At 33.1% G+C, this 288,358-nt stretch overlaps 1 protein-coding gene and 1 pseudogene across 1 annotated transcript; both read left to right on the top strand.

The window, feature by feature from the left end:
- Positions 1-28,445: 28,445 nt before the first annotated feature.
- LOC139901872 (sinalpyl alcohol oxidase Nec3-like) lies at positions 28,446-163,340 on the top strand (annotated as a pseudogene).
- Positions 163,341-166,523: 3,183 nt separating this feature from the next.
- On the top strand, positions 166,524-168,920 carry LOC139898301 (sinalpyl alcohol oxidase Nec3-like). Its single transcript, XM_071881032.1, has 2 exons — positions 166,524-167,478; positions 167,946-168,920. Exons 1-2 carry the CDS (start codon positions 166,779-166,781, stop codon positions 168,830-168,832), a joined length of 1,587 nt encoding a protein of 528 aa, XP_071737133.1. The 5' UTR covers positions 166,524-166,778; the 3' UTR covers positions 168,833-168,920.
- The last annotated feature ends 119,438 nt before the right edge of the window (positions 168,921-288,358 follow it).

Below are 288,358 nucleotides of genomic sequence, written 5' to 3' on the forward strand. Positions count from 1 at the left end.
GAAGTTATAGTCAATTGAATTTTAGTATTATTGTTAAAATAATTATTATTACTATCGTCGTTATTATCATCGTTATTATTATTACCTAATATTATTGTTAATATTATCATTATTAATATATGTATCATTATTTAAAAATTGTTGTTATTATTATTATTATTATTATTATTATTATTATTATTATTATTATTATTATTATTATTATTATTATTATTATTATTATTATTATTATTATTATTATCATCATTAAAATAGTTATTAGTATTATCATTAATATTATCATAATATTTATTATTATTGGTATTATTATAATTAAAACTAATATTAGTAACATCTAATTATTATGATTACTATTATTATCATTATTGTGAATGCGATATAAAAGACGACTAAAAGCTATTAACAAATTGATTAGAAAATAATGAGTATATGTATCATAATGAAATTAAAATTTGAAAGATATTGATTTAGATAAAAAAAATATCGTTTTCATTATTTAAAAAAAAGTATTATTAATATTAAAACTGTCATTTTTACAAAAATTATTATTTTTAATAGGAATATCATTGTTAATATAAAATTTCATTATTATTATTAATAAGAATTATCATTTTATCATAATATCATTTTGAGTAAATATAAATATTGTTATTATTATTAGTAGAATAATAATATTTATTATTACAAAATAATACAACTTTTTTTTTATTATTATTATTATCGATATTATTTTATCAAATAAATATGTGATACAAACATATTTTACTACGTGTAATATAATTACATTAATAAAACCTATCATATTATTTTTTTTGATATTAAATGAACTTTATAAATTTTATTACTTAAGATATATAAAAGTATATTTTTATTATATAAATTTTAATATAAAATTTTATTTATTAATACATGAATTATATTATTTACTCTAATCAAATCTGTAAAAATATTTAAAAATATAAAATGATGATATCTAAACTATATAATAATCATGTATAAATTTTGGAAATCATTTTGAGTCAAATTGACTTTTGTTGACTTTTGCATATTAGTCTCGAGCATTAGGATTGTGGTACACTAAGACTTGACCTAATTTGTTAGCCAAATATTGACCAACATATAAATATATATAATTAATATAAGTTTGTGAATCCGAAGCCAACATTGCACTTGTTCAACGACGTTATATGAAATACAGTATGGTGAGTTTCATTTACCTTTTTACCCTTTATATTTTTGGGCTGAGAATATATGCGCAATTTTTATAAATGTTTTACGAAATAGACAAAAGTAATTGAAACTACATCATATGGTTGAATGGATCGAAGCCGAATATGCCCCTTTTAACCTGGTAATCTAAGAATTTGGGAACAAACCCCCAAATTGACGCGAATCCTAAAGATAGATCTATCGGGCCCAACAAGCCCCATTCTAGAATTTGGAATGCTTTAATACTTCGAAATTTATCATGTCCGATGGGTGTCCCAGAATGATGGGGATATTCTATATGCATCTTGTTAATGTCGATTATCAGGGTTCAATCCATATGAATGATTTTTGTCTCTATGCATGGGACGTATATTTATGAGAACTGGAAATGAAATTCTTGTGCTCAATTAAAATGATGGAATTGAATGATTATGATAAACTAATGAACTCACCAACCATTTAGTTGACACTTTAAAGCATGTTTATTCTCAGGATTGAAAGAAATCTTCCGCTGTGCGTTTGCTCATTTTCAAGATATTACTTGGAGTCTTTCATAGCATATTTCGAGAATGCTGCATTCGAGTTATTGAGTTCATCAAAGATTATTATTAAGTCAATTTATAGTTGGACAGTGGATATTATAAAATGGTATGCATGCCTGTCAATTTTTGATGTAAAGAAAGTGTGTCTTTTAAAAAAGAATGCAATGTTTGTAAAATGTATCATATAGAGGTCAAATACCTCGCGATGTAATCATATTTTTTTGTATTCGTTCTTATGGATTAGGACGGGTCTCTACATGTAGTATCAGAGTGGTGGTCTTAGCGAACCAGGTCTGCATTAGTGTGTCTAACTGATAGTCGTTAGGATACATTAGTGAGTCTGGACTTCGACCGTGTCTGCATGTCAAAAGTTTTTCTTATCATTTTGTGTCGAAAATTACCTACTTATCATTCTTAGGAAATTACCTACTTATCATTCTTAGTCTAGACACATCTTATTGCATTGATTGCATGTATAGTGTATAGACAAAATTTATATCTTAGCGTATCTGCTAAATCATATCTTATCGTATCTGTTACTTTAAACTTTGCCTGACATATCCCGTAAATTCCTCCGTAATCTACGAAATCTTTTGATCTATATATATAGATATCCTATGTAAATAGAATACCACCCGATAGCCGGAAAATCATTTTATATCGAAAAATCCTTTATCCAATCATACGAAATGGAATTTGTCATCAGTACAAGTCACTCGGATTCCGAAATGGAATCTCACTAAAGCTCCGAAAGCAGTGTGATCGGAATGGATCAACCAATCAGTCATCAAATATTCTGGATGAATTGGGGATGGGTTCGTAGCCTCCTCAATCATTGGAAACAAGAAGAAGGCGATCCTTTTCATCCACCACATTGCCCTCTTGGCGAAGAACCTGAAGCACTTACCGGCGAACCTGTTCAAGACACCATTTTCTCTCTCATTTCTAGGGTATCTCGTCACGATTATATACTACATCAAATTTTAGATTTTATTTATCTGCTCGTCCGAACCGACAATCAACCCGGTATAATAGAAGAATTCAACGAGCTTCGCGCTCGGGTAGTGGCTTTGGAGAACATGGTGCAAAGGTTACAAACACCAGTAGCAGCATCAGCAGCATAACTAGTAACACCATCATCAACGCCAACAGTACCATTACCAACCCCAACTAAAACCGCATCGTAAACCTCAACTTCACAATCTGTCCCACGAGCATCAACGTCATACGCACCATAGATACCAAGGAGTACCAACAACAATAATTGATGAAGTATTAATTCATAACTTCATTGGAAAAACATTCCGCAGCGATTATATAATCTCTAAAGTCTTAGAGATTATCCAATCTAGCCCTAACTATAAATCAGTTAAGCGAACCAAAATGATAGAAGGAAGAGTAGAAACCCTGACAAAAATGGTGTGTGATTAACAAGCTAAACTTGTTTTACCAACAACATCAACAGTACCGTCAGCGTCACCAGCATCGTCAGTACAGTCAACATCAGAATCAACAACACCTATAACATCACAAACTCCGTCAGTTTAAGAATCACTGTGGACATCATTACGGATCAATAACGCGTATATTGTATCAACGACTTATGAAGAATTAACTCATTCCCTCTGAAGAAATTATATGTATATTATATATATATATATATATATATATATATATATATATATATATATATATATATATATATATATATATATTTGAAATAAAAATAAATCTTTCCGTTCTAAGCTATTGTGTATGAATCTTAACTACTCGGTTAATTCATATTACAAATATGCAATAATGTACGTCTTTCGCCCGCAGCTTAACCATCGTTAACCACAATCTCTGTCTCAATTCAACAAATTCCAATTCATAATAAATCAAGTATATATTTGATTTTACACTTTCATCATCAATGTGCCCGAAACTTTTCCGATAACATCATTCGTACTTTGCGAAGTTCACAAGAATTTAACAAAAACCAACATCACGCCTCAACAAATAACGAAGTATTGATTCATAATTTCAATATTATTGAAGAAATACTTATGTAATCTCTAAAGCATTCAAGGGATTATTCAATTCTAGTTCCAACCGTAAATCGAATGAGCTTAATTTAGTATTAACTAATTAAAATCTATGTTACATCTGAAGAGAATATATACATATATATTTTCATAAAGACTGCAATAAAATTCTTTTGTACAAAATATTAATTGTGAAATTTTTTTAACAGGTAGGTAATATCCGAGATATATATATATATATATATATATATATATATATATATATATATATATATATATATATATATATATATATATATATTCACAATTAATATGTTACATTCTTCAAATCTGATTAAGCAAATTATCAACTATACTTCCAACTTTCACAATAATATACATTCTTTCATAGAAATCAAAATAACTATACTTATTCAAACTCAATTACATATTCTGATTTTGAAACCTCATAATTCAATTCGAGATATAACCGGTACCATCACTTTTAGATTCCTACATCTTTCAAAACTATACTTTGACTTTAAAACTGTGTTAGAACATCAAATGTATATTAACGATTACAATCTGTGTTCAAACCCTTCGAAAATTTCTGAAGACACTTCAAATAATGAGCAATCGAGATGATGATCCAACCACATATTACCCACAGTTATGTACTTAAAAAGCTCTCGAAACCAAAGTCATAATTCAACACATATCTGTGTCAGATCCTTTGGCATTTATTAGCAAAAATAACCTTGTAATTCCTTTTCAAAGTAGCAAATTATATCACAGCTCCAGCAAGACAACTTCAATTTTTCATTTGGAGTAGCCTTATCATAATCTTGATATATATGATTACCCTTTTGTTATCGGGGAACCTTTCATATCTCGCCACATTAGCATTAAACTTATCAGCAACCGTAATGATCTGAGATTTTCTGAAAAGTCATTATAGTTATCAAAACCCCATCATTTACTCATTTGTATCTTGTAATGAGAATTACCATACGAATCATCGGGAATTGGCAATCAGTATTTTGAAATCTCGCAACATGTCTATGCCAACAGTTATATGTGTACGTACAACGTCTATCTCCTAGACTTACATATTTTGAATGTGAAGTTTCTGAAGAACACCTTGAACTGCGAACTAGTTCTTAAAATGCTGACGAAGCAGCAACAACTGTAAACGATCTTAACAGTAAAAAGTTTGATGATAAAGAATAGTGTATTAGCAAAGCTCAGAAAAAGAGAAGTTTTGGAACTGGAAAACGGATTGAGCAAAGTATGAAAGAGGCTGTGGACAAAATCACAAAGACTGAACCTGACTTCAAAGAATCTAAATGATTCAGTACCTGCTGAAGTCATTAACGAATACCTTGCTCCTGACCTTAAACCCCTGCGTACAATATTCTTCATCATCCTCTGATATTAGACATTCTAAGATATCATCGTATCTTTTATTATAAATATCCTTCATATTTTTGAAGATATTTTCATAATTATTCTTATCTGAAATCATTTACCTCTTCGCGCTATCTGTATTACATCATAAAAGAAACTATTTTAGTTTCTAAATTCTGAAACATTCGAGTTTAAAATAGGAACATTTTTGAAGTAGTGTTGGGAACTGAAGCATGAGTTAGTATAATATAATGACACTTGATCAACGTGATTATATTACAGTAAGTCATGCTGAGTTTCTAAATGAAACATGATGATTCACAGATCATAACATCATCATGTGTCATGTTATACGACTCTTGTAGTCTATTTAACCTCTAAAATATCAAGAAAATATTTTTTGATGATTCGGCCTTTTCTGAGGTATTCTAGTAATTTAACAAATCAAGATCGTGCCATTACAAATTTCCTCTTAGAACATTTACTATATTCATTCCGAAATTCATATCTGCAAATTCTGTACTATTACAAGCGGTGCTTAATCGCAAGAAGAAGAAATGAAAGGACAAAGCTCCGAAACAGAAAATTGGGATATAAATCGTAGCAAATAAAAGAGAGCAGTAATTGGAAATGACAATGATTATAGAAGACAGAAGCAGGGACATCGAAATATAAGGGAAGATATAAAATCCAATAACCACCCAGAAATTATAAACCGTATATGTCAATGCATATAGTAATATAAAGACACGGGAGAACTAGAAACACTATAAACCCAAGAGTATAGTAGAAGTAAATAGATTCTTCTGGCGGTAGATGAAAAAGAAGAATGACCGATATGAAGGTTAGAAGTATATCAAGAATTAGAACTGGATGGAGCATATTGACGAATACTTTAAAAAAAAATGAGTTGAGGGAGGAAGAATAGAAGGTGTGAGTTGTAAGGAAATGAAGGAAGTGGATTTATAGGAAAATCTCTGACAGAGCAATCAAAATGGATGATCGCATTTAAAGCGGATCCTAATTTCCTTGGTTACCGGAGAATCAAATCTTATTATGAAGATTTTCTCCAAATCTCTTGAACTTGAAAATCAATCCTATCTACGTCAAAAGATATGATGAATCTATACCTACTCAATTCACTCTTTTGGTGATAACTTCACTCGTACTCTTCACAAAATCAAATGGTTTTATTCATATTACTCAATGATGATAAAACCCTAATTTTCAGCTTATATGCGTCATGAAAACATACTTATTGTCAGCCATGACCACCCCAATCAAATTTCGGGATGAAATTTCTTTAACGGGTAGGTACTGTGACAACCCGAAAATTTTCGACCAAATTTAAACTTTAATCTTTATATATTCCTGACACGATAAGCAAAGTTTGTAAGTTGAATCTCAAGAATTTTAAACTACGTTCATACACTCATTTAACCTCGACCAAATTCTGACGATTCACGAACCATTATATAATTGAATATGAATATATATATATATATATATATATATATATATATATATATATATATATATATATATATATATATATATATATATGTATATATATATATATATATATATATATATATATATATATATATTATAACTTGAGAACGTTAACAAAGTATTAAAAGTATAATACTTTACGTGAACGTATTTGTTTCAAAATGATTATCGATGGAATTAGAAGATAATATCAAATGATTGATTTGTCAGATACATTGAATTATGATTACGAGTCTCTATTGAGAGGTCCACTTTGATTTAGGAAACCTTTCTTTTTAACAATATTCGAAAGATTGGTAAAGTGAATTACATGAAAGAACGTAAGTGTCCATTAACGAGAACCGGACAAATGTTAGTGGAGATTTCTTTTTAACTCTCAGTGCATGCTTTACGATGATTGTCTAGTACCTCTTAATAAGTTAATTATTTAGTTTCATAATATTAAAAACGTTTTACGATATAATAAAACCTTTAAAAAAAAGGATGATTTGAAATATAACTGATTCTGGAAAACCAAATTTATAATTTCTCGATTTAGTTTCAAACGTATGAAAATGTCTTTCCATCTAAACAGAACTTTGTTACAAATACGTTTTGAATACATAAAAAAAGAAATAATATTAATTTTCTTGTAATATATATATATATATATATATATATATATATATATATATATATATATATATATATATATATATATATATAAGGATTTAAAATAAACAATATAAATTGTCGAGAAGTAGGAACATATTATAAGACTTTAAGATTATCTTTTATCGTTGGAAATGTTGGGAAGACAAATTGAACATCGCGTTTTCTTTAAAAATGAATATAGTTTTATAAACATCTAGAACCACTTTTGACAATTTATTACTGAGTCATTAGGATAAGTGTAAAGGTCAAACGTTATCCCAAACTTTAGAATCTTTCAAGAAACCTTTTGACAAGTTATAAATGATAAGAGTCTATGATTTAACTTGCAATGTATATTTAAAACGTGTTCATTAAATATATATATGTTTTCAAATCAAGTACACGGTAGTAACACTCGCCTAGTGACGCAATTGATATTTAAAACGATTAGTATCTATTTAAATTTTAAAATGAAAACGTTACGCGTTAATTTTTCTAAACGAAATAAAAATAAACTTTGAAATATAAATAGTTTTGAAAAACAAAATGTCATATTATTAAATAAAGATTTTGAATACAAAATTACAATTCTAAATATGTATATATCTATATATTTTAACTTAGTCATAAAACGTCCTAATTTAAAATAATATATTTTGATAAACAACGAGTCACTGATTTATAGAAGCAAATGACCACAACACTCAATTTTACAAAGTTACATTTTTATAAGGTAATTTATTGATGGATAAGTCAAATTATTATTAAGGGTACACGTCGCGTAATGTAAAAGGCTAGTTTTCTAAACGTACGAAAGTGCGCTCGAAAAACCGAAAGTGGTACATGAGTCGAGTGACAACGTACGAGTCATTTTAGTAAAAATTATATTTTTACAATGAATGTAAATATAATATAATATTTAATTAATTATATAAATTAAATATATTATAAAATCTATATATGTAATGTTAGTTTTGACGTCCATGTATTATGCCGCAATTTGCGGATCTCCTTTTTTTTTCTTTATCACTTTGAAATTTTGGAGTTAATGGGTCCCAGAAATGTACTATAAATCTCGAACGCGATTTGGTTGATTTCACAATTCATATATCCATTTATCTCCTTGATTACTCCGTAATATTTATTTAATTTAATATTTTATTTATTATTAAAGATTATTATTAATCTATTTATATTAATGTTAGTAGTAATATTATCAATATTATACATAAAATACTACGACGATGTCATGAGTGGGTTATTTTCAAAACTGGTTTGCGAGTAGGATATGGCTAAGAAAATTATGGGTTATAGCTGTGGAAGTGATGGGTATGGTTCATGGGTATGCTCGTGAGGTCAACCTAGTGTTTTTATCATCCCCGTTGCGTCTACGTACCTTTCCTGCAATATTGAATCTCAATATTGATACGTAAGCACTCATAACTTAACTTTTATATATTAATAGTGTATCCCTGACTAGTGCTCGAGTATATAGGATTAGGCATGCTTGTATTTTTTGATATTGTCATTAGATAGGGTATGTTGAATCCTGAATTAGTTACATATGCGGTTGAGATAAGGTATAAGATATGCATGTCGTTGGAAAGCTAGCAAAAAATTAAGAACTTTTCATTTAGATATCGAATGGTTTCGATGAACGGATTAGAAGTTATAGTCAATTGAATTTTAGTATTATTGTTAAAATAATTATTATTACTATCGTCGTTATTATCGTCGTTATTATTATTACCTAATATTATTGTTAATATTATCATTATTAATATATGTATCATTATTTAAAAATTGTTATTATTATTATTATTATTATTATTATTATTATTATTATTATTATTATTATTATTATTATTATTATTATTACTATTATTATTATTATTTTTATTATTAACATTAAAATAGTTATTAGTATTATCATTAATATTATCATAAATTATCATTAATATTATCATAATATTTATTATTATTGGTATTATTATAATTAAAACTAATATTAGTAACATCTAATTATTATGATTACTATTATTATCATTATTGTGAACGCGATATAAAAGACGACTAAAAGCTATTAACAAATTGATTAGAAAATAATGAGTATATGTATCATAATGAAATTAAAATTTGAAAGATATTGATTTAGATAAAAAAATATCGTTTTCATTATTTAAAAAAAAGTATTATTAATATTAAAACTGTCATTTTTACAAAAATTATTATTTTTAATAGGAATATCATTGTTAATATAAAATTTCATTATTATTATTATTATTAATAAGAATTATCATTTTATCATAATATCATTTTGAGTAAATATAAATATTGTTATTATTATTACTAGAATAATAATATTTATTATTACAAAATAATACAACTTTTACTTATTATTATTATTATTATCGATATTATTTTATCAAATAAATATGTGATACAAACATATTTTACTACGTGTAATATAATTACATTAACAAAACCTATCATATTATTTTTTATGATATTAAATGAACTTTATAAATTTTATTACTTAAGATATATAAAAGTATATTTTTATTATATAAATTTTAATATAAAATTTTATTTATTAATACATGAATTATATTATTTACTCTTATAAAATCTGTAAAAATATTTATAAATATAAAATGACGATATCTAAACTATAAAATAATCATGTATAAATTTTGGAAATCATTTTGAGTCAAATTGACTTTTATTGACTTTAGCATATTAGTCTCGAGCATTAGGATTGTGGTACACTAAGACTTGACCTAATTTGTTAGACAAATATTGACCAACATATAAATATATATAATTAATATAGGTTCGTGAATCTGAGGCCAATATTGCACTTGTTCAATGACGTTATATGAAATACAGTATGGTGAGTTTCATTTGCCTTTTTACCCTTTATATTTTTGGGCTGAGAATACATGCGTAATTTTTATAAATGTTTTACGAAATAGACATAAGTAATTGAAACTACATTATATGGTTGAATGGATCGAAGCCAAATATGCCCCTTTTAACCTGGTAATCTAAGAATTTGGGAACAGACCCCCAAATTGACGTGAATCCTAAAGATAGATCTATCGGGCCCAACAAGCCCCATTCTGGAATTTAGAATGCTTTAGGACTTCGAAATTTATCATGTCCGATGGGTGTCCCGGAATGATGGGGATATTCTATATGCATCTTGTTAATGTCGATTTTCAGGGTTCAATCCATATGAATGATTTTTGTCTCTATGCATGGGACGTATATTTATGAGAACTGGAAATGAAATTCTTGTGGTCTATTAAAATGATCGAAATGAATGATTATGATAAACTAATGAACTCACCAACCTTTTGGTTGACACTTTAAAGCATGTTTATTCTCAGGATTGAAAGAAATCTTCCGCTGTGCGTTTGCTCATTTTCAAGATATTACTTGGAGTCTTTTGTAGTGACCCGGAAATTCCGACCAAATTTAAATCTAATCTTATTATGATTTCGACACGATAAGCAAAGTCTATTAGATTGAGTCTTGAAATTTGTGAACTGTTTAAATGGAATCATTTGATCTTTGACTATTTTCGACGATTCACGAACAATTGTTATTAATAAATAAATAAATAAATATATTTATATATATACATGAATATGATTTTGGTATAATTGGTGATTATATGTATATTGTATTAAATAGTAAAAATATGTTATTACACATATATATTATTAATCTTTAATTTTTAAATAATTAATAAATTGTAATATTATTACATATTTAATTATAAGCTGAAAATATAATTGTTATAGTATTATTAATGTTACTACTTCCATTATTATTATGAATAATAATATCAATATTGGTATTATTAATATTATTATTATTATTGATATATTTATAAAATTAAGATTCTAATAACTTCAAGGTACGATTAATAAAATAAGATTTAAAAAAATATTATTATAAGAATAAGTAAACTTATAATTTAGTTGTGATTTAAATATTTTACTTATTATGAGTGTTAATAATATTATTAACATTAATACATTAATAATTACTAATGTTAGTTAAAAATTTAATTATAGATAGATATATAACTACTGAAATATATATAAATACTTATACATATATAAAATACAGATTGTATAAATAAATATACAAACATATGTCCATATATATAAATATGCATATACACATATAGGAATAAATAAATAAATAAGTAAGTAAATAAAACAACTATAAAAATCCAAAATCTGTTACATTCCGATTGTTGCTGTAGATGATTGTTAGAAATCGTACAAATCAATTTCACCATATGACAAATTCAGTTGCAAGTCAATGTCTACTTTATCTACTTTATTTTTTTTATTTTTTTCGGTTATTCCTTCTTCTGAGTTATATTATCTGACTATCCTTTCTCAGAGATAAGCAAAACGATTATTCTCACATTAACAACAACTAAATCGAAATTCGACTCTCAATATCAATTTACAACAGTCTGAGCATTAATATATCTGTTAAAGTTTTATTTTCTTTTTATAAATAACTCGATATACCTGTTCTATCTTCTTTATTTTCAAAATTCGAATTCGAACTAATTGTCAAAATGTAATATTGCAGTCTTGTTAGGAATATTTCACTTAAACTATCTGAAAAATTTGGGGTTCCAATTCTTTCTATCGAACGAGAATTTTTGAGTCAAAGTTTTGGGTTTTAAAAGTCAACAAATGTTCTTCAGCTTAATTCATGTTTTCTGTTTACATTTAGGTTAATTTGATAAATCAGAAAGTTTATAGGAGTGTTTTTAAACCCGTTTCATGTTATAATTTATGTCTAAAACACTCTTGAATTTAAAAACGAAATTGTGTTCTTCGTTTAGTTTGAACAGTAGATACAGATACATATTTTTTTTTTATCCTTTTGATTAAGCTGAAACAACCACGGGAGTACTTCCGTTTCAATTTAAAAGCACGTTGATTTGATTTACTGTTATGATCTTGGTTTTGATCGATTGGATTTTTTTTTTTTTGAGAAGAAGATGAATATTAGGAATCAGAAAAAGTTCGATTTATAATTAAATGGAATCTAACATAAATCAGATAAATAGACGGCAGAGGAATGGTTTCGGGGGTATGCGGGTGTTCAAGAGGTCTTGGGTTCAAGTCCCATTGGGTGCATTTCATTTTAGGGTATACCATTTCTTTTCATTTTCATTATTATTATTATTATTATTATTATTATTATTATTATTATTATTATTATTATTATTATTATTATTATTATTATTATTATTATTATTATTATTATTATTATTATTATTATTATTATTATTATCATTATTATGAACATAATACAATTTATCATTATAAATATTACTATTAGTATCATTTTATAAAATTGTTGGTATTATTATTATTATTATCAACAAAAGTATTGGTAATAAAATCATCAATGACGTTATCATTTATTATTAGTATTATGATTATAAACACAACTATGAATGATATTATTATTATTATGATTACTAACTTATCTTTTTAAGTGCTATTATTATAATTATGATTAGGATTATTATTATTATTGTTATTATAAAAGTGATACAAATTATAATTAGTTTCACTAAAATTAGTATTAATATCATTTTTCGTAATTATTAATATTACTACTATTATTAATATAAATATTTTTTTAACAAAATCGTTATTAGTATTATCATTATCAAGAAAGTTATTATTATTAGTAAATCATTATTTTCAAAACTATCATTATTATTACAGATAAATATTTTGACCTAACATACATATGGTATTAATAGTTTATATACCTATATATATAAAACATATTAACATTAATTACACAAATATTTATATATAACAAACCAAAGAATTTTAGATATAATACTAACCACATATATATATATATATATATATATATATATATACATATACATATATATATATACATATACATATATATATATATATATATATATATATACACACACATATATATATAGATATATTAATATAATTAAATATATAGATATTAATCATTTAAATATATATACAACCTAAATATATATAACTATATAAGTAATAACCATTTTCAAATATATATATATACAAATTAAATAAATAATATATAGATATAGTATGTGAAATTGTTCGAGTACGGTTATATGTATTGATAAATATACAAATGATATAGGTTCGTGAATCCAAGGCCAACCCTGCATTGTTCAGTTGTTCAATATTGTTATATGTATTTTTACTACAAAATACATTAGGTGAGTTTTCATTTGCCCTTTTACTCTTTACATTTTTGGGCTGAGAATACATGCAAATGCTTTATTAACTGTTTTACAATATTTATATGTGTGAGTTTCATTTGCTCCCTTTTTAAATGCTTTTGCAATATATATTTTGGGACTGAGAATACATGCACTGCTTTTATAATTGTTTTTACGAAATAGACACAAGTACTTAATATTACATTCTATGGTTGGATTATTAAACTGAATATCGCCCTTCAAGTCTGGTAACATAAGAATTTAGGGAAATGGCCCCTGATTGACGCGAATCCTAAAGATAGATCTATGGACCTTGACAAGTCCCATTCGGGATACGAATGCTTTAGTACTTCGAGATTATTATACAGACGAGAGGTTCTGTTTTGGGGATATCCTATGCATTAAGTTAACGTCGGTTACCAGGTGTTCAATCCATATGAATGATATTTTGTCTCTATGCATGGGACGTATGTTGATGAGAAATGGAAATATGAAATCTTGTGGTCTATTAAAATTATGAAATGATTATTTATGTTAAATTAATGAACTCACCAACCTTTTGGTTGACACTTTAAAGCATGTTTATTCTCAGGTATGAAAGAAATCTTCCGCTGTGCATTTGCTCATCTTAGAGATATTACTTGGAGTCATTCATGACATATTTCAAAAGACGTTGCATTCGAGTCGTTGAGTTCATCAAGATTATTATTAAGTCAATGATAGTTAGATATATTATGAAATGGTATGCATGCCGTCAACTTTCGATGTATTGAAAGATTGTCTTTTCAAAAACGAATGCAATGTTTGTAACATGTATCATATAGAGGTCAAGTACCTCGCGATGTAATCAACTGTTGTGAATCATTTATAATCGATATAGACTTTGTCCGGATAGATTAGGACGGGTCTTCACAGTTGGTATTATAGCGGTGGTCTTAGCGAACCATGTCTGCATTAGTGTGTCTAACTGATAAGTCGTTAGGATGCATTAGTGAGTCTGGACTTCGACCGTGTCTGCATGTCAAAAGTTTTGCTTATCATTTTGTGTCAAAAATTACCTGCTTATCATTCTTAGAGAATCACTTACTTATCATTCTTAGTCTAGACACGTTTTACTGCATTGACTGCATGAATAGTGTATAGACAAAATTCATATCTTACCGTATCTGCTACTTCATATCTTAGCGTATCTGTTACTGTAACTTTGCCTGACAACTTCCGTAGATTCCTCCGTAACTTATGGGATTTTTGTATTATATATGCATATGTAAATTATGTATTGCAGGGTACTAATCTACATCCTATAATCTATTTCTTATTGAAAATCCTTCATCTGATCGTACGAGATGAATCATGCAACCAGTTCGAGTCCCTCAGATTCCGATAGCTATTACGATAGTTATTCCGACAGCTATTCCGACATAGATGTTCACCTAAGCTCCGAAAACAGCGTCATCAGCATGAATCAACCAATCAACCATTATCAATTCATCGGATGTGTTCGTAGTCGACTTAATTAATGGAAACGCGCAGAAGGCAATCCCTTCCACCAACCGAATTTACCTCTTGACAATGAACCTGAAGCGTTTACCGGCGAACCTGTTCGAGACACCATTTTCAGTCTCATTTCCAGGGTAACTCGACAAGATTATATTCTATCAAAAATTCTGAATCTTATTCATCCGCTCGTCCAAACCAACAATCATCCCGGAGTAATACAAGAAGTCAACGAACTTCACGCTCGAGTAATCAATTTAGAGAATATGGTGCAAAACGTACTAGCTTCAGCAACATCACCGGCACCAACAGTACCATCAATAACAGCATCAGTACCATCAACAATCCATGCCTCAACATCTCATTCTGTACCTCGAGTATAATCATCGTTCTACATATCGTTCTACATCAATTATCTTCGTTCTTCATGGCAATTATATAATCTCTAATGTTCTAGAGGTTATATATTCATGTTCTAACGGTAAATCAAACAAGTTTAAAATCATATTGACTCATTAAATCCATGATTACATCTGAAAAAAATATATACGTATATATGTTTTCATAAAGATTGTAATTAAAAATTCTTTTGTACAAACTGTTAATGATGAAAATATTTTAACGAGTAGGTAATACCCGAGGAATATTTAAGATTTCACATTAATAAGTTACACTGTACATTCTTCGAATCTGATTCAACGGTCATTTACTATCCTACTTACATCCACAGATATACGTATCCGTTCACCGCAGAATAACCATTTTCAATCAATTTCATATTTGGATTTTGATTTATCAGAATCCAACAAGTGGCATAATGAAGAAAACATTTGACAAAATAAAATTTATTAGAAACAGACAAATTAACTATGAGGAATTTTGTTAAGAATCCACGCTAACTGTTCCTAGCTAATTGTTCCTAGCTAACTGATAACATTTTATTTATCGCAATTTAATTATCGCAATTTACATTCTCGCAATTTTATTTATAGTCATTTAATTTCTGTTATTTACTTTACGCACTTTATTTATTGTTATTTAATTTCTGTTATTTATTTTACGCACTTTAAATATCGGGACACGTATACAAGGTTTTGACATATCATATCGATGCATTTATATATATTATTTGGAATAACCATAGACACTCTATATGCAGCAATGATCGAGTTCTCTATACAGGGTTGAGGTTGATTCTACAATAATATACGTAGTATATAGTTTGAGTTGTGATCGAGTCTGAGACATGTACATGGGTCACGATACGTATTAATTAATTTGAATATTATATATTAAATTATATATGAATTATTGAATTGCTAACTGTGGACTATCAACCATGGACTACCAACATTGGACAATTAAAATGAATTAAAATATTGACTATAACATATGAAACTAAACAATTCTTCAAGTTGCCACTTGATCTCATCTTAAACCTCATTTGTATATTGACAATTACAATCTGCATTCAAACCTTTCATGCTTTTTGAAAACACCTCAATCGAGAAAATGAACCAACCGCACTTCATCTACGGAAGAAAAGATTGATGCATATAGTTGTGCACCTGAAAAACTCTTGGAACCTGAGTAAAGGTTTAACACGTACCTGTGCTAGCTCCTTTGGCATTGCTATTACAGAAAATAACATTGCAATTCTTTTTCACAGTAGCCAATTTTGTCACAGCTTTAGCAAATCAACTTCGAATTTCATTCGGATTTGCCTATTTTGTCACAGCTCCAACAAATCAATTTCGACTTCTCGTTCGAAACAACCTTATTATAACCTTGATATATATGCGTGCTCTTTTATTGTTACCAGGGAACCTTTTATATTCCACCATATTGCTATCAGCGTTTAATCATCTAAAAACACAATTCTCTCGAAACCACCTCGGATTGATAACCGATGATTCAGATATGGTAGCATTAAATGCAGAGGAAACAGCAAAATTGTAGATGGCCTAAATGGCCAAGAGGTTGATGATAAAGAATGGAGTGTTGGGAACACTCGATTAAAATTGGTACTAAAAAACGGATTGAGCTAACCATGAAGGAAACAAAGAACAAATACAAGGACCAAACCCTATATTCAAAGAATCCAGGTAATTCTGGATCCGATGAAATCTTTAGAGAATATCTTGCTCCGAAGTCATGTTAAAATCTTGCGGAAAATTTTACTTCATCAACCTTCGAACTTAGAAACTCCAAAATATCATCATCAATATCTTCGATATTTCTGAGGATATTTTCATAAATATTCTCGTCCGAAATTATATACCTCTTCGTGATTCCTGTGTATCATTATATTAGAAACATTCAATAGAAAATTTAGTACCGAAAAGCAGATTATGCGAAACTATGAAGAAAGCCGTGGACAAATCACAAAGAATAAGTTTGACTTCAAAGAATCCAAATAATTCAATGTCTGCTAAAGTCTTTAATGAATATCTTGCTCTTTACTCTAAACCCTTGTAGACAATAGTTTCTATCATCCTCTGATCTTAGATATTCTGAGATATTATCATATCTTTCATTATAAATATCCTCCATATTTCTGGAGATATTTTTATAACTATTCTTATCTTAAATCATTAATCTCTTCGTACTATCAGTATTACATCATATAGAAACTGTTAGTTTCTATATTCTGTAAACTTTCGAGCTTAAAATATGAATGTTATTGAGGTAATGTTGGAAACTGATGCATGAGTTAGTATAATATAATGACACTTGATCAACGTGATTATATTACAGTAAGTCATGCTGAGTTTGTAATGGAATGTGATGATTCACAGTACCATCATTATGTGCCATGTTACACGATTCTTTCATTCTACTTAACCTCTAAACATATCAAGAAAATATTTTCTTGATGGTTCTGTCTTTTCCGTAACTTCTGGTAATTTAACAAATTAAATCGTGCTATTACCTTTCCTTTCCGCTTAGAACATTAAGTTATGTTCATTCGAAATTTTATACGTACGAATTCGAGACGTCTTAATCGCTTTACTTCAGGTTGGGAAGAAAACAAAAACATGGAGCCTCAAAATACAAATTGGAGTATAAATCGCAGCAAACAAGAAAGATCATAAACCGTGTATGTCTATGCGAATAGCAAGATAAAGACACGGGAGGATTAGGAATACAATAATCCCTAGAGCGTAATAGAAGTAAACAGATTCTTCTGGTGGCAAATGAAAAAGAAGAATTATTGTTGCAATGACCAGAATAATATTCAGAATTAGAACTGGATTGAGCATTTTCACAATCCTTAAGAGAATAGATTGAGGAAGAAAGTATATGAGTGATGAAAATAAAAGGAACGAAAGAGGTTGATTTATAGCGAAGCGATCGAGGTAGATGACCGCATTAAATTAAAGAGAATCCTAATTTTATTATTCACTGAAGAATCAAATCTTATAGATTACAAAGATTTTCTTTAAATCCCTTGAATTCCGGAATTCAACCCTGACTACGTCACCAGTTAAGACAAACCTGCATTTACTCATTTCAATCTTTTATGATCGCTTCACTCGTACTCTTCGAGTAATCGAATTGTTTTATCTATATTAATCAATAATGATAAAACTCTATTCATCAACTCATATTCGTCATGAAAACACTTTTTTATTGTTAGCCATGACGACCTTACTCAAATTTCGGGACGAAATTTCTTTAACGGGTAGGTACTGTAGTGACCCGGAAATTCCGACCAAATTTAAATCTAATCTTATTATGATTTCGACACGATAAGCAAAGTCTATTAGATTGAGTCTTGAAATTTGTGAACTATTTAAATGGAATCATTTGATCTTTGACTATTTTCGACGATTCACGAACAATTGTTATAAATAAATAAATATATTTATATATATACATGAATATGATTTTGGTATAATTGGTGATTATATGTATATTGTATTAAATAGTAAACATATGTTATTACACATATATATTATTAATCTTTAATTTTTAAATAATTAATAAATTGTAATATTATTACATATTTAATTATAAGCTAAAAATATAATTGTTATAGTATTATTAATGTTACTACTTCCATTATTATTATGAATAATAATATCAATATTGGTATTATTAATATTATTATTATTATTATTGATATAGTTATAAATATTAAGATTCTAATAACTTCAAGGTACGATTAATAAAATAAGATTTAAAAAAAAATATTATTATAAGAATAAGTAAACTTATAATTTAGTTGTAATTTAAATATTTTACTTATTATGAGTGTTAATAATATTATTAACATTAATACATTAATAATTACTAATGTTAGTTAAAAATTTAATTATAGATAGATATATAACTACTGAAATATATATAAATACTTATACATATATAAAATACAGATTGTATAAATAAATATACAAACATATGTCCATATATATAAATATGCATATACACATATAGGAATGAATAAATAAATAAGTAAGTAAATAAAACAACTATAAAAATCCAAAATCTGTTACACCCCGATTGTTGCTGTAGATGATTGTTAGAAATCGTACAAATCAATTTCACCATATGACAAATTCAGTTGCAAGTCAATGTCTACTTTATCTACTTTATTTTTTTTATTTTTTTTTCGGTTATTCCTTCTTCTGAGTTATATTATATGTCGATCCTTTCTCAGAGATAAGAAAAAAGATTAACAACAACTAAATCGAAATTCGACTCTCAATATCAATTTACAACAGTCTGAGCATTAATATATCTGTTAAAGTTTTATTTTCTTTTTATAAACAACTCGATATCCCTGTTCTATCTTCTTTATTTTCAAAATTCGAATTCGAACTAACTGTCAAAATGTAATATTGCAGTCTTGTTAGGAATATTTCACTTAAACTATCTGAAAATTTTGGGGTTCCAATTCTTTCTATCGAACGAGAATTCTTGAGTCAAAGTTTTGGGTTTTAAAAGTCAACAAATGTTCTTCTGCTTAATTCGTGTTTTGTTTACATTTAGGTTAATTTGATAATTCAGAAAGTTTATAGGAGTGTTTTTAAACATGTTTCATGTTATAATTTATGTCTAAAACACTCTTGAATTTAAAAACCGAAATTGTGTTCTTCGTTTAGTTTGAACAGCAGATACAGATACATATTTTTTTTTAATTTTTTTTATCCTTTTGATTAAGCTGAAACAACCACGAGAGTACTTCTGTTTTAATTTAAAAGCACGTTGATTTGATTTACTGTTATGATCTTGGTTTTGATCGATTGGATTTTTTTTGATCGATTGGATTTTTTTTTGTGAAGAAGATGAATATTAGGAATCAGAAAAAGTTCGGTTTATAATTAAATGGAATTTGATGTAAATCAGATAAACAGACGGCAGAGGAATGGTTTCGGGGGTATGCTGGTGTTCCAGAGGTCTTGGGTTCAAGTCCCATTGGGTGCATTTCTTTTTAGGGTATACCATTTCTTTTCATTTTCATTATCATTATTTTCATTATTATTATTATTAATATTATTATTATTATTATTATTATTATTATTATTATTATTATTATATTATTATTATTATTATTATTATTATTATTATTATTATCATTATCATTATCATTATTATGAACATAATACAATTTATCATTATAAATATTACTATTAGTATCATTTTATAAAATTGTTGGTATTATTATTATTATTATCAACAAAAGTATTGGTAATAAAATCATCAATGACGTTATCATTTATTATTAGTATTATGATTATAAACACAACTATGAATGATATTATTATTATTATGATTACTAACTTATCTTTTTAAGTGCTATTATTATAATTATGATTAGGATTATTATTATTATTATTATTATTATTATTATTATTATTATTATTATTATTATTATTATTATTATTATTATTATTATTATTATTATTATTATTATAAAAGTGATACAAATTATAATTAGTTTCACTAAAATTAGTATTAATATCATTTTTCGTAATTATTAATATTACTACTATTATTAATATAAATATTTTTTAACAATATTGTTATTAGTATTATCATTATCAAGAAAGTTATTATTATTAGTAAATCATTATTTTCAAAACTATCATTATTATTACAGATAAATATTTTGACCTAACATATATATGGTATTAATAGTTTATATACCTATATATATAAAACATATTAACATTAATTACACAAATATTTATATATAACAAACCAAAGAATTTTAGATATAATACTAACCACATATATATATATATATATATATATATATATATATATATATATATATATATATATATATATATATATATATATATATTAATATAATTAAATATATCGATATTAATCATTTAAATATATATACAACCTAAATATATATAACTATATAAGTAATAACCATTTTCAAATATATATATACAAATTAAATAAATAATATATATAGATATAGTATGTGAAATTGTTCGAGTACGGTTATATGTATTGATAAATATACAAATGATATAGGTTCGTGAATCCAAGACCAACCCTGCATTGTTCAGTTGTTCAATATTGTTATATGTATTTTTACTACAAAATACATTAGGTAAGTTTTCATTTGCCCTTTTACTCTTTACATTTTTGGGCTGAGAATACATGCAAATGCTTTATTAACTGTTTTACAATATTTATATGTGTGAGTTTCATTTGCTCCCTTTTTAAATGCTTTTGCAATATATATTTTGGGACTGAGAATACATGCGCTGCTTTTATAACTGTTTTTACGAAATAGACACAAGTACTTAATATTACATTCTATGGTTGGATTATTAAACTGAATATCGCCCTTCAAGTCTTGTAACATAAGAATTTAGGGAAATGGCCCCTGATTGACGCGAATTCTAAAGATAGATCTATGGACCTTGACAAGTCCCATTCGGGGTACGAATGCTTTAGTACTTCGAGATTATTATACAGACGAGAGGTTCTGTTTTGGGGATATTCTATGCATTAAGTTAACGTCGGTTGCCAGGTGTTCAATCCATATGAATGATATTTTGTCTCTATGCATGGGACGTATGTTGATGAGAAATGGAAATATGAAATCTTGTGGTCTATTAAAATTATGAAATGATTATTTATGTTAAATTAATGAACTCACCAACCTTTTGGTTGACACTTTAAAGCATGTTTATTCTCAGGTATGAAAGAAATCTTCCGCTGTGCATTTGCTCATCTTAGAGATATTACTTGGAGTCATTCATGACATATTTCAAAAAACGTGGCATTCGAGTCGTTGAGTTCATCAAGATTATTATTAAGTCAATGATAGTTAGATATATTATGAAATGGTATGCATACCGTCAACTTTCGATGTATTGAAAGATTGTCTTTTCAAAAACGAATGCAATGTTTGTAACATGTATCATATAGAGGTCAAGTACCTCGTGATGTAATCAACTGTTGTGAATCGTTTATAATCGATATGGACTTCGTCCGGATGGATTAGGACAGGTCTTCACATCTTTCATAGCATATTTCGAGAACGTTGCATTCGAGTTATTGAGTTCGTCAAAGATTATTATTAAGTCAATTTATAGTTGGACAGTGGATATTATAAAATGGTATGCATGCCTGTCAATTTTTGATGTAAAGAAAGTTTGTCTTTTAAAAACGAATGTAATGTTTGTAAAATGTATCATATAGAGGTCAAATACCTCGCGATGTAATCATATGTTTTTGTATTCGTTCTTATGGATTAGGACGGGTCTCTACATATATATCTCTCGGGTATTACCTACCCGTTAAAAGTTTCACAAGTAATAATTTGGTACAGGAGAATTTTTATTACAGTCTTTATGAAAATATATGTATATTTTCTTCATATGTAATACAGATTTGATGAGTTAATATTAAATTAAGCTCATTTGATTTTCGACTGGAATTAGAAATGAATAATCTCTAAAAAAATAGAGATTACATAATCTTCGTGGAGTATTTCACTAATGTAATCAATACTTTATTATTTATTCTTATTGACATTTCTTGGTGACGGATGTTGATGCTTGTGAATTCTTGCGAACTTCGTAAGATATGAATGATGTTTTCTAGAAAGCTTCATGTATATCTAAGTGTAAAATCAAACATGTAATTGAATAATACACTTAGTTTATTATGAAACAGAATTCATGGAGTTGAAACAGAGGTCGTAGTTAAGGATGGTTAAGTTGTTAAGGAAGGATGTACATCATAGCATATTAGTAATATGAATTTAACCGAGTAGTATCTACCCTTATTTAATTCATACATAATAGCTTAGTACGAAAAGATATATTTTGATCTCAAAATTCATATATATAAAATATACATATAATTTCTTCAGGGGGAATGAGTTAATACTTCATAACTCGTTGATACAATATACGCGTTGTTGATTTGTGATGATGTTGATGATTATGGAATTGGCAGAGCTCATAGTGCTACAGGTTTTGCCGGTGTTGGTGATACTGATGGTGATGCTGGTGGTACTACCGGTGGTGCTTGTATAACAAGTCTAGCTTGTAAACGACGCACCATTCTTGTCAGGGTTTCTACTCTTCCTTCTATCATTTCGGTCCACTCATCTGATTTATGGTTAAGGTTGGAATAGATAATCTCTAAGACTTTAGAGATTACATAATCGCAGCAGAATTTTTATCCAATGAAGTTATGAATCAATACTTCATCGTTGATTTTTATTAGTACTCCTTGGTATCTATGGTGCGTATGATGTTGATGCTCGAGGTACAGATTGTGACGTTGAGGTGTGGGATGCAGATGTTGTTGTTGATGGTGGTAATGGTACTGTTGATGTTGCTGATGGTGGTACTGTTGATGCTGGTGATGCTACCGGTGCTTGTAACCTTTGCACCATATTCTCCAAAGCCACTACCCGAGTGCGAAGCTCGTTGACTTCTTCTATTACACCGGGATGATTGTTGGTTCGGATGAGTGGATGAATAAGATCTAGAATGTGAGATAGTATATAATCGTGATGAGATACTCTAGAAATGAGAGAGAAAATGGTGTTTCGGACAGGTTCGCCGGTAAGTGCTTCAGGTTCTTCGCCAAGAGGGAAATGTGGTGGATGGAAGGGATCACCTTCTTCTTGTCTCCAATGATTAAGTAGACTACGAACCCATCCCCAATTCATCCAGAATAGATGATGGCTAATTGGTTGATCCATTCCAGTCACACTGGTTTCGGAGCTCGAGTGAAACTCCATATCGAAATCCGAGGGACTTGAACTAGTGGCGAGTTCCATTTCGTACGATTGAATAAAGGACTTTTCGATATGAAATGATTTCCGTCTATCGGATGGTATTCTAATTACATAGAATATCTATATATATAATTAGAATATCTATATATATATATATATATATATATATATATATATATATATATATATATATATATATATATATATATATATAACAAAAGATTTCATAGATTACGGAGGAATTTACCGAATATGTCAGTCAAAGTTTACAGTAACAGACAAGCTAAGATATGATTTAGTAGATATACTAAGATATGAATTTTGTCTATACACTATCTATGCAATAATTGCAGTAAGACACGTCAAGACTTAAGATGATAAACAGGTAATTTCCGACAAAAAATGATAAGCAAAACTTTTGACATGTAGACATGGCCGAAGTCCAGACTCACTAATGCATCCTAACAACTATCAATTAGATACACTAATGCAAGACCTGGTTCGCTAAGACCACCGCTCTGATACCAACTGAAATGACCCGTCCATATTACTATAAACGCAGTACGTTCTCATTGGTCCCATAGCGAGGTATTTGACCTCTATATGATACGTTTTATAAAATATTGCATTCATTTCATAAAAAGCACATCATTATTATATATAATGCATGTTTTAAATAAGTGGACGATTATTTAAGAAATAATCTCCAATATACATCGGTTTCCAAATATTACACACGTGACGTAACAGTCGAATATAATACATGACAAAGGTTTTATTGAATGCAACACTTTATTTAAATAAAAGTATACACAGCTTGCTCAGATAATGCAACAGCGGAAGACTTTCTTAAGGACCTGAGAATAAACATGCGTAAACAGTCAACACAAAGGTTGGTGAGATATATAGGTTTATCATCGATATAAATATAGACCACAAGATTTCATAGTTATAAATATATCGCATGTGCATAAAAGTATTCTATAAGTTGTTGAGCGCTTCGGTAACCATACTTAACCATTAATGTGGCATATTCCCTTTATTATGAAATCTCCCTACACTGTACCAAGTGTAGTAAAAACGAAGTACTATGCACCCGTTTACGATACTAGAGCGACTAGCCCGGTTGGGGTTGTCAAACCCGATAGATCTATCAATAGGATTCGCGTATACATGTTCTTACAACCTGTAAATATTAGTTACCAAGTTATTAGGGAAGATATGCAAAGTGGTACAACTCAACGTAGAATATATTTTAAGTACTTGTGTCTATGGAGTAAAACATAATATGCATGTATTCTCATCTCAAAATATTTGTAGAGTTTAAAAATGGGACTATATACTCACAGTAGTAAAAGTATATTAATAATAAGTTTTCAACTTATTAAAAATATGACCGTCGTCCTTGGATTCACGAACCTATAACAATAATAACGATTCAGATAATAATACGACATATGAATAAAATAAAGCAAGTTCATAGAATACTTATAAAATAATTTTTAACATTTTATGTTAGTAATCCATTGTTAGTAGTCCTTTGTTAGTAGTCTAAAATAGTTCGAAAAGTACAACAGTCCAATAATCGATATATATATATATATATATATATATATATATATATATATATATATATATATATATATATATATATATATATATATAATCTTAGAATTATCCCACGATGTATTGTATACGTATTGTCTTTGCATCAACCCAGAGACGTATTATATACGTATTGTCTTAGAATTAACTAAGACGTATGGTGTACGTATTGTCTTAGGATTTATCAAAACGTATTGTATACTTATTGTGTTAGGACGTACCAATAATATTATTATACATATATACAATCACAGAATTAACCAAGATTATAGTATTTTGTTATACTACTGATAACATGTCTAAATATATATAGGATATAGGAAAATTTAACAAGGATATGGTTAATATAGTTTTTATAATATAAATTTCGTCCATACAACGTTAATTTTAGCAGATTTTGTTTTGCTCGCCAAATATTCATTACAACTCCGTTTAAAGTGAATCAAATTGCTATGGATTCATTAAGAAGTAAATTTTACAAAAACAATTCGAAAAGTTCATCCAAAGTAGTAATTTTTAGAGCTTTACCCTCTTTTTGTGTCGGTGGACAGATTTGGAAAAATCCCGGCATCCACCCAATATATGATTTTTGATAAAATACTTCCACTTTGTATAAAATTATGAAAAAAATACTGGAAGTCTTATTTACATATATTAACATATTTCCAAAGTCTTAGCCTCGAACTCAAAGTCTAAGATAGGATTTTAATTCCCAACCCAAAACAGCCTGCTTTTTATCGAATGGAGATTAAACGATATATGTTAAGTTTCAAGGTGTTCTTCATATGTACAAGTTATAAATTCTTATATTAACTTAATATAACATCATAATACATATAAATAAGTGTTATTAGAGTTAAGTTAGAAAGATAAGATTAGTTCTTCAAACAAGTTTAGAATCAACTAAACTATATTCTAGTTTATAAACTCTTATATAGATAGCTATAAACATATGAATTGAACAAGAGTTGAAGTAGAGTTTTTACCTCAAGTTTAAAATGTAAAGTTGCTGGAAAGAAGTAGTAGAACAAAAATTGAGAGAGTTCTTTCAAGTGTGTGTGAAAATTGAAAGTAAAATTTGAAAAATGAATGTGTAAAAATGAGTTAGAAATTGTGCTTATTTATAGGCTTGAAAATTTAGTTTTTAGTGAAAATATCTAAGATAAGTTAAAATGTATTAAGTCATGGATGACATATTAAATTGATTAGGTCATGGATGACATATTACACAAATAATTGCAGATTTCTATTGGTATATACCAATATTAAATACTTCTAGAAGCTGTGTATAATACGGGTAAAAATGCCGTATGAATGCGAGTAGAATTCTTGAGGAAATTGAACGAAAATACGAGTATAGATATCCTTTATATGTATTGGTATATTATAAAGTGTATTTAATACTTGTAGAGATGTATTTATACTCGTAATACATTATATGTAAATACATTTTAACATAAGTTAATTACGTCATTTAAATAGTAACATATATATTGTTCAAAAACTCTTTAAATTAGTAGTATGAAAATATATATATAATACTTTGTTAATATTCTTAATGAGATATTTAATTATCATATTTTCAAGTTATATATATATATATATATATATATATATATATATATATATATATATATATATATATATGTATATGTATATGTATATATGTATATATATATGTATATATATATATACACATATATATATAATTAATACAAGTTATTACCTTCGTGAATCGTAAGAATAAAAGGGTGACTAAAAGCTTGTGTAAAACTCTTTCCGGAGGTTCAAGACTTATTAAAATTCATTGCTTATCAAGTCGGAATTATTAAATCATGTAAATAGTATAATCAAGTAGTCGGAAAAATCCGGGTCGTTACATGTCCAAGGACGAAATCCATTTTGTGGCTTCGAGTGCGGTTTTCATACGTTCTGCATTGGTGATTGTGTCCATTTCTTCAAGCTTTTCCTTTGCAACTTCGCTCTTGTACGCGTTAACCAATTCACATAACTCATCAAATTTTGAAAAGTTTGTAGAACGAGAGCTTTGTGATGCATCGGAAGATGCAGAAGTCCTAGCCGCTTTCTTTGCTCGATTCCTTCCAATGCGTCATTCAATTGGATCATCACCTAGAAGCACATTATCATGACGATCATCCGTGATATCAATCGTTGGACCGTGTCTTCATCATCCTCATCGCGCAGACCTTTACCATAAATAGTTCCACCAACCACAGCAGGTGCATGCCACTTCGGTTTGTCTTTCAAAAACTTACATGCATCTTTAAACGCCCAAGTTTTCAACTCAGTATTACAATACGCTTTTACCGCAACCTCATAAAAGCATTTTTCAGTTTTTCCACTACGCCTTGGATTGCGTTTTTCAGCCTCATAATAGCCTTGAAAAGCTTTGCACCCCCTGTCCACATAACACCATTTTCCCGATAACGCATCTTCATTTCGATACCATCCTTCTTCATTATTGTTGAATTTACTCATAACGGTACCCCACAATGATGCATATTTTTGAGAGTTTCCGACAATCGGATTCTCGGACGCATCAAGCCAACATTTCGCCAACCAAACTTCTTCGGCCGATGTCCAAATTCTTTTTTGACACGGTTCACGTGCCTTTTGTTTGTCTTTATGTTGGTGACTTCTTCTTCTCCTCGCACCACCACCTTGTTCAGGTTCAGGTTCTACTTAGGGTTGCGATTGTGTTTGTGGTTGTGTTTTTAATTGAAAAAGTGGATGTAGGGATAACCCGAGTTCTCTTTGAATTTCTTGTAATTTTTGAAATTGTTGTAGTTGATGGATTTGTTGTTCAACTTCTGATGGGTTCATATTCATATTGAACTAGCTAGTTGTATAATTGGCAAAACCTAGTCCATGTTGGGATTGGTTTGAAGATGACGAACCGGGTGTTGTCAGCTCGCCACTGCCGGTTAAAATGTTGTTAAACACCGACCAGTCGTTCGGGGTTGACATTGTTAATAATTTTGTGAGATAGAGTGTGTGAAAATGAATTTGAGATGAAGTGTTTGAGTTGTGAAAAAAGTGTATATGTTTGAAGTGTATATATAGAGGAGTGTTTTAATTTAATTTAATTAATTTATTTATTTGTTTACGGATATCACCAAAAGCAAAGCAAACTAGGTGTTGAGTTTGAAACAACCAATCACATTCGAGAATTCAAGTGGCACGCGGTTTCCTTAACCCGTGTTGATGTCCATCACGCCGGAATAAATATCCACCAACATGCCGCGTTAGCCACGTGCGGGCGGTGTGTTGAGTGCACTTAAGCTCCAGCACGTAGGGTTAGAGAAAGTCTTATAAGAATCTTAAGGTCGTATGATAAGCATAAAGCAATGACTTGCAATAACACTATCGATTCAATCTTTCAAACCAAAGCATACTGTATTGATATCCATATCGATTCATTTTATGGTGTGATTAATCGCATTAATCTGACCAATAAATTTTGTAACATCAACAAAAAATCTTCAATATAACTTAATTAAAAAACAAAATAATCATATTAAAACTAAAACCTAATCAATCTCTTGAAGAGAAGTACCTGACCACCTGTAGCAACGTCATCAACAACGGATTGACGAAGAACACGCAATGATGTGCTGAAACAATACCTTTATTTATGAACGGATTTGAGTTGTTTTATTACACGAATTGATTTATTGTATATATGGAATTTTAATGAATTTAGGTTGGTTTCAAACATATATAGGCAACTAGTCCTATCCATGTAGTTTAGTTTGTTGGTAAATCCAGTTCGTTCCACAGGGAGACAGTGTTCAAATTAATTTTTTTATAGTCTTTGAGGTTAAACTTATTTAAATGGGGTTTTGGATTAGGAATTTATAATACTACATAATAATAATAAAATATAACTTAATCCAAACTTAATTGAACTACTTATTAATTTATACGAATACATTATTTATAATTATTAACTTATAAGTGAATTAATTGAAACTATACTAATAAGTTTATTACTAAATGATAATTAATAAAATAATAACTTTTAATAAAACTAATTGATTAGAATTTTGTTTTGAGCAATTATAATATAAATTTATTTAAATTAACTAAATAACATGTTTTAATTAAATTAATATAAATTAATATGAATTATAATAATTAACTAATTATAAACTAATTACTAATTATAAATTAATAACTTAAATATAATAATAAAATATTTAAAACCCTAAATTTTAACCTAATTTGCTACAGTGCTCGTATTTATACTTACGCGTTTCGCGTAATGATATACGCTTTCCGCGTATGTTTTAAAATGTACGCGTATCGTATAGAATTATACACGATCCGCATATGTTATAGTCCAGGTGACAAACAGTGCTGGTACGGATTTGAGTATTTTGATGTAATTTTTATATTTTAGTGTGTAATAATAATAATAATACGTAAATAATAATAATAATAATAATAATTTTACAATATATATAAATGGGAGTGGGTACTTAAATGTGTCACCTCTAGATCCATGGATTGTTTTAAGATTAAGCTCGTATTAAAATATTTAGTATAAAACTTATATTTTCCTTTCGAATAAATATAAAGTTTTAACTAACTAAATTAAATCTAATTTTCATTGGATTATATTTAGATAGTTACTAGTCCTTAAGTATTTAAATTGAGACCCAACCCAGTTTTGACCTTCGCCAAAACCCAAATCATAACGGTTTCCCTTTTTACAATTTCACTATTATATGACTCATGATATTACCCAAACCACTGAACTTTATTTCTAATTTAGTGTTAGTAAATTATTCATAAATTCGTCTAGATCACTTTTGATGTTGAAGCTTAATTTATATAGATAAAAATAACTTTCATTATTTTAATCTAACAAATTGAGTGACAGGGGTTGAATATTCAAATACATAATAATGGTTTTTTTAATTAGGCTCAATGTTAAAAATACTACAGTTACATTTTAATTTTTACAAATGATAACAATCCATTTCACTAGGGGCTCTACATCTAAGCAACCACTAGGGAAATTTAGCTATTCATTATACTAGGGTAAACGTAAAAATATAAATATACAAACATAATAATAATGATAAAATTTGATAACGATAATTTTAATGGGATATACTTACGAAAATCTTCACTCTCATTTACTTTAAACGGTAGAAAATTACAATAACAACACCCCTTTAGCGTGTACAATAATACCCTTAATCACGAACAATACACCCTTGAAACTAACTAAAAATTTAACTTGGAACTAAAATTAATATTGGTACTTGAAAATAAAATAGAGTAGCTAAAAATGATGTAAATGTTATTGTATATATTTTTGGAGCTGTGTAAATTGTATGTGTGAAAATGTGTCTGTCTCTCTCTGTATGTCTCTAGTACTCCGTATTATAAGAGTTGAAGTAGTAGGTAACTTGAGTGTTAATGTCTTTTCTTGCTGTAGCACTGAAAAAGAAGTTATATAAAACACAAAAGCAGCCGTCCTATTTGCATTTGGAATCTGGATCTGGACTCGACATTTCGCGTTTCGCGTAACAATCCACACGTTTCGCGTAAGACAAAAATACTACGCATTTCTCGTACTTATCTACGCGATCCGCGTAAGAGTAGTCGACAGTTTTCTTATTTTTATTTTTTCGTTTGTTCTCTGTTGATCCCGTGTTTACGTATATCGACTTGGAACTTTTCATTTGAACTCTTCTCTTCGATCATCTTGAACTTGCATTCAGGTAAACATTATCTTGATACATATTTGGTTTAAATCCGTCGTTTTATTGTTGTTTTATCAAACTTCAAGCTCGTGTTTACTTTTGTCGTTTTTCTCGTGAATTATACATTTGAATGTCTTCGTTTCGGTAAAAGCTGATGAAATATAAATGATATTGCGTCGAAATATATGTATGTTTAAAGCAATATCAAAATACCCCACACTTGAACGTTGCTTGTCCTCAAGCAATTACGTCTTCTAAATAGAATCGGAACATTACATATTTTTCTATATCGAACATTAAATCACACAATACACACTACACGAAATGAAACACACGCTATATGGAATAAGTTGGAAACACTACACAATTTTCATTGGATCACACGCACACCACACGAAATGAAATTCTGACAACAGAAACAAAGTAGAAATCTCGTGATTAAGGTTTAAAAATTTGGATCCTTAGGGAAAATTGGACGTTATGAAAACGTTTTAAGATTTTATAAAATGGCATGCTAGTTTTTACACTAGACACGTTTTTCGGTTTTAACCTCAAATTCCGGTCGAGGGTAACTGAAAACCGTAGTCTCAGTCGGCGATTAGCAAGCTATCCGCCCCCATAATTGAAGTATTATGGAACTTGAAACCGAATGTCCTAAAAATGGTTTTACACAATATAATTCATAAAATAGCATAAGTTTTAGAATAAAATTATATCGTGTCCAAATATCATCGGTGAACCATGAGTTTGCACACCTCAATTTGTTATGGCATATGTATGTTGACCGTGGTCAAACATAGATGCGGTTGATATTTACGGAGATCATCCATCTGGGGATTAGATTCATTAGTCTTAAAAGCTAATTTGCAATGTGCCCCCATTGTACGAGACAGATCCATCTCATGGTTAGGATAAGTCTGACCACCAAAAACCTTGTTTGATGCTGAGGTGAGGTGGATTTCCAGCCGATGATAGAGATGACTTTTCAAGATTTTTCGTCAACCTACAGCTGTTCTGGACTACATCTTCTAACATAAGTTAGCAAGTGTGTCATTTTGGAAGACTTTACTTCCTTAATGAGATATTCAGGTTTATACATTCCAAAGCAATGATATCTGCAATAAACTTCATAGAAACATGTGATAAATGGTTCTAAACATATTGGTTTATAAATTCTTTTATACTTGGTTTTCTTTTAAATATTTTAATCAAATAAACTTATGTATTTTTAATGTATGGAGACAATAATTTCGGTTTTTTTTCCACCTAATCTTTAATTGCTCGTAATTACCTTAAAAATTGACTAGATATATTTGTTTAAAAATTTTCAAAATTTTGTCATAAAAACCACTAGATTATAAGTTCTCGAGAATTTATATACTCCCACCCCACACTTAAGATTATGTAATGCCCTCATTACATAAAATCAGATTAAATGTATAAATTTGAGAGGACAAAAAGTGTAAAGTATTTAGAACTTCCTTTGTTAAGCAATTGGAGATTGTAAAATGCTTAATTTATGAACATATCCAATCCTTTTTATCTCAATAATGCTTTCGTGTTTCGCTATGTCGAATCTTATCATCGTAAGTACCTGTCAACAAATATGTCAAACATAAACGAGATGGGGTTGTACTTTAGTAGTACAAAAATTTTACCCCACACTAAAAGTTTTTGTAAATATAAAATATATAAAAGTAAAACTAAATTAACACACCATAAAAATTATTTTACACAAAACAAATACAAAATAAATAGTTCTAAAACTAAAAATAAACTAGAAAAATGACCACGCAGGGCCTCCCTGATCTTCCTGTTCCCGCTGCTGTTGCTGCCGTTGTTCATTTAGGCGTTGTTCCTCGTAAAAATGCCTATAGGCTTCCTGACTTGCGGCTAGGGCAGCGTTGGGGTCATAAGGTGGAGGTAGAGGGTCACCGTGTCCTTGCCAAGGGGTGTATGAAGGAAAAGCTGGGGGTGCGTATTGTTGTGGATTAGCTGCGTATAAATATGCCTGATGATGTGCCCACTCTAACTGTGCTCCCTGGTCCCTCTGATCATAGCGGATGTTTTCTAACATATTACCCTGAGCTAGTTAGGTATGCCTAATGTCCCCTATTTGACTAGACAAACTAGTGTATTATTCTTCTGATCTCCGTCCCCAATTATCATACGAGTTCCTTAAATCTAAACTCAATGAATCAAACAAATTTTGTAGCCTATCGAAATCAGAAATACCTGCATTAGACGAACTAGCCTCATCTGGCTGTCTTCGTCTCCTCCTAGTTTCCCTCGCGGGATCCTCATCCTCCTCCATAGGAGCGTGAGCGACAACTTCTTGTCGTCTTAAACTAATTACCCCACCCCTCACGTGTATAGCCTTTGCCATCCTATACACATCCAATCCTAAAGTTTTAACAGCTTGATCTACCGGTTGGATTGGAGGTTCTGATTCACTTGGGTCGAGTTCGAACCAGTTTCCTAGACACGTGATGTAGTGACCCCCCGACATGTCACTTGCCCCTCAAGCACCCTTACCAACATGGGCCAAAAAGTAAGCAACTCCATAGGGTATACTAACAAATGTATCCCTATCTCTGATCGCATCTAAGTACCAAAGGTCGATATAATTAATTTTATCTGTATTAGTAAATGACCTTTGGTTTATTGTGTTCGCTATAAACTTATGAATTATTCTAAAGCGAACATCAGTGATCTTTAGGTATGATTCTTGGCCTGGCTCATATGTATTTCTATTAGTGAAAGATTGCCAGACTCTCGAAGAATCATAATTTCCTGTATATCTAGCTCCTGTAAAAATATATTCCCTAAAACCAGGAGCCAACATCTCCTCAACGGTGTAAATCCCTAATGCGTCAGTCACGTTGCTTAGGGACATACTTCTATCTACCCCACCCAGTCAAAATTGTAGAAAATTAGGGTCATTGATAGTTTCTGGCTGTAAACTTATTCTAACGGTAGCATAGAACTCTAAACACCATTCTCTATATACAGGGCTATTTAAATTAAACAACCTCTCAATATCATTAAAAACCAAAGTCATTCCAAATTCGTTTGTAAAACTTTGGTTTAAAATTCCCCTTATTTGTTCATCTAAGTTCACTGGGTGTCCTAAAGGAGCCCAATCTACAACGTATACTGGAGAGATGTTTCTATTGACCAGAGAAAGTAAGTCCTTAACCTATTGTAATCGGTTAGGTAAATCATAAGAAAATCTCAGGTTCGGGTGTAGATTCTGAAGTTGTTGTTCCATTTCCGTTGTTACTTGTTCTTCCCCTTGTTGTTGGTTAACAGCTCTCATTCTAAATAATCCCTGCATAACATTTTAAAACAAGAGAATCGTCCCAATTGGGTATGTTAATGTTAGCAAAGAATTCATTCTTGACATACAAGCTTGTTTCAACACCATGGGAATCAATAATTCAACAACAGTTTACTTCTAAAAATGAAAACAAACAATAAAACAAAAATTTAAAATCATAAATCAAGTTTCAATCAACTAGGTTTAATTCACAAGCGGAAACACGCAATGAGCTATGCATATATAATCCAATTCAATTACATTGCGTATAATCCAGCTCCTAATCATCATTACAATCCATACTTGATTTATGACAATTACAAAAAATTATGAAATTTAGACGAAAATTAGAATCACAAAATCAATCAATCAAACTTATATTCAATGGTTCTACTACTATCAAAACATCTAAAAACATCTAATTAGACCCAAAATAACACAATTCAATAGCAATTCCTCAATTTCCCAATTTACATAAACCCTAACTTTTTAATAATCAATTAAACATCAAATTTTCATGCTAATCGGGTTTAATAACATACTAACAACATAGCCATAGCAATAATCAAGCAAAATTTAACAATAACAAGCTCCAAATTCGGATTAAAGCTAAACAAATAATTAATGAAAAACTTGAAGAACAAGGGGTAAATTGGGTTTAGGACCCTTACCAATCTCGGCATGTTGAAAGATGGATGAATTAGAGAAGATTGATAGTGTTAATTTAGTATTTGGGTGTGATTTTTGGGGTTTTTGGGTTTTTCTCTCGTCCACAGCAAAAAAAAAAAAAAAAAAAAAAATTTAATAAGAGAGTGTTAAGAACAAGCTGCTGGTCGACTGATATGAATCTGATTTTGACTCTACGCGTTTCGCGTAGTACTACGCGTTTCGCGTAGCTTTTATTTCTACGCGTTTCGTGTGGATAGCCACACGTTTCGCGTAAGCTTTAGGACCCCCTATTTTTTTTCTTTTTCTTTTCAACTTTAAAATTAATCAAACCTTTAAAATTTCTTTTATAAATTTATATTTATTGCTACGGAAATTTCGGTTGTTATACCTAGTCTTTATCCGTTTATAAATTTTAAAAATTAATTTATAAAATTTAATAATTTAAAAGTTAAAGTTTTTTAATATTTTACGAAAATAAAAATAAAACAAAAACATTCTATTTATTTTTTTATTTTTTTATATATATATTTTTTTTCTTTTCAACTTTATAAGTACTTAAATTTCAAAATAACAATTTTAAATTTATATTTGATGTAACGGAAATTTTGGTTGGTTTACCTAGTCTTTATCCGTTTATAAATTTTTAATTTCAATTTATAATTTAATATTTTAAAAGTTAAAGTTTTAATATTTTTCAAAAATAACTTAAAAACAAAACACTCTAATTTTTTTTCTTTTTAAATTTTAAAATTAAAAGAAAATTAATATTTAAAATTAAAAATAAGTACATGAAAAATAAAAATTAAATGAATTTAAAATACACTCTATTTTTTTAAATTTTTTAAATTTTAATATATACTTTCAAACCAACTAATTTTCAAATTTAAAACTTTGTTTCCTATCAACTAGGTAGAGATAATCTCGGTTGTTACACCTATCATTACCCACGACAAAAGTTTACAAGTTATATATCTTTACGGTTATTGATAAAAAAATATTTTTTAGTAGTTTTAATTTTTCTTTTGTTTTTGTAGTTTACTATTTAAAAGATATATTATGAATCCAACAATTAATTTCGTGCAATTTGAAGAACGACAATTCAGTTGTTACACTTAACATTATCGTTTTCAATGAAAACAGGTTAAATTCAAGGTTTATCAATTTTAAATGGTAGACCCTTTTAATAAAAACAAACAACAAATAAATACAAACTAAACACACCAAAACATAAATACACAAAAATGCACAAAAACAAAAAATGCACAAAAACACAATTGGCGAGAAAAAGAATTAGATTGTGAAACCACGTCGACTTGCCTCATAGTGGAGTCGTACCATTTCGCCTCCCATGGCTTCGTAGGCGTAACCTCGTTGGTTTAAGAGGTTTTCCTTTGAACATTTAAAAGGCCCGTCTCGGCATAAGGTTACGTACTCGAAATTAGAGTCCGTCTGGTTCTTTGGGCAATTTCCGTAATGAGATGGTTTTCCACATTTTACACATTTGCCCAAATGACACGCTCGACGTTTCTTAGCTGATTTTGATTTTCCTTTGGCATAATTTTTCTCGTTAAGTTTTTGCCTTATTTCTTTACTCGCCTGATCGCATCTTCTCTTTATATCTAAAACCACATCTCTCGGTAAAATTTTATCGCAAATCAAAAAGAAGTGGTTGTAGACATATTGATTGCGCATCTTGGAAATAAACAATAAATAAAAAACGAAAAGAAAATAAAAATAAAAAGGTAGAATGGAGGGAGAAGACTAGTTCTTTAGTGTCTGCTAGGGAAAGACCGAACAAACCCCACTCTTAAAGATGAAAATAAAGTTCGAGAATGGAGTTGAAAAATCTTAAAGTTACCCTGAATTTACTTTTCCTTAGGGTAGAATGTGATCTCGTCTCTTTCCGTAGTATTGATTCCTTCAAAGTATAATTTGAGTCGATGACCGTTCACTTTGAAAGTTCCACCGTCTTTGCTATATAATTCTGCATATCCAGATGGAAAAACTTGTTTTATTATATATGGCCCAGTCCATCGGGATCTAAGTTTCCCAGGTGAAAACTTAAAACGTGATTGAAATATTAATACTTTATCTCCTTGTTCAAATTCTCTCTTTTCTTTTAACCGTGCATCGTGCCATCTTTTAGTTTTCTCCTTGTATGTTTTAGAGTTTTCATACGCTTGTAGTCTTAATTCATCTAATTCATTCAATTGCAAGAATCGGTTTTCTCCGGTGTCACACCCCCAGTTAGGGCCTGGGTGAAATGTGACTTAATATCAAATCAACCAACATATTATAATATACGAGAACAATGCTAAATGATAAAACAAACTTTATTGAGCACGCAGCGGAAAATGAAACGTAGTTACAATGATAGGAATAACAATAATGGAAATGTTCACATGCAGAAGTAATAAATGCGATATCTCTTGATCCTATGTCCAAGTAGCATCACATAAGCAGTAAGTATAAGAGCTTGAATCAAACAGCACCTGAGACAAAACATGCTAAAGTGTCAACCAAAAGGTTGAGTGAAGTTCATAGGTTTAACAAATAAGTTTGACCGTTTGTTTTAGACCACAAGATTTAATTTGTAAGGTTGATCTCCTGCAGGATCAAAAAGTTATGCCAGTGCGTGATATTTAGACTAAACGTTCAAGTTTGCCCCATGACAAGTTAGTTCTACTTGTCGGTTTAATTTCATTATCAAGCAATACAAAGATAACATCAAATGTATCGGGGACGTTACTCCCGATAGGCCTACCCCCAATAACTAAGCATGCCGCAGCACCTAAAAATATCACTGTAGGGACTTAGTCGGACATAGCCGGGTATAGCATAGTTTTAGTTGGTACTTGTGTCTAAATTGTAAATAGTAAAAGCAGCATGTGTCTCACCCCAATAAGTATAAAAAGTAAATTGAGCTCAAGTAAAGTGGGGCTATAAAAATCACCTTAGTAATTCGATGAAGTAAGGTAGTCCTTAAAGAGAATGTATGGATGATCGAAGCACAAGATAAGTCAACCTAAGAATAAGTTGAGAATAGTTTAGATGTTTTGCCCGTATGAAGATAAGTTTAAGTATTTTCGTGTGTAGTAAGTTTAAAGATTGTTTATCGTTTTGGAAAGGCTTTTGCATATTAGACAAGCTTCCAATCTACCCACTTTCAATTTAAAATGGACTTTTCAGGTCATTAGGTTTCTGAGCACTAGGATCCGTTAAATTGGTCAATCCAGACCCTCCACCTAAGACTTTCGAGCTTCCATCCACATCGAGAAAGTTTAAGATCTATACAAGTCTAATATACCGATCCAATATGTTTTTAGGTGTGTATAGGAATACAACACTTTAGTTATTTTACTTATAAGTGTTTCAATATATATAAATATTATATATATGTAAGGATACATATATATATTTATTTTAAATTTTGTTTTAGATCAATAATAGCATCAATTAATTATCTAATAATATTAACAAGTGTAATATTGATTTAATATCAGTAGGTAATATGTATAAAACATAATAAAATTTTTATACACATTAATATTAAGTTTTGTGTATTAAATAACACTTTTTATTATTGTTTTAATAGCTAAAATGTAAATAAATAGGTAAACAAATTAAACATCACATTTTATATTTTTCTTATGTTCTACTGATCAAAATAAGCTTAAGAAAAATTTATAGATTTTTGTTATGGTGTTTAAGTATTTATTTTCCATTTTCCTTTCGGTTTGTAATAATACAAAGTTTATAAAGAATTAATTATTAAATGAACCAAATTAATTCAACCAATATTTTTTCTATGCTTATAATGTTACAAAAAAGTCAGAAAAATTATTTATACATTTATATAAATAGTTTAACTATTTAATCATACTATTGTGTAGTTTTTAGTTTTAATAAAAAAAAATTAAATAGAAATACATAACCATTAATTCTACAAATATTTTTATAACTTTATTAATATTTATTAAGTAGTTTTTAATAGTTATCATGGTTAAAAACCTGCTGTAACATGTAATTTCATTTTATTATAAAAAACAGTTTAATCAGGTACTGTAGCGTTTTCAGAAGAAAATTCAAATTAAATATTAAACATGCGAATTTAATTATAAAAAAAATTTATAATTACCCTTACATATGATATAGCAAGCGACTAAAATAAAATTTTACAAAAAAATTCGTTTACTATTTAATAAAAATCATTTATGTATTTCGGTTTATAAAAAAAATCAGTTTTTGATTTTTAATAAATACTATTCCGACTTTATAATTCATGAAACTAATTTTTATAGACATTAGGATACTTAACACTAATTATCATGTATTTACATTTTTTATTAAAATTAATTTCGTATTTAATTAGTTTTTAACATAAAAACTAGCATAAAACTATATAAAAACTTAATAAAAACTATATAAATTAATTAGGGGACTTACAAAAAAATAGTTGCTGAGACTTGGGAGAGTTTCTTTCAAGTTGAGAGTGTGTTTTGAGGTGTGAGTTGAAATGAAACAAATGGGTGCTATTTATAGTGAAAATAAAGTTGATAAAATGAGTTTTATAATTTTTTTTTTTTAGTCAACAATAGGTGGTACTAGTTTATACCTTATTTTTAGTCAACATAAGGATGTAATGGTTTAAGATTCTTTAGTCTCATTATTATTACTATTATTATTTTTACATTTACTACATTGATAAGTATTATTTTCTTTTTACTAATTCATGACTTGTATATATTTAGTTCCCAATTGTTTTATTATTTATATAAATGTCACTTTTTATTTATTACTTACAGGTTATTAGTTATAATATTACATAAATGCATAAATTTTAATTAGTAGCGAGTGTCGACTAACAGTTTATTATTTTCATCTTTTATTAACTTGTCAATTATTGCACAAAGTTAATTAATATGTTTTCTAACTCTTAACACTTAACAATTGTTGATTAAAGTTTGATCATTAAGTTTTAATTATATTGTTTGGGCATTTAATATTGAAAAAATATAGAATGGAAAAATGAGGGTCGTTATAGTACCTCCCCGTTATTGAAAACTTCGTCCCGAAGTTTTTAGGTAGTTTTCTCGTTTGCATCAGCAGTTGAGAAGAGATGGGGATATTTCCGTTTCATATGGTCTTTGCGTTCCCAGGTATATTCGGGGCCTCTACGCGAATTCCACCGGACTTTAACGATAGGTATATTGCTTTTACGTGTTTGTTTGACCTCTCCTTCCATGATTTCTATAGGTTCTTCAACGAAGTGCATTTGCTCATCAATGCGGACATCATCCAGAGGAATAACGAGTGTGTCATCGGCAAGACACAGTTTAAGATTTGAGACATGAAACACATCATGTACTTGACTAAGTTCGGTTGGCAGTTCTAATCGGTATGCCACGGGACCGACTCTTTCAGTGATTGTGAATGGTCCAACATATCGTGGACTGAGTTTACTTCGCTTACCGAAGCGGACAACACCTTTCCAAGGGGATACTTTCAACATGACTTTATCTCCAACTTGGTATTCGATGTCTTTTCGTTTCTTATTGGCATAGCTTTTCTGTCGGCTACGGGCAGTTTCTAAACGTTGCTTGATTTGAACGATCTTTTCGGTAGTTTCGTGAATAATTTCAGGACCAGTTAAATGTCTGTCCTCAAGTTCATCCCAACACAAAGGGGATCTACACTTCCGTCCATATAAAGCTTCAAAAGGTGCAGCCTTAATGCTGGAGTGATAACTGTTATTATAAGAAAATTCAACCAAAGGTAGATGTCTATCCCATCCTTTGCCGAAATCGATTGCACAAGCACGTAGCATATCCTCCATAGTTTGAATGGTTCGTTCACTTTGACCATCGGTTTGCGGATGATAAGCTGTACTCATGTCGAGTTGAGTTCCAAGAGCAGATTGTAAAGTTTTCCAAAATCTAGAAACAAATCGACTATCGCGATCAGAAATGATCGAGATAGGAACACCATGACGTGAGACGATTTCTTTAATATAAAGCTGTGCTAATCTCTCCATCTTGTCGGTTTCCTTGATTGGTATGAAATGTGCAGATTTAGTAAGACGATCAACTACGACCCAAATAGTATCGTTACCGTTCGAAGTCTTAGGTAACTTAGTAACGAAGTCCATAGTGATACCTTCCCACTTCCACTGCGGAATGTCGGGTTGTGTCAACAGACCAGAAGGCTTTTGATGTTCGGCCTTGACTTTCAAACAAGTGAGACACTTACTAACATAAGTAGCAATATCGGCTTTCATGTTAGGCCACCAGTAGAATTCCTTCACATCGTGATACATCTTACTGGAACCGGGATGGATAGAATATCTAGTCTTATGTGCTTCATCCAAGACTAGTTCGCGAAGATTACCAAAACGAGGAACCCAGATTCTATTGCCAAAGTACCGTGTACCATTAGCTTTCACTTGAAGTTGGTTCTCAAAACCAATAGGTCCTTCACCTTCAATAAGTGTCGGTCTAATAGCTTCCAATTGAGCTTCACAGATTCGTGAAATAAGATTCGATTTGATTTTTAGGTATAAAGCACGAACACATTTAATATCGTCTTTTCGACTAAGGGCATCGGCAACTACATTCGCCTTGCCAGGATGATATTTCAGCTCACAATAATAATCGTTCAATGTCTCGAGCCATCGACTTTGCCTCATATTCAGCTGTTTTTGATCAAAGATGTGTCGAAGACTTTTATGGTCAGTGTACACCGTAAAGTGATTACCATAGAGATAATGTCTCCATATCTTTAATGCAAATACCATGGCACCTAACTCTAGGTCATGTGTGGTATAGTTTACTTCATGTTTCTTCAACTGTCTAGATGCATAGGCGATAACCTTCTCTCGTTGCATTAAAACACAACCAAAGCCATGCTTTGAGGCATCGCAGTAAACAACAAAGTCGTCGGTACCTTCAGGTAAAGAAAGAATCGGGGCTGTGGTCAACTTCTCCTTCAGAATCTTGAAAGCAGATTCCTGTTCTTCGGACCACTCAAATTTCTTCCCTTTTTGAGTCAGCTTTGTAAGAGGTTTGGCAATGAGAGAAAAATCTTTTATAAACCTTCGATAGTAACCGGCAAGTCCCAAAAATTGACGAATATGCTTTGCAGTCTTTGGTATCTCCCAGTTCTGAATAGCAGTAATCTTAGCTGGATCGACATGTATTCCGTTTCTATCAACAACATGTCCGAGAAATTGTACGGTTTTGAGCCAAAACTCGCACTTAGAAAATTTAGCATAAAGTTGTTCCTTTCGTAAGAGTTCAAGAATCATGCGCAAATGTTGCTCATGCTCTTTCTCATTCTTCGAATAGATCAAGATGTCGTCAATGAATACGATGACAAATTTGTCAAGATACGGTTTACAAACACGATTCATGAGGTCCATGAACACGGCAGGAGCATTAGTTAAACCAAAAGGCATGACACAGAATTCATAGTGCCCATAACGAGTGCGAAAAGCAGTCTTAGGAATATCGGATTCCTTGACCTTGAGTTGGTGATAACCGGATCTTAAATCAATCTTTGAATAAACACTTGACCCTTGAAGTTGGTCAAATAGATCATCAATACGTGGCAACGGATAACGGTTCTTGATAGTAAGCTTGTTAAGTTCGCGGTAATCAATGCACATCCTTAATGTACCATCCTTCTTTTTAACAAACAGAATAGGAGCTCCCCAAGGGGACGAGCTTGGACGAATGAAACCTTTATCCAATAGTTCTTGGAGTTGGTAGGATAATTCCTTCATTTCGGAAGGTGCTAAACGGTATGGTGCTTTAGCAACAGGAGCAGCACCAGGAGTTAAATCAATTTGGAATTCAACTTGTCGAGGAGGTGGAATACCCGGAAGATCTTCGGGAAACACATCGGAAAAGTCTTTAACTACTGGTACATCTTCAATTCGCTTCTCTTTCGATTCAATCAGATTAACGTGGGCTAGAATAGCTGGATAACCTTTCATAAGGTATTTGCGGGTTTTAATACAGGAGATAATATTGAGATTGGAACCACTCTTTTCACCTTGGATAATAAGAGTCTCTCCATTTCCTAATGGAACATGAACGGTTTTATCGTAACACATGATCGCAGCTCTTAATGGACGTAACCAATCCATTCCAACTACGACATCGAAACTTCCTAGCTCGACCGGCAAAAGGACTATCTTAAATTCTTTGCTGGCTAAGATTAGGTTGCAGTTTTTATAAATTTTATCAACTTTCATGATCTTTCCATTGGCTACTTCTACTAATCGTTTAGTTTCTAAGGGTTGAGGCTTTTCAGTAAATAGGGTACAAAATTCATTAGATACGTAACTTCGGTCGGCACCAGTATCGAATAAAATAGTTGCGTAGCAATTATTGACGAGATACGTACCCGTGATGACCTCATCTTCATCTCGGGCTTCAGCAGCAGTAATAACAAATGCACGACCCTTTGCAGCAGTAGTATTGGCTCCAGTAGCAGGATTATCTCTCTTCTTAGGGCAATTTGGACTAATGTGTCCCTTTTCCCCACAAGTATAACAAGTAGGAGGAGCTTTGGCAGGAACAATAGATTTATTCTTTGGAGGAGTCCTACACGTCTTAGCTACGTGTCCCACTTTCTTACACAACGAACAAGTGGCAGTGCACTGCCCCGGGTGATGCCTTTCACAACGAACACAAAAAGGATAAGTGCCCTTATAATTCGTCCTTGTACTATCCATAAGCTTTTTACTAACATTCTGAGTTGAACCTTGAGACGGCTCAAACTTCCTCTTACCATCATTACCCTTGGTTTCAACTTGCTTATTGGCCGACGCCCTTCTTCTCTTGGCCAACATGAGATTTTGTGCCATGAGAATCACAGCATCCAAAGTAACCTTCTCAGCAGCAATAACATTCCCTTGAACATCCTCGGGAAGACCTTCAATATACCGCTCAATTCTTCTAGCTTCAGTAGGAAAAATTTCAGGATATAGAGTAGAAAGCTCCAGATAACGATTGGTATAATTCTCAATGTCAGTACCCTTGACCCTGAGTTCCCAGAACTCAGCTTCAAGCTTCTGAACTTGACTCCTTGGGCAGAATTTGTTGACCATCATACTTTTGAGTTCGTCCCATGGAATTGCATTAACATTATCAATTCCTACGGACTTGGCATAAGCAGTCCACCAAGTTAAAGCATTACCACCCAACGAGCTAGTGGCATACTTTACTCGATCATCATCACCACAGTTGCAAATACGGAAAATAGATTCCATCTTTTCGAACCAACGAACTAGTTCGACAGCTTCTTCGTTTCCCTTAAAAGCGGGAGGGTGACAGTTTGTAAAGTCCTTGTAGGAACAAGGTTTTGGTTGAGTATTAGCATGATTAGCTTGGGCGTTGCCTTGGGCAGCAGCGAGTAACTGTTGGAATTGCTCAGTAGTTAACACAACGTTGTTAACGGTAGGTGCAGCTGAACGAACCATGATGTCACTACATAAAAGTGAACATATGTTAGATAAGTTTAACAAGTTATAAGTTTGAGTAATCACAAGTATGAATAAACTAAAGTATTGATATCGCATGATATTAATAAAACACTTTATATTATTAGAACGAGGCATTAAATAAGCCTTTATTACACGATTCGGAAATAGAAATTGTTTAAGGCACAGCCTTTACATAGATGGAAAATAGGAAAAATAACTAGGAAATATTAAGATTGAAGTAGTCTTCATATTTCGTCTCCAACCTTCTTCATAAACTCCTCAACTTTCTCATTTTTCGTCTTTTGTTTCTCATAGAGATACTCGAAGTTGTCATAAAGGTTAGTAACACGACTGTTTACGGCATTAGTGTTGTACTCTCTTATGGCAAGTTGTTCGTCGACTCGACCTTTCTCCATTTTCATTCGGACATCAACATCCTCCTTGAGGTAAGCAAGTGATTGCTTTCCCCAGCGAGTGTTGCGTTCTTCCTCGCACTTTAGCATCAGCAACTCCTTTCTTAGCTCGACGTTTTCTTTTATAAGTTTCTTCATTCGACGATCCACTCTTTCCATGTGGCGAAGTAGACCTCCAATGCTTCTCTCGGTATCGTTTCGTAATCTCATGATTTCATACTTAGGACCATCATAAAAAGGAGATCGGGCTCTCTTCCTTGATGGACCAACTTCTTCATGCCGTTTTCCCTTATCTTGGGTTCTCGGAGTTGGGTAGTATTGAGGAGACCCATGTGAATCTAAAATAGTATTCGGGCTATAATTCAGAGGTGGTGAAGCAGGACTATAAAGAGGACTTCGAACTGGTCTCGAAGTTGAAGAGTGTCCAACACCTACTTCGGTGGTAGGGTTGTGAGTTGCTTTGTTGGGCTTGTTAACGCTTGAGCTTGACATCCTATCATTAGGAAAGAGACCTTGATTAGAATCTTTGAGTCAAGTTTATTAAAGCATAATTGTTAAGATTATACGACAATCCTAAGTGCTTTAAGTCTAAGGCAGGAAAGGTTATAGTTTCCTAGATTGCTAAGGCACCCTAGCTAACAAGTAAGGCACACATAAAAATGCAATCCTGGTTCTCTATAACAGCCTGGTTTGCTCTGATACCAATCTGTCACACCCCCAGTTAGGGCCTGGGTGAAATGTGACTTAATATCAAATCAACCAACATATTATAATATACGAGAACAATACTAAATGATAAAACAAACTTTATTGAGCACGCAGCGGAAAATGAAACGTAGTTACAATGATAGGAATAACAATAATGGAAATGTTCACATGCAGAAGTAATAAATGCGATATCTCTTGATCCTATGTCCAAGTAGCATCACATAAGCAGTAAGTATAAGAGCTTAAATGAAACAGCACCTGAGACAAAACATGCTAAAGTGTCAACCAAAAGGTTGAGTGAAGTTCATAGGTTTAACAAATAAGTTTGACCGTTTGTTTTAGACCACAAGATTTAATTTGTAAGGTTGATCTCCCGCAGGATCAAAAAGTTATGCCAGTGCGTGATATTTAGACTAAACGTTCAAGTTTTCCCCATGACAAGTTAGTTCTACTTGTCGGTTTAATTTCATTATCAAGCAATACAAAGATAACATCAAATGTATCGGGGACGTTACTCCCGATAGGCCTACCCCCAATAACTAAGCATGCCGCAGCACCTAAAAATATCACTGTAGGGACTTAGTCGGACATAGCCGGGTATAGCATAGTTTTAGTTGGTACTTGTGTCTAAATTGTAAATAGTAAAAGCAGCATGTGTCTCACCCCAATAAGTATAAAAAGTAAATTGAGCTCAAGTAAAGTGGGGCTATAAAAATCACCTTAGTAATTCGATGAAGTAAGGTAGTCCTTAAAGAGAATGTATGGATGATCGAAGCACAAGATAAGTCAACCTAAGAATAAGTTGAGAATAGTTTAGATGTTTTGCCCGTATGAAGATAAGTTTAAGTATTTTCGTGTGTAGTAAGTTTAAAGATTGTTTATCGTTTTGGAAAGGCTTTTGCATATTAGACAAGCTTCCAATCTACCCACTTTCAATTTAAAATGGACTTTTCAGGTCATTAGGTTTCTGAGCACTAGGATCCGTTAAATTGGTCAATCCAGACCCTCCACCTAAGACTTTCGAGCTTCCATCCACATCGAGAAAGTTTAAGATCTATACAAGTCTAATATACCGATCCAATATGTTTTTAGGTGTGTATAGGAATACAACACTTTAGTTATTTTACTTATAAGTGTTTCAATATATATAAATATTATATATATGTAAGGATACATATATATATTTATTTTAAATTTTGTTTTAGATCAATAATAGCATCAATTAATTATCTAATAATATTAACAAGTGTAATATTGATTTAATATCAGTAGGTAATATGTATAAAACATAATAAAATTTTTATACACATTAATATTAAGTTTTGTGTATTAAATAACACTTTTTATTATTGTTTTAATAGCTAAAATGTAAATAAATAGGTAAACAAATTAAACATCACATTTTATATTTTTCTTATGTTCTACTGATCAAAATAAGCTTAAGAAAAATTTATAGATTTTTGTTATGGTGTTTAAGTATTTATTTTCCATTTTCCTTTCGGTTTGTAATAATACAAAGTTTATAAAGAATTAATTATTAAATGAACCAAATTAATTCAACCAATATTTTTTCTATGCTTATAATGTTACAACAAAGTCAGAAAAATTATTTATACATTTATATAAATAGTTTAACTATTTAATCATACTATTGTGTAGTTTTTAGTTTTAATAAAAAAAAATTAAATAGAAATACATAACCATTAATTCTACAAATATTTTTATAACTTTATTAATATTTATTAAGTAGTTTTTAATAGTTATCATGGTTAAAAACCTGCTGTAACATGTAATTTCATTTTATTATAAAAAACAGTTTAATCGGGTACTGTAGCGTTTTCAGAAGAAAATTCAAATTAAATATTAAACATGCGAATTTAATTATAAAAAAAATTTATAATTACCCTTACATATGATATAGCAAGTGACTAAAATAAAATTTTACAAAAAAATTCGTTTACTATTTAATAAAAATCATTTATGTATTTCGGTTTATAAAAAAAATCAGTTTTTGATTTTTAATAAATACTATTCCGACTTTATAATTCATGAAACTAATTTTTATAGACATTAGGATACTTAACACTAATTATCATGTATTTACATTTTTTATTAAAATTAATTTCGTATTTAATTAGTTTTTAACATAAAAACTAGCATAAAACTATATAAAAACTTAATAAAAACTATATAAATTAATTAGGGGACTTACAAAAAAATAGTTGCTGAGACTTGGGAGAGTTTCTTTCAAGTTGAGAGTGTGTTTTGAGGTGTGAGTTGAAATGAAACAAATGGGTGCTATTTATAGTGAAAATAAAGTTGATAAAATGAGTTTTATAATTTTTTTTTTTTTTAGTCAACAATAGGTGGTACTAGTTTATACCTTATTTTTAGTCAACATAAGGATGTAATGGTTTAAGATTCTTTAGTCTCATTATTATTACTATTATTATTTTTACATTTACTACATTGATAAGTATTATTTTCTTTTTACTAATTCATGACTTGTATATATTTAGTTCCCAATTGTTTTATTATTTATATAAATGTCACTTTTTATTTATTACTTACAGGTTATTAGTTATAATATTACATAAATGCATAAATTTTAATTAGTAGCGAGTGTCGACTAACAGTTTATTATTTTCATCTTTTATTAACTTGTCAATTATTGCACAAAGTTAATTAATATGTTTTCTAACTCTTAACACTTAACAATTGTTGATTAAAGTTTGATCATTAAGTTTTAATTATATTGTTTGGGCATTTAATATTGAAAAAATATAGAATGGAAAAATGAGGGTCGTTATATCCGGCTTTCACAAGGTCGGTATTACATTCTCTCAGAGCCCAGTATGCCTTGTGTTCAACTTCGACAGGTAGATGACACGCCTTACCGTAAATTAATCGGAAAGGTGTAGTACCGATGGGCGTTTTGAATGCAGTTCTAAATGCCTAAAGTGCATCATCTAGCTTTCGATGCCAGATTTTTGGATTATTTTTAACCGTTCTTTCTAAAATTCGTTTAAGACCTCTGTTTGTGTTTTCAACTTGACCACTCGTTTGAGGGTGGTAAGAAGTTGAAAAACGATGATTAACTCCGTACTTTTTAAGCACTTTCTCGAGTAGTTGATTTGTAAAATGAGTTCCACGATCACCGATTAATGCTTTTGGAATCCCAAAACGTGAGAAAAGATTTTTAAGAAAGCTGACAACAACTCGAGCATCGTTAGTGGGTAGGGCTTTTGCTTCAGCCCATTTAGAAACATAATCGACTACCACGAGAATGTATTTGCATTTGTTAGAAGCGGGGAATGGACCCATGAAGTCAATACCCCAAATGTTGAATACTTCGCATACTAGGATACTTTGTTGTGGCATTTTGTCTCTCTTGGAGATATTTCCAGATCTTTGACAAGAATCACAAGTTTTTACCATATTGTATGCATCTTTAAAAATTGTAGGCCAGTAAAAACCTGAGTTAAAAACCTTTTTGGATGTATAGCTAGGTCCGAAATGTCCACCAGCCGGTCCTTCATGACAGTGCTCTAGAATTTGTTGTGCTCCTTTGCCGTATACACATCGACGAATAACTTGGTTAGCTCCTATACGAAATAGGTTAGGGCTTTCCCAGAAGTAAAACTTCAGATCAGCAAAGAATTTCTTCTTTTGCTGATAAGTTTGATTTTTAACAAGAATTCCTACGGCTAGATAATTAGCATAGCCCGCAAACCATAGAATTTCTTCTTCTATTTCAATTCTCATAAGGAACTCTTCCGGAAAAGTATCGTGAATAACAGATTCGTCGAGTGTTTCTAAGTTAGGATTTTCAAGACGGGATAAGTGATCTGCAGCGAGATTTTCAGCACCTTTTTTATTCTTAATTTCAATGTCGAATTCTTGTAGGAGAAGAATCCAACGAATTAGTCTAGGTTTAGCGTCTTGCTTTTTGAATAAGTACTTTAGGGCTGAATGATCGGTATAAACAATTGTTTTAGATAACACTAAGTAAGATCTAAACTTATCGAAAGCAAAAACTACTGCAAGAAGCTCCTTCTCAGTAGTCGTGTAATTCAACTGAGCTCCTGTAAGTGTTTTACTTGCGTAATAGATTGGTTGAAATTTGTTATCTTGACGTTGACCTAAAACAGCTCCCATCGCGAAATCACTAGCATCACACATTAGCTCGAAAGGTTTGGACCAGTCGGGTGATACCATAATGGGTGGATTCGTAAGTTTATTTTTTTGAATGGAGAAAGCTTGTAAGCATTCGTCATTGAAATCGAATGTACTGTCTTTCTCGAGAAGTTTAGTCATGGGTCGAGCGATTTTGGAAAAATCCTTTATGAATCGTCGATAGAATCCCGCATGACCTAAGAAACTACGAATTCCCTTAACGTTAGTTGGAGGAGGAAGCTTTGAGATTACATCGATCTTAGCTTTGTCTACTTCCATTCCATCTCGAGAAATCTTGTGTCCTAAAACAATGCCTTCCTTCACCATGAAGTGGCATTTTTCCCAATTTAAAACAAGATTTGATTCCTCACAACGAATTAACATTCGCTCAAGGTTTAAAAGGCATGAATCGAAGGAGTCTCCAAAAATAGAGAAATCGTCCATAAAGACTTCCATACTTCCTTCTATCATGTCATGAAATATTGCCATCATACACCTTTGAAAGGTGCCTGGCGCGTTGCATAATCTGAACGGCATTCGTCGGTATGCGAATGTACCAAATGGACAAGTAAAAGTTGTCTTGTCTTGGTCTTTTGGATCAATGGGAATTTTAAAATAACAGGAGAATCCATCAAGGAAACAATAGTACTCTTTCCCCGCTAAACGTTCTAGCATTTGGTCAATATAAGGAAGTGGGAAATGATCTTTCCTTGTGGCGTCATTTAAACGACGGTAGTCTATACAGACTCTCCAACCAGTGACTGTTCTTGTAGGAACAGGTTCATTATCATCATTAAGAACAACAGTTGTACCCCCTTTCTTGGGTACCACTTGAACAGGACTAACCCATGGGCTATCGGATATAGGGTATATTAACCCGGCATCAAGTAACTTGATAACCTCCTTTTTGACAACTTCTTTCATGTTAGGGTTTAACCTTCGTTGTCTTTATACCACGGGTTTAAAATATTCTTCCATTAGAATCTTATGAGTACAATAAGCGGGGTTAATCCATGGAATATCGGTTGTTTTCTAAGCAATTGCTTTCTTATGAGTTTTTAGAACGGACATTAACCTACTCTTTTCGTCATTGGAAAGTTTTGATGAAATTATAACAGGTAATTGTGATGTACCTTGGAGATAAGCATACTCCAAATGTTCCGGGAGTTCTTTAAGCTCCAAGGTTGGTGGTTCTTCCAAGGAAGATTTTATTCGGAACCTGTTACCATCGGTAATTTCTTCAAAGGGTTCATCTTCCTTGGGAATTTCTTCCTCATAGCAATCTTCATTGATGACTACTTTTAACAATTCGTCAAGTTCAAGTTCTACATCGAATTCATCACCTTCACTCCTTGGGGTGAAGTTCGAGGTGTCTATATTTAGTAATTATTGCAATTCTTTTTCAACACAACAATCAACAATGTCTAACTTATAACATTCGTCATCGGAGGAGATAGGTTGTTTCATAGCCTTGTCTATGTTTAAGGTAACTCTATCTTCCCCTACACCTAGACTAAGATTTTTATCTTTAACACGCACAATCACGTCAGCGGTATTTAGAAATGGTCGCCCTAGAATTAGGGGAACCTTGCTATCTTCTTCCATTTCAAGGACAACGAAGTCGGCAGGAAAGATTAAATGATTGACTTTAACTGGTAGGTTTTCGGCAATACCAATAGGATAGTTAAAAGTTCTATCTGCTAGGCGTATACACATCCTAGTTGGTTTTAGATCACCTAGGTTTAGTTTTAAGTATAAGGAGTGTGGCATAAGATTGATACTTGCGCCTAAGTCAGCTAATGCATCGTACATTACTGAATCTCCCATCAGACAAGGAATAATGAAACTACCAGGATCTCCGAGTTTCGGTGGCATCTTTTGCTTTTGCAAAATTGCTGAGCATTCCACATTGAGGAATGTGGTTAAAACCTCTTCATATTTACCTTTGTCGGCTATGAGATCCTTGGTAAACCTTCCATAATTTGGCATACCCCTAAGAACTTCCGCGAGTGGCATGTTAATGCTAATTTGCTTGATCATATCTGCAAATTTCTGATATTGGCTCGCGAGTTTGTCTTTCTTTAATGCCTTCGGGTATGGAATAGGTGCTTTGTGCACCTTTACAGGTGTTTCTTCAATTTTCTTCGATATGATCTCAGGTGGATCATCCTTTTCTTGTTCTTTCTCAACATGTTCATCTATATCAACAGGTTCTTGTAAACTAGAAGAAGATAAAGGAACTTCTGAGGTCTTACTAGTTTATGGGTTAACAGTTAAACCACTTCTAGTAGTTATAGCATTTACATGCTCATTCCTTGTTTGATTGTTGTTAGGATTCACTTGAGTATTTGAGGGGAGAGCGCCTGGTGGCCTCTCTGATAGTAACTGTGAGATCCTTCCAACATCTCTTTCTAAATTCTGAATCGTAGCTTGTTGATTTCGAATTTGTTGAGTTTGAATTTCCGCAGTTTGCTCGTGCTTAACCATAAAATCTCTTAAGAGATCTTCTAAACCGGATTTCTTCTCGGGTTGTGGTTGTATAAGTGCTTGTGGTTGTGGTTGATTGTGTTGGAAATTATTTTGATAAATTCTTTGAGGTTGATTTCGGTTGTTTAGGTTATTGTAACCTGGTGGTGTATTTCTTTGATTTTGATTTTGATTTTGGAAATTCCGGTTATTTTGGTAAACCGGATTTCCTCCTTGATAGTTATTATTATTTAAACCTGAAGGTCCTCCTGTTTGATAGTTGTTAATTAGAGGATATTTTCGGTTATTTGCTTCTATCGCTGGAAAATCGTTGAAATTCATTTCACCTTTTCGCAAGTAACCTAGGAAATTTGCTTGCTCTTCTATCATTGTTTTATCACAATCTCTAGTAAGATGGGGGCCTTGGCACATTTCACATCCTACCCTGATAGCATGCATTTCCTTGGTTACTTTTTCAATTTGTCTTGCTTGATTTGCCATTTGAGCTTTTAAAGAAGCAATTTCATCATTGCTTTCGATATTAGCAACGGTTGATGATCTAGAGAATTCTATCTCTTGATGCCAATTATGAGAATGTGCTGCTATATCGGCAATAATTGTGTGAGCGTCTTCCGGTGTTTTCTTCATGACTGATCCTCCTGCTGTAACATCTATATCTTTTCTAGTAGCCATATTGACTCCTTTATAGAATATTTGGACTTTTTGGAATGTATTCAACCCATGTTGAGGACATACCCTAAGCATTTTGTTGAATCGGGTCCAAGTTTCATAAAGAGTCTCATTAAGCTTTTGTTTGAAGTGATTTATATCACTTTGCAATTTTGCTGCTTTTGAAGCAGGGAAGAACTCTGACAACAACTTGTCCATCATATCATTCCAATCTTCGATATAACCTTCTGGTAACGAGTCTAACCAATCTCTTGCATCATCCTTTAGGGACCATGGAAAGATTTTTAAACATGCGACTTCATCGGAGACATCCTTGATTTTGAATAGCTTGCAAATGCTTACAAACTTACGAAGATGCTCGTTAGCATCCTCATTTGGAGCTCCACCGAATTGGCATGTATTAGTCACCATGTGAAGGAATTGACCTTTTATTTCAAAGCCGTCAGTCATCGTAGGTTGGATAATTGCGTGGCTTTGACCTGTTCTTGTCGCCTTCATTAATGCTTCCATCGTTTGATTTGTAACAGCCATCTCTTCTTCTTTCTTAATAACTGGCTCTATGATTGGTTGAATATCTGGTTCAGAGTTAGAATCCAATGAAAGTGATTCTAAATCCTCGGCGAGAGACTCTACTTCTTGAGCTCTTAAACGTTCGTGAAATTCTCTTTCGGGTTCAGGATATGGAGGAGTTAATTCAGTGTTGGAGGAACGTAAATTCATGCATTAATTTCTATCATAACAAAAAAAGCTTTTCTAGGAATGAATTCCTATAAAAGGATCGAATAACCTAAAGTCTATTAAAATCTTTATGAACGAAAACCGCTCCCCGACAACGACGCCAAAAAGTTGATGTGCTGAAACAGTACCTTTATTTATGAACGGATTTGAGTTGTTTTGTTACACGAATTGATTTATTGTATATATGGTATTTTAATGAATTTAGGTTGGTTTCAAACATATATAGGCAACTAGTCCTATCCGTGTAGTTTAGTTTGTTGGTAAATCCGGTTCGTTCCACAGGGAGACAGTGTTCAAATTAATTTTTTTATAGTCTTTGAGGTTAAACTTATTTAAAGGGGGTTTTGGATTAGGAATTTATAATACTACATAATAATAATAAAATATAACTTAATTCTAATTTAATTGAACTACTTATTAACTTATACGAATACATTATTTATAATTATTAACTTATAAGTGAATTAATTGAAACTATACTAATAAGTTTATTACTAAATGATAATTAATAAAATAATAACTTTTAATAAAACTAATTGATTAGAATTTTGTTTTGAGCAATTATAATATAAATTTATTTAAATTAACTAAATAACATGTTTTAATTAAATTAATATAAATTAATAGGAATTATAATAATTAACTAATTATAAACTAATTACTAATTATAAATTAATAACTTAAATATAATAATAAAATATTTAAAACCCTAAATTTTAACCTAATTTGCTACAGTGCTCGTATTTATACTTACGCGTTTCGCGTAATGATATACGCGTTCCGCGTATGTTTTAAAATGTACGCGTATCGTATAGAATTATACACGATCCACGTATGTTATAGTCCAGGTGACAAACAGTGCTGGTACGGATTTGAGTATTTTGATGTAATTTTTATATTTTAGTGTGTAATAATAATAATAATACGTAAATAATAATAATAATAATAAATTTACAATATATATAAATGGGAGTGGTTACTTAAATGTGTCACCTCTAGATCCATGGATTGTTTTAAGTTTAAGCTCGTATTAAAATGTTTAGTATAAAACTTATATTTTCCTTTCGAATAAATATAAAGTTTTAACTAACTAAATTAAATCTAATTTTCATTGGATTATATTTAGATAGTTACTAGTCCTTAAGTATTTAAATTGAGACCCAACCCAGTTTTGACCTTCGCCAAAACCCAAATCATAACGGTTTCCCTTTTTACAATTTCACTATTATATGACTCATGATATTACCCAAATCACCGAACTTTATTTCTAATTTAGTGTTAGTAAATTATTCATAAATTCGTCTAGATCACTTTTGATGTTGAAGCTTAATTTATATAGATAAAAATAACTTTCATTATTTTAATCTAACAAATTGAGTGACAGGGGTTGAATATCTAAATACATAATAATGGTTCTTTTAATTAGGCTCAATGTTAAAAATACTACAGTTACATTTTAATTTTTACAAATGATAACAATCCATTTCACTAGGGGCTCTACATCTAAGCAACCACTAGGGAAATTTAGCTATTCATTATACTAGGGTAAACGTAAAAATATAAATATACAAACATAATAATAATGATAAAATTTGATAACGATAATTTTAATGGGATATACTTACGAAAATCTTCACTCTCATTTACTTTAAACGGTAGAAAATTACAATAACAACACTCCTTTAGCGCGTACAATAATACCCTTAATCACGAACAATACACCCTTGAAACTAATTAAAAATTTAACTTGGAACTGAAATTCATATTGGTACTTGAAAATAAAATACAGTAGCTAAAAATGATGTAAATGTTATTGTATATATTTTTGGAGCTGTGTAAATTGTATGTGTGAAAATGTGTCTGTCTCTCTCTGTATGTCTCTAGTACTCCGTATTATAAGAGTTGAAGTAGTAGGTAACTTGAGTGTTAATGCCTTTTCTTGCTGTAGCACTGAAAAAGAAGTTATATAAAACACAAAAGCAGCCATCCCATTTGCATTTGGAATCTGGATCTGGACTCGACATTACGCGTTTCGCGTAACAATCCACACGTTTCGCGTAAGACAAAAATACTTCGCGTTTCTCGTACTTATCTACGCGATCCGCGTAAGAGTAGTCGACAGTTTTCTTATTTTTATTTTTTCGTTTGTTCTCTGTTGATCCCGTGTTTACGTATATCGACTTGGAACTTTTCGTTTGAACTCTTCTCTTCGATCATCTTGAACTTGCATTCGGGTAAACATTATCTTGATACATATTTGGTTTAAATCCGTCGTTTTATTGTTGTTTTATCAAACTTCAAGCTCGTGTTTACTTTTGTCGTTTTTCTCGTGAATTATACATTTGAATGTCTTCGTTTCGGTAAAAGCTGATGAAATATAAATGATATTGCGTCGAAATATATGTATGTTTAAAGCAATATCACGCAATATGCTCCCACCTAACTCTGCTAACACGTTTGATTAATTTCCGTGTTTATGTACTATTCAAAATAACAAGAACTTAGAACCGGAATTTGCTCGTAATATGTTGAAATTGGGGAAATGCAACTATGTTCTTATAAGTCCATTTAAAAACAAATAATAATAAAATAAAAATAGAAATAGATTTTGACGATCCACTCGTTTCATGATGAATACGATGAACTTAAATGAAGATTGATACGAATGAATATGAACATGTATGAAAAGTTTCATCCTAAAATATATTCATTAACACCCGAAATATATATACACATATATATTTATATGTTTACATAGTTACTATTACAAACACATTTACTACATTTACATTTTACTTTCAGTCTTATAATAAAATATGTTATGCTATATTACAATAAAACAAGTATATCTAACAAAATAAATATATAAATTACATATTTAATTTTTCATAATCAATTTTTCAATATTAGATACAACAAATTGTGTCTCATTTTCGACAAAGAGTACACATTTTGTGGATATATATTAATTATGCCATGTTATATTTATATTTGTTATACTACGTTTTTTTTTATCGTATATCACGAGATATTATAAAAAAATTTAATATCGAATGGATTCATTAACCCGCTTAATCCGGCGAATATGAATATGAATATGAATATGAATATGAATGAACTGAAATTAAATGGATATAAACATGAATATGAATGAAGAACTAAATAAATATGGACATAGATATAGCAGTATCTAATCCATATCCGATCCATTCCTATTACCTATTTAATGCCTTTTATATATTTAACCATGTCAATCGGTGTCCATTAAGTTTAGACACATGACCTTTTACTTTAGTAAATTTACATTTATAGTCCTTAAAACTAATGGTTTTACCTCAAATCTTTTAGTTTTTGTAGAAGGTTTGGTAGTGATAGATTGAGAATTAGAAATGTAATGGTCAACTTATAACTAATGTAAGATTGATCAGTTTAAGTTTACAGCAACATGCATTAAATATGTGATAGCTCTCTCAAACGTGTTACGGGTTCCAGCCGTCAACCTAGCAGCCATATGTCCCGCAAAAGTTGTGGGCCGGGTTAACCGGTTAGTATGGGTTCCATATTAATGAGATGGTGAACAATCAATTTAGGCACACATTCATCATTGATTCATTAATTGTATCTTGTCATGGAATGGTACTCAAGGATATTTGTATCAAATTTATGAAACTGTTATGCAACCAACTAAGCATTAAAAATGGTGTGTGCAATTTAATCAATATGTTTGTGAATAACAATTGTTTATGAATAACAAAAAAGAAAAAAACTCACATTCCCTTGTGTGCAATGATGCAGTCCAAGAGAGTCGAACTCCTGACATCTCGTTAAGAGAGGCAGATCACTACCACATGAGCTACAACACAATGCATATGGTTTGGTAGGATCGGAATGTAATGGTAAAAATAACGAGGGTTGGTCCCGAGAATTTAGTTACCTAGAACGAGGTAAAAAAAAGTTCTTCAGGCTCTAACGAATAATATAAGCCATTTAAAACAAGGCACTTTGCGCTTTGGTAGAATGCTAACGAACTTTGATTTTTTTGGTCATTTGGTTTTTGTTTTTGGGCCTATTGTGCCTCGTCTTCGCTGATTCAGTTGTGTTTCATAGTTTCCCTCTTTCACAAATGTCGGATTGTGTCTCTATATATATAAGAAATTGACCCCTTGAAAACATGTGCCCCGAGCGATCATTCGTGTTGCGAGTTCGATCTGGCAGCTGTGTGTCCTGCAAAAGTTGTGGTCGGGGGAACTGGTTAGTATGAGTTCCATATTAATGAGATCTAGTGAACAATAAATTTAGAAATATACACATCATTGATTACTTGATTCATTGTATCTTGTCATGGAATGGTACTAAAGGACATTGGTACCAAACTTATGAAAATGCTATGCAACCAACTAAGCTTAAAATATGATGTGTGCAAATTACCGGTTTGCTTGTGAAGAACAATAGCTTCTAGTTAAAAGTTATACTTCCCTTACTAAGTAGCACGAACAGAAAAATCCTTATCCGTTTATCATTTTCATAAAAAAACAGTTATCATATAATCATATGATCATAGATGCATATATATTATACGTATTAAGACTTGGCATGAAAGTTCAATTAAGGTTCTTAATTTCCATTAAGCATCAATCACATATCCTAACTCTCTCAATCTCATCACAATATGAGTGTTGCAGTACTCTTTTGTCTTGTATTTTGTGTTGGACTGCAATTGACACTTTTATACTTGGTAGATTCTGTTTTCCCTTCAGACAAGTTGAAATGTCCCGTTCTTATTGATTAAAAACGTTCCATATTAATTGATTTCGTTGCGAAGTTTTGACCTCTATATGAGACGTTTTTCAAAGACTGCATTCATTTTTAAAACAAACCATAACCTTTATTTTATAAATGAAGGTTTAAAAAGCTTTACGTAGATTATCAAATAATGATAATCTAAAATATCCTGTTTACACACGACCATTACATAATGGTTTACAATACAAATATGTTACATCGAAATCAGTTTCTTGAATGCAGTTTTTACACAATATCATACAAACATGGACTCCAAATCTTGTCCTTATTTTAGTATGCAACAGCGGAAGCTCTTAATATTCACCTGAGAATAAACATGCTTTAAACGTCAACAAAAATGTTGGTGAGTTATAGGTTTAACCTATATATATATCAAATCGTAACAATAGACCATAAGATTTCATATTTCAATACACATCCCATCCATAGAGATAAAAATCATTCATATGGTGAACACCTGGTAACCGACATTAACAAGATGCATATATATAAGAATATCCCCATCATTCCGGGGCACCCTTCGGATATGATATAAATTTCGAAGTACTAAAGCATCCGGTACTTTGGATGGGGTTTGTTAGGCCCAATAGATCTATCTTTAGGATTCGCGTCAATTAGGGTGTCTGTTCCCTAATTCTTAGATTACCAGACTTAATAAAAAGGGGCATATTCGATTTCGATAATTCAACCATAGAATGTAGTTTCACGTACTTGTGTCTATTTTGTAAATCATTTATAAAACCTACATGTATTCTCATCCCAAAAATATTAGATTTTAAAAGTGGGACTATAACTCACTTTCACAGATTTTTACTTCGTCGAGAAGTAAGACTTGGCCACTGTTGATTCACGAACCTATAACAATATATACATATATATTAAAGTATGTTCAAAATATATTTACAACACTTTTAATATATTTTGATGTTTTAAGTTTATTAAGTCAGCTGTCCTCGTTAGTAACCTACAACTAGTTGCCCACAGTTAGATGTACAGAAATAAATCGATAAATATTATCTTGAATCAATCCACGACCCAGTGTATACGTATCTCAGTATTGATCACAACTCAAACTATATATATTTTGGAATCAACCTCAACCATGTATAGCTAACTCCAACATTCACATATAGAGTGTCTATGGTTGTTCCGAAATATATATAGATGTGTCGACATGATAGGTCGAAACATTGTATACGTGTCTATGGTATCTCAAGATTACATAATATACAATACAAGTTGATTAAGTTATGGTTGGAATAGATTTGTTACCAATTTTCACGTAGCTAAAATGAGAAAAATTATCCAATCTTGTTTTACCCATAACTTCTTCATTTTAAATCCGTTTTGAGTGAATCAAATTGCTATGGTTTCATATTGAACTCTATTTTATGAATCTAAACAGAAAAAGTATAGGTTTATAGTCGGAAAAATAAGTTACAAGTCATTTTTGTAAAGGTAGTCACTTCAGTCGAAAGAACGACGTCTAGATGACCATTTTAGAAAACATACTTCCACTTTGAGTTTAACCATAATTTTTGGATATAGTTTCATGTTCATAATAAAAATAATTTTCTCAAAATAACAACTTTTAAATCAAAGTTTATCATAGTTTTTAATTAACTAACCCAAAACAGCCCGCGGTGTTACTACGACGGCGTAAATTCGGTTTTACGGTGTTTTTCGTGTTTCTAGGTTTTAAATCATTAAGTTAGCATATCATATAGATATAGAACATGTGTTTAGTTAATTTTAAAAGTCAAGTTAGAAGGATTAACTTTTGTTTGCGAACAAGTTTAGAATTAACTAAACTATGTTCTAGTGATTACGAGTTTAAACCTTCGAATAAGATAGTTTTATATATATGAATCGAATGATGTTATGAACATCATTACTACCTCAAGTTTAGCAGGTAAACCTACTGGAAGTGACAAGAAATGATCTAGCTTCAAAGGATCTTGGATGGCTTGAAAGTTCTTGAAGTAGGATCATGACACAAAAACAAGTTCAAGTAAGATTTTTACTCGAATTAAGATAGTTTATAGTTATAGAAATTGAATCAAAGTTTGAATATGAATATTACCTTGAATAAGAAAGATAACCTACTATATATAACAAGCGTTTCTTGATCTTAGATGATTACTTGGAATGGATTACTTTGAAGTGTTCTTGAAGTGTTCTTCCTATGATGATTATAGCTTGATTCTTGAAGTGATTTTTGATGAAGATGATGATTAACTACTGGAAAAATACGTTCATAATAGTGTGTGTGTGTTGAGAGAGAATTAGAAAGAGAATTGGAAGTGAAATGGAGTGAATGATGAGTGGTAATTGGTGAGTGGTGAGTGGGGTTAAAAGGAGTTCTAGTTAGTTGACTAGCTCATGGTAGAAGTTAAAATTAATTAGTCATACATGACATAATCAAGAGTGGAATCCTATGCTAGTTCCTATTGGTATATACCCATAGTAAGTACGTTTTAAAGCTGTGTATAATACGGATAAGAATACGACTAGAATTCTTGATGCAAGAAAAGAATGGGAAAGTAACTGTAACCATTTTTGTTAAGTATGGGTGTTTTGATATATGTCTTGAAGTCTTCCAAAAGTATTTTAATACATCTAAATACACTACATGTATATACATTTTAACTGAGTCGTTAAGTCATCGTTAGTCGTTACATGTAAGTGTTGTTTTGAAACCTTTAAGTTAACGATCTCAATTAATGTTGTTAACCCATTGTTTATTATATCTAATGAGATGTTAAATTATTATATTATCATGATATTATGATATATTAATATATCTTAATATGATATATATACATTTAAATGTCGTTACAACGATAATCGTTACATATATGTCTCGTTTCGAAATCCTTAAGTTAGTAGTCTTGTTTATATGTATATAACTCATTGTTAATATACTTATGGAGATACTTACTTATCATAATCTCATGTTAACCATATGTATATCCATATATATATCGTCATGTCGTTTTTACAAGTTTTAACGTTCGTGAATCGCCGGTCAACTTGGGTGGTCAATTGTCTATATGAAACATATTTCAATTAATCAAGTCTTAACAAGTTTGATTGCTTAACATGTTGGAAACATTTAATCATGTAAATATCAATCTCAATTAATATATATAAACATGGAAAAGTTCGGGTCACTACAGTACCTACCCGTTAAATAAATTTCGTCCCGAAATTTTAAGCTGTTGAAGGTGTTGACGAATCTTCTGGAAATAGATGTGGGTATTTCTTCTTCATCTGATCTTCACGCTCCCAGGTGAACTCGGGTCCTCTACGAGCATTCCATCGAACCTTAACAATTGGTATCTTGTTTTGCTTAAGTCTTTTAACCTCACGATCCATTATTTCGACGGGTTCTTCGATGTATTGAAGTTTTACGTTGATTTGGATTTCATCTAACGGAATAGTGAGATCTTCTTTAGCAAAACATTTCTTCAAATTTGAGACGTGGAAAGTGTTATATACAGCCGCGAGTTGTTGAGGTAACTCAAGTCGGTAAGCTACTGGTCCGACACGATCAATAATCTTGAATGGTCCAATATACCTTGGATTTAATTTCCCTCGTTTACCAAATCGAACAACGCCTTTCCAAGGTGCAACTTTAAGCATGACCATCTCTCCAATTTCAAATTCTATATCTTTTCTTTTAATGTCAGCATAGCTCTTTTGTCGACTTTGGGCGGTTTTCAACCGTTGTTGAATTTAGATGATCTTCTCGGTAGTTTCTTGTATAATCTCCGGACCCGTAATCTGTCTATCCCCCACTTCACTCCAACAAATCGGAGACCTGCACTTTCTACCATAAAGTGCTTCAAACGGCGCCATCTCAATGCTTGAATGGTAGCTGTTGTTGTAGGAAAATTCTGCTAACGGTAGATGTCGATCCCAACTGTTTCCGAAATCAATAACACATGCTCGTAGCATGTCTTCAAGCGTTTGTATCGTCCTTTCGCTCTGCCCATCAGTTTGTGGATGATAGGCAGTACTCATGTCTAGACGAGTTCCTAATGCTTGCTGTAATGTCTGCCAGAATCTTGAAATAAATCTACCATCCCTATCAGAGATAATAGAGATTGGTATTCCATGTCTGGAGACGACTTCCTTCAAATACAGTCGTGCTAACTTCTCCATCTTGTCATCTTCTCTTATTGGCAGGAAGTGTGCTGATTTGGTGAGACGATCAACTATTACCCAAATAGTATCAAAACCACTTGCAGTCCTTGGCAATTTAGTGATGAAATCCATGGTAATGTTTTCCCATTTCCATTCTGGGATTTCGGGTTGTTGAAGTAGACCTGATGGTTTCTGATGCTCAGCTTTGACCTTAGAACACGTCAAACATTCTCCTACGTATTTAGCAACATCGGCTTTCATACCCGGCCACCAAAAATGTTTCTTGAGATCCTTGTACATCTTCCCCGTTCCAGGATGTATTGAGTATCTGGTTTTATGAGCTTCTCTAAGTACCATTTCTCTCATATCTCCAAATTTTGGTACCCAAATCCTTTCAGCCCTATACCGGGGTCCGTCTTCCCGAATATTAAGATGCTGCTCCGATCCTTTGGGTATTTCATCCTTTAAATTTCCTTCTTTTAAAACTCCTTGTTGCGCCTCCTTTATTTGAGTAGTAAGGTTATTATGAATCATTATATTCATAGATTTTACTCGAATGGGTTCTCTGTCCTTCCTGCTCAAGGCATCGGCTACCACATTTGCCTTCCCCGGGTGGTAACGAATCTCAAAGTCGTAATCATTCAATAATTCAATCCACCTACGCTGCCTCATATTCAGTTGTTTCTGATTAAATATGTGTTGAAGACTTTTGTGGTCGGTATATATAATACTTTTGACCCCATATAAGTAGTGCCTCCAAGTCTTTAATGCAAAAACAACCGCGCCTAATTCCAAATCATGCGTCGTATAATTTTGTTCGTGAATCTTCAATTGTCTAGACGCATAAGCAATCACCTTCGTTCGTTGCATTAATACACAACCGAGACCTTGCTTTGATGCGTCACAATAAATCACAAAATCATCATTCCCTTCAGGCAATGACAATATAGGTGCCGTAGTTAGCTTTTTCTTCAATAACTGAAACGATTTCTCTTGTTCATCATTCCATTCAAATTTCTTCCCTTTATGCGTTAATGCAGTCAAGGGTTTTGCTATTCTGGAAAAGTCTTGGATGAACCTTCTGTAGTAACCAGCTAGTCCTAAAAACTGGCGTATGTGTTTCGGAGTTTTCGGGTTTTCCCACTTTTCAACAGTTTCTATCTTTGCCGGATCCACCTTAATACCTTCTTTGTTCACTATGTGACCGAGGAATTGAACTTCTTCCAACCAAAATGCACACTTTGAAAACTTAGCATACAATTCTTCCTTCCTCAATACTTCTAACACCTTTCTCAAATGTTCACCGTGTTCTTGGTCATTCTTTGAGTAAATAAGTATGTCATCAATGAAAACAATGACAAACTTGTCAAGGTATGGTCCACACACTCGGTTCATAAGGTCCATGAACACAGCTGGTGTATTAGTTAAACCAAACGGCATGACCATAAACTCGTAATGACCGTAACGTATTCTGAAAGCAGTCTTTGGAATATCATCTTCTTTCACCCGCATTTGATGATACCCGGAACGTAAGTCAATCTTTGAATAAACAGACGAGCCTTGTAGTTGATCAAATAAGTCGTCGATTCTCGATAGTGGGTAGCGGTTCTTGATGGTAAGTTTGTTCAACTCTCGGTAGTCGATACACAACCTGAATGTACCATCTTTCTTCTTGACAAACAAAACAGGAGCTCCCCACGGTGATGTGCTTGGTCGAATGAAACCATGCTCTAAAAGTTCTTGTAATTGGTTTTGCAGTTCTTTCATCTCGCTGGGTGCGAGTCTGTAAGGAGCACGAGCTATTGGTGCAGCTCCTGGTACAAGATCTATTTGAAAGTCAACGGATCGATGTGGGGGTAATCCCGGTAATTCTTTCGGAAATACATCGGGAAATTCTTTTGCGACGGGAACATCATTGATGCTCTTTTCTTCAGTTTGTACTTTCTCGACGTGTGCTACAACAGCATAGCAACCTTTTCTTATTAGTTTTTGTGCCTTCAAATTACTAATAAGATGTAGCTTCGTGTTACCCTTTTCTCCGTACACCATTAAGGGTTTTCCTTTTTCTCGTATAATGCGAATTGCATTTTTGTAACAAACGATCTCTGCTTTCACTTCTTTCAACCAGTCCATACCGATTATCACATCAAAACTCCCTAACTCTACTGGTATCAAATCAATCTTAAATGTTTTGCTAACCAGTTTAATTTCTCGATTCCGACATATATTATCTGCTGAAATTAATTTACCATTTGCTAATTCGAGTAAAAATTTACTATCCAAAGGCGTCATTGGACAACTTAATTTAGCACAAAAATCTCTACTCATATAGCTTCTATCCGCACCCGAATCAAATAAAACGTAAGCAGATTTATTGTCAATAAGAAACGTACCCGTAACAAGCTCCGGGTCTTCCTGTGCCTCTGCCGCATTAATATTGAAAACTCTTCCGCGGCCTTGTCCATTCGTGTTCTCCTGGTTCGGGCAATTTCTAATAATGTGGCCCGGTTTTCCACACTTATAACAAACTACATTGGCATAACTTGCTCGGACACTACTTGCTCCGCCATTACTCGTTCCGACACCATTTGTTCCTTTCGTTCTATTAACCCCTGGTCCGTAGACCTCACACTTCGCCGCGCTATGACCATTTCTTTTAAACTTGTTGCAAAATTTAGTGCAGAACCCCGAGTGATACTTTTCACACCTTTGGCATAGCTGCTTCTGATTGTTGTTGTTGTTGCGGTTATTATTATTGTTGGGATGATTATTGTAGTTGCTGCTGTTGTTGTTGTTGTTGTTGTTGTTGTTGTTATTGTTGTTGGGCCGTTTGTTGTAGTTGCGATTGATGTTGCGATTGTTGGGATAATTGTTGCGATTATTGTTGTAATTGCTGTTGTTGTTGTATTGGTGATTCTTATCACCGTTTTCCTCCCACTTTCTTTTGACTTGCTTCACATTAGCCTCTTCAGCAGTCTGTTCTTTAATTCTTTCTTCAATCTGGTTCACTAGTTTGTGAGCCATTCTACATGCCTGTTGTATGGAGGCGGGCTCGTGTGAACTTATATCTTCTTGGATTCTTTCCGGTAATCCTTTCACAAACGCGTCGATCTTCTCTTCCTCATCTTCGAATGCTCCCGGACACAATAGGCACAATTCTGTGAATCGTCTTTCGTACGTGGTAATATCAAATCCTTGGGTTCGTAACCCTCTAAGTTCTGTCTTGAGCTTATTGACCTCGGTTCTGGGACGGTACTTCTCGTTCATCAAGTGCTTGAATGCTGACCACGGTAGTGCGTACGCATCGTCTTATCCCACTTGCTCTAGATAGGTATTCCACCATGTTAACGCAGAACATGTGAAGGTATGCGTAGTGTACTTCACTTTGTCCTCCTCGGTACACTTACTTATGGCAAACACCGATTCGACATTCTCGGTCCACCGATTCAATCCGATCGGTCCTTCAGTTCCATCAAATTCCAAAGGTTTGCAGGCAGTGAATTCTTTGTAGGTGCATTCTACACGATTTCCTGTACTGCTAGATCCAAGGTTATTGTTGGTATGTAGCGCAGCCTGTACTGCGGCTATGTTTGAAGCTAGAAAAGTACGGAATTCCTCTTCATTCATATTCACGGTGTGTCGAGTAGTTGGTGCCATTTCCTTCAAAATAGTCAAATGGAACAAGTTAATCATACAGAATATTAAGAGTAGTTAATAGTATTTCGTAGCATAATATGAACTCATTTATAAAAGCTTTTTCTTCATATTAGCGTTTTATAAGTTTAAATTTGGGTAGTACCTACCCGTTAAGTTCATACTTAGTAGCTAATATACAATTCAACTACTACAATTCTATATGAAAAACTGATTATAATAATATTTCGCGTTCAAACTTTTACACAATATTTTACAAACTTACAATACCGCTTATTTTACATATAGCATGAAATATAGTACACAATAAATTTGATACAAGATGGTTGTGAAGATAATTCTAGCTAGTACACAAGTCGTTCAGCAAAGGCAATAAAGACACGTAATTCATACGTCCAGAAACAAGTCATGCATTCTGGTTTTACTAGGACTACTTCCCATCCTTGGTCTTGTGGAACATAACCGTTATGGCCGTTGATAAGACAGCGTGTTGTAACGTCGTCAAAGGGACGAGGGTTACGTAATGTCCAACAGTCCCGTAACAATCTAAAAACCTCATTTCTTACCCCAATTACCGACTCCGTCACTTGTGGGAACGTTTTGTTTAATAGTTGTAGCCCGATGTTCTTGTTCTCACTTTGGTGAGAAGCGAACATTACTAATCCGTAAGCATAACATGCTTCTTTATGTTGCATGTTAGCCACTTTTTCTAAATCACGAAGTCCAATATTCGGATATATTGAGTCAAAATAATTTCTTAACCCATTGCGTAAAATAGCATTTGGGTTCCCCGCAATATATGCGTCAAAGTAAACACATCGTAACTTATGGATTTCCCAATGTGATATCCCCCATCTTTCGAACGAAAGCCTTTTATAAACCAAGGCATTCTTGGAACGTTCTTCGAATGTCTTACAAACTGATCTCGCCTTAAATAGTTGTGCCGAAGAATTCTGACCGACTCTAGACAAGATTTCATCAATCATGTCTCCGGGTAGGTCTCTTAAAATATTGGGTTGTCTATCCATTTTGTGTTTTTATACTGTAAAATAGACAAGAGTTAGATTCATAAAAAAAATACTTATTAATACAAGCAATTTTCACATATATAATAAAGCATAAGCACACTATATTACATATATTACACCACACGAATACAACTATCTTATTCCGACTCGCTTGTTTCTTCTTCTTCGGTTTTGGTTCGTTTTGCCAAGTTTCTAGGGATATATGATGTTCCCCTAATACGAGCCGTAATTTTCCACATTGGTTTAGAAAAACCTGGTGGTTTAGAGGTTCCCGGGTCATTGTTACAACTTAAGGACTTCGGGGGTTGACGATACATATAAAGTTCATCGGGGTTGGAATTAGATTTCTCTATTTTTATGCCCTTTCCCTTATTATTTTCTTTTGCCTTTTTAAATTCAGTTGGGGTAATTTCTATAACATCATCGGAATTCTCGTCGGAATCCGATTCATCGGAGAATTGGTAATCCTCCCAATATTTTGCTTCCTTGGCGGAAACACCATTGACCATAATTAACCTTGGTCGGTTGGTTGAGGATTTTCTTTTACTTAACCGTTTTATTATTTCCCCCACCGGTTCTATTTCTTCATCTGGTTCCGATTCTTCTTCCGGTTCCGATTCTTCTTTCGGTTCCGACTCTTCTTCCGGTTCCTCTTCGGGAACTTGTGAATCAGTCCACGAATCATTCCAATTTACATTTGACTCTTCATTATTATTAGGTGAGTCAATGGGACTTGTTCTAGAGGTAGACATCTATCACATAATATCAAACGCATTAAGAGATTAATATATCACATAATATTCACATGTTAAAAATATATAGTTTCCAACAAAATTTGTTAAGCAATCATTTTTCAAGTAAACACGGTCGAAGTCCAGACTCACTAATGCATCCTAACAAACTCGATAAGACACACTATTGCAAAATTCTGGTTCTCTAAGACCAACGCTCGGATACCAACTGAAATGTCCCGTTCTTATTGATTAAAAACGTTCCATATTAATTGATTTCGTTGCGAGGTTTTGACCTCTATATGAGACGTTTTTCAAAGACTGCATTCATTTTTAAAACAAACCATAACCTTTATTTTATAAATGAAGGTTTAAAAAGCTTTACGTAGATTATCAAATAATGATAATCTAAAATATCCTGTTTACACACGACCATTACATAATGGTTTACAATACAAATATGTTACATCGAAATCAGTTTCTTGAATGCAGTTTTTACACAATATCATACAAACATGGACTCCAAATCTTGTCCTTATTTTAGTATACAACAGCGGAAGCTCTTAATATTCACCTGAGAATAAACATGCTTTAAACGTCAACAAAAATGTTGGTGAGTTATAGGTTTAACCTATATATATATCAAATCGTAACAATAGACCACAAGATTTCATATTTCAATACACATCCTATCCATAGAGATAAAAATCATTCATATGGTGAACACCTGGTAACCGACATTAACAAGATGCATATATATAAGAATATCCCCATCATTCCGGGACACCCTTCGGATATGATATAAATTTCGAAGTACTAAAGCATCCGGTACTTTGGATGGGGTTTGTTAGGCCCAATAGATCTATCTTTAGGATTCGCGTCAATTAGGGTGTCTGTTCCCTAATTCTTAGATTACCAGACTTAATAAAAAGGGGCATATTCGATTTCGATAATTCAACCATAGAATGTAGTTTCACGTACTTGTGTCTATTTTGTAAATCATTTATAAAACCTGCATGTATTCTCATCCCAAAAATATTAGATTTTAAAAGTGGGACTATAACTCACTTTCACAGATTTTTACTTCGTCGAGAAGTAAGACTTGGCCACGGTTGATTCACGAACCTATAACAATATATACATATATATTAAAGTATGTTCAAAATATATTTACAACACTTTTAATATATTTTGATGTTTTAAGTTTATTAAGTCAGCTGTCCTCGTTAGTAACCTACAACTAGTTGTCCACAGTTAGATGTACATAAATAAATCGATAAATATTATCTTGAATCAATCCACGACCCAGTGTATACGTATCTCAGTATTGATCACAACTCAAACTATATATATTTTGGAAGGGATTATCACTAAAATGCCCATTTTTTATCCCATATTTTACTCAGAGCCCATAAAAATAAAAATTTGACAATTTGCCCTCGCAAGACGCAAGGGCGCTGCCCTTTGCGACCTTGGACGCAAGGTGACTCTTGCTTCCTTGCTTCCCGGGGACGCAAGGACGCAAGGTGCCTCTTGCGACCTTGCTTCCCGGGGACGCAAGGACGCAAAGTGCTTCTTGCTCCTACCTGATGTCATAATCAATGTTTTCTTTCAGACATTTCATCAAACACCTTACGTGCATATCTTTGTTTTGCTCTATCTCTTTGTTTGATTCATAAACGTTAGCTTCGAATCTTACTACATGTATATATGCGTCAGGAAATTACAAATATATGAGGTTTAATTTACTAGTTAACTAATTAATAGGTTGAATTAATACGTACTTGATAAAATTGTAGTTGTTCTGACCTTGATGCGAGCTCCAACCTTTTTTTTTTTTTTTTTTTTTTTAGTATATGCTCCATGTATGTAAGATTGTGCGTGAATGCAAATCCTGGAACTCCTCTACATTCATGCAAAAATTGTTCATTTCACTTGAGATATCATGATTATTATTAATTATTAATATATAAATAAAGCTATCATAATCATATTACGAAGTACTAATCAAGCTTAATTGTTATGCACGTAAGGTGTTTGATGAAATGTCTGAAAGAAAACATTGATTATGACATCAGGTAGGAGCAAGATGCACCTTGCGTCCTTGCGTCCCCGGGAAGCAAGGTCGCAAGAGGCACCTTGCGTCCTTGCGTCCCCGGGAAGCAAGGGAGCAAGAGGCACTTTGCGTCCTTGCGTCCACCGGGGAGCAAGGTCGCAAAGGGCACCTTGCGCCCTTGCGTCTTGCGCGGGCAATTTGTCAAATTTTTATTTTTATGGGCTCTGAGTCAAATATGGGAGAAAAAATGGGCATTTTAGTGATAAAACCTCAACCCTGTATAGCTAACTCCAACATTCACATATAGAGTGTCTATGGTTGTTCCGAAATATATATAGATGTGTCGACATGATAGGTCGAAACATTGTATACGTGTCTATGGTATCTCAAGATTACATAATATACAATACAAGTTGATTAAGTTATGGTTGGAATAGATTTGTTACCAATTTTCACGTAGCTAAAATGAGAAAAATTATCCAATCTTGTTATACCCATAACTTCTTCATTTTAAATCCGTTTTGAGTGAATCAAATTGCTATGGTTTCATATTGAACTCTATTTTATGAATATAAACAGAAAAATTATAGGTTTATAGTCGGAAAAATAAGTTACAAGTCGTTTTTGTAAAGGTAGTCATTTCAGTCGAAAGAACGACATCTAGATGACCATTTTAGAAAACATACTTCCACTTTGAGTTTAACCATAATTTTTGGATATAGTTTCATGTTCATAATAAAAATCATTTTCTCAGAATAACAACTTTTAAATCAAAGTTTATCATAGTTTTTAATTAACTAACCCAAAACAGCCCGCGGTGTTCCTACGACGGCGTAAATTCGGTTTTACGGTATTTTTCGTGTTTCGAGGTTTTAAATCATTAAGTTAGCATATCATATAGATATAGAACATGTGTTTAATTAATTTTAAAAGTCAAGTTAGAAGGATTAACTTTTGTTTGCGAACAAGTTTAGAATTAACTAAACTATGTTCAAGTGATTACGAGTTTAAACCTTCGAATAAGATAGTTTTATATATATGAATCGAATGATGTTATGAACATCATTACTACCTCAAGTTTAGCAGGTAAACCTACTGGAAGTGACAAGAAATGATCTAGCTTCAAAGGATCTTGGATGGCTTGAAAGTTCTTGAAGTAGGATCATGACACAAAAACAAGTTCAAGTAAGATTTTTACTCGAATTAAGATAGTTTATAGTTATAGAAATTGAATCAAAGTTTGAATATGAATATTACCTTGAATAAGAAAGATAACCTACTGTATATAACAAAGGTTTGTTGATCTTAGATGATTACTTGGAATGGATTAGAAAGCTTGGAAGTAAATTAGTAAACTTGAAGGGATTTTTGAAGTGTTCTTGAAGTGTTCTTCCTATGATGATTATAGCTTGATTCTTGAAGTGATTTTTGATGAAAATGATGATTAACTACTGGAAAAATACGTTCATAATAGTGTGTGTGTGTGTGTTGAGAGAGAATTAGAAAGAGAATTGGAAGTGAAATGGAGTGAATGATGAGTGGTAATTGGTGAGTGGTGAGTGGGGTTAAAAGGAGTTCTAGTTAGTTGACTAGCTCATGGTAGAAGTTAAAATTAATTAGTCATACATGACATAATCAAGAGTGGAATCCCATGCTAGTTCCTATTGGTATATACCCATAGTAAGTACGTTTTAAAGCTGTGTATAATACGGGTAAGAATACGACTAGAATTCTTGATGCAAGAAAAGAATGGGAAAGTAACTGTAACCATTTTCGTTAAGTATGAGTGTTTTGATATATGTCTTGAAGTCTTCCAAAAGTATTTTAATACATCTAAATACACTACATGTATATACATTTTAACTGAGTCGTTAAGTCATCGTTAGTCGTTACATGTAAGTGTTGTTTTGAAACCTTTAAGTTAACGATCTCAATTAATGTTGTTAACCCATTGTTTATTATATCTAATGAGATGTTAAATTATTATATTATCATGATATTATGATATATTAATATATCTTAATATGATATATATACATTTAAATGTCGTTACAACGATAATCGTTACATATATGTCTCGTTTCGAAATCCTTAAGTTAGTAGTCTTGTTTATATGTATATAACTCATTGTTAATATACTTATGGAGATACTTACTTATCATAATCTCATGTTAACCATATGTATATCCATATATATATCGTCATGTCATTTTTACAAGTTTTAACGTTCGTGAATCGCCGGTCAACTTGGGTGGTCAATTGTCTATATGAAACATATTTCAATTAATCAAGTCTTAACAAGTTTGATTGCTTAACATGTTGGAAACATTTAATCATGTAAATATCAATCTCAATTAATATATATAAACATGGAAAAGTTCGGGTCACTACACAAGTAATGATAACTTCTCTATATTTCTCTATCCATGATTAAAGATTCTAATATCATCTGCTAACTACTGATAGAACTTGAATAATCAAATATTGTTAGTATACTGTGCAGATAAAAGTTATCTTAATTTCACATATGAAGCCACCAAATTTTCTCCTGCACTAAAGTATGATTACATCATTGTTGGAGGTGGAACTGCTGGCTGTTCCTTAGCAACTACATAATCTGAAAAATACTCCGTACTACTACTTGAACGAGGAGGTGTTCCCAAATCGGATCCTATAATGATATACGATAACGAAACTGTTAAGAATTGAAAGTATAAGATTGAGTGCTTAATCAGTTTTTTCTTAACTGAACTTGTTTTTTATAATGGCCATTGAGGCCTTTTATACAAAAAATACCTAACAGCTATTTCTATTTGAGGTTTGGATCCAACACTACTTTGGAACCCCTTAAATATTTATGGAAAAGATGATGTTTGTGTTAGCCGTTTGTTATTGTTTGTATGCTGCAGTAGCTGAGTTTCCTGTCACCAAAGTCATCTTGTGAACCATCTAATTGTGGAAATGATGAAGGCTATTTTCCTTCTGATCCAAATGGTCAACCATCCATTTGAGGTAATGTGATTAGTCACTTTCTAACACTCCCCCTCAAGTTGAATAGTGGGGTTTCCGATATTCAACTTGACTAGAACATCATTAAGAATCTTCCGTTAACCGATTTTGTGAGAATGTCGACTAGCTGATCTTTTGATCTGATGTGAGGAAGAGAAATTATTTATGCATCTAGTTTTTCTCTAATAAAGTGTCTATCTATTTCAACATGTTTAGTTCGTTCATGTTGGACTGGATTTTTGGAAATGGCAATAGCTGCTTCGTTGTCACATAGAATTTGACTTGTCTCTTCTTGTTTGAAACCAATCTCTGTTAATAGTTTTCGGATCCATAATGCTTCAGCTACTCCCTTTGCTATTCCTCTAAACTCGGATTGTGCACTCGAAAGAGATACTACTTTTTGCTTTTTACTTCTCCATGCAACTAAGTTTCCTCCAACAAGCGTGAAGAATCCTGGTGTAGATCTTCTATCCCCCTTTTCTCTAGCCCAACTTGCATCTGTATATATTTGGGTCTTAAGGTGTTCGTTTTTCTTGAAAACTACCCCATGTCCCGCTGTTTTCTTGAGATATCTGATGATCCTCATTGCAGCTTCCATGTGGTGAGCCCGTGGTTGGTGCATAAATTGGCTCACTACTCCTACTGCATATGTTATATTTGGCCGAGTGTGGGCAAGGTAGATGAGTTTTCCTATGATTCTTTGATACTGCCCTTTATCGGCTAGATCGGCTTCATCTTCCATTAATGTGATGACCCGAAAATTTCTGACCAAATTTAAACTTAATCTTTAACGTTTCTGACACGATAAGCAAAGTCTGTAAAACTGAGTCTCAAAACTTTTGAACTATTCAATTACCTTTCGATGGTTCTCAACGATTCGCGAACAATTATATGTAAATAGATACATATACTATAACTTGAAAACGTAACAAAGTGTTGAGTATATGATACTGTGCATTAAACTTATTGGTTTGATTATCTGATTGATATATTTAACTACGGAGTTAAAATATAATGCCAAACGATTGAATTAAAAGATATTTATTAAGTCCTTTAATGATTATGATATTGTTACGGGTCTCTGTTGTGAGGACCACACTGATTTGAGAAATTATTCCTTTTTAACGGTATTCGAAATAAATGATAAAGTGTTTGTTTAAATAACGTAATTTGGACACATACAATAATTAGAATATTAATTGTTAAGAATTAATTATATGAATAACTTGCGATATGTATTTTAAAACGTGTTTATAAATATTGAGAATAGATATTAACTTGGTTATGAAACGTTTGATAAATATTATTATATTAATAAATAACGAGATAATGATTTATATAAGTAAATGACCAAAACACTCGAAAGATTAAGATATACTTTGAGTGGTATAGTTTATGGATAATTTAAGGCTATATTTTGACAAAGGTACGAGTCACAAAACGTAAATTGCGAGTTTTCTAAGCGTACGAAAATGCGTTCGAGAAACCGGAACCGGGACATAAGTCGAGTGACAACGTACGAGTCATCGAAACAAAAATTACAAGTCAACTATGCACATGAATTTAATATAATATATAATTAATTATTTAAATTATATATATATTATATTTAATTATGTCGACAAACAAGAAAATAAAAAATATGTGAGCTGGATCTGACGGCCATGCGATCGCATGGGAAATAGGCATAAAACCCATGCAAGTGCATGAGCTCATGCAAGTGCATGAGAATTGCATTAAAATCCCATGCACTCGCATGAGGTACTTTTTCAGGCCAAGTCCTATAAATTGAACGATTTCGGATTCTGTAATGCACTCCATTCACTTCTCTCTCGATATTTATATATATATATATATATATATATATATATTATTAAGATCAATATTATTATTAATCTTATTATTTTTAGTATTATTAATTAGTATTATACATAAAATACTACGACGAGGTTATGAGCGTGTCACTTTCAAAATGGGTTTTTCAAGCGGGATAGAGCTAAGGAAAATATGGGTTATAGCTATGGAGGTTATGGGTAATGTACGTGGGTATTATTGGCAAATCAAACCTAGTGTTTATCATCTCCGTTACGTCTACGTACTTTCCTACAATATTGAATCTCAATATTGATACGTAAGCACTCATATTTTATCTTTTATATATTAATAGCGTATCCATGTCTAGTGCTCGAGTATATATGTTTATGCATGCTTGTATGCTAAATTTCGTCGTTAAACAGTTTATGATGAATCACGTATTAAATACATATATTACTGGTAAAAGGTACATGATATACATGTTTTTGGAAAGCTGGCGAAAAATCAATGACTTTTCATTTAGATATCGAAGAGTTTCGATGAACGGATTAAAAGATATGATCAACTGAATTATGATTGACGTTAATTGAAATTACTTTTGAATCTGCAATTAAGATTTAAACAACTTGTTTACGAGATTGATAAATTGGATTTTTTGAATATTACCAACCGAGTAAATGAATCCTTATATAAGGTACGTCTCGTTTTGCTAAACTATTGTCAAAAATTGACTTTTTGAAACGACTTTGGATAACTTTTGTATGTCGATCTCGAGCATTAGGATTGTGATACACTATGACCAGACCTAGCTTGATATACATTTATTGACCAACATATGTTCTCTAGGTTGAGATCTACGATTATTTGATATTCCAAGTTTTGGTCACATTACGATGAACAACTTTATATGCTGCTAAGGAGAGTTTCATATGATCCCTTTTTAATTGCTTTTGCAATATACATTTTTGGGCTGAGAATACATGCACTTTATTTAAACGCAATGGATACAAGTACATACTTAATTCTACACTGAGTTTAAACCGAAAATCCCTTAGCTTTGGTAACTAGGAACTGCCAGTACATAGGATGTGGACTGGTGGGCGTGAATAACAGTATATGGATCCATAGGGCTTGACATCCCCGTCCGAGCTAGAGCACTAGCCTTTTAACGGACGTGTGTTATTTGAGTTTAGGACACGTTGGTTTGCGTGTATTAAAACGAATGGGGTATTTATCATTATAACGTTTAAGCTTAGTTACCAGGGTGCTCTGTTACGTAGAATCTATTGATAAACTTTTGATATACGTTTCTGGATGAAACAACTGAAATCTTGTGATCCACTTTTATATACAGATTATGCGAAACACTAAAACTATGAACTCACCAACCTTTGTGTTGACACTTGTTAGCATGTTTATTCTCAGGTTCCCTATAAGTCTTCCGCTGTTTGCTTATATGTTAGACAAGCTATGTGCATGGAGTCTTACATGACATACTTTTCAAGGAAACGTTGCATTCACCAAATCATCACCATGTATCTTATTTTGACTGCATTTTCAATGAAAGTATCATTGTAAACTATTATATTACGATGATTGTCTATATGTAGAAATTATCAGATGTCGAAAACCTTTGATTTAAATATTCATTTATGGTATGCCTTTTCAAAAGAATGCAATGTTTACAAAACGTATCATATAGAGGTCAAATACCTCGCAATGAAATCGATGAATGACGTATTATCCATATGGATTTGGAGCGATCATCACAGTTGGTATCAGAGCATTGGTCCTAGTGAACCAGGTCTTTGCATTAGTATGTCTAACTAATAGTTGTTAGGATACATTCATAAGTATGGACTTCGACTGTGTCTGCATGTCAAAAGTTTTGTTTATCATTTCTTGTCGGAAATTACCTGCTTATCATTCCAAGTCTAGACACGTCTTACTGCATTGATTGCATGAATAGTGTATAGACAAAATTCGTATCATAGCATATCTGCTAATTCATATCTTAGCGTATATGTTACTGTAAATTTTGCCTGACAGCTTTCGAAAGTTCCTCCGTAATTTACGGATCCCTTGTATTATATATAGGTATTCTATGTAATTAGAATATCATCCGATATCCAAAAAACATTTCATATCAAAAATCCTTTATCCAAATCGTGTAAGATGAATTCCGCATCTAGTTCGAATTCCTCAGATTCCGACAGCTATTCCGATATGGATTTCCACTCGAGCTCCGAAAACAGCTTAACCGGAATGGATCAACCAATTAGCCATCATCTATTCTGGATGAATTAGGGATGTGTTCGTAATCTACTTAATCAGTGGAGACAGGAAAAAGGCGATCCTTTCCATCCACCACATTCACCTCTTGGCGAAGAACCTGAAGCACTTAACGGCGAACCCGTTCGTAACACCATTTTCACCCTCATTTCCAGAACAGCTAGCAACGACTACGTAATATCCAATATTGTAAATCTTATTCATCCGCTTATCCGAACCGCCAATCATCCGGGGTTAGTAGAAGAAGTCAACGAGCTTCGTGCTCGGGTAGTGGCTTTGGAGAATATGGTGCAAGGGTTACGAACACCAGCAGCAGCACCAGCAGCATAACCGGTACCGCCATCATCAACACCAACAGTATCATTACCACCACCAACAATCACATCCGCATCACACGCCTCAACATCGCAATCTGTACCTCGGATATCAACATCATACTCACCATAGGTACCAAGGAGTACCAACAACAATAAATGATGAAGTATTGATTCATAACTTCATCGGAGAAATATTCTACGGTGATTAGGTAATCTCTAAAATCTTAGAGATTATTTATCCCAGTTCTAACTGTAAATCAGATGAACAGAGATGATAGAAGGAAGAATAGAAACCCTGACAAGAATGGTGCGTAAGGTACAAGCTAGACTTGTTTTACCAGTAGCATCTGCTACATCACAAGCTCCGTCAGTTCAAGAAAGCACCGTGGACATCATTATGAGTCAACAACGAGTATATTGTATCAATGAGTTATGAAGTAATAACTCAATTCCTCTAAAGAATTTATATGTATATCTTATATATATAAAATTTAAAACCATCATAAATCTTTTCGTACTAAGCTATTATGTATGAATTGAAAAAGGGTAAATACTACTCGGTTAAATTCATATTATTAATGTGCTATGATGTACATCCTTCGATAACAACTTAACCTTGTTAACTACAATCTCCGTTTCAACGCAATGAATTCCATTTCCTAATAAACCAAGTGTATTATTCAATTACATAATTGATTCTACATTTTCATTTTCGATGTACTCGAAACTTTCCAGAAAACATCATATGTGCCTTATAAGGTTCACAAAAATTCCCCTAGCATCAACATCCTTCACCAAGGAATAAGAATAAATAATGAAGTATTGATTTCATTAGTGAGATACTCCGCGAAGATTATGTAATCTCTAATGTTTTAGAGATCATTTATTTATAAGTCAAGCCGAAAATCAAATGAGCTTAATATGATATTAACTCATTAAATCTGTATTACATCTGAAGAAAATATACATACATATATTTTCATAAAGACGGTAATAAAAATTCTTTTATACAAAATATTAATTGTGAAATCTTTAACGGTTAGGTAATACTCGAGAAATATATAAGTTCACAATTAATATGTTACACTGTACATTCTTCAACTTTGATTCAAAAAAAAAAAATTTATTAACAATGCTCACAACGATATACAATCGTTTTCATACAAATTCAATTACATATTCTGATATTGACGGATCAGAATCCAAGTCATAACTCTGAACCTGTGAAATCATTCTTAGATCTCTACATCTTTCAAAGCTATACTTTGACTTCAAAACTGTGAAAGATCCTTTAGTATTGTTTTTACCAAAAATAACCTTGCAGTTCCTTTTCAAAGTATCCAGTATTATCAACCATTCAACCAGTCAACGACAACCTTTCAGACTTGAAACTTTGGTATATACGTTTTTGTTACCGGGGAACCTTTTATGTTCCACCACATTAGCAGTAAATTTACCAACAACTTCATTTATCCTTGACCTTCTGAAAAACCCATATACTCATTGAAACCCTATCATGTACTCATCCATATCTTGTAACAATAATTGCCATACCAACTACAGGGAATTAGCAATCAGTATTTCGAATTTCGCAGCAATTCTACCCCAACAGATATATATATACATATAATGTCTATCTTCTAGACTTACATACTTCGAATGTGAAGTTTCTGAAAAACATCCCAAACTATGAACTAGCCCTCCGAATTTTGGAAAAATGCTGATGAAGCAGCAAAAACTGTAAACGACCTTAATAGTCAAAAGTTTGATGATAAAGAATAGTATGGTGGTAAAGCTGAGAAAAAGAGAAGGTTTGGAACTGGAAAATGGATTGAGCAGACTATGAAGGAGGCTGTGGACAAATCACAAAGACGAAATCTACCTTCAAAGAATACAAATGATTCAGTGTCTGCTGAAATCCTTAGCAAATACCTTGCTCCTTACTCTAAAATCTTTGCGGACAATATTTTTCATCATCATCTTATCTTAAATATTCTAAGATATCATCGTATCTTCCATTATAAATATCCTCCATATTTCTGAAGATATTTTTATAATTATTCTTATCTGAAATCATTCATCTCTTCATGCTATCTGTGTTACATTATAAAAGAAACTATTTTAGTTTCTAAAATCTGAAAAATTCGAAAAATGGATGTTTGAAGTAGTGTTGGGAACTGAAGTATGAATTAGTATAATATAATGACACTTGATCAACGTGATTATATTACAGTAAGTCATGCTGAGTTTCTAATGGAACGTGATAAAGGTTCACAGATCCCACCCTCATCATGAACCATGTTACATAACTCTTTCATTCTATAAAATCTCTAAATATATCAAGAAAATATATTTCTTGATAATTCGGTCTTTTCCAGATATTCTGGTAATTTAACAAATCAAATCGTGCTACTACCTTTCCTTTCTACTTTGTATGTTATGATCATTCGAAACTCCATACCTACGAATTCTGGACCATTATTCGCTTGACTTGAAGTCGGGAAGGGAAAACGAAAACATGAAGCCCCTAAATATAATGGAGAATATTGAAATGTCTCGTTCTTATTGATTAAAAACGTTCCATATTAATTGATTTCGTTGCGAGGTTTTAACCTCTATATGAGACGTTTTTCAAAGACTGCATTCATTTTAAAACAAACCATAACCTTTATTTCATCAATAAAGGTTTAAAAAGCTTTACGTAGATTATCAAATAATGATAATCTAAAATATCCTGTTTACACACGACCATTACATAATGGTTTACAATACAAATATGTTACAACAAAATAAGTTTCTTGAATGCAGTTTTTACACAATATCATACAAGCATGGACTCCAAATCTCGTCCTTATTTAAGTATACGACAGCGGAAGCTCTTAATAATCACCTGAGAATAAACATGCTTAAAACGTCAACAAAAATGTTGGTGAGTTATAGGTTTAACCTATATATATATATATCAAATCATAATAATAGACCACAAGATTTCATATTTCAATACACATCCCATACATAGAGATAAAAATCATTCATATGGTGAACACCTGGTAACCGACATTAACAAGATGCATATATAAGAATATCCCCATCATTCCGGGACACCCTTCGGATATGATATAAATTTCGAAGTACTAAAGCATCCGGTACTTTGGATGGGGTTTGTTAGGCCCAATAGATCTATCTTTAGGATTCGCGTCAATTAGGGTGTCTGTTCCCTAATTCTTAGATTACCAGACTTAATAAAAAGGGGCATATTCGATTTCGATAATTCAACCATAGAATGTAGTTTCACGTACTTGTGTCTATTTTGTAAATCATTTATAAAACCTGCATGTATTCTCATCCCAAAAATATTAGATTTTAAAAGTGGGACTATAACTCACTTTCACAGATTTTTACTTCGTCGGGAAGTAAGACTTGGCCACTGGTTGATTCACGAACCTATAACAATATATACATATATATCAAAGTATGTTCAAAATATATTTACAACACTTTTAATATATTTTGATGTTTTAAGTTTATTAAGTCAGCTGTCCTCGTTAGTAACCTACAACTAGTTGTCCACAGTTAGATGTACAGAAATAAATCGATAAATATTATCTTGAATCAATCCACGACCCAGTGTAAACGTATCTCAGTATTGATCACAACTCAAACTATATATATTTTGGAATCAACCTCAATCCTGTATAGCTAACTCCAACATTCACATATAGAGTGTCTATGGTTGTTCCGAAATATATATAGATGTGTCAACATGATAGGTCGAAACATTGTATACGTGTCTATGGTATCTCAAGATTACATAATATACAATACAAGTTGATTAAGTTATGGTTGGAATAGATTTGTTACCAATTTTCACGTAGCTAAAATGAGAAAAATTATCCAATCTTGTTTTACCCATAACTTCTTCATTTTAAATTCGTTTTGAGTGAATAAAATTGCTATGGTTTCATATTGAACTATATTTTATGAATCTAAACAGAAAAAGTATAGGTTTATAGTCGGAAAAATAAGTTACAAGTCGTTTTTGTAAAGGTAGTCATTTCAGTCGAAAGAACGACGTCTAGATGACCATTTTAGAAAACATACTTCCACTTTGAGTTTAACCATAATTTTTGGATATAGTTTCATGTTCATAATAAAAATCATTTTCTCAGAATAACAACTTTTAAATCAAAGTTTATCATAGTTTTTAATTAACTAACCCAAAACAGCCCGCGATGTTACTACGACAGCGTAAATCCGGTTTTACGGTGTTTTTCGTGTTTCCAGGTTTTAAATCATTAAGTTAGCATATCATATAGATATAGAACATGTGTTTAGTTGATTTTAAAAGTCAAGTTAGAAGGATTAACTTTTGTTTGCGAACAAGTTTAGAATTAACTAAACTATGTTCTAGTGATTACAAGTTTAAACCTTCGAATAAGATAGCTTTATATGTATGAATCGAATGATGTTATGAACATCATTACTACCTTAAGTTCCTTGGATAAACCTACTGTAAAAGAGAAAAATGGATCTAGCTTCAACGGATCCTTGGATGGCTCGAAGTTCTTGAAGCAGAATCATGACACGAAAACAAGTTCAAGTAAGATCATCACTTGAAATAAGATTGTTATAGTTATAGAAATTGAACCAAAGTTTGAATATGATTATTACCTTGTATTAGAATGATAACCTACTGTAAGAAACAAAGATTTCTTGAGGTTGGATGATCACCTTACAAGATTGGAAGTGAGCTAGCAAACTTGAAAGTATTCTTGATTTTATGTAACTAGAACTTGTAGAATATATGAAGAACACTTAGAACTTGAAGATAGAACTTGAGAGAGATCAATTAGATGAAGAAAATTGAAGAATGAAAGTGTTTGAAGGTGTTTTTGGTCGTTGGTGTATGGATTAGATATAAAGGATATGTAATTTTGTTTTCATGTAAATAAGTCATGAATGATTACTCATATTTTTGTAATTTTATGAGATATTTCATGCTAGTTGCCAAATGATGGTTCCCACATGTGTTAGGTGACTCACATGGGCTGCTAAGAGCTGATCATTGGAGTGTATATACCAATAGTACATACATCTAAAAGCTGTGTATTGTACGAGTACGAATACGGGTGCATACGAGTAGAATTATTGATGAAACTGAACGAGGATGTAATTGTAAGCATTTTTGTTATGTAGAAGTATTTTGATAAGTGTATTGAAGTCTTTCAAAAGTGTATAAATACATATTAAAACACTACATGTATATACATTTTAACTGAGTCGTTAAGTCATCGTTAGTCGTTACATGTAAGTGTTGTTTTGAAACCTTTAGGTTAACGATCTTGTTAAATGTTGTTAACCCAATGTTTATAATATCAAATGAGATTTTAAATTATTATATTATCATGATATTATCATGTATGAATATCTCTTAATATGATATATACATACATTAAATGTCTTTACAACGATAATCGTTACATATATGTCTCGTTTAAAAATCATTAAGTTAGTAGTCTTATTTTTACATATGTAGTTCATTGTTAATATACTTAATGATATGTTTACTTATCATAGTATCATGTTAACTATATATATATATCCATATATATGTCATCATATAGTTTTTACAAGTTTTAACGTTCGTGAATCACCGGTCAACTTGGGTGGTCAATTGTCTATATGAAACATATTTCAATTAATCAAGTCTTAACAAGTTTAATTGTTTAACATGTTGGAAACATTTAATCATGTAAATATCAATCTCAATTAATATATATAAACATGGAAAAGTTCGGGTCACTACAGTACCTACCCGTTAAATAAATTTCGTCCCGAAATTTTAAGCTGTTGAAGGTGTTGACGAATCTTCTGGAAATAGATGCGGGTATTTCTTCTTCATCTGTTCTTCACGCTCCCAGGTGAACTCGGGTCCTCTACGAGCATTCCATCGAACCTTAACAATTTGTATCTTGTTTTGCTTAAGTCTTTTAACCTCACGATCCATTATTTCGACGGGTTCTTCGATGAATTGAAGTTTTTCGTTGATTTGGATTTCATCTAACGGAATAGTGAGATCTTCTTTAGCAAAACATTTCTTCAAATTCGAGACGCGGAAAGTGTTATGTACAGCCGCGAGTTGTTGAGGTAACTCAAGTCGGTAAGCTACTGGTCCGACACGATCAATAATCTTGAATGGTCCAATATACCTTGGATTTAATTTCCCTCGTTTACCAAATCGAAAAACGCCTTTCCAAGGTGCAACTTTAAGCATGACCATCTCTCCAATTTCAAATTCTATATCTTTTCTTTTAATGTCAGCGTAGCTCTTTTGTCGACTTTGGGCAGTTTTCAACCGTTGTTGAATTTGGATGATCTTCTCGGTAGTTTCTTGTATAATCTCCGGACCCGTAATCTGTCTATCCCCCACTTCACTCCAACAAATCAGAGACCTGCACTTTCTACCATAAAGTGCTTCAAACGGCGCCATCTCAATGCTTGAATGGTAGCTGTTGTTGTAGGAAAATTCTGCTAACGGTAGATGTCGATCCCAACTGTTTCCTTAATCAATAACACATGCTCGTAGCATGTCTTCAAGCGTTTGTATCGTCCTTTCACTCTGCCCATCAGTTTGTAGATGATAGGCAGTACTCATGTCTAGATGAGTTCCTAATGCTTGCTGTAATGTCTGCCAGAATCTTGAAATAAATCTGCCATCCCTATCAGAGATAATAGAGATTGGTATTCCATGTCTGGACATGACTTTCTTCAAATACAGTCGTGCTAACTTCTCCATCTTGTCATCTTCTCTTATTGGCAGGAAGTGTGCTGATTTGGTGAGACGATCAACTATTACCCAAATAGTATCAAAACCACTTGCAGTCCTTGGCAATTTAGTGATGAAATCCATGGTAATGTTTTCCCATTTCCATTCCGGGATTTCGGGTTGTTGAAGAAGACCTGATGGTTTCTGATGCTCCGCTTTGACCTTAGAACACGTCAAACATTCCCCTACGTATTTAGCAACATCGGCTTTTATACCCGGCCACCAAAAATGTTTCTTAAGATCCTTGTACATCTTCCCCGTTCCAGGATGGATTGAGTATCTGGTTTTATGAGCTTCTCTAAGTACCATTTCTCTCATATCTCCAAATTTTGGTACCCAAATTCTTTCAGCCCTATACCGGGTTCCGTCTTCCCGAATATTAAGATGCTTCTCCGATCCTTTGGGTATTTCATCCTTTAAATTTCCCTCTTTTAAAACTCCTTGTTGCGCCTCCTTTATTTGAGTAGTAAGGTTAGTGTGAATCATTATATTCATAGATTTTACTCGAATGGGTTCTCTGTCCTTTCTGCTCAAGGCGTCGGCTACCACATTTGCCTTCCCCGGGTGGTAATGAATCTCAAAGTCGTAATCATTCAACAATTCAATCCACCTACGCTGCCTCATATTCAATTGTTTCTGATTAAATATGTGTTGAAGACTTTTGTGGTCGGTATATATAATACTTTTAACCCCATATAATAGTGCCTCCAAGTCTTTAATGCAAAAACAACCGCGCCTAATTCCAAATCATGCGTCGTATAATTTTGTTCGTGAATCTTCAATTGTCTAGACGCATAAGCAATCACCTTCGTTCATTGCTTTAATACACAACCGAGACCTTGCTTTGATGCATCACAATAAATCACAAAATCATCATTCCCTTCAGGCAATGACAATATAGGTGCCGTAGTTAGCTTTTTCTTCAATAACTGAAATGCTTTCTCTTGTTCATCATTCCATTCAAATTTCTTCCCTTTATGCGTTAATGCAGTCAAGGGTTTTGCTATTCTGGAAAAGTCTTGGATGAACCTTCTGTAGTAACCAGCTAGTCCTAAAAACTGGCGTATGTGTTTCGGAGTTTTTGGGGTTTCCCACTTTTCAACAGTTTCTATCTTTGCTGGATCCACCTTAATACCTTCTTTGTTCACTATGTGACCGAGGAATTGAACTTCTTCCAACCAAAATGCACACTTTGAAAATTTAGCGTACAATTCTTCCTTCCTCAATACTTCTAACACCTTTCTCAAATGTTCACCGTGTTCTTGGTCATTCTTTGAGTAAATAAGTATGTCATCAATGAAAACAATGACAAACTTATCAAGGTATGGTCCACACACTCGGTTCATAAGGTCCATGAACACAGCTGGTGCATTAGTTAAACCAAAAGGCATGACCATAAACTCGTAATGACCATAACGTGTTCTGAAAGCAGTCTTTGGAATATCATCTTCTTTCACCCGCATTTGATGATACCCGGAACGTAAGTCAATCTTTGAATAAACAGACGAGCCTTGTAGTTGATCAAATAAGTCGTCGATTCTCAGTAGTGGGTAGCGGTTCTTGATGGTAAGTTTGTTCAACTCTCGGTAGTCGATACACAACCTGAATGTACCATCTTTCTTCTTGACAAACAAAACAGGAGCTCCCCACGGTGATGTGCTTGGTCGAATGAAACCACGCTCTAAAAGTTCTTGTAATTGGCTTTGCAGTTCTTTCATCTCACTGGGTGCGAGTCTGTAAGGAGCACGAGCTATTGTGCAGCTCCTGGTACAAGATCTATTTGAAATTCAATGGATCGATGTGGGGGTAATCCCGGTAATTCTTTCGAAAATACATCGGGAAATTCTTTTGCAATGGGAACATCATTGATGCTCTTTTCTTCAGTTTGTACTTTCTCGACGTGTGCTAGAACAGCATAGCAACCTTTTCTTATTAGTTTTTGTGCCTTCAAATTACTAATAAGATGTAGCTTCGTGTTGCCCTTTTCTCCGTACACCATTAAGGGTTTTCCTTTTTCTCGTATAATGCGAATTGCATTTTTGTAATAAACGATCTCTGCTTTCACTTCTTTCAACCAGTCCATACCGATTATCACATCAAAACTCCCTAACTCTACTGGTATCAAATCAATCTTAAATGTTTCGCTAACCAGTTTAATTTCTCGATTCTGACATATATTATCTGCTGAAATTAATTTACCATTTGCTAATTCGAGTAAAAATTTACTATCCAAAGGCGTCAATGGACAACTTAATTTAGCATAAAAATCTCTACTCATATAGCTTCTATCCGCACCCGAATCAAATAAAACGTAAGCAGATTTATTGTCAATAAGAAACGTACCCGTAACAAGCTCCGGGTCTTCCTGTGCCTCTGCCGCATTAATATTGAAAACTCTTCCGCGGCCTTGTCCATTCGTGTTCTCCTGGTTCGGGCAATTTCTAATAATGTGGCCCGGTTTTCCACATTTATAACAAACTACATTGGCATAACTTGATCCGACACTACTTGCTCCGCCATTACTCGTTCCGACACCATTTGTTCCTTTCGTTCTATTAACCCCTGGTCCGTAGACCTCACACTTTGCCGCGCTATGACCATTTCTTTTACACTTGTTGCAAAATTTGGTGCAGAACCCCGAGTGATACTTTTCACACCTTTGGCATAGCTGCTTCTGATTGTTGTTGTTGTTGCGGTTATTATTGTTGTTGGGATGATTGTTGTAGTTGCTGTTGTTGTTGTTGTTGTTGTTGTTGTTGTTGTTGGGCCGTTTGTTGTAGTTGCGATTGATGTTGCGATTGTTGGGATAATTATTGCGATTATTGTTGTAATTGCTGTTGTTGTTGTATTGGTGATTCTTATCACCGTTTTCCTCCCACTTTCTTTTGACTTGCTTCACATTGGCCTCTTCAGCAGTTTGTTCTTTAATTCTTTCTTCAATCTGGTTCACTAGTTTGTGAGCCATTCTACATGCCTGTTGTATGGAGGCGGGCTCGTGTGAACTTATATCTTCTTGGATTCTTTCCGGTAATCCTTTCACAAACGCGTCGATCTTCTCTTCCTCATCTTCGAATGCAGCCGGACACAATAGGCACAATTCTGTGAATCGTCTTTCGTACGTGGTAATATCAAATCCTTGGGTTCGTAACCCTCTAAGTTCTGTCTTGAGCTTATTGACCTCGGTTCTGGGACGGTACTTCTCGTTCATCAAGTGCTTGAATGCTGACCACGGTAGTGCGTATGCATCGTCTTGTCCCACTTGCTCTAGATAGGTATTCCACCATGTTAACGCAGAACTTGTGAAGGTATGCGTAGCGTACTTCACTTTGTCCTCTTCAGTACACTTACTTATGGCAAACACCGATTCGACCTTCTCGGTCCACCGTTTCAATCCGATCGGTCCTTCGGTTCCATCAAATTCCAAAGGTTTGCAGGCAGTGAATTCTTTGTAGGTGCATCCTACACGATTTCCTGTACTGCTAGATCCAAGGTTATTGTTGGTATGTAGCGCAGCCTGTACTGCGGCTATGTTTGAAGCTAGAAAAGTACGGAATTCTTCTTCATTCATATTCACGGTGTGTCGAGTAGTCGGTGCCATTTCCTTCAAAATAATCAAATGGAACAAGTTAATCATACAGAATATTAAGAGTAGTTAATAGTATTTCGTAGCATAATATGAACTCATTTATAAATGCTTTTTCTTCATATTAGCGTTTTATAAGTTTAAATTCGGTTAGTACCTACCCGTTAAGTTCATACTTAGTAGCTAATATACAATTCAACTACTACAATTCTATATGAAAAACTGATTATAATAATATTTCGCGTTCAAACTTTTATACAATATTTTACAAACTTACAATACCGCTTATTTTACATAAAGCATGAAATATAGCACACAATAACTTTGATACAAGATAGTTGTGAAGATAATTCTAGCTAGTACAAAAGTCGTTTAGCAAAGGCAATAAAGACACGTAATTCATACGTCCAGAAACAAGTCATGCATTCTGGTTTTACTAGGATTACTTCCCATCCTTGGTCTTGTGGAACATAACCGTTATGGCCGTTGATAAGACAGCGTGTTGTAACGTCGTCAAAAGGACGAGGGTTACGTAATGTCCAACAGTCCCGTAACAATATAAAAACCTCATTTCTTACCCCAATTACCGACTCCGTCACTTGTGGGAACGTTTTGTTTAATAGTTGTAGCCCGATGTTCTTGTTCTCACTTTGGTGAGAAGCGAACATTACTAATCCGTAAGCATAACATGCTTCTTTATGTTGCATGTTAGCCGCTTTTTCTAAATCACGAAGTCCAATATTTGAATATTGTGAGTCAAAATAATTTCTTAACCCATTGTGTAAAATAGCATTTGGGTTACCCGCAATATATGCGTCAAAGTAAACACATCGTAACTTATGGATTTCCCAATGTGATATCCCCCATCTTTCGAACGAAAGCCTTTTATAAACCAAGGCATTCTTGGAACGTTCTTCGAATGTCTTACAAACTGATCTCGCCTTAAATAGTTGTGCCGAAGAATTCTGACCGACTCTAGACAAGATTTCATCAATCATGTCTCCGGGTAGATTTCATCAAGAGTTAGATTCATTAAAAAAATACTTATTAATACAAGCAATTTTTACATATATCATAAAGCATAAGCACACTATATTACATATATTACACCACACGAATACAACTATCTTATTCCGACTCGCTTGTTTCTTCTTCTTCGGTTTTGGTTTGTTTTGCCAAGTTTCTAGGGATATATGATGTTCCCCTAATACGAGCCGTCGTTTTCCACATTGGTTTAGAAAAACCTGGTGGTTTAGATGTTCCCGGGTCATTGTTACAACTTAAGGACTTCGGGGGTTGACGATACATATAAAGTTCATCGGGGTTGGAATTAGATTTCTCTATTTTTATGCCCTTTCCCTTATTATTTTCTTTTGCCTTTTTAAATTCAGTTGGGGTAATTTCTATAACATCATCGGAATTCTCGTCGGAATCCGATTCATCGGAGAATTGGTAATCCTCCCAATATTTTGCTTCCTTGGCGGAAACACCATTGACCATAATTAACCTTGGTCGGTTGGTTGAGGATTTTCTTTTACTTAACCGTTTTATTATTTCCCCCACCGGTTCTATTTCTTCATCTGGTTCCGATTCTTCTTCCGGTTCCGATTCTTCTTCCGATTCCGACTCTTCTTCCGGTTCCTCTTCGGGAACTTGTGAATCAGTCCACGAATCATTCCAATTTCCATTTGACTCTTCATTATTATTAGGTGAGTCAATGGGACTTGTTCTAGAGGTAGACATCTATCACATAATATCAAACGCGTTAAGAGATTAATATATCACATAATATTCACATGTTAAAAATATATAGTTTCCAACAAAATTTGTTAAGCAATCATTTTTCAAGTAAACACGGTCGAAGTCCAGACTCACTAATGCATCCTAACAAACTCGATAAGACACACTAATGCAAAATTCTGGTTCTCTAAGACCAACGCTCGGATACCAACTGAAATGTCCCTTTCTTATTGATTAAAAACGTTCCATATTAATTGATTTCGTTGCGAGGTTTTGACCTCTATATGAGACGTTTTTCAAAGACTGCATTCATTTTAAAACAAACCATAACCTTTATTTCATCAATAAAGGTTTAAAAAGCTTTACGTAGATTATCAAATAATGATAATCTAAAATATCCTGTTTACACACGACCATTACATAATGGTTTACAATATAAATATGTTACAACAAAATAAGTTTCTTGAATGCAGTTTTGACACAATATCATACAAGCATGGACTCCAAATCTCGTCCTTATTTAAGTATGCAACAGCGGAAGCTCTTAATAATCACCTGAGAATAAACATGCTTAAAACGTCAACAAAAATGTTGGTGAGTTATAGGTTTAACCTATATATATATATATCAAATCATAATAATAGACCACAAGATTTCATATTTCAATACACATCCCATACATAGAGATAAAAATCATTCATATGGTGAACACCTGGTAACCGACATTAACAAGATGCATATATAAGAATATCCCATCATTCCGGGACACCCTTCGGATATGATATAAATTTCGAAGTACTAAAGCATCCGGTACTTTGGATGGGGTTTGTTAGGCCCAATAGATCTATCTTTAGGATTCGCGTCAATTAGGGTGTCTGTTCCCTAATTCTTAGATTACCAGACTTAATAAAAAGGGGCATATTCGATTTCGATAATTCAACCATAGAATGTAGTTTCACGTACTTGTGTCTATTTTGTAAATCATTTATAAAACCTGCATGTATTCTCATCCCAAAAATATTAGATTTTAAAAGTGGGACTATAACTCACTTTCACAGATTTTTACTTCGTCGGGAAGTAAGACTTGGCCACTGGTTGATTCACGAACCTATAACAATATATACATATATATCAAAGTATGTTCAAAATATATTTACAACACTTTTAATATATTTTGATGTTTTAAGTTTATTAAGTCAGCTGTCCTCGTTAGTAACCTACAACTAGTTGTCCACAGTTAGATGTACAGAAATAAATCGATAAATATTATCTTGAATCAATCCACGACCCAGTGTAAACGTATCTCAGTATTGATCACAACTCAAACTATATATATTTTGGAATCAACCTCAATCCTGTATAGCTAACTCCAACATTCACATATAGAGTGTCTATGGTTGTTCCGAAATATATATAGATGTGTCAACATGATAGGTCGAAACATTGTATACGTGTCTATGGTATCTCAAGATTACATAATATACAATACAAGTTGATTAAGTTATGGTTGGAATAGATTTGTTACCAATTTTCACGTAGCTAAAATGAGAAAAATTATCCAATCTTGTTTTACCCATAACTTCTTCATTTTAAATCCGTTTTGAGTGAATCAAATTGATATGGTTTCATATTGAACTCTATTTTATGAATCTAAACAGAAAAAGTATAGGTTTATAGTCGGAAAAATAAGTTACAAGTCGTTTTTGTAAAGGTAGTCATTTCAGTCGAAAGAACGACGTCTAGATGACCATTTTAGAAAACATACTTCCACTTTGAGTTTAACCATAATTTTTGGATATAGTTTCATGTTCATAATAAAAATCATTTTCTCAGAATAACAACTTTTAAATCAAAGTTTATCATAGTTTTTAATTAACTAACCCAAAACAGCCCGCGGTGTTACTACGACGGCATAAATCCGGTTTTACGGTGTTTTTCGTGTTTCCAGGTTTTAAATCATTAAGTTAGCATATCATATAGATATAGAACATGTGTTTAGTTGATTTTAAAAGTCAAGTTAGAAGGATTAACTTTTGTTTGCGAACAAGTTTAGAATTAACTAAACTATGTTCTAGTGATTACAAGTTTAAACCTTCGAATAAGATAGCTTTATATGTATGAATCGATTGATGTTATGAACATCATTACTACCTTAAGTTCCTTGGATAAACCTACTGGAAAAGAGAAAAATGGATCTAGCTTCAATGGATCCTTGGATGGCTCGAAGTTCTTGAAGCAGAATCATGACACGAAAACAAGTTCAAGTAAGATCATCACTTGAAATAAGATTGTTATAGTTATAGAAATTGAACCAAAGTTTGAATATGATTATTACCTTGTATTAGAATGATAACCTACTGTAAGAAACAAAGATTTCTTGAGGTTGGATGATCACCTTACAAGATTGGAAGTGAGCTAGCAAACTTGAAAGTATTCTTGATTTTATGTAACTAGAACTTGTAGAATATATGAAGAACACTTAGAACTTGAAGATAGAACTTGAGAGAGATCAATTAGATGAAGAAAATTGAAGAATGAAAGTGTTTGTAGGTGTTTTTGGTCGTTGGTGTATGGATTAGATATAAAGGATATGTAATTTTGTTTTCATGTAAATAAGTCATGAATGATTACTCATATTTTTGTAATTTTATAAGATATTTCATGCTAGTTGCCAAATGATGGTTCCCACATGTGTTAGGTGACTCACATGGGCTGCTAATAGCTGATCATTGGAGTGTATATACCAATAGTACATACATCTAAAAGCTGTGTATTGTACGAGTACGAATACGGGTGCATACGAGTAGAATTGTTGATGAAACTGAACGAGGATGTAATTGTAAGCATTTTTGTTAAGTAGAAGTATTTTTATAAGTGTATTGAAGTCTTTAAAAAGTGTATAAATACATATTAAAACACTATATGTATATACATTTTAACTGAGTCGTTAAGTCATCGTTAGTCGTTACATATAAGTGTTGTTTTGAAACCTTTAGGTTAACGATCTTGTTAAATGTTGTTAACCCAATGTTTATAATATCAAATGAGATTTTAAATTATTATATTATCATGATATTATCATGTATGAATATCTCTTAATATGATATATATACATTAAATGTCTTTACAACGATAATCGTTACATATATGTCTCGTTTAAAAATCATTAAGTTAGTAGTCTTGTTTTTACATATGTAGTTCATTGTTAATATACTTAATGATATGTTTACTTATCATAGTATCATGTTAACTATATATATATCCATATATATGTCATCATATACTTTTTACAAGTTTTAACGTTCGTGAATCACCGGTCAACTTGGGTGGTCAATTGTCTATATGAAACATATTTCAATTAATCAAGTCTTAACAATTTTGATTGTTTAACATGTTGGAAACATTTAATCATGTAAATATCAATCTCAATTAATATATATAAACATGGAAAAGTTCGGGTCACTACAAATATAAAGCCCGATAACAACCTCAAAAAAATTACAAACCATGTATATCAATAAGTATTGCAACGTAAAGACACGGGAGAACTAAAAACACTATAAAGCCAAGAGTATAGTAAAAGTGAATAGATTCCTCCGGCGACAGATGAAAAAGAAGAATGATAGATATGAAAGTTAGGAGTATATCAAGAATCAGAACTGGATAAAGCATTTTCACAATCTTTTGGAAGTATGAAATAAGGAAGAAGATTATAGGAGTGGTGAAAATAAATGAAACGGAAGAGGTCAATTTATAGTGAAAAATCAGACATAGCAATCGAGGCAGATTACGCATTTAATCAAGGAAATCCTAATTTTCTTAAATTCCGAAGAATCAAATCTTATTTAAATTATGAAGATTTTCTATTCCTTAAATTCCGGAAATCAATCGTTACTACATCAAGAGATAAGACGAATCTCTATTCTCCATTTCACTCTATTACAATAAATTCTCTCATACGCTTCGAGTAATTGGATTGTTTTATCCATATTATTCAACAGTAATAAAACTCTATTTATCAACTCATGTACGTCATGAAAACATTTTTATTGTTAGCCATGACGACCTCACTCAAATTTCGGGACGCAATTTCTTTAACGGGGAGGTACTGTGATGACCCAGAAATTTCTGACCAAATTTAAACTTAATCTTTAACGTTTCCGACACGATAAGCAAAGTCTGTAAAACTGAGTCTCAAAACTTTTGAACTATTCAATTACCTTTCGATGGTTCTCAACGATTCGCGAACAATTATATGTAAATAGATACATATACTATAACTTGAAAACGTAACAAAGTGTTGAGTATATGATACTGTGCATTAAACTTATTGGTTTGATTATCTGATTGATATATTTAACTACGGAGTTAAAATATAATGCCAAACGATTGAATTAAAAGATATTTATTAAGTCCTTTAATGATTATGATATTGTTATGGGTCTCTGTTGTGAGGACCACTCTGATTTGAGAAATTATTCCTTGTTAATGGTATTTGGAATAAATGATAAAGTGTTTGTTTAAATAACGTAATTTGGACACATACAATAATTAGAATATTAATTGTTAAGAATTAATTATATGAATAACTTGCGATATGTATTTTAAAACGTGTTTATAAATATTGAGAATAGATATTAACTTGGTTTTGAAACGTTTGATAAATATTATTATATTAATAAATAACGAGACAATGATTTATAGAAGTAAATGACCAAAACACTCGAAAGATTAAGATATACTTTGAGTGGTATAGTTTATGGATAATTTAAGGCTATATTTTGACAAAGGTACGAGTCACAAAACGTAAATTGTGAGTTTTCTAAGCGTACGAAAATGCGTTCGAGAAACCGGAACCGGGACATAAGTCGAGTGACAACGTACGAGTCATCGAAACGAAAATTACAAGTCAACTATGCACATGAATTTAATATAATATAAAATTAATTATTTAAATTATATATATTATATATATTATATTTAATTATGTCGACAAACAAGAAAACAAAAAATATGTGAGCTGGATCTGACAGCCATGCGATCGCATGGAAAATAGGCATAAAACCCGTGCAAGTGCATGAGAATTGCACTAAAATCCCATGCACTCGCATGAGGTACTTTTTCAGGCCAAGTCCTATAAATTGAACGATTTCGGGTTCTGTGATGCACTCCATTCACTTCTCTCTCGATATATTTATATATTATTATTATTATTATTATTATTATTATTATTATTATTATTATTATTATTATTATTAAGATTAATATTATTATTAATCTTATTATTTTTAGTATTATTAATTAGTATTATACATAAAATACTACAACGAGGTTATGAGCGTGTCACTTTCAAAATGGGTTTTTCAAGCGGGATAGAGCTAAGGAAAATATGGGTTATAGCTATGGAGGTTATGGGTAATGTGCGTGGGTATTATTGGCAAATCAAACCTAGTATTTATCATCTCCGTTACGTCTACGTACTTTCCTACAATATTGAATCTCAATATTGATACGTAAGCACTCATATTTTATCTTTTATATATTAATAGCGTATCCATGTCTAGTGCTCGAGTATATATGTTTATGCATGCTTGTATGCTAAATTTCGTCGTTAAACAGTTTATGGTGAATCACGAATTAAATATATATATTACTGGTAAAAGGTATATGATATACATATTTTTGGAAAGCTGGCGAAAAATCAATGACATTTCATTTAGATATCGAAGAGTTTCGATGAACGGATTAAAAGATATGATCAACTGAATTATGATTGACGTTAATTGAAATTACTTTTGAATCTGCAATTAAGATTTAAACAACTTGTTTACAAGATTGATAAATTGGATTTTTGAATATTACCAACCGAGTAAATGAATCCTTATATAAGGTACGTCTCGTTTTGTAAAACTATTGTCAAAAATTGACTTTTTGAAACGACTTTGGATAACTTTTGTATGTCGATCTCGAGCATTAAGATTGTGATACACTATGACCAGGCCTAGCTTGATAGACATTTATTGACCAACATATGTTCTCTAGGTTGAGATCTACGATTATTTGATATTCCAAGTTTTGGTCACATTACGATGAACAACTTTATATGCTGCTAAGGTGAGTTTCATATGATTCCTTTTTAATTGCTTTTGCAATATACATTTTTGGGCTGAGAATACATGCACTTTATTTAAACGCAATGGATACAAGTACATACTTAATTCTACACTGAGTCCCTTAGCTTTGGTAACTAGTAACTGCCAGTACATAGGATGTGGACTGGTGGGCCTGAATAACAGTATATGGATCCATAGGGCTTGACATCCCCGTCCGAGCTAGAGCACTAGCCTTTTAACGGACGTGTGTTATTTGATTTTAGGACACGTTGGTTTGCGTGTATTAAAACGAATGGGGTATTTATCATTATAACGTTAAAGCTTAGTTACCAGGGTGCTCTGTTACGTAGAATCTATTGGTAAACTTTTGATAAACGTTTCTGGATGAAACAACTGAAATCTTGTGATCCACTTTTATATACAGATTATGCGAAACACTAAAACTATGAACTCACCAACCTTTGTGTTGACACTTGTTTGCATGTTTATTCTCAAGTTCCCTATAAGTCTTCCGCTGTTTGCTTATATGTTAGACAAGCTATGTGCATGGAGTCTTACATGACATACTTTTCAAGGAAACGTTGCATTTACCAAATCATCACCATGTATCTTATTTTGACTGCATTGTCAATGGAAGTATCATTATAAACTATTATATTACGATGATTGTTTATATGTAGAAATTATCAGATGTCGAAAACCTTTGATTTAAATATTCATTTATGGTATGCCTTTTCAAAATAATGCAATGTTTACAAAACGTATCATATAGAGGTCAAATACCTCGCAATGAAATCGATGAATGACGTATTGTCCATATGGATTTAGAGCGATCGTCACAATTAATAGCTTTTGATTTGGAATCATTGGAGTCTCGGCTGGTTTACAATCGATCATTCTTGTTTCTGCAAGAAGATCAAGTATATATTTCTTTTGACAGATAAATATTCCCAGTTGGGATCTTAGAACTTCAATTTCCAAAAAATATTTAAGTCTGCCTAAGTCTTTCATTTCAAATTCATTGAATAAACTAAGTTTTAAGTTTGAGATTTCCTTTTTATCGTTTCCTGTAATTATCATGTGATGGAATTTGACAAACTTTTGAGAAACATGTTCTACATTTTAACATGTTCATAAACCCATTTTATGAAGATAAAGTGAGCGGAAGCATGCAAGTATCATGTTATATATCAACCATTTTAAAAGACAAATTCCATAAATATATCAAGTCTTGAAATAATATGCTTACATACAACAAGTGGGTTTAGTAATTTACCTCCTCAAGCTAGTTGAGGGTTACAACAATATGATGAAGAAGATGAGGATGAATGGAGCTCCAAATGTATGAAACCTCAAGAGATAATACCCCAAACTTATCACCAACACCCTAGCCTTTAGTTAGGATTTAATTACACTTGAGATTAGCTTGCAAAAAAATTTGAACACCCTTTTTCTCCCAAAATATTTCGGCCAGCAGCAAGGAGGAGAAAATGCAGAATTTTTTTTTGCTTGTTTTGATGTATTTGCATGTGTGTGTATTGGTGTTTTTGTGCCTCCAAGATAAGCACATGGGTCTTGCATCTTTAGCCAATCAAAAGCCATGCAAGAACCCACTACCAATGCCATTAATGAATTTAAATAAAATTAGTTTTATAAACTTAATTTTTATAAAACTACATTTTATAAACTTCCATTATTTGTTATGCACATTTTTATTTTATAAAACCAATTTTATAAAATGTAACATAACAAAATTAATTATTTAACCTATAAATAATTAAATCCACATTATATAAATTATTCCATAATTTATATCTACATCAAGTTATATTATTTTAGAAAACCATTTTTCTTAAAACCCAAGTGTCGCGTATTTTAATCCACGATCCAATCGTTAAGATCAAATACGAATAAGGTGTCGGTAAGCTTGTTATTGGGTATGAGCCGACTTGGATCATAACATGTTAGCCACATTAATTTGATATGTCTCTCGGGCATATGAAATACCTTCAATCTCCCACTTGCACGAGAAACATAAGAAATTAATGCAAGTGATGGATACCACCTAACGACCGTCCGTCACCCCTAATATGTTATGACTTAGTGCCATTCAATAACATCATCCCTTTCGAGTTCCCATCTCGAATATGATTAGGTGAATCTTTCAATATATCCTTTTGTCCTAGATGTCATGTTAAATCCAAGAGACATAGAATGATCACTCTCTTATAGATTTAACTTTATCAGGCCTTAGACATCCGACTCTCAACGAATAAGAGGGACAAATTCCATCTTGATTACATACGTCCTAGACACTACACTTCGTACCATACCTGAAGCCTCCCTTATGTACTACCATGTTTCAGAATAGCGAAGGAAAGAATCAAGGCACAATATTCGGTGAATGTCTGAACCCAATATGTGTCTCAGGTCAGAGGATATAATGATATTCTCCTTTACTCAAGATTACATGTGATCAACCACAAAGGCTCCATATAGTAAATCTTGAGAGCGGGTCTTCCAATATTTGTGTCCCACAAATATCTATGAACCTTGGTCGCAACCTTGCCCCACATTCACCATTTGAATGCTAACCAATCCAAGTTCATAATAGTCTAGACCTCACACTTGTTCCCACAAATGTGATCAACTACGGAATTCAGAATAATAGTTTATTCATGGATAAAATATGCAAAATTGGAACATGACTCATAAATAAATTAATACCATAATTATATTAATGAGTTTGAACTAATTCGTTCCGTTACAATACATAAAATAGTTCATTTCCAATCACTAGAATATCGAAGCCCTAATGCACAAACATGTCCCTCATGTTTTGGCCCATGTAAAAGCTTCGTGAGTGGATCCGCAACATTATGATCTGTGTGAACTTTGTGAATACATATCTTTCCCTTTTCAACCTCATCCCTAATGTAGTTGAATCTCCGCTCAATGTGACGAGTCTTTTGATGAGCACGAGGTTCCTTGATTTGAGCAATCGCACCCTCGTTGTCACAAAAGATCTCAAGAGGGTCCTGAATGGAAGGGACCACTCCTAAGTCGTCGATGAATTTCTTCATCCATGCAGCTTCCTGGGCTGCCAATGAGGCGGCAATGTACTCCGACTCTGTAGTGGATAACGCAACAACTTCCTGTTTTGAGCTCTTCCAAGAGACCGCACCACCATTTAACATGAAGACATAACCGGATTGTGATCGAGAGTCATCTCGATCAGTTTGGAAACTCGCGTCCACGTAACCTTTTACAGCGAGTTCCTCCTCACCAGACCCATATATTAGAAACATATCCTTAGTCCTTCTAAGGTATTTCAATATACATTTAACCGCAGTCCAATGACTATTTCCTGGGTTATTCTGGTATCTACTTGTCAAGCTTAAAGCGCATGACACATCCGGTCTAGTACATATCATTGCATACATGATAGACCCAATAGCAGATGCGTATGGGACTTTCTTCATTCTCTCTTGTTCATCTTTCGTGTTAGGACACTGAGATGAACTGAGAACGGTTCCCTTTTGAATAGGTACCAAACCTTTCTTAGAGTTTTCCATCTTGAACCTTTTCAAGATTTTATCAATGTATGTACTTTGACTTAAACCTATCAATCTCTTGGATCTATTCCTATAGATCCCAATCCCCAATATGTATTGTGCTTCTCCAAGATCCTTAATGGAGAAGCAACTCTTTAGCCAAGTTTTGACTTCTTGCATTGTGGTAATATCATTCCCAAACAATAATATATCATCCACATATAGCACAAGAAACATTATGGAGCTCCCACTAGCCTTCTTGTATACACAAGATTCATCACCATTTTTAATGAAGCCAAATTTCTTTGCCTCTTCATTAAAACGATGATTCCACATTCTAGATGCTTGTTTCAATCCGTAGATTGATTTCTTTAACTTGCATACCTTTTTAGGATTTTTCGGATCAACAAAACCTTCGGGCTATACCATATAGACATCTTCCTCAAGATATCCATTTAGGAAAGCGGTTTTGACATCCATTTGCCATATTTCATAGTCATAGTGAGCAGCAATGGAAAATAATATCCTAATAGACTTTAGCATTGCCACAGGCGAGAAAGTTTCATCATAATCAACCCCTTGAGTTTGAGTGAAACCTTTTGCTACAAGTCTAGCTTTGTATGTATCCAAGTTTCCATGTATGTCGGTTTTCTTCTTGAAAAGCCATTTGCAATCAACTAGCTTGGAGCTAGGAGGTTGCACAACAAGTTCCCAAACTTGGTTTTCATACATGGATTGCATCTCGGCGTTCATGGCTTCCTGCCATTTGTCTTTATCAATCCTTGATAAAGCATCTTTGTAGTTTGTCGGTTCATCCAAATCAACCGTATAGCAACCATCCACGAGAAAACCATATCTCTCAGGAGGATTACTAATCCTACTAGATCTTCGAACGTCTTGTGTACTTTGATCATCCACTTGATCATTTTCAACATCCTCATGTTGAGTGCTAGTGCCAACCAATCGTGCATCATCGGCTTGATCTTGTACCTCTACAAGATCTATCTTCCTTTCACCATCACCTTCCATAAGGAACTTGGTTTCAAGGAATTTCGCTTTCCGAGCAACAAATACCGTTTGCTCGGATGGATCATAGAAGTAATACCCCATGTCATCTTTGGGATATCCTATGAAGATACACTTTGTGGATCGAGCATGTAGCTTATTAGCTACATAACGCTTAGGATAAGCTTCACATCCCCATACTTTCAAGTATGAAAGAGAAGGAGGTTTTCCAAACCACATCTCATGAGGAGTTCGTTCCACTTTCTTGGTTGGGGCCATATTTAAAATACGAATCGCGGAGCTTAGACAATAACCCCAAAATGATAGAGGTAACGAGCTTCTTGCCATCATAGATCAAACCATATCCATTAGGGTTCGGTTCCTCCTTTCGGAAACTCCATTAAGTTGGGGTGTTCCGGGTGGAGTAAGTTGTGAGATAATCCCACAACTCCTAAGATGATCTTGGAAGGCATCGCTTAGGTATTCACCTCCTCTATCGGTACGAAGTACCTTAATTGTCCTATTGAGTTGATTTTGTACTTCGTTTTGATATTCTTTGAATGCTTCAAACGTTTCGTCCTTGTGTCTTAATAAGTAGACATATCCGAAACGACTAAAGTCATCAATGAAAGTAACAAAGTATCTTTCACCATTCCTAGTCATGGGTTTAAAGGGTCCACATACATCCGAATGTATTAATCCCAATAAATCTTTAGCCCTTTCATAAGTCCCTTTGAAAGGTGCTTTAGTCATCTTGCCTTGTAAACAAGATTCACATACATCAAACGAATCCATTTCATTTGATTTCAAAAGTCCATTCTTTTGAAGTGTATGCATTCGGTTCTTGTTTATGTGACCAAGGCGACAATGCCATAGATAGGAATCACTCAAATCCCTTTTGAGTTTCTTGGTGCTAGTATGGTATATAGAGCTCGATGATACGTCATCATGAACCAATTCATAAATTCCATTTGAAGGCGAAGCCTTGAAATAGAATACATTATCTTTAGAAACATGAATATCATCATCAATAAAATTAACAACGTAACCACATTGTTTTAAGCGAGAAATAGAAATAATGTTTCTACACAAATCCGGAGCATACAAAACATTTTCTAAAATAAGTTCCAATCCGCTTGGAAGCTTCAAAATAAAATCTCCTTGAGCTTTAACATGCACCTTTGCACCATTGCCCATATAGAGACTTGATGTTCCCGCCTTATGATCACTTCTTTTGAACCCCTGCAAAGAATTGCAAATATGAGTTCCACATCCAGTGTCTAATACCCATGTATTAGAAGAAGTAATACTAAGCTCTATATATACCATATATATATTACCTGAGGTTTGCCCTGCATCCCTCTTGTCCTTCAACTCCTTAAGGTAGACCGGACAGTTTCGTTTCCAGTGACCCATCTCACCGCAACCGAAACATGGGTCTTCCTTGGGGTTTGCCTTCTCGGCTACATTTTGCTTCTTAGCCTTGTTGATGGTTGGGGTAACCATCTTCCCCTTCCCTTTGCCTTGATGGGCGGGTCCTTTTCTCTTAGCCACCTTTAGCTTAGAGGTGTTACCTTTGGATCCACCTTGATCGATTGCTAACACGGGTAAAGCCCTTTTACCCATGCTAGTTTCCGCCGTTCTAAGCATACCGTGAAGCTCACCTATGCTCTTATCCATCCCATTCATATTGTAATTAATTAAAAATTGATCAAACCTTTTTGATAGGGAGTTAAGGATAAGATCGGTGGCTAACTCATTTGATATGTTTAGGTTAAGGCGGTTAGCACGATCAATAAGGCTCTTCATCTTAAGCACATAAGATGAAACCGATTGGGTATCGTCCATACGACAAGCATGTAGCGCCCGAACGGTCTCGAAACGCTCGACACGCGCTTGTTGAAGGAACATCTCCTTCAATTGCGTTATCATGTCGTATGCACTATGGTGCTCGAAATCCTTTTGGAGTTCGGGTATCATAGTCCCAAGCATTAAGCATGAGACTTGAAGGGAGTCGTGGCAATACTTATCGTAAGAGGCCATTGCCTCCACATCATTCTCATCCGGTTGATCGGGAATGGGGTCCTCAAGTACATACGCTTTATCCTCTTGTTTGAGGACAATCCGAAGATTGCGGAACCAATCCATAAAGTTGGTATGGTTGAGTTTGTCTTTCTCGAGGAGAGACCGTAACGATAGGTTGTTCATGTTAAGTGGTGCGTTTTGCATGTTGTTGTTGTTATTGGCGGCCATCTACAAAATTAACAAAGTTCGTTTAAGTATCGATTTTAATTTAACATTCAATACCCTTTTAATTTAATTGAATTATTAAATTCTAGAATCCAACGATAAACCAAATTTCAGTTAGGTGACATTTATCCCCCAATTTGATTTAGCTAGGTAGTCAATAAATGACAATTGCAATCCATTTGCAACTTCTAGAGTATGGGATCATGCAATCCTTTTGCATGGCATATTAATCCCATCAACGCCTATTTGTTCCTCATGCTTCGGTGACCCTAAGTTCATGATTCCCAAATCAAGTCGTCCTACTTGTGTAAACATGTAGACTTAACCTACAAGTGGTTAGGTGACCTTTATCCCACATGTATGCGAAGTGTACCTTATTTATATTAGTTCACTCATGACGGTTAGGTGACCTTTATCCCATCAGGAGATTCCTAATATGTCTAAGTGTTTCCACAAAAGGATGGCGTTTAACTTGTTTACCTTGTTTTAGTAAAGGGATTTTAAGTTTTCATAAATTCTAGTTTAAGAAAACATTTGCCATACACCAACATGCATTTGGTGTATAGTTCATTATGAAAAGCCAATTTTCATGTTATATTAGTAAAGCCAATTACTTTGATATAAACCATTTTATATGCATTGTTATTTATGTCCCTAATAACCATTTATTAGTGTCCTTTTGTTGTTTTAATTATAACCAATTATAATGTCATTTTGCAATTTGTAAATGTGTGATAAATTGTAGCAACCAAACATACAAACACAATAAACATGCAAAACAACCAAGTTCACAATCAAGCCAATTAGTAGACATTTGTTTAGCCAAAACAAATGTCACCTTCTAAGGGTTATGACAAAGTAGGAGATTTATAATCTCCCACTTAATCTTGCATCCAAATGCTTCCAACTTGTGTTCATCTTCATCATCTTCATTCTTCATTCTCTTTACAAAAAATATATCCTAATACATTTTTTCTAGAAAATGAAATTACAACCTAATCTATTATACATACCAAATATAAATAAAATTACAAATGAATGAATATTACAAATTATTACAAACCAAATGAATGATTAATATTACAAACCAAATGAATGATTAATATTACAAACCAAATGAATGATTAATCAACCAAAACATACAACCATACAAACACAAGGTCTAGGCTTGATTGTGAACCACATTAAACAACAAAATTTGACCAAAAAATAAGTTCCAAACCCACTTTGGAACCTCCTAATTTTCGGCCAAAATAAGAACCCACCCAAAATCCAAAATTTTTTTTTTTTACATTCTAGTTTCATGCATGTTACTAGATTGTAAGATTAGTGGATTTAAAAGTCATAAAAAAAGAAGCATATTTCAAAGACCTTGGCTCTAGATACCATTGATGGAATTTGACAAACTTTTGAGAAACATGTTCTACATTTTAACATGTTCATAAACCCATTTTATGAAGATAAAGTGAGCGGAAGCATGCAAGTATCATGTTATATATCAACCATTTTAAAAGACAAATTCCATAAATATATCAAGTCTTGAAATAATATGCTTACATACAACAAGTGGGTTTAGTAATTTACCTCCTCAAGCTAGTTGAGGGTTACAACAATATGATGAAGAAGATGAGGATGAATGGAGCTCCAAATGTATGAAACCTCAAGAGATAATACCCCAAACTTATCACCAACACCCTAGCCTTTAGTTAGGATTTAATTACACTTGAGATTAGCTTGCAAAAACATTTGAACACCCTTTTTCTCCCAAAATATTTCGGCCAGCAGCAAGGAGGAGAAAATGCAGAATTTTTTTTTGCTTGTTTTGATGTATTTGCATGTGTGTGTATTGGTGTTTTTGTGCCTCCAAGATAAGCACATGGGTCTTGCATCTTTAGCCAATCAAAAGCCATGCAAGAACCCACTACCAATGCCATTAATGAATTTAAATAAAATTAGTTTTATAAACTTAATTTTTATAAAACTACATTTTATAAACTTCCATTATTTGTTATCCACATTTTTATTTTATAAAACCAATTTTATAAAATGTAACATAACAAAATTAATTATTTAACCTATAAATAATTAAATCCACATTATATAAATTATTCCATAATTTATATCTACATCAAGTTATATTATTTTAGAAAACCATTTTTCTTAAAATCCAAGTGTCGCGTATTTTAATCCACGATCCAATCGTTAAGATCAAATACGAATAAGGTGTCGGTAAGCTTGTTATTGGGTATGACCCGACTTGGATCATAACATGTTAGCCACATTAATTTGATATGTCTCTCGGGCATATGAAATACCTTCATCATGTCGTCAACATATATAATTAAACATGTAATGAGGTTACCTCTTCGTTTAAGAAAAAGTGTATGATCTGAGTTACTTTGTTTAAAACCGTATTTTTTCATAGCTAATGTAAATCTCCCAAACCAAGCCCGTGGTGATTGTTTTAACCCATATCGAGATTTTTTAAGGCGGCAAACTTCCCTATTTTCGAAGTTTCTTCTGAATCCTGGGGGAGGTTCCATATAAACCTCTTCTTTTAGTTTGCCATGTAGAAAGGCATTTTTTACATCAAATTGATGAAGAGGCCAATCTTTGTTTGCGGCAATAGAAAAGAGGACTCGGATGGTATCTATTTTTACCAATGGTGAAAAAGTTTCAGAATAATCTATCCCGTAGGTTTGAGTATACCCTTTGGCAACTAGCCTGGCTTTGTATCTCTCAATAGTACCATCCGGTTTGTGTTTTATTGTAAACACCCATCGACACCCTACTGGTTTTTTTCCTTGAGGAATAACACATTTTTCCCACGTGTCATTTGTCTTAAGGGCTTCCATTTCAGCTTCCATTGCTTTTCTCCAGTTTGTTGATTGTAAAGCTTGTTCTACGGAAGTTGGTATTTCTTCAGAATATATGGCGGAGTTGAATTCCCGTGCTTCTTTAGATAGATTTCCTGTAGCAATATTTGCCATAGGATATTTTGATCGTAGAGATTCCTTTTCTGGATCATATCTGTTTGGCGGAATCCCTCTATTTCTTCTTTGTAGTAAAACATACCGTTCAGGGGTAGGTTCAACTTGCTTGGCTATGATTGTTTCAGTAACATCTTGTGTGCTATCATGATTATTAATTTCATCTTGCAAACTACATTCTTCGGAATGATTTAGGGTTTCGTTGGTTCCACTAGATTCATTGTTAGCAACGGGAGGTATATCATTTGTGGAAGTCGGGGTATCATTGTTGGTATTTGTGGAAATCGGGATATTATTGGTATTTGTGGAAGTATTTGTGGAGGTTGAAGTATTATTGTTAGTAGAGAAAGGTATCCAGTTCATCCAACTCACTGTGTCATATTCTTTCTCCCCCTCAGCGTGTTGGCTATTATAAAAGTATTCGGTTTCGAGGAAGTTGCAATTCATAGTTGTGTATATAAAACGTTTCTTTGGGCTATAACATCTATACCCATTTTGGTTGACCCTATAACCAACAAACACACATTTCTCAGCACATGGGTCTAACTTGGAGCATTCAGTTTTTGGTATGTGAACAAAGACTGAACACCCAAAGATTCAAGGATTAAGAGTAAGTTCCGAGGGAAGTTCAAAAAAATTCTTTAGGGTTTGAATAGGACTTTTAAAACCAAGAATTTTTGTTGGTAATCGATTTATAAGATACGTTGTGGTCGCAAGTGCTTCTGGCCAAAAACTTTTTGGAACCTTGGACTCGATAAGCTGAGCACACTTCATTTCTAAAAGTAAACGGTTTTTTCTTTCTGCCACCCCATTTTATTCGGGGGTATGAGCACACGAGGTTTGGTGAATAATCCCTTTTTCTTGACAAAAACTTTTCATGGAGGAATTAACAAATTCTCCCCCATTATCGGACCTTAAAATCTTAGAAAAATCTTAAACTCAATTTATTGGTCACTTGACTGACTCTTAGAGCCTAAATTAAATTCCAAGCAGGATTTAAAACCCATGAAAATTTGATTCTACCATTTTCATGGCGTCTATTATTATTTTTATTTTAATATTTTTATTTTTTTTTTAAAAAAACTTTTCTCTACTTAAAGGCCGGAGGTCCTCTCGGAAGCAATCTCTTTATCCGTCGAATAAAGAGAGATATGACTTTCTCTACTCTTGAGAGTGTGTCACTCTGGGTGGAGAAACGACTTGTCTTTATTCTCGGATAGGGGAAGGATTGTCTACATCTCACCTCCCCCATACACCACTCATGTGGTATTGGGTATTGTTATTGTTGTTGTGTTATCGGACCTTAAAATCTGTATGTTTTTATTAACTTGTGTTTGAATCATTTTGTAAAAACATGAAAAATTTTCAAAGACTTCGGATGTGTTTGTCATAAAATAAGTATAGGTCATTCGTGTGCAATCGTCAATAAAGAGTACGAAATACCGTAGATTTTTCCCCCGTTAATTGGAGCAGGACCCCAAACATCCGAATGAATTAATGAAAAAGGAATATCTTTTCTGTTATTACAAGGTTTGAAAGTACTTCGATGGCTTTTTGCCAAAATACAAGTCTCACAGTTTAAGACGGTGTTAGACTGATACAAACTAGGAAATAATAAATGTAAATAGCAGCCGAAGGATGTCCAAGTTGACGATGCCATAACTAAGCTTCCCTATTAGGTGTTCCGTGAGCAAGCATCACAGTACCTTGTTGGGTAACTTCATCGACATAGTATAACCCCCCCTCTCAGTGCCACGACCAATTATGGATCCCGTCCGGATATCATGCAAGATGCAGAATGTCGGATATATGAGGACCTTACAGTTTAATTCTTTTGTGACATGACTAACAGATAGTAGCTTAAGAGATAAAGCTGGGATATACAAACAATTTGGAAGTTTTATGGTTGGTGAGATTTCAATGGTTCCAGCCCCTTTGACTTGAACAATTCCTTCGTTGGCCGTTTGGATTTGCATTTTCTTTAGTTTTATTTGAAAAATTATATCCGACTTATCAAAGGTCATGGTATCCGTCGCACCACAGTCGAATATCCATGAGTTAGATTTTAAATTATTGAAAACATTATTAGCCTTTCCTTTAAGTTTATTTGAAAAATTAGATTTGGTAACGGGTTCATTATTACTTTCTTACACTATCTGGCCCATCAGTAACAATCATGTTCCTTTTTATATTAGGCCCAACATTAACTAACCCACCCTTTTTGTTTATTTTGAGCCCACTAGTAACCTGTCCATTTGTATTATTCTTGGGCTTAAGTAATTCGGTTTTAGGATCGAGATTTTCTAAGACAGTAAACGTATTAAATAAAGGAATTAGATTGGGGATTAAATTAGGGTTACCAGATGGTGGGTTTTCACCCTCGTTGATATCAGCCGCTATTTCACCAAATCCTAGTTCATCATCGTGGTTGCTGGCGACTTCATTGTTGCCCACCATCGTTGCTACTTTGTCGGATTTCTTGGGTGGATTGTTCCACCATTCTGGATACCCTACTTTCTTGAAGCACTGCTCCTTTGTGTGTCAACTTTTGCCACATTCAGAACATTTAAGTTTGTTTTTATCGATCCTTGGATTTTCAGAGAAGTAATTCGGCTGTGATTTTTGGTGATTCCAATGAGGCTTCATGCTAAACCCAGTTCCTTTGGCAGCAATTAATCCCGAACCAATATCTTATTGATTTGAGGGTTGAGTATTGTACCAAGGATCTGTTGGTGAGCTTTATCCTTTCGTACGGTGGCATACGCTTCTTCTACCATTGGTAAAGGGTTTAATCGGAGCAATTCCCTTTTAATTTGGTCATGGTTTCGATCAAGGGCATTTAGGAATTGAAAGAGTTTCTGCTCAGCTCTTATCTGATTGTATGCTTGGATATCAGCTGAACATTTCATTGGGTTTGGATCTCTTCTCTCTATCTCACCCCATATGCCTTGTAATTTGATCCAAATGTCTTCGATTAACATGTTTTCTTGTTTTAATTCGTTGGCTTTAACATGTAAATCAAAATTTTGGAGTTTATCCTTGCAGCTGCTGTAAGTAACTACCAGGGCTTCCCATAAAGCTTTTGTTGTGGGAAATTCTGTTAGGTTGCTTGCAAGGTTTGGTTCAATGTTTTGAATAAGCCATGAAAAAACGACTAAGTCGTCTTGTTCCCATTGATCATCTTCAGTTTTTGGAGAATCAGTAGTTAAATGGTTCAAGAGGGATTTGATTTTCCTCCAATTGCCACTTTTATCATTCTTGCCCATAGTGCATAATTTTGACTATTAAGGGCAAGATTGATTTTCAAACTATCAGATAATTTGGAATGGGTGGGTTGGGATTGAAAACTGTTTTTCAATAGATTGCTTAATTAAGTGGCTAAATCGTGATTACTGTTTTGGGTATGGTTGCTGTCTTCTTCTTCAGACATTGTAACCCCCTAAATAGCTGGTAAATGATTTGAGAAAAAATGGTTCTTTTGATCAAAAGATTGCAACCATTAGCTCTGATACCATGTTAAGAATTGAAAGTATAAGATTGAATGCTTAATCAGTTTTTTATTACCTGAACTTGTTTTTTACAATGGCCATTGAGGCCGTTTATACAAAAAATACCTAACAGCTATTTCTATTTGAGGTTTGGATCCAACACTACTTTGGAACCCCTTTAATATTTATGGAAAAGATGTTGTTTGTGTTAGCCATTTGTTGTTGTTTGTATGCTGCAGTAGCTCAGTTTCCTGTCACCAAAGTCATCTTGTGAACCATCTAATTGTGGAAATGATGAAGGCTACTTTCCTTCAGATCTAAATGGTCAACCATCCATTTGAGGTAATGTGATTAGTCACTTTCTAACAGAAACTGCAAACAATCTTCTCACATCGGGTAAAAAAGATTCGCCTGCTGAAAGTTTTGTCTCCGAAGATGGGATACTGAACACAAGAGGGAAGGTTCTGGGAGGTAGTAGCATGTTAACTTTTGGATTATATTTAAGGGCCGATGACTACTTTTATAAAAATTCAGGTATCGAATGGGATATGAGAAATGTGAAAGATGTGTACGAGTGGATAGAAGATAGTATTGTGACTCTTCCGAATCATTTAAATAGACTGCAAGTTTCTATAAAAAGTGCCTTGATAGAATTAGGACTTGGTCCGGACAATGGGTTCACCTTGGACCATGTTGAAGGGACCAAAGTTAGTGGTTCAACGTTCGATGGATGATTCAGGGAGACGACATGGGGCCGTTGAGCTTCTTAATAAAGCCAATGCTAAAAACTTGGATGTGTTGGTCCACGCGATAGTTGATCGGGTCATCTTCTCAACCTCGAACCCTCAAGGTAATTAATCTAAGCATTCAGTTTTTATTATTGCATCCTTATTTGACTTAAGAATCAAGGTCGGAAAAATCGCTAATTGAGAGTAATTATTGGAACCTTAAGTAATCGACAATTTGGAATTAATCGGATTGAACTTTATATACATTTAATAATAAAATTTAAAATTATGTGGGTAAATATATAAGAGAATTTTAATGCAATTGTAAAAAAATTTACCGTATACATAATTTTGAGATGTTCAAAGACTAATAAAATCGAAATTATTGATGTCTGGATCCGATTTTGATCCGATTTTGACTAATCTACCGACGTTAATCAATTAATTACACATATTTCAGAAAATTTGTTTGAGTTGTCCAAAAAGAAGGATTACTCGGAAAGTAATCGATATTAATCGTGGAGTTTTACAACAGTGTTATTGAATATATAGTTTAAAGTGGCAGTCTATATATATTGCATCATTCTTTTTTTTTTATAGATATTCAAGTTAGATATAGAACCAATACATTATTGGTTAAGAAAACAAGTCAAAAGTTCATTTGTCAATCTTTTAATCTTTATAATAATAATAATCATAAGAACCAATTACTCAATTGGTGGTATAGAACAACTTCATATTCACTTTACTATACAAAATATGGGGATTACCAACTTGTCTAAAATAGTTTACTATTTTCATGTATGTTATCACCTCCCTTACAGATTGTTATATCACAATCCTAAACCATTATTTTTATGGCATAATAGCTACGATTGGTGTTACGTACCATGATTCAAGAGGAAGATATCATGAAGTCCACGTACGAAAGAATGGAGAAGTGATTTTAAGCGCCGGGGCTCTAGGAATCCCACAACTTTTACTATTAAATGGAATCGGGCCACATGCATACTTATCGTCTATGAATATTTCAGTCATTCATCACAATGCATATGTTAGACAGTTCATGGCTGATACTCAACGTACCGGTATTAACTTTTTGGTCCTACTTGCATTAGACCATAGAGGCCTTCGCGTGATAGGGATTACTAAAAATGGCCCGTACATCGATTCTGTCGCACTACCCAAACTTACACCTCCTATAAGTTCTATACCTCTCTTAAGTTCAGTTTCACTTTCAAACTTGAGTGTTGTCACCATTGGGGCAAAGATTAATAGAGCGAAATCAAGTGGTTCGTTACATCTAATTTTGCCGTCAGATGTGACAGTTACGCCAAGTGTTCGATTTAATTACTACTCAAACAATGAGGATGTACTTCAGTGTGATAATTATTAGACAATAAGTATTGTGTATATCATTAACAGATCCGTGTATATCATGAGCTGTACCATAGTCATCATATATTATATTTATTGAATGAATGATTTCTGTCAAATACATCAGCCACTCATGGGCATCGTTATTACATTCTATTTCTCGACAACTACTCTAACTTCTTATGGACATATCCACTAAACAATAAATCCGATGTTTATTCTAATTTTCTTACTTTCACTAAACATATTCACACTCAATTTAATCGCTCCATTAAAACGTTTCAATGTGACAATGGAACGGAATACAACAATAAACAATTCCAACAATTTTGTCAAAATAATGGAATGACTTTTCGCTTCTCATGCCCTTACTCATCATCTCAAAATGGAAAATCTGAACGAAAAATATGCGCCATAAATTACATCATCCGAACACTTCTCTCTCACGCCTCTCTTCCACTCTCTTTTTGGCCTCACGCACTCCAAATGGCTACATATCTTCTAAATATAATTCCTAGCAAACCTCTTCAATATCGTTCACCAACTCAAATTCTATACGGTCGTACTCTTTCTTATACTCATCTACGAACCTTCGGGTGCCTATGTGTAACGACCCTACTTTTTCCGTTATCTTTTATCGTTAATTACTTAACGACCGTTAACTGTTATTCGTGCCACATCATTTCTATGACCTATATTATTATTTTTGTAATAATATATTAATTATTATGTGTTATATGAATATTTGACTTCATATTTTAAGTTGTACGTTTCTATGTGTCGCGGATTTCTATCCGGCGAATCTTTTCGGTTTTCAAACCAACGGTAGAGTTTTTGGGATTTTTAAATCCTAATTATTTTAAATATGGTATTTTAATGTCATATGTTTATATTTAGTGTTTATATATTTTATTCGTCGCGTATTTGTTATCTCTCCGAAAAATCAATCGCGTAGTAGCATTTTCGCGTTTCAGGCTTCGTTCGATCTTTCAAGCCACAAGCAATTGCAAGTAACATAAAAATGGGCCAAGAGGGACCCACCCATGTATAGGGGCCGGCCTAAATCTCCCAAGGGAGGGGAGGACTTGTTTTGCCAATTTCTTGAACTTGATTTAATCTTAAACCTAAATCACTACTTCATTTTTCCAAAACACATTTTATTTTTTTCTCTCTTCCTCTCTTTTTCTCTCCTAGGGCCGCCATTTTTCTCATCATCATCATCTTCAATTGATCATCATCTAGAGCTTGGATCAAAGGGCTTTTAACATCAACGCGTTCCTCTCGTTCTCCTCTACATGTTCATATCCTTCAATTCTTGATTAGGGTATAAACCCTAACCCTAACTTTTTGATTTTTATTTAATTTTACTATTTTTATATGTTATTGTGATAGTATGATGATTGTATGTTGTTGTATTGTTGATTGTATGCATAGAAACACTTGTTATAGAATGATTTCGGTTTGATTGTTTTGGGACAGCAGAATTTTTGACCATTTCTGTAAACTTGACTGTTGTAAATGTGAAATTAAAGTGTATAGATGAGTTCCTCTCATCAAGATATTAATTTTAGACTCCGGATTCATGTTATTTCGATTTCCGGAACATAAGTTATGATCAAAATGGTGTTTAATTGAAATTAAAATGTGAAAACGAATTGGTACAGGTATGGTCCGACTTTGTGACCATTTTTAGAGTTCTTAGGGTGTACTAGTGTGTTAGGATTGATGATGGGATGAACTTTCATGTTCGGGTCATCTAAATCCGAGCCACGGATCACCCGTTATGGCTAAAACGTGTTTTTGAATGGATTAAAGTTCCAAGTGGTGTAATGACTGATCATCACGACTTGGTTACTGTTCTTGGAGTGTTCTTGAGGGCACCAAAGCGTCAGGTGGTTTGATTAGGCGGAGATATATATAAGGCTCGCCGAAAACCGACACCCGGGGCTCAAGATATGACCAGAAGAACTTTTGATTTAAAACTTATGGTTAATAATTAAAACTTATGATATAAATAATGATTTTCATTATTATTGAATTACTTATGATATAAAAAGTAATTATTATAATTTAAGACTTATGATGTATATTTATTATATCATTTAATTATTACTTATGATTTAATTAACATTTTAATTAAACTTATGATTAATAATACTTTTATTATTAATGGAAAATACTTATGATAAGTATTAAACTTATATTATAAGATTATTATTATAAGACTTATAATAAGGATTAATTAATTGTTTAATTATTATAAGGCTTAGTTATTATTTAATTATAATTTAATTATTAAATACTTATGATTTAATGATTATACTTAGAAACTTATGATATGATTAATAATTCATTATTAATTAATAATACTTATGATATGATTTAAAATTTATTATTAATTAATAATACTTACATTATGACTAATATTTAATTAATTAATTAAATACTTATGTTATATTAATTATATCATTTAAACTTATATTAACTTTAATAATTCATTTTAATTTAATTAAACTTATGTTATGACATAATTATACATATTTAACTTTAATAAACATTATTACTTACATTATTATTATAACTTACACTTTTAAAATTAACGTTGACTATGTTTGACCAAGGTTGACTTTTGAGTTGACTTTCGGTTGACTTTGACTTTCAGTTGACTTTTGTTGACTTTCTAATTAAGGGAACTTTCCTAACTTATAAACTTTCTAAAAATAGCAACTTTCTAAATTTAGAAACTTTCCAAAAATAGAAACTTTCCAAAAATAGAAACTTTCCTAAAATAGAAACTTTCCAAAAATGGAAACCTACTAAAAATAGAAACTTTCTAAAAATAGAAACTGTGTGTCCGTAAGCTGTTCCAATCAAACCGATGCATGCTGAGTATTGTTCTATGTCTACTTGCAACATGTACAATAGCTATCATACTAAGACTTGACATAAGTTAGTTATTTATATCGACCTGCTTTATTTATAGGTCGGCGTTGTGATCATTCCTGATCACTGTACTCATTTGCTGTTCGCTTATTTGTGTTGGTTACTTCGTTACTATTAAGGTGAGTTATAGTCCCATTTTCTATTTTAAATCTTTTGGGATGAGAATACATGCAATTTATCTTATATTTTGAACACAAGTGGAAATTGGTTTAAATTATTCATTGTGAGTTGAACAAAAATATTCCCTAGTCTGGTAACTGTAATCACTGGTTTCTACTGGTGAACGCGAATCCTATGGATAGATCTATCGGGTTTGACAACCCCATTTCGAGCTAGTCGCGCTAGCAATTTATAATCAGAATGTTTAGTACTTCGTATTTTGTTGTAGATACACTTGTTCGGTGTATATTATTTATTGTGTTTGGCAAGGGTAAATAAATGGTTAAGTGGTTACCAGGTGGCTCACGAAAAATGAAATAATGTTTTTATATGTTTTCTAACATATAATTTAGTGGTCCAAAAAGGAGTTTTTATGTTTTCAAACATAAATTTTTATGGTTTAAATTAGATATTGTTTACAATATTAAACCTATAATTCACTCAACATTTTTTGTTGACAGTTACTCGCATATTTTATTCTCAGGTTCATGATTGATTGCTTCCGCTGTGCTTAGAGAGTCTGCATATTTATGATGGCATCTTTTGTTAAACATTAACTTGCATTCTATTTTGATACATTTAATAGTGGATGCTGTTGACTTTATTTTGGTCAACTTTTGGTTAAGTAATAATGTATGGTTTTTCTAAATTTACACATTTTGGTAGGTTTCCTTTATAAGAAATCATTTTTAAATAAAGAATGCAAGGTTATTTATTAAATTCATATAGAGTTATGATCAAGCTGTGGGATCAAGTGACAGAGCCGTTAAGTGTTTTGACGGGGACATCACAGTTGGTATCAGAGCGTTGGTTGTAGGAAATTAGGCTGCATTGATGTCGTTACCCGAGTCAATAGGGTGCATTAGTGAGTCTAGTCTACAGCCCGGCCTATAATATATTATTATATGTGATTATTTGTATCGTATTGGTATGTATATTGTTATCATACATACATCTCTATTATGTTCTGAATTCGGGAGGAACTCCCATTCCGATTTAAACGTATTCTCCGATTCATACGAACTTATCCTTATAAGAATACCTCGGTTAGTGAAACCGAGGGACGTCATACTTGACTTCTGAAATTCTCGACATTTCTATGTCATCTATTATGGTTATGTATATAACATTTGAGTTATATTACGCGAGATGTCATTCTTGACTCCTAAATGCTCGGCATTTCAATGTCAGCTATTATGTTTAGGTATATAACATTCTTGTTATATTACGTGCATTTTTGTCGTTGTGCCTATGTGCTTTGGTTTTTGAACCGAAAAACGCCATTCTTGACTTTTAGAGATTCTTGGTACTTCGAAGACATATTTATGTCATCGTTACTTCTATTCGTTACTTATGATGTTTTTGTTTCTTGTGCTATCCTTATGTGATAACCCGTCCTTATCCCCCTGGACGAAGTCATCAATATCTGGTCCCATTGCGAGGTACTGACCTAAATATGCCATGAATGACTCCAAGTAATATCTTTCAATTGAACAAATGCACAGCGGAAGACTTAATTCATAACTGAGAATAAACATGCTTAAAAGTGTTAACCAAAAGGTTGGTGAGTTCATAGGTTTAACATAACAATCATTTCAATATATTAATAGACCACAAGATTTCATAATCATAAACATAATACACTCGCAAGTGTATGTAAAGCATTCTAAGTGGTTGAGCACTTGGTAACCATACTTAACATTTAATCAAAGTCGCATATTCCCTTTATTATGAAATCTCACTACACTGTACCAAGTGTAGCCTACAAAACGAAGTACTGTGCAACCGTTGAATACTGGTTGTCCAGTCCGGTTGGGGTTGTCAGGCCCGATAGATCTATCAACAGGATTCGCGTTTACAATACCCATGTAAATAGTAGTTACCAAGCTACAGGGAAATATGCCAGTGGTACAACTCAACGTAGAATATATTTTTAAGTACTTGTGTCTATTTCGTAAACATTTATAAAAGTAGCGCATGTGTTCTCAGCCCAAAAATATATATTGCAAAAGAAATTAAAAAGGGAGCAAATGAAACTCACATATTGTATTTTGTAGTAAAAATACATATGACTATATTGAACAATGCAGGGTTGGCCTCGGATTCACGAACCTATATCATTTGTATATATATTAAAACATATATCATAATTGATCAATATATATATATATATATATATATATATATATATATATATATATATATATATATATATATATATATATATTATTAGTGATAAAAAAATTTTATATTAGTACTTTTATATTTTATTAATAATGTATATTAATTTTATATATATATATACATATATATATATATATATATATATATATATATATATATATATATATATATATATATATATATATATATATATATATATATATATATATATATAAATATATAGATTTTGTTATGTTACATATATTAAATATCTTATATATATACTTTATTTATATGTATTATATTTTAAATTTTTATGTGATATATATATATATATATATATATATATATATATATATATATATATTTAATTAAAATAATTTTTATCTGCATTTTGTTATATTAATATATCCATAAATATATGTTTAGTATTTTATTTAAAACTGATAGTTTGTCATATGTAAATATTTTATAAATAATGTTCATAATAATACTGATAACCTAATTGAAATTTTAATATATATAATAACTTTAAATAAAAAATGTTAATTTTTGAATAAAAATTGTTTTAATAAAAATAGTGGTAATAATCTTAGTAATAAAAATAATGATAATATTGATAATAATACTTATGCTAATAATAATAATATTAATGATAATAGATTAATACTAATACTAATACTAATACTAATACTAATACTAATGAAAATAATAATAAATTGTATTATTTTCATAATAATAATAATAATCCAAGTAATAATAATGAAAATAATAATAATAATAATAATAATAATAATAATAATAATAATAATAATAATAATAATAATAATAATAATAATAATAATAATAATAATAATAATAATAATAATAATAATAATAATAATAATAATAATAATAATAATAACATAAAGGAAACTACCTTCATAATCAGTTTTAAAAAAAATTGCCAATGCACGGGCTTGAACCCTCGACCTCTAGCTCACCCGCAAACACCCTCTACCAATTCATCTGTCACGTTTTATCTGACTAAACCCAGACTCTTAATTACTTAAATAGTCTTTTCTATTTCTCCTTTTCTTTCTTCTTCTACCATTCGATCGACCAGGGTTAAAACCAACAAGGAATTAATTTCCTTGTTTTTCGTTTAGGAATTTTCAATGTAAAATATTATTAACAGCTGTGATTAAATTGATTGACAAAACCAAATTAGAGAGAAAAAAGAAAATAAAAAAAAAATAGCTGGAACAGCTCGATTCAACTCAAACATCGATTTTAAAATCTAGATTGTTTCAGACCATAATTTCTTCATGAAATAGTTTAGAAATTGTTCCTAGAAACTATCTGAAAAATCAATTTAACTTAAAATAAAACATAAAATTCGAATTGCTTTATGAACCAGTCGTTTGACTTTTAAATTCCCAATCTTTGACCTCGAAATTCTCAATCGATAAAACGAATTGGAATCTAAGAATTTACAGATAGTTTGAATGTGAAAATCCTAATAAAACTGCATTTATACATTTTTGAATTGATTTGAAATTCAAGGTTTTGAAAAAATGAGACATAACAGAGGTCGACAGGTTATATTTTTTTTAAAATCAAACAAATAAAAAAAACTAAAAGGGTTTGTAATTGTTAGTGGATATAGAATGATTCAATACATCTAAAACTGATTGATTTATAGAGAAAGTAAGGCTGTCGATATATACACGTCAAACAAATAAAAGAACAGGAGAAAAAAATAAAATAAAAAAATACAACAGCAGACTAAGATTGTTAACAAAAATTGTTTTCTAGTTGGTTTGAATTTGGCATAAATCCAATAAGGTACAAATCAGGAGCAGGAGAAGGAATCGCGTATAAAATTTGGATGTGGACGTGAAACAGAATTATATCAATGAATCTGATTTCTTTATACAGTTTATATAATTATGATTATTATTAATAATTATAAGCATATTAACAATAATAATCATACAAATAATAATAATACTGATAATATTAATTAATAATAATAACATAATAATTCTTTTAACATTAATCATCATAATATTAATAGTATTTAGAATAATGCTACAAATGGTTATAATAATATTTATAATAGTATTATAAATGATAATATTGATAAATTGTTTTATTTTATAATAATAATAATGATGATAATATATAATAATAATAATAATTCTTAATGATAATACATAATAATAAGACTAGTAATATCAATTTACATGTTTAAATTTTTATATCTATATATTATATATTATAATGTTATTAATAATACAAATAATAATATTAATATTAATATTAAATATTAATAATAATAATAATAATAATGAGACTGATATGACATATTATGTTTATCAAATCTCATATCTATATATTATATATTACTAATATTGATATCAATATTAATAACTACAATGAAAGTAAAATAATAATATTACTATAATTCAACTAAAAGTTACAATTTATTACAATATATATTCAATAATAAAAGTAATGCCAATAATAATAATAATAATGCATCACCTTACATGTATCAAAATTTATATAATAATTTTATTAGTTATTAATAAAACTGATATTATTAATATTTATATAATCTAACTTGTAATTAATTTAATATACTATTGTAACATTTTATTAATTATGTAATATTTACTAATTATATTATATAACATATTTTAAGTATTAATATTTATGCATTTTAAAATATTATAACAGACATTCAACAATTATGTTTTAAATATTAAGTGGGTAACTATATTATTAAAATATATTGAGACAACAATTTAAGGTACACATTTAATACTTTGTTAACGTTTTCCAAATCCTATAATAGATTTCATAACTTATTTTCATAACAATCAAACCGTTAATGTTTTAATAATATTTTTCCATTTATTATGCACACACACACACACACACACACATATATATATATATATATATATATATATATATATATATATATATATATATATATATACATACATATCTATTTACATAATTGTTCATGAATCGCCGAGCACAGTCAGAGAGTATTTGATTAAATGAATATAATTCTAAAACTTTTAAGACTCAGTATTACAGACTTTGCTTATCGTTTTGAAACCATATAAAGATTACGTTTAAATTTGGTCGGAAATTACCGGGTCGTCACAGTACCTACCCGTTAAAGAAATTTCGTCCCGAAATTTGAGTGAGGTGGTCATGGCTAACAATAAATATGTTTTCATGACACATATGAGCTAGAAATTAGAGTTTTATTACCATTGAGTAATAGGGATAAAATAATTCGATTTTTGTGAAGAGTACGAGTGAAGCTATCACAAAAGATTGAGATGGAGATTAAACTTTCTGACGTAGTCACAGTTGATTTCCAAAAATCAGGGAATTTAAAATAAAACCTTGGAAATCTATAAGATTTGATTTCTTCGGAATTTATGAAAATTAAGATCTCTGTAATTAAATGCGATCATCTGTCTCGATTACTTTGTCTGGTATTTTCACTATAAATGAACTTATTCCGTTCCATTATTTTCACCACTCCTATACTAGATTCCCAAATTCAAAAAAAATTGTGAAAATGCTTAATCCAGTTCTAATCCTTGTCCTTATCCTTACTATCGCAACAATTATTTTCCTTTTCCAACTTCCATCGGAGGAATCTGCTTTCTTCTACTTTGCCCTTGGGGTTATAGTGTTTTTAATTTTTCCGTGTCTTTATGCTGCTATAAACATTGATATACACGGTTTGTAATTTATGTGTTGTTATCGGGCTTTATATATTCCCTTACATTTCGGAGCTCTTTGTCTTTTTAATCTCCTCTTGATCTTTAGTAAAACGAGTAATAGTCCAGAATTTGTAAGTATGGAGTTTCGAATGAACTTAATGTTCTAATCAAGAAAGAACGTAATAGCACGATTTGATTTGTCAAATTACCAGAATCACTGAGAATAAAACTATCAAGAATATATTTTCTTGATATGTTCAGAGGTTAATTAGATTGAAAGAGTTATGTAACATGGCACATGATGATGGTATGATCTACTGTGAACCATCATCACGTTTCATTAGAAACTCAGCATGACTTACTGTAATATAATCACGTTGGCCAAGCGGCATTATATTATACTAACTCATACTTCAATTCTCAACACTTCTCCACAATTCATTCATAATTTATATTTAGATTTTACTGAAGTTTCCAATATAAATGAATACAGAAAACACGAAGAGGTAGATAATTTCGGATAAGAATATTTATGAAAATATCCTCAGAAATATTGAAGATATTTATGATGATATTTTAGAATTTCTAAGTTCGAAGGTTGATGAAGAAAATTTTTTCGCAAAATTTTAACATGACTTCGGAACAAGATATTCTCTAAAGATTTCGACGGATCCAGAATTACCTGGATTCTTTGAATATAGGGTTTGATCCTTGTAGTTATCCTTAGTCTCCTTCATGGTTTGCTCAATCCGTTTTTCAGTACCAAATTTTCTATCGAACGTTTCCAACATTCCATTCTTTATCATCAAACTCTTGGCCATTTAGGCCATCTACAATTTTTCTGTTTCCTCTGCATTTAATGCTACCAAATCTGAATCATCGGTTATCAATCCGAGGTGGTTTCAAGAGAATTGTGTTTTTAGATGATTAAACGCTGATGGTAATATGGTGGAATATGAAAGGTTCTCCGGTAACCATAAAAGAGCACGCATATATTTCAAGGTTATAATAAGGTTATTTCGGATGAAAAGTCAGAGTTGACTTGCTGGAGCTGTGACAAAATTTCATACTTTGAAAGGGATTACCAAATTATTTTGGGTAATAATAACACTAAAGGAATTAGCACAGCTACATGTTAATCGTTTACTCAGTTTTCGAGGGTTTTTCAGGTGCATAACTATATGCATCAATCTTTTCTTCCGTAGATGAAGTGCGGCTGGTTCATCCTCTCGATCGAGGTGTTTTCAAGAATCATGAAAGGTTTGAGCGCAGATTGTAATTGTCAAGATACAATTGAGGTTTAAGATGAAATCAAATGGCAAACTTGAAGAATTGTTTAGTTTTATATGTTATAATCAATATTTTAATTCCTTTTAATTGTCCAATGTTATTAGTCCACAGTCGATAGTCCACAGTTAACAGTCCAGTAATTCGTATATAGTTTAATATATTATATTCTAATTAATTAATACGTGTCGTGACCCATATACGTCTCAGACTCAATCACAACTCAAACTATATATATTATTATAGAATCAACCTCAACCCTGTATAGAGAACTCGATCATTACTGCATATAGAGTGTCTATGGTTATTCCAAATAATACATATAGATGCGTCGATATGATATGTCAAAACCTTGTATACGTGTCCCGATATTTAAAGTGCGTAAAATAAATAATAGAAATTAAATGACGATGAATAAAATTGCGATAAATAAATGTAATATGTTAGCTAGGAACAGTTAGCGTGAATTCTTAACAAAATTTTCTCATAGTTAATTTGTTTGTTTCTAACAAATTTTATTTTGTCAAATGTTTTCTTCATTATGCCACTTGTTGGATTCTGAGAAGTCAAAATCCAAATATGAAATTGAAAGAAAATGGTTATTTTGTGGTGAACAGATTCGTATATCGGTGTAAGTAGGATAGTAAATGACTGTAGAATCAGATTCGAAGAATGTACAGTGTAACTTATTAATGTGAAATCAAAATATTCCTCGGGTATTACCTACCCGTTAAATTATTTTCACCATTAACAGTTTGTACGAATGAATTTTTAATTACAATCTTTATGAAAACATATATACATATATATTTTCTTCAGATATAATCATGGATTTAATGAGTTAATATGATATTAAGCTCATATGATTTTCGGTTTGAGCTAGAATATGTAATCTCTAAAACTATTAGGAACCACATATTCTTCGCAGAATATCAATGAAGTTATGGATGAATACTTCATCTTTCATTGTTGTTGGTACTCCTGGGTATATATGGTGCGTATGATGTTGATGTTTATGGTAAAGATTTTGATATTGAGATGTGGGATGCAGATATTGATGTTGGTGGTAGTGATGGTACTGTTGATGTTGTTGATGTTGGTACTGGTTATGCTGCTGGTGCTGCTACTGGTGTTTGTAACCTTCGCACCATATTCTCTAAAGCCACTACCCGAGCGCGAAGATCGTTGACTTCTTCTATTATATCGGGGTGACTGTCGGTTCGGACGAGTGGATAAATAAGATCTAGAATTTGGTATAGTATATGATCGTGACTAGATACTCGGGAAATGAGAGAGAAAATGGTGTTTCGGATAGGTTCACTGGTAAGTGCTTCAGGTTCTTCGCCAAGTGGACAATGTGGTGGATGGAAGGGATCACCTTCTTCTTGTCTCCAATGATTGAGAAGGCTACCAACCCATCCCCAATTCATCCAAAATAGATGATGGCTGATTGGTTGATCCATTCCAGTCACACTGCTTTCTGAGCTTGAGCGGGATTCCATATCAGAATCCGATGGACTTGAACTAATGACGAATTCCATTTCGTACGATTGAATAAGGAATTTTCGATATGAAATGATTTTCCGGCTATCGGGCGGTATTTTAATTACATAGAATATCTATATATAGCAAAAGATTCCGTAGATTACGGAGGAATTTACGGGATATGTCAGGAAAAGTTTACAGTAACAGATACGCTAAGATATGAATTTTTTCTATACACTATTCATGCAATCAATGCAATAAGATGTGTCTAGACTAAGAATGATAAGCAGGTAATTTCCGACTAGGTATGATAAGCAAAACTTTTGACATGCGGACCAGGTTCAAGTCCAGACTTATTAATATAACCTAACAACTACTAGGTCGAAGTTCAGACTCATTAATGCATCCTAACAACTACTAATTAGGCACACTAATGCAAGACTTGGTTCGCTACGACCACCGCTCTGATACCACCTGTGATAACCCGTCCTTACCCCCTGCACGAAGTCATCAACATCTGGTCCCATTGCGAGGTACTGACCTAAATATGCCATGAATGACTCCAAGTAATATCTTTCAATTGAGCAAATGCACATCGGAAGACTTAATTTGTACCTGAGAATAAACATGCTTAAAAGTGTCAACTAAAAGGTTGGTGAGTTCATAGGTTTAACATAACAATCATTTCAATATATTAATAGACCACAAGATTTTATAATCATAAACATAATACACTCGCAAGTGTATGTAAAGCATTCTAAATGGTTGAGCACTTGGTAACCATACTTAACATTTAATCAAAGTCGCATATTCTCTTTATTATGAAATCTCACTACACTGTACCAAGTGTAGCCTACAAAATGAAGTACTATGCAACCGTTGAATACTGGTCGTCCAGTCCGGTTGGTGTTGTCAGGCCCGATAGATCTATCAACAGGATTCGCGTTTACAATACCCATGTAAATAGTAGTTACCAAGCTACAGGGAAATATGCCAGTGGTACAACTCAACGTAGAATATATTTTTAAGTACTTGTGTCTATTTCGTAAACATTTATAAAAGTAGCGCTTGTATTCTCAGCCCAAAAATATATATTGCAAAAGCAATTAAAAAGGGAGCAAATAAAACTCACATATTGTATTTTGTAGTAAAAATACATATGACTATATTGAACAATGCAGGGTTGGCCTTGGATTCACGAACCTATATCATTTGTATATATATTAAAACATATATCATAATTGATCAAATATATATATATATATTATTAGTGATAAAAATTTTTTATATTAGTACTTTTATATTTTATTAATAATGTATATTAATTTTATATATATATATATATATATATATATATATATATATATATAGATTTTGTTATGTTACATATATTAAATATCTTATATATATACTTTATTTATGTGTATTATATTTTAAATTTTTATGTGATATATATATATATATATATATATATATATATATATATATATATATATATATATATATATATATATATATATATATTTAATTAAAATAATTTTTATCTTCATTTTGTTATATTAATATATCCATAAATATATGTTTAGTATTTTCTTTAAAACCGATAGTTTGTCATATGTAAATATTTTATAAATAATGTTCATAATAATATTGATAACCTAATTGAAATTTTAATATATATAATAACTTTAAATAAAAAAATGTTAATTTTTGAATAAAAATTGTTTTAATAAAAATAGTGGTAATAATCTTAGTAATAAAAATAATGATAATATTGATAATAATACTTATGCTAATAATAATAATATTAATGATAATAGATTAATACTAATACTAATACTAATACTAATGAAAATAATAATAAATTGAATTATTTTCATAATAATAATAATAATCCAAGTAATAATAATGAAAATAATAATAATAATAATAATAATAATAATAATAATAATAATAATAATAATAATAATAATAATAATAATAATAATAATAATAATAATAATAATAATAATAATAATAATAATAATAATAACATAAAGGAAACTACCTTCATAATCAGTTTTAAAAAAAATTGCCAATGCACGGGCTTGAACCCTCGACCTCTAGCTCACCCGCAAACACCCTCTACCAATTCATCTGTCACGTTTTATCTGACTAAACCCAGACTCTTAATTACTTAAATAGTCTTTTCTGTTTCTCCTTTTCTTTCTTCTTCTACCATTCGATCGACCAGGGTTAAAACCAACAAGGAATTAATTTCCTTGTTTTTCGTTTAGGATTTTTCAATGTAAAATATTATTAACAGCTGTGATTAAATTGATTGACAAAACCAAATTAGAGAGAAAAAAGAAAATAAAAAAAATAGCTGGAACAGCTCGATTCAACTCAAACATCGATTTTAAAATCTAGATTGTTTCAGACCATAATTCCTTCATGAAATAGTTTGGAAATTGTTCCTAGAAACTATCTGAATAATCAATTTAACTTAAAACAAAACATAAAATTCGAATTGCTTTATGAACCAGTCGTTTGACTTTTAAATTCCCAATCTTTGACCTCGAAATTCTCAATCGATGAAACGAATTGGAATCTAAGAATTTACAGATAGTTTCAATGTGAAAATTGAAAGGACCCGTCCTAATCCATCCGGACGAAGTCCATATCGATTATAAACGATTCACAACAATTGATTACATCGCGAGGTATTTGACCTCTATATGATACATTTTACAAACATTGCATTCGTTTTGAAAAGACAATCTTTCATTTCATCTAAAGTTGACAGACATGCATACCATTTCATAATATATCCAACTATAATTGAATTAATAACGATCTTGATAAACTCAACGACTCGAATGCAACGTTTTTTGAAATATGTCATGAATGACTCCAAATAATATCTTTAAAATGATCAAATGCACAGCGGAAGATTTCTTTCGTACCTGAGAATAAACATGCTTTCAAGTGTCAACCAAAAGGTTGGTGAGTTCATTAGTTTAACATAAATAATCATTTCATAATTTTTAATAGACCACAAGATTTCATATTTCCATTTCATAAACATACATCCCATGCATAGAGACAAAAATATCATTCATATGGATTGAACACCTGGTAACCGACATTAACAAGATGCATATATGAATATCCCCATCATTCCGGGATCCTCCTTCGGACATGATATAAATTTCGAAGTACTAAAGCATCCGGTACTTTGGATGGGGCTTGTTGGGCCCGATAGATCTATCTTTAGGATTCGCGTCAATTAGGGTGTCTGTTCCCTAATTCTTAGATTACCAGACTAAAAAGGGGCATATTCGGTTTAATAATCCAGCCATAGAATGTAGTTTCGATCACTTGTGTCTATTTCGTAAAGCATTTATAAAAACAGCGCATGTATTCTCAGTCCCAAAAATATATGTAAAAAGTGAGTAATGAAACTCACGCATATAAATATTGTAAAATAGTTAATAAAGCATTTGCATGTATTCTCAGCCCAAAAACGTAAAGAGTAAAAAGGGATCAAAGGAACTCACCTAATGTATTTTGTAGTAAAAATACATATGACTATATTGAACGACGCAGGGTTGGCCTCGGATTCACGAACCTATATCATTTATATATATTAACACATATAATCATAATCAACTAAGTTTATACATTAATACTTTTCTAATTTATATGATATGTTAAATAATAAGTTTATTGTAACTATCATATATATTTTAACAAAATACATAATAATTAAGTTCTTATAAAAGTATTTTAATGTATATCATTTATTATGAATATTATATGTTAGTGTTTAAAAAAAATATTATATATTGTATTAAAATTAATATTTACTTATATGATTAAAATATACTTTTATATTATATGTTGCTTAATGAATGTTATACAATTTTAGATAATAAAATTTTATATTTAAAGAAAATAGTATGTTATATTAATATAACTATGATATATGTAATAACTATATTTTTATATAGAATTTCTTGTTTTAAATAATAATTATAATAATACAAAAGTAATGTTAATAATAATATTAATAATTGGATTTTAATAATGAAAATACTAGTCACTCTATTCGTAGTAATAACAATACCATAAAAATAATAAGAATATTAATATTAGTATTAATAACAATGATAGTAATAGTTATATAATTCATTCATTTAACTTGTAACTTAATCATAATAGTATTAGTACCTATAATCTTTATGTTTTCATAATCATAACCTTACTAAAATTTTAATATTCATAATAATGATAATAATAATAATTCTAATAATAGTTATAATAATGACTCTAATAATAATACTATTAATAATAATAATAATAATAATAATAATATAAATTAGATATTAATAATAATAATAATAATAATAATAATAATAATAATAATAATAATAATAATAATAATAATAATAATAGGTTTTATACCCTCATAATCATCATCATATATCTTTATCGTTATCATCATCGCATATCACCCGAAACATCACCATTCGAGTCAAAAACATCATCATCTTCGTTATCATCAATCGTAGTCTTCATCATACTCTCATCATTTTTGATCTCGTTCATTATCCTCACTCTTAAAATTATAAATATAATAATAATATCAATAATGATAATAATAATAAAAATAATAATAATAATAATAATAACAATAATTAAAATTTATACCTCAAATAACAAAAGAGTCCATTAAATAAAAACAATCCAAGACAAAAGCCCAAGTGTGTTTGTTAAATAGATCCACTAAGCCCAATATCCAGTTTTATAAACACGGACCGATGGATTTGTGGGTGTGGTTCCTGAGTTCGTTCGTAAACAGAGACAACAAGCAGCGGCGTGAAACCAGTAATCAATCATCAAATTTCTAGTCGATCAACAGCCATAGTTCATAGTGGTTCTCGATGATGATTGTTGGAAGGTAATGATTTAGTTTTTATTTGAGTAAATTATATGATGGGTTGTGAGTATTCTATTAGCAGGAGGTTCGGGTGGAATTGACATCGAGCAGTAAGTGAGGATTAATTGGAGGAGAAATCAATGGCTAGGTTATCTATAAGTAGCGACTAACTGTTTTGCTGAAGTGAAATCGATGGAAACAATATCAATTGCCTGTAGTCGATCAAGAATAGGAGCAACTATCCTTCGAGAGTTTCAAGATCGAATTCAAGGTCAGATGTGTTGAAAGTGTTGGAACCAACACGAAATCTTCTGAAAATCATATAGCAATTGTTCGTAAAGCAGTTTGATTACCAGAAAATTTGTAACTCGCTTCCATTTGAATGTTGCAACTTCTTTTGACTGTTTCTTCATATACTTTTGACCTCAATATTCATTCACGAATTATGAAGATTAGAATCTGTAATCTGTAATTAGTCTAGATAGATGATTTATAACACTTTTGCATTATTAATTTTGAATAATTTGTTTGATTTCGGGTTCTTGGCTCAACTGATTGCGAAAACAAAAATATAATTTTTATTTGATTTCTGATTTTTTTTTATCAGATAGCAGGTAATATTATGTGACATATATTGAAGTTGGTCGTTGAATGATTGTAATAGAAACAAAGAATGATCTATGGAATGATTTGTGGAGTTGTTGTGTTCGGCATAATATCACGAGGGGGAAAGGAATACATAAAGCAGATAGTGACTTGTACCTGATCACTTTTTAATTAATTTTTATTTTATTTTATTTTTTAATAATTAACAAAAATAATTATAATTATAATTATAATAATAATAACAATACATTAATAATAATAATTATAATAATCTTATTTATGATAATAATAATATTTTGTATTATTATTTATAATCATAATGATAATTAAAAAAAAATACTTATATCAATGATATTATTATTGATATTGATAATAATACTAATTATAATAGTATTAATATTATTCATGATAATTATAGTATTAGTAAGCTACTACTATATCAATTTATATATATAATATATATGTATATGTGTGTGTGTGTGTGTGTGTGTTTTATATAGCAACATATATTGCGTATTTAATTTCTATATATTTTATATATATATATATATATTACAAATAATTATTCGTGAATCGTCGGGATGGTCAAAAGATAATTGAATACATGACATAGTTCTCAAAATTTTGAGATTACACTTTACAGACTTCGCTTATCATGTCGGATTCATATAACTAGTTCAAAGGTCAAATGTATATATAAACACAGTTCCAAGTTTTTGAGACTTCAACATTACAGATTTTACTTATCGTGTCGGAACAATATAAAGATCAAGTTTAAATTTGGTCGGAAATCTCCGGGTCATCACAGTACCTACCCGTTAAAGAAATTTCGTCCCGAAATTTGAGTGTGGTTATCATGGTTAACAATAAGAATGTCTTCATGACGAATATGAGTTGATAAAATAGAATTTTATTACCATTAAGTAATGTGGATAAAACAATTCGATTATTCGAAGAGTACGCATGAAGCTATCACAAAAATGAAATGTGAAAAGTAAGTTCCATCATATCTTTTGACGTAGATAGGGTTGATTTCCCAAATTCAGGGAATTTAAATAAAATCTTCGAAATATTTAGGTGATTTGATTCTTTGACGAATAAGGAAATTAAGATCTCCATAATTAAATATGACGATCTACCTCGATTACTCTGTCTGATACTTCCATTATAAATGAAACTCTTCCGTTCCATTACTTTTATCACTCCTATACTCAATTCTCAAATTCAAAAGATTTATGAAAATGCTTAACCCTGTTCTGATCCTTGTAATTATTCTAACTATCGCAATGATCGTTCTTCTTTTCCAACTTCCACCTGAAGAATCTGTTTATTTCTATTATGCTCTAGGGATTATTGTATTTATAATCCTCCCGTGTCTTTATATTGCTATACGTAGTGATATCCACGGTTTGTAATTTATGTGTTGTTATCGGGCTTTATATCTCCCCTTATACCTCGAAGTCCTTGCTTCTGTTTTCTATAATCATTGTCATCTACATTTAATACTCCCTTCTATTTGCTGCGATTTATACTCCACTTTCTATTTCGGAGCTTTGTCCCTTCGTTTCTTCTTCTTGCGATTGGGCATCTCTTATAATGGTCCAGAATTCGCGGATATAAGTTTCAGAATGAACATTGTTAATGTTCTAAGAAGGGAATGGTAATGGCACGATCTTGATTTGTTAAATTACCAGAATACCCTGGAAAAGACCGAATCATCAAGGGATATTTTCTTGATATTTTAGAGGTTTAAATAGAATACAAGAGTCGTGTAACATGGCACATGATGACGTTAGAGTCTGTGAATCATCACGTTTCATTAGAAACTTAGCATGACTTACTGTAATATAATCACGTTGATCAAGTGTCATTATATTATACTAACTCATGCATCAGTTCCCAACATTACTTCAATAACATTCATATTTTAAGCTCGAAAGTTTACAAAATATAGAAACTAACAGTTTCTATATGATGTAATACTGATAGCACGAAGAGATTAATGATTTCAGATAAGAATAGTTATAAAAATATCTCCAGAAATATGGAGGATATTTATAATGAAAGATACGATAATATCTCGGAATATCTAAGATCAGAGGATGATAGAACTATTATCTGCAAGGGTTTAGAGTAAGGAGCAAGATATTTACTAAAGACTTTAGCAGACATTGAATCATTTAGATTCTTTGAAGTCAAACTTATTCTTTGTGATTTGTCCACGGCTTTCTTCTTAGTTTCGCATAATCTGCTTTTCGGTACTAAATTTTCTATTGAATGTTTCCAATATAATGATACACAGGAAGTACGAGGAGGTATATAATTTCGGACGAGAATATTTATGAAAATATCCTCAGAAATATCGAAGATATTGATGATGATATTTTGGAATTTCTAAGTTCGATGGTTGATGGAGAAAGATTTTTCTCAAGATTTTAACATGACTTCGGAGCAAGATATTCTCTAAAGATTTCAACGGATCCAGAATTACCTGAATCCTTTGAATATAGGGTTTGGTCCTTGTATTTGTCCTTGGTCTCCTTTGTGGTTAGCTCAATCCGTTTTCCAGTTCTAACTTTTCTGAGTTTTTCCAACATACTATTCTTTATCAATAAACTTCCGACGATTAAGGTCGTTTACGGTTGTCTATAGTTTCTGCTGCTTCATTCAGCTTTTTCCACATTCAGAGTATTAATTCGCAGACTGGGTGATTTTCAGAATTTCAGAATGGAAGATCATTATTCTAAGAGATAAATGTTATACATATAACTGTTGATGTAGATATACTGTGAGTTTTCAAAGTACTGCTTGCCGATTCTTCTACATTTACTGCTACCATATCTGAATCATTGGTTATCGATCTGAGGTGATTTCAAGAGAATTGTGTTTTTAGATGATTAAACGCTGACGGTAATATGGTGTAATATAAAAGGTTCCCCGGTAACAATAAAAGAGCATACATATAAATCAAGGTGATAATAAGGTTGTTTCGAACGAAAAGTTGACGTTGATTTGCTTGAGCTGTGATAAAATTTGCTACTTTGAAAGGAATTACCAAGTTGTTTTAGGTAATAATAACACTAAAGGAATTAGCACAACTATGTGTTAAACGTTTACTCAGTTTCCGAGAATTTTTCAGATGCATAACTATATGCATCAATCTTTTCTCCCGTAGATGAAGTGCGGTTGATTCATCCTATCGATTGAGGTGTTTTCAAGAATCATGATAGGTTTGAACGTAGATTGTAATTATGATGATACGAATGGAGTTTAAAATGAAATCAAGTGGCAAACTTGAAGAATTGTTTAGTTTCATATGTTATAATCAATATTTTAATTCATTTTAATTGTCCAGTGTTGGTAGTCCACAGTTGATAGTCCACAGTAACAGTCCAGTAATTCATATATAGTTTAATATATAATATTCGAATTAATTAATAAATATCGTGACCCGTGTACATGTCTCGGACTCGATCACAACTCAAAGTATATATATTATTTGAGAATCAACCTCAACCCTGTATAGAGAACTCGATCATTACTGCATATAGAGTGTCTATGGTGATTCCAAATAATATATATAGATGCGTCGATATGATATGTCAAAACCTTGTATACATGTCCCGATATTTAAAGTGCGTAAAATAAATAACAGAAATTAAATGACGATAAATAAAGTGCGTAAAGTAAATAACAGAAATTAAATGACGATAATAAAATTGCGAGAATGTAAATTGCGATAAATAAACTTCGATAAATAAATTGCGATAATTAAATGGTAATACGGAATTAACAGTTAGCTAGGAACAGTTAGCTAGGATTTTGTCAGCGTGGATTCTTAATAGAATTTCATATTGTTAATTAATCTGTTTCTAATCAATTTTTATTGTGTCCATTATTTCTTCATGATGCCACTTGTTGGATTCTGATAGGTCAAAATCCAAATATGTATTTGGATGAATATGGTTATTCGGTGGTGAACGGATTTGTATATCGGTGGATGTAAGTAGGATAGTATATGACTGTTGAAACAGATTCGAAGAACGTACAATGTAACTTACTAATGTGAAATTTAAATAGTCCTCGGGTATTACCTACCCGTTAAAATATTTTCACCATTAACAGTTTGTACAAGAGAATTTTTAATTACAATCTTTATGAAAACATATATACATATATATTTTCTTCAGATGTATTCATGGATTTAATGAGTTAATATAATATTAAACTCATTTGCTTTTCGGTTGGAACTAGAATAAATAATCTTTAAAACTTTAGAGATTACGTATTCGACATGTCGAACGAAGATCATACTCAAAGCACAGATGATGATATTGAAGCATGGATTGTTGATGGTACTGGTGCTGTTATTGATTGTACTGTTGGTGCCGGTGATGTTGCTGAAGCTGGTACATTTTGCACCATATTCTCCGAATTGATTATTCAAGCGCGAAGTTTGTTGACTTATTACTCCAGGATGATTGTCGGTCGGAACGAGCGGATAAATAAGGTTTAGAATCTGAGATGGTATATGATCGTGACGAGATACTCTAAAAATGAGAGAGAAAATAGTGTCTCGAACAGGTTCGCCGGTAAGCGCTTCAGGTTCATTGTCAAGAGGTTAATTCGGTTGGTGGAAGGGATTGCCTTCCGCGCGTTTCCATTAATTAAGTCAACTACGAACCCATCAGATGAATTGATAATGGCTGATTGCTTGATTCATGCCGATGACGCTGTCTTCGGAGCTTAGGTGAACATCTATGTCGGAATAGCTGTCGGAATAACTATCAGAATAGTTATCAGAATCTGAGGGACTCGAACTGGTTGCAGAATTCATCTCGTACGAGCAGATGAAGGATTTTCGATAAGAAATAGATTATAGGATGTAGATTAGTACCCTGCAATACATAATTTACATGTGCATATATAATAATAAAATTCCATAAGTTGCAGAGGAATTTACGGAAGCTGTCAGGCAAAGATAACAATAACAGATACGCTAAGATATGAATTAGCAGATACGCTAAGATATGAATTTTTTTGTCTATACACTAATCATGCAATTAATGCAATAAGATGTGTCTAGACTAAGGATGATAAGTAAGTGATTCTCTAAGAATGATAAGCAGGAAATTTTTGACACAAAATGTTAAGCAAAACTTTTGACATGTAGACACGGTCAAAGTCCAGACTCACTAATGCATCCTAACGACTTATCAGTTAGACACACTAATGCAGACCCGGTTCGCTAAGACCACCGCTCTGATACCAACTGAAAGGACCCGTCCTAATCCATCCGGACGAAGTCCATATCGATTATAAACGATTCACAACAATTGATTACATAGCGAGGTATTTGACCTCTATATGATACATTTTACAAACATTGCATTCGTTTTGAAAAGACAATCTTTCATTTCATCTAAAGTTGACAGACATGCATACCATTTCATAATATATCTAACTATAATTGAATTAATAACGATCTTGATAAACTCAACGACTCGAATGCAACGTTTTTTGAAATATGTCATGAATGACTCCAAATAATATCTTTAAAATGATCAAATGCACAGCGGAAGATTTCTTTCGTACCTGGGAATAAACATGCTTTCAAGTGTCAACCAAAAGGTTGGTGAGTTCATTAGTTTAACATAAATAATCATTTCATAATTTTTAATAGACCACAAGATTTCATATTTCCATTTCATAAACATACGTCCCATGCATAGAGACAAAAATATCATTCATATGGATTGAACACCTGGTAACCGACATTAACAAGATGCATATATGAATATCCCCATCATTCCGGGATCCTCCTTCGGACATGATATAAATTTCGAAGTACTAAAGCATCCGGTACTTTGGATGGGGCTTGTTGGGCCCGATAGATCTATCTTTAGGATTCGCGTCAATTAGGGTGTCTGTTCCCTAATTCTTAGATTACCAGACTAAAAAGGGGCATATTCGGTTTAATAATCCAGCCATAGAATGTAGTTTCGATCACTTGTGTCTATTTCGTAAAGCATTTATAAAAACAGCGCATGTATTCTCAGTCCCAAAAATATATGTAAAAAGTGAGTAATGAAACTCACGCATATAAATATTGTAAAATAGTTAATAAAGCATTTGCATGTATTCTCAGCCAAAAAACGTAAAGAGTAAAAAGGGATCAAAGGAAATCACCTAATGTATTTTGTAGTAAAAATACATATGATTATATTGAACGACGCAGGGTTGGCCTCGGATTCACGAACCTATATCATTTATATATATTAACACATATAATCATAATCAACTAAGTTTATACATTAATACTTTTCTAATTTATATGATATGTTAAATAATAAGTTTATTGTAACTATCATATATATTTTAACAAAATACATAATAATTAAGTTCTTATAAAAGTATTTTAATGTATATCATTTATTATGAATATTATATGTTAGTGTTTAAAAAAAATATTATATATTGTATTAAAATTAATATTTACTTATATGATTAAAATATACTTTTATATTATATGTTGCTTAATGAATGTTATACAATTTTAGATAATAAAATTTTATATTTAAAGAAAATAGTATGTTATATTAATATAACTATGATATATGTAATAACTATATTTTTATATAGAATTTCTTGTTTTAAATAATAATTATAATAATACAAAAGTAATGTTAATAATAATATTAATAATTGGATTTTAATAATGAAAATACTAGTCACTCTATTCGTAGTAATAACAATACCATAAAAATAATAAGAATAGTAATATTAGTATTAATAACAATGATAGTAATAGTTATATAATTCGTTCATTTAACTTGTAACTTAATCATAATAGTATTAGTACCTATAATCTTTATGTTTTCATAATCATAACCTTACTAAAATTTTAATATTCATAATAATGATAATAATAATAATTCTAATAATAGTTATAATAATGACTCTAATAATAATACTATTAATAATAATAATAATAATAATAATAATAATAATAATAATAATATAAATTAGATATTAATAATAATAATAATAATAATAATAATAATAATAATAATAATAATAATAGGTTTTATACCCGCATAATCATCATCATATATCTTTATCGTTATCATCATCGCATATCACCCGAAACATCACCATTCGAGTCAAAAACATCATCATCTTCGTTATCATCAATCGTAGTCTTCATCATACTCTCATCATTTTTGATCTCGTTCATTATCCTCACTCTTAAAATTATAAATATAATAATAATATCAATAATGATAATAATAATAATAATAATAATAATAACAATAATTAAAATTTATACCTCAAAATACAAAAGAGTCCATTAAATAAAAACAATCCAAGACAAAAGCCCAAGTGTGTTTGTTAAATAGATCAACTAAGCCCAATATCCAGTTTTATAAACACAGACCGATGGATTTGTGGGTGTGGTTCCTGAGTTCATTCGTAAACAGAGACAACAAGCAGCGGCGTGAAACCAGTAATCAATCATCAAATTTCTAGTCGATCAACAGCCATAGTTCATAGTGGTTCTCGATGATGATTGTTGGAAGGTAATGATTTAGTTTTTATTTGAGTAAATTATATGATGGGTTGTGAGTATTCGATTAGCAGGAGGTTCGGGTGGAATTGACATCGAGCAGTAAGTGAGGATTAATTGGAGGAGAAATCAATGGCTAGGTTATCTATAAGTAGCGACTAACTGTTTTGCTGAAGTGAAATCGATGGAAACAATATCAATTGCCTGTAGTCGATCAAGAACAGGAGCAACTATCCTTCGAGAGTTTCAAGATCGAATTCAAGGTCAGATGTGTTGAAAGTGTTGGAACCAACACGAAATCTTCTGAAAATCATATAGCAATTGTTCGTAAAGCAGTTTGATTACCAGAAAATTTGTAACTCGCTTCCATTTGAATGTTGCAACTTCTTTTGACTGTTTCTTCATATACTTTTGACCTCAATATTCATTCACGAATTATGAAGATTAGAACCTGTAATCTGTAATTAGTCTAGATAGATGATTTATAACACTTTTGCATTATTAATTTTGAATAATTTGTTTGATTTCGGGTTCTTGGCTCAACTGATTGCGAAAACAAAAATATAATTTTTATTTGATTTCTGATTTTTTTGTTATCAGATAGCAGGTAATATTATGTGACATATATTGAAGTTGGTTGTTGAATGATTGTAATAGAAACAAAGAATGATCTATGGAATGATTTGTGGAGTTGTTGTGTTCGACATAATATCACGAGGGGGAAAGGAATACATAAAGCAGATAGTGACTTGTACCTGATCACTTTTTAATTAATTTTTATTTTATTTTATTTTTTAATAATTAACAATAATAATTATAATTATAATTATAATAATAATAACAATACATTAATAATAATAATTATAATAATCTTATTTATGATAATAATAATATTTTGTATTATTATTTATAATCATAATGATAATTAAAAAAAATACTTATATCAATGATATTATTATTGATATTGATAATAATACTAATTATAATAGTATTAATATTATTCATGATAATTATAGTATTAGTAAGATACTACTATATCAATTTATATATATAATATATATGTATATGTGTGTGTGTGTGTGTGTGTGTTTTATATAGCAACATATATTGCGTATTTAATTTCTATACATTTTTATATATATATATATATATATATATATATATATATATATATATATATTACAAATAATTATTCGTGAATCGTCGGGATGGTCAAAAGATAATTGAATACATGACATAGTTCTCAAAATTTTGAGATTACACTTTACAGACTTCGCTTATCATGTCGGATTCATATAACTAGTTCAAAGGTCAAATGTATATATAAACACAGTTCCAAGTTTTTGAGACTTCAACATTACAGATTTTGCTTATCGTGTCGGAACAATATAAAGATCAAGTTTAAATTTGGTCGGAAATCTCCGGGTCATCACAAAAATCCTAATAAAACTGCATTTATACATATTCGAATTGATTTGAAATTCAAGGTTTTGAAAAAATGAGACATAACAGAGGTCGACAGGTTATATTTTTTTTAAAATCAAACAAATAAAAAAAACTAAAAGGGTTTGTAATTGTTAGTGGATATAGAACGACTCAATACATCTAAAACTGATTGATTTATAGAGAAAGTAAGGCTGTCGATATATACACGTCAAACAAATAAAAGAACAGGAGAAAAAAAATAAAATAAAAAAATACAACAGCAGACTAAGATTGTTAACAGAAATTGTTTTCTAGTTGGTTTGAATTTGGCATAAATCCAATAAGGTACAAATCAGGAGCAGGAGAAGGAATCGCATATAAAATTTGGATGTGGACGTGAAACAGAATTATATCATTGAATCTGATTTCTTTATACAGTTTACATAATTATGATTATTATTAATAATTAATAATTATAAGTATATTAACAATAATAATCATACAAATAATAATAATAATAATACTGATAATATTAATTAATAATAATAACATAATAATTCTTTTAACATTAATCATCATAATATTAATAGTATTTAGAATAATGCTACAAATGGTTATAATAATATTTATAGTAGTATTATAAATGATAATATTGATAAATTGTTTTATTTTATAATAATAATAATGATGATAATATATAATAATAATAATAATTCTTAATGATAATACATAATAATAAGACTAGTAATATCAATTTACATGTTTAAATTTTTATATCTATATATTATATATTATAATGTTATTAATAATACAAATAATAATATTAATATTAATATTGAATATTAATAACAATAATGAGACTGATATGACATATTATGTTTATCAAATCTCATATCTATATATTATATATTACTAATATTGATATCAATATTAATAACTACAATGAAAGTAAAATAATAATATTACTATAATTCAACTAAAAGTTACAATTTATTACAATATACATTCAATAATAAAAGTAATGCCAATAATAATAATAATGCATCACCTTACATGTATCAAAATTTATATAATAATTTTATTAGTTATTAATAAAACTGATATTATTAATATTTATAAAATCTAACTTGTAATTAATTTAATATACTATTGTAACATTTTATTAATTATGTAATATTTACTAATTATATTATATAACATATTTTAAGTATTAATATTTATGCATTTTAAAATATTATAACAGACATTCAACAATTATGTTTTAAATATTAAGTGGGTAACTATATTATTTAAATATATTGAGACAACAATTTAAGGTACACATTTAATACTTTGTTAACGTTTTCCAAATCCTATAATAGATTTCATAACTTATTTTCATATCAATCAAACCGTTAATGTTTTAATAATATTTTTCCATTTATTATGAACACACACACATATATATATATATATATATATATATATATATATATATATATATATATATATATATATATATATATATATATAAATACATATCTATTTACATAATTGTTCGTGAATCGCCGAGCACAGTCGGAGAGTATTTGATTAAATGAATATAATTCTAAAACTTTTAAGACTCAGTATTACAGACTTTGCTTATCATTTTGAAACCATATAAAGATTACGTTTAAATTTGGTCGGAAATTCCCGGGTCGTCACACCTTAGCACATTGTTAAAGAAATCGTTTTAGAGAAAATGTGTGGAAATTCGAGGTTGATCGCGTGTCCTGACCTCATGTAGTGCTATTGGAATGGAACTATGAATTAGTGAAATATAATGGCGTCAGGCCAACGTGATTATATTACGTTAATTCATAAAGAAGTCCCAATATTGTGACATGAGGAATATAAAGCGAGTCAAGGAAAATTTTTACACTACTCATTCAGAAGTTCCGATGTATTACATGGATAGGGAAAATATTCATTATCTTATTAGTGAATATACGAGAAGCTCATTTTAACCAGATTATCTATCTCATGCTCTATCCTTTCATAACTCGCTTGTTAGCAACAGCTTCGCTCGGAAACAGTTTTGGCCCAAGGACTTATGTCTTGATAATAGTCAAAACAACATTTAACACATTGGTTTTCATGACCTCGTAACGTTTGTTGGTCAAATGTCGCACGACGATTCAAGTCCTTTACTCGATCTTTCACGATCTTACTTCAACTTGTAACCTCTGAAATACAGATACTCTGCCTATCATCGGGAGTTTTACACATTTGTTTAAATTGGGTGGTTCTCACGGGATTTATGGGTGAATAGAAGTAATGAAATATTGTGTCATGTATACAATTTATAAAATCATATATGTACGTATGGATTCAAATGAATAAATTTACCCTTACCTATTTTGGCTAGTATATACTAAATCATACCTTCAAAATTATTTTAAAACCACTCATTTATTGAGCTGTTTGATTAAGTCAATTTGTTTAAAAAAACATAGTACACGTTGTACATACTTCTAAATTTACTAAGAACTTCGTTCCGTTTATGTTGTCACATCAAACGTTTAAAGCTTTTTCAAAACTCCTTGATTGATATTATCAAATTTTCGCATTACTCTACAGAATGTTTGGATCACAGTTCTTCTCATCCTCCGTTTAAGGATGAAACTTACCATTAAGTTCATTGATAAAAACTCTTGCACCACTTTGGATGCCGGTGTATAAAATTTGTTGAAAAGTCTTTGCGCTCATAAAATTTTCCCTCTTATGGTTGGACATGGCCGAAACGCGGACCGATAAATCAATTTTCTGGGGTACACTCGGTGGTCACCCTATTGTAGAAAAGGCGCTAGGTGGGTTTCTACCCCAACTGTTGTACAGTGGGTATCATGGATATATATTACACTAGACCATTTGAGGAGTTTCTACTCTCAATATTCGCTGTCAACCACAACACCCTCGTAAACATCAATCCTAGGATTCAATACTTTGAGGTACACGAAATTATTTTTGGAGATTCATCTCACCTGGAGTCGACCATTCTTTATAACCCATGATTCGCGTTCTTTTCATCCGCACATAAATTTTAGTTAATGGATGAATCGTAGATTTCCTCGCTCATTGTACAAGGAGGTACACTCTCATTGAAATATCACACCTTTCGTACGTCTTCCTTTCAGAAATGTAATGAAAATTTACTTTGAAGTCCATGATCCTCGTTATATCCTTTGAGAATTGCCTTAAATATCTATGCCACTGATGTGACTACTCCATATATTTCTTCCTTCATTGTTGCAACTATATTTTATTCGTCTCAGTTCGTCCCCTTGGGGAGCTCCTATTTTGTTCGTTAAGAAGAAGGGTGGTTCGTTCCGATGGTGTATTGATTATCGCGAGTTGAACAAGCTTACGGTTAAGAATCGTTACCATCTTCCGAGAATTGATGATCTGTTCGATCAACTTCAAGGTTCGTCCATTTATTCTAAGATTGATCTTCGTTCCGGTTACCACCAACTGCGGGCTAAAGAAACTGATATTCCGAAAGCCGCTTTCCGTACCCGTTATGGTCACTATGAATTTCTTGTTATGTCGTTCGAATTAACCAACACACCGGCTGTGTTCAATGGACCTCATGAACCGTGTGTGTAGACCCTATCTGGGCAAATTTGTTATTGTTTTCATCAACGACATCCTTATTTATTCTAAGAGTGATGAAGAGCACGAAGAACATTTGAAGTTGGTGCTTGATTTATTGAGAAAAGAAGAGTTGTACGCTAAGTTCTCTAAGTGTGCTTTCTGGTTAAGAGACATATTGTCAGTAAACAGGGAATACAAGTTGATCCTGCCAAGATTGAGGCAATTAAAAAGTGGGGAATTCCAAAAACTCCTACTCAAATTCGCCAGTTTCTAGGATTAGTAGGCTATTATAGAAGGTTCATTCAAGATTTTTCACGAGTAGCGAAACCTCTGACTGCTTTAACGCATAAGGGGAAGAAGTACGAGTGGAAGAGTGAACAAGAGTCTGCTTTCCAAACTCTGAAGAAGAAGTTAACTTCTGCACCGATGTTATCACTACCTGAGGGTAATGATGATTTTGTTATCTATTGTGATGCTTCGTGTCAAGACTTTGGTTGTGTTTTGATGCAATGAAAAAAAAGTCATTGCTTACGCGTCACGTCAGTTGAAGATTCATGAACAGAATTATACAACCCATGATGTAGAATTGGGAGCTGTTGTGTTCGCACTCAAGAATTGGAGACATTACTTATATGGGGTCAAAAATACTATGTACACTGATCACGAAAGTCTTCAACACATCCTTGATCAGAAACAGTTGAATATGAGGCAACGAAGATGGATTGAGACGTTGAATGATTATGATTGTGAACTTTTATATCATCCAGGAAGGGCCAACGTTGTGGCCGATGCGTTAAGTCGTAAAGAAAGGGCTGAACCTCGCAGGTTTAGAGCCTTGAATATGACAATTCGAACAAACCTCGCATTGCAGATTCTTGAGGCACAACAAGAAGCCTTGAAGGAGGAGAATTTTGTAACGGAAAGGTCTGAGGCTTGAGTAAACAGTTAGAGGTACGAACCGATGGTACTCGGTATTTTATGGTACGCCTTTGGGTTCCGAACTTTGGTGATCTGTGATAACTTGTTTTAGATGAGGCTCATAAGTCTAGGTACTCCATTCATCCTGGTTCAGGGAAGAGTATCATGATCTTAAGGAGCTGTATTGGTGGCCTAATTTGAAAGCTGATGTGGCTACGTATGTGGCTAAGTGTTTGACCAGTGCTAAGGTTAAAGCTGAATACCCAAAACCGTCCGGACTTTTGGTGCAACCTGAGATTCCCGAGTGGAGGTGGGAAGGTATTACGATGGATTTTATTACTAAATTACGGGTGGCTATGATACCATTTGGGTGATTGTAGATCGACTCACTAAGTCAGCTCACTTTTTGCCGATTAAGGAAATGGATTCGATGGAGAAGCTTACTCGTTCGTATTTGAAGGAGATTGTTTCTAGATATGGTGTTCATGTATCTATTATTTCAGATCGAGACAGCCGATTTGTATCGAGGTTTTGGCGATCCTTATAGGAAGCCTTGGGAACTAAGTTAGATATGAGCACCGCTTATCATCCCCAGACGGATGGTCAGAGTGAAAAGACCATTCAAACGTTAGAAGACATGTTACGAGCATGTGTTATTGATTTTGGTAATGGGTGGGATAGGTATTTGCCACTAGCTGAATTTTCTTATAATAACAGCTATCATGCAAGTATTAAAGCCGCACCGTTTGAAGCTCTGTATGGTTGGAAGTGTATGTCTCCTGTCTGTTGGAATGAGGTTGGGGATGCTCAACTCACAGGTCCAGAAATTATTCATGAGACTACCGAGAAGATCGTACAGATTAAGGAAAGATTGAGAACCGCCAGAAGTCGGCAAAAGAGCTATGCCAATAAGAGAAGAAACGATATTGAATTTCAGGTCGGTGATCGTGTTATGTTGAAGGTATCACCTTGGAAGGGCGTGATACGTTTTGGTAAAAGGGGAAAGTTGAATCCTCGTTTTGTTGAACCTTTTGATATTATTGAGAGAGTTGGACCAGTGGCTTATCATTTGAAATTGCCACAAGAACTCAGTATTATTCATGACGTTTTTCGTGTATCGAATTTAAAGAAGTGTTTGGCCGAGGCCGATAAGACTATTCCTCTGGAGGAACTTCATGTTGATAAGCAACTTCATTTTATTGAGGAACCTGTTGAAATTATGGATCGAGAGGTTAAGGCTCTCAAGCAGAGTAGAATTTCTATTGTCCGAGTTAGATGGAACGCCAGACGCGGTCCCGAGTTCACTTGGGAGCGTGAAGATCAGATGAAGCAGAAGTACCCGCATTTGTTCCCAGATTCTGAGTCAACCCCTGCACCTGCTTAAATTTCGGGACGAAATTTCCGTAACGGGAAGGTACTGTAACGACCCTACTTTTTCCGTTATCTTTTACCGTTAATTACTTAACGACCGTTAACTGTTATTCGTGCCACGTCATTTCTATGACCTATATTATTATTTTTGTAATAATATATTAATTATTATGTGTTATATGAATATTTGACTTCATATTTTAAGTTGTACGTTTCTACGTGTCGCGGATTTCTATCCGGCGAATCTTTTCGGTTTTCAAACCAACGGTCGAGTTTTTGGGATTTTTAAATCCTAATTATTTTAAATATGGTATTTTAATTTCATATGTTTATATTTAGTGTTTATATATTTTATTCGTCACGTATTTGTTATCTCTCCGAAAAATCAATCGCGTAGTAGCATTTTCGCGTTTCAGGCTTCGTTCGAGCTTTCGGGCCACAAGCAATTGCAAGTAACATAAAAATGGGCTAATAGGGACCCACCCATGTATGGGGGACGGCCTAAATCTCCCAAGGGAGGGGAGGACTTGTTTTGCCAATTTCTTGAACTTGATTTAATCTTAAACCTAAATCACTACTTCATTTTTCCAAAACACATTTTATTTTTTTCTCTCTTCCTCTCTTTTTCTCTCCTAGGGCCGCCATTTTTCTCATCATTATCATCTTCAATTGATCATCATCTAGAGCTTGGATCAAAGGGCTTTTAACATCAACGCGTTCCTCTCGTTCTCCTCTACATGTTCATATCCTTCAATTCTTGATTAGGGTATAAACCCTAACCCTAACTTTTTGATTTTTCTTTAATTTTACTGTTTTTATATGTTATTGTGATAGTATGATGATTGTATGTTGTTGTATTGTTGATTGTATGCATAGAAACACTTGTTATAGAATGATTTCGGTTTGATTATTTTGGGACAGCAGAATTTTTGACCATTTCTGTAAACTTGACAGTTGTAAATGTGAAATTAAAGTGTCTAGATGAGTTCTTCTCATCAAGACATTAATTTTAGACTCCGGATTCATGTTTTTTCGATTTCCGGAACATAAGTTATGATCAAAATGGTGTTTAATTGAAATTAAAATGTGAAAATGAATTGGTACAGGTATGGTCCGAATTTGTGACCATTTTTAGAGTTCTTAGGGTGTACTAGTGTGTTAGGATTAATTATGGGATGAACTTTCATGTTCGGGTCATCTAAATCCGAGCCACGGATCACCCGTTATGGCTAAAATGTGTTTTTGAATGGATTAAAGTTTCAAGTGGTGTAATGGCTGATCATCACGACTTGGTTACTGTTCTTGGAGTGTTATTGAGTGTACCAAAGCGTCGGGTGGTTTGATTAGGCGGAGATATATATAAGGCTCGCCGAAAACCGACACCCGGGGCTCAAGATATGACCAGAAGAACTTTTGATTTAAAACTTATGGTTAATAATTAAAACTTATGATATAAATAATGATTTTCATTATTATTGAATTACTTATGATATAAAAACTAATTATTATAATTTAAGACTTATGATATATATTTATTATATCATTTAATTATTACTTATGATTTAATTAACATTTTAATTAAACTTATGATTAATAATACTTTTATTATTAATGGAAAATACTTATGATAAGTATTAAACTTATATGATAAGATTATTATTATAAGACTTATAATAAGGATTAATTAATTATTTAATTATTATAAGGCTTAGTTATTATTTAATTATAATTTAATTATTAAATACTTATGATTTAATGATTATAATTAAAAACTTATGATATGATTAATAATTCATTATTAATTAATAATACTTATGATATGATTTAAAATTTATTATTAATTAATAATACTTACATTATGACTAATATTTAATTAATTAATTAAATACTTATGTTATATTAATTATATCATTTAAACTTATATTAACTTTAATAATTCATTTTAATTTAATTAAACTTATGTTATGACATAATTATACATATTTAACTTTAATAAACATTATAACTTACATTATTATTATAACTTACACTTTTAAAATTAACGTTGACTATGTTTGACCAAGGTTGACTTTTGAGTTGACTTTCGGTTGACTTTGACTTTCAGTTGACTTTTGTTGACTTTCTAATTAAGGGAACTTTCCTAACTTATAAACTTTCTAAAAATAGCAACTTTCTAAATTTAGAAACTTTCCAAAAATAGAAACTTTCCAAAAATAGAAACTTTCCTAAAATAGAAACTTTCCAAAAATGGAAACCTGCTAAAAATAGAAACTTTCTAAAAATAGAAAGTGTGTGTCTGTAAGCTGTTCCGATCAAACTGATGCATGCTGAGTATTGTCCTATGTCTACTTGCAACATGTACAATAGCTATCATACTAAGACTTGACCTAAGTTAGTTATTTATATCGACCTGCTTTATTTATAGGTCGGCGTTGTGATCATTCCTGATCACTGTACTCATTTGCTGTTCGCTTATTTGTGTTGGTTACTTCGTTACTATTAAGGTGAGTTATAGTCCCATTTTCTATTTTAAATCTTTTGGGATGAGAATACATGTAATTTATCTTATATTTTGAACACAAGTGGAAATTGGTTTAAATTATTCATTGTGAGTTGAACAAAAATATTCCCTAGTCTGGTAACTGTAATCACTGGTTTCTACTGGTGAACGCGAATCCTATGGATAGATCTATCGGGTTTGACAACCCCATTTCGAGCTAGTCGCGCTAGCAATTTATAATCGGAATGTTTAGTACTTCGTATTTTGTTGTAGATACACTTGTTCGGTGTATATTATTTATTGTGTTTGGCAAGGGTAAATAAATGGTTAAGTAGTTACCAGGTGGCTCACGAAAAATGGAATAATGTTTTTATATGTTTTCTAACATATAATTTAGTGGTCCAAAAAGGAGTTTTTATGTTTTAAAACATAAATTTTTATGGTTTAAATTAGATTTTGTTTACAATATTAAACCTATAATTCACTCAACATTTTTTGTTGACAGTTACTCACATGTTTTATTCTCAGGTTCATGATTGATTGCTTCCGCTGTGCTTAGAGAGTCTGCATATTTATGATGGCATCTTTTGTTAAACATTAACTTGCATTCTATTTTGATACATTTAATAGTGGATGTTGTTGACTTTTTTTGGTCAACTTTTGGTTAAGTAATAATGTATGGTTTTTCTAAATTTACACATTTTGGTAGGTTTCCTTTATAAGAAATCATTTTTAAATAAAGAATGCAAGGTTATTTATTAAATTCATATAGAGTTATGATCAAGATGTGGGATCAAGTGACAGAGCCGTTAAGTGTTTTGACGGGGACATCACACTATGTTATCCACTCTTTCCATCTCAAACTATTAACAAACTTCAAGCCCGTTCCACACCATGTATATTTCTCGGTTATCCACCACATCATCGTGGCTACAAATGCTATGATTTTAAAACTAAAAAGTTTATTATCTCCAGAAACGTCATCTTTGATGAAACCAAATTTCCCTTCGCTAATTTACAGTCTTCTCAAACTCCCAATTACAACATACTCACTGATCCCACTCATCCTCTTTACACACATATACTAAACAGGACCTTCTCTCAAGCCCAAAGTCAATCACCTAGCTCAAACACTCAATCCACAACAAGTCCACCTGGACATGATCCAACTTCCTGTTCACCTTCGGCCCAAAACCACTTATTCAGCCACTCATCCACCTCGGTCCAAAATCAGTCATCAGCCACCAATACCCCCTCTCATTCGGCCCAATCATCAAATTCGGGCCAACATAACTCATCAGCCACGGCCACTTCTTCTAATTCGGCCCAATCTAATACCTCGTCCCACTCCACCTCCACTAATCAAACTTCCACGTCTGATCATACTTCTTCTGTTCCTTCACAAAATACTTCAAATCCACGTTCTAACTCATTGCAAACTGATCTTTCTACATCACCTCCTACTCGTAATATTATAACACGAAGCATGACCGGTATTCATAAACCAAAAGTTCCCTTCAATCTATCATCTACCACAACTATTTCACCCATTCCTCGCACCCCCAAAGATGCTCTTTCTGACCCTCATTGGAACATGGCCATGGTTGATGAATATAACGCTTTAATGGATAATAATACTTGGATTCTTGTACCGCGGTCACCTGAGATGCACATTATTCGTAGCATGTGGATTTTTTGCCACAAATTAAAATCTGACGGTACTCTTGAAAGATACAAAGCAAGGTTAGTGGGAGATGGTCGTTCTCAAACTATTAGTATTGACTGCACCGAAACATTCAGTCCTGTAGTAAAACCTGCAACTATTCGTCTCGTATTAACCATCGCATTGTCGAAATCATGGAACATTAACCAACTCGATGTTAAAAATGCGTTTCTACATGGCTCTTTGAATGAAACCGTGTATATGCACCAACTATATGGTTTTCGTGACTCTTCTCGCCCAGATCATGTTTGCTTACTTAAAAATCCGTTATACGGATTAAAGCAAGCGCCCCGAGCATGGTACCAATGCTTTGCGAACTTTGCCGGACCTATTGGTTTCACTAACAGCATGTCTGACAATTCTCTATTTATTTACAGTCACGGTCCCGAAACTGCTTGCCTACTTTTATATGTCGATGACATCATTTTAGTCACGTCTTCGCCACAACTTCGCACTACCTTGATGACCTCATTCTCGAATGAATTTGCAATGAAAGATCTTGGCTCACTTAGTTATTTCTTGGGCATCTCTGTTACTACTAATGAACAAAGTTTATTCCTGAGCCAACAAACAAATGCACAAGGCATTCTTACTCGTGCTGGTATGAAACACTACAACATAGTTAAAACTCCCGTTGACACCAATGGCAAGTTAAGTGCAACTACTGGTGTAGTGACCCGAACTTTTCCATGTTTATATATATTAATTGAGATTGATGTTTACATGATTAAATGTTTCCAACATGTTAAGCAATCAAACTTGTTAAGACTTGATTAATTGAAATAGGTTTCATATAGACAATTGACCACCCAAGTTGACCGGTGATTCACGAACGTTAAAACTTGTAAAAAAACTATATGATGACATATATATGGTTATATATATAGTTAACATGATATTATGATAAGTAAACATATCATTAATTATATTAACAATGAACTACATATGTAAAAACAAGACTACTAACTTAATGATTTTGAAACGAGACATATATGTAACGTTTATCGTTGTAACGACATTTAATGTATATATATCATATTAAGAGATATTCGTACATCATAATATCATGATAATATAATAATTTAAAATCTCTTTTGTTATTATAAACATTGGGTTAACAACATTTAACAAGATCGTTAACCTAAAGGTTTCAAAACAACACTTACATGTAACGACTAACGATGACTTAACGACTCAGTTAAAATGTATATACATGTAGTGTTTTAATATGTATTTATACACTTTTGAAAGACTTCAATACACTTATCAAAATACTTCTACTTAACAAAAATGCTTACAATTACATTCTCGTTCAGTTTCATCAACAATTCTACTCGTATGCACCCGTATTCGTACTCGTACAATACACAGCTTTTAGATGTATGTACTATTGGTATATACACTCCAATGATCAGCTCTTAGCAGCCCATGTGAGTCACCTAACACATGTGGGAACCATCATTTGGCAACTAGCATGAAATATCTCATAAGATTACAAAAATATGAGTAATCATTCATGACTTATTTACATGAAAACAAAATTACATATCCTTTATATCTAATCCATACACCAACGACCAAAAACACCTACAAACACTTTCATTCTTCAATTTTCTTCATCTAATTGAACTCTCTCAAGTTCTATCTTCAAGTTCTAAGTGTTCTTCATAAATTCCAAAAGTTCTAGTTTCATAAAATCAAGAATACTTTCAAGTTTGCTAGCTCACTTCCAATCTTGTAAGGTGATCATCCAACCTCAAGAAATCTTTGTTTCTTACAGTAGGTTATCATTCTAATACAAGGTAATAATCATATTCAAACTTTGGTTCAATTTCTATAACTATAACAATCTTATTTCAAGTGATGATCTTACTTGAACTTGTTTTCGTGTCATGATTTTGCTTCAAGAACTTTGAGCCATCCAAGGATCCATTGAAGCTAGATCCATTTTTCTCTTTTCCAGTAGGTTCATCCAAGGAACTTAAGGTAGTAATGATGTTCATAACATCATTCGATTCATACATATAAAGCTATCTTATTCGAAGGTTTAAACTTGTAATCACTAGAACATGGTTTAGTTAATTCTAAACTTGTTCGCAAACAAAAGTTAATCCTTCTAACTTGACTTTTAAAATCAACTAAACACATGTTCTATATCTATATGATATGCTAACTTAATGATTTAAAACCTGGAAACACGAAAAACACCGTAAAACCGGATTTACGCCGTCGTAGTAACACCGCGGGCTGTTTTGGGTTAGTTAATTAAAAACTATGATAAACTTTGATTTAAAAGTTGTTATTCTGAGAAAATGATTTTTATTATGAACATGAAACTATATCCAAAAATTATGGTTAAACTCAAAGTGGAAGTATGTTTTCTAAAATGGTCATCTAGACGTCGTTCTTTCGACTGAAATGACTACCTTTACAAAAACGACTTGTAACTTATTTTTCCGACTAGAAACCTATACTTTTTTTGTTTAGATTCATAAAATAGAGTTCAATATGAAACCATAGCAATTTGATTCACTCAAAACGGATTTAAAATGAAGAAGTTATGGGTAAAACAAGATTGGATAATTTTTCTCATTTTAGCTACGTGAAAATTGGTAACAAATCTATTCCAACCATAACTTAATCAACTTGTATTATATATTATGTAATCTTGAGATACCATAGACACGTATACAATGTTTCGACCTATCATGTCGACACATCTATATATATTTCGGAACAACCATAGACACTCTATATGTGAATGTTGGAGTTAGCTATACAGGGTTGAGGTTGATTCCAAAATATATATAGTTTGAGTTGTGATCAATACTGAGATACGTATACACTGGGTCGTGGATTGATTCAAGATAATATTTATCGATTTATTTCTGTACATCTAACTGTGGACAACTAGTTGTAGGTTACTAACGAGGACAGCTGACTTAATAAACTTAAAACATCAAAATATATTAAAAGTGTTGTAAATATATTTTGAACATACTTTGATATATATGTATATATTGTTATAGGTTCGTGAATCAACCAGTGGCCAAGTCTTACTTCCCGACGAAGTAAAAATCTGTGAAAGTGAGTTATAGTCCCACTTTTAAAATCTAATATTTTTTGGATGAGAATACATGCAGGTTTTATAAATGATTTACAAAATAGACACAAGTACGTGAAACTACATTCTATGGTTGAATTATCGAAATCGAATATGCCCCTTTTTATTAAGTCTGGTAATCTAAGAATTAGGGAACAGACACCCTAATTGACGCGAATCCTAAAGATAGATCTATTGGGCCTAACAAACCCCATCCAAAGTACCGGATGCTTTAGTACTTCGAAATTTATATCATATCCGAAGGGTGTCCCGGAATGATGGGGATATTCTTATATATGCATCTTGTTATTGTCGGTTACCAGGTGTTCACCATATGAATGATTTTTATCTCTATGTATGGGATGTGTATTGAAATATGAAATCTTGTGGTCTATTGTTACGATTTGATATATATAGGTTAAACCTATAACTCACCAACATTTTTGTTGACGTTTTAAGCATGTTTATTCTCAGGTGATTATTAAGAGCTTCCGCTGTCGCATACTTAAATAAGGACAAGATTTGGAGTCCATGCTTGTATGATATTGTGTAAAAACTGCATTCAAGAAACTTATTTTGTTGTAACATATTTGTATTGTAAACCATTATGTAATGGTCGTGTGTAAACAGGATATATTAGATTATCATTATTTGATAATCTACGTAAAGCTTTTTAAACCTTTATTGATGAAATAAAGGTTATGGTTTGTTTAAAAATGAATGCAGTCTTTGAAAAACGTCTCATATAGAGGTCAAAACCTCGCAACGAAATCAATTAATATGGAACGTTTTTAATCAATAAGAACGGGACATTTCAGTTGGTATCCGAGCGTTGGTCTTAGAGAACCAGAAAATTTGCATTAGTGTGTCTTATCGAGTTTGTTAGGATGCATTAGTGAGTCTGGACTTCGACCGTGTTTTCTTTAAAAATGATTGCTTAACATTTTTGTTGGAAACTATATATTTTTAACATATGAATATTATGTGATATATTAATCTCTTAACGTGTTTGATATTATGTGATAGATGTCTACCTCTAGAACAAGTCCCATTGACTCACCTAATAATAATGAAGAGTCAAATGTAAATTGGAATAATTTGTGGACTGATTCACAAGTTCCCGAAGAGGAACCGGAAGAAGAGTCGGAACCGGAAGAAGAATCGGAACCGGAAGAAGAATCGGAACCGGATGAAGAAATAGAACCGGTGGGGGAAATAATAAAACGGTTAAGTAAAAGAAAATCCTCAACCAACCGACCAAAGTTAATTATGGTCAATGGTGTTTCCGCCAAGGAAGCAAAATATTGGGAGGATTACCAATTCTCCAATGAATCGGATTCCGACGAGAATTCCGATGATGTTATAGAAATTACCCCAACTGAATTTAAAAAGGCAAAAGAAAATAATAAGGGAAAGGGCATAAAAATAGAGAAATCTAATTCCAACCCCGATGAACTTTATATGTATCGTCAACCCCCGAAGTCCTTAAGTTGTAACAATGACCCGGGAACCTCTAAACCACCAGGTTTTTCTAAACCAATGTGGACAACGACGGTTCGTATTAGGGGAACATCATATATCCCTAGAAACTTGGCAAAACGAACCAAAACCGAAGAAGAAGAAACGAGCGAGTCGGAATAAGATAGTTGTATTCGTGTGGTGTAATATATGGAATATAGTGTTCTTATGCTTTATGATATATGTAAAAATTGCTTGTATTAATAAGTATTTTTTTTTATGAATCTAACTCTTGTCTATTTTACAGTTTAAAAATACAAAATGGATAGACAACCCAATATTTTAAGAGACCTACCCGGAGACATGATTGATGAAATCTTGTCTAGAGTCGGCCAGAATTCTTCGGCACAACTATTTAAGGCGAGATCAGTTTGTAAGACATTCGAAGAACGTTCCAAGAATGTCTTGGTTTATAAGAGACTTTCGTTTGAAAGATGGGGGATATCACATTGGGAAACCCATAAGTTACGATGTGTTTACTTTGACGCATATATTGCGGGGAACCCAAATGCTATTTTACGCAACGGGTTAAGAAATTATTTTGACTCAATATATCCGAATATTGGACTTCGTGATTTAGAAAAAGCGGCTAACATGCAACATAAAGAAGCATGTTATGCTTACGGATTAGTAATGTTCGCTTCTCACCAAAGTGAGAACAAGAACATCGGGCTACAACTATTAAACAAAACGTTTCCACAAGTGACGGAGTCGGTAATTGGGGTAAGAAATGAGGTTTTTAGATTATTACGGGACTGTTGGACATTACGTAACCCTCGTCCCTTTGATGACGTTACAACACGCTGTCTTATCAACGGCCATAACGGTTATGTTGCACAAGACCAAGGATGGGAAGTAGTCCTAGTAAAACCAGAATGCATGACTTGTTTCTGGACGTATGAATTACGTGTATTTATTGCCTTTGCTGAACGACTTGTGTACTAGCTAGAATTGTCTTCACAACTATCTTGTATCAAAGTTATTGTGTGCTATATTTCATGCTTTATGTAAAATAAGCGGTATTGTAAGTTTGTAAAATATTGTATAAAAGTTTGAACGCGAAATATTATTATAATCAGTTTTTCATATAGAATTGTAGTAGTTGAATTGTATAGTAGCTACTAAGTATGAACTTAACGGGTAGGTACTACCCGAATTTAAACTTATAAAACGCTAATATGAAGAAAAAGCTTTTATAAATGAGTTCATATTATGCTACGAAATACTATTAACTACTCTTAATATTCTGTATGATTAACTTGTTCCATTTAACTATTTTGAAGGAAATGGCACCGACTACTCGACACACCGTGAATATGAATGAAGAGGAATTCCGTACTTTTCTAGCTTCAAACATAGCCGCAGTACAGGCTGCGCTACATACCAACAATAACCTTGGATCTAGCAGTACAGGAAATCGTGTAGGATGCACCTACAAAGAATTCACTGCCTGCAAACCTTTGGAATTTGATGGAACCGAAGGACCGATCGGATTGAAACGGTGGACCGAGAAGGTTGAATCGGTGTTTGCCATAAGTAAGTGTACTGAAGAGGACAAAGTGAAGTACGCTACGCATACCTTCACAGGTTCTGCGTTAACATGGTGGAATACCTATCTAGAGCAAGTGGGACAAGATGATGCGTACGCACTACCGTGGTCAGCATTCAAGCACTTGATGAACGAGAAGTACCGTCCCAGAACCGAGGTCAATAAGCTCAAGACAGAACTTAGAGGGTTACGAACCCAAGGATTTGATATTACCACGTACGAAAGACGATTCACAGAATTGTGCCTATTGTGTCCGGGAGCATTCGAAGATGAGGAAGAGAAGATCGACGCGTTTGTGAAAGGATTACCGGAAAGAATCCAAGAAGATATAAGTTCACACGAGCCCGCCTCCATACAACAGGCATGTAGAATGGCTCACAAACTAGTGAACCAGATTGAAGAAAGAATTAAAGAACAGACTGCTGAAGAGGCCAATGTGAAGCAAGTCAAAAGAAAGTGGGAGGAAAACGGTGATAAGAATCACCAATACAACAACAACAGCAATTACAACAATAATCGCAACAATTATCCCAACAATCGCAACATCAATCGCAACTACAACAAACGGCCCAACAACAACAACAACAACAACAACAAAAGCAACTACAACAATCATCCCAACAACAATAATAACCGCAACAACAACAACAATCAGAAGCAACTATGCCAAAGGTGTGAAAAGAATCACTCGGGGTTCTGCACCAAATTTTGCAACAAGTGTAAAAGAAATGGTCATAGCGCGGCGAAGTGTGAGGTCTACGGACCAGGGGTTAATAGAACGAAAGGAACAAATGGTGTCGGAACGAGTAATGGCGGAGCAAGTAGTGTCGGAGCAAGTTATGCCAATGTAGTTTGTTATAAATGTGGAAAACCAGGCCACATTATTAGAAATTGCCCGAACCAGGAGAACACGAATGGACAAGGCCGTGGAAGAGTTTTCAATATTAATGCGGTAGAGGCACAGGAAGACCCGGAGCTTGTTACGGGTACGTTTCTTATTGACAATAAATCTGCTTACGTTTTATTTGATTCGGGTGCGGATAGAAGCTATATGAGTAGAGATTTTTGTGCTAAATTAAGTTGTCCATTGACGCCTTTGGATAGTAAATTTTTACTCGAATTAGCAAATGGTAAATTAATTTCAGCAGATAATATATGTCGGAATCGAGAAATTAAACTGGTTAGCGAAACATTTAAGATTGATTTGATACCAGTAGAGTTAGGGAGTTTTGATGTGATAATCGGTATGGACTGGTTGAAAGAAGTGAAAGCGGAGATCGTTTGTTACAAAAATGCAATTCGCATTATACGAGAAAAAGGAAAACCCTTAATGGTGTACGGAGAAAAGGGCAACACGAAGCTACATCTTATTAGTAATTTGAAGGCACAAAAACTAATAAGAAAAGGTTGCTATGCTGTTCTAGCACACGTCGAGAAAGTACAAACTGAAGAAAAGAGCATCAATGATGTTCCCATTGCAAAAGAATTTCCCGATGTATTTCCGAAAGAATTACCGGGATTACCCCCACATCGATCCGTTGAATTTCAAATAGATCTTGTACCAGGAGCTGCACCAATAGCTCGTGCTCCTTACAGACTCGCACCCAGCGAGATGAAAGAACTGCAAAGCCAATTACAAGAACTTTTAGAGCGTGGTTTCATTCGACCAAGCACATCACCGTGGGGAGCTCCTGTTTTGTTTGTCAAGAAGAAAGATGGTACATTCAGGTTGTGTATCGACTACCGAGAGTTGAACAAACTTACCATCAAGAACCGCTACCCACTACCGAGAATCGATGACTTATTTGATCAACTACAAGGCTCGTCTGTTTATTCAAAGATTGACTTACGTTCCGGGTATCATCAAATGCGGGTGAAAGAAGATGATATTCCAAAGACTGCTTTCAGAACACGTTACGGTCATTACGAGTTTATGGTCATGCCGTTTGGTTTAACTAATGCACCAGCTGTGTTCATGGACCTTATGAACCGAGTGTGTGGACCATACCTTGACAAGTTTGTCATTGTTTTCATTGATGACATACTTATTTACTCAAAGAATGACCAAGAACACGGTGAACATTTGAGAAAAGTGTTAGAAGTATTGAGGAAGGAAGAATTGTACGCTAAGTTTTCAAAGTGTGCATTTTGGTTGGAAGAAGTTCAATTCCTCGGTCACATAGTGAACAAAGAAGGTATTAAGGTGGATCCGGCAAAGATAGAAACTGTTGAAAAGTGGGAAACCCCGAAAACTCCGAAACACATACGCCAGTTTTTAGGACTAGCTGGTTACTACAGAAGGTTCATCCAAGACTTTTCCAGAATAGCAAAACCCTTGACTGCATTAACGCATAAAGGGAAGAAATTTGAATGGAATGATGAACAAGAGAAAGCGTTTCAGTTATTGAAGAAAAAGCTAACTACGGCACCTATATTGTCATTGCCTGAAGGGAATGATGATTTTGTGATTTATTGTGACGCATCAAAGCAAGGTCTCGGTTGTGTATTAATGCAACGAACGAAGGTGATTGCTTATGCGTCTAGACAATTGAAGATTCACGAACAAAATTATACGACGCATGATTTGGAATTAGGCGCGGTTGTTTTTGCATTAAAGACTTGGAGGCACTACTTATATGGGGTCAAAAGTATTATATATACCGACCACAAAAGTCTTCAACACATATTTAATCAGAAACAACTGAATATGAGGCAGCGTAGGTGGATTGAATTATTGAATGATTACGATTTTGAGATTCGTTACCACCCGGGGAAGGCAAATGTGGTAGCCGATGCCTTGAGCAGGAAGGATAGAGAACCCATTCGAGTAAAATCTATGAATATAATGATTCATAATAACATTACTACTCAAATAAAGGAGGCGCAACAAGGAGTTTTAAAAGAGGGAAATTTAAAGGATGAAATACCCAAAGGATCGGAGAAACATCTTAATATTCGGGAAGACGGAACCCGGTATAGGGCTGAAAGGATTTGGGTACCAAAATTTGGAGATATGAGAGAAATGGTACTTAGAGAAGCTCATAAAACCAGATACTCAATACATCCTGGAACGGGGAAGATGTACAAGGATCTCAAGAAACATTTTTGGTGGCCGGGTATGAAAGCCGATGTTGCTAAATACGTAGGAGAATGTTTGACGTGTTCTAAGGTCAAAGCTGAGCATCAGAAACCATCAGGTCTACTTCAACAACCCGAAATCCCGGAATGGAAATGGGAAAACATTACCATGGATTTCATCACTAAATTGCCAAGGACTGCAAGTGGTTTTGATACTATTTGGGTAATAGTTGATCGTCTCACCAAATCAGCACACTTCCTACCAATAAGAGAAGATGACAAGATGGAGAAGTTAGCACGACTGTATTTGAAGGAAGTCGTCTCCAGACATGGAATACCAATCTCTATTATCTCTGATAGGGATGGCAGATTTATTTCAAGATTCTGGCAGACATTGCAGCAAGCATTAGGAACTCGTCTAGACATGAGTACTGCCTATCATCCACAAACTGATGGGCAGAGCGAAAGGACGATACAAACGCTTGAAGACATGCTACGAGCATGTGTTATTGATTTCGGAAACAGTTGGGATCGACATCTACCGTTAGCAGAATTTTCCTACAACAACAGCTACCATTCAAGCATTGAGATGGCGCCGTTTGAAGCACTTTATGGTAGAAAGTGCAGGTCTCCGATTTGTTGGAGTGAGGTGGGGGATAGACAGATTACGGGTCCGGAGATTATACAAGAAACTACCGAGAAGATCATCCAAATTCAACAACGGTTGAAAACCGCCCAAAGTCGACAAAAGAGCTACGCTGACATTAAAAGAAAAGATATAGAATTTGAAATTGGAGAGATGGTCATGCTTAAAGTTTCACCTTGGAAAGGCGTTGTTCGATTTGGTAAACGAGGGAAATTAAATCCAAGGTATATTGGACCATTCAAGATTATTGATCGTGTCGGACCAGTAGCTTACCGACTTGAGTTACCTCAACAACTCGCGGCTGTACATAACACTTTCCATGTCTCGAATTTGAAGAAATGTTTTTCTAAAGAAGATCTCACTATTCAGTTAGATGAAATCCAAATCAACGAAAAACTCCAATTCATCGAAGAACCCGTCGAAATAATGGATCGTGAGGTTAAAAGACTTAAGCAAAACAAGATACCAATTGTTAAGGTTCGATGGAATGCTCGTAGAGGACCCGAGTTCACCTGGGAGCGTGAAGATCAGATGAAGAAGAAATACCCGCATCTATTTCCAGAAGATTCGTCAACACCTTCAACAGCTTAAAATTTCGGGACGAAATTTATTTAACGGGTAGGTACTGTAGTGACCCGAACTTTTCCATGTTTATATATATTAATTGAGATTGATGTTTACATGATTAAATGTTTCCAACATGTTAAGCAATCAAACTTGTTAAGACTTGATTAATTGAAATAGGTTTCATATAGACAATTGACCACCCAAGTTGACCGGTGATTCACGAACGTTAAAACTTGTAAAAAAACTATATGATGACATATATATGGTTATATATATAGTTAACATGATATTATGATAAGTAAACATATCATTAATTATATTAACAATGAACTACATATGTAAAAACAAGACTACTAACTTAATGATTTTGAAACGAGACATATATGTAACGTTTATCGTTGTAACGACATTTAATGTATATATATCATATTAAGAGATATTCGTACATCATAATATCATGATAATATAATAATTTAAAATCTCTTTTGTTATTATAAACATTGGGTTAACAACATTTAACAAGATCGTTAACCTAAAGGTTTCAAAACAACACTTACATGTAACGACTAACGATGACTTAACGACTCAGTTAAAATGTATATACATGTAGTGTTTTAATATGTATTTATACACTTTTGAAAGACTTCAATACACTTATCAAAATACTTCTACTTAACAAAAATGCTTACAATTACATTCTCGTTCAGTTTCATCAACAATTCTACTCGTATGCACCCGTATTCGTACTCGTACAATACACAGCTTTTAGATGTATGTACTATTGGTATATACACTCCAATGATCAGCTCTTAGCAGCCCATGTGAGTCACCTAACACATGTGGGAACCATCATTTGGCAACTAGCATGAAATATCTCATAAGATTACAAAAATATGAGTAATCATTCATGACTTATTTACATGAAAACAAAATTACATATCCTTTATATCTAATCCATACACCAACGACCAAAAACACCTACAAACACTTTCATTCTTCAATTTTCTTCATCTAATTGAACTCTCTCAAGTTCTATCTTCAAGTTCTAAGTGTTCTTCATAAATTCCAAAAGTTCTAGTTTCATAAAATCAAGAATACTTTCAAGTTTGCTAGCTCACTTCCAATCTTGTAAGGTGATCATCCAACCTCAAGAAATCTTTGTTTCTTACAGTAGGTTATCATTCTAATACAAGGTAATAATCATATTCAAACTTTGGTTCAATTTCTATAACTATAACAATCTTATTTCAAGTGATGATCTTACTTGAACTTGTTTTCGTGTCATGATTTTGCTTCAAGAACTTTGAGCCATCCAAGGATCCATTGAAGCTAGATCCATTTTTCTCTTTTCCAGTAGGTTCATCCAAGGAACTTAAGGTAGTAATGATGTTCATAACATCATTCGATTCATACATATAAAGCTATCTTATTCGAAGGTTTAAACTTGTAATCACTAGAACATGGTTTAGTTAATTCTAAACTTGTTCGCAAACAAAAGTTAATCCTTCTAACTTGACTTTTAAAATCAACTAAACACATGTTCTATATCTATATGATATGCTAACTTAATGATTTAAAACCTGGAAACACGAAAAACACCGTAAAACCGGATTTACGCCGTCGTAGTAACACCGCGGGCTGTTTTGGGTTAGTTAATTAAAAACTATGATAAACTTTGATTTAAAAGTTGTTATTCTGAGAAAATGATTTTTATTATGAACATGAAACTATATCCAAAAATTATGGTTAAACTCAAAGTGGAAGTATGTTTTCTAAAATGGTCATCTAGACGTCGTTCTTTCGACTGAAATGACTACCTTTACAAAAACGACTTGTAACTTATTTTTCCGACTAGAAACCTATACTTTTTTTGTTTAGATTCATAAAATAGAGTTCAATATGAAACCATAGCAATTTGATTCACTCAAAACGGATTTAAAATGAAGAAGTTATGGGTAAAACAAGATTGGATAATTTTTCTCATTTTAGCTACGTGAAAATTGGTAACAAATCTATTCCAACCATAACTTAATCAACTTGTATTATATATTATGTAATCTTGAGATACCATAGACACGTATACAATGTTTCGACCTATCATGTCGACACATCTATATATATTTCGGAACAACCATAGACACTCTATATGTGAATGTTGGAGTTAGCTATACAGGGTTGAGGTTGATTCCAAAATATATATAGTTTGAGTTGTGATCAATACTGAGATACGTATACACTGGGTCGTGGATTGATTCAAGATAATATTTATCGATTTATTTCTGTACATCTAACTGTGGACAACTAGTTGTAGGTTACTAACGAGGACAGCTGACTTAATAAACTTAAAACATCAAAATATATTAAAAGTGTTGTAAATATATTTTGAACATACTTTGATATATATGTATATATTGTTATAGGTTCGTGAATCAACCAGTGGCCAAGTCTTACTTCCCGACGAAGTAAAAATCTGTGAAAGTGAGTTATAGTCCCACTTTTAAAATCTAATATTTTTTGGATGAGAATACATGCAGGTTTTATAAATGATTTACAAAATAGACACAAGTACGTGAAACTACATTCTATGGTTGAATTATCGAAATCGAATATGCCCCTTTTTATTAAGTCTGGTAATCTAAGAATTAGGGAACAGACACCCTAATTGACGCGAATCCTAAAGATAGATCTATTGGGCCTAACAAACCCCATCCAAAGTACCGGATGCTTTAGTACTTCGAAATTTATATCATATCCGAAGGGTGTCCCGGAATGATGGGGATATTCTTATATATGCATCTTGTTATTGTCGGTTACCAGGTGTTCACCATATGAATGATTTTTATCTCTATGTATGGGATGTGTATTGAAATATGAAATCTTGTGGTCTATTGTTACGATTTGATATATATAGGTTAAACCTATAACTCACCAACATTTTTGTTGACGTTTTAAGCATGTTTATTCTCAGGTGATTATTAAGAGCTTCCGCTGTCGCATACTTAAATAAGGACAAGATTTGGAGTCCATGCTTGTATGATATTGTGTAAAAACTGCATTCAAGAAACTTATTTTGTTGTAACATATTTGTATTGTAAACCATTATGTAATGGTCGTGTGTAAACAGGATATATTAGATTATCATTATTTGATAATCTACGTAAAGCTTTTTAAACCTTTATTGATGAAATAAAGGTTATGGTTTGTTTAAAAATGAATGCAGTCTTTGAAAAACGTCTCATATAGAGGTCAAAACCTCGCAACGAAATCAATTAATATGGAACGTTTTTAATCAATAAGAACGGGACATTTCAACTGGCCCCTCATATTCAGACCCAACAGAATATCGAAGTCTTGCGGGTGCTTTACAATACCTCACCTTTACTCGACCCGATATATCATTTGCCGTACAGCAAGTGTGTTTACACATGCACGATCCAAAAGAGTGCCACATGGAAGCTCTTAGACGTATACTCCGTTACATACGCGGTACCATCAGTCATGGTTTACAGCTCACCAAAAGCTCACTGTCCTCGCTCGTTTCTTACACTGATGCAGATTGGGGCGGATGCCCAGATACACGACGTTCCACTTCGGGTTATGGTGTATTTTTAGGTCACACTCTCGTTTCATGGTCCGCTAAACGTCAACCAACAGTGTCACGATCAAGTGCCGAAGCAGAATATCGAGGTGTGGCAAATGTCGTGTCAGAATCATGCTGGATACGCAACTTGCTTCTTGAACTTCGATGTCCCCTGACTAAAGCCACAATTGTTTTTTGTGATAATGTAAGTGCCATTTTCCTGTCGGGTAATCCAGTCCAACATCAACGCACTAAACATATTGAAATGGATATTCATTTCGTTCGAGAAAAAGTGGCTCGCGGACACGTTCGGGTACTCCACATTCCTACTCGGTTTCAAATTGCCGACATATTTACGAAAGGTTTACCTAGAGTTTTGTTTGAAGATTTTCGGGACAGTTTGAACGTACGTCCACCCTCCCGCTCAAACTGAGGCGCTATATTAGACAATAAGTATTGTGTATATCATTAACAGATCTGTGTATATCATGAGATGTACCATAGTCATCATATATTATATTTATAGCATGTGTATATTTGTCAAACCATGTGATAGGAAGATCATATCTTTTCCATATAGACAGAATAGTTTGTTACGATCAGACAGCATTGTATTAGTATATATACGGCTGATGTATTTGACAGAAATCATTCATTCAATAAAACTTACACTAATGCTGTTGAACTTTTTAGGAAAATATTGGATACTCAAGCCATGGAAGAATATAAGTTTCCTGACTTGGTTAATGGAAACTATTTTGAATTCATCGGGTCATCATTACTAGATGATCAATCCGTAGAATTTGTAGAGACTTTTTGTCGCGAGACATTGTCAACTTTATGGCATATTCGTGGTGGTTGTTTGGTGAATAAGGTGGTTGATAGCCATTTGAAAGTTGTCGGAGTTGATTCTTTACGAGTTGTTGATGCTTTAACAATTTCGGTACCACCTGGAGTATATCTCCACAGGCAACTATTCTCATGTTAGGCCGGTATTTTGGGATGAAAATACATAAAGATAGAGAAAGAAAATAAAAAATAAACGAAATAAATTAATTCTAAGATAATTCTAAAATAAACGAGTATCATGTCATATTAATATTAGATATAATTAGATGAACCTAAAGTAGTTTTTTGACGTGGGTGCCTTTAATGTTTAAAAAACTTGCATATAGTTGATCCCTTAAGGTAACAGTCTAGTTCTCAACGTAAGATGCACACCAGAGCTATTTTGTCATTTACATATTGGAGTCTATAGTGCTTGCTTTCTCAAACATCATGAACCCTTGTGTGCACCTCACGCGCTTGATGCAGACTAACGTTGGGGAACTAACATCTTTACCTTTAGGGACCAACGACACAACTTTTTCAAACATTAAGGTGATTCACATAATCACATAAAAAGATATTTTAGGTTCATCCATACACAATTGAACAAATTTTGAAAAAACATCAAGGATGTAATTTTGTCTTAATATTATCATGTTCTAAGAACATGTATGCATTACTGCCCATTGTTTACGTTATGTTCAGCTTCAATTCCATATATGCACTTGGTTTTATGATTTTTATGTTTATTTATTCAAAGCAAATCATGGATCATATACTCGTATCCTATATTAGTATAATATTGTGTCATCTAACTTGAATAAACAAAGATGAATCCACCCTGTGGGATTAAATATGACCAGATCAGAAGGATTCAAATTAAATAGGTTCAAACAGTCTACCCATATTATTGTTTCTTTGACCGCCCGTAATGCCAATAATTTTGACAATAGATCAGCATCTAGATACAAGTGGGATTAATATATAGAGACGTTGATAAATCTATAGACACGTTGATATATCGAGATATCTTCCTAACCATGAGTTTATAGATTGAAGTCCGTGACACATAATATGTATAGATTCGTGAAAAATTCATATTGAGAGTGTGAGTTGGCTAAAATTGATTGTGGTTTTGACCGAATGAGCAGTAAGGTATCCAATTCCATATATGCCTTTTGATACTTAAATTTAGAACTTTTATAATGACGACATCTAGAGCTGTCAATAAAATTATTGTTCAGACATGCATGTTTTATTTGTACATTAAAAATAAACACCCACTTGTTGTAAGGGTGCAAACCAAAGTCCCACATCGGTCATGGGATAAAAACAAATGTATGTATATAAGTCTAAGGGGAAGTCCCTCTATCACCAATTGGTTTTAGAAAAGGATGGACTCTTGGACTTATATTGCAGGACATTGTGTTTGGGCTATGCGATCATTACAAGTGGTATCAGAGCTAGGCTATAGCCCCGATGTGGTGGACGGCGCAGTAGGGCGCACCCCTGAGCGCACGCAGCGACGTGGCGCACCCCTCGGTCTTGAGCAGCGATGAGTGGACCCAGCTCTCGTTCGAGGGGGACCCTGGCACGATGAGTTGATCCTGGAAGCCTTGTATCGAAATCTCCCTGCCCTCCCACCAGGTTGAGAGTTCCGAGTCGGCGGCGGTAAAGGTTGGATCCAGACTATCGTTGGAGGGGAGGCCTAGATGGACTTAGGTTTGAGGGGAGGTTTGTAAGGGTGCAAACCAAAGTCCCACATCGGTCATGGGATAAAAACAAATGTATGTATATAAGTCTAAGGGGAAGTCCCTCTATCACCAATTGGTTTTAGAAAAGGATGGACTCTTGGACTTATATTGCAGGACATTATGTTTGGGCTATGCGATCATTACACTTGTTGTAAAAAATTACTCTCAACTAGCAATCTACACTCATTTTGTACATAACTTAATTCTTATCGACAACCTTACGATTGTCATAACTTGCGGGCATAGTCAAACGGTTCTCCCATGTACTTTGTGTCATGGGATAGGGAGAGGTCATGAGTTCGATTCTTAGGGATGACATGATTTTCTTTAAACCAATTGAACACCAATAATGGTGGTATATATTGACCCTATAGGGAGGTTTTACCGGATTCGTTCACGGACCTCTACCCGGACCACTGCCCGAATGGATGATGTGTTCCCGGGTACTGTCGATCGGGTTCGGGTTTCCGCCCGTACATGTGTGTTACGTGCAAATGATGAGGGTCGTTGAAATAAATGATCTACTGATGCTAAAAAATCGCCGTTAAAAAAAATAGATTAATAAAATAATTTCAAATTCAATTGACCAAATAAAAATAGTGAAACATATTCATTCATATCATATTTGTATCCTAACAACGTTTTGATATGAATGCTCTCTTACTATGTATCTAATACTCCGTATATGCTAAGGCTCAAATCAATTGGACGGCAACAAAATTTAATTTGTTATACGATAAAAAAAATTTGTTCGTATGGCTAATGAAATGTGTTGGGCCATTTTCTATAACCGATTGATTTTTTAGTGAAACTATAAAAACCCGTTGAAGTTAAACAGATCCTTAACCATAAACCTTTTACTACGAGTACGAATACGAATACAAGTTATATGTGAAGCTTTAAATTGTATACAGCAAGTTTAATTTATTCTTTCTGTTCTTGGCTAAATTGAATCAATTAAGTACGGAGTAACAAATTAGGAAAATTAATAGTATACAAATATACAATATATATGGACCTCCCACACGCTATTTAAACTCTGTGTTTTCAAAAATTAAATGAATGACAGATATGGACGTATACCTGCCCTAACTACAAGTGATTAATAGTGCATTTATTTATAATACAAAATCAACTTATCAAAGTCCAATATACAGCATATATACGTGTATCTATCTATAACTATCTATATCTATATATTCTTTTTAAATCATAAAGGCTTTTATAGCAATATGAAAATGAGGATTACCCTTCAACAGTTTGTACTCATTTTTCTCATATTCTTTGTCAGAAAACAACTGACAGTCTTATGCTTGTTACAACCAAATTCTCTTCCAGGCAGGTTCTTCCTCACTTAATTATCATTAAAACTTTCGTAACATGTTTTAGGCCCTTTTGTTTTTTTCTTAGTTATTAAATACATTATGTAGTAAACCATTCAGGCTTGCCTGAGTGGCCACCGAGTTGCCCAATGAAGCACACCACCCGGGTTCAATTCCTGGCTATGCCAAATTGTTCAAAAAGGAAGTGTGACTAGAGGGTGCGCATAATGCGCAATTCACCCGGTACCAGGTCTCGCACTCGGGAGGCATGATTACCCGAGGTTTTACCTTCTATGGGGGAGCCAATGTGCTCGTTCATAGGAGAGTTTCATCGCTTATCCAAAAATAAATACATTATGTAGTAATAGATATTTCTACCGTCCCAAATTAATACTAATTTTTTTACGTTATTTATTAACATTAACTTTAAATAACTTTTTTTCTGTTATAATAAAAAAAACAACCTAATGGACTTAATATATAATAAACTCATTTTAGAGTTTTATCGTTAAGTCAATCGAACGGGCCCTTATAATGCTAGAACTGAATGATCAAATATATTTTATGTTATGCTATGTTATGTTATGTTATGCTATGCAGATGAAAGTTATCTTTCGTTCACACACGAAGCAACCGATTATACTCCAGAACACGAATACGATTACATAATTGTGGGAGGAGGGACTGCAGGGTGCCCATTAGCTGCTACCTTATCGGAAAAGTATTCAGTACTGGTACTCGAGCGAGGTGGCGTAGCTAATTTGGATCAGAACGTAGCATACGAAAATAAGTCCTTAAATTCCATCCTAACTGCAAATTTTAAAGATTCGCCGGCTCAAAACTTTTTCTCTAAAGATGGTGTGCTTAACACAAGAGGTCGAGTTTTGGGAGGTGGTAGCATGATAAATTTCGGGTTTTATTCGAGAGGCGATGACTACTTTTATGAAAACTCGGGTATTGACTTTGATGATCAGAGCGAGGTTGAAAACGCCTATGAGTGGGTTGAAAATAGTATTGTTACACGTACTGATTATTTACGAAAGTGGCAAAATTCTACGTATAATGCATTTATAGAAGCTGGCATTGGTCCAGAAAATGGGTTCGTCCTGAACCATATTCAAGGCACCAAGATAGGTGGCTCGACGTATGATGATTCAGGGCGACGACATGGGGCCGTAGAGCTTCTTAACAAAGGCAACCCGAAAAACTTGCATGTTGTGGTTCGAGCTATAGTTGATCGGATCATTTTCTCTACCTCTAGTCCTTTAGGTAATTCAGCTCTCTTGATTATTCATATTTTTAGATCGACAACTCATGAGAAACTTCAACACGAACTTTTCATATATAAATATGGGAGGGATCAATGACTAAATACCATTTTGAAGATAAGCGGATAAGCAATTCTGAGCTACACCGTTAACGTGGAGTGGTTGAAATTTTGAATGCTAATATTTTTAGACCGTTAACATGCATCTTTAACATTTATTTTTACACGCTATTGCTTTCTTTTTTAACTGTATTATTCAACCAACCACTGAATGTTAATTGGCTGAAATCAGTGGCTCATACGTGGTTATCCGCTTATCACCAAAAATTGTGCTTAGCGCTACTGTTCACTCTTGTAAATGAACTCATAATCTCATGGTTCGAGAGACACCTTGATACTATCATGTTAATATATAGCTCTTTGGTAAAATACCATGATTCTCTAACAAGTTGTGTCGTTTTATACGTAGCTGCGGTTGGCGTAAAATACCATGATTCTCGAGGTAAGTATCACGAAGTGAACAGAAGAGCTAATGGAGAAGTGATATTAAGTGCGGGAGCAATTGGTAGCCCACAGCTTTTACTATTGAGCGGATTAGGACCAAGTTCGTACCTTTCATCTCTAAATATTCCCGTTGTTCAGGACCATCCGTTTGTTGGGCAATTAATGCGTGATAATCCACGTAACTCAATTAATCTTCTGGTGCCGGTTAGATTAGCCGATGTAGGAGTTCGTGTGGCTGGTATTACAAAAAATGGTGGGCCCTACATGGAGGCTACTGCTGTCCCTCGAATTGCGAGTGTCATACCATTCATACCTTTTTTAGATTATCTTCCAAATGTAGACTTAAGTATTGTAGTCATTGGAGGAAAAGTTACAAGGCCGAAATCAACGGGGTCAATAAGTTTAAAATCATCGACAGATGTAACAATTAGCCCAAGTGTCCGGTTTAATTATTACTCTAACAAAGATGATTTACGCCAATGTGGCGAAATTGTTGAAGAATTAAGAAAGATTTTGAATACTCGAGCTATGGAAGAATATAAGTTTCCTAATATTTTTGGATCGGAGAGATCTTTTAGATATATCGGGCCATCGTTACCTGATAATTCGTCCGATGAGGCGTCTATTGACAAGTTTTGTCGTAAAACGTTGTCTACATTTTGGCATATTCATGGTGGATGCTTGGTGAATAAAGTTGTCGATCGACATTTGAAAGTTATCGGTGTTGATTCGTTACGAGTTGTTGATGCTTCGACGTTTTTTAATTCGCCGGGAACAAATCCTCAGGCAACGATCATGATGTTAGGACGGTATATTGGTACCAAAATACTTAACGAGCGATCTGCAAATTAATGGAGTCAATGAATATTTGTAGGCATGTAGCTCAAATTCTGTTTTTTGTAATTTTCATATATATACATGTCTTAATAATTTGTTTTGATTTTTTACCCAAACAAAATAAACATGATTTGTCGTTTTTATATGATTGGTCAATAAAGAGTATTGAGATTTTTTATAAACGGTTTCACGAGGTTCATGCAAAATCAACGTGTGAGTTGTGACTGAAAATATTGAAAACTAACATTAAGTATATGGAGAGCCCTGCAACTTAAGTAGCGCATTGAATATGGGCCATATAAGAGGAGGCCAAGTTGTTTGGATGATGTGTAATTGAGACCACTTAGATTCCGGATAACAGAAATTAAATGCAAAAGCTAACTTTAAAGATTATGTTTAAAATTATAATTTTTAAGACCATCTCTAACAAAGCGTTTTAGAACTTTTTTTGGACCAGCACGACGGCCACACGCTGTTAACGCAAAGTGTTGGTCGGTGGTTTGCAGTGATGTGCTGGAGAATGGCACGGAGAAGATAACCGGCATGTTTGGCTTCTTGGCATACGTGGAAAGCAATGAATAATGGGAGTGGCAATGAATGTTTACTAGATTCAAACCAAAAATTTCAAAAAATAGAGAATATAATTTTAATTACATAAAATAAATAAATAAATTTAATTTTCACTTATAGAAATAAACACCACCCAACTCATTTTTACACAATTCATGTATATATTCTCTCAATTTCTCTCAATTTTTTACTTCAACAATGGCAAACCCACACGATTGGTCATTTTACAATAACATTTTAACTGGCGCGGGCGATCCGAGTACACCCGGCTCGTCATCTTCTAACCAATCTCGACCTTCACTTGGTTTTGCTAATTATACGACTAGCTCGTTCAATATGAGCCAACAAGAAATTCAACAACAAATCTATCAACTTCAACAAATTCAAAAGTTACCAGAAATTCAACAAGAACCCGGGTTAACCCCTCACCGACCAGAACCTCAACTTCAACCCCAATGTAATCATATTATAATATCAAGTTGTGTGTTTTATTAAATTAATTTATTATTATAATTACAAGACGAAATTGCCCATTTAGTCCCTGTGTTTTCCAATTTTTGCCCATTTCATCCCTGTATTTTATTTTCTGCAATTTTCATCCTTAAAGGCATTTTAAAGTCTCAATTTCATCCCTCACCCTAACGAAGGTTAAATGAGTCCGTTGAAACTATTTACATGGACTATCCACGTAATCTTTAACTAATTAAATTACAAAAATTAATTTCTTCTTGCTCTCATCGTTACATCATGATTTTTAATTTTCAATCAATTTCTTAACATCAATAAATCAATGTTTGATTTTTTTCGATTTAAGTAAGGGTCAATTTGAATTTCAACAATTTCAGTACACTTTATCGTCTTCCTTTTCCAGTACACTTATTTGTTATTTCAATGGTATTGCTTCTCAGGTTCTTTCTATAAACATCTGCTACAAAATGTCACCCATTGCATAATGATGCCTGCTGCTTGACATTTATGCAAGTTACTTAACATTACAATATCAATCTTCTATGTTGCAAGTAGAATTTTTAACATCGCGTTTTGTAACATGGAAACCAACCAACTAATATTCCTTTATTATGTGATTTATTAAAGTAATTGGATTTAAGGATTGATAGTTTTAGGAATGGCATTGTTCATGAGAAGTGGGTTCAGCCTTGCACGTAACAAAGATTAAAATGGAATTATGCAAGAAGAAGTTGTTTTTAAGTTTTCAGCTATATAATTGTGCTTATTTTGGTAATTTAATTAGTTAAAGATTACTTGGATAGTTCATGTGAATAGTTTTAATGGACTCGGTTAACCTTCGTTAGAGTGAGAGATGAAATTGAGACTTTAAAATACTTTTAAGGATGAAAAATAAAAACTAAAATCATTTTATATTAAAAGAAAATGAAAAAAAAAAAAATACTTCACCCTTACCGATCAACACGCCAAACATTATTTACCAGTTTACCAGCACGCTCATTAATCACTCCACCCCTATCGATCAACAAACCAACACGCCCATCATTGTTAAAGGTGGTGTAATTTATAAACAAAGTTGAAAATAACTGTAAAGTATAATATATTTATTTTTTAAATATTAATTTTTCTTATTCAAATTTGATATCACTATTTACTCAAATGTATTGGTCCAAATGTTCATTCTAAGGCTTAGCCAATATATTAGCCTTTAGACGACTTGTATCGGTTGTGTCTCACGCCCGTGAGATCTGATTTGGCAAAAATCCCACGCCCCATTCGACCGTGGCGGGGCGGCGGTTGGGAGTAAAAGGGGGGCGGCAGTGGGAATCTCACGTAAGATGGGTTGGGGCTTGAGTGCTAGGTGGCAAAATTTGAGTGGTTTGAATGTTAGGTGACAAATATAAAATAAATAAATATAATTAAAAAAATTAAAATAAAATGTCACATCATCATTCCACTAACAACTCATACAAAAAAACTCACACCACCACTACTCCATACAAAAACCCTACCCATCCTACTCATCAAAAACTGCAAAAAGCAACTCACTCCACCAACCCACGCCCCTCACCGCTACGAGTGGTCTTATATAAGGAAATTGTTCAAAATACATTTTTTTTTTTCATTTACACATTTTTTTCTCAAAATTGTCAAAATAACCATTTATTTTCAACTCATTTTTAGTTTGAAAACATTAATTTTCGTTCAAACTCAACAACCAAGATCGTGGCCAATAAAAACGTGTCATGTCCCCATATACTTAGTTCAAACAATTTTTCTTCGTTCGAGCAAAGTTTTGTTCGAACGTAAGTTTGAATATGAGTAATGCAGTGTCCGAACACCTTGTCATTCTAACTTAAAAATGTTACTCCCTCCGTCCCAAAATAATTGTCCTGTTTTGACTTTTTGAGTCTTTTTTCTTTAACTTTGACTTTAAATATCTTTCTTTGTGATATATAATATCGAATGAAAGTTATACCAAATGAAAACACATTTGAAAATCAATCTATTCATATAAATTTCATCAAATATTCTATAGTAAAAACCAACGAATATTTAAAGTCAAAACTTAATAAATTGATTTTGAAAAGTCCAACAGGACAATTATTTTGGGACGGAGGGAGTATATATTATAAGGTTCAAACCTAGGAAATATAAAAACAGTTTATTTTCTCACATAACAATTTACACACATCAAAATAATAAGAAAATAAATAATTTTATATTACATTACCTCATGTTAATAGGGGATGGCCGTAGTATTCGATTTTGGCACGACCTATGGGTTGGAAACGAACCTCTTTCGCACCATTTTAACAGAATACTTCACTTGGATTCAACCCCGAATGCATACATCTCGGATAAATGGGTTGATGGTAATTGGCTTTTCACTTGGGTTAGAGATTATTTAGGTGATAGAAATGAGGATCTTATTAATAGTCTTTTCGGGATTATTGGTAAACCTGTGTTGTACGATCGCCCGGATTCTTGGACATGCTCTTTGAATAATGATGGCCGTTATACAGTTAAAAAAGCTAGAGAGCTTATTGATCACTTGCTTCTTCCGACCTCGCAAGTTAAGACTATTTGGTACATGTTTATGCCTAGAAAAGTTAATATTTTCTTATGGTGTTTTCGTTTAGATTCTCTTCCTGTTCGTTGTAACCTATCCGCGAAGGGGATCAATGTCTCTTCTATTGTTTGTCTGTCTTGTAATAATGGGGTGGAGTATAGAGATCATTTGTTTTTCGAGTGTGATGTGGCTCGGGATTTATGGCATAAAATTCGTATCTGGCTTGATTGCGATATGCCTCAAATGTCATCTTGGGATTCCTTTTTTACCTGGTTAGAAGGTATTCGTTTACGCCCGTTGTCAAAAGATCGGATCATCGCGGTTGTGGTGACGTCTTTATGGGCTTTATGGCGGTTCAGGAACGGTGTTGTTTTCTTAGATTCTTTTTGTAACAAAAGTAGTTTATTTGATTTCATTAGATTAATTATTTTTCGTTGGATTAAACATAGAGGTCATTTAGTTTCAAACTGGAACTCATGGCTGTCTATGCCTTTGTAATTTTCCCTTAGCGCCTTGCTAGGGATCGTTTTATTTATTTATAATCATTCTTTGGCCGTTAAAAAAAAAAAACATTACCTCATCACCCATGCTTTAGTTACATTAAAAGATTCACCATTACTTACCATGAGAACTAATTCTCCACACAAATTGTGGGAGGCCATATCATATTATTATATAGAGTAATTTACAAGATATGTGCCATAAATAAAATACAACAGCCAATCCTTTAAGTAAGGAAATACAATAACTTATATTTATCTCAAATACCCCCCTCAAACTAACGGGTGAAGGACCGACGTGAAGCTTGTGTCGAAAAGATTCAAAAACAGGTTGAGGAAGACTTTTGGTGAATATGTCTGAAATGTCCCGTTCATATTGATTATAAACGTTCCATATTAATTGATTTCGTCACGAGGTTTTCACCTCTATATGAGACGTTTTTCAAAGACTGCATTCATTTTTAAAACAACCATAACCTTTATTCTATCGATAAAGGTTTAAAACGCATTACGTAGATTATCAAATAATGATAATCTAAAATATACCGTTTACACACGACCATTACATAATGATTTACAATAAGAATATATTACATCAAAAATAAGTTTCTTGAATGCAGTTTTTATATAATATCATACAAGCATGGACTCCAAATCTTGTCCTTATTTTAGTATGCAACAGCGGAAGCTCTTAATAATCACCTGAGAATAAACATGCTTAAAACGTCAACAAAATGTTGGTGAGTTATAGGTTTAACCTATATATTATCAAATCATAATAATAGACCACAAGATTTCATATTTCAATACATCCCATACATAGAGATAAAAATCATTCATACGGTGAACACCTGGTAACCGACATTAACAAGATGCATATAGAATATCTCCATCATTCCGGGACACCCATCGGACATGATAATTTCGAAGTACTAAAGCATTCCAAATTCCAGAATGAGGCTTGTTGGGCCCGATAGATCTATCTTTAGAATTCGCGTCAATTTGGGGGTCTGTTCCCAAATTCTTAGGCTACCAAGCTAAAAAGGGGCATATTCGACTTCGATCATTCACTCATATAATGTAGTTTCATTTACTTGTGTCTATTTCGTAAAACATTTATAAAATTGCATGTATTCTCATCCCAAAATTTTAGATTTTAAAAGTGTGACTATAACTCACTTTCACAGATTTTTACTTCGTCGGGAAGTAAGACTTGGCCACTGGTCGATTCACGAACCTATAACAAATATGTACATATATATCAAAGTATGTTCAAAATATATTTACAACATTTTTAATACGTTTTACAGTTTTAAGTATATTAAGTCAGCTGTCCTCGTTAGTAACCTACAACTAGTTGTCCATAGTTAGATGTACAGAAATAAATCGATATATATTATCTTGAATCAATCCACGACCCAGTGTATACACGTCTCAGGCTAGATCACAACTCAAAGTGTATATATTTTTGGAATCAACCTCAACCCTGTATAGCTAACTCCAACATTACTGCATATAGTGTGTCTATGGTTGTTCCAAATAATATATATACATGGGTCGATATGATATGTCAAAACATTTGCATACGTGTCTATGGTATCCCAAGATTACATAATATATTAGAATACATGTAATACAATATGAGTTAGCTAGGATATGATTAATATAGATTTGTTACCAATTTTCACGTAGCTACAACAACAAAAATTATCCAATCTTGTTTTACCCATAACTTCTTCGTTTTAAATCCGTTTTGAGTGTTTCAAGTTTCCATAGTTTCATATTGATCTTAATTTTATGAATTTAAATAGAAAAAGTATAAGTTTATAGTCAGAAATACAGGTTACAAGTTATTTTTGTAAAGGTAGTCATTTCAGTCGAAAAAACGACGTCTAGATGACCATTTTGAAAAACATACTTCCACTTTGAGTTTAACCATGATTTTTGGATATAGTTTCATGTTCATAAGAAAAATCATTTTCCCAGAAGAACAACTTTTAAATCAAAGTTTATCATAGTTTTTAATTAACTAACCCAAAACAGCCCGCGGTGTTACTACGACGGCGTATATTCGGTTTTACGGTGTTTTTCATGTTTTCAGGTTTTAAATCATTAAGTTAGAATATCATATAGATATAGAACATGTGTCTAGTTGATTTTAAAAGTCAAGTTAGAAGGATTAACTTTTGTTTGCGAACAAGTTTAGAATTAACTAAACTATGTTCTAGTGATTACAAGTTTAAACCTTCGAATAAGGTAGTTTTATATATATGAATCGAATGATGTTATGAACATCATTACTACCTCAGGTTTTGTGGATAAACCTACTAGAAATGAGAAAAATAGATCTAGGTTCAAAGGATCATTGGATGGCTTGAGAGTTCTTGAAGCAAAATCATGACACGAAAACAAGTTCAAGTAAGATTTCCACTCGAAATAAGATTGTTATAGTTATAGAAATTGAAACAAAGTTTGAACATGAGTATTACCTTATATTAGAAAGATATCTTACTGTAAATAAGAAATATTTCTTGAGGTTTGATGATCACTTTACAAGATTGGAAGTAAGCTAGCAAACTTGGAAGTATTCTTGATTTTATGAAACTAGAACTTATAGAATTTATGAAGAACACTTAGAAATTGAAGATAGAACTTGAGAGAGATCAATTAGATGAAGAAAATTGAAGAATGAAAGTGTTTGTAGGTGTTTTTGGTCATTGGCATATGGATTAGATATAAAGGATGTGTAATTTTTTTTACATGTAAATAAGTCATGAATGATTACAAATATTTTTGTAATTTTATGAGATATTTCATGCTACTTGCTAAATGATGGTTCCCACATGTGTTAGGTAACTCACATGGGCTGCTAAGATCTGATCATTGGAGTGTATATACCAATAGTACATACATCTAAAAGCTGTGTATTGTACGAGTACAAATACGGGTGCATACGAGTAGAATTGTTGATGAAACTGAACGAGGATGTAATTGTAAGCATTTTTGTTAAGTAGCAGTATTTTGATAAGTGTCTTAAAGTCTTTCAAAAGTGTATGAATACATATTAAAACACTACATGTATATACATTTTAACTGAGTCGTTAAGTCATCGTTAGTCGTTACATGTAAATGTTGTTTTGAAACCTTTAGTTTAACGATCTTGTTAAATGTTGTTAACCCATTGTTTATTATATCTAAAGATATGTTAAATTATTACATTATCATGATATTATGATATATTAATATATCTTAGTATGATATATATACAGTTAAATGTTGTTACAACGATAATCGTTACATATATGTCTCGTTTCGAAATTATTAAGTTAGTAGTCTTGTTTTTACATATATAGTTCATTGTTAATACACTTAATGACATGTTTACTTATCATTTATCATGATTAAACATAGTGTATCAATATCTTAATATGATTCATATGTATTTAGTAAGACGTTGTTATAACGATAATCGTTATATATATCGTTTCGAGTTTCTTAATTCAATAAACTCAATTTTATGTATATAACTCATTGTTAAAATACCTAATGAGATACTTACTTATCATAATATCATGTTAACTATATATATAATCATATATATGTTATCATATAGTTTTTACAAGTTTTAACGTTCGTGAATCACCGGTCAACTTGGGTGGTCAATTGTCTATATGAAACCTATTTCAATTAATCAAGTCTTAACAAGTTTGATTGCTTAACATGTTGGAAACACTTAATCATGTAAATAACAATTTCATTTAATATATATAAACATGGAAAAGTTCGGGTCACTACAGTACCTATCCGTTAAATAAATTTCGTCCCGAAATTTTAAGCAGTTGGAGGTGTTGACGTATCTTCTGGAAATAAGTGCGGGTATTTCTTCTTCATCTGATCTTCTCGTTCCCAGGTGAACTCATGTCCTCTACGAGCATTCCATCAAACTTTAACAATTGGTATCTTGTTTTGCTTAAGTCTTTTAACCTCGCGATCCATTATTTCGACGGGTTCTTCAATGAATTGAAGTTTTTCGTTGATTTGAATTTCGTCTAACGGAATAGTGAGATCTTCTTTAGCAAAACATTTCTTCAAATTCAAGACATGGAAAGTGTTATGTACAACCGCGAGTTGTTGAGGTAATTCAAGTCGGTAAGCTACTGGTCCGACACGATCAATAATCTTGAATGGTCCAATATACCTTGGATTTAATTTCCCTCGTTTACCAAATCGAACAACGCCTTTCCAATGTGCAACTTTAAGCATGAACATCTCTCCAATTTTAAATTCTATATCTTTTCTTTTAATGTCAGCATAGCTCTTTTGTCGACTTTGGGCGGTTTTCAACCGTTGTTGAATTTGGATGATCTTCTCGGTAGTTTCTTGTATTATCTTCGGACCCGTAATATGTCTATCCCCCACTTCACTCCAACAAATCGGAGACCTGCACTTTCTACCATAAAGTGCTTCAAACGGCGCCATCTCAATACTTGAATGGTAGCTGTTGTTGTAGGAAAATTCTGCTAACGGTAGATGTCGATCTCAACTGTTTTCGAAATCAATAACACATGCTCGTAGCATGTCTTCAAGCGTTTGTATCGTCCTTTCGCTCTGCCCATCAGTTTGTGGATGATAAGCAGTACTCATGTCTAGACAAGTTCCTAATGCTTGCTGTAATGTCTGCCAGAATCTCGAAATAAATCTGCCATCCCTATCAGAGATAATAGAGATTGGTATTCCATGTCTGGAGACGACTTCCTTTAAATACAGTCATGCTAACTTCTCCATCTTGTCATCTTCTCTTATTGGCAGGAAGTGTGCTGATTTGGTGAGACGATCAACTATTACCCAAATAGTATCAAAATCACTTGCAGTCCTTGGCAATTTAGTGATGAAATCCATGGTAATGTTTTCCCATTTCCATTCCGGGATTTCGGGTTGTTGAAGTGGACCTGATGGTTTCTGATGCTCAGCTTTGACCTTAGAACACGTCAAACATTCTCCTACGTATTTAGCAACATCGGCTTTCATACCCGGCCACCAAAAATGTTTCTTGAGATCCTTGTACATCTTTCCCGTTCCAGGATGTATTGAATATCTGGTTTTATGAGCTTCTCTAAGTACCATTTCTCTCATATCTCCAAATTTTGGTACCCAAATCTTTTCAGCCCTATACCGGGTTTCGTCTTCCCGAATATTAAGATGCTTCTCCGATCCTTTGGGTATTTCATCCTTTAAATTTCCCTCTTTTAAACTCCTTATTGCGCCTCCTTTATTTGAGTAGTAAGGTTAGTGTGAATCATTATATTCATAGCTTTTACTCGAATGGGTTCTCTGTCCTTTCTGCTCAAGGCATCGGCTACCACATTTGCCTTCCTCGGGTGGTAATGAATCTCAAAGTCGTAATCATTCAACAATTCAATCCATCTGCGCTGCCTCATGTTTAGTTGTTTATGATTAAATATGTGTTGAAGACTTTTGTGGTCGGTATATATAATACTTTTGACCCCATATAAGTAGTGCCTCTAAGTCTTTAATGCAAAAACAATCGCGCCTAATTCCAAATCATGCGTCGTATAATTCTGCTCGTGAATCTTCAATTGTCTAGACGCATAAGCAATTACTTTCGTTCGTTGCATTAATACACAACCGAGACCTTGCTTTGAGGCATCACAATATATCACAAAATCATCATTCCCTTCAGGTAATGACAATATATGTGCCGTAGTTAACTTTTTCTTCAACAATTGAAACGCTTTTTCTTGTTCATCCTTCCATTCAAATTTCCTCTCTTTATGCGTTAATGCAGTAAAGGGTTTTGCTATTTTGGAAAAATCTTGGATGAATCTCCTGTAATAACCAGCTAGCCCTAAAAATTGGCGTATGTGTTTCAGAGTTTTCGGGGTTTCTCACTTTTCAACGGTTTCAATCTTTGCTGGATCCACCTGAATACCTTCTTTGTTCACTATATGACCGAGGAATTGAACTTCTTCCAACCAAAATGCACACTTTGAAAACTTAGCGTACAGTTTTTCTTTTCTCAGCAACTCTAGCACTTTTCTCAAATGTTCTTCATGCTCTTGGTCATTCTTTGAGTAAATAAGTATGTCATCGATGAAAACAATGACAAACTTGTCAAGGTATGGTCCACACACTCGGTTCATGAGGTCCATGAACATAGCTGGTGCGTTAGTCAACCCAAACGGCATAACCATAAACTCGTAATGACCGTAACGCTTCCTAAAAGCAGTCTTTGGAATGTCATCCTCCTTCACCCGCATTTGATGATACCCAGAACGTAAATCAATCTTCGAATAAACCGACTAGCCTTGTAGTTGATCAAATAAGTCGTCGATTCTCGGTAGTGGGTAGCGGTTATTGATGGTAAGTTTGTTCAACTCTCGGTAGTCGATACACAACCTAAATGTATCATCCTTCTTCTTGACAAACAAAACAGGAGCTCCCCACGGTGATGTGCTTGGTCGAATGAAACCACGCTCTAAAAGTTCCTGTAACTGACTTTGTAATTCTTTCATTTCGCTGGGTGCGAGCCGGTATGGAACACGAGCTATTGGTGCAGCTCTTGGTACAAGGTCTATTTGAAATTCAACGAATCGATGTGGGGGTAATCCCGGTAATTCTTTCGGAAATACATCGGGAAATTCTTTTGCGACGGGAACATCACTGATGTTCTTTTCTTCAGGTTTAACTTCCTTGATGTGTGCTAGAATGACGTAACAACCTTTTCTTATTAGTTTTTGCGCCTTCAAACTACTAATAAGGTTTAATTTTGCGTTGTTCTTTTCTCCGTACACCATTAAAGGTTTTCCCTTTTCACGCATAATGCGAATCGCATTGTTGTAACAAACGACCTATGCTCTCACCTTTTTCAACCAGTCCATACCAATTATTACATCAAAACTCCTAACTCGACTGGTATTAAATCAATTTTAAACGTTTCATCCCCTAGTTTAATTTCTCTATCCCGACATATATTATCTGCTGAAATTAATTTACCGTTTGCTAATTCGAGTAAAAATTTACTATCCAAAGGCGTCAATGGGCAACTTAACTTAGCACAAAAATCTCCACTCATATAGCTTCTATCCGCACCTGAATTAAATAAAACATAAGCAGATTTATTATCAATAAGAAACGTACCCGTAACTAGGGCTGTTCAAAACCGGATATCCGAAATTTCGGATATCCGAATATCGGATATCCAAAATTTCGGATAGTGGATTTGGTCATCCGATATCCGAATCTGAAATTTCGGATATCCGATATTCGGATATCCGAAATTTCGGATTCGGATATCGGATTATCCGAATATCCGAAATTAAGTTTGAAAGTTGGATAAAATACAAATTATATGAATTATCCCAACACAAACACAACACATGATGGCTGGATTACATAATAGATAAGTCCCCTACCTGGATTACATAATACATAAGTCCCATTACATAATACATAAGTCCCATTGGTGCATTACATAAACATAACAAAGAGATTATCCAAATTACTACTACAAAAGTTCAACATCCTAATTACGAAATACAAAGTGGTAATATAGATCTTCAATTCTTCAAATTTCCAATCATCAAAAGAACAAATCGACTACCTGTACATAGAAATAAAAGTGACTCAATTAGTCAGTAGGTAATTGCATAAAAGTTTGAATAATATTGACTTTACATATTAGTTTTTCCATTCACACCACATATTAATAATAATTTAATATACTACCCAAAAGGTTGAGCTTTGGCTATGACTAACTAATTGGTCAGTAGGTAATTCCAACTTTATCTCTTTTATATATTTATACTCGTATCTAAAACAGTCCGCAGTAAAGCTCATATCTAAAACAGTCAGCACTCAGCAATGAGTTGGCTATGACTAACTTCATACTCATATTTAAAACAGTCAGTAGTAAGTTGTAATATAGCAACAGCATCAGTCACAGCAGTAAGTTATAATTACCTGGTTAGTCATTAACATTCACCATATTATCCTCGCTATCCACAGTTTCGTCAATGATGATGGTAGGCTGCCCCAAGGTTAACTCCTTAACTATTAAGAATAAAGTAGACGAAAAATAATTATACAAAAACAGTAAGTTTAACAAGTTAAATATAATATAACTTAGATATATATTAGTACTAACATTCATCTTCCATTCTCTCAATCTCAAGAAAAGTGTCATTAAGGAAAATAGGAAAGTGGGAAGACCGAATCCAATCTTGTGTACAAACTAGAGCTTCAACCATTCGAGGAGTTAAGGAAGTTCGGTATGAATTAAGCACACGTCCTCCGGTGCTAAAAGCAGATTCAGAAGCAACTGTAGAAATAGGAATAGCAAGGATATCTCGGGCCATTTTGGCAACAGTTGGATATCGAACTTGGTTCACTTTCCACCAATTCAAAATGTCAAAATTATGGTCAAGCGGTTCACGATCTTCGTTCAAGTATTTGTCTAACTCGGTCTTTTTAACAGTGGTTTTTGAATTTCCCATAGCCATTTCAAAGCGGTGAGTCATGTGTTTTTTAATATCCATCTCCACCTCAAACCCCCACATAGATGTACTACTACTTGACATTTTGGATGAGACTTCCTCTTCTTTCATTTTTTGAGGCACATCAGAACTATAGAGATCAAACAAAGCACGCATATTAACCCCTAAGGTTGACAGAAACTTGTCTGCACTTATTGGATCTAATCTCTCATTCACAACCCAGTGAATATACTGCCACTTTCGTCTCGGGTCAAGAACCAAAGCAGTAAACATAAACTGATTTAGCTTATCAATTTTCCCCCAATACTTCTGATATTTGCTATTCATCTTAAGTGCCATACTTTTAATTGATTCATCAGCATGCTTAGTAAAAGCTTCTATCACAGTACCAATTCCGAGTATCTCATGCATATAAGCGTTACAAGTCACATAACGAGAACCTGAAAACCTCAATGTAGCATCATAAAATATCTTCAAGAATGGCAACAAACTTCTTACATTGACCCAATCCACATCTGTAATCAAACCACCCTCACATCTTTTTAGTTCCTTCTCACATGTAGAATCTTTCAAGATTAAACGAGAGAATGCTTTCTTAAACTTCACGGCACTTTTGAGCATCAAGAAAGTCGAGTTCCATCTTGTCTCAACATCCATGGATACAAGACTTTTTCTATCTATCTTTTCCTCTTCAACACAACATTTAAACTTATTAAGCCTAGTGGGAGATGACCTTACATATTTGACTAGAGCACTTACCTTTTTAATGGAACAACTAACTTCATTCAAACCATATTTGACAACGAGATTTAAAACATGTGCTGCACATCTCATATGCAAAAAATCTCCGTTCAACACACCACAATCCCAATGGTTAAGTATCTTCTTTAAGTGTTGAATTGCTACATCATTAGAACTCGCATTATCAACCGTAATAGTCAAGATATTTTTCAAACCCCATTCAACCATACATTTCTCAACGGCTCTTCCAATTAGCACCCCTAAATGACCCACTATTGGACAAAAATTTACGATTCTCTTTTGTAGACACCAATTATCATCAATAAAGTGAGCCGTCAAGCACATATAATTGATGTTTTGAAGTGATGTCCATGTATCCGTAGTGAGGCATACTCTAGAAGACAGGTTCTGAAAAACATCAAGAAACTTTTTCCGTTGAGCGATAAAAAGAGCATAACAATCTCTTGTTACAGTAGAACAAGAAATAACAGGAAAATGGGGATTAATCACTTTGATAAATGCTCTAAAACCTTCACGCTCAACAAAAGAAAAAGGTAGTTCATCAATCAGTAACATTCTAACAAGGGCCTCCCTTATAGCATCAATATTAAACTCCCACAACCCAGGGACTGTTATTGTTTCAAGAGAACCGTCATCACTAACACGTGTTTTAGACTCTAAATCAAGAATTTTTTGCTTTTTATCAATGTTAGCTGGATATTCTTTGCAACTATTGATGTGATTTCTTAAAGGAGTAGTCCCATTATCACTTCCACAACTAATACTTTTATGACAATAACGACAATTAGCAAAATCTATTTTATCGCTTTCTTCGAAATGTATCCACATTTTTGATCTCTTTTTCTTGTTTCCAAACATTATAACTTCACTTACATTGGATTGTTTAGGTGCACACGGTGGTTTTCGAGTTCTGATCTTTTTCGCTTTACTTACAACTTCACTAGCATCAGCCACCACATTTTCAGATACGAATTCTACATCAATTTCGTCATTATATTCCTCAAAATAGTTCTCTGCTTTATCCATCTGCATCCGAAACATATATCAGACTATTAGAGTAGTTACAAAATTATTAATCATTCAATATCAAAGTAAGCTTGTTGCTTCATCAGTCATCACTCATAAGAAACAGTAAAAAGTAAAAACACAAATGATGCATAAATGCTTTATAATATGAAAAGTTGCAGCCTAAATCGATAGTATAAACACACACATTATGCATAAATGCTTTCTAGTAAAAACACACAATTCATTATAAGTATAATTATTAAACAATCAGCATATTTATAATAATTATATATGTATGTATATAAATAAATATACACACCTGATTCATTATTAAAAGCCCTAATCGACCTAAATCTGTAGGGAGGAAGAATGATGAGTGATGACTGATGAAACTTGTAATACGTCATGTTACAGATTATTAAAAGCCCTAATCGCTGAGATGAAACTTACCTTGAAATCTTGAATAGTGAAGATATACGCAGCGAGGAAGAATGAAGATGAGATGAAAGAAGATGAAGATTAGATCTAGGTTTTCATTTTTCCAGTCGTGAATCGTGATATTTGAGGCGTAAGAGAGTGAAAGTGTGAAACGGTGTACCAATTTTAGATCTAGGGTTATTTGAGAATTTGAGTCGTGATATACTGATGAAATGTAGTGAACTATGTGATTGATATTTTGATGGGCTACTAATATAAAGTTAGAAACCCAGTGGGCCACTAAAAAAATTAATTATCAGTCCATTTAATTTCGGATATCGGATTATCCGATTATCCGAAAAATTTGAAAAATCGATCCGATATCCGAATCCGAAAATCCGGATATTCGATTTTTGGATATCCGAAAATCCAGATATCAGAATTTTCGGGTATTTTCGGATTGGGTTTTCGGATAATTCGGATTGCGGATTCGGATATTTTGAACACCCCTACCCTGTCGTATTAATATTGAAAACTCTTCATCGGCCCTACCCATTAGTATTCCCTTGATTCGGGCAATTACTTCTAATGTGGCCCGATTTTCCACATCCATAACAAACAAAGGCGGCATTACTTGTTTCACCACTATTTGTTCCTTTAGTTCTGTTAAACTTTGGTCCGTAGACCTCACACTTTTTCGCACCATGGCCGGTTCTTTTACACTTGGTGCAAAATGTCGTGCAGAACCCATTCTGGTGGTACTCTTCACACCTTTGGCATTTTTGATTTTTGTTGTCGTTGTTGTTATTGAGGTTGTTGTTGGGATTGTTATTGTTGTTGGAACGGTTGTTGTAGTTGTTGTTGTTGTTGGGACGTTTGTTGTAGTTATTGTTGGGATTGCGGTTATTGTTGCGGTTGTTATGATTGTTATTGTGATTATGGTTGTGATTGTTGTTGTTGTTGTATTGGTGACCCTTGTCACTGGTTTCTTCCCACTTTCTCTTGAGTTGTTTCGTGTTGGCTTCTTCGACCTCCTGCTCTTTAATTCTTCCCTCAATCTAATTTATGAGTTTATGAGCCATTCGACTTGCCTTTTGTATGGAAGCGGGCTCGTGTGAACTCATATCTTCTTGAATCCTTACTGGTAACCCTTTTATAAACGCATCGATATTCTCTTCTTCATCTTCGAATGCTCCCAGACACAATAGGCACAACTCTGTGAATTGTCGTTCATATGTGGTAATGTCGAACCCTTGTGTTCGTAACTCCCTAAGTTCTACCCTGAGCTTATTGACTTCGTTTCTAGGACAGTACTGCTCGTTCATCAATTGCGTGAATGCCGACCACGGTAGTGCGTAAGCAGCATTTTGTCCTACCTGTTCAAGATAGGTGTTCCACCACATTAACGCAGTACCTGTGAAGGTATGCGTAGCGTACTTAACTTTGTCCTCTTCAGTACACTTACTTATGGCAAACACCAATTCAACTTTCTCGGTCCATCGTTTCAATCCAATTGGTCCTTCGGTTCCATCAAATTCCAAAGGTTTGCAGGCAGTGAATTCTTTGTAGGAGCATCCTACACGATTTCTTGTGGAATTAGTTCCACTGCTAGATCCAGAGTTATTGTTATTTTGCATTTCAGCCTGTACTGCGGCTATGTTCGCAACAAGGAAAACACGGAAGTCTTCCTCGCTCATGTTCAAATTCTGATGAGTCGTCGGTGCCATTTCCTTCAAAAATAGCCAAAAGAATTGAGTTAATCATATAGAATTTAAGAGTATTCAATAGTATCTCGTAGCATTATATGAACTTATTTATAAAAGCTTTTTCTTCATATTAGCATTTTATAGTTTTAATTCGGGTAATACCTACCCGTTAAGTTCATACTTACTAGCTACTATACAACTTAACTACTACACTTCTATATGAAAAACTTATTACAATAATATTTCGCGTTCAAATCTTTATACAATATTTTACAAACTTACAATACCACTAATATACATATAGGATGAAATATAGCACATAATATCTTTGCTACTCAGTAGCTATAAAGTCAATTCTAGTTAATACGCAAGTTGTTCAGCAAAAGAAATAAAGACATGTAATTCATAAGTCCAGAAACAAGTCATGCATTCAGGTTTTACTAAGACGACTTCCCATCCTTGGTCTTGTGGAAAGTAACCGTTATGACCATTGGCTAGGCAGCATGTTGTAATGTCGTCAAAAGGATGAGGGTTTCGTAATGCCCAACAGCCTCGTAGCAATCTAAAAACCTTGTTTCTTACCCCAACTACTGAGTCCGTCACTTGTGGGAAGGTTTTATTTAAAAGTTGTAACCCGATATTCTTTTTCTCACTTTGGTAAGAAGCGAACATCACTAACCCGTAAGTATAACATGCTTCTTTATGTTGCATGTTAGAAGCTCTTTCTAACTCACGAAATCCTATGTTGGGATATGTTGAGTCAAAATAGGTTCGTAACCCGTAGCGTAAAATTGCATCTGGGTTTCCCGCATTAAATGCCTTAAAGAAAACTTGGCGTAACTTAAAGTCTCCCCAATGTGATATACCCCATCTTTCGAAGGAAAGCCTTTTATATACTAAGACATGCCTGGAATGTCTTTCAAACATCTGACAAACTAATTTTGCCGTAACTAATTGTGCTGATGAATTCTGCCCGACTCTAGACAAGATTTCATCAATCATATCTCCTGGTAGGTCTTCTAAAATTTTTGGTTGTCTATCCTTAACGTCCATTTTGTGTTTTTATACTATAAAATAGACAAGGATTAGATTCGTAAAAGATAAATAACAAACAATACAAGCAATTTTTACATAGAAGTATAGAACATAAAAGTACAAGCAGACTACATTACATATAATACACAACATGATTACAACCCTCTAATCTGAATCACTGGTTTCTTCTTCTTCGGACTTGGTTCGTTTTCCTAATTTTCTAGGGATATATGGTGCTCCTCTAATACGAGCCGTCGTTTTCCACAATGGTTTAGAAAAACCTGGTGGTTTAGAGGTTCCCGGGTTATTGTTACAATTTAGAAAATACGGATGTTGCCGATACATATAAAGTTCATCGGGGTTGGAATCAGGTTTCTCTATTTTTATACCTTTTCCATTATTATTTTCTTTTGCTATATTAAATTGGGTCGAGGTAATTTCTATAACATCATCGGAATCCTCATCGGGATCCGATTCATCAGAAAATTGGTAATCTTCCCAATATTTTACTTCCTCGGCGGAAACACCATTGACCATTTTTAACTTTGGTCCGCTGGTTGAGGATTTTCTTTTATTTAATCGATTTACTGTAGGTATTAATATTTCTTCCTCCGGAACCTCTTCTTCTTCCGGTTCCTCCTCTTCCGGTTCCTCCTCTTCCGGTTCCTCTTCGGGAATTTGTGAATCTTCCCAAAGTATATTCGACTCTTCATTATTATTAGGTGAGTCGATGGAATTTATACTAGTGGTAGACATCTATCACACAATATCAAACACATTAAGAGGTTAATATATCACATAATATATACATGTTAATAATATATAATTTCCAACAAAAGAGTTAAGTAATCGTTTTTAAAGAAAACACGGTCGAAGTCCACACTCACTAATGTATCCTAGCAAGCTCGATAAGACACACTAATGCAAATTTCTGGTTCTCTAAGACCAATGCTCGGATACCAAATGAAATGTCCCGTTCATATTGATTATAAACGTTCCATATTAATTGATTTCGTCGCGAGGTTTTGACCTCTATATGAGACGTTTTCAAAGACTGCATTCATTTTTAAAACAATCATAACCTTTATTCTATCGATAAAGGTTTAAAAAGCATTACGTAGATGATCAAATAATGATAATTTAAAATATACCATTTACACGCGACCATAACATAATGGTTTACAATAAGAATATATTACATCAAAAATAAGTTTCTTGAATGCAGTTTTTACATAATATCATACAAGTATGGACTCCAAATCTTGTCCTTATTTTAGTATGCAACAGCGGAAGCTCTTAATAATCATCTGAGAATAAATATGCTTAAAACGTCAACAAAATGTTTGTGAGTTATAGGTTTAACCTATATATTATCAAATCATAATAATAGACCACAAGATTTCATATTTCAATACATCCCATACATAGAGATAAAAATCATTCATACGGTGAACACCTGGTAACCGACATTAACAAGATGCATATAGAATATCCCATCATTCCGGGACACCCATCGGACATGATAATTTCGAAGTACTAAAGCATTCCAAATTTCAGAATGGGGCTTGTTGGGCCCGATAGATCTATCTTTAGGATTCGCGTCAATTTGGGGGTCTGTTCCCAAATTCTTAGGTTACTAAGCTAAAAAGGGGCATATTCGGCTTCGATCATTCACCCATATAATGTAGTTTCATTTACTTGTGTCTATTTCGTAAAACATTTATAAAATTGCATGTATTCTCATTCCAAAATATTAGATTTTAAAAGTGGGACTATAACTCACTTTCACAGATTTTTACTTCGTCGGGAAGTAAGACTTGGCCACTGGTCAATTCACAAACCTATAACAAATATGTACATATATATCAAAGTATGTTCAAAATATATTTACAATATTTTTAAAACGTTTTACAGTTTTAAGTTTATTAAGTCAGCTGTCCTCATTAGTAACCTACAACTAGTTGTCCATAGTTAGATGTACAAAAATAAATCGATATATATATTATCTTGAATCAATTCACGACCCAGTGTATACATGTCTCAGGCTAGATCACAACTCAAAGTATATATATTTTTGGAATCAACCTCAACCATGTATAGCTAACTCCAACATTACTGCATATAGAGTGTCTATGGTTGTTCCAAATAATATATATACATGGGTCGATATGATATGTCAAAACATTTGCATACGTGTCTATGGTATCCCAAGATTACATAATATATTAGAATACATATAATACAATATGAGTTAGCTAGGATATGATTAATATAGAATTGTTACCAATTTTCACGTAGCTACAACAACAAAAATTATCCAATCTTGTTTTACCCATAACTTCTTCGTTTTAAATCCGTTTTGAGTGTTTCAAGTCGCTATGGTTTCATATTGATCTTAAGTTTATGAATCTAAACAGAAAAAGTATAAGTTTATAGTCAAAAATACAGGTTACAAGTCATTTTTTTAAAGGTAGTCATTTCAGTCGAAAGAACGACGTCTGGATGACCATTTTGGAAAACATATTTCCACTTTGAGTTTAACCATGATTTTTGGATAAAGTTTCATGTTCATAAGAAAAATCATTTTCCCAGAAGAACAACTTTTAAATCAAAGTTTATCATAGTTTTTAATTAACTAACCTAAAACAGCCCGCGGTGTTACTACGACGGCGTATATCCGGTTTTACGGTGTTTTTCATGTTTTCAGGTTTTAAATCATTAAGTTAGAATATCATATAGATATAAAACATGTGTCTAGTTGATTTTAAAAGTCAAGTTAGAAGGATTAACTTTTGTTTGCGAACAAGTTTAGAATTAACTAAACTATGTTCTAGTGATTACAAGTTTAAACCTTCGAATAAGGTAGTTTTATATATATATATGAATCGAATGATGTTATGAACATCATTACTACCTCAGGTTTTGTGGATAAACCTACTGGAAATGAGAAAAATAGATCTAGCTTCAAAGGATCCTAGGATGGCTTGAGAGTTCTTGAAGCAAAATCATGACGCGAAAACAAGTTCAAGTAAGATTTTCACTGGAAATAAGATTGTTATAGTTATAGAAATTGAAACAAAGTTTGAACATGAGTATTACCTTATATTAGAAAGATATCTTAATGTAAATAAGAAAGATTTCTTGAGGTTGGATGATCACTTTACAAGATTGGAAGTAAGCTAGCAAACTTGGAAGTATTCTTGATTTTATGAAACTAGAACTTATAGAATTTATGAAGAACACTTAGAACTTGAAGATAGAACTTGAGAGAGATCAATTAGATGAAGAAAATTGAAGAATGAAAGTGTTTGTAGGTGTTTTTGGTCGTTGATATATGGATTAGATATAAAGGATGTGTAATTTTGTTTACATGTAAATAAGTCATGAATGATTACTAATATTTTTGTAATTTTATGAGATATTTCTTGCTAGTTGCCAAATGATGGTTCCCACATGTGTTAGGTGACTCACATGGGCTGCTAATAGCTGATCATTGGAGTGTATATACCAATAGTACATACATCTAAAAGCTGTGTATTGTACGAGTACGCATACGGGTGCATACGAGTAGAATTGTTGATGAAACTGAACGAGGATGTAATTGTAAGCATTTTTGTTAAGTAGAAGTATTTTGATAAGTGTCTTGAAGTCTTTCAAAAGTGTATGAATACATATTAAAACACTACATGTATATACATTTTAACTGAGTCGTTAAGTCTTCGTTAGTCGTTACATGTAAATGTTGTTTTGAAACCTTTAGTTTAACGATCTTGTTAAATGTTGTTAACCCATTGTTTATTATATCTAAAGAGATGTTAAATTATTACATTATTATGATATTATGATATATTAATATATCTTAGTATGATATATATACAGTTAAATGTTGTTACTACTATAATCGTTACATATATGTCTCGTTTCGAAATCATTAAGTTAGTAGTCTTGTTTTTACATATGTAGTTCATTGTGAATACACTTAATGACATGTTTACTTATCATTTATCATGATTAAACATAGTGTATCAATATCTTAATATGATTCATATGTATTTAGTAAGACGTTGTTATAACGATAATCGTTATATATATCGTTTCGAGTTTCTTAATTCAATAAACTCAATTTTATGTATATAACTCATTGTTAAAATACCTAATGAGATACTTACTTATCATAATATCATGTTAACTATATATATAATCATATATATGTCATCATATAGTTTTTACAAGTTTTAACGTTCGTGAATCACCGGTCAACTTGGGTGGTCAATTGTCTATATGAAACCTATTTCAATTAATCAAGTCTTAACAAGTTTGATTGCTTAACATGTTGGAAACACTTAATCATGTAAATAATAATTTCATTTAATATATAGAAACATGGAAAAGTTCGGGTCACTACAATGTCCGCGAGTTGAAGACTTGTAGGAACAAATTGCGTGTGTAATTTTCCGGAGGATACAAGCTCACGAACAAAGTGATAGTCAATATCAATATGTTTGGAACGTTTATGAGAAACTGGATTCTGACTTAAAAATATGGCACTTTTATTGTTGCAAAGAATAGTTGGACGGTCCGGAGGCAAAACATAAAGTTCATGTAACAAGTGAGTAATCCAAACTATCTCTGCAGCAGTATTGGCAAGGGCCCGATATTCTGACTCACAACTAGAACGAGCTACCGTTGGTTGTTTCTTTGCACTCCAAGAAACCAAATTTCCTACCAAAAATATAGAATAACCATAAGTGGATCTGCGAGTCTCAATACATCGTGCCCAATCAGCATCCGAGTAGCCTAGAAGAATCGGTTTGGGCGAATGATAAAAAGATAAACCAAATTGAAGCGTTCCTTTTATGTAACGAAATACAATAACTTATATTTATCTCAAATACTTACCTTAGTGGTAAGTAGTGGCGGAAGCATGAAATTTTTTTTATCGGGGACAAAAACTTTTTTAAAAACGTAGCAATTTTTTTTGGGCAAAATATGGAGATTTTGGGGCAAAATTTGAGGGTTTTTTTGGGCAAAATATGAAGGTCATGGGGCAAAATATGGAGGTCTTGGGGCAAAATATTGAGACTTTGGGCAAAAAAAAAAAAAAAAAAAATTCCACCGGGGCAAAATCAAAAAATCTAAAAATTTTGCACTAAAAATTGCAAATCCACTGGGGGCGCGGCTGCCCCCCTCTGCTCCTTCTAATTTTCGCCCCTAGTGGTAAGGTCGAGAAAACGGAATACCTTTGTAAGCAACATTCCGAAAGGCAATGGAACCATGAACGATTCCATAGCATCTTGTAAACGATTAAGAATGATGTTGGCCATGTCAAATGGTGTACCATCAATGATCCAAAAAAATCATTAGCGACTCTATAACAAGAACGACAACCATTGAGGCATCTTGACAAGCGTCTACAAACGAATCACTATTGACATTTTTTTGGTGCTGTTATTTTTGTTATACTTTAGAAATTATAAATTCAAAAAACACGAATTACATAACTAAATAATTTAGGAGTAAAATAGTCATTTTCATTATCGAGGTTATTTGTTTAATATATTTATAAAGAAGAAGATTATTCATTCACTTCGCTGGTTAGTCGTATTATAAATATAAATATGTAACTTAATACTAAAATAAATAGTGGATGGCCACCATGGCCTCAATAAAGAGAGAGATCACGGGTTCAAATTTAGCCATTGATAAAAATGGACGAACTTAATAGTGACATTTGATTAGAGAATATTTTTCCTAACATCATGGTGACACCTGGGTTCCCCATTTCCCGAGGTTTGTCCGGTGCGGGGGGGCCAACTTGTCGTTCGTAGTAGGGGTTCCTTGGTTATTAAAAAAAAAAGTAGAGATGCATTAGAGTTATAATCTCTTGAATTCAATAATTTTTTTGAAATCCAATGGACCAATCAGAGCGCGACATGTGGCGCGACAATCACATATGATTGGAAAAAAAATAATAATTTTTTTTAAACAATTTTTTTTATTATTATTTTTAAATTTAACATGTCAAATCCAATCACATGTGATTGTAAAACTCAATCAAATGTGATTCTGCATATTAAATCAAATCACATGTGATTGAAAAGAAAATTCAAATTTTTTCTTTATAAAAAAAAAAATTTCAAATTTTTTTTCAATCACATGTGATTGGAGTTGATATGCATAATCACATGCGATTGTGTTTTACAATCACATGTGATTGGCATGCAGAATCACATGTGATTTACTGCATGTTAAATCCAATCATATGTGATTGAAAAAAAAATTGAAAAAACAAAATTTAAAATTTTCTTTTAATCACATTTGATTATCACGCCACACACGGCCGTCTCAACAATTTAAAGGTCCTAGACGAAAATAAAAATGGGCTCACATATACGTTAAATTTTTTTATTACGCATAAAATAATAATACTCCAATTTATCTATTTATTTACTTACATTATATATAACTATTAAAAACAAGGTATTTTAACTTTAATTGACAATTTGTTATTTGAATTAATAAATATATTGAGAAAAATATTTACATATTCAAAATTATAGGCCCTTCTAAATTTTTGAGCCTTAGACAATTGCCTATTTTACATATGCCCAAAGACACCTCTGACACATGTCGCACTCTTATTGTTCCCTTGAATCTCAAAGTTAAATTCATTTAAAGATGCATTAATACATCAATTTGTTTAGCGTTATTTATCACCACGTTGCCCATTAAGTAATGTTTGGGCTTCGGCCCACGACAAGAGGCCCGGAAGCCTTTGTTAGGTTGGAGTAGGGTTTTGCTATAAATACTCGCATTGTTCATTAGAATGAGCATCTTCACTGGTTTTTAAACTGTTTCTTCTTTTATTTCTTTTACACTACAATTTTAAATATACAAATAAAAGAATATGAAAAGAAATTTTTGGAAACATAGCAAAAGGATATGAACCGATGACTTTTCTTATAGTAGTTTTTCTCAATGGATCTATATAAAGGTACAATCTTTATCATATAAAAGGGAATAAATCGGTTCCGCTCTTTGGCAATCGGTCGTATGGATTACTAGCTATTACATATGGTTACATCGTAATGATCGAGCTTTCGGTAAGAAGAATCTTAGCACTTCAAAAATCGTGTCTGAAATCCAATCTAAGAGCTTCGAATGGATTAATAGTCGTTGGAAGAAAGGCAATCTAGAGTGGTCTAAATGGTTAACCAATCCGAGATGGTTCGATGCTATTCACACAAAAGTTGGCATAGGTTAATTTTCAGGTTTTTTATGCCGGATTCTTTCGTTCTCTTCCTTGGCGGGGGTTAAGAGGGGTAGGGTCAAGTGCTTTGTCGCTGTTTGTTACAGTACTGCACTCTGATTCCTATTCCTGCTTGTTATTACAAGTTGCTCCCCGCCTAGGCGGATTTCGGTAGATGAAGGCTTTTTCCTGAACATAAATATTAACCTGCGAGAATATCTACAGCCCGCATTGTATAGTCTCTGTTCTTTTCTTTATAGTTGTGTTTAGCATAGCTTTTTCTTCGTGTTGTTCTTAGCATAGGCCTTTTGTATGAGTTTTCCTATATTGGTCTTCGGACCCTCCTTTGTAATTTCTTTTCTTTAATAAAAGTTTGGCTTTTCAAAAAAAAAAAAAAAAAAAAAATTCATATCTTCATTGCTTTCTTGAGATATTAAAGATCAACATATTCTTAAAGGGTAGTATTTTTGTGAGAATATTATTATATCTGTGTAAGAATAAGAACATCTTTAAACCAACCACATCCTTATCTCATAAAAGGGTAAAATGGGATATCCTTAATATGGCTAAAATGACTTCCTAACTTTTTTTTTTTGTTAGCGAGGAAATCCGATAAAATGTATATTAGATATATTAATTGACAATAATAAGTGACTTGTATTTTATAATAACTTACTAAATTTTGCAAAGTTATACATAATACGGAGTACATAATAACATACAGTAATATTTTATTTTTTTAGATGTGGAAAGGAATTAGATAAGATATTTTATATGATTATATGAATCAACTACTCTTTAGATGAAGTCTATGTTAGTTGTTATTACGTTGGTGGCTCACAATGACAAATAGGGATTTATAGCTTTGGAAACAAAATAGCACCTTACATTTCTTTATATATTTTAACATTTTTATCATATTTAACATCTTAAATCTAGTATAAATTGTATAGATGTGCAGGGGATTAGATGGCTCAAGCTTAAAATGTTGTTAAAAATGTGTTGGTGGAGGTAGAATAAACTAATTCCGTAACATATTATAGAAGTATTATCATGTTCCTGAAAATTGTAAAAAACATTTATTTTTATTTTTTTTAAAAAGAACAAAGGATTACTGTATTTTGTTATATGGAGTTAGTTTTAACAACTCGTTCGGTCCGGATCCATTTAGATTCACTCGTTTGATTAATCTAAAATCTTTACTTGTTTGACTCATGACCCATTTTGACCCAAACTTGTTGAGGTCTTAGCTCAACAACCCTGTTTTTCAAGCATTGGGCGTGTATTAGGAATTCCTTGTTGATTCACGTTCATTACTGGATTCCTGTGTAAATCTAGACAAACATAAAGATATGTTATTATATAGGGAATTCCTAATATGTGCGCTATATCAGGAAAACAGGTCGGTTGGGTTGAGACTCAAACATGTTTGTGTTGAAACGGATCATGAATCGAATGAGTCAAATTTATAGACGAGTCAAAGGAGTCGGTATAAATGAGTCAGGTCGAGTTGAAAAAACTTCCATAATATGACAACTTATATACCAAAATAGTTTGTTGTAGTTTTTGCCACATGATAAGATTATTATAACAATTTATGGAATTACTTTGTTGCAAACGTAAATTAGACAACATCTTGAGCTTAGCAATCTGATTCCTTGTTACATCTATACAATATATATTAGACCTAAGATGCTCTTCAAATATGATAAAAGTGATACAATATATGTAAGATGTTACTTTGTTCATCATGAGCAATTAATTCATATTTTTATACGTTAAATCGGGGTTCTAGCATTTTGATTCCAACTAGAAAAAAATTCGACCGCGCGTTGCTGCGGTTGTATTCAACGCGCGGTCAAATTTGGATATATGTTGTTTGGTACCTAATATATCTAATAGGTTGAGTTGTTTGTTGTACGTGTATGTATATGTATGAAATATAGCCCTAAATATTTAGTGTTTTTTAACGATGTCCGTTTCGTGCGTACTTAGTCTCGTTGTGTTCGTTAGATTTTTCCGAGTTGAACGGTGATTTCGGAAAAATTTAACTCGCACCGAGCGAGAAGATAGGGTCCGTTAAAAATTCGGGTGGAATTAGTTTCTTTTATTTTAATAAAATTATATATTTACGCTTTCTACCCCTGAAAAAGTGTAAAGTTGAGGGACCGTTGTGTATATTGAGACGAATTTGAAGGGCCGTTTGTAGTGTGATCGCAAGCTCAAAACGACAATCTGAAATAACTGAAACGACGAAATCCGTCACGCATTTTAGTATATAAGTGTAGTATAATAATTTAAATTGAAACTATTTTGTTCCTTTTTATGCTAAAAAGGTAATTTGGGTTTAGGGAATAGTTTCGGAGCCACCCTCTGACAACCATAGACAGTGAATCGCCACTTGCTCTGTCCGTTCGGTCTACAGTGGCTCTCTCACGAGTCGCAGTGGGGCCCACGAGCTTTATTTCAATTATTTTATTCACTTTAAATTGAATTAAGAATTATTATGATATTAGGAAATGATATATATAGCCGTTAATATAAGAAATGTGATCTTCACACACTATTTTTTGATCAATCTACATTTTTATCTTATAAATTCACAATTATACCTCTACATTAAGTTAAACTTATATTATTATTCTAAGTATAATTAAGGGTATAATAGCTAATTAGGTGTAGATGGATCAAAAAGTGGTGTGTGAAGATCACCTCCCCTTAAAATAGACGTGTTTTTTTTTTTAAACAATTAATTTTACGTTATAAATACTAGACGTGAGCACGGTACCATACATGTACCGAACCGTACCAAACTTGTTGGTACCGCAACATTATTGTGACCGAAATTAAGTACCGAATACTGTACCAATATAATCGGTTTGGTACTGGTACAGTTCCAACACCGGTACGGTAAAAATATGTACTATACTCGTTTGGTAACATTTTATGCTTTAAGTTTTGCATTATGTTATATACATGTTTGCGTTTTGATTGGTACATGGTTTTGCACATGAGGCAATAATTAAAATATTGTGGTCTACTAATTCGGGTAATTCAGTTGGATTCATTGCGTTACTTTAACAATTGGTCCATAATTTTTGTCTTCTATGATGTTGAAGATTTATATCAAGGTTGTAAACAGGGTACAAAAGCGTACACTTTGATTTATCAATTATCACTATTTGAAATATAATTTATGTTTATCCTAATCATTCAATTATCCTAAGTAAAAGATGGATAGATGAAACCATCCGGGCTTAGCCTGGGTGGCCACTCTTTGTTGTGCAGAGTTTGTATCCACCTAGTGGTGCAGGTTCGAATCCTGGGAGGGGAGGTTTTCTCCCATATGGCTGAATCACCATTCCACTTCTGGTGGGTGGGGTTCTCAGACAAAACCGGTCGGGTTCACCTCCTGAAATAAGGTTGTGCGAAGATTCGAAAGTGGGTTTCCTCCTTCGGGTGCGTGAGTCAGTAACCAACTAACCAGTCGTTCAAAAAAATAAAAAAAGATGGATAGATGATAGTGAGCACTCTAATTCTAGTTATTGTGAACACAATTAAAAAAAAAAGCAAATAAAATTTGATTTAATTATAAGCTTCTTTAAAAACTATAAGGGTCTCTTTCGGTTTTTAGAGAAAAGAAGGGTTTTGGAAAGGAGAGGAAAACAAATGTATGTTCTGGAGTTGTTTTTTTTTTTTTTTTTTTTTTTTATATGGAAAAGGAAGGAAGGGAAAGGATAATTAGGTAAGATTTTCTTTCTTAACCATTCGTTCAATATGGACTGATTTGGAAGGGAAGAGACAATCTTCATCTGATTTTCCCTACTGTAATCCATTTCATTTCTTTTTAACTGGAGAACATCAAAATTAAGTTTATAATCACTCCTTTCTTCTCAATCATATGCCTTCCCTTTCAATCCATTTCTTTTCTATTTCTTCCCCTTAATGAAAAACTCTGAAATAAAGCTCAAGTAAAAGATGGATAGATGACGGTGAGCACTCTAATTCTAGTTATTATGAACATAGTAGGGCACAATATATCATAGATTTCATAATCTATTTATTAATATATTGAAGGATTGAAGGATACATAGAAACAAATATAGCCCAAAACTTCCGTTATCAGTACCAAACACGGTAAATACTTTTAGAGTTGAAGGCCAACAGTCGGATTCAGATCTGGAGTTGAAGGCGGTTACAATGCGCTTAATGTACTCAACTCTTGAATGTCATGACCGCATCTCACGAGAGTTGCGAGATCGAAACATGCATCATACACACCGTATCAATTTGATAGATTACATTTGGACACTCTCGGATGATTATCTTGTTCGAAATAATTACTAAATATACTAATTCACGTAAGTCGGTCACCAATCACATTCCGCCACGTCATCAAAAGTTACTGTTATACTGTAGCAATCACTGTAGCAATTTTTTTTCCTCTTACCTCCAGGGGGAATAAAAAAAGATGCAATAAACATATACAAATATTACATACAAAATATAAAAAAACCACAACAAAAAAAATGTTAGCAACACCCAATTGGATAAACAAACCCTAAAATCTGATAATACAAAAAGAAAACCAAAAACACCATGACAGGGAGAATTAACATAGATCTGAAAAAAAATAAAAGCAAGAACTAAATAAATAATCAACAACGCAACTACAAACCAAGATTATGAAAATGTAAAGCAAATAGTCATACTATAATATTATAATAATTTTTCTACTCCGTAAGTAGTGTCATTATTAACACTATATGTAACATCCTCAACTGAGCCTAGCTGTAAGATTACTAGTTTGCCCTTAAGTTTATGTTGTGTTAATATATGCTTATTTTTTTAATTAAAATTTATTATTATTTAATGATGTGGATATGACTAGTTTGTGACAAGGGTCACAGAACATGTTTGTTTATTTAATTTGAACTTCGTTTGGGTCTCCAAATGACGTACGAAATATATCAGATAATTGATAAATACCCGTATGTTGTACAGTGTGGGAATTAACCTTACTTAATTGATTAGTGCTGTGTTTTATTTCTTTTTCTCCATCCTTCCAGATTATTCACACACACACACACACACACACACACACACTGTGACGATCTCTCCAAATCCATATGGACGAACACGTCATTCATCAATTTCATTGCGAGGTATTTGACCTCTATATGATACATTTTGTAAATATTACATTCTTTTGAAAAGGTACACCATAAATGAATATTTAAATTAAAGGTTTTCGACATCTGATGATTTCTACATATAGACAATCACTGTAATATAATAGTTTACAATTGTACTTCCGTTGACAATGCAGTCAAAATAAGATACATGGTGATGATTTGGTGAATGCAACGTTTTCTTGAAAAATATGCCATGTAAGACTCCATGCACATAGCTTGTCTAACATATAAGCAAACAGCGGAAGACTTCTAGGGAACCTGAGAATAAACATGCTAACAAGTGTCAACACAAAGGTTGGTGAGTTCATAGTTTTAATGTTTTGCATAATCTGTACATAAAGGTGGATCACAAGATTTCAGTTGTTTCATCCAGAAACGTTTATCAAAATATTCTACAAGATTGAGCACCCTGGTAACTAAACTTTAACGTTATAATAAGTACCCCTGTTTTAACATACATGCAACCAACATGTACAATACACGCAATCCAACGTGTACTAAACTCAAATAGCATACGTCTGTTTTATAGTTCAGGCTAGGGTTTCTATACCTGAAACAGACGGGGATTTCAAGCCCTATGGATCCATATACTACTACTCGCGCCCACCAGTTCTTATAACTGGCAGTTACTAGTTACCAAAGCTAAGGGATTTTTGGTTCAAACTCAGTATAGAATTTAGTATGTACTCGTGTCCATTGTGTTTAAAATAAAGTGCATGTATTCTCAGCCCAAAAATATATATTGTAAAAGCATTTAAAAAGGGAGAAAATGAAACTCACCTTAGCAGCATATAAAGTCGTTCACCAAAATGTGACCGAAACTCGGATTACCAAATAACCGTAGATCTCAACCTAGAGAACATATGTTGGTCAATAAATGTCTATCAAGCTAGGTCAGGTCATAGTGTATCACAATCCTAATGCTCGAGATCGACATACAAAAGTTATCAAAAGTTATTTCAAAAAGTCAATCTGACTCAATACAATAGTTGAATGATCATGGTAATCGAATCATTTTAACATTTCTCATAGTTTCCCAATTCTTGTAAAATTAAACTATAGTTTTTATAAGGCTTTAAAATATGATAAAACAATCAGTTTTGACAATTGTTCAACAAAACGAGACGTGCCTTATATAAGAATTCATTTACTCGGCTGGTAATATTTAAAAATCCATTATATCAATCTCGTAAACAAGTTGTTTAAATCTTAATTGCAGATTCAAAAGCAATTTCAATTAACGTCAATCATAATTCAGTTGATCATATCTTTTAATTCGTTTATCGAAACTATTCGATATCTAAATGAAAAGTCATTGATTTTTTGCCAACTTTCCAAAAACATGCATATCATATACCTTTTTTCAGTAATATATGTATTTAATTCGTGATTCATTATAAACTGTTTAACGACAAAATTTAGCATACAAGCATGCATAAATATATATACTCGAGCACTAGACATGGATACACAAATAATATATAAAAGATAAGATATGAATGCTCACGTATCAATATTGAGATTCAATATTGCAGGAAAGTACGTAGACGCAACAGAGATGATAAAAACTAGGTTTGACTTGCAAATATTACCCATGAACTTTACCCATAACCTCCATAGCTATAACCCATAGTTTCCTTAGCTCTATCCCGCTCGAAAACCCATTTTGAAATTGTTTGGCCATAACCTCGTCGTAATATTTTATGTAAAATACTAATAATAACGGTAACGATATCTAATAATACTAATACTAATAATAATAAGATTAATATTATTAATCTTAATAATAATAATAATAATAATAATAATAATAATAATAATAATAATAATAATAATAATAATAATAATAATAATAATAATAATATATATGTATATATACGAAAGAGATTGAGAGTGTGCAACTGAGCCAGAATGATCGAGCTTTTACAGTGTGGCCTAAATTTCCCTGCCATGCGATAACATGGCTAATGTGAGGGGATTCCAGCGATCGCATGGATCCCTTTTCCAGCTCACACATGTATTTTAACTCTTCCTCGTCGACATATTTATTTATTAATATATAATATATATAATTTAAATAATTATTTATATATTATATTAAATTCCCGTTCATAGTTAATCTGTAATTTTTGTTCCGATAAGTCGTACGTCGTCACTCGACTTATGTCCCGGTTCCGGTTTTTCGAATGTCCTTTCGTACACTTAGAAAACTTGCATTTTACGTTTCGTGTCACGTACCTTTGTGAAAATATAGCCTTAAATTATCCCTAAACTATACCACTCAAAGTATATCTTAAACTTTCGAGTGTTTTGGTCATTTACTTCTATAAATCATCGTCTCGTAGTATATACATATACATATATACAGTTTCATTTTGAAATAGTGTTTTTTACTGTAACAAATAGTGATTTTCGAAAACAATGTAGCTTTTCGGTACTGTAGCAATTCAAAAATACTGTAGCAAATTAGTGTTTTACTGGTTCATCTTAAACGTTTTAGTTAACTTATCTAAATATCAATCGAATCAATAATCGAATGTTACTATCATTTACTAAATAACTTGAAATCATATATATATATATATATATACATATATATATATATATATATATATACATATATATATATATATATATATATACATATATATATATATATACATATATATATATATACATATATATATATATATATATACATACATACATTAAGATATATATATTGTTCGTGAATCTTCGAGAACAGTCAAAGAATAATTGATTACATGAATATAGTTCCAAAACTTTGAGACTCAACATTACAGACTTTGCTTATCGTGTCGAAAACATTAAATCATTTAAAGATAAAGTTTAAATTTGGTCAGAAATTTCCGGGTCGTCACACACACCCGTATCTTCATCTTCATCTAATCAAAACCCTAATTCTCAACCTTTGATCTAGAGCTCAAATCATTTACATCTACTTGTTCCTTGTAATTTACTGATTCTATCAAGGTGAGAATCAAAGCATTTCATGTTCTAATCTTTGAGAAAATTGAGTTTTTGAGAAAAGTTTTACAAAGTGAGTAATTTGGGTCAAAATGGTTAGATTTGATGTTGTTTGAGTCCAAATCTTGTGGGTTTATGTTTCTACATGCTTAGTGTCTTTGATTTGGTCAGTTTTGAGGTCATAATCGAGCTCTAAATCAAGAATTGGTCGATTTTGGGTGAAACCCGTAATCATTTTCTTCACCACCTGCAGATATAGACAGTTGGCCGAGTGTCTCTAGACACTCGACCGACCGACTCGACCATCGATCGAGTGTGTAAGACCCACGACGGAGTGTGTTTGGGAGAGACACTCGACTGAGTGAGTGTAGATAGTCGGCTGAGTATATTTGGGAGAGACACTCGACCTAGTGAAAAAGAGAAGGTTCAGTGATTAGATAGCTGGACACCTTCTCGTTTGCTGGTAATCGGTGAGTGGGACTAACTGGAGTATATAGTATAGAGTAGCATGTTATATTATGATTGCCATGCTTGTTAGATATACTTGCTACTACGGTTAGTTAGTATGTTGTGATGACTGCATGTTAGTTGATGCTTGTCTGCTGGAGCCCAGTGAGACGACCCGTCCAAATCTATAAGGACGAATACAATAACATATGGTTACATTGCGAGGTATTTAACCTCTATATGATACATTTTACAATCATTTCATTCGTTTTTAAAAGAAAAACTTTCATTACATCGAAAGTTGACAGGTATGCATACCATTTCATAATATTCAACCTATAAATGACCTAATCTGTCATTTACTTAATAATAATCTCTATTGAACTCTATAACTTGAATGCAACGTCTTTTGAAATATGCCATGAATGACTCCAAGTAATATCTTTAAAATGAGCAAATGCACAGCGGAAGATTTCCTTAATACCTGAGAATAAACATGCTTTAAAGTGTCAACCAAAAGGTTAGTGAGTTCATTAGTTTAACATAATCGATCATTTCCATAATTTTAATAGACTACAAGATTTTCATTTCCATTTCTCATAAATATACGTCCCATATATAGAGACAAAAAATCATTCATATGGATTGAACACCTGGTAATCGACCTTAACAAGATGCATATAGAATATCCCCATCATTCCGGGACTCCCTTCGGACATGATAAATTCGAAGTACTAAAGCATCTGGTACTTTGGATGGGGCTTGTTGGGCCCGATTGATCTATCTTTAGGATTCGCATCAATTAGGGTGTCTGTTCCCTAATTCTTAGATTACCAGACTAAAAGGGGCATATTCGATTTTGATAATTCAACCATAGAATGTAGTTTCGATTACTTGTGTCTATTTCGTAAAATGTTTATAAAAGAAGCGCATGTATTCTCAGTCCCAAAAATATATATTGCAAAAGCATTTAAAAAGGGAGCAAATGAAACTCATTATACTGTATTTCGTAGTAAAAATACATATGACGTCATTGAACAAGTGCAAGGTTGGCCTCAGATTCACGAACCTATATTAATTATATATATAATATATGTTAGTCAATATCTGTCTAACAATTTAGGTCAGGTCATAGTGTATCACAATCTTAATGCTCGAGACTAATATGTAAAAGTCAACAAAAGTCTTCTTGATCAAAATGACTTCCAAAATCTATACATGATTATTATATAACTTAAATATAGTTGTTTTATATATTTAAATACATTTATCAGATTTTATTAGAGTAAAAATAATACAAGTCATTTATAAATAAAAATTTATATTTAAAATTTATACATGATAAAAATATACTTTTATATATCTTAAATAATAAAATTTATAAAGTTTACTTAAAATATAGTGGTATATATTATTAATGTAATTATATTACGTGTGGTAAAAATATCTTTTTATCACATATTTATTTGATAAAATAATATCGATAATAACAATAATAAGTGAAAGTTGTATTATTTTGTAATAATAATTATTATTATTCTACTAATAAAAATAACAATATTTATATTTATTAATGATTATAATAAAATGATAATTCTAATCATGACAATCTTAATAATAGCAATACTTTTTAATATTAATCATAATAATAATATTTTATATAAAAATAATATTTCTATTCAAAATGATAATTTTAAATAATAATAATACTAAAATGATAATAATAATGATATTTTATAATAACAATGATATTTCTATTAAAAATGATAATTTTAATAAAAATGATGGTTTTAATATTAGTGATACTTTTAATAATAATAATGACGATGAAAATAATAAACTGATAGTTTGATAAAAATATTAATTATTTTAATAATATTAATAATAATAATAATAATAATAATAATAATAATAATAATAATAATAATAATAATTATAATAATAATAATATTGATTATTAGATAATAATAATAATAATGATAATAACGACGATAACGATAACGATTAACGATAACGATAACGATAGCAATAATCATTTTAACAATAATACTTTTAAAATTATAGATAATTCAATTGACGATATCTTTTAATCCGTTCATCAAAACCATACGATATCTAAATGAATAGTTTATAGTTTTCGCCAGCTTTCCAACGACATGCATATCATATACCTTATCTTAGTAGCATATGTATCAAACTTATGATTTATCAAAACTATCTAACGACTAAATTAAACATATATGCATGCATAATCATATTTACTCGAGCACTAGTCAGGGATACACTAATAATATATAAAAGTTAAGTTATGAGTGCTCACGTATCAATATTGAGATTCAATATTGCAAGAAGTACGTAGACGCAATGGAGATGATAAACACTAGATTGACCTCACGAGCATACCCCTGATCCATACCCATAACCTCCATAGCTATAGCCCATAATTTCCTTAGCCCTATCCTACTCGAAAACCAGTTTGAAATCGTGCGAGCAGAACCTCGTCGTAGTATTTTATGTATATTAATACTAAAAATAATACTCCTAATTATAAGATTAATAATAATAATAATAATAATAATAATAATTGAAATGTTCCGTTCATATCGATTATAAACGTTTCATATTTATTAGTTTCGTTACGAGGTTTTGACCTCTATATGAGACGTTTTTCAAAGACTGCATTAGATTTTAAAAACAAACCATAACCTTTATTTTATCGATAAAGGTTTAAAAGCATAACGTAGATTATCAAGTAATGATAATCTAAAATATAACATTTTACACACGACCATTACATAATGGTTTACAATAATATTACACATCGATTTAAATCTCCGAATGCAGTTTTTAAACAATATTTTACAAGCATGCTGACTCTAATTCTTGTCCTTAATTTAGCATGCAACAGCGGAAGCTCTTAATAATCACCTGAGAATAAACATGCTTAAAACGTCAACAAAATGTTGGTGAGTTATAGGTTTAATCTATATATATATCAAATTGTAATAATAGACCACAAGATTTTATTTTTTCATAAACATCCATCTCATATCAGGCATTTCGCAAACTGCATAGAAATAAAAATCATTCATATGGTGAACACCTGGTAACCGACATTAACAAGATGCATATAGAATATCCCCAAAACAGAATCCTCTCGTCTGTATAATAATAAATTGAAGTACTAAAGCATCCGTACCTCGGATGGGGTTTGTTAGGCCCATAGATCTATCTTTAGGATTCGCGTCAATTAGGGTACTGTTCCCTAATTCTTAGGCTACCAAGCTAAAAGGGGCATATTCGATTTAGATAATCCAACCATAGAATGTAGTTTCGATTACTTGTGTCTATTTCGTAAAACATTTATAAAACTGCATGTATTTTCATCCCAGAAATATTAGATTTAAAAAAAATGGGACTATAACTCACTTTCACAGATTTTTACTTTGTCGGAAATAAGACTTGGTCACTGGTCGATTCACGAACCTATAACAAATATATACATATATATCAAAGTATGATCAAAATATATTCACAACATTTTTATTACGTTTTGATGATTTAAGTTTGTTAAGTTAGCAGTCCATCGTTAGTAATCTACAACTAATTGTCCATAGCTAATAGTACAGAAATAAATCAATATATATTATCTCGAATCAATCCACGACCCAGTGTATACAAGTCTCAGGCTAAATCACAACTCAAAGTATATATATTTTGGAATCAACCTCAACCCTGTATAGCGAACTCTAGCATTACAGCATATAGAGTGTCTATGGTTGTTCCAAATAATATATATAGATGACGTCGATATGATATGTCAAAACATTGTATACGTGTCTATGGTCTATCAAGATTACATAATATGTTAGAGTACATGTATAATACAATATAATTTAGTTAAGTTATGGTTAGAATAGATTTGTTACAAATTTCACGTAGCTACAACACGCAAAAATATCCAATTTTGTTTTACCCATAACTTCTTCGTTTTAAATCCGTTTTGAGTGATTCAAGTTGCTATGGTTTCATAATGAACTGAAATTTATGAAAATAAACAGAAAAATTATAAGTTTATAGTTAGAAATACAGGTTACAAGTCATTTTTGTAAGAGATAGTCATTTCAGTCGAAAGAACGACGTCTTGATGACCATTTTGAAAAACATACTTCCACCTTGAGTTTAACCATGATTTTTGGATATAATTTCATGTTCATAAGAAAAATCATTTTCCCAGAAGGACAACTTTTAAATCAAAGTTTATCATAGTTTTTAATTATCTAACCCAAAACAGCCCCCGGTTATAGAAATTGAATCAAAGTTGGAATATGAGTATTACCTTGAATTAGAATGATAACCTACAGTAAATAACAGAGGTTTCTTGATCTTAGATGATTACTTATAATGGATTAAAAAGCTTGAAAGTAGACTTGCAAACTTGAAAGTGTTCTTGAAGTTTACTTGAGTAGTTGTTTTGAAAGTTGATCCAGGTTAGGATTTATGAACTAGATTGAGCTAGATATTGTTGAAGATGATGAAGAACACTTAGAACACCAAGAGAGAACTTGAGAGAGATAAGTTTGATACATGAAAGTTGAAAAATGAAAGTGTTATGGTTGGTGAAGAAAAACGTGATCCCACCCTTGAATATAAGGTTCCATTAGTTTGTATTTTTGTTAGATATTTCATGCTAGTTGCCAAATGATGGTTCTCACATGTTTAGGTGACTCATTAAGGCTGCTAAGAGCTGATCATTGAAGTATATATACCAATAATATATACTTTTAAAAGTTGTGTATTGTACGAATACGAATACGGATTGAATACGAGTAAATAGTGTTACTGTAGCAAATAGTGTTTACTGTAGCGAATAGTATTTCACTGTAGCAAAGCGAAAATTTACTGTAGCGAATAGTATTTTACTGTAGCAAATAGTGTTTTAGTTGTACATCTTTGATTTAATTGTATTTCTTATATATATATATATATATATATATATATATATATATATATATATATATATATATATAATAAAAACGTTCATCATAAAAAAATAGAACGATTATATAATTATCACAAGTTATGACATTCGTGAATCATCAGGCAAACGGGGTGGTCAATTGTCTACATAAACTCATTTCAATTAATCGAGTCTTAATAAGTTTGATTGGTTAACATGTTGGAAACATTTAATCATGCAAATATAGTTTTCATTTAATATATAATCATGGAAAATTTAGGGTCACTACAGTACCTACCCGTTAAATAAATTTCGTCCTGAAATTTTAAGCAGTTGAAGGTGTTGACGCATCTTCTGGAAATAGGTGCGGGTATTTCAGCTTCATCTGATCTTCACGCTCCCATGTGAACTCGGGTCCTCTACGAGCATTCTATCGAACCTTAACAATTGGTATCTTGTTTTGCTTAAGTCTTTTAACCTCACGATCCATTATTTTGACGGGTTCTTCAATGAATTGTAGTTTTTCGTTAATTGTAATCTCAGCTAATGGAATGGTTAGATCTTCTTTAGCAAAGCATTTCTTTAAATTCGAGACGTGGAAGGTGTTATGTACACCCGCGAGTTGTTGTGGTAACTCAAGTTGGTAAGCTACTGGTCCGACACGATCAATAATCTTGAATGGTCCAATGTACCTTGGATTTAGTTTCCCCCGTTTACCAAATCGAACAACGCCTTTTCCAAGGTGAAACCTTAAGCATGACCATCTCTCCAAATTCAAATTCTATATCTTTTCTTTTAATGTTCGCGTAGCTCTTTTGTTGATTTTGGGCAGTTTTCAATCGTTGTTGAATTTGAATGATTTTCTCGGTAGTTTCTTGGATTATCTCTGGACCCGTAATTTGTCTATCCCCAACTTCACTCCAATAGATCGGAGACCTGCACTTTCTACCATAAAGTGCCTCAAACGGTGCCATCTCGATACTCGAGTGGTAACTGTTGTTGTAGGAAAATTCTGCTAACGGTAGATGTCGATCCCAACTGTTTCCAAAATCAATAACACATGCTCGTAGCATGTCTTCAAGAGTTTGTATCGTCCTTTCACTTTGCCCATCAGTTTATGGATGATAGGCAGTACTCATGTCTAGACGAGTCCCCAATGCTTGTTGTAACATTTGCCAAAACCTTGAGACAAATCTGCCATCACTATCAGAGATAATAGAGATTGGTATTCCATGTCTGGAGACTACTTCCTTCAAGTATAGTCGTGCTAACTTCTCCATTTTATCATCTTCTCTCATTGGCAGAAAGTGTGCTGACTTGGTGAGACGATCGACTATTACCCAAATAGTATCATAACCACTTGCAGTCCTTGGCAATTTAGTAATGAAATCCATGGTAATGTTTTCCCATTTCCATTCTGGGATTTCAGGTTGTTGAAGTAGACCTGATGGTTTCTGATGTTCAGATTTGACCTTAGAACACGTCAAACATTCTCCTACGTATTTAGCAATATCGGCTTTCATACCCGGCCACCAAAAGTGTTTCTTGAGATCTTTGTACATCTTCCCCGCTTCGACATGTATAGAATATCTGGTTTTATGTGCTTCCTTAAGTACCATTTCTCTCACATCTCCAAATTTTGGTACCCAAATTCTTTCAGCCCTAAACCGAGTCCCGTCTTCCCGAATATTAAGATGTTTTTCCGATCCTTTGGGTATTTCATTCTTCAAATTTTCCTCTTTTAAAACTCCCTGTTGCGCTTCCTTTATTTGAGTAATAAGGTTAGTACGAATAATTATATTCATAGCTTTTACCCGCATAGGTTCTCTGTCTTTTCTACTCAAAGCGTCAGCTACCACACTCGCCTTTCTCGGGTGGTAACGAATCTCAAAATCGTAATCATTTAACAATTCAATCCACCTACGCTGCCTCATGTTCAGTTGTTTCTGATTAAATATATGTTGGAGACTTTTGTGGTCGGTATATATAATACTTTTGACCCCATATAACTAGTGCCTCCAAGTCTTTAATGCAAAAACAACAGCGCCCAATTCCAAATCGTGAGTCGTATAATTTTGCTCATGAATCTTCAATTGTCTGGACGCATAATCAATTACCTTCGTTCGTTGCATTAATACGCAATCGAGACCTTGCTTTGAGATGTCACAATATATCACAAAATCATCATTCCCTTCAGGCAATGACAATATAGGTGCCGTAGTTAACTTTTTCTTCAACAATTAAAACGCTTTCTCCTGTTCATCTTTTCATTCAAATTTCTTCCCTTTATGCGTTAATGCAGTCAAGGGTTTTTCTATTTTGGAAAAATCTTGGATGAACCTTCTGTAGTAACCATCCAGTCCTAAAAATTGGCGTATATGCTTCAGATTTTTCGGGGTTTCCCACTTTTCAACGGTTTCAATCTTTGCCGGATCCACCTGAATACCCTCTTTGTTTACTATGTGACCGAGGAATTGAACTTCTTCCAACCAAAATGCACACTTTGAAAACTTAGCGTACAGTTTTTCTTTTCTCAGCAACTCTAGCACTTTTCTTAAATGTTCTCCGTGCTCTTGATCATTCTTTGAGTAAATGAGTATGTCATCGATGAATACAATGACAAATTTGTCAAGGTATGGTCCACACACTCGGTTCATGAGGTCCATGAACACAGCTGGTCGTTGGTCAACCCAAATGGCATAACCATAAACTCGTAATGACCGTAACGCGTTCTGAAAGCAGTCTTCGGAATATCATCCTCCTTCACCCGCATTTAATGATACCCAGAACGTAAATCGATCTTCGAATAAACTGACGAGCCTTGTAGTTGATCAAATAAGTCGTCGATTCTAAGTAGTGGGTAACGGTTCTTGATGGTAAGTTTGTTCAACTCTCGGTAGTCGATACACAACCTGAATGCACCATCTTTCTTCTTGACAAACAGAACAGGAGCTCCCCATGGTGATGTACTTGGTCGTATGAAACCACACTCTAATAGTTCTTGTAGTTGGCTTTGGAGTTCCTTCATTTCACTGGGTGCGAGTCTGTATGGAGCACGAGCTATTGGTGCAGCTCCTGGTACAAGATCTATTTGAAATTCAACGGATCGGTGTGGAGGTAGTCCCGGTAATTCTTTCGGAAATACATCGGGAAATTCTTTTGCGACGGGAACATCATTGATGTTCTTTTCTTCGGTTTGTACTTTCTCAACATGTGCAAGAACAGCATAGCAACCTTTTCTTATTAGCTTTTGTGCCTTCAAATTACTAATAAGATTTAGCTTCGCGTTGCTCTTTTCTCCGTACACCATTAATGGTTTTCCTTTTTCTCGTACAATGCGAATTGCATTTTTGTAACATACGATCTCTGCTCTGTCCTTTTTCAACCAGTCCATGCCAATTATCACATCAAAACTCCCTAACTCTACTGGTATCAAATCAATCTTAAACGTTTCGGTAACCAGTTTAATTTCTCGATTCCGACATATTTTATCTGCTGAAATTAATTTACCGTTTGCTAATTCGAGTAAAAATTTATTATTCATAGGCATCAATGGACCACTTAATTTCGCACAAAAATCTCTACTCATATAGCTTCTATCCGCACCCGAATCAAATAAAACATAAGCAGGTTTATCGTCAATAAGAAACGTACCCGTAACAAGCTCCGGGTCTTCCTGTGCTTCTGTCGCATTAATATTGAAAACTCTTTCGTGGCCTTGTCCATTAGTATTCCCTTGGTTCAGGCAGTTAGTCCTAAAGTGGCCCGGTTTCCCACATCCATAACAAATAATGGCGGCATTCTTTGTCCCGACATTATTTGTTCCGACATTATTTGTTCCTTTAATTCTGTTGGTCATTGGTCAATAGATTTCACACTTCGTCGTACCAAGACCAGTTCTCTTACACTTGGTGCAAGTTGTCGTGCAGAACCCAGTCGGATGGTACTCTTCACACCTTTGGCATGAATTTTTCTGATTCTTGTTGTTGTTACGGTTGTTATTATTGTTGGGATGGTTGTTGTAGATGTTGTTGCGTTTGTTGTTGCGAAAAATGGTGCGAATGAAATTGTGATTGTTGTGTTGATTGTTGAAGCGATAGTTACTGTTATTGTTTTGGTGACCCTTGTCATTATTTTCTTCCCACTTTCTCTTAACTTGTTTCATTTTGGCTTCCTCGACCGCCTGCTCTTTAATCCTTCCCTCGATCTGGTTTATAAGTTTGTGAGCCATTCGGCTTGCCTTTTGCATTGAGGTGGGCGCGCTCGCACTCACATCCTCCAGAATTCTCTCTGGTAACCCATTTACAAATGCATCGATCTGCTCTTCTTCATCTGCGAACACTCTTGGACACAACAAACACAACTCGGTGAATCGTCTTTCGTACGTGGTAATATCGAATCATTGCGTTTGTAATTCCCTAAGCTCTGTCTTGAGCTTATTAACTTCATTTCTGGGACGGTACTGCTCATTCATCAAGTGTTTGAATGCTGACCACGGTAGTGCGTAAGCAAAGTATGTGTGATGGTATGTGTGATGACCCGGGAATTTCCGAGATAGGTGTTCCACCATGTTAACGCGGTACCTGTGAAGGTATGTGTGATGACCCGGGAATTTTCGATCAAATTTAAACTTAGTCTTTATATAATTTCGACATGATAAGCAAAGTCTGTAAGGTTGAGTCTCAAAAAGTTTGAACTGTTTCCTATATTCAATTGACCTTCGACTGTTCTCGACGATTCACGAACAACTATTTGTAAATAAATACATATATATGTATGTGTATATAAATGTGTATATAAATACTACTTGAAAATATATAAAATAATATTTGTTTAAAAATATATAATATATATTTATGTGATAAAACTTGTTATTTAAAACTGATTATATATATAGAGAGAGAGTAAATGGAAAATGAATGATTACGAGCTTAATTGGCAAATGTCGGTAACACTCGATTGATGTTTTGTTAGTTTTAATATAAATATTGTATGAGTTTATGAAAGATTAAAATAAAAGTTGAAGTGTAAATCAATTACGAAGATTTTAGATTTGATAAAATTATTTTTACATTTTTAAGTTTAAATATTAGTACTCCGTACATATAAATTGGAACAAAAAAAAACAATTATCGAACCTTTTTGATCAGGTTTCAAACAGGTAATGAGTGAAATAATTAAATATGTTTAATCTAAAAATTTGAGATTTTTAGGGACACTTTTATACACTAACTGTTTAGCAATGGACACGATATAGCAATTCGGGGATAAACTGTCGGTAGAAAGAGTTAAAACTTTAGGCTGCTTTTCTATTTGAGTTTACTGTTTCTTGGTTTCCTTTTTCCTTGATTCTACAGAGGATATTATTTATATATATATGTCCGCATATACATGAATGTAAGATAGATATATTCACACACAACCTTTTCTTTCTTCTGCAACCTTCACTATTATTCACCCACCCATCGTGATCCGCCACCACCCTAAGTGAATCACCACCACCGTGAACTTCCCACCACCACCTATAATCACCACCCTAACCACCAGTTACCATTCTCACCATCGCCATTTATCTTTTCTTGTTTCATACATGAACCAGTAGCACTTGCAGCCATCGAACCACGGTCATCATCACCACAGCCATCGAACCAATTGTAATTTCTGTTTCTCTTCTTTTATCGAACCCAGCTACCATCATCTTTTTCCTTTCTCTCTCATCTCCTCTCTCTCCTAAACCTAAACGACACCCACTTAGGTTTTCTTATGTCTCGTTCGAAACTCGGCTAACCTGCAACTATTACCACCTATGTTTCTGTTTACTATTGAAGCGTAATCACAGGCTACTATCGAGTATTACTGCTACGCTAGTCTTTCTGTTTCTGTTCCGTTTAGAAATCACCATGATAGCCGACAACCACCTGCTTGAATTATTATTATTATTATTATTATTATTATTATTATTATTATTATTATTATTATTATTATTATTATTATTATTATTATTATTATTATTATTATTATTATTATTATTATTAATTTGGCCGGAACCCTCGAAACCCGTCACCACCACAGTTACCTCCACACCGCCACCTTATTCGCTGCTGTGTTTAAATGAAGGAGATGAAACAGTGGCGAGATTATGATGATGAGTGACGATAATATGAAGATGATTATGAACGAGGTTGTATGTTGATCGTGATCTAATAGAGATTATGATGATAACGATAAAGCTTGATGATAATCATGGTAAATAATGATCGTGATAAATTTTGGCAATGAACGGTCCTGGGCTTTAGTTTAGAGAAGAAAGAATAAAAAGAAGAAAACAGAACACGGGTTATAAACAATTAAGTAGGGTTTAAATCAGAAAAACAAGGATAGCCTAATGGTTTGGAAGGGAGTTGGTTAAGCTAGAGGCCTCGGGTTCGAGCCTGGGCAAGGGCACCTATTTTTTGAAACTTATTCTTTGAGGTAGTCACTAAATTTTATATTTATTATTATTATTATCATTGTTATTATTATTATTATTATTATTATTATTATTATTATTATTATTATTATTATTATTATTATTATTATTATTATTATTATTATTATTATTATTATTATTATTATTATTATTATTATTATTATTATTATTATTATTATTGTTATCATCATTAACATTAAAATTAATATTTTAATTAAAATTATAACTATCATTATTATTATCATTTTCATTAATGATTATTATTAATTATTATTATTAATTACTATTATTATGTTAGTTAATATTATTAACTACATGATTATTATTATTATTAATGTAACTTATGATATTATTATTTTTCTAGTGTTAACCCTTAAAAATTATTAGTATTATCATTACTAATATTATTATTATTAGTGCAATTATTATTGTATTATTACTGCTAGTATTATTATTATTATTATTATTATTATAAATATTATTATTATTATTATTATTATGAAATTTTCATTATAGGTATAGTTACAACTAAAAGTTATTATCATTAATGTTAATTTTTATTAAAATTACTTTTTTTTGTAAACCTTAAAAACTATCATTTTTATTATTACTAGTATCATTATTATTTTTATAAAAACCATATTACTATTATTATCAATATTACTACTAATATTATTATCATTACTACAATAAAAATTAGTCATATATAAATATACTTAACTAAACTATATTAACATTTTTATTTATTTAAAGAAATATAATAAATACATTTAATTAAGTTACTAATGAAACACATAATTTATTAAAATAACATGTACATCACTAATAATATATAAATTTGTTCGATTACAATTATATGTGTTAATATATATATATAAATGATATAGGTTCGTGAATCCGAGGTCAACCCTACACTTGTTAAATGACGTCATATGTATTTTTACTACAAAATACAGTATGGTGAGTTCGTTTGATTCCCTTTTACTATTTACATTTTTGGGACTGAGAATACATGCGCTACTTTTACAACTGCTTTATTAAATGCTTTTGAAATACATTTTGAACTGCGATTACATGAAATGCTTTTATAAATGTTTGACGAGATAGACACAAGCAAAACATTCCTCGAATGAATTATGTGGATGTGATAATTGCCACCATTGAATTATGTGGACGTGATAATTGCCACAAGTGATATGAATATTTTTCCCCTGATTATTATTGCTTGATAACCTAAGAATTAGGGAACATCACTAATTTTGAGAATTAGTGCACGCCTAATTGACGCGAATCCTAAAGGTAGATACCGGGTTTAACACCCCCACCAGAATGTTCACTAGACGGAAGGGCTAGTGGGCGTGGTGTTTAGTACTTCGAAGTTTATATGATTATTATACAGACGAGATGTTTTGTTTTGGGGATATTATTATGCGCATTATATGTTAAGGTCGGTTACCAAGCCAACCTATGAAAGCAATGAAAAGTGAATGTTATGTATCGAGAGAATGATTTTATACACAGGTTATGTGTATGTTATTTTTGTACACGAGATATGTGTACGGTTACTAAGATTTATGAAAGATGATTTCGTACACGAGAAAGGTGTACTGTATTTAAAAGATATCGCATGTACATTACAGGTGGGTATAGGATTCGGGCTCATTTGTACCATGCAGCATTTAAATCTTGTGGTCTATCAAAATGATGAATTTTATTGTTTTATTATAAACCTATGAACTCACCAACCTTTTGGTTGACACTTGAAAGCATGTTTATTCTCAGGTATGAAAGAAATCTTTCGCTGTGCATTTGCTCATTTTAGAGATATTACTTGGAGTCATTCATGACATATTTCAAAAGACGTTGCATTCGAGTCATTGAGTTCATCAAGATTATTATTAAGTCGATTATAGTTGGATATATTCTGAAATTGTATGCATGTCGTCAATTTTCGTTGTAAAGAAAGATTGTCTTTTAAAATGGAATGCAATGTTTGTAAAATGTATCATATAGAGGTCAAATACCTCGCGATGTAATTAACTGTTGTGAATCGTTTATAATCGATATGGACTTCGTCCGGATGGATTAGGACGGGTCTTGACAGTTGGTATCAGAGCGGTGGTCTTAGCGAACTGGGTCTGCATTTGTGTGTCTAACTGATAAGTCGTTAGGATGCATTAGTGAGTCTGGACTTCGACCGTGTCTGCATGTCAAAAGTTTTGCTTATCATGTTGTGTCGAAAATCACCTGATTATCATTCTTAGGGAATCATTTGATTATCATTCTTAGTCTGGACACGTTTTAATGCATTGACTGCATGAATAGTGTATAGACAAAATTCATATCTTAGCGTATCTGTTATTGTTACCTTTGCCTGACAGCTTTCGTAGATTCCTCTGTAACTTATGGGATTTTAGTAATATATATGCATATGTAAATTATGTATTGCAGGGTACTAATCTACATCCTATAATCTATTTCTTATCGAAAATCCTTCATCTGATCCTACGAGATGAATCCTTTAACCAGTTCGAGTCTCTTAGACTTCGATAGCTATTCCGATAGTTATTCCGATAACTATTCCGACATAGATATTCACCTAAGCTCCGAAGCGGTGTCACCAGAATGAATCAACCAATCATCCATCCCCAATTCATCTGATGGGTTTGTAGTCGACTTAATCAATGGAGACGCGAAGAAGGCTATCCTTTTCACCAACCGAATTTATCTCTTGGCGATGAACCTGAAGCACTTATCAGCGAACCAGTCCGAAACCCCATATTTACCCTCAATTCCAGGATATCTCACGATGATTGTATGATATCCCAAAATTCCCAACCTTATTCATCCGCTTGTTCCAACCGACAATCATCCCGGAGTAATAGAAGAAGTCAACAAGCTTCGCACTTGAGTAATCAATCTAGAAAATATGGTGCAAAACGTACCAGCTTCAACAAATCACCCGCACCAACAGTACCACCAACACCAATACCAGTACCATCAACAATCCATGCCCAACATCTCATTCTATACCTCAAGTATAATCATCATTCTACATGACGTTCTACATCATTTATTTTCGTTCTACAAGACAATTATGTAATCTCTAATGTTTTAGAGATTATGTATTCTAGTTCTAACAGCAATTCAAATGAGTTTAATATCATATTGACCCATTAAATCCATGATTACATCTGAAGAAAATATATATGTATATATGTTTTCATAAAGATAGTAATTAAAAATCTTTTTGTACAAACTGTTAACGATGAAAATATTTTAACGGGTAGGTAATACCCGAGGAATATTTAAGATTCACATTAATAAGTTGCATTGTACACTCTTCGAATCTGATTCAACGGTCATTTAATATCCTACTTACATCCAATGATATACAAATCCGTTCACCACAGAATAACCCTTTTCATTCAATTTTCATATTTGAATTTTGATCTATCAGAATTCAACAATTGGCATAATGAAGAAATAATGGACACAATAAAAAAAATTGATTAGAAACAGACTAATTAACAATATAGAAATTTGTTAAGAAACCACGCTAACAAGATCCTAGCTAACGGTTCCTAGCTAACTGTTCATTCCATAGTACATTTTATTTATCGCAATTTAATTATCGCAATTTATTTTATCGTAATTTTAATTCTCGCAACTTTATTTATCGTCATTTATTTTCTGTTATTTATTTTACGCACTTTAAATATCAGGACACGTATACAAGGTTTTGACATATCATATCGACGCATCTATATATATTATTTGGAATCACCATAGACACTCTATATGCAGTAATGATCGAGTTCTCTATATAGGGTTGAGGTTGATTCTATAATAATTTATATAATTTGAGTTGTGATCGAGTCTGATGAAATGTCCCGTTCTTATTGATTAAAAACGTTCCATATTAATTGATTTCGTTGTGAGGTTTTGACCTCTATATGAGACGTTTTTCAAAGACCGCATTCATTTTAAAACAAACCATAACCTTTATTTCATCAATAAAGGTTTAAAAAGCTTTACGTAGATTATCAAATAATGATAATCTAAAATATCCCGTTTACACACGACCATTACATAATGGTTTACAATACAAATATGTTACAACAAAATAAGTTTCTTGAATGCAGTTTTTACACAATATCATACAAGCATGGACTCCAAATCTCATCCTTATTTAAGTATGCAACAGCGGAAGCTCTTAATAATCACCTGAGAATAAACATGCTTAAAACGTCAACAAAAATGTTGGTGAGTTATAGGTTTAACCTATATATATCAAATCATAATAATAGACCACAAGATTTCATATTTCAATACACATCCCATACATAGAGATAAAAATTATTCATATGGTGAACACCTGGTAACCGACATTAACAAGATGCATATATATAAGAATATCCCCATCATTCCGGGACACCCTTCGGATATGATATAAATTTCGAAGTACTAAAGCATCCGGTACTTTGGATGGGGTTTGTTAGGCCCAATAGATCTATCTTTAGGATTCGCGTCAATTAGGGTGTCTGTTCCCTAATTCTTAGATTACCAGACTTAATAAAAAGGGGCATATTCGATTTTGATAATTCAACCATAGAATGTAGTTTCACGTACTTGTGTCTATTTTGTAAATCATTTATAAAACCTGCATGTATTCTCATCCCAAAAATATTAGATTTTAAAAGTGGGACTATAACTCACTTTCACAGATTTTTACTTCGTCGGGAAGTAAGACTTGGCCACTGGTTGATTCACGAACCTATAACAATATATACATACATATCAAAGTATGTTCAAAATATATTTACAACACTTTTAATATATTTTGATGTTTTAAGTTTATTAAGTCAGCTGTCCTCGTTAGTAACCTACAACTAGTTGTCCACAATTAGATGTACAGAAATAAATCGATAAATATTATCTTGAATCAATCCACGACCCAGTGTATACGTATCTCAGTATTGATCACAACTCAAACTATATATATTTTGGAATCAACCTCAACCCTGTATAGCTAACTCCAACATTCACATATAGAGTGTCTATGGTTGTTCCGAAATATATATAGATGTGTCGACATGATAGGTCGAAACATTGTATATGTGTCTATGGTATCTCAAGATTACATAATATACAATACAAGTTGATTAAGTTATGGTTGGAATAGATTTGTTACCAATTTTCACGTAGCTAAAATGAGAAAAATTATCCAATCTTGTTTTACCCATAACTTCTTCATTTTAAATCCGTTTTGAGTGAATCAAATTGCTATGGTTTCATATTGAACTCTATTTTATGAATATAAATAGAAAAAGTATAGGTTTATAGTCAGAAAAATAAGTTACAAGTCGTTTTTGTAAAGGTAGTCATTTCAGTCGAAAGAACGACGTCTAGATGACCATTTTAGAAAACATACTTCCACTTTGAGTTTAACCATAATTTTTGGATATAGTTTCATGTTCATAATAAAAATAATTTTCTCAGAATAACAACTTTTAAATCAAAGTTTATCATAGTTTTTCATTAACTAACCCAAAACAGCCCGCGGTGTTACTACGACGGCGTAAATCCGGTTTTACGGTGTTTTTCGTGTTTCCAGGTTTTAAATCATTAAGTTAGCATATCATATAGATATAGAACATGTGTTTAGTTGATTTTAAAAGTCAAGTTAGAAGGATTAACTTTTGTTTGCGAACAAGTTTAGAATTAACTAAACTATGTTCTAGTGATTACAAGTTTAAACCTTCGAATAAGATAGCTTTATTTGTATGAATCGAATGATGTCATGAACATCATTACTACCTTAAGTTCCTTGGATAAACCTACTGGAAAAGAGAAAAATGGATCTAGATTCAACGGATCCTTGGATGGCTCGAAGTTCTTGAAGCAGAATCATGACACGAAAACAAGTTCAAGTAAGATCATCACTTGAAATAAGATTGTTATAGTTATAGAAATTGAACCAAAGTTTGAATATGATTATTACCTTGTATTAGAATGATAACCTACTGTAAGAAACAAAGATTTCTTGAGGTTGGATGATCACCTTACAAGATTGGAAGTGAGCTAGCAAACTTGAAAGTATTCTTGATTTTATGTAACTAGAACTTGTAAAATATATGAAGAACACTTAGAACTTGAAGATAGAACTTGAGAGAGATCATTTAGATGAATAAATTTGAAGAATGAAAGTGTTTGTAGGTGTTTTTGGTCGTTGGTGTATGGATTAGATATAAAGGATATGTAATTTTGTTTTCATGTAAATAAGTCATGAATGATTACTCATATTTTTGTAATTTTATGAGATATTTCATGCTAGTTGCCAAATGATGGTTCCCACATGTGTTAGGTGACTCACATGGGCTACTAAGAGCTAATCATTGGAGTGTATATACCAATAGTACATACATCTAAAAGCTGTGTATTGTACGAGTACGAATACGGCTGCATACGAGTAGAATTGTTGATGAAACTGAACGAGGATGTAATTGTAAGCATTTTTGTTAAGTAGAAGTATTTTGATAAGTGTATTGAAGTCTTTCAAAAGTGTATAAATACATATTAAAACACTACATGTATATACATTTTAACTGAGTCGTTAAGTCATCGTTAGTCGTTACATGTAAGTGTTGTTTTGAAACCTTTAGGTTAACGATCTTGTTAAATGTTGTTAACCCAATGTTTATAATATCAAATGAGATTTTAAATTATTATATTATCATGATATTATCATGTATGAATATCTCTTAATATGATATATATACATTAAATGTCTTTACAACGATAATCGTTACATATATGTCTCGTTTAAAAATCATTAAGTTAGTAGTCTTGTTTTTACATATGTAGTTCATTATTAATATACTTAATGATATGTTTACTTATCATAGTATCATGTTAACTATATATATATCCATATATATGTCATCTTATAGTTTTTACAAGTTTTAACGTTCGTGAATCACCGGTCAACTTGGGTGGTCAATTATCTATAAGAAACATATTTCAATTAATCAAGTCTTAACAAGTTTGATTTCTTAACATGTTGGAAACATTTAATCATGTAAATATCAATCTCAATTAATATATATAAACATGGAAAAGTTCGGGTCACTACAGTGCCTACCCGTTAAATAAATTTCGTCCCGAAATTTTAAGCTGTTGAAGGTGTTGACGAATCTTCTGGAAATAGATGCGGGTATTTCTTCTTCATCTGATCTTCACGCTCCCAGGTGAACTCAGGTCCTCTACGAGCATTCCATCGAACCTTAACAATTGGTATCTTGTTTTGCTTAAGTCTTTTAACCTCACGATCCATTATTTCGACGGGTTCTTCGATGAATTGAAGTTTTTCGTTGATTTGGATTTCATCTAACGGAATAGTGTGATCTTCTTTAGCAAAATATTTCTTCAAATTCGAGACGTGGAAAGTGTTATGTACAGCCTCGAGTTGTTGAGGTAACTTAAGTCGGTAAGCTACTGGTCCGACACGATCAATAATCTTGAATGGTCCAATAAACCTTGGATTTAATTTCCCTCGTTTACCAAATCGAACAACGCCTTTCCAAGGTGCAACTTTAAGCATGACCATCTCTCCGATTTCAAATTCTATATCTTTTCTTTTAATGTCAGCGTAGCTCTTTTGTCGACTTTGGGCGGTTTTCAACCGTTGTTGAATTTGGATGATCTTCTCGGTAGTTTCTTGTATAATCTCCGGACCCGTAATCTGTCTATCCCCCACTTCACTCCAACAAATCGGAGACCTACACTTTCTACCATAAAGTGCTTCAAACGGCGCCATCTCAATGCTTGAATGGTAGCCGTTGTTGTAGAAAAATTCTGCTAACGGTAGATGTCGATCCCAACTGTTTCCGAAATCAATAACACATGCTCGTAGCATGTCTTCAAGCGTTTGTATCGTCCTTTCGCTCTGCCCATCAGTTTGTGGATGATAGGCAGTACTCATGTCTAGACGAGTTCCTAATGCTTGCTGTAATGTCTGCCAGAATCTTGAAATAAATCTGCCATCCCTATCAGAGATAATAGAGATTGGTATTCCATGTCTGGAGACGACTTCCTTCAAATACAGTCGTGCTAACTTCTCCATCTTGTCATCTTCTCTTATTGGCAGGAAGTGTGCTGATTTGGTGAGACGATCAACTATTACCCAAATAGTATCAAAACCACTTGCATTCCTTGGCAATTTAGTGATGAAATCCATGGTAATGTTTTCCCATTTCCATTCCGGGATTTCGGGTTGTTGAAGTAGACCTGATGGTTTCTGATGCTCAGCTTTGACCTTAGAACACGTCAAACATTCTCCTACGTATTTAGCAACATCGGCTTTCATACCCGGCCACCAAAAATGTTTCTTGAGATCCTTGTACATCTTCCCCGTTCCAGGATGTATTGAGTATCTGGTTTTATGAGCTTCTCTAAGTACCATTTCTCTCATATCTCCAAATTTTGGTACCCAAATCCTTTCAGCCCTATACCGGGTTCCGTCTTCCTGAATATTAAGATGCTTCTCTGATCCTTTGGGTATTTCATCCTTTAAATTTCCCTCTTTTAAAACTCCTTGTTGTGCCTCCTTTATTTGAGTAGTAAGGTTATTATGAATCATTATATTCATAGATTTTACTCGAATGGGTTCTCTGTCCTTCCTGCTCAAGGCATCGGCTACCACATTTGCCTTCCCTGGGTGGTAACGAATCTCAAAGTCGTAATCATTCAACAATTCAATCCACCTACGCTGCCTCATATTCAGTTGTTTCTGATTAAATATGTGTTGAAGACTTTTGTGGTCGGTATATATAATACTTTTGACCCCATATAAGTAGTGCCTCCAAGTCTTTAATGCAAAAACAACCGCTCCTAATTCCAAATCATGCGTCGTATAATTTTGTTCGTGAATCTTCAATTGTCTAGACGCATAAGCAATCACCTTCGTTCGTTGCATTAATACACAACCGAGACCTTGCTTTGATGCGTCACAATAAATCACAAAATCATCATTCCCTTCAGGCAATGACAATATATGTGCCGTAGTTAGCTTTTTCTTCAATAACTGAAACGCTTTCTCTTGTTTATCATTCCATTCAAATTTCTTCCCTTTATGCGTTAATGCAGTCAAGGGTTTTGCTATTCTGGAAAAATCTTGGATGAACCTTCTGTAGTAACCAGCTAGTCCTAAAAACTGGCGTATGTGTTTCGGAGTTTTAGGGGTTTCCCACTTTTCAACAGTTTCTATCTTTGCCGGATCCACCTTAATACCTTCTTTGTTCACTATGTGACCGAGGAATTGAACTTCTTCCAACCAAAATGCACACTTTGAAAACTTAGCGTACAATTCTTCCTTCCTCAATACTTCTAACACCTTTCTCAAATGTTCACCGTGTTCTTGGTCATTCTTTGAGTAAATAAGTATGTCATCAATGAAAACAATGACAAACTTGTCAAGGTATGGTCCACACACTCGGTTCATAAGGTCCATGAACACAGCTGGTGCATTAGTTAAACCAAACGGCATGACCATAAACTCGTAATGACCGTAACGTGTTCTGAAAGCAGTCTTTGGAATATCATCTTCTTTTACCCGCATTTGATGATACCCAAAACGTAAGTCAATCTTTGAATAAACAGACGAGCCTTGTAGTTGATCAAATAAGTCGTCGATTCTCGGTAGTGGGTAGCGGTTCTTGATGGTAAGTTTGTTCAACTCTCGGTAGTTGATACACAACCTGAATGTACCATCTTTCTTCTTGACAAACAAAACAGGAGCTCCCCACGGTGATGTGCTTGGTCGAATGAAACCACGCTCTAAAAGTTCTTGTAATTGGCTTTGCAGTTCTTTCATCTCGCTGGGTGCGAGTCTGTAAGGAGCACGAGCTATTGGTGCAGCTCCTGGTACAAGATCTATTTGAAATTCAACGGATCGATGTGGGGGTAATCCCGGTAATTCTTTCGGAAATACATCGGGAAATTCTTTTGCAATGGGAACATCATTGATGCTCTTTTCTTCAGTTTGTACTTTCTCGACGTGTGCTAGAACAGCATAGCAACCTTTTCTTATTAGTTTTTGTGCCTTCAAATTACTAATAAGATGTAGCTTCGTGTTGCCCTTTTCTCCGTACACCATTAAGGGTTTTCCTTTTTCTCGTATAATGCGAATTGCATTTTTGTAACAAACGATCTCTGCTTTCACTTCTTTCAACCAGTCCATACCGATTATCACATCAAAACTCCCTAACTCTACTGGTATCAAATCAATCTTAAATGTTTCGCTAACCAGTTTAATTTCTCGATTCCGACATATATTATCTGCTGAAATTAATTTACCATTTGCTAATTCGAGTAAAAATTTACTATCCAAAGGCGTCAATGGACAACTTAATTTAGCACAAAAATCTCTACTCATATAGCTTCTATCCGCACCCGAATCAAATAAAACGTAAGCAGATTTATTGTCAATAAGAAACGTACCCGTAACAAGCTCCGGGTCTTCCTGTGCCTCTGTCGCATTAATATTGAAAACTCTTCCGCGGCCTTGTCCATTCGTGTTCTCCTGGTTCGGGCAATTTCTAATAATGTGGCCCGGTTTTCCACATTTATAACAAACTACATTGGCATAACTTGCTCCGACACTACTTGCTCCGCCATTACTCGTTCCGACACCATTTGTTCCTTTCGTTCTATTAACCCCTGGTCCGTAGACCTCACACTTCGCCGCGCTATGACCATTTCTTTTACACTTGTTGCAAAATTTGGTGCAGAACCCCGAGTGATACTTTTCACACCTTTGGCATAGCTGCTTCTGATTGTTGTTGTTGTTGCGGTTATTATTGTTGTTGGGATGATTGTTGTAGTTGCTGTTGTTGTTGTTGTTGTTGGGCCGTTTGTTATAGTTGCGATTGATGTTGCGATTGTTGGGGTAATTGTTGCGATTATTGTTGTAATTGCTGTTGTTGTTGTATTGGTGATTCTTATCACCGTTTTCCTCCCACTTTCTTTTGACTTGCTTCACATTGGTCTCTTCAGCAGTCTATTCTTTAATTCTTTCTTCAATCTGGTTCACTAGTTTGTGAGCCATTCTACATGCCTGTTGTATGGAGGCGGGCTCGTGGGAACTTATATCTTCTTGGATTCTTTCCGGTAATCCTTTCACAAACGCGTCGATCTTCTCTTCCTCATCTTCGAATGCTCCCGGACACAATAGGCACAATTCTGTGAATCGTCTTTCGTACGTGGTAATATCAAATCCTTGGGTTCGTAACCCTCTAAGTTCTGTCTTGAGCTTATTGACCTCGGTTCTGGGACGGTACTTCTCGTTCATCAAGTGCTTGAATGCTGACCACGGTAGTGCGTACGCATCGTCTTGTCCCACTTGCTCTAGATAGGTATTCCACCATGTTAACGCAGAACCTGTGAAGGTATGCGTAGCGTACTTCACTTTGTCCTCTTCAGTACACTTACTTATGGCAAACACCGATTCGACCTTCATAGTCCACCGTTTCAATCCGATCGGTCCTTCGGTTCCATCAAATTCCAAAGGTTTGCAGGCAGTGAATTCTTTGTAGGTGCATCCTACATGATTTCCTGTACTGCTAGATCCAAGGTTATTGTTGGTATGTAGCGCAGCCTGTACTGCGGCTATGTTTGAAGCTAGAAAAGTACGGAATTCCTCTTCATTCATATTCACGGTGTGTCGAGTAGTCGGTGCCATTTCCTTCAAAATAGTCAAATGGAACAAGTTAATCATACAGAATATTAAGAGTAGTTAATAGTATTTCGTAGCATAATATGAACTCATTTATAAAAGCTTTTTCTTCATATTAGCGTTTTATAAGTTTAAATTCGGGTAGTACCTACCCGTTAAGTTCATACTTAGTAGCTAATATACAATTCAACTACTACAATTCTATATGAAAAACTGATTATAATAATATTTCGCGTTCAAACTTTTATACAATATTTTACAAACTTACAATACCGCTTATTTTACATAAAGCATGAAATATAGCACACAATAACTTTGATACAAGATAGTTGTGAAGATAATTCTAGCTAGTACACAAGTCGTTCCGCAAAGACAATAAAGACACGTAATTCATACGTCCAGAAACAAGTCATGCATTCTGGTTTTACTAGGATTACTTCCCATCCTTGGTCTTGTGGAACATAAGCGTTATGGCCGTTGATAAGACAGCGTATTGTAACGTCGTCAAAGGGACGAGGGTTACGTAATGTCCAACAGTCCCGTAACAATCTAAAAACCTCATTTCTTACCCCAATTACCGACTCCGTCACTTGTGGAAACATTTTGTTTAATAGTTGTAGCCCGATGTTCTTGTTCTCACTTTGGTGAGAAGCGAACATTACTAATCCGTAAGCATAACATGCTTCTTTATGTTGCATGTTAGCCTCTTTTTCTAAATCACGAAGTCCAATATTCGGATATATTGAGTCAAAATAATTTCTTAACCCATTGCGTAAAATAGCATTTGGGTTCCCCGCAATATATGCGTCAAAGTAAACACATCGTAACTTATGGGTTTCCCAATGTGATATCCCCCATCTTTCAAACGAAAGTCTCTTATAAACCAAGATATTCTTGGAACGTTCTTCGAATGTCTTACAAACTGATCTCGCCTTAAATAGTTGTGCCGAGGAATTCTGACCGACTCTAGACAAGATTTCATCAATCATGTCTCCGGGTAGGTCTCTTAAAATATTGGGTTGTCTATCCATTTTATGTTTTTAAACTGTAAAATAGACAAGAGTTAGATTCATAAAAAAATACTTATTAATACAAGCAATTTTTACATATATCATAAAGCATAAGCACACTATATTACATATATTACACCACACGAATACAACTATCTTATTCCGACTCGCTCATTTATTCTTCTTCAGTTTTGGTTCGTTTTGCCAAGTTTCTAGGGATATATGATGTTCCCCAAATACTAACTGTCGTTTTCCACAACGGTTTAGAAAAACCTGGTGGTTTAGAGGTTCCCGGGTCATTGTTACAACTTAAGGACTTCGGGGGTTGACGATACATATAAAGTTCATCGGGATTGGAATTAGATTTCTCTATTTTTATGCCCTTTCCCTTATTATTTTCTTTTGCCTTTTTAAATTCAGTTGGGGTAATTTCTATAACATCATCGGAATTCTCGTCGGAATCCGATTCATCGGAGAATTTGTAATCCTCCCAATATTTTGCTTCCTTGGCGGAAACACCATTGACCATAATTAACCTTGGTCGGTTGGTTGAGGATTTTCTTTTACTTAACCGTTTTATTATTTCCCCCACCGGTTCTACTTCTTCATCCGGTTCCGATTCTTCTTCCGGTTCCGATTCTTCTTCCGGTTCCGACTCTTCTTCCGGTTCCTCTTCGGGAACTTGTGAATCAGTCCACGAATCATTCCAATTTACATTTGACTCTTCATTATTATTAGGTGAGTCAATGGGACTTGTTCTAGAGGTAGACATCTATCACATAATATCAAACGCGTTAAGAGATTAATATATCACATAATATTCACATGTTAAAAATATATAGTTTCCAACAAAATTTGTTAAGCAATCATTTTTCAAGTAAACACGGTCGAAGTCCAGACTCACTAATGCATCCTAACAAACTCGATAAGACACACTAATGCAAAATTCTGGTTCTCTAAGACCAACGCTCGGATACCAACTGAAATGTCCCGTTCTTATTGATTAAAAACGTTCCATATTAATTGATTTCGTTGCGAGGTTTTAACCTCTATATGAGACGTTTTTCAAAGACCGCATTCATTTTAAAACAAACCATAACCTTTATTTCATCAATAAAGGTTTAAAAAGCTTTACGTAGATTATCAAATAATGATAATCTAAAATATCCCGTTTACACACGACCATTACATAATGGTTTACAATACAAATATGTTACAACAAAATAAGTTTCTTGAATGCAGTTTTTACACAATATCATACAAGCATGGACTCCAAATCTCGTCCTTATTTAAGTATGCGACAGCGGAAGCTCTTAATAATCACCTGAGAATAAACATGCTTAAAACGTCAACAAAAATGTTGGTGAGTTATAGGTTTAACCTATATATATCAAATCATAATAATAGACCACAAGATTTCATATTTCAATACACATCCCATACATAGAGATAAAAATCATTCATATGGTGAACACCTGGTAACCGACATTAACAAGATGCATATATATAAGAATATCCCCATCATTCCGGGACACCCTTCGGATATGATATAAATTTCGAAGTACTAAAGCATCCGGTACTTTGGATGGGGTTTGTTAGGCCCAATAGATCTATCTTTAGGATTCGCGTCAATTAGGGTGTCTGTTCCCTAATTCTTAGATTACCAGACTTAATAAAAAGGGGCATATTCGATTTCGATAATTCAACCATAGAATGTAGTTTCACGTACTTGTTCTATTTTGTAAATCATTTATAAAACCTGCATGTATTCTCATTCCAAAAATATTAGATTTCAAAAGTGGGACTATAACTCACTTTCACATATTTTTACTTCGTCGGGAAGTAAGACTTGACCACTGGTTGATTCACGAACCTATAACAATATATACATATATATCAAAGTATGTTCAAAATATATTTACAACACTTTTAATATATTTTGATGTTTTAAGTTTATTAAGTCAGCTGTCCTCGTTAGTAACCTACAACTAGTTGTCCACAATTAGATGTACAGAAATAAATCGATAAATATTATCTTGAATCAATCCACGACCCAGTGTATACGTATCTCAGTATTGATCACAACTCAAACTATATATATTTTGGAATCAACCTCAACCCTGTATAGCTAACTCCAACATTCACATATAGAGTGTCTATGGTTGTTCCGAAATATATATAGATGTGTCGACATGATAGGTCGAAACATTGTATATGTGTCTATGGTATCTCAAGATTACATAATATACAATACAAGTTGATTAAGTTATGGTTGGAATAGATTTGTTACCAATTTTCACGTAGCTAAAATGAGAAAAATTATCCAATCTTGTTTTACCCATAACTTCTTCATTTTAAATCCGTTTTGAGTGAATCAAATTGCTATGGTTTCATATTGAACTCTATTTTATGAATCTAAATAGAAAAAGTATAGGTTTATAGTCGGAAAAATAAGTTACAAGTCGTTTTTGTAAAGGTAGTCATTTCAGTCGAAAGAACGACGTCTAGATGACCATTTTAGAAAACATACTTCCACTTTGAGTTTAACCATAATTTTTGGATATAGTTTCATGTTCATAATAAAAATCATTTTCTCAGAATAACAACTTTTAAATCAAAGTTTATCATAGTTTTTAATTAACTAACCCAAAACAGCCCGCGGTGTTACTACGACGGTGTAAATCCGGTTTTACGGTGTTTTTCGTGTTTCCAGGTTTTAAATCATTAAGTTAGCATATCATATAGATATAGAACATGTGTTTATTTGATTTTAAAAGTCAAGTTAGAAGGATTAACTTTTGTTTGTGAACAAGTTTAGAATTAACTAAACTATGTTCTAGTGATTACAAGTTTAAACCTTCGAATAAGATAACTTTATATATATGAATTGAATGATGTTATGAACATCATTACTACCTTAAGTTCCTTGGATAAACCTACTGGAAAAGAGAAAAATGGATCTAGCTTCAACAGATCCTTGGATGGCTCGAAGTTCTTGAAGCAGAATCATGACACGAAAACAAGTTCAAGTAAGATCATCACTTGAAATAAGATTGTTATAGTTATAGAAATTGAACCAAAATTTGAATATGATTATTACCTTGTATTAGAATGATAACCTACTGTAAGAAACAAAGATTTCTTGAGGTTGGATGATCACCTTACAAGATTGGAAGTGAGCTAGCAAACTTGAAAGTATTCTTGATTTTATGTAACTAGAACTTGTAAAATATATGAAGAACACTTAAAACTTGAAGATAGAACTTGAGAGAGATCATTTAGATGAAGAAATTTGAAGAACGAAAGTGTTTGTAGGTGTTTTTGGTCGTTGGTGTATGGATTAGATATAAAGGATATGTAATTTTGTTTTCATGTAAATAAGTCATGAATGATTACTCATATTTTTGTAATTTTATGAGATATTTCATGCTAGTTGCCAAATGATGGTTCCCACATGTGTTAGGTGACTCACATGGGCTGCTAAGAGCTGATCATTGGAGTGTATATACCAATAGTACATACATCTAAAAGCTGTGTATTGTACGAGTACGAATACGGGTGCATACGAGTAGAATTGTTGATGAAACTGAACGAGGATGTAATTGTAAGCATTTTTGTTAAGTAGAAGTATTTTGATAAGTGTATTGAAGTCTTTCAAAAGTGTATAAATACATATTAAAACACTACATGTATATACATTTTAACTGAGTCGTTAAGTCATCGTTAGTCGTTACATGTAAGTGTTGTTTTGAAACCTTTAGGTTAACGATCTTGTTAAATGTTGTTAACCCAATGTTTATAATATCAAATGAGATTTTAAATTATTATATTATCATGATATTATCATGTATGAATATCTCTTAATATGATATATATACATTAAATGTCTTTACAACGATAATCGTTACATATATGTCTCGTTTAAAAATCATTAAGTTAGTAGTCTTGTTTTTACATATGTAGTTCATTGTTAATATACTTAATGATATGTTTACTTATCATAGTATCATGTTAACTATATATATATCCATATATATGTCATCTTATAGTTTTTACAAGTTTTAACGTTCGTGAATCACCGGTCAACTTGGGTGGTCAATTGTCTATAAGAAACATATTTCAATTAATCAAGTCTTAACAAGTTTGATTTCTTAACATGTTGGAAACATTTAATCATGTAAATATCAATCTCAATTAATATATATAAACATGGAAAAGTTCGGGTCACTACATCTGAGACGAATACGGGTCACGACACGTATTAATTAATTCGAATATTATATATTAAATTATATATGAATTGTTGAATTGCTAACTGTGGACTATCAATCGAGGACTACCAACATTGGACATTTAAAATGAATTAAAATATTGATTATAACATATGAAACTAAACATTTCTTCAAGTTTGCCACTTGATTTCATTCTAAACTTCATTAGTATCTTGACGATTACAATCTGCGTTCAAATCTTTCATGATTCTTGAAAACACCTCAATCGATAGGATGAATCAACCGCACTTCATCTACGGAAGAAAAGATTTATGCATATAGTTATGCACCTAAGAAACTCTCGGCAATTGAGTAAAAGTTTAACACGTAGCCGCGTAAGATCCTTTGGCATTTATTACCAAAAATAACTTTGCAATCCCTTTCCAAATTAGCAAATTTTGTCACAGCTCCAACAAGTCAACTTCGACTTTTCATTTGGATTAACCTTATTATAACTTTGATATATATATGCGTACTCTTTTATTGTTACCGGGGAACCTTTTATAATCCATCATATTACCAGCAGACGAACCAGCAACCTCATTGCTCCTTGGCTTAAATCTCTCCGACAAATCACTATATTTATCTATTGAAGTCTCATCATGTACTTATCCGCATCTTGTAACAAGAACTGCCATACCAATTACCGGGAATCAGCAATCAGTACTTTGAAAACTCACAGCATATCTACATCAACAGTTATATGTATAACATTTATCTCTTAGAATTATGATCTTTCATTATGAAATTCTGAAAAGCACTCAGTCTACAAATCAATACTCGGAATATTGAAAAAGCTGAATGAAGCAGTAAAAACTGTAAACGATCTTAACAGCCAGAAGTTTGATAATAAGGAATAGTATGTTGGAAAAGCTCAGAAAAGTTGGAGCTGGAAAAACGGATTATGCGAAACTATGAAGGAAGCCGTGGACAAATCACAAAGAATAAGTTTGACTTCAAAGAATCCAAATGATTCTGTTTCTGATGAAATCTTTAGCGAATACCTTGCTTCCGAATCTAAACCCTTACGGATAAACCTTCTTCATCATCCTCTGATCTTAGATATTCCAAGATATCATCGTATCTTTCATTATAAATATCCTCCATATTTCTGAAGATATTTTCATAACTATTCTTATCTGAAATCATTAATCTCTTCATGCTATCAGTGTTACATCATATAGAAACTATTAGTTTCTATATTCTGTAAACTTTCGAGCTTAAAATATGAATGTTATTGAAGTAATGTTGGGAACTGATGCATGAGATAGTAGAATATAATGACACTTGATCAATGTGATTATATTACAGTAAGTCATGTTGAGTTTCTAAATGGAACATGATGATTCACAGATTATAACGTCATCATGTGTCATGTTACATAACTCTTTCATTTTGATTAACTTCTGAACATATCAAGAAAATATATTCTTGATAGTTCTATTCTCAGTGATTCTGGTAATTTGATAAATCAAATCGTGCTATAATGTTATTTCTTGTTTAGAACATTAAATTCATTCAAAACTCCATATCTACGAATTCTGGACCATCACCAGAGATGTCCAATCATAAAAAGAAGAAACGAAGGGACAAAGCTCCAAAAGAAATAGAAAATTGGAGTATAAATCGCAGCAAAATAGGAGAGAGCATTAACTGTGGATGATAATGATTATAGAAAACGGAAGCAGGGATTTTGAAATATAAGAGAAAATATAAAGCCCGGTAAAAACACGGAGGTTGCAAACCGTGGATATTAATACGAATAGCAATATAAAGACACGGTATAATTAAGAATAGTATCACCCCAAGGTAATAGTAGAAGTAAACAGATTCTTCTGATAGAAGATTGAAAAGAAGGATGACAGGAATGATAATTAGGAAAATATCAAGGATTAGAACTGGATTAAGCATTCTCACAATCTTTTGGATATATGAACTAAGAAAGAAAGTATAGGAATGGTGAGAATAATAGAACGGAAGAGCTTAATTTATAATGGAAATATCAGACAGAGTAATCGAGGCAGATAACCGTATTTAATTATAGAGATCTTAATTTCCTTACTCTCCGAAGAATCAAATCTTTTAGATTTCGAAGATTTTCTCTAAATCCCTTGAATTCCGAAATTCAACCAAGGCAACGTCAAAAGTTAAAATGAAACTTCATTTATTCATTTCACTCTTTTGTTATAGCTTCACTCGTACGCTTCGAGTAATCGAATCGTTTTATCCAAATTATTCAATAATGATAAAACTCTATTTATCAGCTCATATTCGTCATGAAACCATTTTTATTGTTAGCCATGACGACCTCACTCAAATTTCGGGACAAAATTTCTTTAACGGGTAGGTACTGTGATGACCCGGGAATTTCCGATCAAATTTAAACTTAGTCTTTATATAATTTTGACACGATAAGCAAAGTCTGTAAGGTTGAGTCTCAAAAAGTTTGAACTGTTTCCTATATTCAATTGACCTTCGACTATTCTCAACGATTCACGAACAACTATTTGTAAATAAATACATATATATGTATGTGTATATAAATGTATATATAAATACTACTTGAAAATATATAAAATAATATTTGTTTAAAAATATATAATATATATTTATGTGATAAAACTTGTTATTTAAAACTGATTATATATAGTGAAACAACCCAACCCGTATTTCATACGATAATTTTTTTTTTGTAATGATACACATTTACGTGCCAATTAAATATGTAAACCAATCCACAAGTTTCATTTAAACGTTCAACAATTTAAATGTTTACAAAAGGCACGAAGGCCATTAATTAAGTTCAATACAAGTTTGATCCACTACAACGATAGTTTATAATCCAAACGACCCCTTGAGCATGGTTTGGGACTAAACTATCCAAAACGTTAGGCCAACTTTCAAACTTCAACAAAACATCATCAAAGGCCACCTAGTGCCCGATAACCCCTTTGCCCTTATCCGTACCTGCAACTAAAAAGATAAACAACGAGAGGGGTAAGCTAATGCTTAGTGAATGCAATAATTATACATGTTCATATATAACCTACTTACTTGCAATCACTTACACAATACCACATACAAGCTAGCTATTCGACAAACATGCAAACATCATGCATAAACTACAATCCACAATCCACAAGGAGCTAGCAACCGACAATAACATATAGTTCATAATTTAATATGCTAATTACACAATCACACAACCATGGTTAACCAATAGCAAAAAGGAATGGTACTCCAAATTCCCATCGGTGTTCATAACAACCGTTAGTGCACAACACATATATCACCAACCCTTGGACAACACATATCCGTTCATAATATCATTAGTGTACAACAAATATAACACCAATTTGGACGACACATATCCATTTAATAAACCGTTAGCATACAACACATATATTGCTAAATTAGACAACACATATCCGTTCATAAATCGTTAGTGTACAACACATATATCACCAACTAGGACAACACATATACTTACGTACAAATAAGCACATCATATACGTACAAGTATACTTATTCCACTCACCTTGACACAAGGACGATAATTATGCACGTCCGAACTTCAAGGCAATGTACCTAATTCATTAAGTGCACATTCAATACACCAACTAGTGGAATTAACCACATTACACTTACTTGAGCATTTAATGACCCAATTCGCATTAAATGACTCAACCACACCAATACTACCCTTAAATGGCCAAGACCCGACTTTAACCACTAAAGCTAGTGCATTAAAGTCTACTAACCTCAATTAACACAAACTTAGGGTAATTTATACCCATTTCGCCCAAACTAGGTCAACTAGCCCATTTTGGATCCATTTAACACTTTCACTACCAAACTTGTCAAACATGACCTATTTACCATTTCAACAACATTTTAACAAGTGTTTAATGCTTGACAATACCATTAACACCTACAAACTCCATTTCATTAAACCAAACCCTAGATTATGGTTATTAGGGTTCCATAACAACAACATAACCCAATTTCACCCATTTTACCCCCAAATGGGTCATACAAGTATCTAGTAACCAAACCCTAGTCATTAATCAATTAAAACTCAAAACTTAGAGTTAGAACTTACCGAGACTATCAACGCGTAGCTAGAGATACAAGGAACAACTTTAAATCTTGCTCCAAGGGTTGATTCACAATTCTCCAACTCCAAATCTCACTTTTAATCCAAATGGGTTTTAAGTTTTGGGAGAGAAATTGGGAAGAAAAGAGAAAAGAAATTACATTAAATGAACAAGTGGTTGTGATTAAATGCTCAAATCTGATCTACACGCGAAAAGACCAAATTACCCCTAAAACCCTTTTAAATAGAGTAAACATCGGAGTCAGAAAAGCAGAGATGCCGCGGCGCGGCGCTATATGTCGCGGCGCGACATTACGAAGGAAAAACAACCTCTCTTAACCCACATTCTGATCTGGATTTGCTTTATATGCCGCGGCGCGACCCAGTTTATCGCGGCGCGGCATTGGCCGTCACCTGGACACTTCGACAACCTTAAACAAAATTTGATTTTATTTAATTCGTACACTTAAATCCCACCTCCTACATTCGCCTAACCTTCAATAATAGTCTCATAAGACTTAACGCTATCAAGGCCCATGCATAAACTTGTATGCGCACACATTATCAAGTATATATATATACACATATATCTATACAATTACGCATAAACTAGCGAGTTTAAAACGTATAAATGATTAAGTATGTACCTTTCGATACGTATAGGAAAAACGGGGTGTTACAACTCTCTCCCACTTGAATCGGAGCGCGTCCTCGCGATCCAAGTCGCATGACAAGAAGGAAGATAAACCAACACGAATTCTTCGGGCTCCAAAGTAAACTCGAAACCTTTACTATGACGCCATTGGACTTTAAAAGTCCTTACCTCTTTATGTCTCAACCTTTTGATCTTCTCATCGAGTATAGCAATCGGCTCCTCAATATACTCTAACTTGTTATTTAGCTCAATCTCGTCTAATGGCACCTAAGATGAATCATCTGCGAGACACTTACGGAGATGGGAAACATGAAATGTATTATGGATCCCCGCAAGCTCTTCGGGTAATTCCAAACGATACACGACTTCACCAACACGAGCTAAAACTTTAAATGGTCCAATAAACCGAGGAGCTAACTTTCCTCATTTTCGAAATCGAATAATACCCTTCCATGATGAAACCTTAAGCATCACCATGTCACCTTCTTGAAATTCGATCGTTTGTCTACGCTTGTCGGCATACGACTTTTGTCTATCTTGAGCCTTTTTCAAATGCTCTCGAATCACATCAATCTTGCTATTCGTCTCTAAAACCAAATCGGTACTCCCGATTTCCTTTTGTCCCACTTCACCCCAACAAATCGGGGTTCGACACCTACGCCCATAAAGCATCTCATAAGGTGGCATCCCAACACTAGTATGATAACTATTATTGTACGAGAATTCCACCAAAGGAAAATGCTCGTCCCAACTACCACCAAAATCGATAATACATGCTCGTAACATATCCTCCAAAGTTTGATTCGTACGTTCGGTTTGACCGTCCGTTTGAGGATGATACGCCGTGCTCAACTTCAATTGCGTACCCATATCTTCATGAAACTTTTCCCAAAACCGAGATGTAAAACGAGTATCTCGATCCGAAATAATAGATATAGGAACACCGTGTCGAGAGATGACTTCCTTGATAAACAACTTAGACAAGGTCTCCGATGATATCGCTTCCTTAATGGGAAGAAACAAAGCACTCTTCGTCAGTCGATCAACTATAACCCAAATCGAATCAAACTGGGTTCTCGCCGTTTTAGGTAACTTTGTGATGAAGTCCATGGTAATGTGCTCCCATTTCCATTTCGAGATTTCTAACGGTTGTAACTTACCATACGGCTTTTGGTGCTCGGCTTTAACTTGCAAACACGTGACGCATTGCTCAACATACTTCACAACATCACGTTTCATGCCCGGCCACCAATAATCTTTCTTTAAATCAAGATACATTTTCGTTGCGCCCGGATGAATGGAATACTTTGACTTATGTGCTTCATCAAGTAGCACTTGTCGGTTACCACCCATCTTAGGTACCCACACTCTTCCTCGAAACGAAAACAAACCACGCGAGCCCATAGTAATGAACTCCGATTGTCCCACAATTCGCTCCGCATGCTTGTTGTGAACGTAAGCCTCTATTTGAATCACGCCGAGTTTTTCAAGAAAATCGTTAGTAATAATCATACGAAACAATCCCAATCGTAACACCGGGTGATGAGTGTTTCGACTTAACGCATCCGCGACCACATTCGCCTTGCCTGGATGATAACGTATCTCGCAATCATAGTCTTTTACCACATCCATCCACTTACGCTGACGATAATTCAAATCTCGTTGACTAAAGAGATGTTTCAAACTCTTATGATCCGAATAAATCGTACACTTGACACCATACAAGTAATGGCGCCAAATTTTCAACGCATGAACCACCGCCGCCAATTCAAGATCGTGAGAAGGGTATCTCTTTTCGGGTTCCTTTAATTGTCGAGAGGCGTAAGCGATGACTTTACCTCTTTGCATCAAAACACACCCGAGCCTATTTAAAGAAGCATCACAATAAACCGTCATGTCTTCCACCCCTTCCGGTAACACTAACACCGGAGCTTGACATAACTTTTCTTTTAACAATTGAAAAGCAATTTATTGCTCATTCTTGTAGTGACCCGAACTTTTTCATGTTTATATATATATTAAATGAAATTGTTATTTACATGATTAAGTGTTTCCAACATGTTAAGCAATTAAACTTGTTAATACTTGATTAATTGAAATAGGTTTCATATAGACAATTGACCACCCAAGTTGACCGGTGATTCACGAACGTTAAAACTTGTAAAAACTATACGATGACATATATATGGTTATATATATAGTTAACATGATTTTATTATAAGTATGTATCTCATTAGGTATTTTAACAATGAGTTATATACATAAAAATGAGACTATTAATTTAAGAAACTCGAAAACGATATATATAACGATTATCGTTATAACAACGTCTTACTAGGTACATATGAATCATATTAAGATATTGATACACTTGGTTAATTATGTTAAATGATAAGTAAATATATTATTAAGTGTATTAACAATGAAATACATATGTAAAAATAAGACTACTAACTTAATGATTTCGAAACGAGACATATATGTAACGATTATCGTTGTAATGACATTTAACTGTATATATATCATACTAAGATATATTATATATCATAATATCATAATAATATAACAATTTAACATCTAATTTGTTATAATAAACAATGGGTTAACAACATTCAACAAGATCGTTAACCTAAAGGTTTCAAAACAACGTTTACATGTAACGACTAACGATGACTTAACGACTCAGTTAAAATGTATATACATATAGTGTTTTAATATGTATTCATACACTTTTGAAAGACTTCAAGACACTTATCAAAATACTTCTACTTAACAAATATTTTTACAATTACATCCTCGTTCAGTTTCATCAACAATTCTACTCATATGCACCCGTATTCATACTCGTACAATACACAGCTTTTAGATGTATGTACTATTGGTATATACACTCCAATGATCAGCTCTTAGCAGCCCATGTGATTCACCTAACATATGTGGGAACCATCATTTGGCAACTAGCATGAAATATCTCATAAAATTACAAAAATATGAGTAATCATTCATGACTTATTTACATGAAAACAAAATTACATATCCTTTATATCTAATCCATACACCAACGACCAAAAACACCTACAAACAGTTTCATTCTTCAATTTTCTTCATCTAATTGATCTCTCTCAAGTTCTATCTTCAAGTTCTAAGTGTTCTTCATAAATTCCAAAAGTTCTAGTTTCATAAAATCAAGAATACTTCCAAGATTGCAAGTTTACTTCCAAGTTTTCTAAATCCATTCCAAGTAATCATCCAAGATCAAGAAACCTTTGTTACTTACAGTAGGTTATCTTTATAATACAAGGTAATAATCATATTCAAACTTTAATTCAATTTTTATAACTATAACAATCTTATTTCGAGTGGAAATCTTACTTGAAATTGTTTTCGTGTCATGATTCTGCTTCAAGAAATTTCAAGCCATCCAAGGATCCTTTGAAGCTAGATCTATTTTTCTCATTTCCAGTAGATTTATCCAAGGAACTTGAGGTAGTAATGATGTTCATAACATCATTCGATTCATACATATAAAGCTATCTTATTCGAAGGTTTAAACTTGTAATCACTAGAACATAGTTTAGTTAATTCTAAACTTGTTCGTAAATAAAAGTTAATCCTTCTAACTTGACTTTTAAAATCAACTAACCACATGTTCTATATCTATATGATATGCTAACTTAATGATTTAAAACCTGGAAACACGAAAAACACCGTAAAACCGGATTTACTCCGTCGTAGTAACACCGCGGGCTGTTTTGGGTTAGTTAATTAAAAACTATGATAAACTTTGATTTAAAAGTTGTTATTCTGGGAAAATGATTTTTATTATGAACATGAAACTATATCCAAAAATTATGGTTAAACTCAAAGTGGAAGTATGTTTTCTAAAATGGTCATCTAGACGTCGTTCTTTCGACTGAAATGACTACCTTTACAAAAATGACTTGTAACTTATTTTTCCGACTATAAACCTATACTTTTTATGTTTAGATTCATAAAATAGAGTTCAATATGAAACCATAGCAATTTGATTCACTCAAAACGGATTTAAAATGAAGAAGTTATGGGTAAAACAAGATTGGATAATTTTTCTCATTTTAGCTACGTGAAAATTGGTAACAAATCTATTCCAACCATAACTTAATCAACTTGTATTGTATATTATGTAATCTTGAGATACCATAGACACGTATACAATGTTTCGACCTATCATGTCGACACATCTATATATATTTCGGAACAACCATAGACACTCTATATGTGAATGTTGGAGTTAGCTATACAGGGTTGAGGTTGATTCCAAAATATATATAGTTTGAGTTGTGATCAATACTGAGATACGTATACACTGGGTAGTGGATTGATTCAAGATAATATTTATCGATTTATTTCTGTACATCTAACTGTGGACAACTAGTTGTAGGTTACTAACGAGGACAGCTGACTTAATAAACTTAAAACATCAAAATATATTAAAAGTGTTGTAAATATATTTTAAACATACTTTGATATATATGTATATATTGTTATAGGTTCTTGAATCAACCAGTGGCCAAGTCTTACTTCCCGACGAAGTAAAAATCTGTGAAAGTGAGTTATAGTCCCACTTTTAAAATCTAATATTTTTGGGATGAGAATACATGCAGGTTTTATAAATAATTTACAAAATAGACACAAGTACGTAAAACTACATTCTATGGTTGAATTATCGAAATCGAATATGCCCCTTTTTATTAAGTCTGGTAATCTAAGAATTAGGGAACAGACACCCTAATTGACGCGAATCCTAAAGATAGATCTATTGGGCCTAACAAACCCCATCCAAAGTACCGGATGCTTTAGTACTTCGAAATTTATATCATATCCGAAGGGTGTCCCGGAATGATGGGGATATTCTTATATATGCATCTTGTTAATGTCGGTTACCAGGTGTTCACCATATGAATGATTTTTATCTCTATGTATGGGATGTATATTGAAATATGAAATCTTGTGGTCTATTATTACGATTTGATATATATAGGTTAAACCTATAACTCACCAACATTTTTGTTGACGTTTAAAGCATATTTATTATCAGGTGAATACTAAGAGCTTCCGCTGTTGCATACTAAAATAAGGACAAGATTTGGAGTCCATGTTTGTATGATATTGTATAAAAACTGCATTCAAGAAACTGATTTCGATGTAACATATTTGTATTGTAAACCATTATGTAATGGTCGTGGGTAAACAAGATATTTTAGATTATCATTATTTTAGATTATCATTATCAATAAGAACGGGACATTTCAGTTGGTATCCAAGCGTTGGTCTTAGAGAACCAGAAATTTGCATTAATGTGTCTTATCGAGTTTGTTAGGATGCATTAGTGAGTCTGGACTTCGACCGTGTTTTCTTTAAAAATAATTGCTTAACATTTTTATTGGAAACTATATATTATTAACATGTATATATTATGTGATATATTAATCTCTTAACATGTTTGATATTGTGTGATAGATGTCTACCTCTAGCACAAATCCCATTGACTCACCTAATAATAACGAAGAGTCAAATATATATTGGACTGATTCACAAGTTCCCGAAGAAGAACCGAAAGAAGAATCAGAACCGGAAGAAGAATCAGAACCGGAAGAGGAGGAAACGGAGGAGGAAATAGAACCGGTGGGGGAAATAATAAAACGGTTAAGTAAAAGAAAATCCTCAACCAACCGACCAAGGTTAATTATGGTCAATGGTGTTTCCGCCAAGGAAGCAAAATATTGGGAGGATTACCAATTCTCCGATGAATCGGATTCCGACGAGAATTCCGATGATGTTATAGAAATTACCCCAACTGAATTTAAAAAGGCAAAAGAAAATAATAAGGGAAAGGGCATAAAAATAGAGAAATCTAATTCCAACCCCGATGAACTTTATATGTATCGTCAACCCCCGAAGCCCTTAAGTTGTAACAATGACCCGGGAACCTCTAAACCACCAGGTTTTTCTAAACCGTTGTGGAAAACGACAGCTCGTATTAGGGGAACATCATATATCCCTAGAAACTTGGCAAAACGAACCAAAACCGAAGAAGAAGAAATGAGCGAGTCGAAATAAGATAGTTGTATTCGTGTGGTGTAATATATGTAATATAGTGTGCTTATGCTTTATGATATATGTAAAAATTGCTTGTATTAATAAGTAATTTTTTTTTTTTATGAATCTAACTCTTGTCTATTTTACAGTATAAAAACACAAAATGGATAGACAACCCAATATTTTAAGAGACCTACACGGAGACATGATTGATGAAATCTTGTCTAGAGTCGGTCAGAATTCTTCGGCACAACTATTTACCGCGAAATCAGTTTGTAAGACATTCGAAGAACGTTCCAAGAATTTCTTGGTTTATAAGAGACTTTCGTTTGAAAGATGGGGGATATCACATGAAATGTCCCGTTCTTATTGATTAAAAACGTTCCATATTAATTGATTTCGTTGCGAGGTTTTGACCTCTATATGAGATGTTTTTCAAAGACTGCATTCATTTTAAAACAAACCATAACCTTTATTTCATCAATAAAGGTTTAAAAAGCTTTACGTAGATTATCAAATAATGATAATCTAAAATATCCTGTTTACACACGACCATTACATAATGGTTTACAATACAAATATGTTACAACAAAATAAGTTTCTTGAATGTAGTTTTTACACAATATCATACAAGCATGGACTCCAAATCTCGTCCTTATTTAAGTATGCGACAGCGGAAGCTCTTAATAATCACCTGAGAATAAACATGCTTAAAACGTCAACAAAAATGTTGGTGAGTTATAGGTTTAACCTATATATATCAAATCATAATAATAGACCACAAGATTTCATATTTCAATACACATCCCATACATAGAGATAAAAATCATTCATATGGTGAACACCTGGTAACCGACATTAACAAGATGCATATATAAGAATATCCCCATTATTCCGGGACACTCTTCGGATATGATATAAATTTCGAAGTACTAAAGCATCCGGTACTTTGGATGGGGCTTGTTGGGCCCGATAGATCTATCTTTAGGATTCGCATCAAGTAGGGTGTCTGTTCCCTAATTCTTAGATTACCAGACTTAATAAAAAGGGGCATATTCGATTTCGATAATTCAACCATAGAATGTAGTTTCACGTACTTGTGTCTATTTTGTAAATCATTTATAAAACCTGCATGTATTCTCATCCCAAAAATATTAGATTTTAAAAGTGGGACTATAACTCACTTTCACAGATTTTTACTTCGTCGGGAAGTAAGACTTGGCCACTGGTTGATTCACGAACCTATAACAATATATACATATATATCAAAGTATGTTCAAAATATATTTACAACACTTTTAATATATTTTGATGTTTTAAGTTTATTAAGTCAGCTGTCCTCGTTAGTAACCTACAACTAGTTGTCCACAGTTAGATGTACAGAAATAAATCGATAAATATTATCTTAAATCAATCCACGACCCAGTGTATACGTATCTCAGTATTGATCACAACTCAAACTATATATATTTTGGAATCAACCTCAACCCTGTATAGCTAACTCCAACATTCACATATAGAGTGTCTATGGTTGTTCCGAAATATATATAGATGTGTCGACATGATAGGTCGACACATTGTATACGTGTCTATGGTATCTCAAGATTACATAATATACAATACAAGTTGATTAAGTTATGGTTGGAATAGATTTGTTACCAATTTTCACGTAGCTAAAATGAGAAAAATTATCCAATCTTGTTTTACCCATAACTTCTTCATTTTAAATCCGTTTTGAGTGAATCAAATTGCTATGGTTTCATATTGAACTCTATTTTATGAATCTAAACAGAAAAAGTATAGGTTTATAGTCGGAAAAATAAGTTACAAGTCGTTTTTGTAAAGGTAGTCATTTCAGTCGAAAGAACGACGTCTAGATGACCATTTTAGAAAACATACTTCCACTTTGAGTTTAACCATAATTTTTGGATATAGTTTCATGTTCATAATAAAAATCATTTTCTCAGAATAACAACTTTTAAATCAAAGTTTATCATAGTTTTTAATTAACTAACCCAAAACTGCCCGCGGTGTTACTACGACGGCGTAAATCCGGTTTTACGGTGTTTTTCGTGTTTCCAGGTTTTAAATCATTAAGTTAGCATATCATATAGATATAGAACATGTGTTTAGTTGATTTTAAAAGTCAAGTTAGAAGGATTAACTTTTGTTTGTGAACAAGTTTAGAAGTAACTAAACTATGTTCTAGTGAATACAAGTTTTAACCTTCGAATAAGATAGCTTTATATGTATGAATCGAATGATGTTATGAACATCATTACTACCTTAAGTTCCTTGGATAAACCTACTGGAAAATATAAAAATAGATCTAGCTTCAACGGATCCTTGGATGGCTCGAAGTTCTTGAAGCAGAATCATGACACGAAAACAAGTTCAAGTAAGATCATCACTTGAAATAAGATTGTTATAGTTATAGAAATTGAACCAAAGTTTGAATATGATTATTACCTTGTATTAGAATGATAACCTACTGTAAGAAACAAAGATTTCTTGAGGTTGGATGATCACCTTACAAGATTTGAAGTGAGCTAGCAAACTTGAAAGTATTCTTGATTTTATGTAACTAGAACTTGTAGAATTTATGAAGAACACTTAGAACTTGAAGATAGAACTTGAGAGAGATCAATTAGATGAAGAAAATTGAAGAATGAAAGTTTTTGTAGGTGTTTTTGGTCGTTGGTGTATGGATTAGATATAAAGGATATGTAATTTTGTTTTCATGTAAATAAGTCATGAATGATTACTCATATTATTGTAATTTTATGAGATATTTCATGCTAGTTGCCAAATGATGGTTCCCACATGTGTTAGGTGACTCACATGGGCTGCTAAGAGCTAATCATTGGAGTGTATATACCAATAGTACATACATCTAAAAGCTGTGTATTGTACGAGTACGAATACGGGTGCATACGAGTAGAATTGTTGATGAAACTGAACGAGGATGTAATTGTAAGCATTTTTGTTAAGTAGAAGTATTTTGATAAGTGTATTGAAGTCTTTCAAAAGTATATGAATACATATTAAAACACTACATGTATATACATTTTAACTGAGTCGTTAAGTCATCGTTAGTCGTTACATGTAAATGTTGTTTTGAAACCTTTAGGTTAACGATCTTGTTGAATGTTGTTAACCCATTGTTTATTATAACAAATGAGATGTTAAATTTTTATATTATCATGATATTATGATATATAATATATCTTAGTATGATGTATATACAGTTAAATGTCGTTACAACGATAATCGTTACATATATGTCTCGTTTCGAAATCATTAAGTTAGTAGTCTTATTTTTACATATGTATTTCATTGTTAATACACTTAATAATATATTTACTTATCATTTAACATAATTAACCAAGTGTATCAATATCTTAATATGATTCATATGTACCTAGTAAGACGTTGTTATAACGATAATCGTTATATATATCGTTTTCGAGTTTCTTAAATTAATAGTCTCATTTAACGTTCGTGAACCACCGGTCAACTTGGGTGGTCAATTGTCTATATGAAACCTATTTCAATTAATCAAGTCTTAACAAGTTTGATTGTTTAACATGTTGGAAACATTTAATCATGTAAATATAAATCTCAATTAATATATATAAACATGGAAAAGTTCGGGTCACTACAGTACCTACCCGTTAAATAAATTTCGTCCCGAAATTTTAAGCTGTTGAAGGTGTTGACGAATCTTCTGGAAATAGATGCGGGTATTTCTTCTTCATCTGATCTTCATGCTCCCAGGTGAACTCGGGTCCTCTACGAGCATTCCATCGAACCTTAACAATTGGTATCTTGTTTTGCTTAAGTCTTTTAACCTCACGATCCATTATTTCGACGGGTTCTTCGATGAATTGAAGTTTTTCGTTGATTTGGATTTCATCTAACGGAATAGTGAGATCTTCTTTAGAAAAACATTTCTTCAAATTCGAGACGTGGAAAGTGTTATGTATAGCCGCGAGTTGTTGAGGTAACTCAAGTCGGTAAGCTACTGGTCCGACACGATCAATAATCTTGAATGGTCCAATATACCTTGGATTTAATTTCCCTCGTTTACCAAATCGAACAACGCCTTTCCAAGGTGCAACTTTAAGCATGACCATCTCTCCAATTTCAAATTCTATATCTTTTCTTTTAATGTCAGCGTAGCTCTTTTGTCGACTTTGGGCGGTTTTCAACCGTTGTTGAATTTGGATGATCTTCTCGGTAGTTTCTTGTATAATCTCCGGACCCGTAATCTGTCTATCCCCCACTTCACTCCAACAAATCGGAGACCTGCACTTTCTACCATAAAGTGCTTCAAACTGCACCATCTCAATGCTTGAATGGTAGCTGTTGTTGTAGGAAAATTCTGCTAACGGTAGATGTCGATCCCAACTGTTTCCGAAATCAATAACACATGCTCGTAGCATGTCTTCAAGCGTTTGTATTGTCCTTTCGCTCTGTCCATCAGTTTGTGGATGATAGGCAGTACTCATGTCTAGACGAGTTCCTAATGCTTGCTGTAATGTCTGCCAGAATCTTGAAATAAATCTGCCATCCCTATCAGAGATAATAGAGATTGGTATTCCATGTCTGGAGACGACTTCCTTCAAATACAGTCGTGCTAACTTCCCCATCTTGTCATCTTCTCTTATTGGCAGGAAGTGTGCTGATTTGGTGAGACGATCAACTATTACCCAAATAGTATCAAAACCACTTGCAGTCCTTGGCAATTTAGTGATGAAATCCATGGTAATGTTTTCCCATTTCCATTCCGGGATTTCGGGTTGTTGAAGTAGACCTGATGGTTTCTGATGCTCAGCTTTGACCTTAGAACACGTCAAACATTCTCCTACGTATTTAGCAACATCGGCTTTCATACCCGGCCACCAAAAATGTTTCTTGAGATCCTTGTACATCTTCCCCGTTCCAGGATGTATTGAGTATCTGGTTTTATGAGCTTCTCTAAGTACCATTTCTCTCATATCTCTAAATTTTGGTACCCAAATCCTTTCAGCCCTATACCGGGTTCCGTCTTCCCGAATATTAAGATGTTTCTCCGATCCTTTGGTTATTTCATCCTTTAAATTTCCCTCTTTTAAAACTCCTTGTTGCGCCTCCTTTATTTGAGTAGTAAGGTTATTATGAATCATTATATTCATAGATTTTACTCGAATGGGTTCTCTGTCCTTCCTGCTCAAGGCATCGGCTACCACATTTGCCTTCCCCGGGTGGTAACGAATCTCAAAGTCGTAATCATTCAATAATTCAATCCACCTACGCTGCCTCATATTCAGTTGTTTCTGATTAAATATGTGTTGAAAACTTTTGTGGTCGGTATATATAATACTTTTGACCCCATATAAGTAGTGCCTCCAAGTCTTTAATGCAAAAACAACCGCGCCTAATTCCAAATCATGCGTCGTATAATTTTGTTCGTGAATCTTCAATTGTCTAGACGCATAAGCAATCACCTTCGTTCGTTGCATTAATACACAACCGAGACCTTGCTTTGATGTATCACAATAAATCACAAAATCATCATTCCCTTCAGGCAATGACAATATAGGTGCCGTAGTTAGCTTTTTCTTCAATAACTGAAACGCTTTCTCTTGTTCATCATTCCATTCAAATTTCTTCCCTTTATGCGTTAATGCAGTCAAGGGTTTTGCTATTCTGGAAAAGTCTTGGATGAACCTTCTGTAGTAACCAGCTAGTCCTAAAAACTGGCGTATGTGTTTCGGAGTTTTCGGGGTTTCCCACTTTTCAACAGTTTCTATCTTTGCCGGATCCACCTTAATACCTTCTTTGTTCACTATGTGACCGAGGAATTGAACTTCTTCCAACCAAAATGCACACTTTGAAAACTTAGCGTACAATTCTTTCTTCCTCAATACTTCTAACACCTTTCTCAAATGTTCACCGTGTTCTTGGTCATTCTTTGAGTAAATAAGTATGTCATCAATGAAAACAATGACAAACTTGTCAAGGTATGGTCCACACACTCGGTTCATAAGGTCCATGAACACAGCTGGTGCATTAGTTAAACCAAATGGCATGACCATAAACTCGTAATGACCGTAACGTGTTCTGAAAGCAGTCTTTGGAATATCATCTTCTTTCACCCGCATTTGATGATACCCAGAACGTAAGTCAATCTTTGAATAAACAGACGAGCCTTGTAATTGATCAAATAAGTCGTCGATTCTCGGTAGTGGGTAGCGGTTCTTGATGGTAAGTTTGTTCAACTCTCGGTAGTCGATACACAACCTGAATGTACCATCTTTCTTCTTGACAAACAAAACAGGAGCTCCCCACGGTGATGTGCTTGGTCGAATGAAACCACGCTCTAAAAGTTCTTGTAATTGGCTTTGTAGCTCTTTCATCTCGCTGGGTGCGAGTCTGTAAGGAGCACGAGCTATTGGTGCAGCTCCTGGTACAAGATCTATTTGAAATTCAACGGATCGATGTGGGGGTAATCCCGGTAATTCTTTCAGAAATACATCGGGAAATTCTTTTGCAATGGGAACATCATTGATGCTCTTTTCTTCAGTTTGTACTTTCTCGACGTGTGCTAGAACAACATAGCAACCTTTTCTTATTAGTTTTTGTGCCTTCAAATTACTAATAAGATGTAGCTTCGTGTTGCCCTTTTCTCCGTACACCATTAAGGGTTTTCCTTTTTCTCGTATAATGCGAATTACATTTTTGTAACAAACGATCTCTGCTTTCACTTCTTTCAACCAGTCCATACCGATTATCACATCAAAACTCCCTAACTCTACTGGTATCAAATCAATCTTAAATGTTTCGCTAACCAGTTTAATTTCTCGATTCCGACATATATTATCTGCTGAAATTAATTTACCATTTGCTAATTCAAGTAAAAATTTACTATCCAAAGGCGTCAATGGACAACTTAATTTAGCACAAAAATCTCTACTCATATAGCTTCTATCCGCACCCGAATCAAATAAAACGTAAGCAGATTTATTGTCAATAAGAAACGTACCCGTAACAAGCTCCGGGTCTTCTTGTGCCTCTGCCGCATTAATATTGAAAACTCTTCCGCGACCTTGTCCATTCGTGTTCTCCTGGTTCGGGCAATTTCTAATAATGTGGCCCGGTTTTCCACATTTATAACAAACTACATTGGCATAACTTGCTCTGACACTACTTGCTCCGCCATTACTCGTTCCGACACCATTTGTTCCTTTCGTTCTATTAACCCCTGGTCCGTAGACCTCACACTTCGCCGCGCTATGACCATTTCTTTTACACTTGTTGCAAAATTTGGTGCAGAACCCCGAGTGATTCTTTTCACACCTTTGGCATAGCTGCTTCTGATTGTTGTTGTTGTTGTTGTTGCGGTTATTATTGTTGTTGGGATGATTGTTGTAGTTGCTGTTGTTGTTGTTGTTGTTGTTGGGCCGTTTGTTGTAGTTGCGATTGATGTTGCGATTGTTGGGTTAATTGTTGCGATTATTGTTGTAATTGCTGTTGTTGTTGTATTGGTGATTCTTATCACCGTTTTCCTCCCACTTTCTTTTGACTTGCTTCACATTGGCCTCTTCAGCAGTCTGTTCTTTAATTCTTTCTTCAATCTGGTTCACTAGTTTGTGAGCCATTCTACATGCCTGTTGTATGGAGGCAGGCTCGTGTGAACTTATATCTTCTTGGATTCTTTCCGGTAATCCTTTCACAAACGCGTCGATCTTCTCTTCCTCATCTTCGAATGCTCCCGGACACAATAGGCACAATTCTGTGAATCATCTTTCGTACGTGGTAATATCAAATCCTTGGGTTCGTAACCCTCTAAGTTCTGTCTTGAGCTTATTGACCTCGGTTCTGGGACGGTACTTCTCGTTCATCAAGTGCTTGAATGCTGACCACGGTAGTGCGTACGCATCGTCTTGTCCCACTTGCTCTAGATAGGTATTCCACCATGTTAACGCAGAACCTGTGAAGGTATGCGTAGCGTACTTCACTTTGTCCTCTTCAGTACACTTACTTATGGCAAACACCGATTCGACCTTCTCGGTCCACCGTTTCAATCCGATCGGTCCTTCGGTTCCATCAAATTCCAAAGGTTTGCAGGCAGTGAATTCTTTGTAGGTGCATCCTACACGATTTCCTGTACTGCTAGATCCAAGGTTATTGTTGGTATGTAGCGCAGCCTGTACTGCGGCTATGTTTGAAGCTAGAAAAGTACGGAATTCCTCTTCATTCATATTCACGGTGTGTCGAGTAGTCGGTGCCATTTCCTTCAAAATAGTCAAATGGAACAAGTTAATCATACAGAATATTAAGAGTAGTTAATAGTATTTCGTAGCATAATATGAACTCATTTATAAAAGCTTTTTCTTCATATTAGCGTTTTATAAGTTTAAATTCGGGTAGTACCTACCCGTTAAGTTCATACTTAATAGCTAATATACAATTCAACTACTACAATTCTATATGAAAAACTGATTATAATAATATTTCGCGTTCAAACTTTTATACAATATTTTACAAACTTACAATACCGCTTATTTTACATAAAGCATGAAATATAGCACACAATAACTTTGATACAAGATAGTTGTGAAGATAATTCTAGCTAGTACACAAGTCGTTCAGCAAAGGCAATAAAGACACGTAATTCATACGTCCAGAAACAAGTCATGCATTCTGGTTTTACTAGGATTACTTCCCATCCTTGGTCTTGTGGAACATAACCGTTATGGCCGTTGATAAGACAGCGTGTTGTAACGTCGTCAAAGGGACGAGGGTTACGTAATGTCCAACAGTCCCGTAACAATCTAAAAACCTCATTTCTTACCCCAATTACCGACTCCGTCACTTGTGGAAACGTTTTGTTTAATAGTTGTAGCCCGATGTTCTTGTTCTCACTTTGGTGAGAAGCGAACATTACTAATCCGTAAGCATAACATGCTTCTTTATGTTGCATGTTAGCCGCTTTTTCTAAATCACGAAGTCCAATATTCGGATATATTGAGTCAAAATAATTTCTTAACCCGTTGCGTAAAATAGCATTTGGGTTCCCCGCAATATATGCATCAAAGTAAACACATCGTAACTTATGGGTTTCCCAATGTGATATCCCCCATCTTTCAAACGAAAGTCTCTTATAAACCAAGACATTCTTGGAACGTTCTTCGAATGTCTTACAAACTGATCTCACCTTAAATAGTCGTGCCGAGGAATTCTGACCGACTCTAGACAAGATTTCATCAATCATGTCTCCGGGTAGGTCTCTTAAAATATTGGGTTGTCTATCCATTTTGTGTTTTTAAACTGTAAAATAGACAAGAGTTAGATTCATAAAAAAAATACTTATTAATACAAGCAATTTTTACATATATCATAAAGCATAAGCACACTATATTACATATATTACACCACACGAATACAACTATCTTATTCCGACTCGCTCGTTTCTTCTTCTTCGGTTTTGGTTTGTTTTGCTAGGTTTCTAGGGATATATGATGTTCCCCTAATACGAGCCGTAATTTTCCACATTGGTTTAGAAAAACCTGGTGGTTTAGAGGTTCCCGGGTCATTGTTACAACTTAAGGACTTCGGGGGTTGACGATACATATAAAGTTCATCGGGGTTGGAATTAGATTTCTCTATTTTTATGCCCTTTCCCTTATTATTTTCTTTTGCCTTTTTAAATTCAGTTGGGGTGATTTCTATAACATCATCGGAATTCTCGTCGGAATCCGATTCATCGGAGAATTGGTAATCCTCCCAATATTTTGCTTCCTTGGCGGAAACACCATTGACCATAATTAACCTTGGTCGGTTGGTTGAGGATTTGCTTTTACTTAACCGTTTTATTATTTCCCCCACCGGTTCTATTTCTTCATCCGGTTCTGATTCTTCTTCCGGTTCCGATTCTTCTTCCGGTTCCGACTCTTCTTCCGGTTCCTCTTCGGGAACTTGTGAATCAGTCCACGAATCATTCCAATTTACATTTGACTCTTCATTATTATTAGGTGAGTCAATGGGACTTGTTCTAGAGGTAGACATCTATCACATAATATCAAACGCGTTAAGAGATTAATATATCACATAATATTCACATGTTAAAAATATATAGTTTCCAACAAAATTTGTTAAGCAATCATTTTTCAAGTAAACACGGTCGAAGTCCAGACTCACTAATGCATCCTAACAAACTCGATAAGACACACTAATGCAAAATTCTGGTTCTCTAAGACCAACGCTCGGATACCAACTGAAATGTCCCGTTCTTATTGATTAAAAACGTTCCATATTAATTGATTTCGTTGCGAGGTTTTGACCTCTATATGAGACGTTTTTCAAAGACTGCATTCATTTTAAAACAAACCATAACCTTTATTTCATCAATAAAGGTTTAAAAAGCTTTACGTAGATTATCAAATAATGATAATCTAAAATATCCTGTTTACACACGACCATTACATAATGGTTTACAATACAAATATGTTACAACAAAATAAGTTTCTTGAATGCAGTTTTTACACAATATCATACAAGCATGGACTCCAAATCTCGTCCTTATTTAAGTATGCGACAGCGGAAGCTCTTAATAATCACCTGAGAATAAACATGCTTAAAACGTCAACAAAAATGTTGGTGAGTTATAGGTTTAACCTATATATATCAAATCATAATAATAGACCACAAGATTTCATATTTCAATACACATCCCATACATAGAGATAAAAATCATTCATATGGTGAACACCTGGTAACCGACATTAACAAGATGCATATATAAGAATATCCCCATCATTCCGGGACACCCTTCGGATATGATATAAATTTCGAAGTACTAAAGCATCCGGTACTTTGGATGGGGCTTGTTGGGCCCGATAGATCTATCTTTAGGATTCGTGTCAAGTAGGGTGTCTGTTCCCTAATTCTTAGATTACCAGACTTAATAAAAAGGGACATATTCGATTTCGATAATTCAACCATAGAATGTAGTTTCACGTACTTGTGTCTATTTTGTAAATCATTTATAAAACCTGCATGTATTCTCATCCCAAAAATATTAGATTTTAAAAGTGGGACTATAACTCACTTTCACAGATTTTTACTTCGTCGGGAAGTAAGACTTGGCCACTGGTTGATTCACGAACCTATAACAATATATACATATATATCAAAGTATGTTCAAAATATATTTACAACACTTTTAATATATTTTGATGTTTTAAGTTTATTAAGTCAGCTGTCCTCGTTAGTAACCTACAACTAGTTGTCCACAGTTAGATGTACAGAAATAAATCGATAAATATTATCTTAAATCAATCCACGACCCAGTGTATACGTATCTCAGTATTGATCACAACTCAAACTATATATATTTTGGAATCAACCTCAACCCTGTATATCTAACTCCAACATTCACATATAGAGTGTCTATGGTTGTTCCGAAATATATATAGATGTGTCGACATGATAGGTCGAAACATTGTATACGTGTCTATGGTATCTCAAGATTACATAATATACAATACAAGTTGATTAAGTTATGGTTGGAATAGATTTGTTACCAATTTTCACGTAGCTAAAATGAGAAAAATTATCCAATCTTGTTTTACCCATAACTTCTTCATTTTAAATCCGTTTTGAGTGAATCAAATTGCTATGGTTTCATATTGAACTCTATTTTATGAATATAAACAGAAAAAGTATAGGTTTATAGTCAGAAAAATAAGTTACAAGTCGTTTTTGTAAAGGTAGTCATTTCAGTCGAAAGAACGACGTCTAGATGACCATTTTAGAAAACATACTTCCACTTTGAGTTTAACCATAATTTTTGAATATAGTTTCATGTTCATAATAAAAATCATTTTCTCAGAATAACAACTTTTAAATCAAAGTTTATCATAGTTTTTAATTAACTAACCCAAAACAGCCCGCGGTGTTACTACGACGGCGTAAATCCGGTTTTACGGTGTTTTTCGTGTTTCCAGGTTTTAAATCATTAAGTTAGCATATCATATAGATATAGAACATGTGTTTAGTTGATTTTAAAAGTCAAGTTAGAAGGATTAACTTTTGTTTGTGAACAAGTTTAGAAGTAACTAAACTATGTTCTAGTGATTACAAGTTTAAACCTTCGAATAAGATAGCTTTATATGTATGAATTGAATGATGTTATGAACATCATTACTACCTTAAGTTCCTTGGATAAACCTACTGGAAAAGATAAAAATGGATCTAGCTTCAACGGATCCTTGGATGGCTCGAAGTTCTTGAAGCAGAATCATGACACGAAAACAAGTTCAAGTAAGATCATCACTTGAAATAAGATTGTTATAGTTATAGAAATTGAACCAAAGTTTGAATATGATTATTACCTTGTATTAGAATGATAACCTACTGTAAGAAACAAAGATTTCTTGAGGTTGGATGATCACCTTACAAGATTGGAAGTGAGCTAGCAAACTTGAAAGTATTCTTGATTTTATGTAACTAGAACTTGTAGAATTTATGAAGAACACTTAGAACTTGAAGATAGAACTTGAGAGAGATCAATTAGATGAAGAAAATTGAAGAATGAAAGTTTTTGTAGGTGTTTTTGGTCGTTGGTGTATGGATTAGATATAAAGGATATGCAATTTTGTTTTCATGTAAATAAGTTATGAATGATTACTCATATTTTTGTAATTTTATGAGATATTTCATGCTAGTTGCCAAATGATGGTTCCCACATGTGTTAGGTGACTCACATGGGCTGCTAAGAGCTGATCATTGGAGTGTATATATAAATAGTACATACATCTAAAAGCTGTGTATTGTACGAGTACGAATACGGGTGCATACGAGTAGAATTGTTGATGAAACTGAACGAGGATGTAATTGTAAGCATTTTTGTTAAGTAGAAGTATTTTGATAAGTGTATTGAAGTCTTTCAAAAGTATATGAATACATATTAAAACACTACATGTATATACATTTTAACTGAGTCGTTAAGTCATCGTTAGTCGTTACATGTAAATGTTGTTTTGAAACCTTTAGGTTAACGATCTTGTTGAATGTTGTTAACCCATTGTTTATTATAACAAATGAGATGTTAAATTTTTATATTATCATGATATTATGATATATAATATATCTTAGTATGATGTATATACAGTTAAATGTCGTTACAACGATAATCGTTACATATATGTCTCGTTTCGAAATCATTAAGTTAGTAGTCTTATTTTTACATATGTATTTCATTGTTAATACACTTAATAATATATTTACTTATCATTTAACATAATTAACCAAGTGTATCAATATCTTAATATGATTCATATGTACCTAGTAAGACGTTGTTATAACGATAATCGTTATATATATCGTTTTCGAGTTTCTTAAATTAATAGTCTCATTTTTATGTATATAACTCATTGTTAAAATACCTAATGAGATACATACTTATAATAAAATCATGTTAAATATATATATAACCATATATATGTCATCGTATAGTTTTTACAAGTTTTAACGTTCGTGAATCACCGGTCAACTTGGGTGGTCAATTGTCTATATGAAACCTATTTCAATTAATCAAGTCTTAACAAGTTTAATTGCTTAACATGTTGGAAACATTTAATCATGTAAATTTAAATCTCAATTAATATATATAAATATGGAAAAGTTCGGGTCACTACATCACATTGAGAAACCCATAAGTTACGATGTGTTTACTTTGACGCATATATTGCGGGGAACCCAAATGCTATTTTACGCAACGGGTTAAGAAATTATTTTGACTCAATGTATCCGAATATAGGACTTCATGATTTAGAAAAAGTGGCTAACATGCAACATAAATAAGCATGCTATGCTTACGGGTTAGTAATGTTCGCTTCTCACCAAAGTGAGAAAAAGAACATCGGGCTACAACTATTAAACAAAACGTTCCCACAAGTGATGGAGTCGGTAATTGGGGTAAGAAATGAGGTTTTTAGGTTATTACGAGACTGTTGGTCATTACGTAACCCTCGTCCCTTTGACGACGTTACATCACGCTGTCTTATCAACGGCCATAACGGTTATGTTCCACAAGACCAAGGATGGGAAGTAGTCCTAGTAAAACCAGAATGCATGACTTGTTTTTGGACGTATGAATTACATGTCTTTATTGCCTTTGCTGAATGACTTGTGTACTAGCTAGAATTATCTTCACAACTATCTTGTATCAAAGTTATTATGTACTATATTTCATGCTTTATGTAAAATAAGCGGTATTGTAAGTTTGTAAAATATTGTATAAAAGTTTGAACGCAAAATATTATTATAATCAGTTTTTCATATAGAATTATAGTAGTTGAATTGTATATTAGCTACTAAGTATGAACTTAACGGGTAGGTACTACCCGAATTTAAACTTATAAAACGCTAATATGAAGAAAAAGCTTTTATAAATGAGTTCATATTATGCTACGAAATACGATTAACTACTCTTAATATTCTGTATGATTAACTTGTTCCATTTGACTATTTTGAAAGAAATGGCACCGACTACTCGACACACCGTGAATATGAATGAAGAGGAATTCCTTACTTTTCTAGCTTCAAACATAGCCGCAGTACAGGCTGCGCTACATACCAATAATAACCTTGGATCTAGCAGTACAGGAAATCGTGTAGGATGCACCTACAAAGAATTCACTGCCTGCAAACCTTTGGAATTTGATGGAACCGAAGGACCGATCGGATTGAAACGGTGGACCGAGAAGGTCGAATCGGTGTTTGCCATAAGTAAGTGTACTGAAGAGGACAAAGTGAAGTACGCTACGCATACCTTTACAGATTCTGCGTTAACATGGTGGAATACCTATCTAGAGCAAGTGGGACAAGATGATGCGTACGCACTACCGTGGTCAGCATTCAAGCACTTGATGAACAAGAAGTACCATCCCAGAACTGAGGTCAATAAGCTCAAGACAGAACTTAGAGGGTTACGAACCCAAGGATTTGATATTACCACGTACGAAAGACGATTCACAGAATTGTGCCTATTGTGTCCGGGAGCGTTCGAAGATGAGGAAGAGAAGATCGACGCGTTTGTGAAAGGATTACCGGAAAGAATCCAAGAAGATATAAGTTCACACGAGCCCGCCTCCATACAACAGGCATGTAGAATGGCTCACAAACTAGTGAACCAGATTGAGAAAAGAATTAAAGAACAGACGGCTGAAGAGGCCAATGTGAAGCAAGTCAAAAAAAAGTGGGAGGAAAACGGTGATAAGAATCACCAATACAACAACAACAGCAATTACAATAATAATCGCAACAATTATCCCAACAATCGCAACATCAATCGCAACTACAACAAATGGCCCAACAACAACAACAACAACAACAACAACTACTACAACAATCATCCCAACAACAATAACAACCGCAACAACAACAACAATCAGAAGCAGCTATGCCAAAGGTGTGAAAAGTATCACTCGGGGTTCTGCACCAAATTTTGCAACAAGTGTAAAAGAAATGGTCATAGCGCGGCGAAGTGTGAGGTCTATGGACCAGGAGTTAACAGAACGAAAGGAACAAATGGTGTCGGAACGAGTAATGGCGGAGCAAGTAGTGTCAGAGCAAGTTATGCCAATGTAGTTTGTTATAAATGTGGAAAACCGGGCCACATTATTAGAAATTGCCCTAACCAGGAGAACACGAATGGACAAGGCCACGAAAGAGTTTTCAATATTAATGCGGCAGAGGCACAGGAAGACCCGGAGCTTGTTACGGGTACGTTTCTTATTGACAATAAATCTGCTTACGTTTTATTTGATTCGGGTGCAGATAGAAGCTATATGAGTAGAGATTTTTGTGCTAAATTAAGTTGTCCATTGACGCCGTTGGATAGTAAATTTTTACTCGAATTAGCAAACGGTAAATTAATTTCAGCAGATAATATATGCCGGAATCGAGATATTAAACTGGGTAGCGAAATATTTAAGATTGATTTGATACCAGTAGAGTTAGGGAGTTTTGATGTAATAGTTGGCATGGACTGGCTGAAGAAGGTGAAAGCGGAGATCGTATGTTATAAAAATGCAATTCGCATTCTACGAGAAGAAGGAGAACCCTTAATGGTATACGGAGAAAAGGGCAACATGAAGCTACATCTTATTAGTAATTTGAAGGCACAAAAACTAATAAGAAAAATTTGCTATGCTGTTCTAGCACACGTCGAGAAAGTACAAACTGAAGAAAAGAGCATCAATGATGTTCCCGTCGCAAAAGAATTTCCCGATGTATTTCCGAAAGAATTACCGGGACTACCTCCACATCAATCTATTGAATTTCAAATAGATCTTGTACCAGGAGCTGCACTAATAGCTCGTGCTCCTTATAGACTCGCACCCAGCGAGATGAAAGAACTGCAAAGCCAACTGCAAGAACTATTAGAACGTGGTTTTATTCGAACAAGCACATCACCATGGGGAGCTCCTGTTTTGTTTGTCAAGAAGAAGGATGGTACATTTAGGTTGTGTATTGACTACAGAGACTTGAACAAACTTACCATCAAAAACCGTTATCCACTGCCGAGAATTGACGACTTATTTGATCAACTACAAGGCTCATCTGTTTATTCAAAGATTGACTTACGTTCCGGGTATCATCAAATGCGGGTGAAAGAAGATGATATTCCAAAGACTGCTTTCAGAACACGTTACGGTCATTACGAGTTTATGGTCATGCCGTTTGGTTTAACTAACGCACCAGCTGTGTTCATGGACCTTATGAACCGAGTGTGTGGGCCATATCTTGACAAGTTTGTCATTGTTTTCATCGATGACATACTTATTTACTCAAAGAATGATCAAGAGCACGAAGAACATTTGAGAAAAGTGCTAGAAGTATTGAGTAAAGAAAAACTGTACGCTAAGTTTTCAAAGTGTGCATTTTGGTTGGAAGAAGTTCAATTCCTCGGTCACATAGTGAACAAAGAAGGTATCCAGGTGGATCCGGCAAAGATTGAAACCGTTGAAAAGTGAGAAACCCCAAAAACTCCGAAGCATATACGTCAATTTTTAGGATTGGCTGGTTACTACAGAAGATTCATCCAAGATTTCTCCAAAATAGCAAAACCCTTGACTGCATTAACGCATAAAGGGAAGAAATTTGAATGGAAGGATGAACAAGAGAAGGCGTTTCAATTATTGAAGAAAAAGCTAACTACGGCACCTATATTGTCATTGCCTGAAGGGAATGATGATTTTGTGATTTATTGTGACGCATCAAAGCAAGGTCTCGGTTGTGTATTAATGCAACGGACGAAGGTGATTGCTTATGCGTCTAGACAATTGAAGATTCACGAGTAAAATTATACAACGCATGATTTGGAATTAGGCGCGGTTGTTTTTGCATTAAAGACTTGGAGGCACTACTTATATGGGGTCAAAAGTATTATATATACCGACCACAAAAGTCTTCAACACATATTTAATCAGAAACAACTGAATATGAGGCAGCGTAGGTGGATTGAATTGTTGAAGGATTACGACTTTGAGATTCGTTACCACCCGGGGAAGGCAAATGTGGTAGCTGACGCCTTGAGCAGAAAGGACAGAGAACCCATTCGAGTAAAATCTATGAATATAATGATTCACACTAATCTTACTACTCAAATAAAGGAGGCGCAACAAGTAGTTTTAAAAGAGGGAAATTTAAAGGATGAAATACCCAAAGTATCGGAGAAGCATCTTAATATTCGGGAAGACGGAACCCGGTATAGGGCTGAAAGAATTTGGGTACCAAAATTTGGAGATATGAGAGAAATGGTACTTAGAGAAGCTCATAAAACCAGATATGTAGTGACCCGAACTTTTCCATGTTTATATATATTAATTGAGATTGATATTAACATGATTAAATGTTTCCAACATGTTAAGCAATCAAACTTGTTAAGACTTGATTAATTGAAATATGTTTCATATAGACAATTGACCACCCAAGTTGACCGGTGATTCACGAACGTTAAAACTTGTAAAAACTATACGATGACATATATATGGTTATATATATAGTTAACATGTTTTTATTATAAGTATGTATCTCATTAGGTATTTTAACAATGAGTTATATACATAAAAATGAGACTATTAATTTAAGAAACTCGAAAACGATATATATAACGATTATCGTTATAACAACGTCTTACTAGGTACATATGAATCATATTAAGATATTGATACACTTGGTTAATTATGTTAAATGATAAGTAAATATATTATTAAGTGTATTAACAATGAAATACATATGTAAAAATAAGACTACTAACTTAATGATTTCGAAATGAGACATATATGTAACGATTATCGTTGTAACGACATTTAACTGTATATACATCATACTGAGATATATTATATATCATAATATCATGATAATATAACAATTTAACATCTCATTTGTTATAATAAACAATGGGTTAACAACATTCAACAAGATCATTAACCTAAAGGTTTCAAAACAACATTTACATGTAACGACTAACGATGACTTAACGACTCAGTTAAAATGTATATACATGTAGTGTTTTAATATGTATTCATACACTTTTGAAAGACTTCAAGACACTTATCAAAATACTTCTACTTAACAAAAATGCTTACAATTACATCCTCGTTCAGTTTCATCAACAATTCTACTCGTATGCACCCGTATTCGTACTCGTACAATACACAGCTTTTAGATGTATGTACTATTGGTATATACACTCCAATGATCAGCTCTTAGCAGCCCATGTGAGTCACCTAACACATGTGGGAACCATCATTTGGCAACTAGCATGAAATATCTCATAAAATTACAAAAATATGAGTAATCATTCATGACTTATTTACATGAAAACAAAATTACATATCCTTTATATCTAATCCATACACCAATGACCAAAAACACCTAAAAACACTTTCATTCTTCAATTTTCTTCATCTAATTGATCTCTCTCAAGTTCTATCTTCAAGTTCTAAGTGTTCTTCATATATTTTACAAGTTCTAGTTACATAAAATCAAGAATACTTTCAAGTTTGCTAGCTCACTTCCAATCTTGTAAGGTGATCATCCAACCTCAAGAAATCTTTGTTTCTTACAGTAGGTTATCATTCTAATACAAGGTAATAATCATATTCAAACTTTGGTTCAATTTCTATAACTATAACAATCTTATTTCAAGTGATGATCTTACTTGAACTTGTTTTCGTGTCATGATTCTGCTTCAAGAACTTCGAGCCATCCAAGGATCCGTTGAAGCTAGATCCATTTTCTCTTTTCCAGTAGGTTTATCCAAGGAACTTAAGGTAGTAATAATGTTCATAACATCATTCGATTCATACATATAAAGCTATCTTATTCGAAGGTTTAAACTCGTAATCACTAGAACATAGTTTAGTTAATTCTAAACTTGTTCGCAAACAAAAGTTAATCCTTCTAACTTGACTTTTAAAATTAACTACACACATGTTCTATATCTATATGATATGCTAACTTAATGATTTAAAACCTGGAAACACGAAAAACACCGTAAAACCGGATTTACGCCGTCGTAGTAACACCGCGGGCTGTTTTGGGTTAGTTAATTAAAAACTATGATAAACTTTGATTTTAAAGTTGTTATTCTGAGAAAATGATTTTTATTATGAACATGAAACTATATCCAAAAATTATGATTAAACTCAAAGTGGAAGTATGTTTTCTAAAATGGTCATCTAGACGTCGTTCTTTCGACTGAAATGACTACCTTTACAAAAACGACTTGTAACTTATTTTTCCGACTATAAACCTATACTTTTCTGTTTAGATTCATAAAATAGAGTTCAATATGAAACCATAGCAATTTGATTCACTCAAAACGGATTTAAAATGAAGAAGTTATGGGTAAAACAAGATTGGATAATTTTTCTCATTTTAGCTACGTGAAAATTGGTAACAAATCTATTCCAACCATAACTTAATCAACTTGTATTGTATATTATGTAATCTTGAGATACCATAGACACGTATACAATGTTTCGACCTATCATGTCGACACATCTATATATATTTCGGAACAACCATAGACACTCTATATGTGAATGTTGGAGTTAGCTATACAGGGTTGAGGTTGATTCCAAAATATATATAGTTTGAGTTGTGATCAATACTGAGATACATATACACTGGGTCGTGGATTGATTCAAGATAATATTTATCAATTTATTTCTATACATCTAACTGTGGACAACTAGTTGTAGGTTACTAACGAGGACAGCTGACTTAATAAACTTAAAACATCAAAATATATTAAAAGTGTTGTAAATATATTTTGAACATACTTTGATATATATGTATATATTGTTATAGGTTCGTGAATCAACCAGTGGCCAAGTCTTACTTCCCGACGAAGTAAAAATCTGTGAAAGTGAGTTATAGTCCCACTTTTTAAATCTAATATTTTTGGGATGAGAATACATGCAGGTTTTATAAATGATTTACAAAATAGACACAAGTACGTGAAACTACATTCTATGGTTGAATTATCGAAATCGAATATGCCCCTTTTTATTAAGTCTGGTAATCTATGAATTAGGGAACAGACACCCTAATTGACGTGAATCCTAAAGATAGATCTATTGGGCCTAACAAACCCCATCCAAAGAACCGGATGCTTTAGTACTTCGAAATTTATATCATATCCGAAGGGTGTCCCGGAATGATGGGGATATTCTTATATATGCATCTTGTTAATGTCGGTTACCAGGTGTTCACCATATGAATGATTTTTATCTCTATGTATGGGATGTGTATTGAAATATGAAATCTTGTGGTCTATTATTATGATTTGATATATATAGGTTAAACCTATAACTCACCAACATTTTTGTTGACGTTTTAAGCATGTTTATTCTCAGGTGATTATTAAGAGCTTCCGCTGTCGCATACTTAAATAAGGACGAGATTTGGAGTCCATACTTGTATGATATTGTGTAAAAACTGCATTCAAGAAACTTATTTTGTTGTAACATATTTGTATTGTAAACTATTATGTAATGGTCGTGTGTAAACAGGATATTTTAGATTATCATTATTTGATAATCTGCGTAAAGCTTTTTAAAACCTTTATCTATGAAATAAAGGTTATGGTTTGTTTTAAAAATGAATACAGTCTTTGAAAAACGTCTCATATAGAGGTCAAAACCTCGCAACTTTAATCAATTAATATGGAACGTTTTTAATCAATAAGAACGGGACATTTCAAGATACTCAATACATCCTGGAACGGGGAAGATGTACAAGGATCTTAAGAAACATTTTTGGTGGCCAGTTATGAAAGCCGATATTGCTAAATATGTTGGAGAATGTTTGACGTGTTCTAAGGTCAAAGCTAAACATCAGAAACCATCAGGTCTACTACAACAACCTGATATTAACATGATTAAATGTTTCCAACATGTTAAGCAATCAAACTTGTTAAGACTTGATTAATTGAAATATGTTTCATATAGACAATTGACCACCCAAGTTGACCGGTGATTCACGAACGTTAAAACTTGTAAAAACTATACGATGACATATATATGGTTATATATATAGTTAACATGATTTTATTATAAGTATGTATCTCATTAGGTATTTTAACAATGAGTTATATACATAAAAATGAGACTATTAATTTAAGAAACTCGAAAACGATATATATAACGATTATCGTTATAACAACGTCTTACTAGGTACATATGAATCATATTAAGATATTGATACACTTGGTTAATTATGTTAAATGATAAGTAAATATATTATTAAGTGTATTAACAATGAAATACATATGTAAAAATAAGACTACTAACTTAATGATTTCGAAACGAGACATATATGTAACGATTATCGTTGTAATGACATTTAACTGTATATATATCATACTAAGATATATTATATATCATAATATCATAATAATATAACAATTTAACATATCATTTTTTATAATAAACAATGGGTTAACAACATTCAACAACATCGTTAACCTAAAGGTTTCAAAACAACGTTTACATGTAACGACTAACGATGACTTAACGACTCAGTTAAAATGTATATACATGTAGTGTTTTAATATGTATTCATACACTTTTGAAAGACTTCAAGACACTTATCAAAATACTTCTACTTAACAAAAATTCTTACAATTACATCCTCGTTCAGTTTCATCAACAATTCTACTCGTATGCACCCGTATTCGTACTCGTACAATACACAGCTTTTAGATGTATGTACTATTGGTATATACACTCCAATGATCAGCTCTTAGCAGCCCATGTGAGTCACCTAACACATGTGGGAACCATCATTTGGCAACTAGCATGAAATATCTCATAAAATTACAAAAATATGAGTAATCATTCATGACTTATTTACATGAAAACAAAATTACATATCCTTTATATCTAATCTATACACCAACGACCAAAAACACCTACAAACAGTTTCATTCTTCAATTTTCTTCATCTAATTGATCTCTCTCAAGTTCTATCTTCAAGTTCTAAGTGTTCTTCATAAATTCCAAAAGTTCTAGTTTCATAAAATCAAGAATACTTCCAAGATTGCAAGTTTACTTCCAAGTTTTCTAAATCCATTCCAAGTAATCATCCAAGATCAAGAAACCTTTGTTACTTACAGTAGGTTATCTTTATAATACAAGGTAATAATCATATTCAAACGTTAATTCAATTTCTATAACTATAACAATCTTATTTCGAGTGGAAATCTTACTTGAAATTGTTTTCGTGTCATGATTCTGCTTCAAGAACTTTCAAGCTATCCAAGGATCCTTTGAAGCTAGATCTATTTTTCTCATTTCCAGTAGGTTTATCCAAGGAACTTGAGGTAGTAATGATGTTCATAACATCATTCGATTCATACATATAAAGCTATCTTATTCGAAGGTTTAAACTTGTAATCACTAGAACATAGTTTAGTTAATTCTAAACTTGTTCGTAAATAAAAGTTAATCCTTCTAACTTGACTTTTAAAATCAACTAACCACATGTTCTATATCTATATGATATGCTAACTTAATGATTTAAAACCTGGAAACACGAAAAACACCGTAAAACCGGATTTACTCCGTCGTAGTAACACCGCGGGCTGTTTTGGGTTAGTTAATTAAAAACTATGATAAACTTTGATTTAAAAGTTGTTATTCTGGGAAAATGATTTTTATTATGAACATGAAACTATATCCAAAAATTATGGTTAAACTCAAAGTGGAAGTATGTTTTCTAAAATGGTCATCTAGACGTCGTTCTTTCGACTGAAATGACTACCTTTACAAAAATGACTTTTAACTTATTTTTCCAACTATAAACCTATAATTTTTATGTTTAGATTCATAAAATAGAGTTCAGTATGAAACCATAGCAATTTGATTCACTCAAAACGGATTTAAAATGAAGAAGTTATGGGTAAAACAAGATTGGATAATTTTTCTCATTTTAGCTACGTGAATATTGGTAACAAATCTATTCCAACCATAACTTAATCAACTTGTATTGTATATTATGTAATCTTGAGATACCATAGACACGTATACAATGTTTCGACCTATCATGTCGACACATCTATATATATTTCGGAACAACCATAGACACTCTATATGTGAATATTGGAGTTAGCTATACAAGATTGAGGTTGATTCCAAAATATATATAGTTTGAGTTGTGATCAATACTGAGATACGTATACACTGGGTCGTGGATTGATTCAAGATAATATTTATCGATTTATTTCTGTACATCTAACTGTGGACAACTAGTTGTAGGTTACTAACGAGGACAGCTGACTTAATAAACTTAAAACATCAAAATATATTAAAAGTGTTGTAAATATATTTTAAACATACTTTGATATATATGTATATATTGTTATAGGTTCGTGAATCAACCAGTGGCCAAGTCTTACTTTCCGACGAAGTAAAAATCTGTGAAAGTGAGTTATAGTCCCACTTTTAAAATCTAATATTTTTGGGATGAGAATACATGCAGGTTTTATAAATAATTTACAAAATAGACACAAGTACGTGAAACTACATTCTATGGTTGAATTATCGAAATCTAATATGCCCCTTTTTATTAAGTCTGGTAATCTAAGAATTAGGGAACATACACCCTAATTGACGCGAATCCTAAAGATAGATCTATTGGGCCTAACAAACCCCATCCAAAGTACCGGATGCTTTAGTACTTCGAAATTTATATCATATCCGAAGGGTGTCCCGGAATGATGGGGATATTCTTATATATGCATCTTGTTAATGTCGGTTACCAGGTGTTCACCATATGAATGATTTTTATCTCTATGTATGGGATGTGTATTGAAATATGAAATCTTGTGGTCTATTGTTACGATTTGATATGTATAGGTTAAACCTATAACTCACCAACATTTTTGTTGACTTTTAAAGCATGTTTATTCTCAGGTGAATACTAAGAGCTTCCGCTGTTGCATACTAAAATAAGGATAAGATTTGGAGTCCATGTTTGTATGATATTGTATAAAAACTGCATTCAAGAAACTGATTTCGATGTAACATATTTATATTGTAAACCATTATGTAATGGTCGTGTGTAAACAAGATATTTTAGATTATCATTATTTGATAATCTACGTAAAGCTTTTTAAACCTTTATTTATGAAATAAAGGTTATGGTTTGTTTTAAAAATGAATGCAGTCTTTGAAAAACGTCTCATATAGAGGTCAAAACCTCGCAACGAAATCAATTAATATGGAACGTTTTTAATCAATAAGAACGGGACATTTCAGTTGGTATCCGAGCGTTGGTCTTAGAGAACCAGAAATTTGCATTAGTGTATCTTATCGAGTTTGTTAGGATGCATTAGTGAGTCTGGACTTCGACCGTGTTTTCTTTAAAAATGATTGCTTAACATTTTTGTTGGAAACTATAAATTATTAACATGTATATATTATGTGATATATTAATCTCTTAACATGTTTGATATTGTGTGATAGATATCTACCTCTAGCACAAATCCCATTGACTCACCTAATAATAACGAAGAGTCGAATATATATTGGACTGATTCACAAGTTCTCGAAGAAGAACCGGAAGAAGAATCAGAACCGGAAGAAGAATCAGAACCGGAAGAGGAGGAACCGGAGGAGGAAATAGAACCGGTGGGGGAAATAATAAAACGGTTAAGTAAAAGAAAATCCTCAACCACCCGACCAAGGTTACTTATGGTCAATGGTGTTTCCGCCAAGGAAGCAAAATATTGGGAGGATTAACAATTCTCCGATGAATCGGATTCTGACGAGAATTCCGATGATGTTATAGAAATTACCCCAACTGAATTTAAAAAGGCAAAAGAAAATAATAAGGGAAAGGGCATAAAAATAGAGAAATCTAATTCCAACCCCGATGAACTTTATATGTATCGTCAACCCCCGAAGCCCTTAAGTTGTAACAATGACCCGGGAACCTCTAAACCACAAGGTTTTTCTAAACCGTTGTGGAAAACGACAGCTCGTATTAGGGGAACATCATATATCCCTAGAAACTTGGCAAAATGAACCAAAACTGAAGAAGAAGAAACGAGCGAGTCGGAATAAGATAGTTGTATTCGTGTGGTGTAATATATGTAATATAGTGTGCTTATGCTTTATGATATATGTAAAAATTGCTTGTATTAATAAGTATTTTTTTTTATGAATCTAACTCTTGTCTATTTTACAGTATAAAAACACAAAATGGATAGACAACCCAATATTTTAAGAGACCTACCCGGAGACATGATTGATGAAATCTTGTCTAGAGTCGGTCAGAATTCTTCGGCACAACTATTTACGGCGAAATCAGTTTGTAAGACATTCAAAGAACGTTCCAAGAATGTCTTGGTTTATAAGAGACTTTCGTTTGAAAGATGGGGGATATCACATTGGGAAACCCATAAGTTACGATGTGTTTACTTTGACGCATATATTGCGGGGAACCCAAATGCTATTTTACGCAACGGGTTAAGAAATTATTTTGACTCAATGTATCCGAATATAGGACTTCATGATTTAGAAAAAGCGGCTAACATGCAACATAAAGAAGCATGCTATGCTTACGGGTTAGTAATGTTCGCTTCTCACCAAAGTGAGAAAAAGAACATCGGGCTACAACTATTAAACAAAACGTTCCCACAAGTGACGGAGTCGGTAATTGGGGTAAGAAATGAGGTTTTTAGGTTATTACGAGACTGTTGGTCATTATGTAACCCTCGTCCCTTTGATGACATTACAACACGCTGTCTTATCAACGGCCATAACGGTTATGTTCCACAATACCAAGGATGGGAAGTAGTCCTAGTAAAACCAGAATGCATGACTTGTTTCTGGACGTATGAATTACGTGTCTTTATTGCCTTTGCTGAACGACTTGTGTACTAGCTAGAATTATCTTCACAACTATCTTGTATCAAAGTTATTATGTGCTATATTTCATGCTTTATGTAAAATAAGCGGTATTGTAAGTTTGTAAAATATTGTATAAAAGTTTGAACGCGAAATATTATTATAATCAGTTTTTCATATAGAATTGTAGTAGTTGAATTGTATATTAGCTACTAAGTATGAACTTAACGGGTAGGTACTACCCGAATTTAAACTTATAAAACGCTAATATGAAGAAAAAGCTTTTATAAATGAGTTCATATTATGCTACGAAATACTATTAACTACTCTTAATATTCTGTATGATTAACTTGTTCCATTTGACTATTTTGAAGGAAATGGCACCGACTACTCGACACACCGTGAATATGAATGAAGAGGAATTCTGTACTTTTCTAGCTTCAAACATAGCCGCAGTACAGGCTGCGCAACATACCAACAATAATCTTGGATCTAGCAGTACAGGAAATCGTGTAGGATGCACCTACAAAGAATTCACTGCCTGCAAAACTTTGGAATTTGATGGAACCGAAGGACCGATCGGATTGAAAAGGTGGACCGAGAAGGTCGAATCGGTGTTTGCCATAAGTTAGTGTACTGAAGAGGACAAAGTGAAGTACGCTACGCATACCTTCACAGGTTCTGTGTTAACATGGTGGAATACCTATCTAGAGCAAGTGGGACAAGATGATGCGTACGCACTACCGTGGTCAGCATTCAAGCACTTGATGAACGAGAAGTACCGTCCCAGAACCGAGGTCAATAAGCTCAAGACAGAACTTAGAGGGTTACGAACCCAAGGATTTGATATTACCACGTACGAAAGACGATTCACAGAATTGTGGCTATTGTGTCCGGGAGCGTTCGAAGATGATGAAGAGAAGATCAACGCGTTTGTGAAAGGATTACCGGAAAGAATCCAAGAAGATATAAGTTCACACGATCCCGCCTCCATACGACATGCATGTAGAATGGCTCACAAACTAGTGAACCAGATTGAGGAAAGAATTAAAGAACAGACGGCTGAAGAGGCCAATGTGAAGCAAGTCAAAAGAAAGTGGGAGGAAAACGGTGATAAGAATCACCAATACATCAACAACAGCAATTACAATAATAATCGCAGCAATTATCCCAACAATCGCAACATCAATCGCAACTACAACAAATGGCCCAACAACAACAACAACTACAACAATCATCCCAACAACAATAACAACCGCAACAACAACAACAATTAGAAGCAGCTATGCCAAAGGTGTGAAAAGTATCACTCGGGGTTCTGCACCAAATTTTGCAACAAGTGTAAAAGAAATGGTCATAGCGCGGCGAAGTGTGAGGTCTACGGACCAGGAGTTAACAGAACGAAAGGAACAAATGGTGTCGGAACGAGTAATGGCGGAGCAAGTAGTGTCGGAGCAAGTTATGCCAATGTAGTTTGTTATAAATGTGGAAAACCGGGCCACATTATTAGAAATTGCCCGAACCAGGAGAATACGGATGGACAAGGCCATGAAAGAGTTTTCAATATTAATGCGGCAGAGGCACAGGAAGACCCGGAGCTTGTTACGGGTACGTTTCTTATTGACAATAAATCTGCTTACGTTTTATTTGATTCGGGTGCGGATAGAAGCTATATGAGTAGAGATTTTTGTGCTAAATTAAGTTGTCCATTGACGCCGTTGGATAGTAAATTTTTACTCGAATTAGCAAACGGTAAATTAATTTCAGCAGATAATATATGCCGGAATCGAGAAATTAAACTGGGTAGCGAAATATTTAAGATTGATTTGATACCAGTAGAGTTAGGGAGTTTTGATGTAATAGTTGGCATGGACTGGCTGAAGAAGGTGAAAGCAGAGATCGTATGTTATAAAAATGCAATTCGCATTGTACGAGAAGAAGGAGAACCCTTAATGGTGTACGGAGAAAAGGGCAACATGAAGCTACATCTTATTAGTAATTTGAAGGCACAAAAACTAATAAGAAAAGGTTGCTATGCTGTTCTAGCACACGTTGAGAAAGTACAAACTGAAGAAAAGAGCATCAATGATGTTCCCGTCGCAAAAGAATTTCCCGATGTATTTCCGAAAGAATTACCGGGACTACCTCCACATGGATCTGTTGAATTTCAAATAGATCTTGTACCAGGAGCTGCACCAATAGCTCGTGCTCCTTATAGACTCGCACCCAGCGAGATGAAAGAATAGCAAAGCCAACTGCAAGAACTATTAGAACGTGGTTTCATTCGACCAAGCACATCACCATGGGGAGCTCCTGTTTTGTTTGTCAAGAAGAAGGATGGTACATTTAGGTTGTGTATTGACTACAGAGAGTTGAACAAACTTACCATCAAAAACCGTTATCCACTGCCGAGAATTGACGACTTATTTGATCAACTACAAGGCTCGTCGGTTTATTCGAAGATCGATTTACGTTCTGGATATCATCAAATGCGAGTAAAGGAGGATGATATTCCAAAAACTGCTTTTAGGACGCGTTATGATCATTACGAGTTTATGGTTATGCCGTTTGGATTGACTAACGCACCAGCTGTGTTCATGGACCTTATGAACCGAGTGTGTGGGCCATATCTTGACAAGTTTGTCATTGTTTTCATGGATGACATACTTATTTACTCAAAGAATGATCAAGAGCACGAAGAACATTTGAGAAAAGTGCTAGAAGTATTGAGGAAAGAAAAACTGTACGCTAAGTTTTCAAAGTGTGCATTTTGGTTGGAAGAAGTTCAATTCCTCGGTCACATAGTGAACAAAGAAGGTATCCAGGTGGACCCGGCAAAGATCGAAACCGTTGAAAAGTGGGAAACCCCAAAAACTCCGAAGCATATACGTCAATTTTTAGGATTGGCTGGTTACTACAGAAGATTCATCCAAGATTTCTCCAAAATAGCAAAACCCTTGACTGCATTAACGCATAAAGGGAAGAAATTTGAATGGAAGGATGAACAAGAGAAGGCGTTTCAATTATTGAAGAAAAAGCTAACTACGGCACCTATATTGTCATTGCCTGAAGGGAATGATGATTTTGTGATTTATTGTGACGCATCAAAGCAAGGTCTCGGTTGTGTATTAATGCAACGGACGAAGGTGATTGCTTATGCGTCTAGACAATTGAGGATTCACGAGCAAAACTATACGACGCATGATTTGGAATTAGGGGCGGTTGTTTTTGCATTAAAGACTTGGAGGCACTACTTATATGGGGTCAAAAGTATTATATATACCGACCACAAAAGTCTTCAACACATATTTAATCAGAAACAACTGAATATGAGGCAGCGTAGGTGGATTGAATTGTTGAATGATTACGACTTTGAGATTCGTTACCACCCGGGGAAGGCAAATGTGGTAGCCGACGCCTTGAGCAGAAAGGACAGAGAACCCATTCGAGTAAAATCTATGAATATAATGATTCACACTAACCTTACTACTCAAATAAAGGAAGCGCAACAAGGAGTTTTAAAAGAGGGAAATTTAAAGGATGAAATACCCAAAGGATCGGAGAAGCATCTTAATATTCGGGAAGACGGAACCCGGTATAGGGCTGAAAGAATTTGGGTACCAAAATTTGGAGATATGAGAGAAATGGTACTTAGAGAAGCTCATAAAACCAGATACTCAATACATCCTGGAACGGGGAAGATGTACAAGGATCTTAAGAAACATTTTTGGTGGCCAGGTATGAAAGCCGATATTGCTAAATATGTAGGAGAATGTTTGACGTGTTCTAAGGTCAAAGCTGAACATCAGAAACCATCACGTCTACTACAACAACCCGAAATCCCGAAATGGAAATGGGAAAACATTACCATGGATTTCATTACTAAATTACCAAGGACTGCAAGTGGTTATGATACTATTTGGGTAATAGTTGATCGTCTCACCAAGTCAGCACACTTCCTACCAATAAGAGAAGATGACAAGATAGAGAAGTTAGCACGACTGTATTTGAAGGAAGTCGTCTCCAGACATGGAATACCAATCTCTATTATCTCTAATAGGGATGGCAGATTTATTTCAAGATTCTGGCAGACATTACAGCAAGCATTGGGAACTCGTCTAGACATGAGTACTGCCTATCATCCACAAACTGATGGGCAGAGCGAAAGGATGATACAAACACTTGAAGACATGCTACGACCTTGTGTTATTGATTTCGAAAACAGTTGGGATCGACATCTACCGTTAGCAGAATTTTCTTACAACAACAGCTACCATTCAAGCATTGAGATGGCGCCGTTTGAAGCACTTTATGGTAGAAAGTGTAGGTCTCCGATTTGTTGGAGTGAAGTGGGGGATAAACAGATTACGGGTCCGGAGATTATACAAGAAACTACCGAGAAAATCATCCAAATTCAACAAAGATTAAAAACCGCCCAGAGTCGACAAAAGAGCTACGCGGACAGTAAAAGAAAAGATATAGAGTTTGAAATTGGAGAAATGGTCATGCTTAAGGTTTCACCTTGGAAAGACGTTGTTCGATTTGGTAAACGGGGGAAACTAAATCCAAGGTACATTGGACCATTCAAGATTATAGATCGTGTCGGACCAGTAGCTTACCAACTGGAGCTACCTCAATAGCTCGCAGCTGTACATAACACTTTCCAGGTCTCAAATTTGAAGAAATGTTTTGCTAAAGAAGATCTCACTATTCCGTTGGACAAAATTCAAATCAATGAAAAACTTCAATTCATTGAAGAACCCGTCGAAATAATGGATCGTGAGGTTAAGAGACTTAAACAAAACAAGATACCGATTGTTAAGGTTCGATGGAATGCTCGTAGAGGACCCGAGTTCACCTGGGAGCGTGAAGATCAAATGAAGAAGAAATACCCGCATTTATTTCCAGAACATACGTCAACACCTCCAACTGCTTAAAATTTCGGGACGAAATTTATTTAACGGGTAGGTACTGTAGTGACCCGAACTTTTCCATGTTTATATATATATATATTAAATGAAATTGTTATTTACATGATTAAGTGTTTCCAACATGTTAAGCAATCAAACTTGTTAATACTTGATTAATTGAAATAGGTTTCATATAGACAAGTGACCACCCAAGTTGACCGGTGATTCACGAACGTTAAAACTTGTAAAAACTATACGATGACATATATATGGTTATATATATAGTTAACATGATTTTATTATAAGTATGTATCTTATTAGGTATTTTAACAATGAGTTATATACATAAAAATGAGACTATTAATTCAAGAAACTCGAAAACGATATATATAACGATTATCGTTATAACAACGTCTTACTAGGTACATATGAATCATATTAAGATATTGATACACTTGGTTAATTATGTTAAATGATAAGTAAATATATTATTAAGTGTATTAACAATTAAATACATATGTAAAAATAAGACTACTAACTTAATGATTTCGAAACGAGACATATATGTAACGATTATCGTTGTAATGACATTTAACTGTATATATATATCATACTAAGATATATTATATATCATAATATCATAATAATATAACAATTTAACATCTCATTTGTTATAATAAATAATGGGTTAACAACATTCAACAAGATCGTTAACCTAAAGGTTTCAAAACAACGTTTACATGTAACGACTAACGATGACTTAACGACTCAGTTAAAATGTATATACATGTAGTGTTTTAATATGTATTCATAAACTTTTGAAAGACTTCAGACACTTATCAAAATACTTCTACTTAACAAAAATTCTTACAATTACATCCTCGTTCAGTTTCATCAACAATTCTACTCGTATGCACCCGTATTCGTACTCGTACAATACACAGTTCTTAGATGTATGTACTATATTGGTATATACACTCCAATGATCAGCTCTTAGCAGCCCATGTGAGTCACCTAACACATGTGGGAATCATCATTTGGCAACTAGCATGAAATATCTCATAAAATTACAAAAATATGAGTAATCATTCATGACTTATTTACATGAAAACAAAATTACATATCCTTTATATCTAATCCATACACCAACGACCAAAAACACCTACAAACAGTTTCATTCTTCAATTTTCTTCATCTAATTGATCTCTCTCAAGTTCTATCTTCAAGTTCTAAGTGTTCTTCATAAATTCCAAAAGTTCTAGTTTCATAAAATCAAGAATACTTCCAAGATTGCAAGTTTACTTCCAAGTTTTCTAAATTCATTCCAAGTAATCATCCAAGATCAATAAACCTTTGTTACTTACAGTAGGTTATCTTTATAATACAAGGTAATAATCATATTCAAACTTTAATTCAATTTCTATAACTATAACAATCTTATTTCGAGTGGAAATCTTACTTGAAATTGTTTTCGTGTCATGATTCTGCTTCAGGAACTTTCAAGCCATCCAAGGATCCTTTGAAGCTAGATCTATTTTTCTCATTTCCAGTAGGTTTATCCAAGGAACTTGAGGTAGTAATGATGTTCATAACATCATTCGATTCATACATATAAAGCTATCTTATTCGAAGGTTTAAACTTGTAATCACTAGAACATAGTTTAGTTAATTCTAAACTTGTTCGCAAATAAAAGTTAATCCATCTAACTTGACTTTTAAAATCAACTAAACACATGTTCTATATCTATATGATATGCGAACTTAATTATTTAGAACCTGGAAACACGAAAAACACCGTAAAACCGGATTTACGCCGTCGTAGTAACACCGCGGGCTGTTTTGGGTTAGTTAATTAAAAACTATGATAAACTTTGATTTAAAAGTTGTTACTCTGGGAAAATAATTTTTATTATGAACATGAAACTATATCCAAAAATTATGGTTAAACTCAAAGTGGAAGTATGTTTTCTAAAATGGTCATCTAGACGTCGTTCTTTCGACTGAAATGACTACCTTTACAAAAATGACTTGTAACTTATTTTTCTGACAATAAACCTATACTTTTTCTATTTAGATTCATAAAATAGAGTTCAATATGAAACCATAGCAATTTGATTCACTCAAAACGGATTTAAAATGAAGAAGTTATGGGTAAAACAAGATTGGATAATTTTTCTCATTTTAGCTACGTGAAAATTGGTAACAAATCTATTCCAACCATAACTTAATCAACTTGTATTGTATATTATGTAATCTTGAGATACCATAGACACGTATATAATGTTTCGACCTATCATGTCGACACATCTATATATATTTCGGAACAACCATAGACACTCTATATGTGAATGTTGGAGTTAGCTATACAGGGTTGAGGTTGATTCCAAAATATATATAGTTTGAGTTGTGATCAATACTGAGATACGTATACACTGGGTCGTGGATTGATTCAAGATAATATTTATCGATTTATTTCTGTACATCTAACTGTGGACAACTAGTTGTAGGTTACTAACGAGGACATCTGACTTAATAAACTTAAAACATCAAAATATATTAAAAGTGTTGTAAATATATTTTAAACATACTTTGATATATATGTATATATTGTTATAGGTTCGTGAATCAACCAGTGGCCAAGTCTTACTTCCCGACGAAGTAAAAATCTGTGAAAGTGAGTTATAGTCCCACTTTTGAAATCTAATATTTTTGGGATGAGAATACATGCAGGTTTTATAAATAATTTACAAAATAGACACAAGTACGTGAAACTACATTCTATGGTTGAATTATCGAAATCGAATATGCCCCTTTTTATTAAGTCTGGTAATCTAAGAATTAGGGAACAGACACCCTAATTGACGCGAATCCTAAAGATAGATCTATTGGGTCTAACAAACCCCATCCAAAGTACCGGATGCTTTAGTACATCGAAATTTATATCATATCCGAAGGGTGTCCCGGAATGATGGGGATATTCTTATATATGCATCTTGTTAATGTCGGTTACCAGGTGTTCACCATATGAATGATTTTTATCTCTATGTATGGGATGTGTATTGAAATATGAAATCTTGTGGTCTATTGTTACGATTTGATATATATAGGTTAAACCTATAACTCACCAACATTTTTGTTGACTTTTAAAGCATGTTTATTCTCAGGTGAATACTAAGAGCTTCCGCTGTTGCATACTAAAATAAGGACAAGATTTGGAGTCCATGTTTGTATGATATTGTATAAAAACTGCATTCAAGAAACTGATTTCGATGTAACATATTTGTATTGTAAACCATTATGTAATGGTCGTGTGTAAACAAGATATTTTAGATTATCATTATTTGATAATCTACGTAAAGCTTTTTAAACCTTTATTTATGAAATAAAGGTTATGGTTTGTTTTAAAAATGAATGCAGTCTTTGAAAAACGTCTCATATAGAGGTCAAAACCTCGCAACGAAATCAATTAATATGGAACGTTTTTAATCAATAAGAACGGGACATTTCAATTCTCCCAAACAAACCTCGCGTTCTTCCTTGTCAATTTCGTCAACGAAGAAGTGATCTTAGAAAAGTCTTGGATAAATTGACGATAATAACCGGCCAATCCGAGAAAACTTCGGATTTCCGTAGGCGTACTCGGTTGTCTCCAACTCTTCACCGTCTCTATCTTCCCCGGATCTACTTGAATACCGTCTTTGTTCACAATATGGCCAAGGAATTGAACCTCCCTTAGCCAAAATTCACATTTGGAGAACTTAGTATACAACTTCTGCTTTCGTAATGTCTTCAATACCTCACGCAATTGACGTTCATGTTCGTTCATACTTTTCGAGTAGACTAGTATGTCGTCAATGAACAAAATCACCGACTTGTCCAACATAGGTTGGCACACTCGGTTCATAAGATCCATGAATGCCGCCGGTGCATTCGTAAGACCAAAAGGCATAACTACAAACTCGAAATGCCCATAACTAGTTCGAAAAGCCATTTTCTCAATATCTTCCTCACGGACCCGCATTTGGTGATAGCAGGACCGTAGGTCGATCTTAGAGAAATACGTTGCACCTTGGAGTTGGTCAAACAAATCGTCGATCCTAGGTAATGGATAGCGATTCTTGATCGTCACTTTGTTCAACTCCCGATAATCGATGTATATCCGCATACTTCCATCTTTCTTTTTCACAAACAAGACCGGAGCACCCCATGGCGAGGAGCTCGGTCGAATGAAACCCTTTTCTAGCAACTCTTGGGTTTGATTTAACAACTCTTGCATTTCCGTCGATGCTAAACGATAAGGAGTTTTAGCAATGGGGGTAGCCCCCGGAACCAACTCAATGCGAAATTCTACTTGTCTTTCTACCGGAACACCCGGTAACTCGTCCGGAAAAATGTCTTCGAATTCACTAACCACCGGAATTTCACGAATGGGTAGTGGCTCATCACGAGTATCCACAACATGGGCAAGATAAGCCATGCCACCACTAACAAGAAAACGATGTGCCCGTGCAAAAGAACATATCGGCACAAGTCTTCTTCGTTTATCGTCGTGAATAATTAACTCTCTCCCACTTGGGGCCTTTACAAGAAATAAATTTTTCGTGACATGTAATATCGGCTCTATTATGATCGAGCCAATCCATACCTACAACGATATCAAAATCACCCAAAGTCATAGGAATGAGATCAATTTTAAAGTTTTCGGCACCAAACACAGCATCACAATTTTTACATACGTCAACCACTAGCACCGTCTTGCCGTCCGCTATTTTGACTTCTACCGGACGACTTAACTTAGCTAATAGCTTATTAAGTTTGGGTACAAATCGAGGTGACACAAAAGACAAATTTGCGCCACTATCAAATAGAATCGTTGCCGGATTAGAGTTAACCATGAAAGTACCTGAGACAACTTCGTTCGATTGTTTGGCTTCATCATTGGTCATCAAATAATTTCGACCCCTAGCCATACCCGCCGCCTTTTCTAACCGCTTAACATTATCATTGCGCAACTCGGGACACTCGGGCCTCTTGTGCCCTTCTTTACCACAATTGAAACAAGTAAATTTGGGTGTGGAAGGTGAGTTGGGGCAATCACGAGAGATGTGACCTTTTTGCCCACAAGTATAGCAAGTGGGTACATGACCATCGGAGCCACCTTTCTTCACACTGTTAACACTTTCAGAGCCCTTCTTGTTCTTTTTGTTGGAAAAGCTCGATTGATTCGAATTCTCGAACTTCCTCTTACCAAAAGTAAAACTACTCTTTCTCAACACAAGCGCCTCAAAACCCTTCGCCATATTGAACAATTCATCAAAGCTCTTCACCACGTTCACACTAATTTTCTCTTGATAGTTATCATTCAAGATTCGATAGAAATCTTCTTTCAACATTTTATCATTCCCGACATACTCCGGGCAAAATTGGGTCTTGGACAAAAACACGGATTTGAGAGTGTTCAAATCCATCGACCCTTGCCTCAAGGAATGTAACTCGTCCTTAAGCCTAGTTAGATCGGCCGAAGTTCGGTACTCATCGAAAAACTCTACCTTGAATTCATCCCAAGTAAAATCCATGCATTGTTCTTCACCATAAACTTGGATTTTCGCATCCCACCATAGCTTAGCATCACCCCTTAACATGCTACAACCATACCTTGTCTTCTTATCAAGAGGACATTCACAAGTACGGAAAGCCCCCTCCATATCGGAGATCCATCGGGCACTCTTGAGAGGGTCTCGTTCACCTTCAAAGGTGGGAGATTGAATTCTTATAAAAGAAGTCCCGTCTCCCCACATTATCCTCTTGATGAACGGCCTTCACTTGCTCCTTGACTACATTGACCAATTGCTTGTCAATCGTATCTAGAAACATTTTCTTAACATCCTCGAGGAACTCCGCCTTTTGACGTTTAAAGATTGCCTCAACTTTGGCCGTGAACTCAACGTCCTCACTCGTACCCCCATTTTCGGTGTCGTGTCCGTTTCTCATCTTCATTCTATAAAACGGAAAAGATTAAACAACGAATGAAACAAAAGGACATAACACGTATGCATATACGTATACCCCACACTACTCCATCTTACTCAACAATCGTCGTACATTACTTGTTTGACACGATTTGCACCTGTAACAATGGTAGCTAATTATTGTTACGCGAACACGTCGCATTAACTTGCTAGTACAACGTCCGTCTTGCTTGATGATTGCTTAACACAACACAAAACAATTAGCACCAGGTTAGTTTGAAATGTCCCGTTCATATTGATTATAAACATTCCATATTAATTGATTTCGTTGCGAGGTTTTGACCTCTATATGAGACGTTTTTCAAAGACTGCATTCATTTTTAAAATAACCATAACCTTTATTTTATCAATAAAGGTTTCAAAAGCATTACGTAGATTATCAAATAATGATAATCTAAAATATACTGTTTACACACGACCATTACATGATGGTTTACAATAGAAATATATTACATCGACATTTGTTTCTTGAATGCAGTTTTTACATAATATCATACAAACATGGACTCCAAATCTTGTCCTTATTTTAGTATGCAACAGCGGAAGCTCTTAATATTCACCTAAGAATAAACATGCTTTAAACATCAACAAAAATGTTAGTGAGTTATAGGTTTAACCTATATATATCAAATCGTAACAATAGACCACAAGATTTCATATTTCAATATACATCCCATACATAGAGATAAAAATCATTCATATGGTGAACACCTGGTAACCGACATTAACAAGATGCATATATAAGAATATCCCCATCATTCCGGGACACCCTTCGGATATGATATAAATTTCGAAGTACTAAAGCATCCGGTACTTTGGATGGGGTTTGTTAGGCCCAATAGATCTATCTTTAGGATTCGCGTCAATTAGGGTGTCTGTTCCCTAATTCTTAGATTATCAGACTTAATAAAAAGGGGCATATTCGATTTCGATAATTCAACCATAGAATGTAGTTTCACGTACTGTGTCTATTTTGTAAATCATTTATAAAACCTGCATGTATTCTCATCCCAAAAATATTAGATTTTAAAAGTGGGACTATAACTCACTTTCACAGATTTTTACTTCGTCGGGAAGTAAGACTTGGCCACTGGTTGATTCACGAACCTATAACAATATATACATATATATCAAAGTATGTCCAAAATATATTTACAATACTTTTAATACATTTTGGTGTTTTAAGTTTATTAAGTCAGCTGTCCTCGTTAGTAACCTACAACTAGTTGTCCAACGTTAGATGTACAGAAAAAACTTGATATATATTATCTTGAATCAATCCACGACCCAGTGTATACACGTCTCAGGCTAGATCACAACTAAAAGTATATATATATTTTTGGAATCAACCTCAACCCTGTATAGCTAACTCCCACAGAACTGCATATAGAGTGTCTATGGTTGTTCCAAATAATATATATACATGGGTCGATATGATATGTCAAAACATTTGCATACGTGTCTATGGTATCCCAAGATTACATAATATATTAGAATACATGTATAATACAATATAAGTTAGCTAGGATATGATTAATATAGATTTGTTACCAATTTTCACGTTGCTACAACAAGAAAAATTATCCAATCTTGTTTTACCCATAACTTCTTCATTTTAAATCCGTTTTGAGTGAATCAAACTGCTATGGTTTCATATTGAACTCTATTTTATCAATCTAAACAGAAAAAGTATAGGTTTATAGTCGGAAATATAAGTTACAAGTCATTTTTGTAAAGGTAGTCATTTCAGTCGAAAGAACGACGTCTAGATGACCATTTTAGAAAACATACTTCCACTTTGAGTTTAACCATGATTTTTGGATATAGTTTCATGTTCATAAGAAAAATCATTTTTCCAGAAGAACAACTTTTAAATCAAAGTTTATCATAGTTTTTAATTAACTAACCCAAAACAGCCCGCGGTGTTACTACGATGGCGTAAATCCGGTTTTACGGTGTTTTTTGTGTTTCCAGGTTTTAAATCATTAAGTTAGCATATCATATAGATATAGAACATGTGTTTAGTTGATTTTAAAAGTCAAGTTAGAAGGATTAACTTTTGTTTGCGAATAAGTTTAGAATTAACTAAACTATGTCCTAGTGATTACAAGTTTAAACCTTCGAATAAGATAGCTTTATATGTATGAATCGAATGATGTTATGAACATCATTACTACCTCAAGTTTTCTGGATAAAGCTACTGAAAATGAGAAAAATGGATCTAGCTTCAAAGGATCCTTGGATGGCTTGAAAGTTCTTGAAGCAGAATCATGACACGAAAACAATTCAAGTAAGATTTTCACTCGAAATAAGATTGTTATAGTTATAGAAATTGAATCAAAGTTTGAATATGAGTATTAACTTGTATTAGAAAGATATCTTACTGTAAATAAGAAAGATTTCTTGAGGTTGGATGATCACTCTACAAGATTGGAAGTAAGCTAGCAAACTTGCAAGTATTCTTGATTTTATGAAACTAGAACTTGTAGAATTTATGAAGAACACTTAGAACTTGAAGATAGAACTTGAGAGAGATCAATTAGATGAAGAAAATTGAAGAATTAAAGTGTTTGTAGGTGTTTTTGGTCGTTGGTGTATGGATTAGATATAAAGGATATGTAATTTTGTTTTCATGTAAATAAGTCATGAATGATTACTCATATTTTTGTAATTTTATGAGATATTTCATGCTAGTTGCCAAATGATGGTTCCCACATGTGTTAGGTGACTCACATGGTCTGCTAAGAGCTGATCATTGGAGTGTATATACCAATAGTACATACATCTAAAAGCTGTGTATTGTACGAGTACGAATACGGGTGCATACGAGTAGATTTGTTGATGAAACTGAACGAGGATGTAATTGTAAGCATTTTTGTTAAGTAGAAGTATTTTGATAAGTGTCTTTAAGTCTTTCAAAAGTGTATGAATACATATTAAAACACTACATGTATATACATTTTAACTGAGTCGTTAAGTCATCGTTAGTCGTTACATGTAAATGTTGTTTTGAAACCTTTAGGTTAACGATCTTGTTAAATGTTGTTAACTCAATGTTTATAATATCAAATGAGATTTTAAATTATTATATTATCATGATATTATGATGTACAAATATCTCTTAATATGATCTATATACATTAAATGTCGTTACAACGATAATCGTTACATATATGTCTCGTTTCAAAATCATTAAGTTAGTAGTCTTATTTTTACATATGTAGTTCATTGTTAATACACTTAATGATATATTTACTTATCATTTAACATAATTAACCAAGTGTATCAATATCTTAATATGATTCATATGTACCTAGTAAGACGTTATAACGATAATCGTTATATATATCGTTTTCGAGTTTCTTAATTTAATAGTCTCATTTTTATAAATATAACTCATTGTTAAAATACCTAATGAGATACATATTTATACTAAAATCATGTTAACTATATATATCCATATATATGTCATCGTATAGTTTTTACAAGTTTTAACGTTCGTGAATCACCGGTCAACTTGGGTGGTCAGTTGTCTATATGAAACCTATTTCAATTAATCAAGTCTTAACAAGTTTGATTGCTTAATATGTTGGAAACACTTAATCATGTAAATAAAAATTTCATTTAATATATATATATAAACATGGAAAAGTTCGGGTCACTACAGTACCTACCAGTTAAATAAATTTCGTCCCGAAATTTTAAGCAGTTGGAGGTGTTGACGTATCTTCTGGAAATAAATGCGGGTATTTCTTCTTCATCTGATCTTCTCGTTCCCAGGTGAACTCGGGTCCTCTACGAGCATTCCATCGAACCTTAACAATTGGTATCTTGTTTTGTTTAAGTCTCTTAACCTCACGATCCATTATTTCGACGGGTTCTTCAATGAATTGAAGTTTTTCATTGATTTGGATTTCGTCCAACGGAATAGTGAGATCTTCTTTAGCAAAACATTTCTTCAAATTTGAGACGTGTAAAGTGTTATGTACAGCCGCGAGTTGTTGAGGTAGCTCCAGTTGGTAAGCTACTGGTCCGACACGATCTATAATCTTGAATGGTACAATGTACCTTGGATTTAGTTTCCCCCGTTTACCAAATCGAACAACGCATTTCCAAGGTGAAACCTTAAGCATGACCATTTCTTCCATTTCAAACTCTATATCTTTTCTTTTACTATTTGCGTAACTCTTTTGTCGACTCTGGGCGGTTTTCAATCTTTGTTGAATTTGGATGATTTTCTCGGTAGTTTCTTGTATTATCTCCGGACCCGTAATCTGTATATCCCCCACTTCATTCCAACAAATTGGAGACATGCAATTTCTACCATAAAGTGCCTCAAACGGCGCCATCTCAATACTAGAATGATAACTGTTGTTGTAGGAAAATTCTGCTAACGGTAGGTGTCGATCCCAACTGTTTCCGAAATCAATAACACATGCTCGTAGCATGTCTTCAAGCGTTTGTATCGTCCTTTCGTTCTACCCATCAGTTTGTGGATGATAGGCAGTACTCATGTCTAGACGAGTTCTTAATGCTTGCTGTAATGTCTGCCAGAATCTTGAAATAAATCTGCCATCCCTATCAGAGATAATAGAGATTGGTATTCCATGTCTGGAGATGACTTCCTTCAAATACAGTCGTGCTAACTTCTCCATCTTGTCATCTTCTCTTATTGGCAGGAAGTGTGCTGATTTGGTGAGACGATCAACTATTACCCAAATACTATCAAAACCACTTGCAGTCCTTGGCAATTTAGTGATGAAATCCATGGTAATGTTTTCCCATTTCCATTCCGGGATTTCGGGTTGTTGAAGTAGACCTGATGGTTTCTGATGCTCAGCTTTGACCTTAGAACACGTCAAACATTCTCCTACGTATTTAGCAACATCGGCTTTCATACCCGGCCACCAAAAATGTTTCCTGAGATCCTTGTACATCTTCCCCGTTCCAGATGTATTGAGTATCTGGTTTTATGAGCTTCTCTAAGTACCATTTCTCTCATATCTCCAAATTTTGGTACCCAAATCCTTTCAGCCCTATACCGGGTTCCGTCTTCCTGAATATTAAGATGCTTCTCCGATCCTTTGGGTATTTCATCCTTTAAATTTCCCTCTTTTAAAACTCCTTGTTGCGCCTCCTTTATTTGAGTAGTAAGGTTATTGTGAATCATTATATTCATAGATTTTACTCGAATGGGTTCTCTGTCCTTCCTGCTTAAGGCGTCGGCTACCACATTTTCCTTCCCCGGGTGGTAACGAATCTCAAAGTCGTAATCATTCAACAATTCAATCCACCTACGCTGCCTCATATTCAGTTGTTTCTGATTAAATATGTGTTGAAGACTTTTGTGGTCGGTATATATAATACTTTTGACCCCATATAAGTAGTGCCTCCAAGTCTTTAATGCAAAAACAACTGCGCCTAATTCTAAATCATGCGTCGTATAATTTTGTTCGTGAATCTTCAATTGTCTAGACGCATAAGCAATCACCTTCGTTCGTTGCATTAATACACAACCGAGACCTTGCTTTGATGTGTCACAATAAATCACAAAATCATCATTCCCTTCAGGCAATGACAATATAGGTGCCGTAGTTAGCTTTTTCTTCAATAACTGAAACGTTTTCTCTTGTTCATCCTTCCATTCAAATTTCTTCCCCTTTATGCGTTAATGCATTCAAGGGTTTTGCTATTCTGGAAAAGTCTTGGATGAACCTTCTGTAGTAACCAGCTAGTCCTAAAAACTGGCGTATGTGTTTCGGAGTTTCCCACTTTTCAACAGTTTCTATCTTTGCCGGATCCACCTTAATACCTTCTTTGTTCACTATGTGACCGAGGAATTGAACTTCTTCCAACCAAAATGCACACTTTGAAAACTTAGCGTAGAATTCTTCCTTCCTCAATACTTCTAACACCTTTCTCAAATGTTCACCGTGTTCTTGGTCATTCTTTGAGTAAATAAGTATGTCATCAATGAAAACAATGACAAACTTGTCAAGGTATGGTCCACACACTCGGTTCATAAGGTCCATGAACATAGCTGGTGCATTAGTTAAACCAAACGGCATGACCATAAACTCGTAACGACCGTAACGTGTTCTGAAAGCAGTCTTTGGAATATCATCTTCTGTCACCCGCATTTGATGATACCCGGAACGTAAGTCAATCTTTGAATAAATAGACGAGCCTTGTAGTTGATCAAATAAGTTGTCGATTCTCGGTAGTGGGTAGCGGTTCTTGATGGTAAGTTTGTTCAACTCTCGGTAGTCGATACACAACCTGAATGTACCATCTTTCTTCTTGACAAACAAAACAGGAGCTCCCCACGGTGATGTGCTTGGTCGAATGAAACCACACTCTAAAAGTTCTTGTAATTGGCTTTGCAGTTCTTTCATCTCGCTGGGTGCGAGTCTGTAAGGAGCACGAGCTATTGGTGCAGCTCCTGGTACAAGATCTATTTGAAATTCAACGGATCGATGTGGGGGTAATCCCGGTAATTCTTTTGGAAATACATCGGGAAATTCTTTTGCGACGGGAACATCATTGATGCTCTTTTCTTCATTTTATACTTTCTCGATGTGTGCTAGAACAGCATAGCAACCTTTTCTTATTAGTTTTTGTGCCTTCAAATTACTAATAAGATGTAGCTTCGTGTTGCCCTTTTCTCCGTACACCATTAAGGGTTTTCCTTTTTCTCGTATAATGCGAATTGCATTTTTGTAACAAACGATCTCTGCTTTCACTTCTTTTAACCAGTCCATACCGATTATCACATCAAAACTCCCTAACTCTACTGGTATCAAGTCAATCTTAAATGTTTCGCTAACCAGTTTAATTTCTCGATTCCAACATATATTATCTGCTGAAATTAATTTACCATTTGCTAATTCGAGTAAAAATTTACTATCCAAAGGCGTCAATGGACAACTTAATTTAGCACAAAAATCTCTACTCATATAGCTTCTATCCGCACCCGAATCAAATAAAACGTAAGCAGATTTATTGTTAATAAGAAACGTACCCGTAATAAGCTCTGGGTCTTCCTGTGCCTCTGCCGCATTAATATTGAAAACTCTTCTGCGGCCTTGTCCATTCGTGTTCTCCTGGTTCGGGCAATTTCTAATAATGTGGCCCGGTTTTCCACATTTATAACAAACTACATTGGCATAACTTGCTCCGACACTACTTGCTCCGCCATTACTCGTTCCGACACCATTTGTTCCTTTCGTTCTGTTAACCCCTGGTCCGTAGACCTCACACTTCGCCGCGCTATGACCATTTCTTTTACACTTGTTGCAAAATTTGGTGCAGAACCCTGAGTGATACTTTTCACACCTTTGGCATAGCTGCTTCTGATTGTTGTTGTTGCGGTTATTATTGTTGTTGGGATGATTGTTGTAGTTGCTGCTGTTGTTGTTGTTGTTGGGCCATTTGTTATAGTTGCGATTGATGTTGCGATTGTTGGGATAGTTGTTGCGATTATTGTTGTAATTGCTGTTGTTATTGTATTGGTGATTCTTATCACCGTTTTCCTCCCACTTTCTTTTGACTTGCTTCACATTGGCCTCTTCAGCAGTCTGTTCTTTAATTCTTTCTTCAATCTGGTTCACTAGTTTGTGAGCCATTCTACATGCCTGTTGTATGGAGGCGGGCTCGTGTGAACTTATATCTTCTTGGATTCTTTCCGGTAATCCTTTCACAAACGCGTCGATCTTCTCTTCCTCATCTTCGAACGCTCCCGGACACAATAGGCACAATTCTGTGAATCATCTTTCGTACGTGGTAATATCAAATCCTTGGATTCGTAACCCTCTAAGTTCTGTCTTGAGCTTATTGACCTCAGTTCTGGGACGGTACTTCTCGTTCATCAAGTGCTTGAATGCTGACCACGGTAGTGCATAAGCATCATCTTGTCCCACTTGCTCTAGATAGGTATTCCACCATGTTAATGCAGAACCTGTAAAGGTATGCGTAGCGTACTTCACTTTGTCCTCTTCAGTACACTTACTTATGGCAAACACCGATTCAACCTTCTCGGTCCACCGTTTCAATCCGATCGGTCCTTCGGTTCCATCAAATTCCAAAGGTTTGCAGGCAGTGAATTCTTTGTAGGTGCATCCTACATGATTTCCTGTACTGCTAGATCCAAGGTTATGGTTGGTATGTAGCGCAGCCTGTACTGCGGCTATGTTTGAAGCAAGAAAGGCACGAAATTCCTCTTCGCTCATATTCAAGGTGTGTCGAGTAGTCGGTGCCATTTCCTTCAAAATAGTCAAATGAAACGAGTTAATCATATAGAATATCAAGAGTAGTCAATAGTATTTCGTAGCGTAATATGAACTTATTTATAAAAGCTCTTTCTTCATATTAGCGTTTTATACTCTTTAATTCGGGTAGTACCTACCCGTTAAGTTCATACTTAGTAGCTAACATACCATTTCAACTACTACAATTCTATATGAAAAACTAATCACAAAAAAAAAATATCATATTCAAATCTTCATACAATAACTTGCAAACTTACAATACCGCTTTTTTTTACATATAGCATGAAATATAGCACATAAAACTTTGATACAAAGTAGTTGCGAAGATAATTCTAGTTAATAAATAAGGCGTTCAGCAAAGGCAATAAAGACACGTAATTCATACGTCCAGAAACAAGTCATGCATTCTGGTTTTACTAATACCACTTTCCATCCTTGGTTTTGTGGAACATAACCGTTGTGACCGATAGTAAGACAATGTGTTGTAACGTCGTCAAAAGGATGAAGGTTACGTAATGACCAACAGTCTCGTAATAACCTAAAAACCTCATTTCTTAACCCAATTACCGACTCCGTCACTTGTGGGAACGTTTTGTTTAATAGTTGTAGCCCGATGTTCTTTTTCTCACTTTGGTGAGAAGCGAACATTACTAACCCGTAAGCATAACATGCTACTTTATGTTGCATGTTAGCCGCTTTTTCTAAATCATGAAGTCCTATATTCGGATACATTGAGTCAAAATAATTTCTTAAACCGTTGCGTAAAATAGCATTTGGGTTCCCCGCAATATATGCGTCAAAGTAAACACATCGTAACTTATGGATTTCCCAATGTGATATCCCCATCTTTCGAACGAAAGCCTTTTATAAATCAAGGCATTCTTGGAATGTTCTTCGAATGTCTTACAAACTGATCTCGCCTTAAATAGTTGTGCCGAGGAATTCTGACCGACTCTAGACAAGATTTCATCAATCATGTCTCCGGGTAGGTCTCATAAAATATTGGGTTGTCTATCTATTTTGTATTTTTATACTGTAAAATAGACAAGAGTTAGATTCATAAAAAAAATACTTATTAATACAAGCAATTTTTACATATATCATAAAGCATAAGCACACTATATTACATATATTACACCACACGAATACAACTATCTTATTCCGACTCGCTCGTTTCTTCTTCTTCGGTTTTGGTTTGTTTTGCCAAGTTTCTAG

The sequence above is a fragment of the Rutidosis leptorrhynchoides genome, chromosome 3 (genome assembly GCF_046630445.1).
Source record: "Rutidosis leptorrhynchoides isolate AG116_Rl617_1_P2 chromosome 3, CSIRO_AGI_Rlap_v1, whole genome shotgun sequence".
NCBI lineage: Eukaryota > Viridiplantae > Streptophyta > Magnoliopsida > Asterales > Asteraceae > Rutidosis > Rutidosis leptorrhynchoides.

Bases quoted from the DNA above. Each gene is read 5' to 3' on its own strand.
- LOC139898301 (XM_071881032.1), top strand. From the start codon at position 166,779: ATGCTATGTTATGTTATGTTATGCTATGCAGATGAAAGTTATCTTTCG. The intron at 167,479-167,945 runs GTAATTCAGCTC...TTTTATACGTAG, and splicing joins CTCTACCTCTAGTCCTTTAG to CTGCGGTTGGCGTAAAATAC.